This window comes from Erithacus rubecula (genome assembly GCF_903797595.1).
Source record: "Erithacus rubecula genome assembly, chromosome: 16".
Taxonomy (NCBI): domain Eukaryota; kingdom Metazoa; phylum Chordata; class Aves; order Passeriformes; family Muscicapidae; genus Erithacus; species Erithacus rubecula.
The window spans coordinates 14,516,003-14,782,543 of NC_136668.1; the positions used below are offsets into that span (position 1 = coordinate 14,516,003).

General features: G+C 56.2%; 24 protein-coding genes across 67 annotated transcripts in view; 13 read left to right on the forward strand and 11 right to left on the reverse strand.

Annotated features, from left to right (window-relative positions):
• Positions 1 to 785: 785 nt before the first annotated feature.
• SNCB (synuclein beta) lies at positions 786 to 5,563 on the reverse strand. Of its 2 annotated transcripts, none has more exons than XM_079320071.1 (6): positions 5,543 to 5,563; positions 4,503 to 4,630; positions 3,041 to 3,079; positions 2,580 to 2,698; positions 1,649 to 1,738; positions 786 to 1,520 (listed from the first exon to the last, which is right to left on the reverse strand). In XM_079320071.1, the coding sequence occupies exons 2-6, from the start codon at positions 4,621 to 4,623 to the stop codon at positions 1,488 to 1,490; spliced, it is 402 nt and encodes a 133-aa protein (XP_079176197.1). In that variant the 5' UTR covers positions 4,624 to 4,630; positions 5,543 to 5,563; the 3' UTR covers positions 786 to 1,487. The 2 variants fall into 2 exon arrangements, with proteins under 2 accessions (XP_079176197.1, XP_079176196.1); XM_079320070.1 differs by lacking the exon at positions 5,543 to 5,563 and adding an exon at positions 4,821 to 4,922.
• Positions 5,564 to 5,755: 192 nt separating this feature from the next.
• On the forward strand, positions 5,756 to 7,182 carry EIF4E1B (eukaryotic translation initiation factor 4E family member 1B). The gene is made up of 7 exons (XM_079320128.1): positions 5,756 to 5,779; positions 5,908 to 5,993; positions 6,089 to 6,184; positions 6,300 to 6,363; positions 6,538 to 6,651; positions 6,754 to 6,893; positions 6,996 to 7,182. The coding sequence occupies exons 1-7, from the start codon at positions 5,762 to 5,764 to the stop codon at positions 7,108 to 7,110; spliced, it is 633 nt and encodes a 210-aa protein (XP_079176254.1). The 5' UTR covers positions 5,756 to 5,761; the 3' UTR covers positions 7,111 to 7,182.
• An 8,995-nt stretch (positions 7,183 to 16,177) lies between these two features.
• UNC5A (unc-5 netrin receptor A) lies at positions 16,178 to 28,887 on the forward strand (the record flags this gene model as incomplete). Of its 5 annotated transcripts, none has more annotated exons than XM_079319854.1 (16): positions 16,178 to 16,289; positions 24,036 to 24,257; positions 24,397 to 24,540; positions 24,617 to 24,720; positions 24,814 to 24,994; positions 25,111 to 25,278; positions 25,467 to 25,631; positions 25,716 to 25,904; positions 26,297 to 26,596; positions 26,688 to 26,775; positions 26,855 to 27,023; positions 27,101 to 27,334; positions 27,430 to 27,579; positions 27,674 to 27,838; positions 27,923 to 28,098; positions 28,300 to 28,887. In XM_079319854.1, 16 exons carry the CDS (start codon positions 16,178 to 16,180, stop codon positions 28,457 to 28,459), a joined length of 2,727 nt encoding a protein of 908 aa, XP_079175980.1. In that variant the 3' UTR covers positions 28,460 to 28,887. The 5 variants fall into 5 exon arrangements, with proteins under 5 accessions (XP_079175980.1, XP_079175981.1, XP_079175982.1 ...); XM_079319855.1 differs by lacking the exon at positions 16,178 to 16,289 and adding an exon at positions 20,632 to 20,787 and having other exon boundaries at positions 28,300 to 28,844; XM_079319857.1 differs by lacking the exon at positions 16,178 to 16,289 and adding an exon at positions 21,622 to 21,860.
• A 64-nt stretch (positions 28,888 to 28,951) lies between these two features.
• Positions 28,952 to 34,430, reverse strand: HK3 (hexokinase 3). Of its 2 annotated transcripts, none has more exons than XM_079319852.1 (20): positions 34,220 to 34,430; positions 33,948 to 34,059; positions 33,784 to 33,835; positions 33,548 to 33,710; positions 33,085 to 33,233; positions 32,796 to 32,927; positions 32,593 to 32,688; positions 32,411 to 32,510; positions 32,148 to 32,331; positions 31,841 to 31,996; positions 31,482 to 31,715; positions 31,088 to 31,392; positions 30,872 to 31,011; positions 30,604 to 30,723; positions 30,414 to 30,509; positions 30,193 to 30,292; positions 29,886 to 30,069; positions 29,655 to 29,810; positions 29,251 to 29,484; positions 28,952 to 29,124 (listed from the first exon to the last, which is right to left on the reverse strand). In XM_079319852.1, the coding sequence occupies exons 1-20, from the start codon at positions 34,302 to 34,304 to the stop codon at positions 28,983 to 28,985; spliced, it is 2,940 nt and encodes a 979-aa protein (XP_079175978.1). In that variant the 5' UTR covers positions 34,305 to 34,430; the 3' UTR covers positions 28,952 to 28,982. The 2 variants fall into 2 exon arrangements, with proteins under 2 accessions (XP_079175978.1, XP_079175977.1); XM_079319851.1 differs by having other exon boundaries at positions 33,948 to 34,091; positions 34,219 to 34,430.
• A 788-nt stretch (positions 34,431 to 35,218) lies between these two features.
• UIMC1 (ubiquitin interaction motif containing 1) lies at positions 35,219 to 74,553 on the reverse strand. Of its 7 annotated transcripts, none has more exons than XM_079319968.1 (13): positions 74,404 to 74,553; positions 70,050 to 70,210; positions 62,052 to 62,139; positions 56,926 to 57,050; positions 55,428 to 56,585; positions 51,887 to 51,951; positions 49,374 to 49,462; positions 48,380 to 48,459; positions 44,997 to 45,165; positions 39,538 to 39,616; positions 37,906 to 38,026; positions 36,150 to 36,213; positions 35,219 to 35,721 (listed from the first exon to the last, which is right to left on the reverse strand). In XM_079319968.1, the coding sequence occupies exons 2-13, from the start codon at positions 70,200 to 70,202 to the stop codon at positions 35,468 to 35,470; spliced, it is 2,445 nt and encodes an 814-aa protein (XP_079176094.1). In that variant the 5' UTR covers positions 70,203 to 70,210; positions 74,404 to 74,553; the 3' UTR covers positions 35,219 to 35,467. The 7 variants fall into 7 exon arrangements, with proteins under 7 accessions (XP_079176094.1, XP_079176095.1, XP_079176097.1 ...); XM_079319969.1 differs by having other exon boundaries at positions 62,052 to 62,136; positions 74,404 to 74,552; XM_079319972.1 differs by lacking the exon at positions 36,150 to 36,213 and having other exon boundaries at positions 35,564 to 35,721; positions 74,404 to 74,552.
• A 245-nt stretch (positions 74,554 to 74,798) lies between these two features.
• On the forward strand, positions 74,799 to 83,198 carry ZNF346 (zinc finger protein 346). The gene is made up of 7 exons (XM_079319976.1): positions 74,799 to 74,946; positions 75,119 to 75,222; positions 75,310 to 75,405; positions 77,218 to 77,368; positions 78,825 to 79,064; positions 81,559 to 81,652; positions 82,904 to 83,198. Exons 1-7 carry the CDS (start codon positions 74,886 to 74,888, stop codon positions 83,007 to 83,009), a joined length of 852 nt encoding a protein of 283 aa, XP_079176102.1. The 5' UTR covers positions 74,799 to 74,885; the 3' UTR covers positions 83,010 to 83,198.
• Positions 83,199 to 87,429: 4,231 nt separating this feature from the next.
• FGFR4 (fibroblast growth factor receptor 4) lies at positions 87,430 to 93,766 on the forward strand. The gene is given in 18 exon segments (XM_079319967.1): positions 87,430 to 87,681; positions 87,683 to 87,836; positions 88,775 to 89,044; positions 89,150 to 89,239; positions 89,358 to 89,524; positions 89,611 to 89,734; positions 90,017 to 90,207; positions 90,322 to 90,460; positions 90,538 to 90,731; positions 90,975 to 91,120; positions 91,262 to 91,383; positions 91,464 to 91,574; positions 91,706 to 91,896; positions 92,295 to 92,417; positions 92,493 to 92,563; positions 92,816 to 92,953; positions 93,021 to 93,126; positions 93,213 to 93,766. Coding segments are annotated over 18 exon segments (2,550 nt in total). The 5' UTR covers positions 87,430 to 87,615; the 3' UTR covers positions 93,360 to 93,766.
• A 6,634-nt stretch (positions 93,767 to 100,400) lies between these two features.
• NSD1 (nuclear receptor binding SET domain protein 1) lies at positions 100,401 to 186,733 on the forward strand. Of its 8 annotated transcripts, none has more exons than XM_079319591.1 (25): positions 101,464 to 101,583; positions 101,790 to 102,262; positions 102,296 to 102,445; positions 117,189 to 117,324; positions 120,128 to 120,300; positions 122,220 to 124,800; positions 128,145 to 128,266; positions 128,407 to 128,698; positions 130,422 to 130,531; positions 131,589 to 131,658; positions 131,943 to 132,061; positions 135,567 to 135,710; positions 136,144 to 136,267; positions 137,056 to 137,256; positions 138,647 to 138,826; positions 139,152 to 139,308; positions 139,602 to 139,807; positions 140,294 to 140,406; positions 142,876 to 143,145; positions 144,389 to 144,505; positions 145,696 to 145,837; positions 146,252 to 146,358; positions 149,425 to 149,629; positions 152,329 to 156,300; positions 186,721 to 186,733. In XM_079319591.1, exons 2-24 carry the CDS (start codon positions 101,810 to 101,812, stop codon positions 154,650 to 154,652), a joined length of 8,496 nt encoding a protein of 2,831 aa, XP_079175717.1. In that variant the 5' UTR covers positions 101,464 to 101,583; positions 101,790 to 101,809; the 3' UTR covers positions 154,653 to 156,300; positions 186,721 to 186,733. The 8 variants fall into 8 exon arrangements, with proteins under 8 accessions (XP_079175719.1, XP_079175715.1, XP_079175716.1 ...); XM_079319592.1 differs by having other exon boundaries at positions 101,790 to 102,238; XM_079319593.1 differs by lacking the exon at positions 101,464 to 101,583 and adding an exon at positions 100,401 to 100,510 and having other exon boundaries at positions 101,790 to 102,445.
• On the reverse strand, positions 161,070 to 163,703 carry RAB24 (RAB24, member RAS oncogene family). The gene is made up of 8 exons (XM_079319609.1): positions 163,531 to 163,703; positions 163,116 to 163,184; positions 162,927 to 163,005; positions 162,739 to 162,806; positions 162,538 to 162,637; positions 162,124 to 162,174; positions 161,961 to 162,023; positions 161,070 to 161,476 (listed from the first exon to the last, which is right to left on the reverse strand). Exons 1-8 carry the CDS (start codon positions 163,645 to 163,647, stop codon positions 161,412 to 161,414), a joined length of 612 nt encoding a protein of 203 aa, XP_079175735.1. The 5' UTR covers positions 163,648 to 163,703; the 3' UTR covers positions 161,070 to 161,411.
• PRELID1 (PRELI domain containing 1) lies at positions 163,755 to 165,533 on the forward strand. Its single transcript, XM_079319608.1, has 5 exons — positions 163,755 to 163,930; positions 164,190 to 164,415; positions 164,494 to 164,607; positions 164,805 to 164,883; positions 165,266 to 165,533. Exons 1-5 carry the CDS (start codon positions 163,839 to 163,841, stop codon positions 165,400 to 165,402), a joined length of 648 nt encoding a protein of 215 aa, XP_079175734.1. The 5' UTR covers positions 163,755 to 163,838; the 3' UTR covers positions 165,403 to 165,533.
• MXD3 (MAX dimerization protein 3) lies at positions 165,843 to 167,116 on the reverse strand. Its single transcript, XM_079320068.1, has 5 exons — positions 166,854 to 167,116; positions 166,743 to 166,772; positions 166,528 to 166,642; positions 166,265 to 166,430; positions 165,843 to 166,181 (listed from the first exon to the last, which is right to left on the reverse strand). Exons 1-5 carry the CDS (start codon positions 167,006 to 167,008, stop codon positions 166,072 to 166,074), a joined length of 576 nt encoding a protein of 191 aa, XP_079176194.1. The 5' UTR covers positions 167,009 to 167,116; the 3' UTR covers positions 165,843 to 166,071.
• LOC306808714 (lateral signaling target protein 2 homolog) lies at positions 167,403 to 172,185 on the reverse strand. 5 transcript variants are annotated; one of them, XM_079319606.1, is made up of 12 exons: positions 171,131 to 172,185; positions 170,515 to 170,655; positions 170,303 to 170,440; positions 170,008 to 170,210; positions 169,837 to 169,926; positions 169,639 to 169,728; positions 169,443 to 169,544; positions 168,879 to 169,360; positions 168,688 to 168,801; positions 168,433 to 168,531; positions 168,183 to 168,295; positions 167,404 to 168,102 (listed from the first exon to the last, which is right to left on the reverse strand). In XM_079319606.1, the coding sequence occupies exons 1-12, from the start codon at positions 171,170 to 171,172 to the stop codon at positions 167,971 to 167,973; spliced, it is 1,746 nt and encodes a 581-aa protein (XP_079175732.1). In that variant the 5' UTR covers positions 171,173 to 172,185; the 3' UTR covers positions 167,404 to 167,970. The 5 variants fall into 5 exon arrangements, with proteins under 5 accessions (XP_079175730.1, XP_079175729.1, XP_079175728.1 ...); XM_079319605.1 differs by having other exon boundaries at positions 167,841 to 168,102; positions 168,183 to 168,298; XM_079319604.1 differs by having other exon boundaries at positions 167,403 to 168,295.
• On the forward strand, positions 172,278 to 180,569 carry FAM193B (family with sequence similarity 193 member B). Its single transcript, XM_079319601.1, is given in 11 exon segments — positions 172,278 to 172,891; positions 172,893 to 173,171; positions 174,443 to 174,682; positions 175,342 to 175,564; positions 175,742 to 175,951; positions 176,225 to 176,639; positions 177,549 to 177,744; positions 178,126 to 178,362; positions 178,863 to 179,871; positions 179,980 to 180,055; positions 180,199 to 180,569. Coding segments are annotated over 11 exon segments (3,027 nt in total). The 5' UTR covers positions 172,278 to 172,846; the 3' UTR covers positions 180,296 to 180,569.
• Positions 180,736 to 186,725, forward strand: DDX41 (DEAD-box helicase 41). Its single transcript, XM_079319607.1, has 17 exons — positions 180,736 to 180,805; positions 180,891 to 180,989; positions 181,080 to 181,239; positions 181,320 to 181,394; positions 181,697 to 181,757; positions 182,452 to 182,588; positions 182,749 to 182,821; positions 182,976 to 183,129; positions 183,225 to 183,361; positions 183,536 to 183,698; positions 183,787 to 183,918; positions 184,097 to 184,168; positions 184,384 to 184,480; positions 184,804 to 184,953; positions 185,084 to 185,155; positions 185,263 to 185,373; positions 185,551 to 186,725. Exons 1-17 carry the CDS (start codon positions 180,782 to 180,784, stop codon positions 185,685 to 185,687), a joined length of 1,854 nt encoding a protein of 617 aa, XP_079175733.1. The 5' UTR covers positions 180,736 to 180,781; the 3' UTR covers positions 185,688 to 186,725.
• On the forward strand, positions 186,376 to 189,330 carry DOK3 (docking protein 3; the record flags this gene model as incomplete). Its single annotated transcript, XM_079319610.1, has 5 exons — positions 186,376 to 186,432; positions 187,720 to 188,013; positions 188,134 to 188,227; positions 188,313 to 188,485; positions 188,568 to 189,330. 5 exons carry the CDS (start codon positions 186,376 to 186,378, stop codon positions 189,279 to 189,281), a joined length of 1,332 nt encoding a protein of 443 aa, XP_079175736.1. The 3' UTR covers positions 189,282 to 189,330.
• Positions 189,331 to 189,479: 149 nt separating this feature from the next.
• Positions 189,480 to 206,204, forward strand: PDLIM7 (PDZ and LIM domain 7). Of its 9 annotated transcripts, XM_079319650.1 has the most exons (23): positions 189,480 to 189,588; positions 190,803 to 190,909; positions 194,193 to 194,344; positions 194,650 to 194,680; positions 196,267 to 196,283; positions 196,877 to 197,031; positions 197,379 to 197,415; positions 198,002 to 198,040; positions 198,152 to 198,306; positions 199,329 to 199,640; positions 199,989 to 200,025; positions 200,470 to 200,508; positions 200,638 to 200,792; positions 201,128 to 201,164; positions 201,952 to 201,990; positions 202,111 to 202,268; positions 202,608 to 202,644; positions 203,541 to 203,599; positions 203,684 to 203,918; positions 203,994 to 204,174; positions 204,331 to 204,451; positions 204,917 to 205,032; positions 205,294 to 206,204. In XM_079319650.1, exons 2-23 carry the CDS (start codon positions 190,805 to 190,807, stop codon positions 205,378 to 205,380), a joined length of 2,304 nt encoding a protein of 767 aa, XP_079175776.1. In that variant the 5' UTR covers positions 189,480 to 189,588; positions 190,803 to 190,804; the 3' UTR covers positions 205,381 to 206,204. The 9 variants fall into 9 exon arrangements, with proteins under 9 accessions (XP_079175776.1, XP_079175769.1, XP_079175770.1 ...); XM_079319643.1 differs by lacking the exons at positions 200,470 to 200,508; positions 200,638 to 200,792; positions 201,128 to 201,164 and adding an exon at positions 198,644 to 198,680 and having other exon boundaries at positions 199,329 to 199,367; positions 199,486 to 199,640; XM_079319644.1 differs by lacking the exons at positions 200,470 to 200,508; positions 200,638 to 200,792; positions 201,128 to 201,164 and adding an exon at positions 198,644 to 198,680 and having other exon boundaries at positions 199,486 to 199,640.
• A 2,625-nt stretch (positions 206,205 to 208,829) lies between these two features.
• On the forward strand, positions 208,830 to 219,988 carry DBN1 (drebrin 1). 2 transcript variants are annotated; one of them, XM_079319860.1, is made up of 15 exons: positions 208,830 to 209,048; positions 213,174 to 213,229; positions 213,330 to 213,442; positions 213,605 to 213,679; positions 213,757 to 213,903; positions 214,064 to 214,141; positions 214,224 to 214,375; positions 214,526 to 214,589; positions 214,714 to 214,773; positions 214,929 to 215,043; positions 216,179 to 216,320; positions 217,369 to 217,496; positions 218,447 to 219,009; positions 219,089 to 219,191; positions 219,274 to 219,988. In XM_079319860.1, the coding sequence occupies exons 1-15, from the start codon at positions 208,963 to 208,965 to the stop codon at positions 219,342 to 219,344; spliced, it is 1,953 nt and encodes a 650-aa protein (XP_079175986.1). In that variant the 5' UTR covers positions 208,830 to 208,962; the 3' UTR covers positions 219,345 to 219,988. The 2 variants fall into 2 exon arrangements, with proteins under 2 accessions (XP_079175986.1, XP_079175985.1); XM_079319859.1 differs by lacking the exon at positions 216,179 to 216,320 and having other exon boundaries at positions 208,834 to 209,048; positions 217,365 to 217,496.
• Positions 219,989 to 220,094: 106 nt separating this feature from the next.
• PRR7 (proline rich 7, synaptic) lies at positions 220,095 to 224,928 on the reverse strand. Its single transcript, XM_079319861.1, has 3 exons — positions 224,468 to 224,928; positions 220,857 to 221,506; positions 220,095 to 220,726 (listed from the first exon to the last, which is right to left on the reverse strand). The coding sequence occupies exons 2-3, from the start codon at positions 221,158 to 221,160 to the stop codon at positions 220,338 to 220,340; spliced, it is 693 nt and encodes a 230-aa protein (XP_079175987.1). The 5' UTR covers positions 221,161 to 221,506; positions 224,468 to 224,928; the 3' UTR covers positions 220,095 to 220,337.
• A 1,174-nt stretch (positions 224,929 to 226,102) lies between these two features.
• GRK6 (G protein-coupled receptor kinase 6) lies at positions 226,103 to 241,000 on the reverse strand (the record flags this gene model as incomplete). Of its 9 annotated transcripts, XM_079320092.1 has the most annotated exons (17): positions 226,103 to 227,503; positions 229,035 to 229,169; positions 229,301 to 229,438; positions 229,655 to 229,792; positions 230,036 to 230,244; positions 230,329 to 230,418; positions 230,556 to 230,593; positions 231,354 to 231,544; positions 232,199 to 232,339; positions 232,838 to 232,901; positions 233,208 to 233,300; positions 234,523 to 234,623; positions 234,802 to 234,879; positions 235,186 to 235,298; positions 237,805 to 237,900; positions 239,679 to 239,919; positions 240,020 to 240,698. In XM_079320092.1, the coding sequence occupies 16 exons, from the start codon at positions 239,839 to 239,841 to the stop codon at positions 227,453 to 227,455; spliced, it is 1,839 nt and encodes a 612-aa protein (XP_079176218.1). In that variant the 3' UTR covers positions 226,103 to 227,452. The 9 variants fall into 9 exon arrangements, with proteins under 9 accessions (XP_079176218.1, XP_079176216.1, XP_079176217.1 ...); XM_079320090.1 differs by lacking the exons at positions 239,679 to 239,919; positions 240,020 to 240,698 and adding an exon at positions 240,846 to 241,000; XM_079320091.1 differs by lacking the exons at positions 239,679 to 239,919; positions 240,020 to 240,698 and adding an exon at positions 240,846 to 241,000 and having other exon boundaries at positions 226,103 to 228,247.
• A 3,589-nt stretch (positions 241,001 to 244,589) lies between these two features.
• Positions 244,590 to 246,035, reverse strand: LOC306808859 (alpha-2Db adrenergic receptor-like). Its single transcript, XM_079319880.1, has one exon. The coding sequence runs from the start codon at positions 245,752 to 245,754 to the stop codon at positions 244,729 to 244,731; it is 1,026 nt and encodes a 341-aa protein (XP_079176006.1). The 5' UTR covers positions 245,755 to 246,035; the 3' UTR covers positions 244,590 to 244,728.
• A 523-nt stretch (positions 246,036 to 246,558) lies between these two features.
• Positions 246,559 to 250,762, reverse strand: SLC34A1 (solute carrier family 34 member 1). Its single transcript, XM_079319905.1, has 13 exons — positions 250,547 to 250,762; positions 250,210 to 250,329; positions 249,890 to 250,072; positions 249,405 to 249,533; positions 249,184 to 249,327; positions 248,963 to 249,074; positions 248,677 to 248,872; positions 248,400 to 248,495; positions 248,185 to 248,284; positions 247,811 to 247,978; positions 247,547 to 247,663; positions 247,295 to 247,419; positions 246,559 to 247,213 (listed from the first exon to the last, which is right to left on the reverse strand). The coding sequence occupies exons 2-13, from the start codon at positions 250,313 to 250,315 to the stop codon at positions 246,659 to 246,661; spliced, it is 2,031 nt and encodes a 676-aa protein (XP_079176031.1). The 5' UTR covers positions 250,316 to 250,329; positions 250,547 to 250,762; the 3' UTR covers positions 246,559 to 246,658.
• A 1,246-nt stretch (positions 250,763 to 252,008) lies between these two features.
• Positions 252,009 to 259,901, reverse strand: RGS14 (regulator of G protein signaling 14). Of its 3 annotated transcripts, XM_079319466.1 has the most exons (15): positions 259,725 to 259,901; positions 258,281 to 258,302; positions 257,067 to 257,221; positions 256,868 to 256,960; positions 256,215 to 256,358; positions 255,926 to 256,075; positions 255,646 to 255,766; positions 255,438 to 255,562; positions 255,159 to 255,362; positions 254,997 to 255,073; positions 254,755 to 254,881; positions 254,406 to 254,487; positions 254,166 to 254,224; positions 253,836 to 253,950; positions 252,009 to 253,570 (listed from the first exon to the last, which is right to left on the reverse strand). In XM_079319466.1, the coding sequence occupies exons 1-15, from the start codon at positions 259,767 to 259,769 to the stop codon at positions 253,341 to 253,343; spliced, it is 1,749 nt and encodes a 582-aa protein (XP_079175592.1). In that variant the 5' UTR covers positions 259,770 to 259,901; the 3' UTR covers positions 252,009 to 253,340. The 3 variants fall into 3 exon arrangements, with proteins under 3 accessions (XP_079175592.1, XP_079175591.1, XP_079175593.1); XM_079319465.1 differs by having other exon boundaries at positions 255,159 to 255,562; XM_079319467.1 differs by having other exon boundaries at positions 253,473 to 253,593; positions 255,159 to 255,562.
• A 1,674-nt stretch (positions 259,902 to 261,575) lies between these two features.
• On the forward strand, positions 261,576 to 264,445 carry LOC306808721 (ADP-ribosylation factor-like protein 3). Of its 2 annotated transcripts, XM_079319618.1 has the most exons (6): positions 261,576 to 261,818; positions 262,167 to 262,310; positions 262,399 to 262,515; positions 262,609 to 262,659; positions 263,394 to 263,579; positions 263,657 to 264,445. In XM_079319618.1, exons 1-6 carry the CDS (start codon positions 261,651 to 261,653, stop codon positions 263,702 to 263,704), a joined length of 714 nt encoding a protein of 237 aa, XP_079175744.1. In that variant the 5' UTR covers positions 261,576 to 261,650; the 3' UTR covers positions 263,705 to 264,445. The 2 variants fall into 2 exon arrangements, with proteins under 2 accessions (XP_079175744.1, XP_079175743.1); XM_079319617.1 differs by having other exon boundaries at positions 263,394 to 264,445.
• Positions 264,446 to 264,852: 407 nt separating this feature from the next.
• Positions 264,853 to 266,541, forward strand: part of LMAN2 (lectin, mannose binding 2) — a 3,658-nt gene continuing 1,969 nt past the window's right edge. The window contains exons 1-4 of the mRNA XM_079319709.1: positions 264,853 to 265,026; positions 265,107 to 265,225; positions 265,307 to 265,424; positions 265,668 to 265,747. Coding sequence (XP_079175835.1) covers positions 264,885 to 265,026; positions 265,107 to 265,225; positions 265,307 to 265,424; positions 265,668 to 265,747 — 459 coding nt within the window. The 5' untranslated portion in view covers positions 264,853 to 264,884. The remainder of the gene's footprint in view (positions 265,027 to 265,106; positions 265,226 to 265,306; positions 265,425 to 265,667; positions 265,748 to 266,541) is intronic.

Sequence of the window (266,541 nt, forward strand, 5' to 3'; positions counted from 1 at the left end):
AAGAGCTGTCTCAGTCCTTCCAGTAACACAGTGGGTGCTATGAGCACTGCTGCAGCCAGAGCCAGGGTAGGATTTGCTGGCATCAGCAAACCTGTTGTGTGTCCGTGCTGACTGCTGCAGCTTCACTCCTTGCTGGCAAAGCTGGTGAGCCAGCACAGGTGGGGGATCTAATCTGATATTCACGGCAGAGATGCTCAGCCCAGTCTCTCAGCCCAGCTTGTGATGCAGTCAAGGGGCTAAAGGCTAGCTGGGGGCCCAGGCTCGGTAGGTGGTCCTGCCCTGGGAGAGCTGAGGACCCAAGGACGGTGCTGTGGGGTGAACACAGGACCCCCTGTCATGGTAGACATCCCACAGCATGTGTGACACCCACCTGCCCTTCAGGTGGTCACACTGTATCTGTGGATGACAACCACGTCCCCTGCCCCTTGAGGGCATGTAGGAAGGGGGCAACCAGTGCTGGAGCCCAGAGCTGTGTCTACTCTCATCCTGGCATGTTGTCCTCAGCCCCACAAGGCCCCTGCAGTCGCAAAGCCCTACAGACACGCAGGTGGTATGGGGACACTGCCTGCACCCCAGATCTCACCCAGAGTCTGTCTGGAGGCCCAGGGCACAGTGACCTGCTGTGATGCAGCAGCCAGCAGACAGAAAAATATCTTGTCCTCATGAGCAACCAGTCCTTGCCCACTCCCCCAGCACCAGCCCCATTCCTCTTTCCAAAACTACCCTTGCCACCAAAGCATGGGGCCAACCCCTCCCCAGGGACCCCACAACCAGGACCAGGGGGCTACAGACAAGAGTTGGCTTTATTCACGGACACGGGGGCAGCTGTGTCACTGGCAGCTGCCCTCGTATTGCACATCCAGCGACGGGGGAATATCCATGCCACGTCACAACACAGCGTCGGCACTATGGGACCTCGGGGGGGCGCAGGCACCGTCACCACCCAGCAGGCTGGGGAGCGGGCTGGGGCGCCAAGGGTTCACAAAGGCAAAAGACCCGTCCACCCATAGATAGATAGAGAGATATATATAAAAAAAAAATAGTTCCACGATGACCAGAGCAGAACCACAGGGACACGCGTGCAAGCGAAATGTACAGCAGCCCGCGAGCAGGTAAACATGCTTTGTACACACACAGACACACAGACACAGCCGGGGTTTGTGGCACTGGGAGGGAGACAGAGCCACAAACCCGGGCTGCACACACGCTCACACACGCACGCACACGCACCGGCCCCTGCGGGCAGCGCCCACGGCTCGGGCTCGGGGGCTGGGACACTGCGGGTGTTTCTCACTGCTAGACATGTTACGGAGACACGGACACGGTCCCTTGGAACGGAACTGGAGGAAGAACTCGTGAGCGAACGGGGCAGGGGCGCCCCTGCTCCTCCCCGGTGCGCAGGCACCGGCCGGGGCCGGCTGGAGAGGAGCAGGGGGCCACCGGCGGTTCGTTGTGCTGCTGGTGGAAGAGGCAAGGATGGGGGTCCATTATGCCTCTGGCTCGTATTCCTGGTATTCCTCCTGTGGGATGGGGAAGGAAAGACACAGTGAGAGAGTTCAGGTGGGGCACAGAGCCCCTTTCTTCTCCAGCCCAACACCAGCTTTGCTCTGGACAGTGCATTGATCACTGTGCCACCCCGTTCCCTCACCTGTGGGGGTTCCTCGTAGTTCTCCCCCTCTGGCTCCAGCAGCGGCTCGACCAGTGGCTCCTCCGCAGCCTCCTGGGCCACCTCCTCTGCCTGAGAGTGGACCAGGAGGTCAGTGCCACATATACACACACACTCATGCAGCACCCACCCTCAGTGCTCCTGCAAGATCAGCAATGCACCCAGGATACAAGGGGCTCCACGGAGAGCCAGTGGGACCCTGGGCACACAGCAGCCCACTTATCTGGGAGGTGACATGTCTATGGGAGCAGGGGCCGTGTTTGTATGTCCCTACACCGCTCCCAGCCCCAGCCTTGGGGAGGTAATGAGTGCTGGCACCACGTGGGCCTCAACAGCCTCCAGGCAATGGCAGGGCTGCGGGAGCATCCTGCATCCCTGGCAGGGGAGGGCGGTGCTGGGTAACCCCTCCCCGGGGCTGGCAGGCGGGAAAGGGGGGCAGCCAATCCCCCTGTGCAGCAGCGGTGGCGGCGGTGGCCTCATTTCTTCAGCTGATGCTATTTTGGGCTAAGCTGGAAGCCAACGGCTCACGGGGCGGCGAGCTGGGAGCCGCTGCCCCTCCCGCAGCTGTCAGGTCACCTCGCAGCCGCCGGAGCGATGCGCCGCAGGCCGGGCCCAGGCCGCCATGCCGGGCCCCGAGCGCGCACACGTCCGCACGCCGCGCACGCGGCCACGCACGCCCGGGGACACCATGCCGCCGGACAGGGCACGGCCAGGCCACCTGGGTACCCTCATGGTCCCTGCTTTGGGACAGGGGAGCAGCTCCTTGCCAGAGCCAGGGATGTGCCAGCCTCCCCACGGGCACGGCCAGGCCACCTGGGCACCCTGGTGGTCCCTGCTTTGGGACTGGGGAGCAGCTCCTTGCCAGAGCCAGGGATGTGCCAGCCTCCCCATGGCGATGCCTGGGGATTCTCACCTTCAGGTCTGCAGGGAACTCCTCCTTCTTCACCAGCCCGGTGGCCGCTGCAATGTTGCCAGCGCCAGAGAATGCTGCTTCGCCCAGCTGGGACGCCTGCTCCTTCGCTTTCTCAGCCACTGCAAGAGCCAGGGGTGCCCATCAGTGCCCTCCCCGTGCCAAAAGTGGTGCCCAGCTGTGGCTCCATGCCCTGCACCACCCAGGGGGGAGCTGGCGGGCAGATGCTGGGCAGGATCAGGCTCTTCCCATTTCCTTGCCCTGGTGGGGAGGGGAGGGGGCCACGACACTACTCTGCAGCTGGGCAAGGAGTGTAAGCAGCCGCCGCAAATCCTTGGTTGCTGGCCCTGTTATGTAAGAGGCTTTAGCAGAGTGACATCAGCCCCTCAATTAGCCTCTGATCTCGTTAGTGGGGCTCACAGGGCCAGAGGGGTACCGCGGCAGGGAGACACAGGGGTCCGTACCTGAGGTTACGCCTTGCACCACACCTTGGGTTTTACTCCCTGAGGGTAGAAAGAGACAGAGATTGGGTTAGAGGGGCTGACAGCTGGACTCCAACATGTGCCATGCCTGGGACTCTGGCAGGGCTCTGAGCCAGGACAGCATCCTGTCCACACCACATGCCAGGCACCTGGGGGGCTCAGCTCCTGCCTGGCTCCCCTCAAGGCTCCTGTTGTTCCTGCAGGAGCCAGAACTGGGGCAGCACAGGGCTGCTGCCACGTGCCAGGCAGGGCAGAGACCCCAGGGCCCAGCACCACGTCAGGGCACAGCCAGGCAGGGCAAATGCAAGCCATGCTGATGAGAAAAACCTCCCACAGGATCGAAATCTAGAACCACCACAGCATGGGAAGCCCCAGAGCTGGGTGCTGCTGCTGGCTGTGCCAACTCTGCCAGGCCCCCTCGAGCAGAGTGACACCACCCAGGATACCCATGGAATGAAAGTGGGATGTATAGGATGGAAGAAAGGAAGGGGCCGGGCAGCTCCTGTAGGATGGGGTCTCCTTGAGCTGCTGGACCCCTGTCCAGCACACACACCCTGGCAAAGATAGGGGCCCAGGGCAGGCACTCACTGCTGCCCAGGGGAACAGTTCTGGGGCCTCAGCTCTCCCACAGAGCTTGTGCCCTCTGGAGCAGAACAGAGCCTCAGCCCAGCGCCCTCCTCCCGCTCACTGCAAACAGGGTTGGCCTCAGCTCCCTCCCTGGGCATTCCAGCACCACAGCCAGGCACACTGACTGCCCAGGAACTGCTCCTCCTGCCAGCTATGTCTTCTAGGATTTGGCCCCGAACAGATCCCGCCCCCAAGGGGCAGCACAGAGGGACCCCTCAGCCACCAGCCAGGTGCAGGGGAGATGCTGGTGTGGGATGAGCTCCAGGGCATCTCCAAATGGGATAAACCTGGTCCCCACCCCCCTGCCCCAAGGCAGGCACATTCCAACAGAGGGGTCACCACCTCCATCACCATCCCTCTTCTTTCCTGCCCCAGAGCATCCCAGGTACAGAGCTGAGAGACCCTCGGGCTCACACTGGGAGCTGCAAGGAGTTCAGCCCCCTAGCGCTCCATCCCTCAGCCTGGGGACCAGTCTCCGACTCTGCTCCTGCCTGCAGAGCCCACTCTGCTGCCCTGCAGATTCCCGGTGGGCAGCGAGGTACTGCGGGCACCGACCCTGTGCCCCGGAGCGCCCCGCAGCAGGGTGGTCGTGGCGGGGAAGGAGCAAGGGAGAGGGAGCGGGGCCGGGGACAGGTGGAGACGCAAGGGGGACGGCAGGGGGATGGGCAGGAGGACGCAAGGGCAAACGCAGGAGCAGGCAAGGGCAGGCAGAGAGGCCCGGCAGGGGCAGGCAGGGACGGGCAGAGATTAGCCGGGGATGGGGAGGCAAGGGCTGGCAGGGGCTGGCAGGGGGCAGGCAGGACAAGCCGGTCCTTACCGACATAGAGGACCCCTTCCTTGGTCTTCTCGGCGGCCTCGGCCACCCCCTGCTTGGTCTTCTCAGCTGCGGCGACCACCCCTTCCTTGGCCTTGGACAAGCCCTTCATAAACACCTCCATGGCGGCTCTGCGGGGAGAGGCCGCACGGCTTCACCCCGCCCCGGCCCCGCGCCCGCCCGCCCCGCGCACCCCGGTCCCGCGCATCCCTTCTCAGCGCATCCCTTCTCCGCGCATCCCTTCTCCGCGCATCCCTTCTCCGCGCATCCCATCCCCGCGCATCCCATCCCCGCGCATCCCGACCCCGCCGCCCGCCCGACCTGGCTCGCTGTCGGCGGGGACGGGCGGGCCGGGCCGGGCCGGGCCGGGCTGCGGCGGGGCGGGCTCAGTGCGGCTGTGCCGGGGCCGCGCTGCGCCGCGCTGCGCCGTGATGCGCGGGGGGGACCGCGCCGCGCCGGGCTGCGCCGGGCTGAGCCGGGCTGAGCCGCGCTCGGCCGTGCCGAGCCGTGCCCCGCCGCCCCCGCCCCGCACCGCCCCGCCCCTCCCCGCTCGGCAGCGGCCACCCCAGCCCCGCAGGCTCCTTCCCCGCACTGCGCGGCACCCCGGGGCAGTCGTTCTTCCCATCCCCGTCACTCATCGTGATCCCACCCCACGCTGTCCCCATGCTATTCTGTCCTGACCCCCACCGCATCCTATCCTACCCTCTCCTGGTCACGTCTCCTCCCGTTCCTTGTCCCATCTTGTCCCGATCTCATTGCTTTCCATCTACAGGCTGCCCTCATCCCATTCCATCTTTATTGCCATCTAACTCTCTCCCTATGCCATTCCCATCCCCTTCTCATCATATCCTCTTTTTTCCTCATCCCACCTCCTTCGCATCCCACCACATCCAGTTCTGAACCCATCACATCCCCCACTCTCCCCATCACATCCTATCCTGATCCCATCCCATTCCATCAGCCTGATGCTATCCCGCCCTCTCTGTGTACCATCCTGCCCTGCCCATACACGTCAAGGTCCCCACACACGGTGCCCAACTTACACAATTCTACTCCCTCATCCTGATCCCATCCCATTCCGAGCCCCTGTCCTCATCCTTCATCTCTCTGCTCCCCAGGAGAGGCAGCACTGACACCCTCTCCCCTGGGTACCACCCTCCCACCCCACCAGCTGCAGCTGGGATAGCTTCTCTGCCTTCTACCCACCTGCCTGAGGGTATTTAAGAGCCAGAGGCAGCCCAGGGGAGCCTGTGCTGATCAGGATGGCTACAGGGGAGCAGGTGGGTGCTCACCCTGTGGGCTGGGGAGGATGTAGAACACAGACAACCCTGACAGCCCTTGGGGCACCCAGTGGGAGGTAGCTGGGTGGTCATGGGGCTGTTCGGGTCTGTCCCCTCTTCCTCTGCAGAGGCAACAGGAGCGACGCCGGCAGAGGGCTCGGCAGCAAGAGCTGCTCCAGCCAGAGATCCTGGGCAAGCACCCCCTGCAGAACAGGTATAAGATGCCTGGCCGTGGGCAGCCTCTCCCAGCACTGGAGGAGTGTGCTGGAGCTGGAGGAGGACTCTGGCCTCATTTCCTCTCCTCCCCAGATGGGCACTCTGGTTTTTCAAGAATGACAAGAGCAAGATGTGGCAGGCAAACTTGCGCCTCATCACCAAATTCAGCACTGTGGAGGACTTCTGGGCGTGAGTGTGCATCGGGTGGGAGCACCCACTGTGCCCCTTCTGGAGATGTTCTGCTCGGGTGCTCTGAGCCTCAGGCACCTATTCTCACCTGCTTCTGTGTCTCCATCTAACACAGGCTGTACAGTCACATCCAGCTTGCCAGCAAGCTCACAGCTGGCTGTGACTACTCCCTCTTCAAGGTATGATACCCCAACCTCAGAATCCCCCAGCACCCAGCATTTGGGGGGCACACTGGGTGCTGGTAAGCCTGTCAGGATGCCCTGCTTGTAAGGTGGGAGAGCAAGTCTGGCTGGATTTTCACAGGTCCCCAGGCCAGCTCTAGTGCCCCTGACTGTCCCCTTGCCCACTCCTAGGATGGCATTGAGCCCATGTGGGAGGACAGCCAGAACAAGCGTGGTGGGCGCTGGCTCATCACCCTGGCCAAGCAGCAGCGGCACACCGAGCTGGACCGGTTCTGGCTGGACACAGTGAGTGTAGCCCCACTCGAGGGTCCTGGCTGTGGTGTTTCCCCTGCCCCAGGGCTGATCCCCAGTGGGGACTGTCCCAGGCTCCCTTTCTCCTCCCAACAGCTGCTGTGCCTCATTGGGGAGATGTTTGATGAGTACAGTGATGAGGTGTGTGGGGCTGTCATCAACATCCGCACCAAAGGGGACAAGATTGCCATCTGGACCCGTGAGGCAGAGAACCAGGAAGGGGTCACCCACATTGGGTAATGCAGCTTCAGGGGAGTAAGAGCTCCCCCTGCTTGGGGGAATAGGCCCAATGGGAGAAGTGGTGCTGCTCTGCTCATGCATCCCCTTCTCTCCTCCAGGCGTGTCTACAAGGAGCACCTGGGCCTGTCACAGAAGGTGGCCATTGGCTACCAGGCTCATGCGGATACAGCCACCAAGAGCGGCTCCCTTGCCAAGACCAAGTTTGTGGTGTGACTGCAGGGAGAGTGTGGAGCTACCTATGAAGTTCACATGTACTGTTTTGCAATGAATTTCTGCATCTGAGCATGATCTGTGTCTCCAGGGCTCTTGGCAACCTGGGGTGGCTCCTGTTTGTTGGGGTGGTTTCCTGGGAGGGAGATGATGATGTGCCATATCCTGGTCCCTTCATTCTGGGGAATAGAGGCAGGGATAGAAGCACAGAGCTGGCATCACTGTGGTCTTGGAACACTGCACGTGTCCCCTCACCTCCCCTCGAGCCTGGGACCAGTGCCCCTCTTCCTGAAGCTCTGGGGGTGATTCCTGTGTTTTGGGGGCCCTGGATAGCTCCCAGAAAGATGCAATCCTGTCCTTGCCTGGCTGAGGCATAGGCACAGCTCACTGCCTTGCAAACCTGGGCATAGCAGGGACTACTGAGGCCCAGCTCGCCTGGGGAGCTGGTCCACTTTTCTCCTCTGTGGGTCTGCCTTCTCAGGAAGATCAGTTTCCCAGCTGAGGGCTGGCAGTGTCCCTGCAGGATGGGTGTTGGGCTGCAGCACAGCACGGTCCCCATGCTGCATCCCCTCCTGCAGACACTTGCAGCATAGGTTAAAGCATATGAAGCTGATTTTCTTCCCAGGGTTTTGTTGGTGCCAGACCTGCTTGTTCACAGTCTCAGTCTTTTGAGCCCTGGGACTTTGCTGGCTCCTCCTTTCCATGGCTCATGTCTTCTGCTGTCCTTTCTGGTGGTCCTGGCCCCCCATACTCTCTTCCAGACCCACTCCACACTCTGTCCTTTAATCTTTTATTTGTGTGTTTGATTGTTGTATCTGTGCTTCCCTGCCTAGGCAGATTCTAGAGGTGGAGCTGTCTGCTCACCTCCTGACAGTGGCAGCTGCAGCTCTGCCCTCACTGCAGCTCTCATTCAGGAGTATCCCCCATCCCCTCCAGCAGCACCCAGGCTCCATCTCAGCCCAGGGCTGCACCATGTCCATCCCATCTATGCCACCTCATCAGCCCAGAGCCAGGGTTGCTTGTCCCCTGCTGTGATGGCTCAGTGCTGCCCTGCCTGCAGAAAGGCTCTGCAGAGACCTAGTCCTGCACAAGGATGAAGTATTGACATTCTCTGCTCTTGGAGCTGGTTGTGACCTGTCTGGTCACAGTTTGACAGGCAGCTGCTGTGGCTGTGTCACCCAGGGTCTCGACTGTCTGCAGTGCAGCCTGTGGGGATGAGCTTGCTGAGCCCTGCACTACCCTGGGACGCTGCCATGGCTGCAGAGAGCTGTGTCCCAGGGACTCAGCTGCCTTTCTCCAGGGACATCAGCCTTGCAGCTCCCCGAGGGCAGTGCAGGGCCCTCCACCACCCAATATTGCTCCTGTTCCAGGCAGAAGTTGATGCTAGAGACTGAAGGCAGGAGCTCATCCCTGGCAGACAGTATGTCAAGCCATGTCCCTGTGTCCTTGCATTGTGTGATGGCTTCAGGTCATTTCTCAGTGCAGGTGCAAGGGCAGCAGCATCACACTGCCCTCCGTGGTGGGGCAACGGGGGTGGGGAGGCTGCAGGCACCAGGACTGGAATGAGGCCAGGCAGTATGGGGGTGTAGCACCCCAAAATGGGAGTGCAGCACCCTGAAATATGGGTGCTGCAAGTAGATGGCAGGACTGGGCTGGGGGCAGGCAATATGGGGGGGTAGCACCCTGTAATGGGGCTGCCGCAGGTGGCAGGAGTGGGATGAGGGGATGCAGTGTGGGGGGTGGGTAGCACCCCAAAATGGGGGTGCAGCAAACAGGGGTTCGGGGGTGGCTTTGCCTGCCTTGCCCACTGGTCCCGCACCGGCATCGCCTGCCGGCAGCCCCGGTGCTGCCTGCGCTGCCTGTACCGCCGGTCCCTCGCCACGCGATGGTGCCGCTCGCCCGGCCTTGGCCAGCTCTGCGCGGCGGGGATGGCAGCCTGCCCTGCCTGCGGCGGGTCCCGCCTGCGCTGCCCTCCCTACACTTGGGCCCCTGCCTGGAGAGGGGTCACAGCGCTACCCCAGCCGCCCCCACTCCGACCCCCGCCCCCCCAGAATGAGACACAGCAGAGCCATGCGTGGGGCTGGCAAAGCTGAAGCTGGAGGGGGGGTTGCTGAGACCCCCTAAAACGCACCATTAATGCCCATCTCCAGCAGTGACAGGGTCGAGTGTGTGAGAGGCAGGGGTTGTCTGTCCCTCTGACCCTTCAAAGCACTGCTGTCTCACACGGTTCTGCTATTGCACCCCGGCTGGCTCAGGGCTGAGCTCCCTGCAGCCCAGCTGTCCTTGTCCCCTCACCCCAGCAAGGGTGTTGTGCCCGTGGGGTGCCCTTGCCCCATCATGTCACAAGGCCAAGGTTAACTGGGGCACGAGGGGGTGCAGAGGCTGCTGCACTGCCGCGGTTCATCACCATTCTCATGTAGCCACACTGGGATTTCATTTGATTGGAAAAATAATAGGAGCCATTTATCTCCATGGCTTTATGGGTTCCCATCAGCCCTGCAGCCCAGCCAGGCTGGGGGGCTGGCAGTGCCCACCCAGAACCTGCTCTTTGGGGACACAATGACCTTCATCCTCACTTTTTGCACCCCACAGCCCCTGTCTGAGGGCCAGGGTGTGCTGGGGGGCACAAAGTCACCCCCTGGGTGGGCACAGCAGTTGCCAGGAGCCATGCAGCAAGTACAACAGTGCCAGGGCTGCCCTCGGCCTGTCTCATGCTGGGCAGCTGTCCCAGCTGGCAGCCGAGCTGGCAGCCCTGTCAATAATAATAATTAAAAATTAATACTAATCAAAAGGGAGAGGCAGATGGCAGCAGACATGCGGCAGGGCTGGAGGTGGGGGTGGGAGGCACGGCAGACAGAGGGGCCTGCAAGGACAGGGATGAGGGGGCCAGGAGTGCTGTGGGGTCTAGTGGGGATGGGAGGTGCAGGTCAAGGGACCCACATGGCACAAGAGGGGTGGGGGATATGGGGCTGGGGTTGCTGTGGGGAACAGCAGGGATGGGGATGGACTGCACTGCTGCAGGGATGGGGTCCTGTGTCCCCCTTTCCATGCAGGGGTGTGGGTCAGTGGTGCTGACTGCCCATGCTGGGTCACCTTGCCAGCAGCTGGCGTGCAGCCATGGCCAGGCACTGCCAGTCCATCTTCTCCCTGAACCACCAGCTCTGGCAGCAAGGACAGATCCTGCCTCTGGCTCCTGGCACATGTCTGGTGCAGGCACCCATTCTTACAACCAGTGAGCGCTGCAGGGTTAAAATCCCCTACATAACTGGGGAAGGAGCTGCTGGCTCCATGCAGGGTGTGTGGGCCGGGAAAGAACAGGCAGCGCCGGCTCACCGTGGGAGTGGGCAGGCAGTGCTGCTGCCGGCGCTGAGGCTGTGCCACGCTGTTCCCACAGTGCCTGAGCCCACCTGCCTGCCCTGCCATCCAGCCGGGGCCACAGCAGGACTCTGCACCTTGCAGGAGGGGTGTGGATACAGAGGACCTGCATCCCCAGCTACTGCCAGCATCCCCAGCATTCCCGGGCTGGAGCTCCCCATGCCCTCCCTGCCAGGCCCTGGAAACGGCACAAGCTGCACCCACCCTCCATCCAGAATCACTGTGGTGTGCAAGGAGGGGTACCCAGGGTGGGGGTACCTACAGCGCACCGTTCCCATGACAACCTCCCGGCAGAGACAGCAGTCGGTGCGGGAGATGCGGGAGCCGAGGGCTGTGTGCCCGCCGGGCACGGGCTCCCACACCCGGCAGGACACAGAGGGCGCAACAGAGGGGCTGCACCTCTGCTTCTTGCTCCCGCATTCGGATCTGCCTGCTCCATCCTGTTTCCTGCAGCTTGGGACAGGCAGGCACGGCATGGCTGGTTCTGGGCTGCTGCTCTCTCGAACTACAGCTGGTTTGCACGGTGGGGAAGTGGTTAAGCGCTTGCAGGGTCGTCCCCAGTGCCAGCAGCAGAAGAGGCAAAGACGGGGACAGTATCTCCTGTCCTGCGCCTCAGGGAGCCTGTACCTGAGAAGGGTCCTTTGCTGTCACTTCTCATCTGGGTGGATACCAGGCTCGGGAACACGGCTGAGCACTCTCCTTCCCCGCAGGGACGGGCTGGCACTTCTTGCTTGGCAGCGGCAGGCGGGGGGAGGCGGCGGGTGGGATGGGGACAGGGACAGGAGCTATGTGGCCACAAATCTGCAGGTATGTCTGCAGCACGGGGCTGTGCAGGCAGTGCCACCGCACCTTTGGGGTGTTCTTCTGGTCCTATATCCCGGCCTGGGTGCCCCCCCAGATGGCTGGCACCTGCTCACAGAGCCTCTCCCTCCCTGAGTCACTGTGCCCATACTGTCCCTGAGACTCTGGTACTGCCCCTGCACTCTGCTCCCTCCCTCAGCTCCCACAGTGGATGCCACCAGCTCCGAGGGACCACCCTGCACCCCTCTCAACATGGATACGTCCAAACATTAGCACCCCCTCCCGTCCTCCCAGCGTGACACAGGGACCACCAGCCACTCTCCCGGCTCACAGGGGAGCAGGTGTCAGCCCCGAGGCTGCCGGGACACAGAGCACATGGCGGTGCCGTCGGTGCCGGTCCTTTCCCTGCCGGCCCTGTGCGCCCTTCTGTGCCCTCACAAGGGGCTGGTGATGCTGCACTCACAGCCGCTCCCTTTCACGGGGGCTGTCAGGCTCCTTGCGTGCCCCAGCTCCACAGCTCTGGCTGGGAGGGCTGGAGTTTCCCGGGCGGTCGATGCGCCCATCGATCCCGCACAGCTCCGCCGGCTGCTCTCCCACCGCCCCGCTAATTAATTGTCTGCTGCTGCTGTGGGAGTGCTGGGCACGGGGGTGCTTGGGCTGCCCGCACCCTGCCCTGCCCGCACCCTGCCTGCTAACCAGCACAGGGGCTTTGCCTCACCCATGTTAAGGAGCCAGCACCCGCTTCAGACCCACCCCAACCCACCTGTGCCACAAAGTGGGGGTCTGTGTCATGATGGAGATGGGACTGACAGACCCAGAGCAGGGTGAGGGGTACAAAGGATGTTTGGGGGGCAGCAAATGGCCACTTTCAGCTCACTAGCTGCCCATGCCCAGAACAACCTCACACTGCTCACAGCTGTGCCCATCCCAGCCTGCCCCCAGCCTGGTGTGGGGACAGGGACTCTGCCTTTGTGCCAGTCTGTAATGAGATTTCTGCTTGGCTGCCTGGATAGAAAATCCCAGCTAGAGGATGCAAAAAGCCTCTCCAAGCCCCAGCAGTCTCCTATCCAGAGCATACAGAGGTACCCCTGCCCCAGCACTCATAGTGCTCCGAGGGGACATCAGGATCAGCTCCATCCAGGAGCACCCACTGCACTCCTTGCCATGGGGCACCCTTGGGATGTGCAGTCCAGAGGCTTCCCTACGGATTTATCCCACTACCTCCTGTCCCATCCCATGCTTGGCACTGGTGCAGCCTCCCCATGCCCAGGCTACACCCTTGGGGACCCCAATCTGCACGCCAGCACCGTGCCCACTCCCCTGTCATCCTGGCTGCCAGCATCTTCATCCCAGTGCTGCCAGATGCCAATTCTCTGTGATGAGGTCCTGACACCCTGATGCTGCTCTGCAGAACTTGTGTGTGCAGGGTGGCACCATGCTGGGCTTCTGGCCACCACAGCAGCAGCAAATCCACCTCCTCAAAAAAGTGGAGGGTGTCTCTGTGGGTGCTGGGGGCTCCAAGGAACAGGCTGTGCCCAATGGGCTTTGCTGCACATCCTGAAGGAGCCCTTCCCACCCCCAGAACCACGAGCCGTTAATCTACTCTTGCAAATGGCTAATTTTGAAAATCCTCTTATCAGAATTAGGTCCTCAACATCCATATTTATTTACTTTTCATTTTCATAATCTTTCTGCTCGTGTGGCTGGGGTTGTTCTCACTGGCTCCATTACTGAGCATCCCTGTGCAGGATGACACCTGGGATGTCCCACACTGTGCCACATTATCCCAAGCCAAGTTGTCCCATGCTAAGCTGTGCTGTGCCATGATCTGTCACTTGTATAACTCTGTTATACAGCACACGTGTTCCTCACGCTTTTGGCTCTACCATCAGCACCAGTGTCCCCTCCCCACTGGGGCACCCTCTTGTCCCATGCCCTCCACAGCCCAGACCCTGCCTGGCGCCAGGGCAGCCCCATCCTGCCCGTGGGTCCCTGCATTATGCATTGTTTATCCGTCAGCACCTTCCCTGTTTGTAACTCAATTAAGCAGGCGCGGTTTTGCTAATACAACGGTGTTTAATATTCGGCTTCCTTAAATACCACAAATGGATAGGGAGGCAGCACACGGGCGATCCATTATACATGAGCTCAAATATCTACTTTAATATTTGATGGGAGTTTAGAAAATCTCAGGGCTGGCCTTGCCCGTGGCTGCCAGGGCTGGGCAGGAGGTCGGGCATGGCACAGGTAGGAGCTTGCCAGGCTCTGTGGTGGTGGGAGCTGCCTCATCTCAGCTGGCCCAGACAAAAGTGGCACCTGGGGCATGTGGTGACAGGTGAGCAGTGCCAGGGAGGTGGCACCCCTAGGGAGCTGGCAGCTGCAGCCCACAGAACCCGGGTGTACCACTGCTCACTAGGTAATGCCCTCCCTCCACCTCCACCTTAATCCAGCCTTTTTCAGAAGAAAGCCCTGACACAATGGCTGTAGCACGTGGCTGAGCCATGACCACAGAACATTGGAGAGGAGAATTAATTTTTAATTCCACCTTAATTACTCTGAGTAATAATCCATTTACAGCACCCAGCGGGACCGGAGTTTCTGGCATCCCCCTGGGGCTCACAGGACACCCAGATGCCAAACATGTGGGGTTGGAGGCACTGGGCCAGCCAGGCACTGCAATCTCCTCCTCAAAGACTCTGATTCCTGTGGCTCCCCATGTGCTGCAGACCCTCACACCACCCTGGCAGGTGATCAGGGGTCTCAGATACCCCCATGGGCATGAGCCAGGAAGACATTGACCCTTGGCAGCAGGACTCAGGGCTCTGGCAGCTGTAGAGCAGGATCTGGCTCATCCATCCCCTCAGTTTCTCCTCAGCAAGAGGGAAAGCAAGCAGAATTAAAAGTGATCTCCCCAATCTGTATTAATTAGAGTTTATTCATTCGTCAGTGCACCCTGCCACTTCACTGATGACCCAGCTGTGCTGGCCTGCAGTGCAGGAGGGACATGCAGGGTGACACCACACAGCCTTGGCAAGGCACCTCCAGGGCATGAGCAGCACCAGCACACGGTGAGGGGAACTGAGAGAAGCTGAGGCTGGGCTGGGCACCGGGACAGGGAGGATGCAGTGGGTGCCCAGGGGGTGGGAGTGCTGCTGCTGGCACTGCCGGCACAGTGCCAGGAGCAGGAGCTGGAAGCCATCCCAGGAGAGAGGTGCAAGGAGCAGATGGGACTGGCATCACACTTGGGACCCCCAGCCCCTTCCCCCCAGGGCAGCACCATGCTGGGTGCCCACCTCAGGTGCCATCTGCACTGGGTACCCCCACCTTGCCCTGCCTGCTGCTTGCCTGGGGGGTTTGGCCACCGTGGGAGCCCAAGCTGGGGGTCCCGGCGCTGCGGGGGAGCTCGCCCCGGTTCCCATGGCAGCCCCCCGGAGCTCATGTGCAGAGCGGTGACTTCAGCAGGAGCAGATGGAGCCGCAAGGAGTAAAAACATCCTGTTTCCATGCAAATGCCATCAGTAATAACGAGCCAGCCTGAAGGAGGGTTGTTATTGCTATGCCAGAGCTCTGCTTGCAGGGCCTGGGGGTCTCCTCTGCCACTGGCCCCCACCAATGTCCAGGCAGATGTCCTGGGGCTCGTGGATCTGCCTGGAGCAGCACGGTGGGATGAAAATCGGCACCCACGGTGTCACCCCACAATCGTTGCCCTACCTGTGTGCATGGCTGGTCCTGACTGCATTGGCACAGGAGGTCCCGGGAGGTGTGTGATGATGGGAGATGGCTCTGGTCTCATCCTGGAGTGGGGCTGGCAGCAGGCTCAGCTCTGCCTGCCACTGCCAGCACGGCACTGGGGTGGAAGGAGGCCACGACACAGCTGGTGCCACCCGGGAGAGCTGCGCTGGCTTCACACTCTTCAGCACTTGAAGGCATCAGAGCAGTTGTTAATTGTTCCTGATGCCGCTAATGAAATTATTGCTGCACGACACTGGGAGCCACAGCCTAGCCCCTGCTGCTGGGGACAGGGCTGCCATGCTGTAGGCTTTGGCTGCCACAGGGTTTGGGGAGCACCCCAGTCACCTCAGTACAGCCTCAACCCCCGGCGACCTTTGCCCCTTGCCCACATTGCAACTGCCCACTGGTGACGGTGGCACTGCTTGTGGGCACCTTGGCAGGGTGCAGGGATGGGACAGAGAGGGAAGGGGCCACATCCTGCAGCCACATCCCTCGGGAGAGGTCAGTGTGGCTGAGCACTGAGGCCAGACGCTGTGTACGGCAGTAAGGTGGGGCCCCACAGGTGCCGCCAAGATTGTGGTCCCTCTTCTGTGACATTTCCCGTGGGGTGCCAGGCTGGGTTGGGGAGCATACCCTGGCAGCACCTGGTGGTGAAGCAGGGACTTGGGGCAAAGTGGGGTGTGGAGGGGAGATGAAACGCGTAGCAGGTGTGAGCTGCTGGGGGGTGTCCCGGGGGGCGCAGAGCCCGCGGGCATCCCGGAGAGGGGAGTGACGCCGTGCCGGGGGAAGCGCCGTGCCCGGGGGGGATGCGAACCGGGAGAGCCGCGCTGCGCTGCACTCGGGGACGGTGCGGACGGTCCCCCCGTGCCGGCTCGGGTGTGTGCAGAGTCGAGGGGGTGCAGTGCCAGCGGGGGGAGCGGTGCCGGCGTTGCGGGCGGGGGGCGGCGGCGGGGGCGCGCCCAGCTGTTGCGCCGTCCCTTCCGCGGGCGGGTCCGCGCTCCCGCCCCGCATTGGCGGCGCCCGGGCGGAGCGGAGCGGCGCGGCGGCGGGCGGCAGCCGCGGCGGGGCCGGTGGCGGTGGCGGGGGCGCCATGGCCCGCTGAGGGCGGCGCGGAGCGCGGCCCGCCCTGCTCCCTCGCCCCGCAGCGCTCCGCGGGGCGCGCCATGGGTGCGCGGCCGCCCCGCCGCCGGGCCCCCCCCGCCGCCGCCGCCGCTGCCGCCGCCGCGCCGGGGCCGCTCGGTGCCCTGCTCGCCGCTGCCCTGCTCGCCGCCGCCGGTGAGTCACCGCGCACCTCCCGCGGGCTCTGGGCGGGAGGGGGGACCCGGCACCGGGACTGGGCGCCGGGCAAGGTCACCCGGGGAGCGGCGGAGAGTGGGCGTCCTGCGGGACGCCGGTGCCCTCCCGGGGACGGGGGTTGTTCCTTCGCCGTGCGGGATGCCCGCTGGCTGTGGGAGGTTCGGGTGCTGGTGGAGCGCCCTCCCGGACTGGGGATGTGCCCCCCGCCTCACGGCGGGCACTGCCGCCCCCCGCCCCTTGCCCAAGCGTGGCCGCACACGCGTGTCCCGCCGGCGCTGCCCCGGACGCTGCCCGCACTGGGGGATGCTGGCGCTCCCCACGACGGCTCCGCTCCCCCGGGGCCCTACCAGCGCCGGGCAGCGGTGTCCGCAGCGCACCTGCCCCGCGCGTGGTGTCCCTGCCCCACGCACAGCATCCCTGCCGCTGGCACAGCGTTTCTGCCGCTGCCATCACTTGGCCGGGACGCGGAGGACCGCGGTGATGGGATGGCTCGGAGGGTGCTGTCACACCGCGGGGGTGCGCGGGGGTGGTCGTGACGCGGGGAGTATGCGGGACTGTATCGGTGGTGCTGCAGACGCGGACGGTCCAGAGCACGGCTGCCCCCGGCAATGCCCCCCCGGGCGGGACCCGGCGGGAGCGGGAGCGGCCGGGTGGAGCCCCGGGGCTTGGTGGCTCCAGCGGCCGGTCCGTGGGGTCGTTGGCCGGGAGTACGGTGGGTGCCCGGGGCTGGCGGCCGCTGGCAGGTGTCACGGCAGACGGGAAGTGGCGGCTGCAGACAAAGGACCAGGCTGGGGGCGGGGAGCCGCGCGAGGCTGGACGTGAGCTCTGCGGGGCGTCCGGGGTGGGGGGGACTCCCCCTCTGCGCCCCAGGGTCCCAGGCCACTGACCCTCCACCCGCCAGCAGAGATTTCCCCTAGCATGGTTTCAGTGTGTTGGTGGGCATGGCAGATACCCAGAGGAGCTGCAGCCCCAGTGCTCCCCGTAACCGTCTGGGCATCCCCAGGGACTCTGCGTTCCCAGCATGGCCCCGTCTGCAGGGGGACGCTGCAGAGACGGCGTGGTGGGTGGGCACCTCTTGGGTGCAGGGGACTCTATACGGGTGCCGTGGGTACCGAACCCCAGCTGGGCAGGGACCACGGCTGTCCCCACGGAACCCTTGGGAACTGTGAGGATGGATGGAGATGGGGGGCAGCAGGGCGGAGGGTGCAGCAGAGCAGCCCTGTGACGGGAGGTGTGAGGAGCTCGGAGGTGCCAGCACGGCTCGGGCAGTGTGCTGTGGTGCTGGTCCCCATCACTCTCTTGGCAGGCAGCTCACAGCCGGCCGCGGCACAACTGAGCCCAGTCACCTGCACAGGCACTGCTTGGCATGAACGGGGCAGGGCTGGGCCTCTGCTCCAGCCTGGCAAGGCATGGCACAGCATGCACGGCGTGGCATGGCACGGTGCCCCTCACTAGGGTCGTCAAGTCACAGGCTGGGGACAGCGAACCCAGGTGTCCAGGCAAAGGGCTCCTGCCTGCTGTGGAGCAGCAGCCATGCCTGTGGGCTGCCCACCCGCTGGTGCCCGCAGGGGAAGGGCGAGAACAGCAGCGAGGACTGAGGGTCACTCATGGGCAGCAGTGAGAGGCAAGCTCCCAAGGTGGGGAGCTGCCTTTTCAGCTGCTGCACTGGCAGGTGGGCAAGGGCAGAGGACCAGGGTTCTTCCCAAGAACTGTCCCTACCCCAATTGCGCCTGGGCCCTTCCCCTTGGCATCACTGCAGCCAGTGCCAGGCCCTAGTGCATCTCCTGCCCCAGCCCCACAGCAGCTCCTGCTCCATCTCCTCTGGTCGGGGCCACAGGCTCTGCTCTAATCACACAAGAGCCACGTTGTGCTGATGACTTCACTGGGCTGCAGGAACCCCCAGGCTCCAGCAGACAGCCCCCACCCACTACACTCCACAGCCTGATGCCCCACAGCCTGGCACCCCAGGTCGTTGCACATCCAGCATCCTCCAGCCTGTGCGTGGCTGGGCGCCGGTGGCTCCGTGGGGCAGCAGGAGCGCAGGGTGGCAGGCAGGGCTGGCGTGTGCCGGGCACCGGGAAGCTGCCGTGCCGGCTGCCAGCACGAGCACGCGGCAGACGCAGCCTGCCCAGGGCTGTTTGTTCTGGCGCGGTGCCACGCGGGGCTGGCACTACATCAAACCGTGCGGAGCCTGGCAGGTGCTTGCGGGAGGGAATCGGGATGCTGACGGTGCCACCAGGGGCTGGGCACCCCCAGCGTCACTGTGGGCAGCTCACAGCCTGGCCCACCTGGGTGGCCAGCAGCACACAAGACCACCCTGCTACTGGTGCTGGTGCCCAAGGGGTGTTAGCATGGGGACTGAGTGTTGTGCATGTCCCACTGTCCTCCCTTCCCTGTGCCCACGGGTGCACCCTCTGTGCCTGCACTGCTCTGTCTGTCAGCACAATCACTGGTCTATGTATTGCATGTCTGCCCATGGGAAGGCGGAGGTGGTTTGGCTCCAGACTGGGCACACTGGGACCCTGTCCTCATCCAGTCAGTCCCAGTTGCCCAGTACCCCTTGGCTCTGACGTCTTCCTGCTCTTTGGGTGCTGCTTCTGGGGGGATGTCAGGCAGGTTGCTCCCCATGAGCCCCCAGACTCTGCTCTGCTGGGGCTCCTGCAGGATGGCGTTCTCAGGTCCCAGTCCCTCAGCCAGCCCTTGCTGCCACAGGGCTGTGGGGAGCCAGGGCTGCCATCATCACTGGGTGACACGTGTGGGTGAGAGGAGAGAGACCGTGGGGCTGGACCCTGGCACCTGGGACTGTTGTCCCCTGCACATTCTGGTGGGATGCAGGACTGAGCGTGACCTTGACACTCCTTCCAGTGGGGCCAGGGCTTGGCAGGGCTTTTGTGTCTCACTGTCAGTTAAAGGAAAGCCAGGAAACCCACTCAGCTTCCCGGGACTGAGACTCCAGTGACAGTTCCCACACGTTGCACTGGGCCAGTCTTGTGTCCCCCACCATCCTATTGCCAGACTGGGTTGGGGGACCCCCTCCTCCTCCACCGAGCACGGGACCCCTTCCCATGCCGTGCTGCTGAGAGGGGCTGGCAGGTTTTGGCAGGAGTCCTGCCAGCACAGAGAGTCTGGGAGCTGTAGGGCTCTTCAGCTACCCAGAGCTGGCCGGGGACATGTTCCCTCTCAGCCCGGGCTCTCTGTGTGCCTGGGAAAGAAAGCCCATCACTGGATACCGGGGCTGGTAGCCCTCAAGCAGGCATAGGCGGTCCCTGGAGAGGGGCTGCCACCCTCGGCTGTCTTTGGTGGCACTGGCACCATTGTTCTCAGACCCTGGCACGGTGCAGCGTGGGTCATGTGCGGGCACAGCCAGGGCGTGCAGCCCTGGGCGGGCGCTGGGAGCCCTGCCCGCCCTGGCACATGCTAATTGCATGTAATGGGGAGAGCAATATCAGCTCAAATCCGTAATTAGGCAGCTCCATTGTCATGCAAACCCGCCTAATTCATTCACAACCAGCACTCGCTTCATCAGCACCCAGACGCTGCCAGGCACTCACCGGGAGACAGGCACCTCCACCCAGCCTGCCCCGTTGCACGCGTGGGCCACACGCCTGAGGGGCCCGGACAATGGCCAGCTTGTGGGGACATGCCAGAAAATTGGGGACACGGTCCCAGGGCAGGCGGGGACAGCCCCGGGAACACGGTGCCCATTGGAGCGTGGAGGCCACGTTGGCATCGTGTGCCCACAGTCGCATCGTCCCCAGGGCTCAGCACACGCCAGGCTGGCCAGGAGCCAGGTGCTGCTGCCCAGCATTGGCATCCGACCCTGCTGGCCCTCTTCCCAGCCGGGGCTGGCACTGGCACCGCCTGGTGTTGCCGTGGGACTGTGTGGGGTGGAGAGGTGGGTGGGTGCAAAGGAAGCATTGATGATGTCTGGATGCACCAGGTGAGGGCTGGAGCAGCTGGGCAGTGCTGGGCAGTGCTGGGCTGTGCTGGATGATGCTGTGGCCCATGGCTGGGGGGTCTCTCAGAGACAACACTAGCTCATGTGGCTCAGAGCCAGCCTCTCCCAGCAGGATGGTGCCCAGCTCAAAGCCTCAGACGAGCTTTTTGATTGTGACGAGTTGTGCCAGTTCCCTTCTCTGCACCCTGCAGAGAGCAAAGTGCCAGTGACGGGGACCCCTGCATGCAGGGTTGGCACCCCCAGGCTCCCCTGGGAACAGATGGGCACCCTCTGCCCTCCTCCTGATGCCCACTCTTCCCTCGTTAAGGCCGGAGCAATCAGCAGCAATTATGGCTTTAATTACCTGCTGCTGGGGCACAGGCCGAGTGCCGGCAAAGTGCGAGGAAATCTTTCATGTTAATGGTGTGCCAGGCCTGGCATAGACACGATGGATGGGGCACCAGCTGGGAGTGAATCTGCCGGCTGCAAAGCCCAGGAGGATTTGGGGAGGTCCACAGAGGGGCACAGTAGGGGAGGCAGGTACTGGCATTGAGGTCCCCACACTGCTATGGGGACCCCCAGAGTGGCAGCAGCAGGCAGGGGAGCCTGCAGGGGGTGAGGGCAGAGGGAGGATGGGGTGGGATGCCCTGTGGGGGGTGGCTGATGTGGTGGGCAGCAGTGTTGAGAGAGAACCGTGCCATTGGAGCACTGTCCCACTGCAGGCAGCCACCTGCTCCCTGCCAGGGGAGTGCCACAGGGGAATCCACCGGGGGCTGGCACTGCCGCAGCACCGGCGGGCAGCCTCCCCTCGCCAAGAACACGCTGACCTTCTCAGTGTCTCCTCGCAGCAGGTACAGAGACACCCATCAGGCTGCTCCCGGCACCACTGGGGGCTTTGGCTCTGTCACCCAGGAAGCATCAGCCCCTTGAGGACCAGAGGGAATGTACTGGGGCACCCACTGGAGTCTGGTGTGTTCTATCCATGTCCCCCCCCGCTACCCCCCCAAAATGGGCAGTGCAGTGTCCTGCGGTCTCTCCTTGACCAGTAACACCAGTACATCTGGTGTTTCTGATGCTGGGGGGCCCAGGTGCTACGGTGAGAGGCTGTGTGACCAGCTGGGGTGGCAAGGAACAAGGGGAGCTCTGTACATGGGGGGCAGGAGCAGCTGGGGGTCCCACAGTGCTGTGATGAAGGCAAAAGTGGGTGCCCAGAGCTCACAGCAGGGTGTCCCCATCCCCTTGCACCCTGAGGTGGATGTCGCAGACTTGTTCACCAGCCCACTACCCTTCCCCTCCATCAGGCACCACTCGTTAGCCCACGTGTTGCGGGGGGATAATTGATATTAAAGCCCTGCTTAATGCACCGACTTTACCGGCTGAGATTTATCGGCGCTGGAGCAAACTGTGCTCCCAGAAATCCCTTTGACTGCAGGGAGAACGGCCGAGGCTCTGCCCTGCCACGCTGAGGGGAGGGGGGGGCGAGGGGTGTGTGGAACCCATCGCCCCTCCACCCCACCCCGTCCGCTTGTTCCCCGTCCCCACCGAAGTTCCGCGGTTCCCTTTGCCAAGGTGACATAAGCATCTCGCCTGTTTCCATGACAACGCAGCGGCAGGTGAGCGCGGGGAGGATGCGGGAGCCGGCACGCGCCGCGTGGGGGGCCGCTGCCCACGCCGGGCCCGCACCCACGGGCTGGGGCGGCCACGCTTTGGGGGGGCTGGGGGGGCACGGAGGTGGCTGCAGGGCGCCCATGGGATGCAAGGTGCCCGCAGAGTGTGCGGCATCCACAGTGCGTGAGATCCCCGAGGTGTTTGGCGTGACTGCGGTGCGTGGGGTGGCCGTGGTCCATAGGGTGGTCGCAGGGTGCGTGGGGCGCTTGTTGTGTTCCCTACACGGTGTGTAAGCTGCCCGTCAGGGGTGCCTATAGTGCATGGAGCACCCAGAGCACAGTCCCTCTGCTCCCTCACGGGGCTCCATGCCAGCTCCAGCCTCCTGGCTGTGCCACATCCATGCCCACAGCACAGCACAGAGCCCCATCGGTGCCTGGCACGGTGCTCAGCAGCAGGACATCCAGGGCTGGGCAGCACGCCGGCTCTGCCGCTCACTGCACATCCCCAGCTCTGTTTGCTGTCCGTGCTCCCCCCGCCCCGCTCACAAGACACCCAGCACAGCACGCTTGGGTGGGCAGTTGGGGGGGCTCAGTACCCATCCTGCATCCTGCATGCCTTGCTGCTGGTCCCAGGCTTCCTGCGCCCCTCCACTCAGCCGTGATGGATAGACACGCAGCTCGGCAATCGCTGTACTCATTTCACGTGTGATTAAAAAGCTGGTCCCGCAGCACAGTTCACCCGGCGCGTCTGCCACAGCCGCCCGGGCGGGAGGCAGCCGCGATGCTGTGCAGCAGCAAACATGACATTTCATAAATAAATTGGGTTTATTTACCCAGCGCCCACGTGCCAGCGTGGCTAGTGCAGTGCGGGCACCCGGCGTGCCCGAGCAGCAGGCACAGCGGTGCGACCCGCGGGTGACGCGGTGCCGCAGGCGGCACAGGGACCGCAGCGCCGGGGACCGCAGCGCCTGTCCGTGCCGTGACCCCTGGGCTGGCCCCAGGCTGCGGCTGGGGGGGTCGTTAAACCGGTGAAATATGAAATGCCTGTATATCCCCGACAGGAGTTTTAATTAAATTAATTGCCAGTGACATTGTAAAAGTGCTGATGGGGTAATAACCGGCGCGTTATAGTCGCCGTTTATCTTCCCCGCGTAAATTAGCTGCCGCACCTTGCGCGTCCCGGCGGGCATCGCGGAGGGGTCGTGGGCACCCACTCGCCTGCTCTGAGGGGTCTGAGCCGGCTGGGGGGAGCAGCAGGGCCTGGAGGGTCCCTGGGGGACACAGCCAGGGCTCAAGGGACCCCCGTGTCCCTCGCGTTCTCGTCACGCAGGCGGCCGTGCCAGGCGGGAGCCAACCGGGGTGGGCACAGGCAGTGGGGTCCCATGGGCACTTGGGGAGTGGCTGGTGGTTGCCAAACGAAGGTACTTAATTACTGCGCATTCCATCCCATTTAATTGCTTATTAAATCCTAACCAGCCAATTAGCAGCAGCAATTACAGCTTCATTCAGTGACACAATCACTATTTTATCGTTTGTTAATCAAATGCTTATTTAGGGCCCTGGTTTATTAACTCTTTCCGTAGTAAGCACCGACGGGGCGGGGGGAAAAGAGGCACCTGGCCGTGTCTGGGTTGGGGGGGGTGTGGATATCGTGGGACTGTGCCATGTGTCATGTCCCCATGGGGACATGTGTGTGCAGCACTGAGCCATCCTCACCACCCTGGGGACAGCCAGCCCCCATGTGCCATGTCAGGGTGGGTGTCAGTGTCACAGGATAGGGCGCACTGCTGTGTCACCCTGCCGTGTCACCTCTGCTTGTCCAGCATCCCTGTGCCATTCTGAGGTGCAGCAGGGCAGGATGTGGCCCCTGGTCAGTGCCTCACAGCGTGCTGGAGAAAGGGGTAGCAGGCGCCCCGGAGGCGTGAGCAATGGCCCTTGTTGGTCACACTACATTTCCTTTTCATTAGTGCTAAGTGTGGACATGAGGGATCGGCAAAGGTTCAGCGGGCACAGCCACTGTGTGGCTGCTTTCCCTGATGGATGGCAGGGTTGGAGAGGGCTGCCGCACTGCTGGTGGAGGGGACAGTGGTGAGGCACAGGGCCACTGGCATGTGGCTGTGCCACCGTGGGTGATGTCCCAGCCAGGGCACGTGGAGGTGGCCGAGCCCCATCTCCCCACAGGTGCTCAGCAAAGCGCGACTGTGGCCAACCCAGCATCTGGAGCATCCTCGGACCTGCTGCCGCACTTCCAGCTGGAGCCGGAGGATGTCTACATTGTGAAGAACAAGGCAGTGAGCCTGGCCTGCCGTGCCACCCCTGCCACCCAGATCTACTTCAAGTGCAATGGCGAGTGGGTGCACCAAGGTGACCACGTTACGCAGCACAGCACCGACCGCAGCACTGGTGAGCGCCAGCAGGAGGGGCGGTGCCAGCCCCGCTCCTGGGAAGCCACGTGTGCCACTCTTGGCGGGGCTTGCATGGGGCTGGGGCCACGGGGACAGCTCCCAACATGCCAGTGTGACGTGCCACTCTCTGGTCCCAGGGCTGCCAGTGATGGAAGTGCGCATCGAGGTCACCCGCCAGCAAGTGGAGAAGATCTTTGGGCTGGAGGAGTACTGGTGCCAGTGCGTGGCCTGGAGCTCCTCTGGCACCACCAAGAGCCAGAAAGCCTTTGTGCGCATTGCCTGTGAGTGTCTGCAGGTGTCTGGACTGAGTGTGGGGTGCTGGCCTCAGATCCCCATCTCACCCCTGTGTCTCCCCAGATCTGCGCAAGAACTTCGAGCAGGAGCCAACAGCCAGGGAGGTCTCCATTGAGCAGGGCATCGTGCTGCCATGCCGCCCTCCCGAGGGCATCCCCCCGGCCGAGGTGGGTCCCTGCAGCCAGGCAGGATGGGATGCAGCTGAGGGTGATGATGTGTGATTCCAGACAGGCACCCAGTGACATCCCTGTGCCCTACAGGTGGAGTGGCTGCGCAATGAGGAGCTGGTGGATCCCGCACTGGACGCCAACGTCTACGTGACACCAGAGCACAGCCTGGTGCTACGTCAGGCCCGCCTGGCCGACACTGCCAACTACACCTGCGTGGCTAAAAACATCGTGGCCCGTCGCCGCAGCGCCTCTGCTGCCATCACCGTCTATGGTATGGCCCCTCCATGCCAGTCCCCACCACGCTGCCCTGGTGTCACTCTCCCTGTCCTGTCCCTCCCTGCGTCCCCTTATTAGTGGCAGGGCACTGACAGGTCCCTCTCCACCCAGTGAACGGCGGCTGGTCGACGTGGACGCAGTGGTCGGGCTGCAGCACCAGCTGTGGACGGGGTTGGCAGAAGCGGAGCCGGACGTGCACCAACCCCACACCCCTCAATGGGGGTGCTTTCTGTGAGGGCCAAAATGTGCAGAAAACCGCCTGCACCACCCTCTGCCCAGGTACCTGCCCTGCTCGGGGCACTGCCAGCGCCCCGTCGTGCCGATGCTGCACTCCCCACTGCGCCCATTGCAGTCCCTGTCCCCACCAGATGTCTTGTCCACCAATTCCCCTGTGTGTCCGTCTCTGCCGGCCCTGGGGCAGGGAAGGGGGGTGGCAGCAGGGTGCTGACCCCAAGCTGTGCCTGCAGTGGACGGCGCCTGGTCGGAGTGGAGTAAGTGGTCGGAGTGCGGGGCCGAATGCACACACTGGCGCAGCCGCGAGTGCTCGGAGCCAGCGCCGCGCAACGGAGGCCGGGATTGTCATGGCCCCGAGCTGGACACCCGCAACTGCACCTCTGAGCTCTGCACCCACGGTGAGCACAGTGGAGATGGCAGGGCTGTCCCCTGGGAGAGGGGACTGGGAGGTGGCCTGAGTGCTGATTCCCTGCCCCACGCAGCTACCCCCGGCGCAGAGGATGTAGCACTGTACGTGGGGCTGGTGGCCGTGGCCGTGTGCCTGGTGCTGCTGCTGCTGGTGGGGGTGCTGGTGTACTGCCGCAAGAAGGGGGGTCTGGACGCTGATGTGGCCGATTCCTCCATCCTCACCGCCGGCTTCCAGCCCGTCAGCATCAAACCTAGCAAGGCTGGTGAGTGAGTGTTGCAGGGACAGTGCACCCACACTGGGACACGGTGTCCCTTGGACCTGCAGGTGGCCATACCTGCCAGGGTGTCTCTGGGTGGGGGCTGCCTGCTGCAGGGCATCCCTGGGTGGGGTTCTGTGGCCTGTGAGTCCCTGGTTTTGAGTTGATTCTTTGCCTTATGGGATCCCTGATCTAGGGGCAGGGACGCTGTATGTTAGAGTTCCTGACTGTGGAGTCAGTGCTCTGTCACATAGGGTTAGATCCCCAGGGGTGGTGGCTGTGCCCTGTGGGGTCCTCACTATGAGGCAGGGACTGTATGCTCCATGCCCACGCACCACTGGTGAGGACCCCTGTTTCTGCCTTGCCCCGGCGCCATGGTTGCTTGCTCTGTGCTGCAGACAACCCCAGCCTGCTCACCATCCAGCCAGACCTCAGCACCACCACCATGACATACCAGGGCTCGCTCTGCCCACGCCAGGACGGTCCTGCCAAGCTCCAGCTGCCCAACGGGCACCTGCTGAGCCCGCTGGGTGCCGGCCGGCACACGCTGCACCACAGCTCACCCGCTGCCGAGGGCGCTGACTTCGTGGCCCGGCTCTCCACGCAGAGCTACTTCCGCTCCCTGCCCCGCGGCACCAACAACATGGCCTATGGCACCTTCAACTTCTTGGGGGGGCGGCTCATGATCCCCAACACAGGTACAGCGGGGTGGGCATTCCAGAGCACTGCCCAGGCCAGGCAGGGTTCTCACGGGGCTCACCCCCTGCCTGCACCCCCATTCCCACCCAGGGATCAGCCTGCTCATCCCGCCCGATGCCATCCCACGGGGGAAGATCTATGAGGTCTACCTGACTCTGCACAAGCAGGAGGAGGTGAGGTAGGTGCTGGGGCTGCTGGGGCACAGGGCTGTTGGAGGGGGTTCTGTCCTGACTCAGCTGCCCCCATTGCTGCCCCAGGCTGCCCCTAGCTGGCTGCCAGACGCTGCTGAGCCCCATCGTCAGCTGTGGCCCCCCCGGGGTCCTCCTCACCCGCCCCGCCATCCTGGCCATGGGGCACTGCGTGGAAGCCAGTGCTGAGAACTGGAGCATCCGGCTGAAGAAGCAGTCGTGCGAGGGCACGTGGGAGGTGAGCAAGGGCGAGGGGTTTCAGGGATGGAGGAGGGGCAGCCACGGCTGAGGTGCATCTCTGCCTGGGTGCCGCAGGACGTGCTGCAGCTGGGCGCTGAGCCGTGCACGGAGCTGTACTACTGCCAGCTGGAAGCGCAGGCTTGCTACGTGTTCACGGAGCAGCTGGGGCGCTTCGCCCTGGTCGGGGAGTCCCTCAGCATGGCGGCCTCCAAGCGCCTCAAGCTGGTCCTGTTCGCGCCTGCCGCCTGCCCCTCGCTCGAGTACAACATCCGCGTCTACTGCCTCAGTGACACCCAGGACGTCCTCAAGGTACCGGGGTCCCCAGCCTGCCCATCCCGGCTTGGAGCGAGAGTCGCGCTCCTGGAGTGCAGCATCTCCTGCCTGACTGCTGCTTGTGCTGGCAGGAGGTGATCCAGCTGGAGAAGCAGCTGGGAGGGCAGCTGATCGGAGCCCCCCGGGTGCTGCACTTCAAGGACAGCTACCACAACCTGCGCCTCTCCATCCACGATATGCCCAGCTCCCTCTGGAAGAGCAAGCTCCTCGCCAGCTACCAGGTGAGGAGTCTGGCCAGTGTGTGAGGTTGTGTATAGAGGTGCAGGGAGGTGTCTCTGCCACTCTGACACACCCAGCTCTGTCAACCCACTGCAGGAGATCCCCTTCTACCACATCTGGAGCGGGCTGCAGCCCTTCCTGCACTGCACCTTCACCCTGGAGCGCCTGAGCACCAGCACCTGTGAGCTGGCCTGCAAGATCTGGGTCTGGCAGGTGGAGGGAGACGGGCAGAGCTTCACCGTCAACTTCAACATCGCCAAGGTGAGGGCAGGACTGGGCCACTCCTGGGGTGGCCATAGGATTGCCTCACATCCCTTTCCCTTCTCCGCTCATGTCCTCCCCTAGGACACAAGGTTTTCAGACTGGCTGGTCCCCGATGAGGTGGGCACCCCGGCTCTGGTGGGCCCCAGTGCCTTCAAGATCCCCTTCCTCATCCGCCAAAAGATCATCAGCAGCCTGGACCCGCCGGGCACACGGGGAGCTGACTGGAGGACACTGGCACAAAAGCTCAACCTTGACAGGTAATGAAGACTGAGGACAGTGCTGGGGATGGGGTGGCATGGTGGATGGAGGCAGGGGTTCTGGCTTCATCCTGCACAGATGGATGGATGCTGGAATGCTGTGGGATCCTGGGAGAGGGCTGCTGCACAAGGTGAGGCTAGCTGGTAATGGGATGTGGAGCCATCCCTGTGCCCTGACATGGTCCCTCTGTCCTCTTCCAGCCATCTCAGCTTCTTCGCCTCGAAGGCCAGCCCCACCGCCATGATCCTCAACTTGTGGGAAGCACGGCACTTCCCCAATGGCAACCTCTCCCAGCTGGCTGCTGCCGTGGCCGAGGTGGGCAAGCAGGACGGTGCCCTCTTCTCCGAGGCCGAGTGCTGAGCATGGCGGGTCCCAGGGGACCACCACGATGGGGCTGAGGGGGGCCCTGGCTGGCCCACCAGGCTCCTACTGCCCACAGCGCCATGAGGAGGCTGCCTGGCCCCCTTGGGAGGGCAGGATGCCCCTGCCCCATGGCAGCCAGGCCTTCCAGCACTGTGGCAGTGGGACTCAGCCCAGCCCCAGGGGTCCCAGAGCCCCAAGGAGGGGATCTGGGGGGGCACTGGGTGTGCGTCGTGCGTGCGGTGCCGTCGTGCTGTCTGCGTGTGGGGCCAGCTGGCCCCGGGCCCCGTGCCGTGTTGTGTAAAGCCCGTTTTTTTAATTCTGTATTAAGTGCATTCAAGTATTTACACTTGGCCTTATGTACATAGCGGTGCCGCGGGCGGGGGGTCTGCCGGACGTGAATGTAAATAAATTCGATATATATTGCTATGTGGGGCTATGCCCGGCCATGCACTGCCCCACGCCCCCCAGGATGCCCCCAGAAGCTGGAGGTGCAGACCAAAGGGCTTTATTGGAGTGGTGACTATTTTGCGGCGTTGGCAGCACGATCGGCCACAGCTGCCACGAGCGCGGCCCCTTTCCCTGAGCCGTCCTCTGAGAGCAGGAAGGTCACATTGCAGTTGGGTGCCAGGTCTTTCAGTGTCTTCTTGAGGTTGTCAGAGAAGCTAGGCAGGACAGGAGGGGAGGGTGAGGACTGATGATCCCACCCTATGCGTACTATGCCTCCCCCCACAGACCCCTTCATAGGGTCAGGATGCCCACGGGTGCTTGCCACCCCTGGCCCCACTCACCATGGGTGCAGCTTGTACAAAGTGCCATCCACCCCAATAGTGACAGACAGTTGATCCAGGCCCCGGTTCTCCCGCATCTTCTCCACCACAGCAGCCAAGCCAGCAGCGCAGAGCTGGGCTGCCCGTAGGGACACGGCCTGGCACACCTCCCGCATCAGCACACTGTCCTCAAAGCTGGCATCCAGCTCCAGTTCGTTCAGGATGGCTCGTATCTGCCGCAGGGCCAGCCCATTGCTGCTCCAGAGCAGTGCCACTGTTAGCAGTCAAATGCTCATCCCCATCACTGTCCCCATCCCTTAAGCATTGCCCTGCCTGTGCCACATCGCTGTAGCCTGGCCCCTCTCCTGGAAGTTCTGATAACCCCCCACCCAGATTCAGGGAATCCACAGGAGCCAAACACTCACAGCTCAATGGTAGAGAGGAACTTGGTCGGGAAGATGTTCCTGGTCTGAAGTTTGGGGCAGGGTCTGCCTTTGAACAAGAGCTGTTTCTCTACCATTACCATCAGGATCTGACGCACGATCTCGCCCAGGTACATGCCACTGATGAGCTTCTCAAACCTATCCAAGGCACAGCCTCAGCTAGGCACAGCCACCCCCGCCCCCAGCCCCCTCTGCCCCAGGGCCCTCACCCACCTCTGCTTGCCCGGGTTGATGGTGGTTTCATCCACCACCCTGTCGAAGTGGGTGAAGAGGTGATCTAAGCAGCCGTTGTCCCCAAAGGCCCCCCACTCCATGTTGATGCACATGCGGCCCTGGTCTCCATCCACAGTGCCCACGTTCCTCATCTCCTCCATGTAACAGGCGTTGGTCCCTGTCCCTGCAGGCCCCGTGCTGGTGTCACCCCCATTGCAGTTCTGGCAGAGGCATGTGGCCATGCCACATTGAGTAGGGTGGCAGTGGGGAGATGGGGGAACCTCCTGGATGCAGAGGTGCTCCTCACCCACAATGAGGCCGATTTCACATTTGGGGTCATCATAACCACAGGCCATCATGGTTCCCACTGTGTCATTGACCAGAGCCACCACCTGCATGCCTAAGTGCTGCCAAACAGGAGATGGGGACACGTGGTCCAGTGGCACCCAGACAGCTCCTGAGGCTGACACTGCCTGGATGCAGGGTGTATACCCTGGGGACAGGGACAGGCCAGCAGACATTCCCTACCTGTTTGCGCTTGGCAGCGTCCCGCAGCAGCTGGACAACATCTTTTCCCACGCAGCCTGAGGCGTTGAAGCCTTTGGTCCAGGTCAGCAGCAATGCCTGCAAGACAGGCAGGAGCAGGGGCCAGGGTAGTTGCCTCCCACCACATCCTGGGGTCCTTCCCACTGTCCTGGTGCTGGAGCCACCCCCTCACCTTATCCAGGCCCACTTGCTGGCAGGGGAAGGAGAAGGTGAAACCAAGGGGCAGTATCTGTGTCACCAGGTTCTGTTTCATCTGGAAGTCTATGATGCAGTCAAGGATGTGGTCAAAGAGCTACGGATAGTGATTGTGGTCAGCATGGCCTAGGCTGGGGCAATGCTGGGGGGCCTCTCCCAGCCCCATCGTTGCCCCAGGGAGAGCAAGGAGGGAGGCAATGCCCATTCCCTCGCCCCAGCCACTGGTCACAGGTCCTCAGCCTCACCGCCTCGCCGGTGCCCTGCATGATGGTAGCTGGGATGATGTAGATCTCGCTGGCCATAGTGATGCCCTCCTCTGTCACGCGCACCACCAGCACACGAAAGTTGGTCCCCCCCAGGTCCAGCGCCAGGAAGTCGCCTCTCTCTGTGGGGAGCCAGCACAGTGCATTATCAGGGCACGGCCTCCTCGGCACCCCATTCCCAGTGTCCCTGTCCCTTACCGGTGCCATCGGGTGTGTGAGTAACATAGGTGGGCAGCATGCGGACAGAGGCAGTGGGATTGGTTTCCTTGCACAGGCCCCGGTCCATCTCCTGCCTCATCAGTGCCTGGACATTCTCCAGGTCAGCACGGGAGAGCCGCAGTGGGGCCAGCACCTCGTCCACATCACGGCGCTGGGCTGCCAGGCGCAGAGCCACTGCTGCCACCATGGCTGCCCCCCGCCCAGAGCCATCTCTCGAGGGCAGGAGAGTGGGCATGCACTCAGGGGCCAGTAGCCTTGACACACTCAGCAGGATCTCCTCAAACCTGCCAAGGATGAAGAAGATAGCATGGGGCTGGGTGTGAGGCATCCCACTGGGGTAGCACCCCACTGGGAGCCCATTGTTCCTCATCACCTGGGGTAGCCCGTGTACAGTTCTCCTTCCACCCCCACGTTGACCGTCAGTGTCTCCAAATCCCGGGTCTGGCACATGTAGCTGAGGATGGCAGCCAGCCCTGTGGCGTGGAGCGTGGCAGCGCGCCCCATCACTGCCCGGCAGATCTGCTGCACCCGGCCGCAATCCCGCTCGCTTGGCTGCAGCCCCACAGATTCCAGAATCTTCTTCACTTCAGTTATGCCATCCTCGTTGCTAGAAGGCAGATCATAGCCTTGCAGCACCTGCAAGTCTACCCGTACCACTGGAAGCTCGCAGCCAGGAACACCCATCCATCACACCCATCCTCCCATGGCAGCTCCTGATCCTCAGATACTCACTTGATGATATCCAGAACATGCTGCATTTTGAACACTCCCTTTTGCTTCAGAACAGCAACATCAGTCCCAGTGAAGAGAGCTTTCTCAGCCGTCAGGGCAACCAGTGCGTGCCGGACAATCTCCCCCATGTACAGGGTGCCCACCATCTTCTCAAACCTGTGTGGGTTTGAACCCCCATGGGAGTCAGTCATGGCTCCCTGGGCCCTTTAAAAGCACTCAGGAGCACTGCAGGGGAATGTGTGCTCCTGTTGGTGGGGCCTGACATGCTCAAGGATAGATGGGGTCCTTGCTGGGGGAGAAAGAGCACCTCTTCTCCCCAGGGTTGGAAGATTCCTCATCCACACGTTCATCATAGGGTGTGAAGACATCATTCAGGATGCCATCGTCCCCAAAGCAGCCCCACTCAGTGTTGACACACATCCGCCCGCTGGTCTCATCTGCTGTTTCCACCAGGTATGACTCGGCCATGAAGCAACAGTTGGAGCCCTTGTCTGCAGGAGTGGTGGGGCTGAGCACCAGCACGGCCCCCCAGCACCCCCCACCATGGCACAGGCGGTGCCCACGTCTCACCTGCCACCACGGCGACCTCACAGGGCCTTCCCTCCATGCTGCAGGTCATCATGGTGCCCACGGTGTCGTTCATCACGGCGACGACCTCCACATGGTGGAGCTGCCCAGGAGTAAATTGAGAACATTTCTGGCCCTTCCACAAGGACAGCAAACTGCTACCCTTCCTTCCCACTGGCCCTCACCTCCTGTTTACTGATGGCTGACTGCAGCAGCTGCACCACATCCTTCCCTATCACGCCGCTGCAGCTGAAGCCCTTGGACCAGGAGAGGAGTTCTGCCTGTGGAGAGCATGGGGTAGAGCCATTGATCTCTGGCACCAGGATGGTTTCTCTCCTCACTGCTGCTGTGCTGTGGTCACAGCCTGGGACAGGGCTCTCCCCCTCACCTTGTCCAGCCTTGTCTGCAGGCAGCTGAAGGGGAACACAAAGCCCAAGGGGAGGGTTGTGGTCTCTTTGATCTCAGAGGTGGTGGTCTCAGCCAGGAACTTGGACAGACATTGTGCAATGAAGTCAAAGAGCTGCAAAGTCATGACCAGGCGTAAGGGCTGCTTGCCTTATCCAGTACCCAGGCTATGGAAGGCAGCCTGGAGCTCCAGCACCAGCCTGGAGCCCTGCTGAGCCTCCGTGATGCTGGGAACCCAGCACCAGTCACCCCTTGCCATGGCCTTCTCATACCGCTTCCCCCTCGCCCTGCCTCATGCCCTCTGGCATGTCAAAGATCTTGTACACCATGTGGGGGCTCATGTTTCCATCTCCGTAGAGGATCACCAGCAGGATCCGAACCTGGTTCTGGCACAGCTCCACCACCAGAAAGTTGCCCTTCTCTGTGGGGGAACAGAGGCAGTGTCAGGCAGAGACCTTCCCTGTGGCAGATTTCCTAAAATCTACCCCTTGCCCTGTCCCAGGGACATTCACTCACCCATGGGGAGGCTCCTGAGAGCCTGAGACTCTCAGAGAAGCCAAGGGAACAAGCTTCTGGCTACTGCCCGGCACGAGGAGTGGCAGAGGAGAAGCTTATAGACCCCATAACTGATCCAAGAGTGATTTACCCCTCCCCAACACCCCCAGGGCTGACTCCAGTAAGGTGTGCAGGGCTGCTGGCTGCAGAACGGTTCATCCTAAGGCTGGGCTGCCTTACCAGTGCCATTGGGAATGGAGGCGATGTAGGTGGGCAGCATCCTCACTTTGGCCTGTGCATGTGTCTGGCGGCACAGCCCCTTGCACATGTCCTCTATCATGTGGCCCTTCATAATATGCAGCCTCTCCAGTGGGATGCTGAATGATCGCAGGGCTCGTTGTATCTGGGGATGGTACATTAGGGCAGAGGTGCAGAGGCAAAGGGCAGGCAATGACTGGAGCAGGGATGGGCCTTACCGGTGTGGCTTGGGAACTGTCCTGGAACTGGCCCGGACTTCTCCCATAGATCCTGCATGGAGGGAGGTGGTGTATCACTGACCTCTGGGCAGCAGGACAGGACGAGGACAACTGCCTGCCCTTGCCCAGGCACACAGTGGGGCTGTACCCGGTTCTGCTCCCACCTGGTGTCCATCTCCGTGCTAAATGAGAGTTCCATATTCTCGTCCCTGGGCACTAGACTCAAACTGCCTCTGCGGTTATGGATAGGGCAGCTCTGCCCCACCAAGGTCATAGGGCCGAGCTCGGGGCCAGTGGAAAGAGCGGGTCTGCAAGAGGCCAAAACCTGATGTGTCTCCCCTGCAACAACCTGAGAGGTCTGGAAAGCCTGTGCGGCCCCCGCCCCAGACCCGCAGCGGTCTCCGCAGGGCAGGAGCCGTTCACCGGCCCACGTACCGGCCGTCCGCGCCCCTTTGGTCTGCTCTGTCCGCCCCGCTGGACCGGCGCTCTTGGGACGTGGACCGGGTGCCGCGGCTGCCCATGGTGGCGGGGCGGGGCCCGGTGTGGGGGGCCGGTGTGTGGGGCCGGTGTGCTGGGCCGGTGGCGGCCGGGGCCGGTGTGCTGGGCCGGTGGTGGCCGCGGCGGGTACGTGCAGCCAGTGCCCGTCCGTTGGTGTGGGGCCGCGGCGGGCGCGGGCGGGGCCGTTACCGCCGCCGTCCCCCTGGCAACAGCCGCGCCCCGGCTCGCCATTGGCCGCCTCGCCGCGAGCCGGCCCCGCCATTGGTAGGCCCGCCGCGAGCCGGCCCCACCGCGGCCAATGAGCGGTGCTGCTCTGGGCCCCACCCGCGGGAGGGGCCGCTGCCCGCCGCCCGTTCCCCGCTGCCCGTTCCCCGCCGCCCGTTCCCCGCTGCCCGCTGCCCGTTCCCCGCCGCCCGTTCCCCGCTGCCCGCTCCCGGCTCCCCGCTCCCGGCCGGGCGGCAGCGCTGCTTGGAGCCCGCGGTGTAATGAGCTCCGCACCATTCGTCCCATTAATTAGGCATGGGTCGCCCTCCCCCGTTCCCCGTGAAGATGCTCTCGGGGAGCAGGTTCCTCCGAGGCCGGATGTGCGAGGCAAGCAAAGCCCCGCTGTCCCCCGGGAAGCGGGAGTACGGTCGAGCCGCCCGAGGGCAGGGAAAGCACCAAGGACACGGGGACACCGAGCCGTGGTTCCTCCGGTCCTTGCATCCGCTGACTGCGGCTGTCAGCTGGCACCAAGGTGCCCTCTGCCACTCCCTGGCTGGGAATGTTAGTGCTGTGCTGCTGCATAGAGCACAGGACACTGCAGCCCCCTGGCTGAGCCTCCCCACCAACCCCAACTCCAGGAGAGGCCTGGGGAAGTGTGATTTGAGACCGTCTGCTGCTCCTCCTCTCCTCCCTCCAGCGCCCTCCCATTCCCCAGAGAAATCCAGCAGAGCTCTGCCGTGGTGCTGCAGTTTCATAAAAACATACATAAATATATTTCCATTTCTGTAACAGAGAGCAAAGCTGCACAGGCACCTATAAAACACACAGCCGCTTCTCCACCCAGCGCTCCCTGCACAGGTTGTATAAAACATATAAAAGGGGCGCAGGAGACAAAGGCTGCAGGTGAAGCAGGGATACAGTGCCAAGAAGACCCTCGCTGGGGCACAGGGAGCTGCTGGGGGTCCCTGCAGCACTGCCAGCCTCAGAACTTGTGCCTTCTCCGGCGGCAGCCCTTGGGCCGTTGCTGGCTGCCTGCATGGAGAGCCATGCGTGGCTCTGAGTCCACCACACCATCCATGGCTTCCAAGGAGATGCTGGGTTTCGCAGGGGACACATGGAAAGGAAGGTGCTGAAGGGAGATGGGGCTGTCTGCCGGCGGCTCTCCATCAGCAGCTGAGAGTGTGGGAGAGGACTGTTGGTCTCCTAATCCAGTGAGGGGAGTCCCCGTGTCAGCACCTGCAACAAGAGCACAGGTCAGCCCTCCTGTATGAGCCACGGGTGCTGCCAAGAGCACCTCTCCCTCCTCTTCTCCTCCCGTCCTTGGATCCATGGAAGGAAGTGCTGGTGCACAGACAGGGACAGCAGAAGCCTCCCACATCCCCCCAGGAAGGTGGACATGTCTTGGTGCAATGGTTCAGAGCACACCCCTATTCCTGCAAGGGCTCTGGGCAAACATCCAGTGGGTACTGGCAGGAATGTGTGCAGCCAGCTGGGGAATGTTGACAGCCAGCTAGGCCCACAGTCTCCTTCTCTGCTCAGAAAGAACAGACCCTTCCAAGGAGAATTTGTCCTCCTGGAACAGCCTAGGCCAAGCCAGGATAAAAAGGAGAGAGCTAGGAAAGAGCAGCCCTGACCCAGGTAGGCTAGCATAAAAAGTTTTCCACCTTCAGACTTGCCCTCCGAGAGCTCCAGCATTCTGAGGAGTCCTCTCTCCTGTCTTCCAGTGTCCTGCAAGGAGAGGAGAACCACCATCACAGCACTGCCATGAGGGAACCCCTGAGCCACGATGGCCTCGTGGGCACTTGTTCCCCCAGCCCTCAGAGTCAGGCTGGGCAGGAAAGACTGCTGCTAATCCAGGGCTTCCAGCCAGCCACGGGACACTGCTTTGTGCCCAGCCCAATTAGAGCTCAAGCAGAGGCAGCAGAGAGCAGCTAATCAAGCAGAACCTGGTAAAGAGGGTACAGGATGCCATCCCCAAGCCTAGCCCCAGCCAGCAAGCACAGGACTAATAAATGAGGGTATTCAGGGGCTCTGACACACTGGAACACATCCCTTAGCACTGCATGTCCAAGGGCAGACTCCCACTTTGTCCAAGGATATTGGTGCTGGAGGGAAGTGCCTTCCTTCAGGGCACAGCCAGAGTAGGAACACACCTTGTGCCCTGTCTCTGCCCGGGAAGATGCAGCCATGCTAGTCACCAGCTGGCCTGGCTGCTTTGAGCCTTCCTGGCCCAGCGAAGTTCCCTCTCCTGGCCGCTCCCTGCCCCCAGAACTGCTCTGGAGTGCAGGGATCCTGGCTTTGGTGTTGGAGCTGCAAATCACCCCAAAATGCACCGTTGCAAGAAATTGCAAGCCCAGCCCATGCCCAGGCTTCCCCAGTGAGCTGCCACCCCAGCAAAAGGCAGGGCCAGAGGTAGCAGAGCCTTGATGAACCTTCCCAAAGAGCCCCCTGGCTTCAGCATCTTTACCCCACACCCTGTGCCTGCTTGCAGGACCCACATACGAGCCAGCTGTGGGGCACAGGGACAGAGTCAAACAGCCCCCACAGAGCTGGTCACATGCAGGAGCAGCCATGCCCTGCAGTACTCTGAACCACACAGCACTTGGCTGTATCCCAGCCAAAATCATCAACCAGAAATCTCATCATTTGCATCTGAATCCCCAAAGGGCTGAGGTCTGTGATGGATTTAAGGGATTATACAAAACTAAGACATCATGTTGCATCTTCATGCCATGAATCACATTTCTGAGCACAGGCAAAGCTGCAGCACTAGGGTTTTGCCTGCAGGAGCCAGCAGGAAGGCCTGGAAGGACCCTCTCTGTGCTCCCCTGGGACTGCCACAAGCAGGAAGAAGCACGGTGGGGGCTAACACCTGGAGAGTGGCTGTGAGCCAGCTGCCACCCACGCTCCTGCCTCCCACCTCCTCTAGCAAGGCATGTTCCCCACCCCCAGCACACCTCCACCACATTCACTCCCCCACAATTCTCCTGGGACACTGCTGTTCACTCCCAGCACTGAGCAATTTCCCCTGCTCTGGCTCTAAAGCTTTTCCCATGGGAATGGGCTTGTGGATATCCAGATAGGTTTGTCATGCTGACACTGGCCTCCACTCCATCGACATTCAGCTGAGGAAGGCTGCAGGACTGAGGTGTGCTGGCTGGCAGCAGGACAGCCCTGGCTGCCTGCCCACTGGAGAGGCTGCTGGCAGCTCTGCTGGATTAGCTCACCCCTGGGACCAGTGCTCTCGCACAGTGTCGTGGGAAGGAGGGCAATGAGTTCTCTGTCCACAGCAGCCCACAGGGACAGGTAATCCTACATCAGGTCAGCTCATCCCTGCCAACCAGGGAAACAGTTCCTGCTGCCAACCCAGTCCCACAACCAGCACAAAGCAAAGGGATGGTGTGCAGGGTCGCCCCTCACCTTGGCTCTTCGCAGCCTCCTGGTTCCCTGAGCTTGCCTAGCAGCCTGAAGGCAGCTGTCCACGTGCCTCTGATACTGCAGCAGTGGCACCAGTGACTTACAGAGGTAGCACTTCTCACACCTGCCAGGCAGCAAAGGACAGAGCACTGCATTAGGATTCACCCTGCGCCGGGCTCCCAGACACCAGCAGTGACTCTCCTCCTCCAGGCCATGCCGTGGAGAAGACGTGTCACCAAATCCAGTCTCGCTCAGTGGGGTCAGCCCGGCACCAATCGCAAAGACTGAGTGATTATCAGTTTTCCCTGCCTGCTCCTCTGTATCCTGCTGCTGCAGCAGCGGGACAGTAATCAAATCTGCTCATCTAACTATCTCAAACACCACTGATTTCTCCCCAGACATAAAGCACCCTGTCAAAATCTACAGAAATGAAGTGCAAGGGCTTTGCAAAGGGGAGTTAAATTCTGCCTGAAAAGCAAACCAAGTGTGTTAAATCAGAGAGACATTTTACCAGGGCTGGATGAACTTGTCTGACTAGTAAATCAAGCCTTTCTCTGCACTGTCTCCATTTTACATCATGCCATGCAGGGAGAGGAATTGCAGAGCACATGCTCCTGCTGGGGGGTTGGCTCAGTCTATTTCTCAAACCCCCTCGTTTGGGTGGAAGATGCTCAGGCTCACACAGGACAACTGAGTGTTCTTGGGAAGATTATTCTGGGTGAAAGGAGATGAAGGTCAGGCATAGATCTACACAGCTACATTCAGTTCCACACCAGCTCTCAGCAGGGACTGAACCCTGCAGAAGAGGACACTGGCTCTTCAGGAGGGAAGCTACATTCAGGAATGGACTATCTCCAAGAAGAGACAAAGCCCCCAGGGACCAGCCCCAGCAACATTGTGTTCAATTTGATAGTGGTACTCTCTGAGTGAAACACCCCAGGCTCTAAAATGCATATGGAGAGCCCCCATCGAGCAAAACTCTGCGGCACTTTTTCCCGTATTTTCTTTCCAGTCAGCGCTGATTACCCAGATAATGTGTCTAAACAGAAGCTGTCCTCTCTATAATTAGCCTAATTCCATTAGTGATGTTGCCATCCACTGTTTGTAACAGCAAAATTGCTTCCATAGCAGGGATTTTACTGTCAGATCCTCTCTTATGATGCTTTGTGTGGGTGGCAGGAGGAGGGGCTGCATGGAGAGAGATTAAACAAAGACACTGCTATTCTGAAAGTCTAATTTAATTAAGAATATCACTACAGGTGCCATGTTGACAGCCTCCATGTCCTGGCCTCTTCTTTTCCTGGGGTTACCAAGCTCAAACCTCCCATCAGAAACTGGCTGAGTTAGCACCATTTTAGCTACAGCTCCCCCCAGCAGCCATTCGCCCCTGACCCATCATGGATTGGGCTGAAAGGAAATCAGTGCAAAAATAAACAATCTGAGAACAGCAAATTCTTCTTGCTTCGGTTTAAATATAGCCAGCACTGCAACAAGAGGTACTGAGGAAAAGCAATTTCTTAGGGAAATGCTGTTATAAAGCCAACGGCCAGCATCTGTACAGGAATAAAGACATCCAGAGTCAAGACAGAACAGAAGCACAGAAACAATCTTTGAAGAGCAGGCATACCTACTTACTTGTCACTGTTTAAAGATGGTGGGCTACTTCCACCACTAGCAGCTTTATTTCTTGCCTCTCTCTGACGCCGGGTGAGCACTGGAGGAAAAACAGAAAGGGTTAACAAAAAGGGTTACTACCATTCACCCCAAAGCACCCCTACATCATGCTCAAATGCACCAAGTTTCCATCACTTCCACTCAAAGCTGCAGCAGAAGTGATGGTAGAGGTGAAGAAACAGTGCACTGCAACAAGCAGGGTCTTATTTCCTACAGAAGAGATTGCTGGAAAAGTGTCCTTTTTTCCTGGGGGATAACTGGAAAATTTACCTTTCCCAGACTGGGGAGCCAGCTGACCATTTCACACCTAACTTGCCAGAAACAGCTGGCTCAACAGTGTGTAGTTTACAGGAATTTCAGAGCTGGTGCACAGCAGTGTGATAGCCTGAGAGCAGCATTATCCAGCTGCTCTGGCAGCACAGCACCGCTCCCTGCCAAACCAGGCTCCCGTGCCTGCTGCAGGGAGACACAGCTGTGGGCTCAGGGGAATGCAGAGCTCAGGCAAGGGCTGTGCAGAGGCACCAGACCTTTGACAGAGAGCCTGGCTGGGAAGGGACACAGCTCACACTGGAAAGGGAAGGTTACAACAATTAGCCCACAGTCGTCGCTTTCCCACTGCCCATGTGAACTGTGGTGATGGGTGCTACTGTCGACAGACAGCCCTAGGAATCCCCTGGATGAAGATCTCTAGCAGGAGCAGTGCTGCTCTCCAGAAGCTCCAACACGTGGGTAGCCAGTGAGATCTCAGCTGAGCAGCTGGTGACGGGTCCAACCATTTCTGTTCCCCCAGCAGCCTTTCCCAATTGGCTCTGCAGGCATCTGCAGGGAGCACGTTGGAGTGTTGTCCCTTTCAGTTGAATTCCTCTCAGTGTATTCCTGTTGACATACCACCAGCAAAGATCCTCAGGGAACATTTCAGATAGCTTAGCTTGCTTCACCAGGGACGTTCAAGACTCCAGCTCCAAAACAGATGTCACGGTAAGTGTTCTCAGGCATGCTGGCTAAGGGGACAATGCAGGGAGCTGTTTTATGGCTTGGTGATGCTGCTTCCCATACTCATGAGGAGAAAAGTCTGACTCCAAGGTATAGGCACAACAAACTGTTATTGTTAGCACATAATCTGTGATAAACAAAAGCAAAGCACAAAATTTTGTGCAGAACAAAGGGAATTCTTCTGAGTTTTAGCAAAACCCTATTTCCAGAGTGTTGGGCAACCTCAATATCTATCCACAATGCAACACATCCTTTCCTTTAGCAGCAATCACTGATCTGCAGCCACAATCAGCAATGCACTGTGAAGTGCTCAGGAGCTGTTGGGGCTGACAGGAGACAACCATGCTGAAGAAACAAGCTCAAGCGTTTCCTAGGATGTGGGTATTGTCTCGTAGGCGATGACTGATACCAACAGCTCATCGTTCACAGGAACTAAAGCAAACGTCTCTCTTTAACATGGCCTGGCCCAGATATGAAGTGGCAGCCTGACTAGGAAGACTGGTAACAATGGTCACTCCCCAGGCCATCCAGCCTCCCAAGAACACAACCAACACGTGTGTTTGACAGCGTGGTGAGAACTGCTCTCCAAATCAGCGTGCGCTCGTTAATATTCTTTAACGAGCCTTGTGCACCAGCTCAGGTGTTAATCAGTTCTATTTTCTTCCAAAAGCAGTGAACACATCTGGCATAATGGGCCCATTAGAGATGTCTGGGACTAGCTCTGCAGCTGCCCAGAAGGAGACCCTCAACTGTGTTGCTGGAAGCAGCAGAGGAGAGAGAGCAGTGCCAGCTGGTGAGGCACAACCCCTGCCAAAACATGCTGGTTGCCCCCAGGAAAGGGGTTCAGCACACAGGAAAAGACTTGCCACAGGCAAAATCCCCGTGTAATGCTGACCTGCTTGTGTGACAGGAGCCTTGTAACTCTCCCAAATGCAATGCTCTTTGCTGGGTCAGACATCCTCTGTGGCCCGAGAACAACCTTTTCCCTGGCTCGGCATTTCTTCTGGTTGACAAGTTATTCTTGGCCTGTTTGGCTCCAATGTTCACCCTGGGGAAGAGCAGCAAGCCTTGCCCAGTATGGCCTTGCTATCAGCACACTCAGCCTGGGCACCTCCTGGGGCTGCCAGGTCTGGCTGGCACATGGAGCTGTGAGCTTGTCACCTTCCTGCTCAGCCCACCTCTGATCCCCCAGCTCCCTGTGCTCACTACCAGCTGTGCCACTTCCCTGCAGGATCTATCAGTGCCAGGCTCATAGTCCCTTCTCAGAAACCATGCAGTTTTCCTCTGCACCCATTAAATTACTCTTTCTGCTGGACCAGTGCCACTCCTACTGATGTCAAGAGCTTTTTAACAGCACCAGTGCTGCTGCTGAAGACTGACAGCTGCATCAAGACTGCATTTGAGCCTTTGGGAGGAAGGGATATACCAAATCCTCATTTTCCTGGGCTCGCCTGGGAACTGAGAATGTCGGATGCATGTAGATGGAGGGTGAGAGGCATTGAGTATGTCACAAAGCCCCAGAGTATTTGCTGTACTCAGCTGCAGCCAAGACTCGCTTGCAGACTGAGACCAGCAGATCTCTGCATTGGCAGCAGCAGCAGGTGATGGATGTGGTGACTCCAGCAGAGCCCTCTCACACAAGTGAGCCCCTTCAGTTGAGTGCATGAAGAAAGAGGGAGCTGGCACAGAAATTTCACAGCTCCACTCATTCACTTGGAATTAACACCAGTCACTGAGCTGGAAACCCAGGACCTCAGCCCTCCCCAGCCTGGTACAGCTAACACAACATCAGGCTCTTCTTTTTTATTTACTCAGATCACAGGAAAATGGAAATTCATTATAAGATTTTCATGCTGCCCAGGTAGTGGTGGTCTGGGCATCCAGCCAGGGTGACCATGTACGTAGGGGAAGTGACTGTAGCTCATCTTGCCCAGCTGCTCATTTGAAAACTTGCCCTTAGATATCAACCAGACTGAGCTGGCCTCCTGAGACCTAAGACTGAAAGACTTTGGTGCATGATTAGAAGAAGGAAGAAGAGAAGTAAAACCAGCAAGAACCCATCCTTTTGTAGCACTAAAATGAAAACCACTGACAGCTATAGTTTGCAGGACTGCAATTCTAGAGACATCAGGAGTAAGCCCAATTAATAAATCTGAAGACAGACGAGGAGCCTCTGACCCAGTGCTCCAAAGGAAAACTGAAGCCATCTTTTCTTAACAGATCAGGGCATGGCTTAGAGGGCATGACTCTCACACAAGGCAGTTGCTGTGCTCCCAAGGAAGCCAGCAGCCAGCCAAGAACACACAGTGCTGCAGCAGTAGCAAACAGCTTCTGGACCCACACAGGAGCTGGCATTTGCTTCAGAAGACAGTTCTCTCACATCTTTTTTCTCCCCATGCATTAGCTTTACCTGTGGATGTTGTGCTAGTGGTGGATGCCAAGGTAACAGCCCTGGAAACAGAGTCCTTTTGTACCTGCACAGCTGTGCCAGGCTACTGTCTGGCCTCTGCTCAGAGCTGAACATCATCTCTGCCTATTCAAGCCAAATCCCACAGAGCAGCCCAGCAGCTGAGAGCTCTCTGGGTGACAGCTGCCTTTCAACAGCTGTTGGAAACTGGCCCGAGGTGCCCCATGAGCCAGAGCCCCACAGGCAGGCAGGATTCTGCCCAAGCCCAGGAAGCCCATGGTACTGCAAAGAGTCTGGGTGCAAACAACACAGGTGCCTTAGACTGTTATGGCTAATAGAGCCTGGTCTCTACTGGGAAAATACTAGAATAACTGGCAATAGAAAACTCAAATTACTGTGATTTTGTCCCAGACCCATTGCTCTGCTTACAGCCATTATTGCAGAGAAAAATCCCTTTTATTCCAGGCTGGTTTTCTTACAGGGGGATTGTTCTGAACAAGCCAGAACAGCAGAGTAGCAATTCCAAAATAACTACCCTTACAAACATCCCCAAGGAGACCAGCCTGCAAGAAGAATGAAGAGGCCAGCCTTGAACTCTGTCCTGCTGAAAGCCAACACCAAAGAAAAGAACAAATTCCCTTGCACTGCCAAAGAATTCAAAGCCTTTTCCTGATCACAGTCAGGATTCCCCAGGATCAATGGATACACTCAAAGTCCAGCCACACCAGGGATTGGAATACCACAAGGCCAAAGACATTCCTGCTAAAAGGCACACTAAAAATTCTACTCTATTTTGTAACACAAATAAGACCTTTATCAGTCTCGAGGATAGGAGAGGAACTATGATAATTTGTGATTTGCCTGAGCCAAATGCTTTGCATCAGTAGCTGGGTTGTGCCTGCAGAGAGAACCTTCCACCAAAATTAAGCACCAGCCAGTATCAGCTTCTGCTCTGGCTCCTGTTATCTTGACAGGACCCATGTTACATCCCCAAAGATTTAGTATAGCAGGAACTCTTTACTTTAAAACTACATCAAGTCTGCATTAAGATTACATGGTGAAACTTCCTCCTGCTAGAGGAATGCAAAAGTTACAGCTCTTGTACTAGCTCTGATTTGCCCAAATTGCTTAAACATCATAGATTTAGGCTGCATTTAACAACCCAGTATGTAACTGAAAATTATATATTCACAGCCTGAAAAGTTAATCTTATTACAAGCTACTACTTTGATATTACCTGACATTGTGCTAACACAGATTTTACATTTCAGGCAGCAGCTAAAACATAACTTACTGAATACATTGATAACCAACCAGTGTATTTGTTCACTTAAGCTCTACAAAGGTTGGCTATGGAAAACTAATATGAAAAAGAATATAAAGAGGATTAATATGGGCATTCTGACTGTGCTTCTATGCCTTATTCTTCACATGAAGGAGAAAAATCCACACTCCCAGACTGATAGTTATCATTTTGCAATTTTAGCAAAACAAGAGGGATGCTTTTCTGCAGTCTCTGCCACCCGAACAGGCCATTTTTGCACATACAAATGTCAGACTTCATGCAGAGTACAGGCCATTCTTGGAGCAGTACAGAACATTTTCCCTTCTCAAGAGCCCTGAAGGACGATTGCCCACATGGCTCAAGTCTTCCATTTTCTACCACTGCCACATTCTCTGCAGGTCCTCAACAAAGCACACAATAGACACATAAGTACTGCTTGAAGCATCCAGGACCAGATCCTGGGGTAATATTCAGGAGCTGATAATGTGGTGAATCATTGTGTGAAGTCAATCAGAAATGATGTCTCTGTGCAGGAGGTGCTGGAAATACCAGAACCTCCAACAACACTCTCCTGGGCAGCGTGGAGATGAAATAAGGCAGAGTGAACAAACCTCCCCATAAGCCATATATCTTGAGAGACACAAGATATATGTGTCTCTCAAGCACCTGCCTGTCAAGTAACAACAGGGAAAGGGGGTGAGCACGAGGAGCAAAGGTGGGAGCAGGCTGGCAGACCTGGAGCGCGGCGGGCGGGCTGCGGCGCGGCGGAGCCGTTGCAGTACATGGCGTGCAGCTCGATCTCGCCCGCGGGGAAGCCGCGGTCACACAGCGGGCACGACACGCGGCCCCCAGCTGTGGGGCTGCACTCAGACACAGTCCTGACAGCATCTTCATCCCCACCAACCTAAGGAAGAAGAAGAAAAATTAGCCAGACAGAGCTGGTTTTCTTTGTTTAAGTGCAGAGCTCCATGCTGTCTGGTAGCTACTTGCCTTCAGACTCAGATTTTTTTGGAAAGTTTTACTCTTCCTTCATCACATAGTGCTCAGAAATAACACCACTGGCTGAATAAACTGTGCTGCACTAATAACTAATTCTTCTTGCAAAGGCAACATGTCCTTCTGAATCATGGTGAAACTCCCTGCACAGCCATGCACACCGTTTAAGGCAAACATCACCTGCACTACAGTGGAAAAATGGCAAAGCTTCCATTAATCAGGAAATCTCAGAAGCGAAACTGATGGAAAATTCATGGGGCAAAGCAAGAGTTCAACACCTGACTTGTGCTCATCAGTTTCTGGACATGATCCATGCCACACAGGCAACGTTGTCTGGAAACACAGCTTCCCCCAGGATGAAAGGAGGCTGCTGTGGTGTTAGGAAGCCTGGAGAGATCACTGGAAGCTCCTCCTTTACAGGGGAGGTGGCTGGAGCAGTCATGAGAGGGGACACCGACCAAGGAGAGAGGCAATACCATTAAAAATCTGTGTCACACGAAATTACTAGCAGAGGCTTTTCACCAGGGCAGAATGTCACAGCTTGTGAACGTTCTCAGGGTGCCATTACCACTTATGGACACTCTCTTTTTGCATTTATCACACAGCTGCAGAAGTGCTGCACTACCAACCCACAGAGATCCAGCCTGCTCCCTATGCCATTGACATTCCCAAATGCAGCAGACTGCAGCCATTTCACTCATAACTGCATCTCTGCCTAGTCAAGCTTGCTGTAAGATTTTTTCCAGATTTAAGAAAAAAACTTTTCCCTCCTCACAATGATTAAGGAAAGCTATTTAAATATTAACCATGTAGAGAAACCTATAGAAAAATAATATGGGAGAAGTTTCTGCTCTTAGAGCTAAGCAGTGATATGTAGACAATGTGCAGCAAAACTGCTGTCTGCTTCCCTCCAACAGTATCATTTCAGGGAAGCAGTAATTGGGGTCAGCCAAGATGCTCCGTGCTACTGGAGCGCTTTGCTGTATTACTTGGTTTATTACTTCCTTTCCCAAATGAGGATCTGATCCTGATTTTTATGTCCTAAAGGGAAGGAGGGTGCTTTCTTGACTCAGGGGAGCTATGACAAAAATTGCAGGACTGGGCCTCAAACTGAGATTTCGACTCTCAAAATGCATTTCTGTCTGACACCAGCTGAAAGGCTACAACAGCGAGCCCCAGGAACATCCCTCATTCCCAGGGAGGCTCTCTGCCCTGAATTTCTGCAGAGGAGCTGCCACAAGTGTTCTTCCAGCCAAACACAGGCTGCTGAAGTACATCACTTTACAGCATTAACACTCATACCCCTCTCTCACATCTCAGTGTCATTACATCTTGTGAAGTCCTCACTGTGGGGCGTCACACTGAAGAGCCATAAAAAACAAGATGTGTCAAATATGAATGATCAGTTCAAACCTGCACTACACAGACAACACACATAAAAAATATGATGGGAAAAGCAGCAGGCACTGCTCCTTCTAGCTGCCTTTTTTAAAGCAATCTTAGGAGATCACCAATTCTGCACACCCTGCCCGCCTACATTCAGTGGTAAATTACTAATTTTAAATGGAAATGCAACATTCTGTAACAAAAGACTGCTTGTACAAAACCTTGCTGCAACAGTCTGGAAAACCTCAACTGCAGAACCAATCACCCCTGTCAGAGCCAGAGACAGTTGCCTCTGCTTTTTAGCAGAGGAAATTGCCTACAAGACACAGTACTTGCAGCCAACAGCCAGCCAAGAGCAATGCTAGAGGCTGAGCTCAACAACAAGACTCCTGTGTCCTGGCTCAGCATCTGCCAGGAAGAAGTCAGTCCCAGTGGTCTCTGCTTGGCTCCTGCAAACCACTGATGCCATGGTAGCTGTTTCTGTTGTTTTCCTGGAGGGCTGCAGGCTCTGGTCTGGGACCTGCTGCCAACAATAATGTTGTCAAACAATCCCTAGGAACCAGCTCCCCACCACCTTGTGCCACCCAGGCAGAGGTATGAGACACAGGGCATCCTCTGCAAAGCATAAGGGGACAAGGCAGGGTCCTGGCCACAGCCAAATGGGTCAGGAATGTGCTTTGGTGGCCATCCCAGGACTGCCTCCTTGCTGCAGTCCCTAATTGACTGAGCAGTGCTTGGAGATACCTGCAGAATGAAAAGCACACGAGAGCAGAAGATGGTTTATTAAGAGGCCTGTGAGAATGAGACATTGGAACTGTAGACATGCTGTACAAGCTGCAAACTCCCAGAATGAGCTTTCCACAAATGAATCCTCTTGTCAAGAGCTGTACGATTCTGCATTCATGTACCCTGCACCAGAGGAGTACTTGGCAACCCCTTTGATATCACTCTCTAAATTAATAGACAAAGGGAGTTTTATCAGAAGCAGGAACTGAAGTCAGATGTTGGTACAGTGACAGCTGCAAAGCAATTGCTGTGCAGGTGTGACAACATGAGGAAAGGGGCTGCACACAGTGCACATCTGCAGCAAGAGGTAAGAGGCTGGCCCTGCCACTGACTTACCATTGCTATTAACTATCAGTGCACAAAACTCAAGATTCCCAAATTCAGGACACTCTGCTTGGCCTGAAAACCACCACCAGCCCATAACACTTCAAGGACATCCTTATATTAGACTCATCTCTGGGTAAAGCCCTCCTCTTAGTCTCTTCCATTGTGGAGAGCAAACTGGAGTTCAAAGCACTGTAACAGGGAAAAGCAGATGACAGCACAAGTGACTTGAGGTTTATTTGGACTCCCCTCAGAGCTCCTGGGGTCCCTGTGAATCGCTGAGCATCACAGCTTGTACCCCTGAGCATGGGCAAGCAACAGCTCTGCCACCCACGCTGATGGCATCCTCCAGCTCAGCAGCACTGGGATATAAAAGAATGGGCTGGAATTGATAACAGCTCTCCAGCTATAGGACTGAAAGGCTTCAGAAGCAGCTGCATGCAGTTCCCAGCCAAAAGGGACTGGAGATATGAAGCAGCAGAGAAAAGCAAAGAGGGAAGTGTTTGTGAGGATCCAAACAGCAGAAGTCCAAGCTTCCAGCTACCCAAAGGGAAATGCCAGCACAGCTCAGCTGAACCAAGGTCTAAAAGGTAGGACTGGAAACAAGACTCTTCAAGCTCTTTTACCTGCATAGGTGCATCTCTGCTGTCTGAACAGAACTCTCCTCTCTCCTCCTCAACAGCTTCCAGTGGGCTTGGCTGTGTCTCTGCAGAAAAACACCTCCATGTCAGCACAGGTTTGCAGCCCCCAACTATCTCCTCACTTGTGGATGTAGCTTAGTCCTTAATGCTTTTTAAGAGTTTTCACAGTTTCAAAATGTTCTTTAGACTTGCCACAAATGTTATCAGACAAAGTGCAACAACACAGCCAGATGAGGGGTTGAAGTCACAGCATGGTAGTGTGAGGATAAAGGCACTGCAGCTTTGAAGCTTCATGGGGAGTGAGATTAGACACAGGGAAAGTGAGTGGGGCACTTGCTGGGATGGAGACAAAGCAAGAATAGAGCTGCTCTCACGTTGAGACAAGCAGAGCTCCCATTCCATGGTCTGTCTCACAGTCACATCTTCTTTAGACCTCCACATCCTCATCAGCAATAAAATATGCCTCCAAGCACCACCATTACCTATCCTGCTACAGCTGCTTGTGAATAGGAGCAGCCTCTTCATTATTTTTCTCACTTAAAACCCTGCACCAGAAAATCTCAAGCATGGTAAGAGAGACCAAGGAAGGAAAACTCCTTAGTCCCTAAACATATTTAATTAATGTAAGACAAAAATTATTTCTGCTCTCATGCTTTACACATTATCTTGACACCGAAAAATCTGAAAATTTTATTGCATTGCAGAGACACTTTGTTTTGAGTGATTCCTCCATGCCTAATGCACATCTAGGTGTCTCTTCAGCAAGTCTCCAGCAATCCCTGTCACAGAACTGTCTTAGAAAAAATGAGTTCAAAACTAGAGGACCAAACTAAATTACCTGAATAATTTTAGCCTTGAAAAATTGAGATGGGAAAGAAATCTCGTTTTGTTCAAATAACTTGAAAATTCTCTTTTCTCTGAATTTCATAAGTGTGTAACTTTCAGTACAAAACTCATAACAGTCTCAAGTGCCTCTTACCTGGGCAAACAGAGATCTCTTCTTCAGCAGAGTTTTCTGTGGCAGTATCTGGGCTCCTTTTACTGCCAAGTGGGGTCATTGTGGACATGCTGTTCAAAATATAAATACAACGTGAATCTCAAATCCAGTAGGTGTGAGAGCCACACCTGCCTTTCTGACATAGTTCTGAACAGCAGATAATGCCATAATTTCTAAGTGGTCAATATCTGAAAGCCAGAAATGACCAGGATAACAGCAAAATATGGGTCTAAAATGCCATCCTAAGCAAAAGCCCCAAAGGGAACATTTTTTTTCTTCTAGAAAGGCAGAAAGGGTAATTATCTCTTGTCAAGGGAGGAGAAATACCTGCTCACAACTGTGGGACTCTGGGAGAAGATGTGGGAGTTTCTGTGCCTTTTTCTGTCTGGGGAAGGAAATCCTCACAGGGGAAAGACAGACCTGCTTTATCCTGCATTATCCTCTCCCTCCTCACGCTGCTCGTTTTCTCCCTTAGCGACACAAAGCATTTTCCCTGCAGCAAACTCCTTACAGCATGAGTGCAGTGGTTCCTCAGAGCAGCACCCAGCACTGCTCCTCTCATTTTGACCTTTGCATTCCTCCTTTTTTTTTCCTCTCACCTCACTGCACAGTGTCTTTCTGACACAGGCAGGCATTGCTGAGTAAGTCTGGCACCCATGCTGACACACTCTGCGCCTTGCGTGGCTCTCTGATTAGTCTGATCAAGTATGCAAGAACACACTTTAAAAACATGAATCCCCGCACTGACAAACACAAGATTTATTAAGCTCAACCACAGGCCTTAGAGAAGAGAGAACAGCCACTGCTGATTTATGATAAATAACAAAATTCTGATAGGAAATCACAAGTGGCTTTTCTCTCTAAATAAAGCATCTCAAAGCATTTGTTATGAATCCAGGCTGAGCGTGTTTTACTCCGTGTCTAACATCAGGGCTCTCTTCAAAAGAACTCACACAAAACAACTTGCTATGACATTTATAAAATGGGCTAATCAATTTGAAGTCAAACCACATTTCTTGCTACACCAACTATCTCCTGGTAACAAAGCCTATAATCATTTATTAAAACCCCAATCTTCCATGCTCTGTACAAAGCGTGGAACAAGCAGGGAGAGCAACACACAGAAAGCAAAGCAATTTCTTCACAGGACTGGCACTTCCTAAACTGCTTCACTCCTTCCAGACAGCTCAGAGCCATGTTTTCCTATTAAGTGCTGCTGAGGCCAGCCTGTTGGGGTGCCTCAGCCATACCCAAGAGAGGCCTGTGCTGGCAAATTACCAGGAGCCAGATGGCAACACTTAATGTGCACAAAACTGCAAAAACTGCAGCCATTTCTTGCCTTGCTGCAGATGTTCCAGCTGCTCGAGGAGGGGCCACCACATCCAGGTGCATCCCACTCCAAGGCAGGCACAGCCAGGAGTTCCTGGGCAACTTGGGGAATGTCCTAGACTAACCTCACCACTTCACCAAAGCAAAGAGGTGCCTCTCCTTTCCTCCCCTCCATATCCTGGGCTCTCAGGCCCTGAGCAGGCGGGAGGCCAGCGCTGCAGAGCGCTCACCTCGCTGCCTTCCACGCAAGCTCAGAGCTCAGCTGTCACAGGCTCATCAGCAGTGCAGCTGCAGGTTCCTCCTGTTCCCCAAGGCAGTTTTTAAGCTTTTTAGAAAGGTGCAAGCAAGAGGGATTTTCATACTCTGCATATTGATATTAACTGCTCAGGCCAAATGCTGTTAAATCAGAGGAAAATTGGCAGTTTTGTTCCAAAGCAGGTTTAAATTATAAAACCCAGCAAATTAAAAACATGACATTATCTGGCCTTTCTTGTAACTTGCTCCCTGAATCCTCTCCCATTTGTCCTTCTTCTCCATAGCCTTTGCTGTGGAATTGCATCTCACAGGAATGAGAGAGCAAAAAAAAAGGAAAAGAGGAGAAGGCTTAAATCTGAAGAAAATCATATTGACTTGCCCCACACCTGTCATCTGCTGAAGTGGCTTTTCTGGAGCACTGCACTCTATCTTTGGCTGATAGGCAGTGCCGTCTGGCTTCCTCCTCCCTGCTTTCCTCTTCAGCAGTAAGGCAAGAACATAAAAATACACAGAGAAATCCAGTAAACCCTTCCCCGAGCTGCCTGCGCGCCTTCCGCGACAGACACGTGACGGCATCGCTGCAACTCACCTCCAGCTCCCCATGGCTTTACTGCACCTTCAGGGGGCAAGGAGCAACTCCTTCAGCTTGTACAAGAATGCACCTTGCACAAAAATCTCTTAGCAAGTAACAACAGCAACTGATCTCTTCTCCTCAGCTGTGCCCCACCTTTCCCAGGCTGCTCCAAAGCCATGTATTTCCAGGGATACAACAGCAGTGACTGCAGCAAGCCTTTCCACCAAGCCTTGCAGTGAGCTGTGATGGGACTGCACCCCAAAATACTCCAGGGAGAGTGGAAGAGTCCATATCACTAGAGAGAATCTGTGGGCCACACTCTGAACACCCTACTCACCTCTGTGCAATTTGCATGGGTTCCCCATCTTCAGGCACATCCTCTGCAGACAGTACCTGGCAGGGCTGGAAAGGAAAATTCTGGTGTTATATAAAACAACATGCACAGCTGACTGAGGTCTGCTGGGTCATTGGATTCTGCCCATGACATTGCACCTAGTCTGCTGTATATTTTTATCCAAAAATAACTCAGTATCCATTTGAAACCAGTCAGCTTTTTCCCTCCATCCCTCCTGTTGGCAAGGCACTCCCTATAATAAAGCCTGGCAGTACTTTTTGTTACCTTGCTACCTAGACATGTTCCTGGATAGTTCATGATTATCCACTCCTTCCAACATTGCCCATCATCTTCCATGCTCTCTGCCTGTTCTCAGCATCCACCTCAATGTATTTGTAGGTAGCATCCATAGCTTTTCTCCACCTCTACCTGTGCTGAGCTTGAAACAACTCAAGGATTTCAGTGTCCCTGCACTCCCCCAGGTACCCAGGCAGCCCTCACCTACTCCTCTTTAAAACTTAATTTTCCTGAGCCAGAATCAACTGGTACAGCTGATGCTTGATCATGAGAAGCACTTCTCTGAAATTTCCTAGAGATAAAATCTGTTGCATTTTTCTTGCCTGGAAAAATCAGCTGTCCCATCAAAGGAAGGGAACAGATTAGCCTGCACAATCTACAGCTGGAAAATCTGTGTGCATTTTACCCCATTTTTCATTTAGTTCTACGACTCCATTTATTCTTTGCTTTAAAATTTGTTCAAAAGCCTTATGCACTGCTGAGGTCAGGCTAACATGCCAGTCATTACCCAGATCCCTTTCTTCTTCTGCAGTGTACACGTTACACTTGCCATCCTCTAATCAGGTGGAATTACAACGGTTTATTAGCAGTCCTTGTGGTCAGGCCTACAATTTCTCATGCTAGGTCTCAAAGAAACCCAAGGAGTTTTTCTCCCCCTTCCCTGAGTCTATCAAACACTATGAGCTTGATTTCCACCAAAGGTTTCAACTTCGATCAGCTCCACTTCTTGCTTCCCCAGCAAGCTCCAAATCAAGGCCTCTCCTGTCAAATTTCCCTAACATGACTCCAGCCCCCAAATATCCTATTTTATCTTTGCTTTTTTTACTTCTTTGCAGCCTAGCTCATCATTAACATAAAATACCACACTTCCTCTTTTATTTTTATTAGTCTTTGTCCTGAATTGTGCATTTCTTAACAATGCCTGTGCCCTGGTCATGAACACTCATCCATGTTTCTGTTTTTCCTTGTACATCTGTTATAAAATATGGCACTAATTCAGGTCACCAGACTCCAAATCTCCAGAATTGGGTCTTTTCCCTCTGAATCTTTTAAAGACCAAGAGCGCCCTAACCTTATCTGAAAGGCTCTGAAGGAATTGATTCTATTGGCACTGAAGTTTGTTAGTGCAGGTTCACAGGCTGTGAGATCTCCTGACAGCCAGGATTTGCTCTGTGCAAACATCCCCTGTCTGCAGGAGGCAGTGGCACACTCGACTGCTGCCAGGGTGGAAGGTCTGTGCCCATTCCAGGTGAGGGTTTCAGGGCAGGAGTACAGGCAGCCTCCCTCAAGGACATCATCTGCACCTTCATTTCACACATGGCATGAAGCCATGTCCTTTTTCAAGGGCAGTTTTTAGTCCTACACTCAGCACAGCCTAAGATTCCCACCAGCCCTGGTGACACTGGGGAAGCCCCAGGGCAGCACAGGCAGCAAAGGGTCTCCAAAAGATGCAGCAAGGTGGAGACACGACTGCCCTGGGCCCCTCCTTTGTCACTGCCAATGGAATTGTATTTGATAGAGGGGAAAAAATGGAGACAAGGCACAAGCAAACATCAAACATATTGATTTTGCAAGTAAATCACCTGCTCTGGCCTCAGTGTGTGACTGCACAGAGAGGCGAGAGGAAGGAGCTACCTCTCATGCTGGGTGTGATAAAGCAGATGAAAAGGCATTTAGAAATTATTTTCTCTTGTGTAAATAGAAGACTGGCAAATTTTAGGCTAGGTTTGAAACTGTAAAGTCTGCTCCCCCTCCCTTATTTTTTCACCTTAAAAATATCAGAAAGGCTACATCTCTCAGTTATGGCTCTGAGACAGCTCCCATGGTCAAGAGGAGTAAGTTACAAGTTACCACTCAGCACCACTAAAACCTCTTTGCTCCTCAAGAATTAATTAGATATTAGCATTAAACAGATAGTATTTTAAAAAATACCACACAATTTTCAGTACTGATTAAAAGTTCATGCCCTTCCCAGCTGCTGTAGCTTCCTAAGGGCTTTAGAGTACACATCCACAGACCTTCAGTCACCCCAATCTTCCAGTATAATGACACCTTCATTTCCAGAGGAAAAGCTACTGGAAAAAAAAGTGCAGTTTGCTTTAAGAACCTCTCAGGACTTTTGTATCTATCCTAAGGAAATGAAAAAGGGCACAAGTCAGTTCCTTTCCTCTGCAGATCACCTCTAAGGCTTGTTTAAATCTCCATCTGCTAAACCCGAGCCAAAGCACTGTCATGAAAAGTCACATTTCAGCACAGGCTGCTCTGCTCTTTTTCTGCAACCAGAAAATGCAGACATGACGTTTTTCCTAAGTGTTCAATATTACAAGACAGAATATAAATATCACAAAACAAGTTAAGTATCTTTCTAACACCAGGGTAAATGATCAAATATACTTGAAAACAGGAACAACAGAGCCAAGGCTTCAGTCATAGAGAAGATAAAGTTATACAATGATCCGGGAGTGAAGTCATTATGAAAAATGAGGGTTGGAAAAGGCTGACACAAACCTAAAATACAGCAGTAATAAATACTTCATCTGACTAGCAATCTGTTTAAACTTAGCAGTGACAGAAAGCTGCCTTCCGCTCCAGCAGGAGAGCCCTGACAGAGACAGAGGCTGACACCTAGTGTCTAGCACACCCGAGCCTGAGAGAAGGTGCCCAACACCAGGACAAGGACAGGGAGCACCACCGTGGTGACAGATCACCAGGGCAGGCAGAAGATGCCTGTGACCACACAGAGCCTCTCCCAGGCTCTCCCAGGGAAAAGAGCACTTCCAAGGGTGAAGCACTGATAGAGGCAGACAGGCATGGAGAGGCAAACAGGAAAGGCTGCACTGCAAGGACAAACCCACATCTCTGTCTGCAAAGGGAAACCCAGAGCTCCCCACACAGCCACAGGTTTATGAACTGGTTTACCAGAGCTGGTACTGCTCAGCATCATCTTTGTGCCCTCCACCTTGACACACTGCCAAGCTGCACCCTTCTGAGAAGGATCAGCTGGATGTGTTGGTCTCTGGAGCACTAATGATGACTGCCAGACTGTTCAATGGCCCCTATCTTGTGTGAGCTGGGTGTCAGCCTGTACATTTCTCTCCCTTCACAGTAACCTGTGAGGCAGGGGCAGGAAGTCCCTAAATTTAAGAGGGGCATTAAATAGCAGTGCCTGCTTTGCAGAAGGGACTGAATCATAAAATGGACAAAAGGGCATGGCTGCTCAACCTCTGCTCAGTGGTGAAGCTCTTACCTGGCAGTAGCTGGTAGTCGGTTCATCATCAGAAGTGGAGTTCTTCTCCTCTTCCATGCTGTGCCCTGGACTCTCTGCCTCCTTCCTCTTTGAAGGGTGGAGCCAGGTGATGTTTTCAGACTCCTGCCCCTCTGTGTCTCCATCTTCTGTACCATCAGCTACCCCATTCTCCCTGCTTATCTCTTCTCCTTTCCCAAGCTCGCTTTGGCTCAAGGAAGAACTGGGCACAACCGGGTTACCGAATTCCTTCTTATGCAATAGCTGCCTCTGAGCCTGCTTCAGGCTCTTCTGGTAAACCTCCAGCTGACACAAGATGACTTTGGTGTACTGGTTGGGGTCCACCCCTTTGGGGCAGAAGGGGATGCCCCAATAATAGTGCACTGTGTCTCTTCCCTCCTCCTGTTTGTGCTTCTCCTCCACCGCAGTCGGCATGCAAAGATCTGGGGTACTGCCAGACCCCTCATTCTGCTCTGCTTGCTCTGTGGAAACACAGACCTTGGCAGTGTGCCCAGGCTGTGAGCTGTGTTTGGTACCTGCTCCTCCACCACTCCTCCTGGGGCTGTCACACTGTTCTGTGCTCCTGCTCTTCCAGAGTGCGGCTGAGCTCCCAGCACCAGCTTCTCCAGCAGAATCGCCAGTGCAGGGCAGGAGATGCTCTTTTGGTTCATGGCCTGCTGCCTCTGAAGAGCTGGAGGGGCTGCTGAACAGTCTCCGAGGTGTCAGTCGCCAGGAGCCTCCTGAAGCCACCTTGCCAAAGGTAGGACTCAAAGACATGAAGTCCTCTCCCAGAGTGCTGGGTAACATGTTACTCGAATCACTTTTTGCTGGTGAGGAAGACTTTTCACTTGACCTTGTCACAGGCTGGTCCTTCCCTGGAGACACGATTATGCTGGATACTAGTGAGTTTTCAACGATTTTCTGGCTTAACCTCCTCAACACTACCAAGGGGCTCCGGGCGCCATCCATCTGTCCGTTCCCATCAGCTCTAGAGCTCTGTGAGTGGGAGCTGCAGTCAGAGGGAGGGGTGTCAGGGCAGAATGCCAGGCCTCCCAGGACCTCAGAGCCTTCATTCTCAGCAGGCTGGCTCTGGCCCTGTGAATCCAGTTCTTCCACTGACAGCTGAGGAGTTGCAGACAATGAGTCTGAGGGCTGACAACTCTGAAAAACAAAAGGTTGACTCTCCTACAGTCATGTTCTCAATCAGCACAGCACAACCAAGGGCTCCCACAGCATGCTGGCAGCCATCACCTGGACTGCAGATCCCCCTATCCCAAATCAGAATTCTGCACCCCAAAATAGGAACAGCTGGGGTTAGACTTCATGCCCCTCTCACTAGAAACAGTACAAAGCAACCACTCTGCAGCTGCTGTCATTCCAGTTTTTGCTGGGAATATCTACGCCCCCCAGTAAGACTTTATTTTGTGCAGCATGGTAAAACAAGCACAGACAGAATGTTGCTAAAGAACCCTAGTGAGCCTCTTCACAGAAGTGCACTTACACTAAGGCTCTCAGCAATGGCCTTCCTCAAGAGCTCCTCCTCTTCCTCTTCCTGACAGTTCACTTCTCTAGCCTCTTGCTCACTCATTTGCAGGGCCAGTGCAAATTGTTCCTCTTCAGTCATCTCTACAGCAGAAGAAACAGGATAATGTCAAGTCACAGCTGCAGGTGTATGTAAACACTCAGTGAATATCCAGCATGTAGGGAGAAAAGGGTAAGAGTCCCACCTCCCCAGGAGGAATGCAGAGAAAATCATCTAAACCTCAGCTGTCCTGAAAAAGTATCACCAAAACTGGAGCAGGCAACACTAAATGAGAAAGGTAACTCAGGTCAGGAACTTCACCTCGGGTTTCTACAGCAATCTGAGTTCCCATTCCCTGAGTGTATTAACTGCAACATGACATTTCATTTGCCATCAAACAACACACACTGCAGCTGCAGAATGCATGTTCAAGGAGAGAGGGAAAGGACAGATTTCTAAAGCATGCTCATTTCTGTATCAGATAGGCTCAGCAGCAAGGTAGGATAAACAAAATATCTTTAAGACACTTTTTTTACTAGCTGAGTAGCACACCTCACTGTCTTCTGACACAGATACCTCCACGGGAGACCTATCCAAGAGAAAAAGAGCTACATATTGTTCACCCTGAGCTGCAGTTGGAAAGCTCTGTGGAGGATAATGTTACTTGCTTGGTGGTATTATAGAGGATATTTCCCATGCATACATCCCCCTTCTGCTCACATCACCACTCCACTGCATCACTAAGTCAGTCATGCATGGGAAACAGGTTTCCTACACTTGTAACCGCTATTTCAGCAGAAAATTTATTCCTAAAATATTCCTCGCTCCAATCAAACCAAAAGTCTAGACTGGCTATGTAGAAACAAAGCAGTTAGTTACTTTGGAAAACACTTATTTACTTAGATTCAATCCAACACATTCATTCTGCTTAAAATATACAATGCCTGCAGAATGGAGTGCAGCTTGAAAAACAACTCAACAGCACTCTCAGGAGCTGAAAAATACATCTTCTCACTCGAAACAAATTGACAGATTTCCTTCAGAACCCGCTCCCTCCTCCAGGCAGAATCCTGCACGCACCATCTCATGCATGAACCAAAGGCTCGCGCTCTCCGACGGGCTACAACATCTTTAAGACATGTCATTTGAACAGGGAGGCTGCCCAAGCACAAAACATGCCTTCACTGCAGCCAGCTCAGACACAGGCGTTTCCCTGGATAAAGATGCTTTCACAAGTTGCAGGCTCCCATTTTCTATCCCATCCTCTCCCAACCAGCTGCCACCCAAACACGGCAGTGCAGCCCTGCTCAGGATTGCAGCCTGTCCATGACAGCACTGCTGCAACCAGGAGCATCCACAGAGCACAGCTCTGCTCTGCCCTTCCCCCAGCTCCTGGATGATGGCAGCCTCGTGCTCCCCCCACCCAAGCAGGATCTGAAGCATTTTTGGAGTGATTACCATCAGATTCCTTTATGTGTTCTATTAAAACAGCACTTAGCTTCAGGTTGTTGGTTTGGGGCAGGGTGGGGGTGGGGGGGTAATTCCTTTGAAAATTAAGAAAGAGGTTGAAGGGAAAGCAGACTGCAGCACTCTCAGGGCTCGTGGGGATCTTTTGTCCTTGGACAAAGTCACTCTATGATGTTACAGCCAGGAGGGACCAGGGCAAAAAAAAATAAAGCATCCTTTAATGGAAAGCACAGTCCAGTGTGAAGAAAGCTCCCAGCCCCAAGAACAGCAGCATTAAACAGCATATCACAGAGTCAATTAGGTTGGAAAACACCTCTGAGATTGAGTCCAACCTCTGACCAATCACCACTGTGTCATCCAGCACTTAGTGCTACACAGTCTTTTCTTTCTCCATAATACCAAATACCTACCAAGCATTAAGAAAGTGTGTGCTGATTTATTTTCCTGCCCAAACCATCACAGCAACCAGCAAACTCAGACATGTGCAGGAAAACTGGTGCACATGATCAGCACCCTGCAACACACGACTTTCCACGTGCTTCAACAGGGGCCTGAGTGTTTGCCAGTTCAGGCTATCAACATCCATGAAGCTTAATAAAAAGAAACATTTTTTGGCGAGCTACTGCTGTACATTTTGTTTTCTTCTCCCTCCCTGGCACAGCAATTTCCCCTCTGGGGACAGGGAATGTGCCAGACAAATGCTGCCTCTGGCAAAGAAACCAGTGACAAACAAGATGCACTTAGTGCACGTTCCAGTTGAGTAGGTGCTCTGGAGATGGGGAAAACTCGAGTTTAAATCCACCTGGCATTACTATGGGGAGAGCAAAGAGCAGCTCTGCTCATGCCTTCCAGCAGACCTGACCTGCTTTAAGCAGTATTTCATGCTCCAGGACTGATCACTTCTCAGCACTGTGTGTTTTATTAAACTTGATGCTGATTGCAGCCGTCATGATTTATGATGATTAGAAACCCAGAGCGCTGCGTTAGCCCCCGACCACTGTGTGCAAACAGAGCTGGGGAGAGAGCTCAGAATGTCTGGCAGGGACTGCACAGATCCCTGGAGAAACGACCCCTCTCCATCTGGACCGATGCTCATCTCACACTCATCACTCGCCTGCCTTGGAGGAGCCCATTCCCAGGGGGAAGCACCAGCACTGGGAATCCTGCATCTCACACTCCAAAATCCTCTCCTCACACGTCCATCCCAACACAGCAGGAAATCCCAGCGCCTCTCTGGGGACCAGGGCATCCAAGAGACCCACAGATGGGAAGGAGGGGTCAGAGAGAAACTGTTTTTAAGATATGGCAGCCCTAAACAAATTAAACCATTTCAGAGCCTTTTTAAATGCTAATACGGCAATTTGCAAAGCGATTTATGTTCCATTTTGACATTTGCAAAGTGAATTAGATGCAAAACCCCACTAGTTGTAGTTATAACACTTACTAATAAGAGATTTACTCAAAAATAACAGAAATTCGGGATCTCAGTTTTTTTACATATGCAAAGCACAATTACAGTAAAAACATTCAAATGTGCTTTAAAGCATTGACTTCCTCCAGAAAAAGAGAGAGAGAGACTTCTTTAGGTTTTGTATTTCCATTTATCCTGTCAGGATGAAACGTCACAGATGTATTTTAGTTATGGCTTTAGGTTAAAATTAATAAAACCACAACAAAGCAAAAAAGGGAGGATATGCTTCATAACGAGTGCCTGCCAATATCCGAAATTTTCCAGTTTTGGGGAGAAAGAACTTGCTCTACCCAGAAGCACCCAATCTTTACAAAAGACCAATTTGCCTCACAATTCAAAGAATTTATTTAAAGACACTGGGAAAAATAATTACTACTTCAAATCTTAATTTGCCTAAAAGCAAACACTGGAAGTCTAATTATAGCTTCCCACAAATGAGAACAGCCCCACCATCACACGTGCTCAAATAAGTCCCTGCTCTCTGACTGTGCAGAGCCAGACACCCCCAAACTCAGATGAGCACACTAAGCAACAAAATAAGGCAGCTTTTGCCCCGGGAAAAGAAAAACTATTATCGATAATTTCAACTTCTAGAAACACAGCAGAACTCCTCTGTTGTCTGGAGAGCCCAGCCCCACCTCCTGTGGATTTTCTGGAGCACAATGAACACCTTTTGCACAGCACCAGCTCTGAAACCCTACATGTTCAATGATGCAACGAGGACATCCAACTTCAGCAGATCCCTGCTCTTAGCACCATATGCTTGGTCACATTTTAGTGGCATCTCCAAGGGGGGTTTCAGCTTTAATTTGGTGCTCTGTTTCCTTTGGGAGAAAAAGAAGGATAAGAAAAAGAACTCTTTCCCCATCTCTGACTTTGCTATCTTACTTGTTCAACACAGACATGCACAGTGGGCTGCAGCTCCCACAAAGAGCTGGGCTGTTCTGTGCTATGGCCTTAGGCCTCTATTAAAAACAATTTAATTCACACAAACCCTGTGAGGACTGACAAGCCCAACTGCTGCTGCTTGCAGAGCACTGGCGTGCTCCATTTTGTTCAGTGATTGCTTTGGGTTTTGCAGGAGGCAACATCTTTCCCATTTTAAAACATCCTGAATTTTATGTGCTGGGTAGACCACTGCCTCCCAGAGCACAGGAACATGAGTGGGAACCCTCTGGGGCCTGGCTGCTGTAACATGTGGGGCTGTACAGGGAGCAGAGGCATGCTGGCTATGCTCAGTGGGTCCTTCTGCCTGTACATCAGAATATGAGCAAGAACATCCCAGCCTTTAGCATTTGTTTATAGACTTATTGTTCATGAATGCATTTAATCCCTTATTAAAGCAGTTTATACTGACCTCTCCACAATCTCCTGTGACACAAACTTCCAGGAGGTCACCCCATGCTGTGTGAAGTATCACTGTCCTTCACCCATTTTAAACCCATCTATTTCTTGCTATTTCCACTGATACACCCCAGGAGCTGGTAAACAACAGCTCTGTGCTCAGCTGAGGCATTGCCTTCCTGATGGGAACTTTGATCCCACTGCTCTCTCCTAACAAAGCAGCCCCAAGCTTTCCAGTCTCTCCTCACCAGGCAGCTGTCCCCACTCCTTCATGGCTTGGGCTGCCTTTCTCTGGATTTACCAGTGTGCCCTTGCTAAGCAGAGGCCAGAACTGCACACAGCACTGTGACAAGGGTGCGCCAGCACTTTATATAACAGCAAAATTACATCAACTAAATCCCTGGTTCTTAACACCCCTCCTTATGATGCCCAGCGTTGCTGGTGCTCTGGCTGCCCCCACACTGTGAGCTGATGATTTCAGTGAACTGTCAGCTGCGACTCAGATCCTTCCTGAGCAGCAGCTGTCGGGTCAGAGCATTGTGATGTTTCAGGGACAGACAGCAGCAGAGGGGCCTGGACAGGAAAGCAGTTTGTGACTGACGGCGCTTTCAGATCACAGCTCTGAACCTCAGACAGTTTTGAACACGGAGAGGTACCAACACCCTCACACACTTATCTTGGAAGTGCAAAATTTAGCCCTGTGAAGAGTCTTTTGTGCATCCCCAGCCACACCACAGCCTTTCTGAAAGAGAAAATCTCTAACACAAACAGCAGAAGCTGCTCAGCACCAGACAACTTCCCCAGCCCCACAGTCGAGACCTACGTGCAATTTTTCTTTTAGCAGCAAACTTGGTTCGATCCAGCTGCTTTGTTCTCTTTTTTTGTAATCCACTCTCTTCCTTTGACTCCTGCTGCAATGGAAAAGAACATGGTGAGTGAATGCAATATGTAAGAAATACTACCAGCCCCCTCCCCCAACTACTCAGACACAAACACTGGTTCAAGAACAAGTGTCTATTTGTGTGAAATTTGAATTTCAAACGTAATCCAAACACATTCTGTAACTATTAAAAGCTGTGTGATAAGCATAACGAGCAAAAAGAGTTACAGACTGACATAAACAGAGAAGTAGGAGAGACAATAGACTTCATGCCAGTCACCACCATGCACTGCACCTGCTACCCATGATTTTAGAGAGAATTTGTTTGGCCTTGCTAAAACATTGATATTTGGAAGCACTCAAAACAGAAAAACAGAACCTTTTTATAACTGAGCATCACACACCTGTAAGCCAGGACTGTTTCCTGCCATGCAGCTTCTAGTACTATGCCCAGGCAATTTCAGGTGACCAAAACCAGAATCCCCAGCCATTTTAGGAGACCCACACCAATGCACCCCAAGAGCAGGAGGGGCAGCTGTATTTTCTTCTCATGCTATTCTCTCATTGTATTCACAAAATCAAAGAATGGTTTGAGTTGGAAGAGACTTTAAAGATCATCTCATTTCATGGGCAAGGACACCTTCCACTAAACCAGGGTGCTCAGAACGCCATCCAACCTGGGCTTGAAACACTTTGAGGGGCATCCAGAGCTTCTTTGGGCAGTATTGCCACAAGTATTTAATTTCTGAAACTTGAATACTTCAGGAACTTGTTGTCTCGAGGCTCCCTAGAACAATACTCCCACAAACAACTTAAATGTGTGCTGCTTTAAGCACAAAGACTGCAGCACAAATGGGCACAGGCTTAAATGACACAAATTTCTGCAAGTTGCTGTCCTAACGGCTTAGGCGAGGGCACACACATTACCCAAGGCTGGCACTGGACCCCTTCCAATTTGTCTCTCTAAATCAGGTAGGATTAGAATCAAATCCAGTGTTTCAAGCAGAGACCCACGCCTGGCCAGGATGGGCTTTGCACTGCTCCCTCTGCAGCTACATTGAGTTTTGCAGCCCATGACACAAATCAGCCACATGCTTGTGCCTCATTCCACCTCCTGTGCCAAGAGGAGGACTCAAGGAGGGGCACATGGCTTGGGCTACTTTAACACAAACAGTACATTGATTATTTTTGAGTGTCATCCATTTATTCTGTCCTTTGCCCATGTTTCTGGACCCGTGAAGTCCTTCAGACTGCACCTCCATGCTGAGTTCTGTTGAAGACATCTCTGGCTTTAGTGCTATCTGTAGATTTTATTAATCTATATACACCACTTGCTCCCTCTTACAGATCGTTAATGAGGATGTTAAAACACACACAGACCTAATATTGATCCTCTTGGCCTCAGCTTTACATCTCCCCCAGATGAGCCTCTCCTTTGTTCATCAGCAGCTCCTACTGACAGTCTTTTAGCAGGATTTCAATCCAGGAATGTTGCTATCTAGACCAAATTAAATTATTTATCCAACTAAGATTTTGCAAGACATACTATTAGGTGGTTTCCTGAAACCTTAACACATTACAGCTCTTACACTCCTAATACCTACACCATTCCTCACTTTCACTGACTTAAAAATTGCCTCACAACACAGCAGTAATCGTGCCTGGCAAGTCCACACACAGTCGTGTTTGTGCCTAAGGGGTTTTTTCTGTTACTGATTCCCTCTCTTCCTCACACAGACTGGTTTAGGTACCCCCTTTCCAAGACCTGCCACTGAGTCTCCAAAAGGCTGCTTCACATCTAGAGTCTCTCTTCTTAGGAGATGGATGCCAAGCTGCTGCTCAGGAGGTGAAATCCTCTTTCTTCCAGGGCCCTGACATGGTGCCCCTCTCCACAGTTTTCCATAAGCTGTGGATCCCCCACCCCAAACTGCCCTGCCTTGGTCTGCAGCAACAGCCCCATGCTGACCTCGTGAGCTGCTCACACCTCAGGGGATGGGGAACAATCTGTGGGATCACACCAGGATCATATGCTGTAGGAGGCTCAGCAACAACTCTCCTGCCCTCCCTCAAAACCCTGCCTAACAATGCTAAACCCACCCCAGCTTAAAACAGGGGCAATTTAATCCTAACAGGCTCTGTAAATCCCCAGCTCTTCTCTCTAGGCATCAATCTTCCCCTCATCGCTCCCGCACTCGCTGGAAGGTCAACCCTGACACTCTCATCTGCAGCTCTTTTCCAGGGCACAGATGTGATTTATGAGCACACCAAACTTTCCATGGCTGTGAGTGCCTGCTCTGTGCACAGAGACACACAATAACAACACACACCACGAGACACACGGGCTCAAACACCTCCAGGGCTTCCAAGGGGAACAGAGTGCCTGGCATCAGGCATTCCATGGCACAGCAAGGTACGTGCCTCAGTTCCCTGTGCTGATCCTGAAGAATTTCAACATTTACACCAGTGGCAGGAGCAAAATTATTGAAGGACACGTGTTGTATGAACCTCATACATTTGAGAATGCTGCTGAGCAATTTAAACATCTTTCTACTGAACAGCCACGGTACAATGAACTGCTGAAGCAAATCCAATTAATCCTGATGGGCCAAAATATATACACACATCTCAATCCCAAGAATTCTTAAATCTTCTTTATTTTTAAACCCAGAAAATAAAACATACCTTTTAATTAGGATTTATGGCTGTTTGTACCTCTGCTGGGAGAGAGCCCCGCAGGCCCCAGAGTGCTCTGCATAAATGCAGGCGTGGATGGTAGAAACAGAAGGGGCCAAGAAAATTCAGAGAAGACAACAGGGCTTGCTCTTCCTGACCCAACCTTTTAATGCTCATCTATCTACAAGGATAATAGGAACTCAAGGGGCCACTCAACCAACTGCCTTTCTAATAAGATCACTAGTCCAAAAATAATCTTAATCAATTAAAATATTCCCAAACTGCAGCCAATACTCTTAGTTACAAGGTCATCTCCAACACACATCTTCCAAGAGAAACTAATTATTATAGAGGAGGTGAGGTAGGAACTGCACACCTCTGCTCAGTGCCAGCCTGGAGAGCATCCCTCCTCCTCTGCTGTCAATTCAAGGCATAACGGCCAGAAGGAGCCCAAATTCTCTTCCTGTGTGTCAGGCTCTGCACTTTAATTTATGATGCTCTCTTATGAGCAATTTCACTGTCAGCATTGTACACAGATCAAAAAATAGACAGGTTTCCAAAGTTCCTTACACATTTAGTGGAAGGCAGCCACTATTCTTGTTTTTGTAACCTGCTTGGTTTTACCAGACAGCAGGAAATCAAATTCCCATTTTAAAAATGCTTTTGCACATACTTAAGAGAAGGCTGACTCTGCCAGCAGAAACAGATACAGCTCCACTCATTTCTAAAAGCCCATAAATGGAAGCCAGTAGCCAGCATCCCACATCCTGCTCCCTTGAATCCGCATGATAAACCACAGAAATCAGCTTCTACTGACTCAGGGAAGAAAAGGCTACAGCAGAATGTCTCCACCCCTAACAGTGCAGACTGCAAAGTCAAAAGGTCTGGGTAATTTTACTGCTCAACAGCAGTTGGGACCATCTAACAATAGGACACAGCCAAACAGCACACATCCTGCATGGGAAATATGCAGATGAAAACCAGACTAATTTATTTTTAAAAGCCAATTAGATGTTGGAATTGCCGTGTTTGGCTCTTGCCAAGGCTGCTGCTGAAATTAATATCACACCCTACTTTATTAGACTCTGACTTCAGTTCAGAATCTGTTTCAGCTTTGCTCTTTCAGCTCATTAGAACAAACCTGCTGGAAGTGGAGATGAACAACAAGACACAACAGGGCTCATGGCAGGATATGCAGGTCCTGACACAGGGAGAGAGGACTCTGTAGGAAAAAGGGCTTTCACTGGGCTGTGAGAAGCCCACATACAGATCAATCTGATTTTCAACAAGTGAGCTCAGCAGAGCCATGAAGCCTTCTCCAGAACCAAGTCACGTTGCATTCTCCTCTGGGAGATGGAGGCACTGGGTCCCTTGGCACCAGCAGAGCCCATGGAGACAGCAGGGCACTGCAGCAACACTCCCATGTGGCTCTGCTTCGCTTGGCTGGTCAGCGGTGTGAGTTGGAGTCCTGGGATTAAGTTATTTTTATTCCTAGTAGCTGGTGCAGTGCTGTGTTTTGGATTTAGCACAAGAATAATGTTGATGGCACACCAGTGGTTTAGTTGGTGCCAAGCAGTGCTTACTCTAAATCAAGACCTTTCCAGTTTCCTGTGCTCTGACAGTGAGCAGGTGCACAAGGAGCTGGGGGAGCTGGGCAAAGGGATATTCCACAGCACAGAACCTCATGGCCAGGGTATGAACAGGGGGAATTGGCTGGGAGACACTGACTGTGCTCAGGGACTGGATGGGCATCAGTCAGTGGGTGGTGAGCAACTGGATTGTGGCACTGGCTTCTCTTGGATTTTACTCAGAGAAACATGGAAAGGTTTGGGTTGGAAGGGACCTTAGATTATCTCATTCCAACCCTCCTGTCCTGGACACTTCCCACAAGACCAGGTTGTTCACTGCCTGGCAATGACACTGCCAGGGATGAGGCATCCACAGCCTCTCTGAGCATCCTGTCCTAGTGCCTCACAACCCTCACAGTAAAGAATTTCTTCCATATATCTAAACTACATTTCTCCCCTTTCAGTTTGAACCCATTCCTCCCCTGTCCTATCACTACAGTTCCTGATAAAAAGCAGTTGCTCTCTCCCTTCTTTTCATTACAATTACTCTTGATATTATCATTAGGATTATTAATAGTATTATTATATTTTATCTTGTTTCAATTATTAAGCTGTTCTTATCTCAACCCACGAGATTTACTTTTTCCCCATGATTCTCCTCCTCACCATGGGGTGGGAGTGAGCAAGCAGCTGCCTGGTACTTAGCTGCTGGATGGGATTTAACTGAGACATGTGGGCACTGCCATCCTGGCTGTGACATTTCCAGTGCCATCTTCTCCACAGCAAGATGTCCTCAGACCATGCCTGGTCCTGAGGTGAGTGTCTACTGTCACAGCTGATGGAAACAGGAGAGGGCAGTGGCTGGGTATTCCAGCCAATGCCTAAACACACCTCTCACTGCACCCCAGCCAAAATCTGATCAACACATGCTGATTACCCTGACTGTGAGTATCTCCACACACAGGAACACAGGCAAAGGGATGTTCTGCACCGAAGGGAAGACAGGCCATGCAGAAATAGATGGCATCATCACCCTGGAGTCTTGTCATATGTTCCCCAAGGGCTGGCAGAGCTGATGGATCTGGCAGAATGAGCTTGTGAGACTTGATGCCAACTTTATAAGTGCAGGCAGGTACTCTGAAAGCTCCCAAAGGACATATCCAGGCAAAAGACCCTTCCAAAAGGTCCCAGACCAGATGAGCAGCATTTGAGAATCAACTGCACTAAAGGTTGTAGATCAGTCTAACAGGTCAGCACAACTTTTGCTCTGTGCTCAGAGTTCATGCTTGGCCAGGTCCTGTGCTGAGGAACAATCACCTTGAAGATATGGCTTCAGGGGTCAAACCAACAGCCCAATGCAAGCAGGAGGTTCAGGAGACCAGGAATTGTCACGCTCAGAGAGAGCATTGCTGGACACTACTTGAAATATTGTGTATTTGTGAATGAACATCCATCTTCTGGCACAGGCAACCAAGTCACAGTGGGATTAAACAGCCAAGGGAGATGGGAACCACTCTACTCATTCAGCATGTCTGCATTTTCAGAGACACAGTCTGCACAAAGAAGGTCATCTCCTCTGGTTTTCAAAGAGCCAGACTGTTCTTATTTTGTCTGACCCTTTCCAAAAAAAGAGAAGTGTTCCCCGAATCCAGGATTATATATAGCAGAGATCAGAAAGCCTCACATCCAGAAAACTTTTTTCTGATGCAGCTCTGCAGATGCCACAGCATAGACATGAGCAAAGAAAGGGAACTTGGCAAAATAACATGGATGAGCTTGATAATCCAGCATGACTGAAAAATTCCTGGGAGAGGCAGTCTGCCAAAGATCATCAAAAGTGAGAAGCTGGAGGCTTTCCAGGTGCAGCTGCTACAAGATCTGCTGGTCTGGAAGCAGAACTAGGGACTTGTTCTATAGATACCTGCCAAGAGACTGCCAAGGAAGAAAGCCATCGAATCAATGATGCCCAAATTGTCCTTGTAGCTTTTGATTCATAAGGAACCATGTCCTAACAGATGCAAGATTAATTGAGAATGTATTGTTCTCTAAAATTGCTATTGATCTGAGCTTCCCACACCTCTTCTTGAACACACAACAAGGTCTTACCAGTGCAAGAACAACAGTTACAACATTCAAAATTGAAATTCAACTTGATGTACACAGAAGAGCTGAGACAGTTACAGAAGGCAGACAGTTATTTTTTTGAGATCCCAAGTAAATCAGTTTTGCGCTTGATTTTGTAGAAAACAACACGACAAGAGACTGTGGCACTGGATCTGGAAGCTGATGACTCACAGAAAGAGACTGAACTGAATAAATCCACTCATTCAACTGACTGAACTGTTGTCACTTAAACAGAACCTAATTGGCTCTTTAACGGCCTCTCTGAGCATATCCTTTTCTGTAATATGACCGATTATGCCATCAGAATTTATTGTTTATAGACAAACTTACAGAACAGTGAGGGAGCCTAACCTTTTTATAGATGTGTTTTAAGAGACGTTTGTTTCCTCTTTTTCAGATACGTGCACATTGAGATGAATAATTGCAGACAATAACAGGTCCTGATCTTTTATGTACTGCAGCAGCTCTTATAGCTGCTGATTTCTTTTTTCCTTATAGGTTTCACAATAAAGGCCAGTGATGCAGCAGACATCTGAAGTTAACTTAGCATATTGCAGAGCTAAGGGTTTAACCCCACTGAACTATTACTGCCATATGTTCCATTTCTTTCAGGGAATTTCCCAATGGGAAAGAACTCAGACAATGTGAAGAAAAAACATCCAATATAGTTTGCCCTACAGCTTCTTACTGTTTATTTCTAGTGATTTTCCCCTCCTCACATGATAATCGCCTTATTGGAGAGCAGCACACTGCAGATGTGGGAGCAAAAGGGACCTGATTTAAGATCTACAGCTTGAGAGTGAACTGAAATGCTTTTGAAAATGGTGGAATTACAAAAAGCAGCTTAGGATCCCAAATCACCAGCAAGACAGAACAAAGCCTTAAGAGTCACACATTAAAAAACTGATTGTAATCATCTCCCCTCGTGTGCCTCGCTCAGTCAGGCACAGGTTTTGTGGGCTCTGGGTTTCCCCCAGGCAGGAGTTCCCATGCTCCCATGTAACCAATACAGACATTTCAATCTTGAGGGTAATGCTGACATGCATTAGCCGACACTGGGGATCAGAGATCTGAGTTTTGATGCCTTAGCCAGGCACTCCCACACCACATTCACCTTTACACCCTTTGGAGATGGGTTACAAGCTCAGGCTCTTGTAATTCAGAATCAGTTTACCAAACACTGCCTGCTTCTGAGCTACTCACAAGTCTGAGTTCTGAATCATTTTCTTATCTATTTGCACATAATAGAGAATCATGTTGCTAAGGTTTAGCTGGAAATCAATCAAATAAAAATTACGAAAAAAAAGATTTGTAAAGGGATTGAGGAAAGGTTACTTTTAAATTACGTTTCAGATTCAGTTCTGAGAGGATTTGGTTATCAAATCCCAGACTCATAACTCACCCTCACGAAGCACACCATTCATTTCCTAGTCAAATAGGATTTGATTCATCTCATATGTAAGAAAAGGAATGGCACAAGACCCTCTGTGCAGGATGACAGTGAGGGCTGCTCTGGCACTGTCCTGCAGCAGCAGGGCCCAGCACAGGCTCTGGGTACCCCAAACCCACCACTGACCTCTCCATCACTGTCGGATATAACAATAAATGCATCCACAAAAGTGCGTTTCTTCTTGGCATTGCCTGGGTTCCTCTTCTCCTCCTCCTCCTCTTCCTCCCCATCCTGACCTCGAGACTCCAGGCCCTCTGCAGGCTTCTTCCTCCTCGGCATCCTTCACTCTGAAACAGAGGGAAAGATTAAAAGCCATTTGTTTCCTTCTGATTTAGATTTCCCCTAACACTCTTCTTCTTTTTTTTTTTTTTTTTTGCTATTTTTAGGCAAAAGACCCCAGGCACTGAAACCTTATTACAAAGCGTGGTGGATTTAGTGTTACTGGGAGCCACATGCACCAGTCACCACTCATCTAGTTAAGAACACTTTATTACAGCTGATTGCTAAAAAGGGATTTCAGGGGAACAGCAACACAGACTAAAGCCACTCTGAATGCCTTGTTCCAAAGCAATGAGGCTTTACTCTAAAAGGCCATCAGCAAACTCCTCCACAGCATCACTTCACAGCAGGTCTCCCACCCTCCAACACAACCTCCCCTCCCCAGCCCCACACCTTGATGAAAACAAACTGGGCTGTAGCAGTGGATCAAGCTGACATTTGCACACCAGACCAAGAAGCCACCACAGCACAGCCCTTTGTCAGCTTTTATGTTCAACAAAACCAGGGGGAAAGGCATTGTTCCTTCAAGGATTCTGTCCTGCCGTCTGCGCAGCTCAGTGTGTGGCTGCTCCAGCACTACAGACAGGGAAAGCACAGGCAATGGCAGCAGGCAGGCTGGAAACAAGACAACAGGTTTTTATCTGGCAGCATGGATTTCTCAATGAGCAGCAGCCTCCGGAAGAACTCCATCCAGACATGCCCAAAACAGCCGCATTAATGAAGGCACTTAACGAGCAGTGAGGAACCTGCTGAGTGTTATCAGTGCAAACCTGAGTGCATGGAACAATTCAGGGCAGGTGCCCACACAATGCAAACTGGTACTTCAGCATCCCTTCCCTTGGCAGCTCATAGACTGATGGAGAGGGATGCACAGCAAGCATTAGCTGCCTGGATCCAAAAGAGCTCAGAGGAGAGGATTGGGAAGTGATCTCAGTAAAGGAGAGCAGCAGGATGGCACAGAGTTAAATCACCCTTTCCTGCCTGTGCTTGCTATTTGCCTGGTAGCTCAACAATAACATTCAGTGCTTCTTGAACTGTGATGTAAAAGAGCCTTACAAAGCAGGATGAGCATGACCAGCTCTGCTGAAGTTCAATTAAACATGTGCAGACAGAGGCTGAACAACAAGCCCCTCGTTCCACATCAGGGAGCAGCAGAGCTGGAAATGCAAGTTAAATTGGCCAGTTCCCAGACCAGTGTCCTTCCACAGAATCACTCTGCCTTCCTTCAAGATCACTGAAATAGCTCAGATGTGTGCCGAGATCTAAAATAAGAGTAAGAGAAGATGCAACAGTAACACTACATCACCCAGGATAGAGCCAAAGCCTTCTCTGTAACACCACAAAACTGCAAACAGCCACTGCGTACAGAAACACTAAGGGAGGCCAAAATCCCCATCGCTGCCGAGAACAGCAGTGCATTGCTCCATCTACAGTCCGAGCAGCAAGGTGAGGAATAACCATGCTCCCTCCCTATGATCTGCAGCCTTCCCTCTGCAAATACATGCACACACACGCCCAGAGACAAAAGGCGATTATCCTGGTGAGTCATGATTTGCACCAAAGGTTTGCTGAGCTCTCTGAAAGCAGAATGTTGCACAAATGGGCAGTCACGGACAAAGTGACTGCAAGGACCTCTGCAGTCCTCTGGTGTTTGTTTAGGAATCATAAAATGGTTTGGGTTGAAAGGGACCTTAAAAATTATACCTTAAAAATTATCTCATTCCAAACCCCTGCCATGGGCAGGGACACCTTCCACTACCCCAGGTTGGTCCAAGCCCTGTGCAACCTGGCCTTGAAGACTGCCAGGGATGGGGCAGACACAGCTTCTCTGTGCCAATGTATCACCACCTTCACAGAGCAGAATTTCTCCTTAATATCTAATTTAGTCCTCCCTCTGTCAGTTTGGAGCCATTAAAGGAAATAAAAATGAGCACTGCTTTTGGTAAAGCACTGGCTCTTGAAAAACAAAGCTGTTCAGCTCCAGCTAAACTGAACTCCAGTGTTGTTGGAATATCCTCACTGTATGTTCTCCATTTTTTTATCTGTTGCTCCAAATGGTCTCTTTGCTCTCCTTGCTCAGGGAGATGAGCCAAGCCTCACACCCAGCAGTTGTGAGCTGCCCCCACAAAGGGCATCGATGGTGGTGGAGAATGCTTCCTTATCTTTGGAAAACCACTCACTCACATGCCATGAGGAGCACAGAAGAGCCCATGCAGGGCCACTGAGGCTTTGGAGAGACAGCCTATAAACCTTTTTACCCCCACAACAAAAGCAACAGCAACAAACAACTGCTGTCTCTTTGGTTGTTTTTTTTTAAATCCATGCTGGTATCACCATCTCTCCTCTGACTCTGCGATACATCTTCTGCTCAGTCCTCTGTGCTAAATAAGAGATCACTGAGAAATATCAGCTGAAGTTATGATGAGTCACCTACCTTCAACATTTAAAGGAGAGAAAAGAGGAGATGTAAGAGATGTAACCACACAACTCCCACAACGCTTCTGAAAATGAAGGGACTTGTGGCAAAGAGAGTCTCTGAAAATGTAACTAAGGGAACAAGACAAGTAAGAGATCACTCGTAGCTGTGCTAGTCTGAGGCTGTGAGTAGGAGAGCAGTAATAGCTTTTATTAGACAAGCTGGTGTAGCTGAGGGAAGACAACACGCATCAGAGCACAGACCTCCTCTTCAGGAAGCGAAGTTGAGCATATTTTGCTTTTAGCACTCTTGGAAAGGATAGTTGTGAGTGCCTAAGGGGAAGATACCTGCTTTCAGACCCAGAAAAAAAAAAAAAAAAAAAGGCCAGAGACTGAATTATCTAAAATTACCTTTGCAGTCCAGTTTGCAGACTCATTTTGCAGTTATCCAGATTTTTTCCCAACTCTGAATTTAAGAGAATTTCTTTGTAAATGGTCTGACAGCAAAGGTGACCTCCTGACAAGGAACTCGCACATGCCACACTTCTCCAGTCACATTTTTAGGGATATCCTTGAAGATCCCCAACTTGTGATTATTTGTCATTTTCCCTCTCATCTATCATTTTGATGAATCAGAAAGCAATTACCGACAGAACAATTCTAAATCTTGACACTGCAGCTACAGACCTGCCAAGCTGTGACAGCTTGAAAAATGCTCGAAAAAACCAAGCCAAAAAAAAATGAATGACTCTCATCCCCGGATGAGTTCCTGAGTCGTTGGAGACACAGGCTGTCGCTTTGTAAACAACTCCCCCCACCTCGGGAAGCAGAGGCACGATGCTCCCCGTGCTCAGGCAGGTCAGCACCACACGGTTCCATGGAAATATCATCCCCAGACCCTCGGCTCGACCCCGCACGCAGGGCCCAGCTGATGCTCCGCGAGCAGGACACGAGGGCTGGCAGCGCCCCGGGGAGAGAGAAATTGTTTACAGGATTGATCCGTTTATAGAGCTGGCTCTGCACAGAGGGGACACGGGCACTGCAGAGGCCACGCATGGCCGGGCGCATCCGCACAGGCTGCTGAGCTCTCCGAGATGCTCCCTGCTCCAGGGACCTCGAGCCCAGCCCGCAGCATCTCCCTCCTCCAAGGGCAGGGGAGCAAAACCCTCGCCCCAGAACCCACTCATGGTCCCTTCCCTTTCCCAACCCGCTGCATTCGGGCACTGAGGGCTCTGCAGGGATATTTGTAAGGATGGAGTCAGGAATCCTCGACAAGCTGGGGAGAAGCATGGGGGATCCTAATCGGGATAGGGTTGAGCTCTAGGGGAAAGGATCAGCCACAGGTGGGCAAACCTAAGGGAAGGGAGCGTGCCCCGGGGAAAGGGGAGGGAGCCAGGCCTGGAAGAGGAACAGGAGAGGCAGGAGCGCCTCGATCTCAGGGGATGCGACCAAGGCAGAGCTCCGGTTTTCGGGTCGTCTCCCCAGAGAACGGTCTAGGAGGAGTTCCAGGGTATCCAGAGCACCTGGGTCCCCTGCAGCCAAGAGACAGAAGTGCTCTTAGAGGGGGACGGGAGGTGTCCCTTCCCCGGGGGACAGTGCTGGGGGCCGGTCTCGGGCCGACGGGGACCAGGGGTCGTATCTAGGAGAGGTCAGCCAGGGGCAGGGGCCAGAGAATGGCCCCAGGCAAGGGAAGGGGTTTCCCTCGCAGCCCCGGGAGCCCCGTGGCTCGCCCGGGGCCCACCCGCCGCAGGGCAGCGGCATGCCCCGTAGGGCACAAGGTACTCACCGGGCCCGGGCCGCCCCGCTGCCCACGGCCTCCCCGCCGGGTCTCCCGCACCGGCCCCGGTCGGCGGGTCCCGCACCCGCGCTCAAGTTGGCGGCGGAGGCCTCATTGCCCTCACCCAAGATGGCGGCAGCGGCTTCACTGCATCTCACGTGGTTATTGGGATGCTGAAGCGGGCAGCGCCATATCCGTGGCGGGTGGGCAACGGGCCCAGACATCTCGCTCTGAAGTGCTGGTGGTCTCGCTGTTTTCTCAGCCCGAACGCGGCTTCTTCAGGAGAAGGATGCGCAGCGTCGCTTAAACCCCACAAAAACCAGCCACCATGGTGCTGTCCACAATACTCCTATGCCCACAACCAACATGTCCGCCGCCACCTCCCTTGGAGGGTGCGGTACTCTCGCGGGAGACCGCCCTGCCGTTGCTAGGCGCGGAGGGGGCGCGCGGGCGGCTTCTCGCGAGAACAGCGTGAGGCGGCGACGGCGGCCATGGCGGACGGGGCCGGTAGCAACGGGGACGCTGCGGGGCCGCTGGTGGGCAAAGAGGCGGGTGAGGCGGCGGGACCGGGAGCGGGCGGGTGGTCAGGCCCCACGAGGTGCCCTCTAGCCCGGTTGTATCCTGCGAGGTGCGGAGCATCCCGAACAGGGACAGCCCGCACCTCGCAGGGATCCACCGGGCCGCTGACGCCCCCGTTTTGTGTCCCACCCCCTTCACCCCACAGTGGAGCGGCTGATCCGGGAGAACGGACACATTTTCACCGAGGCGCAGTGCAAGGTGTGCAGCGCCCTGCTCATCTCCGAGTCACAGCGACTGGCTCACTACCAGGTAGGGAAGGGGGAGCCCCCCGCCTCCGCCCCAGGCCAGCCCCGCTCTTGGCGAGACACCGAGCGGAGCTTTCTCTGCTTTCCCCAGAGCAAGAAACACGCCAACAAGGTGAGACGGTACCTGTCCATCCACGGCGGGGAGGAGGGCGCCCAGGGGAAGAAGATGAAGCTGGAGGTGAAGCAGGTGAGAGGAGACCCAATCAATGTGTATAAGTAATGACTGCAATCAATGTCTTAAGATCTAGAGGGTAAGTCCTGTGAAGAGTGGCTGAGGGAGCTGGGGTTGTTTTGTCTAGAAAAAGGATCAGGCAGACCATATTGCTCCCTTCAACTCTCTGTCAGAAGGCTGTATCCAGATGGGGGTCATCCTCTTCTCCGTAGAAACCAGAATCAGGACAAGAGGAAATGGCCTCAAGTTGCGCCAGGGCAGGTTCAGGTTCGACATCAGGAGGAATTTCTTCACTGAGAGGGTTGTCAGGTATTGGAAGGGAGGTGGTGAAGTCACCATCCCTAGAGGTGTTTAAGAAATTACTGGACACGGCAGTCAAGTGCTCTGGTCTAGTTGATGATCAGTTGATGATCTAGTTGTGATCAGTCAGAGGTTGAACTTGATGATCTTGGAGGTCTTTTCCAGCTTTAATGAATCTCTCATTCTGTAGATTTTCTGAAGGGAGGGTGTCAGAGGATAAACCAGAATCTGCTCAGGGGTGCCCAGCAACAGGATGAGAGGCAACAGGCAAAAACTGATGTGCAGGAAGTTTCATCTGAACATGGGGAAGAAATTCTTTCCTGTGCAGTGACCGAGCACTGGAAGATTGCCCAGAGAAGGCTTGGAGTCTCCCTTCCTGGGGCTATTCCATCACTGTGGAGTCTCCCTTACAGGGATATTCCAGAACCATCCAAATGCAGTCCTGTGTCAAGTGCTCTGGAATGATCTTGCTTGAGCAGGGCGGTTAGACCAGATGACCCACTGTTCCTTTCCAGCCTGATCCATCCTTGGATTTTGTGAGTGCAGGATCCACGAGGACTAAATACATCTCTGTGGGACCTGCTGGGCTAAAGGCAGTTGCACAGCCTTGTAAGTGAGTGAGGAAAATGCTTTCAGAAGGGGCTTTGTGAGAACTGACAAGCTCAGTGGCAGGTGTTTCAGCAGGCCTTGTCCCAGTTCCTGCTGCCCTCCCCACTCAGACAGCCTCTTTGAGTTTGTCTTTCCCATTTAAACAAATGCATGTTCTTCTTTTTGATAGTCTTGCTTGAAATGACAGAGAAATAACAGAAGCAACAGCTTGTCAGGAGCATCATTGCATAACATCATGCAGAGCACATTGGGTTCACTATCCACAGGAATTCTCCTCCCAGAGAATTATTTTACTTATTTAGGTTCCCTCAGCTGGTAGCTGGAGCTTGTTGGTCAATAAAGGCCCCACGTTCCATTCAGCCATCTGTCTGCCCCGTGACTCCCTTGTGGAACAGATTCTACTTTTATGATTGCTTCAGCTGTAATCCCTAACTCTGGCATTTGCAGGGAGCTGGGGGATAACAGCAGATGCCTTTGCACATAGTGTCAGGCTGAGAACTGCCTGCTGCTCCCTCCTCTGCTGGTGTTGTGTTGCAGATGACCCAGCTGATAGTGATGTTTGTGCTGCTCAGTTCACACCTTGCAGGGGATGAGGCTGTGTGGTCCAATTTTGGCAGCCACAAGCTTAACCTTGTCCTTAGCCAAAATAGGCCAAGGCTGCCCCTCTGCCTGGAGTGTTTGCCAGCAGGTTAAAAACAATAATCTGGTGCAAGAACACTCTCCACAGAGGGAGAGGGTGATGCTGCATGGTGAAAGTTGTACCTACTCACACTTCATCAATTTAACACCCAAATGCCTTTGATGATCTTCTTTTAGACCCCCAAACCATAGCATTTCTCCTCAAAACCAGGAGGCTGAATGGGATCACCTGCAGAGGTCCTTACCAGCCTCAGCAACTCAGTGGTTCTCTGTGCACAGGACAGCAAGCAGGAAGGCAGCAATGGGGAGGACAGGAACAAGTGTTGTCCCATCTGCAACATGACCTTCTCCTCTCCGGCCGTGGCAACATCTCACTACTTGGGCAAGACTCATGCCAAGAACATGAAGCAGCAGGCCCCCAAAGTAGAAGGTATGAGTGTCTGCAGCACCTTCACATTGTCACATAGGGCTGTTGAGAGAGGTTTTTTGAACACCAAGTGTGAACTCTGGTAAGAGTGTGTGGTCTTTGCCATGTAATAGAGTAAGCCAGCAGTGCACCTCCAGAGACTTGGCTGTGCCAGCCTGCTCAGTGGGCTGGCATTGGCAAGAGGTCGTGTGGATTGTTTTTGTTTGGCTCTGTTTGGGGGAAATGCAGCTGGCAGCAGCCATTGTACCCACCCCTGTATGCAGGGATCAGGCGTGTGATGTTAAGATGTTAAACGCCTGTCACAGGGTATGATGCTCATTAAAAGGTTACAGAAACTGAAGTGATTGGTGGAACTCTGATATGGCAAATTCCCTAGGGCTGCTCAGCTACTCCAATGTGGCCTCTGAGGTTCACAGGAGCTACAGATTGCTGGGGAGTGAAAGAATAGAGCTGGGAAGCATGAGTGTGTGCTTGTTCTGACTTTGCCCCAGCACAACTGCTCATGTGTCCCATCCCAGAAAAGCCTTGTGGGTGGGGAGTGACACCCTCTGTTCAGGGCAGATAGGGTACCTGTGGGCATGGGGGGCTGCAGCTGCTCAGGACAAAAAGAAAACACAGCCATCGAGTGCACCTGAGGATGGCAGCTTGTGCTAGTTCCAAGCTGGGGACTTGTGAGTCACCCAGACACCTGATTTCTGGGATCTTCCAGGCAGAAACTGTCTGTCCCAGCATGTCTTCATGGCTTTGCTAAAATGTGTGCATAGCAAAACCACCTCCGGGATCTTCTTGTTCTTTGGAGCCCCTGCTTTTGGATATGATAGGAGCCTGCAGGAAGAGGTGGATGTTCACTGAGCAGTCTGGTGTCTGCCTTTGGTGGTGGCATGAGCGGAGCTCTCTGATCCCTAGCAGGTTACTCACTCTGCTTTTTGGCACCCTGAAGGGAGAGGGTGCAGGTTTCTCCACCACACAGAAGAGCTGCTTTCCTGTGTGGATTCATTGTGTCAGACCTGGTCCCATTTGTGCTGTGTCCCAGGCAAGACTCCTTGTGAATTCAGGATCAAGTCCTGTGCTTCCAGAATCCCACTGCCTTTGCTGTGCAAGGGCTTGTGCCCATGTTCTGTCTGGGAGATGATAACAGCAGGTGGAAGCTCATTATACCCAATGTTTCTTGAATACAGTCATGCTTATGTTAAGGAGAAATATGCAAATGTGTTGGATTTTTTTAAACCCTGAAAGTTTTCCTGGCATACTCTGAGTTATGTTACCACATGTCTTTAAATTCTGCAGCGTTAAGGGAGGAGGTATGAAAACCATTAATTTATTGAGATATCTTACATTGGCTAGGTTTGGGGTTTAGATGTAGGGTGTTACTGGTTTTAATGGGGGTTTGGGGGAAATAAAGTAACTGGTTTAACCTCTGAGGTCTGTGGCTGACCAGGAGTTTGGATTCACCCTACAGAAACGGTGCCCCCACAGAAACACCCTGCTGCCCCTCCCACCTCTACTGCATCTTCTAACGAAGAGAACAAGGACATTACTGACCCGGACAAGTTCTGTAGCCTCTGCCATGCCACTTTCAACAACCCCCTTATGGCAAAACAGCACTATGTAGGCAAGAAGCACAGAAAGCAGGAGACCAAACACAAGCTGATGGCGCACTACGGCCGAACCCCCGATGCACCAGCATCATCCTTCATGGGTGAGTTCTCAACAGGGAGGCTGATAACCAGCTGAAGAGCAGGGTGGGAGAGAAGCAGAATGTGTCTGTCAGGCCTTTGGACAAGAGAGTCTGTGTGGAGGGAGCAGGGGAGTATTGCTTGTGATGAGGAACTTGATTATACACCCTAAGATTGATTTGGTTGATGTTGTAACCCCCGGCAGCAGATGTTTTAGACTGAAGCTACTCGTGACAAGCTTTGGGTTTTGTTATGCAGTGCTGTTGAATTGGGGACGTGTCCTTTTTATTCTCTGTGTGGATAATCCAGGGATTTTGGCCAGTACTGTTTCTAGTTAGGTGATTGCATCCAAAATGGAAAGATAAAAGTGGCATTTGATGCTTAAAAGTCGTCTTTGAGGGGACTAGCCAGAGATGGAAGGAATAGGTTTAACTGCACCTGCTGCTTCAAAGCACATGAAAGCCAGAAAGATTTCTCCCTGAATGCCTTTCTGCCTCTGTGTGGGCACTTCCATCTGATGAACTAATGCAACTCTCTCTGGAGCAAGCAGGAATGTGGAAAAAAACCCCCAAAGCTATTAAGGAGGAACTTTAGGCAGACAGTTACAACTCTTTTGGTTTATGATCTGCTGCTTATGAGCACTTGTACGTGATGAAAGCCCTCCGAGTCCAGTGAAAGCATTAGGCACTCACAGAAAACTCCTTTGTTCCTCCCAGCAGCCTTCTGTTGGGCCAGGAAGTCTTAGTACCTGCTGGATACTTGAGGTAAATAATAAGCAGACAGATCATCTTAAAATCTTCATTAAGGGCTTCTTTTTCTGTCATAAAAACCCACACAAGGAGAAGATTAATTATTCTAATTCTTTGCAGGCCACCTTTAGATACCGGTAGCACTTATGACAAATGAGGCTCAATTAGCCAAGTAATGTTCTCTCCCACATTGCGTGGCCGTGTGGGAGATGGAAAAGGTGCTCAGTATCTCACGTTACCCATCTGCTCTGCACCTAATTAGTGGGGTCTGATGAATGGTTCCACTTGAGTGTGACTCAGGCACTGACAGGGGCAGGAGCCCCAGCCCAGGCAGGCTGGGTAGGTGGGCAGTGCCCTTGCCTGTGTGATTGATGTGTCCCAAGAAGTGCCAGCAGGATGGGAATACGTACAGTCACATCTCCAAGTCACTTCAGCTCTTCAGGAAAGGTTTCAGAGCCTGGGCTATAATCAGGGGCTTCTCAGATGTGATGGGCTGCAGTCAGGGAGGTTTTGTCCCACTCTCTTTGCCTGTGTCTGTAAGCCAACAGCCACAGTTGTCCCTAAACTCTCTGCTGGGAGCTGACTTGCAGCAGATAAAGATGTGTTCTTTGCAAATGCTGCACTGAGGTGGTTGCCCATTTAAAGTTCTTTGGGAACTTTGGGGTTGAGGAGTGTAGTTTAGATAACTTCATGCATCTGTTGAATGAGTTTGCAAGAGAAACCTTGACATTGATGGTCAAGGGAAGCAGATGATGATGCAGGGAAGCAGACCTGAAGGCTGTATCAGCTCCTCTGGCCTTTACTGCCCAGATCCAGCTCCATTTTGAGACCCACATGTCCCACTGGAGTCTGAAATACCTGAGATGCAGCAGCCGCGTGGCGAAGTGTCTGGTACATCCAGAGTTGAGCTTCCCAGTGATTTACTGCTCTCTCCTCCTGGGGTCCATCTCCTCTTTCGCAAGGAAATTTCTTCCTTGTGAGATTCCCAATCAGAGCCCTTCCCCAGTGAGCCAAAATTCAGGAAGGTTTAATGTCTTGAGGACAACTGCCAGAATTTTTCCCTGTTAGAGACTCCTGTGCTGCCATACTTGCCTGTTTTGTATCTATGACCTCCTGAACTTTCAGTCCAGCTGGAGTTGTCATGTTACACAAAACCATTGATCCTGTTGAGTACCACTATTGTTGGAAACTTTTTTTTTTCCTGGCAGTTAACTGATCCACTGACTGTAACCAAACTGCTTGAGGACAGAGCTTAATATTCTCAGTTGGCACCTCAGCAAGGCTTAGCAAAATGCTGCATTGTGGAGCTGGACAGTGGGTGTAATCTCCTCTGGCTGTCTTTTTTATTGAAATGTTATAAGCTTAAAAATTCAGTATCTCCTATTTTCTGTTTTGGGATGTCCAGATCAGCAGAAGTAGGAATATGGGAGAGAAATGGAGTTGCAAAGGCAGTTACAGCCTTTGGGGTTTGGGGTCCAAATCTGAAACTTTTAGTATGCCTGATACTGTGAACTGTTTGTAGGGAACGTGTGTGTTTTTTAGCAATGAATAAACCATGTTCTTTTTTGGCTTAGTGATTGCCTTGCAGTGACTGGCTGATACACGGTGGGGTACTGGGATTCTGTGATCTCCCTGCCTGGTCAGATTGTTGACTGCAATTTGTCTTTGTTTAGGGTTGTTTAATAAATCAGGTGATTTATCTGGCTTGTTTCTAACTCAGGCACGGGGATTGGCTAGCTGTGTGTGCTAACACTGCTGTCTATTTCAGCTGGGAAGGGCTACCCCTGCAGCACATGTAACATAGTGCTGAACTCCATAGAGCAGTACCAAGCTCACATCAGTGGCTTCAAACACAAGAATCAGTAAGTAATGTTCTTGTCTAAGTGTGTTTCCAGCCTTGCTGTTCAAATCGATGGCCTAAATATAACCTAACATGCATTTTTGAGCACGTGTTTCCAGCTGACTTCCAAACAGAGCAGCAGGGTCTGTGCAGGCTCTCTCTGTGTGTCCTGCTCCAGGAGCTCCCTCTGCAGACAGCCCAGTCGTGCTGCCGCAGTGCAAGTGCCTCCGGTTGATTTTTGTTCCTAATAGTTCAGCTCAGCACAGACCTTTGCAGTGAACCTGACACCTATTAAACACAGTTTCTCTTAGCAACTGAGATTTTAATTTAATTAAGGACTGGCTCAGTGGAGATCTGCTTGCCATTCTAATCTCCTTTGGGATTGCTTGTTTTAAAATTTGGCATATAGTCAGCACGCTCCAGAAATCTGGACTGTATTCCTGAACTCGCTCTTAGAGCTGGCAAGTTAAATAATGGCATCCCTTGCATATATTATTAATTGAAAAAAATTATGCTGCCAGATGATTAATATCAAAAATACTTGTTCTGGAGACTGCCAATCTTTAATTTAAGAGCCCTCACTAAAAGAGGTGCAGTAATGAGCCTGGGTTGGTTAGAAAGCTTCTTAGAAGGAAGAGGTATTAGGAAATACTACCTGAAGGGAGGGAAGCTCCAAGCTGAATTCCCCAGAAAAGACAGGAAGAAAACTGGGATCCCTTGTTGCCTGTCTATGGAATAACAGCCTCCTGGTCCCTCAGCTCTGGGAAGTACTTGATGGGAAGACATCTTTCATCCCAGGGAAGTTCCAGCTCTCGAACAGCACTACTGGATCAATGAATAGGAAGTGTCCCATTCTAGAGAGATAATACTGAGGATGTTCCCAACACACACATTAATGTTCTCTTTAAGGACACTGCTGCTGCAGCCACACAACTCCCTTTCAGAAAGCTGCTCTGGATTCAGCTGTGCAGTCCTCTTCCAGCTTCTGCAGCCTGCAGAGAGGCAGGATGCTTGCTTTGTAATGGGAGCTCTTTAGCAGTCCTTGAGCTGTGCTGCAGCTAATTCTGCCATGCTAAAGGTGTCTGTTTACACACAGGCACAGAGAGCAAGGATTCACTTGGAAGATTTTCTGGCAAGTTGTTGCCTTGGCTGCAGTGGGCTGTTGCTCCACTGACAGCCTTGCCTGCTGAGCAGTGATTGCAGCTGGCACATTTCAGAGCATTTGTGACATTGTCTCCTTTCTTTCCTTTTTCTTGCTCCCTTCCATGTGCAGGATGCCAGGAGCAGTGCCGGTTGTCGGACCGTTCCCGCCACAGCAGTATGTCCGGGAAGAGTCAACTGCCCCAGGAGGCTACAGTTACTTCAGCCAAGACTTCTAGAGCAAGCTGCAGCACTATTCTTGGAGTTGTTGGTGGCCCCAGAACGTACATCCTTTGCCAGCCCACAATGGTTTCATTATCCCTCTGGATAAGCAAAGCCCTACCCTCCTGTATACACCCGTTGAGCAGAACGGGGACTGAATCTGTCAGGAAAAGGATCCAGCTGGAAGAGACTTGCTAGACAGCAAATACTTCACTCCCTTAGAGTAGTTTTCATTGTGTAATTGCTTCCTGTGAAGGTGGGTGTGGTGTGAAAGGAAGTGTGTATCTGGTGTAAGGAAGGTTTGGCAGTAAGCTGGTAGTGGCACCTTCTCCCTGTCCCCACTCTGGGGTGCTGCCCATCCTGCTGCTGGACTGCTCTCAGAGGGACACCAGCACCCTTGGGCATTGCTGGGCATGACAGGAGGGGACCTGGAGCCACCCACGTGGCCGGGAGGCTGAGGAGGGAACATGGCCCTTGTCCCTAGCTGAGCCCTGGTGGTGTTGTGCTGTCGGCCCAGCTCTGCGCCTCCCTGCCCTGAGCCAGGGCTCTGCCTGCCTCACCAGGCTGAACTCCATTGCCTTCTGGGCTGGCAGGCACAGGACAGAGCACAGAGCCACCCATGAGCCACATCCTCCACAGAAGCAGCACAGTCTCCTACCCAGGCTGCAGCCAGCTCTGTGGAGTTAGTTGCTCCTCCAGCAGCACACCAAGGGTCCCTGCCTCAGCCAGGGACAGCACAGTCCTGGCCACAGCCCCAACCACTGCCATCCCTCATGGCCCTGCCGGCTCCACTGAGTAAATTGGGTGCAGATGTGGAGTCAGGACTGTGTTCCTGATTACAATTAGGGGCTGGGAAGATTGGGGTGGCCCTGTTCTTGCCTTGCAGTTCCTTGCCATGGCTGCTGCTTTACTGAGATGAACCCCCAGTGTTGTGCAAGGGACAAGCTGGTGAGGAAAGCTTCTGCTTTCTTGGCCCATAGATGGACACTGCGGCCCAACTCAGCACATGGTGTATGCCATGTCCCCACGGGGAGCAGGACACATTCTGGCCCCATGCACGTCATTCCCTGTGCCAGCTGCAGCCACAGCATTTCCTCCCACACCAAGGGCAGGAAGAGGTAGCAGGGCTGCAGTGGACAAGGCATGACACTGGCTCCCCTCCTGCTGATCACTCTCAACTTGTTCCCTGTTCAGCCTTTACTGCCCAAATCTGTGGATGGTCCTGTGCCATGCTGGGGGCTGGATGAAGCCTGGGCTCCTGATGTCCCTGTCCTGCAGCCCCTATGCTGGGCCCCACATTCTTGGCTCCCCAGAGGGAGCAGCAGGTTTATGTTTGCCAAGTTTTACCTGGTTAAAACTTAACCAAGCTGGGTTGCTCCATCAGTCCCTCCCAGCCAGAGATAAGCATGGGCAGGCAATACCAGGGCCTGGTGGGACATACTGCCCCAAACCTGGCTGCTTGGCTCCAGGACAGGACCCAGCCCCTGCAGAGCACCCTGCCCTGTCTGGGTCAGCTGCCTGCCCCTCCAGCTTGCCCCCTGCCTTCCTCAGCAGCTCCCTACTGATAAGAGAGCAGCAGGTCATGGCTGGAGGCTACCATGTTGAAGCCAGTGGGACTGTATGGAGCTGGAAGGCCTTGTGCTGGGGCTCTCCCCTGCACTCCAGGGCTGACCCACTCCCTCAGTGCCAGAAGGTTCACATCACCCCAGCGCACAGAATGAGCCTGCTCAGCCTCACATCCTATGCACGTACAGGGTACAGTGAGCTGGGGCTTCTGTGCCCCAAACAAGAGCCGTTCAGGGGAGGCCAAGAGAAACATCCAGGAGGAAAGAGCCCCCCAGGCTCCGGCCCCCACAGGAGCCACCGTGCTGCGCGGGCTCTGGCTGGCCGCAGGTGCCACCACAGCGGGAGTGGCGGCAAGTGCTGGGGCCAGGCACAAGGGGCGGCTGTGTTCCCGCAGCCCCGGCTGCCTTCCAAGAGCAATATTGTTGGCACCAGGCAGGCTCCCTGCACCGGCAGCACATACATGGGCCTTTCATGAGGGGAGTGGGGATGATTTACTGCCTGGGGGAAGGGGCAGGGGCGGGAGGATGGAGCCCCAGCGTGCCGGCGTCCGGCCCCTTGCGCGTGCTCGCTGCTGCGGGGCCCTGCACATGTCAGTAAGGCCGAGGGTCTGGTCAGGGGGTCGTCTCTCCCAACGGGGCATGGGGCAAGAGGGATCCCTCTGCCGCATCTGTGGAGTTCTGAGAACACACTTCAATCTCTGGACAACCCGCTGTGCCTGAGCTAAGCAACCATGGGTCACACATCCCTTAATGCCATGGTGGTGGGGGCAGCCCATGAGCTGGGGGAGACGGGGCACCAGAGGAGGGTGCTGGGACAGGGGTGCACCCACAGCGCACAGTGTTGTGCTGGCACAATCCCCCCTTGTTGAGCTGCTGGCGTGGCAGAGGCCGTTGTGGTGCTGCCGGCAGCGGGTGGCAGGCGGTGGGGCTGGGCTGCTGTGAAGGGCTTTTTGTTTGCCGTCAGTTGCTGTTATAAATCAAGCCAGGCAGCCCAGCCCCATCCCAGTGCTGGCCCACGGCAGGGAGGTAGTCAGTTCCCAGCCGCCTATGGCAGAGCCCCACCAAGCCCTGGCCTGCGCCTGGCAGTGCCCTGGCCCAGTGGGGATGTTTAGTGTGACACTGGGCAAGGTGCCCAGTCTGCTTGCCCTTCTTCCACTCATCACTGAGGAACCCTGGGATACAATGAATCTTTCCATGTTCCTCCCAAGCTGTGGCTCCCACAGGCTCCCCAGAGTCCCAGATCTCCCTGGTGTTCCCAGTACTGGCAACATCCCCTTCTCTCTGGTTTTGATTTGGTTTTGGTTCGAATTGAGCTGAACCCAACATTTTTCTGTGCTTCCGGCACGCTGTGAACTCTGCAGGGGCGGCCGCTGCTCCGTGAAATTGATGTTCTCGTCCGCTTCACGCGTCAGCAGGAATGAACAGCTGCTGGGGGCTGCCGGCCCCCAAGACTGCTCTGTGCACCTCTGCACCCCAAGGGGACACCAGTACTCCAGAGGAGGAGTAGTACAGGGTGTGGTGCTATGGGAGATCATAGCACCAACCAGACCTCACAGTGAAACTGTGTCATTCTGAAAGTTGCTGGATGGGCAGAGCATGGACAAGGCTGTGCCCAGGACTCATGGTGTGGCCCTACAGAATGAGGGATGGCGGTGACAATGACAGTGCACCCCACTTACAGGGCCTCAAGATCCACACCAAGCATGGACAAGGCTGTGTGTGGGGCTCAGCACAGCCCTGGAAGATCTTGCTGGGAAGCAGATGGCAAAGCAGGATACAGGAAAGGAGAACAGCTCTATGGCTAGACCCTGGCTGTGTGTACTGGGGGACACTGATCCCTCCTGATGGCAGCAGGATGCTCAGGGGTCATTGTTCCTTGGGACCACACCAGCTTAGAGTGTCTGGCTTCACCCAGTGCTCAGGGGTCCTGCATGGGCCAGCAAGCAGCAAGGCCTGGGCATGGTGGGGTCTGCCTGCCCCAGCACAGCCAACAGCATAGGGAAGGTGAGGGCAAAGTGTTTATAGGTCGGATTAGGCCACTCCAACGCTAGCTTGCAGCTCAGCCACGTTTTATGACGCTCCGTTATGGGCTCCTAATGAGGGTCACAGCCACTTTATGGCACCGACGGCGATAACGCTACAACTAATTATGGCACAATTATCGTGTGGGCTGCTGGGCACCCAGCAACACTCAGCACCCAGCCTGGGCTGTGACACCTGCTTCGGGCTAGAGTGCTCCCACTCTCAGCAATCGGGGGAAATGGGGGTGGCCTTGTCCCCTGTTCCATCTGCTGCTCCCACCCGTGGGGTCTGCCTGGGGGACGGCACAGGGGAGTAGTCCCGGGTGTTTTGCCCCCTGCATTCCCCACTCGCGAGGGGAAGCTGCACCGGCAGGGCCGGGACAGGGGGCCCGGGGGTCGCCTCTCGCTGCTGCGGGGGAGGGTCAGTGCTACCCCCCACTTTCCCCGTCCAGCTCGGCTGCGGGTCGGTTTGCAGTGGTGCCGGCGGAGCGGGGCCGGTCCCTTTCCCCCCCCTCCCGCCTCCCCAGCGCTCCGGGCGGGGCCGCTGTGTAACCCGAGCGCGTCCCTACAAAGTGCCCGCGCCCCCGCGGCGGCGGCAGAGCGGGGCCGAAGCCAGCCCGGAGCGAGCCCCAGCCCTGCCTGCAGCCGGAGCCGTCCCGAGCCCGGAGCCGGACCGTCCCCGGCCCTGCCGCCATGGGGCCGCGGTGTGGGGCGCGGCGGCGCTGAGCCCGCTGTGCACGGACTTTGCCCCGGCCCGCGCAGCGCAGGCGGCTGCGCCGCGGGAGCCCGTCACCGCCGGTAACCGCGCAGACCGCGACCCTCGCCCTCGGCACCGCTCGGACCCCCCCCTCCCGAGACACTCTCCCCCTCCCTGGGATCCCCCGCGCTCCCCCGCCCCCAGCTAACCTCCCCCAGCGCCCTGACCAGGCTGCCGCTGGCTGCAGAGATCGGGCTCCCTGCTCCCAAACAGGGTGTTCGCCACTCTCCGTGCCCCCTCCCATTCCTGCCCAGGCTCCCCTGTGCTCTCCCTCCCGTCCATGCGCACCCACCCTTGCGGTGACCTGGGGACTTCGCACTGCTTCTCCCCCCGGTGCCTCGATAGAGGAGAGGCTGCTCGCCCGGATCCGCTCACCCGACCCTGCCTGTCCCGCAGGGTCGGACCCCCGCGCTGGGGGGGCCTGGAAGATGCGACCCCTCTTGCAGGTCGTGGCGGGGCTGCTGCTGGCGGCGGCTGCACGGGGCAGGGCGATGGAGCCAGGTACGGCTGCGAGGGGCCAAACGGAGCCGAGGGGCGGCGGGAGCGGGGTCGTGCTTTCCGAATACTTCCTCCATCCCAGCTGGGATGCGGGTGCTTGCGTTGGGCACACAGTCCCACCGCTCTGCCTGCAGGGCAGGGCTGGCGGGAGCTGGAGACACGGCACAGGGCACACGTTTCCATCGCTGACAGGAGCAGGGTGGCTCCAGCCAGGCTGTCCCTGTGCTGCGGGGTCTTGGCTAGCTCGGTGGACACGCGTGTCAGAGAGGGGTTGCGAGACAGCTGTGGGCTGTGGCTGCTGTGTGCAGCTCCTGGGGAGGCGCGGGTAGTCCATACATCACGGTGGTGGGTGCAGGAGAAGGACGTGTCCCCGGGGACAGAGACCAGCTGCCCCACATCCCTCCTGTGCTGGCCATGCACTAGGCTGGAGACACTCTCCTGCCCTCCAGGCTCCTGCACGTGGCACTCGGGCTGCCGTGGTATCGCTGTGCTGGCGGCCAGGCTGATTCTGCCCTCCACGTGCACACGGCTGCTGCTGCTGGCCATCGGCAAGCTGAGCTCCACTGCCAGCCCGGGAACTGCCGGAGACAATCAGGCTGTAGGGATCCCAGCCGTGCTTGGGGCATGTAGAGGTCCAACGATGGGTGTCTAGAGGGGTTTGGTGTCCTCTTTCAGTAAAGCAGAACAGGCTGGAGCACCCTGCACCCCTGGGAGTGGTGGGAAGATAGTGGCATGTGTGGCCTTGGACGGGGACATACCACTGGGGAAACCGTGTTCCTGTGTTTCAGGGCAGAGTCCAGCCCTTACCCACCCCTGGGGTGGCAGAGCCAGGCTCTGGGCTGTGTCACACCACATGCTCTCCAAACTAGGATGGGCATATGGAGGGGTCCTGCTGTCACGGGGGGTGAGCACTGGGGAGGGCGCTCACCACATCTCTCCAGAGCTATTTGAGAGCCCTTTGCTGGAGTCAGAAGAGGAACATCTCCTACTGGACCCAGGCAACACATTGAAGCTGTACTGTGATGCCAACCAGAGTGGTGCCAGTGTGGTCTGGTACAAGGAGTCCCGGCCACTTTTCTCGGGGGGTCGCATCCATCTCCGTCAGAGCCTGCTTGAGATCTCAGAGGTCGCCTATGAGGACTCAGGGCTCTACGTGTGCCGGGCACGGGGAACTGGGGAGGTCCTGCGCAACTTCACCATCTCTGTCGTGGGTAGGAGCCCCGGCAGCACCCAGCTATCCCTGGGGCAGCAAGGCAGCCACTGCCCGCCCAGCCCTGCAGGCAGGGATGTCCTTCTCAGCCCATTTCCCTTCGCAGACTCCCTGGCGTCAGGTGATGATGATGAAGATAGTGATGGGGACAGTCCCCACGGAGACCGGAATGAGGAGTCGGTCTATGTGCACAGAGGTCAGTGCCACACTGGGGCACTACAGGAGAGGGCAGGTGGGGCAGAACCGGGGGCATGGGGCACTACTGCCTCCTGTACACAGGGCTCCCCCCCACTGTGCATCCTGCATGTCCCCAGCTCCTTACTGGACTCACCCACACCGGATGGACAAGAAGCTGTATGCAGTCCCTGCAGGGAACACGGTGAAGTTCCGCTGCCCAGCCTCAGGCAACCCCAGCCCCAGCATCCGCTGGTTCAAGAATGGGCGCGAGTTCCGAGGGGAGCACCGCATTGGGGGCATCCGGGTATGGGCCAGCTCCTCCCACCACAGCTTCTCTCCTGGGACCCATCTTCCCCAGCTCACCTCACTGCCTTGCCTCCCCCTCTGCAGCTCCGGCACCAGCACTGGAGCTTGGTGATGGAGAGCGTGGTGCCCTCTGACCGCGGCAACTACACTTGCCTGGTGGAAAACAGGTTTGGCAGCATCCGCTACAGCTACCTCCTGGATGTGCTGGGTGAGGGTTCCTCAGTATGGTGTTGATTTGTTCCCCATGCCTGGTGAGGTCAGGGAAGGGGGTGGAGGAGCCTCCGTTCATGGTTTACCCACTGGTTGGTGCAGCCCATATGTCCCTCATACCCCAGAGACATGGGATAGAGAGCAGGCTTGGGTTGTGCTGATCTGTGTTACAGCTGGGGAATGGCTGTCTGTGGCTTCATGGTGGGTGGAGAAGGAGGGAGAAAAGAGTCTGTGCTCTTGGCTACCAGGTCAGTGACACTGCTCTGTTCCCTGTGCACAGAGAGGTCCCCACACAGGCCCATCTTGCAGGCTGGGCTGCCTGCCAACACCACAGCCCTGGTGGGCAGTGATGTGGAGTTCTTCTGCAAGGTCTACAGTGATGCCCAGCCCCACATCCAGTGGCTGAAGCATATTGAAGTGAATGGCAGCAACTATGGTCCTGATGGCGTCCCCTATGTGCAAGTGCTCAAGGTAACAAGGGCTGGAAGCACCCACATCCCATGTACCCATGATAAAGTGGTGACTGGGGTACAAAGAGCCCCCCAAAGAAGAGGGATACTGACCATCCATCCCTCTTTCTGACAGACTGCAGATATCAACAGCTCTGAGGTGGAGGTGCTGTACCTGCGCAATGTGTCCATGGAGGATGCTGGCGAGTACACCTGCCTGGCAGGGAACTCTATTGGCCTCTCCTACCAGTCTGCCTGGCTCACCGTCCTGCCAGGTAAGGGTGGGGTCCCAGTGTGGGGTCTGGGATCTCCAGCACACAGGCCATTCCTCAGGGCAATGCATTCCCTGCAGAAGAGGAACTGGTGCGGGAAGCTGAGGCCCCTGAGACCAAGTACACGGACATCATCATCTACACCTCGGGCTCACTCGCTGTGGCCATGGCCATTATCATCGTGGTGCTGTGCCGGATGCAGACTCAGTCGAGCAAGCAGCACCTGGAGCCTATGGCAGTCCACAAGCTCTCCAAATTCCCACTCATTCGACAGGTGGGTACCAAACTTGAGCCCTAGTAATGCAGGGAGACATTGGTGAGCAAGATGCTCCATAGGTGCCACTTGTGCCCATCACACCACACCCTGCTGCCAGCTTTGGGGCTGCCCTTCCCACTGCCTCCTGCAGCTCCCTCAGCCCATTGCTCCAAGTGAAGGTCTCTTTGTTTTTCTGTTGCGTCTTTGTTTGGCCCTGGAGCATGGGATGGGATGGTTGAGGACCTGTGTCTCTCTCCACAGTTCTCCCTGGATTCCAGCTCCTCTGGGAAGTCCAGCACATCCCTGATGCGTGTCACCCGACTCTCCTCCAGCTGTGCCCCGATGCTGGCTGGTGTCATGGAGCTGGACCTGCCCCTTGACGCCAAGTGGGAGTTCCCCCGAGACAAGTACGGTGCCATGCAGGGCAGGGTCAGGGGCTGCTCTCCCCACTGCCCCAGGGACAGGAGCATGCAGGTGGCAGATGGGAGCCCTCTGGCCACCATAAGGCCCTCCCTGTGATCTCTCATGGTTCTGCTTGTCTTTGCCAGGCTGGTGCTGGGAAAGCCCCTGGGGGAAGGCTGCTTTGGCCAGGTGGTGCGGGCAGAGGCTTATGGCATAGACAGAGAGCGGCCAGACAGAGCCGTCACCGTGGCTGTCAAAATGCTGAAAGGTAATGGCTCCTGTGCCAGTGCCCTGGGAACAGAGGTGGCATCACCCAGCTGGCATCATGACACAGCCCTCCTTCCCTAGACAATGCCACTGACAAGGACCTGGCTGACCTCATATCTGAGATGGAGATGATGAAACTCATGGACAAGCACAAGAACATCATCAACCTCCTGGGAGTCTGCACACAGGATGGTGAGGGGGCTGTGCAGGCAAGGTTTGGGCAGGGCATGGAGAAAGATTGGAGATGTGAACTGCTGGGGTTAGTGGCTAACTGGGAAGGGACAAGGCAGGGCAGGGGCTGAGCAAGTGGCCACCCTTCCTAGGGCCCCTGTACGTGATTGTGGAGTTTGCTGCGAAGGGCAACCTGCGCGAGTACCTCCGTGCCCGCCGACCCCCGACACCTGACTACACTTTTGATGTCATGGCTATGCCTGAGGAGCAGCTCTCTTTCAAGGATCTGGTCTCCTGTGTCTACCAGGTGGCCCGTGGCATGGAGTACCTGGAGTCCAAACGGGTATGGCTGGCTTGGCCTGTGTGGGCTACCTGTGCTGGGCACAGCTTGGGAGGGCATGGTGCTGACAGAGGAGCTGTATTCTTGGTGAACTCACTGTCCTTGTGGAAGGGGAGCCCAGCTCATTCCCTTAGGCTGTCCAGAACCTCCCAGCCCCATCCAGGAAAGCTCAAGGTAGTACCTCCCCAAAAATATGGGACTCAAAGCCTGACCCACCTCCTGGGGAAGTGTATGTGGTCCCTACACTGTCCCTGTCACTGCCAGGTTGATGATGGGATGGCCCCACCACTGCAGAGGTGCTAGGGGGATGTGTGGGAGGGAAACAGTGATGTCAGTGTTTGAAGGGGATGTGTGCAGCTCATCCATCTCACACCCCTGTGGGTGATGTTCCCCCTTGGCAGTGCATCCACCGTGACCTGGCTGCCCGCAACGTGCTGGTGACAGCAGAGAGTGTGATGAAAATCGCTGACTTTGGTTTGGCCAGGGACGTTCATGACATCGACTACTACAAGAAAACCAGCAACGTGAGTGGGGCTCCTGGGAGAGGGGCATAGGGACCCCCAACCAGGGCTGAGCTGAGCAGCAGCTTGTTCTTATAGGGTCGCCTGCCAGTGAAGTGGATGGCACCTGAAGCCCTGTTTGACCGTGTCTACACCCACCAGAGCGATGTGTAAGTTCTGAGGGGAATGAGGGTCTGTTGGATGGGAGCTGAGGATGCTGTTGGTGTTGGACAAAGCAGCACTGTGGGGTTATGCATGTACTCAGAGCAGAATGTACCCATGAACAGAATGGGGTACTCTGTGAGGACAGTGGGGCACATGTTTCCTAGGGGTGATACACCCTGTCCCATCCCTGCTCCCACAGCACTGCAGGGTGGGGGAGAACCCTAGGATGTATTTGACCTCCTTTTGCATGATCCTAGGTGGTCCTTTGGGATCCTGATGTGGGAGATCTTCACGCTGGGGGGTTCCCCCTACCCTGGCATCCCTGTGGAAGAGCTGTTCAAGCTGCTGAAGGAGGGGCACCGCATGGACCGGCCATCCAACTGCACCCACGAGCTGTGAGTACGAGCCAGGCAGGTGGGCAGGGGGCACAGTGAGACACCACTAACACCCCCTTGTCCCCAGGTACATGCTGATGAGGGAGTGCTGGCATGCTGTGCCCTCACAGCGCCCCACCTTCAAACAGCTCGTGGAGGGGCTGGACAAGATCCTGGCAGCTGTTTCAGAGGAGGTGAGAGGAGGGGAGTCTGGTGGGTGAGGGGTGGACAGTGTGGGCACTGGCAGCACTGGTGGTCATGGCACCATCCCTCCTTGCAGTACCTGGACCTCTCCATGCCCTTCGAGCAGTACTCACCCTCCTGCGAGGACACCGCCAGCTCCTGCTCCTCTGATGACTCCGTCTTCACCCATGACCCGCTGCCACTGGCTCCCTGCCTCTTCTCCTACCCCAGCGTGAGGACTTAAGGGAGGGCAGGGAAGGGTGATGCTGAAGCCACCTCTGCCCTTTCAGGGAGGGGGTGCAGGTTCCCAAAGGTCGCTGCTTTGTCCAGGCTGAGCAGTGGGTGGGCAGGGCCCTGAGCCACAGCACCGGGGCAGGTGTCCCTCTCTCCGGGCTCCTTCTGGGCACTGAGACATCAGCCCTGGCTGAGATCTGCCTGGTATTGTGGGGCAGCAGGAGCTAGAGCCTCTCCAATGCCTGGGATGCCCATGGCATTGCCCAGGGAGATGGGCTTTGACCAGGGCTTCAATGGAAGTGTCCATGGGCAGGAGCCCCACTGCTGCCAAGCTCCTGCTGCATCTGTACATAGCCACAGAGATGAATATTTATGTACATGAAATATCAAGCTGATAAATTATTTTTTTGGAATACACCCCAGTGCAGTTTCTGGGCTGCTCTTGGGATGCAAAGGGCTCACCTAAGCTTGGAAGGCAGGCCAGGGGTTGCCTCCTCACTACCTCCTTGCCCCAGCCAGTACAGGGACCTGCAATCACTCCTGGGGGACACAAAGACAGTGCCACAGGTGCAGGAAGTAATGTCCCCACTCCTGTGCCTCCAGGCCTGCTCCAGCACAAAGCACCCTCGCATCTGTTCCCCATTAGCCACTGCTGCACTAAGCCACCGTGAACTCCACTACCAGCATTGCCCTGAAACCGATCCCCCAACTGCCATGGGCTCCCAGGCTGGGAAAGTGCTCTGGGGCCCAGCCCCACGCACTGGGGACCTCCCACACCCTCCTGCCCAGGCCAGCCCAGCACTCCAGATAAAAGTGAGTTATGGGCTCTGTCTCCCCAAAGCCCGTGGGAGCACAAGTTGGGTGTGTCCAGCCCCTGCTCTCTGATGCCTGTTTCCCCCCCTTTGCCCTCTGGTGCCCAGCAATGACGGCAGTGTGGGCAGGGAGGGCTGCAGCTGTCTCACCCCCTCCTGCCAGCCTGCTCCCTGGGTCTAGGGTTTCATCTAGGGCCAGGCTTTGCCGGCCGTTAGCCCCAGGATCTGGTTTCCTCCTTCAGCTCCCAGCTGCACTCGCAGCCCCCCGCCTGGAAGCTGCCTCTTCCAGCATGGAAGCTGGCTCTCTGGCACAGCCTGCCCCAAAACAGCCCAAGGTGATGGGGACTGGAGGTGCTGTGGGGCAGGACTTGTGCTCAGGGCAGCTGGAAAGGGAGTCCTTCAATCCTGGCTGCTGCTGTGATGGTGCCAGGGTCTGGGATCTCAAAAGACACAGAACCTGGGACTTGACTCAGCCATGGGTGCTGCGCCTGTTGTGAACTGTGTGTGCTGAGAGCCCAACAACTTTCAGAACCATCTCAGTGTTCCCTCCTTTTCACAGCCCCTCACAGGGCTGTTGGGGGGAATCCCACTCCACTGGAATGCTTGCAGCCTCCATCCCCAGTCCAGCTCCCCTCTCTGCTGGGACGAGCCCCCCATTCCAGCACAGGGGTGGAGGCAGACAGCCCACTGGCAGGTGTGAAACCTGCCTGTCCCGGCAGCCTGCCTGCCTGGGAAGGATCCCAGCTGTCCGGTAATGTGCCAGAACCAATGCATTTCACACAGTCCTGAATAGGGCATTCACATGCTGAAGGGCAAATTGCCCAAGCTGCCCACAGGGGCTGCCCAGATCCCAGCGGGAAATGAGACTGAGCATGGAGAGGGGCTCTGCCCAGCTTGCCACCATCTCACTTCAGACCGGGGTCTCCATGCTGAGGGCAGCACAGAGGGCAGGCAGTTCTTGCTCATCCTGCACTGCCCTTTCCTTGGAAAACAGGACCACAGACAATTTCATAATGTGAGGCATAGGTGGGTTTGCTAATGCTTAATACCAAAGTGGGGGAGAGGGCAGAAGGGGACATTGCGATCAGGGACCTGCCATCCCTTGCCATAGCCTCACTTCATTCCCTGCACTCTTAAAAGGCTTGCCACAGGTGCAGGCAGTGCCTGCTACCCACAGCCCAACTACCCACACCAGTGCAGCCCAGGGATGCTTTCAGGGTCCTGGCAGAGCCCACCTGCCTTCCCCAGCTTGGAGGGATGGCCCTCAGCTCATCCTCAGGACCACTGCACCTCCCAGTGAACCCCCAAAAGCTGCAGCAGTGAGTACATGGGCTGTGCCTGAGCCAGCTCTGCCAGGCACAGGGCAGCCGAGGCCATGGCTGGGCAGGGAAGCAGCCCGAGGCATCCTGCAGCCCCACGACAACTGGAGGCAGTTTTTATTGTTTAACATTCCTGGTATTTTCTGTCAGGGCTGAACCAATTGTCCTTAATCCGCCAGGCTCTGCTGGCCAAACAAGTGTGGCTGAGCCACCAGCATCCTGTCCACACGAACAGGCCCCTTTTGTGAGGGGGATTTAGCGTGTAGCCCAGTAAATCCTGCTGGTTTCCTGAGGCAGCGTTCCCACACACCCCCACAACCCCCCCTTGCCGCCTGCTCCCAGTCTCTGGGCCCTGGCACCGCTCCCTGCCTGGCCATGCCCGCGGGCATCCCGTCTGCCCAAGTTCTTGGGCCATGGACCCGCTGCCCCTCCAGAATCTGGTCACTCTAGGGCTGCAGATTCCATGTTCCATGGTTTTGGGATATGTCTGTGAGTCCCTATGAGATGTGGGGTGTTGGTGGAGCTGAGAAGCTTCACAGCCACCCCACTACACTGCTGGTCCTTCGTGGGATGCTGTGGTCCCTGGCTGTGGTTCTGGAGGGATGCTGTAGTCCTGGAGCAGATGCTGTGATCCCCAGGGGAATGCTGAGCCCTAGGGAAGGGGTTCTGGTCCAGGATAGGGGAAGGAAGTGTGTGGGGAAGATGCTGAGTCCTGGGGGAGCTGCTATAGCCCTTGGGGGAATGCTGAGTGCTGATGGATATGGTTCTGGTCCTGGGAGGAATGCTGAGCCCTGGGGGAGCACCCCAGGGGCCAGGACACCAGCTGGTTCCTCATTCCAGCTCCGGGATGTGGCTCCAAGCCCCTGCCCGGAGATGCCTTTGCTTAACGACTCTGTTGTTTGGCCGGGAGCTAATATTGTCTTTTCTCCACAAAACAAAGGCGACAGGATTTTATCTCTGGGGAGAATCTGGTTTCTGTGAGATGCAGAAAGCCTCTGCCCCCGGGGAGAGGATGAGGCTGGGGGGCGGAAAGGCACCAGGCTGCTGTCTGCCCCACTGGTAGGAGGAGCTGGCACTGCCCCTCTGGCTGCCACGACCCGCCTGTCATTGTCCCATGCCTGTGCCCCATGTGCCCGGGAAGTGAAGGGAGGGAAGAGACCCCGTGGGCTAGCTAGCAGAGAAAAGGGGCCCATGAGCACACATGGGAGTAGAGGCTGAGGCAGGGCCCCATATTTCCAGACATTGGATCCCGCCACAGTTCCTGCGTCCAGGGACACCTCACACACTGATGCAGGCACACACAGAGATACAAGCATGCGCCCAATCCCATATCCATATAGAAGCACCTGCACACACACATCTGTGTGCACACTCGCACCACCCTGCACACACACCTCAGGCACACCCTCCAGGAGCATCCCTCAAGCATGCATCCACTCCCAGCCAGGCACACAAACTACATCTCCCACAAAACCCCCATGCACTCTCATACACCCCTAAGCATCCGCTTCCCCGCACACATATGTACATCACCGCCTCTATTCTCACACACACACACACACACAACCTCTGCACCTCCCTTCACGCAACCCCCTCTCCCCCCAGCGGCAGAGCCGAGGCTCCAGCGCCACTGCAGACCCCAGTCCCAGCCGAACTGACCAGGCTAGGGGTGCCAGCGAGGGTGGTGGTCCCGTGCTGCGGACCCTCCGCCGTAGCCCCCCGCCCGCCGGCCAGACCCGCCGGTGCTGCAGGAAGCCGCGGACTCTCAGCCCCATCTCCCGGCCGCCGGGAGCAGCTGCGCGGGGCGGGCAGAAGGGAGCGGGCGAGCCGCACATCCCCCGCATGTAGGCTGGTGACAGTGGCCTTCGCGGCAGGACCGGCACGGGACTGTGTTGGAAGGATGACAAACGGTCTGCTTTCCATCACCCACTCTCCATACCGATGGATGGGGCTGGGAGTGAGGCAGGTCAGGGGATTGGGCTGCAGACCTGCACTGTGTCCCAATGTGGATCCCTTTTGTATCCTTCCGGGTGACAGGACCAGTGTGGGAAGGGCTCCCCATGGGCACTCCAGCGTGGTCAACCTGGCTCTACCTTGGGTGCATAGATCAAAGCCCAGTGTGAACTCAGCTTCATTGCCCAGGGCTGGTAGCCCTGTGCACCCCCTAAGCTGTGAATGGGGGGCAACCTGAGGGCTGGGGACACAGCTGCAGTACCCATACGGGCACTCTGGGCCTCGGCCCCTCGGGATAATCCCCATGCCGCATATGGCTGCTGCAGAGACCAGCCTCCAGGTGACAGTGCAGTGATAGCTCTTACACGCCGGGCAGATTTGCCCAGCAGTGATGGTTTTCTGTCCCCTGCAGCTCGTGGCAGCGGTCCTGCCTGCACCCACCGCCCTTGCGGCTGCCCCCCGCAAGATTTTGGGGAGCCATGGAAGCACCAGAGCAGGGGGACCGCGCAGTGAGGGAAGGACACCGGGCCGGTGCAGCCGCGCCTGCGGGCACGGAGCCGGGCTGAGCCCCGCCCGTGGCTCCCGCCGCTCCAACCCTGCGGCTTCAAGCCACGCAAGACGCTTCCTGGGGGAAAGGGGCCCCCCGGCAAACCCTCCGGGCAGGATGCTCTCCGCTCCTCTCCTCCTCTGCTTCCTTCCTCTCCCTTAGCCGGGCCAGCCCTCTCCCTGGCCGCCGCGACTCCTTAACCCTTTCGCCCACGCTGCCGGCCGTGATCCAGCCCCACGGCCACGGCTTCCAGCCACCGCCCCCGGCCCTTTGTGCAGGATCCCGGTGCTGCTCCCGGGGTCTGCGCTCCCCCAGGCCCCGCCCCGGCGAACATCCGCGGCCGGAGGCGGCTCGCAACCAGCCCATCCTGTTCACCGCTCCCGCGGGACCCGCGTGGGCCACAGCTCCCTCCACGCTGGGGTCTGGGGCTCCCCGCCGGCCGGCCGTGATGCCCTCATCTCCCTCGGGGAGAGCGCGTGGGAAGCCCCGGTGCGGGACCGCGGTTCCTTCGGCATCCCGGCGGCGGCGGGGAGCGGCCATGGCGGGAGCCGGGGATGCGCATTCCCGCGGGGCGCGGGGGCACCGGGCCGCTCCCGTGGGGGCACCACACGATCTGTGCGCGGGCACCGGGACCTGCAGAGGGAGCCCGCACTGCCGGGCGGTTCCGTGGCTGACCGGCCGCAGAGCCCCGGCGTGCACTGGGAGCGGGGCTGGGCTGGGGGGCTAAGCACGATCGCGGGGTGGGGGGCTCAGGGCGAACCCCGCGGTGCGGAGGCCAAAGTTGCCCGCGCTCCCCGCTGCAGCCCGCAGACAAAGCGCTGCGGCGGCAGGGCCGGCCACGCTGCCCGCTGCGCCGCACATCCGGGCAGGAGCGGGAGGCAGCGGCCGGGATGCCATTTCCCTGCTGCTCTGCCGGAAGAGAAGGGCCGGAGAAAGGCCCTTCCTGCGGGCGCTGGCCATGGCACGGGCAGAGCTGACACAGCAGATGACAAGTGCGTCTGAGGGCATCCCGCCACCACTGCCCTGTAACCACATGGCTGCAGGTGGATCACTGCGGGGCCCCACTGGGACAGCTGGATGCGGACATGCCTCGGGGTGTGCAGACCTGCCTGGGCATCGCTGCCCAAGCCCAAGCAGTACAGCCCCTGCACCTCAGTGTCCCATCGGGATGTGCTGTGCCCATGGAGCAAGGGATCATAGGGGGAAACCAGGTTGGCACCTGTTCCTTTTGGCTCTTCCCGCTCAGCCTAAGAGGGGGCACTTCAGCAGGAGGGCAACTGGTCAGTGCCCAGGATACAGTTTCCCTGCTTGGAACAGCCCTAAACATCTCCCCAGCTCGTTCACTGTGTCTCACACACCAGGCTCTGGGAACACACCAGGCGTTTCTGCTGTGCACATGCCCTGCCCGCCCCTGGGGGGGTATAAATAAACCACTGACTTTATTTTGGGAACGTGGCAGAAACGTGCATGGCAGGTTGCTTCAATGAGAAAGGAAGAAAGTTGACTGCTGGGCCCTCTCGCAGGTGCGCCAGGCTGTGGCTACCAATGGATCTTGGAAAGATGGACAATGCATTCTAAGTGATGCCCCAGCTCTGCGAAGGTGGGGAGAACTGTGTTGATGCTGGAACTCAATGCCAAGTTCATTCAGCACTGGGGCACAGTGTAGCCCCAGCTCCCACACGCCACCATGGCATACGATCATAGAGGGAAAGGACCTTAAATAGGTCAGGTGCCACTAGCTGAGCCCTGGGCTGGGACCTCGAAGATACAAACATGTCAAGAACAAAACTTCCTGCCGAGTCACCCCACCCTCCGTGGGTGTGCTGGAGTGGCATGAGCTGAACATGGCAGTCTCTCTGTGGTGGCAGCATACCAGTGGAGTGGCAGTGGGCTGGGGACCTTGGTGTGGCTCCTCAAGAGCAGATGCTGGGAGAAATGGTTGCTCCATCACCAGCCACATACAGGGCAGAGGGAGTGCTTGGGCAAGACCACAGGGGCACCAGGAAGCCAGGTGTCCTCAGTGGGGCTCCCAAGGTGTGCAGGCAGGGAGAAGACAAGTTCTCAGTGCCCCGCTGAGGTGCCAGCCCGCAGCCGCTCTACGACAGCGTTTCAGCAGGGAAAAGCTGCGCCTGCGGGGCAGCGAGGCCCGGGCAGCGGGCGCTCCCAGCCTGGGTGCGCAGAGCGGCTGCCCCGGGGCCCAGCCCGGCGGGGGGAGCGCGGCGCCAGAGCGGCCGGGGGTTCCCGCACGGCCGGGCCGGGGAGGTGCGGGGGGGAAACAAAGGGCAGCGGCGGGCGGGGGGAGCGGGTCCGCCCGGGCAGCGCCGCGTCGAGCTCCGCGGCGGCACCCCGGGGGGCGGCAGCCCGGCCCTGCCCCCCGCGCGGCCCGGGCAGCACCGCCCCGGTGCCACATCCCCGCGCTGCCCCGGCTGCCCCCCGCCCCGTGCCTGCCCAGCCGTGCCGGTGCGGCGGCGGCGCGGCGCGGCGCCCGGACCCGTGCGGCTGGCGGCGGAGACCCCGGCCCGCATCGGAGGTAGTGACGGAGCCGCCGCCCGCCGCGGGCCGGTTGCGGGGGGCGGCGGTGGCGGCCCGTCCCGGCGGAGCGGGCGGGCGCGGGGCCGGTGCGCGCCGCTCGGCGGCGGGAGGGAGGGTGGGAGCGCGGCTGTCCGGGAGCGGCGGAGCCCGGCGAGGACAGCCAGGCCGCGAGCACCCGGCGCCGCTCCCCGGCGGGCGAGGCTCGGCGAGGCTCGGCAAGGCTCGCACGGCTCTGCACGGCAGCCCCGCGGAGGGCGACGGCCCGGCCCGCCGGTGCGCGGGTGGGCGGCGGGGGAGAGCGGCGGGGGCGCCTTGGCCGCCCGCGGGGCGCGGCGGACAATGGCAGGGGGTAACCCGAGCCCAGCGGGGGCGGGCGGCGATCCGCGCTTCCCACCCCTCTGACCGCCCGCGGGCACCGGGGCCGGGAGCGGTGCCGAGCGGTGCACGGGGCCGCCGCCGCCCGGGTGCCCCGCCGGGGCGCAGGGCCTGGCCGACTCCATTTTGTTGGCGCCCGCTCCGCCGCCGTTCGCAGGCCCGCGGCCTGCCCGGCGTGGAGGGGAGGGGTGGGGGAGCGGCTGGCGAGACACTGCGGGGCCGCCCCGTCCCATCTCGCCCGGTGCCCCCTGCCTACGATGGAGGTGCGGGCGGCGGTCCCGAGGCCGCGGTGCCGGGTGGGGGGATGCGGGGAGCGGGGCAGGCCGGGCCGGGCCGGGCCGGGGCGCGCCGGGGGGGGGCAGCACTGAGCGCCCCCTCCCCACCTCCCCCTCCCGCGGTGTGAGGGGGGGGCCGTCGAGGGGGGGGTGCTCGTGCGGGGGGGCAGGAGGGGGGGGCCAGGCCCGCGCGGGCGCGCGCGCGCTGATTGGCCGCGGCCGCCGAACCCCAAGAGCGGGGGCGCGCGAGGCGGGCGCGCGCCCTCGCGGGATGGCGGCGGCGGCGTCGGGCGCGCGCATGCGGGGGAGGGAGGAGGAGGGAGGCGGCGGAGCGGCGGCGGGGCCTGGCCGGGCCGGGTCGGCGCGTCTCCCCATCCGCCCGCTCCGGGGGCAGGCGCCGAGCCGCCCGCGGCACCCGCAGGTGAGCGGCGGCCCTGCGGCAGCGCCCTGCAGGGCGAGCGACCCCGGCGCCGGCCGTGCCGAGCCGAGCCGGGGTGGCCGGGCTGCGGCCTGGGGCCTGTAGTGCGGCGGTGGCGGAGCGGGGCCGGCGGAGCCCATCACGGCCCCCGGGTGCGGCTGCCATTTTGCGGTGCAGGCCGGGCTGACCCCATTGTGCTCTGCCCGCAGGTGGATGCCCGCCGCCCGGCATGGAGCAGGCCTGCGAAGTGAGCCGCCGCAGCTGCCTCGTCCCCTTCGGCACCTCGCTGTCGGCCGCCGAGCCCAAGGGCGGCCCCTTTGGCGAGGCCCGCGGCCCCGAGCCGCCCGCCATGCAGCTGGCGGCCGCCAAGCCCGGCTACGGCCAGGACCCGTCGTCCTGCTACATCCCGCTGCGCCGGCTGCAGGACTTGGCTTCCATGATCAACGCCGAGTACCTCGGCGGTGCCGCCGACGGCGCTGAGGCCCTGCCCGACCCTGGTTCGCCGGGCCCCCGCCTGCCCGCGGCGCAGGACCCTGCGGCCGAGGTGCCCCGCGGGGCCCGGGCCTTCCCCCTGCTCCTACGGGACGGTGCAGAGGAGACGCCGGAGGAGGAGGAGGAGGGCGCCGAGACTCCGGAGGAGGAGGAGGACGACGACGACGACTACGACGACGACGACGACGACTACGACTACGAGGAAGAGGAGGAGGACGACGAGGAGGAGGAGGAGGCGGCGACAGAGCCCGGCCCGCGGAGCCGCGGCCGCTCCACTCTGCAGCGGGGCCCCGACAGCCGCCTGCAGCCGGCCGAGTCGGGGCCGGACGGCGGCCCCGGCGAGCAGCCTGAGTCCTCGGCGGCCCTGCAACTCGTAAGCACGGCCGGGGCGCGGGCGGGGGGGCCGTGGCCGCTGCCATTTTGCGGTGCGGCAGGGCCGGGCCGAGCCGGCCGCGCTGCCTCCCTCGCCCCGGCGCCCCGGAGGATGGGAGCCATCTTACGGAGCGAGGGGACCGTGCCGGGGCCGGCGCGGGCTGTCACCGCGCTCACCGCGCACCTGTGTCCCGGCGCGGCCGCCCGCGCTCCCCCCGCCGCTTTTTCTCCCGTCAGGAATAAGAGGCATCGTCCTTCTGCCCAGCAACTCGCTGCGGAGTTCGGTGGAGTTTTTTCTCCGTTGAAGGGTTTTTTTTTGAGCGCAGTGCGGATGAGGAGGGCAGGAGGGAGCGTTCCCATCTCGTGCCGCTGTCAGAGGCTCTTTGTCTGGCCAGGCCTGAGGTTCCCGAGCTGTGAGACCTTGGCGGTGGCCGGGGAGAGGCCGTGTCATGGCCTGACAGACCTCACGGGCAAACCTTGCCTCTTATTCAGACTGACTTTTTTTTTTTAATTTTTCGTTTCTTTCTCACAAATTCCTTTAATTGTAATATGTTTAATAAGAAGCAGAACTGATGGAACTGTAGGAGTTCTGAAAGGAGATAGATACATTTACTAATTTTTTTGGTGTAATTTGCCTTTGAATCCAAGTATAAGAGATGTTTCTCAGTGTAACCTTTTATTTACAGCCATATATGTATATTTCATGCACTTTTCGGTTGTTTGTTTTGTTGCGTTTTTTGTTTATTTCTTCAGTATGTTTTTTAACCTCAAAGTTCCTTGCTGGGGGATACTCTGGGCTTTAAGGATTGATGCAGGGTTTGAAGATTAGCTCCTTTGACAGGACTAATACCGAAACCACGTTGCTCTCTAATTTCAGTAGAGCCACTGATGCCGGACAGATCGTGCTGGTGCGTGCAGTGCTTGGGAGGATTGTGTCCCTTTGGGAACACTCAGTGTTCCTGCTGCGTGCTCTGGGAGGTTGGGAGCACTTGTCACAGAGTGCCCGTGGAAAGGGTGATTTCAGGAAGATGCTGACAGCAGCTTAATTTGTGGAACAGTTCAGGCTTGCAGATACTCTTCAGCATTCCTTGGGAAGAATCCCTCGGTCTCTGGTGGTGAGAGGCTCTGTGGGTCTGAGGTTTGTGCATCTCTTCAGCTTTGTTTTGCAGAGGAAAGCGGGGATCTCTCGCAGACATGTGCTCGGTGATGCAGTTGTGGGAGGGTCTCACTTTGTAAACAGAAGCTCGCAGAGGTACTTTCACAACAGTTGCCTTTACAACGTGCTCCACAGAGCTGCAGCTGGTACAGTGGAAAAACCTTCCTAGTGACGGAGCCTGTTATTTGAATATGCAACGAGGGTTGACTTTTCAGTAAAACTGTCTTACCTGTGTGCTGTAGTTAGCCTTGCTGGGTTGTTCTGGTGACTTAAAAGCACAGCTGCATTCCTAAAAAAAAAAATGCAAAGAAGAACAGCTTTTTTTAGGCAGCCTGGGGTCCTGCTTTCTCTAAGTCTTGCATTCTTTCTTCATTAAGTAAATGCACGTTGTTTGAGTGGTTCTTCATTTTAGCCCCACTACTTGTGGAATAGCAAAAGACAGGGATTTTTCTCTGTGCCACGTTACCACTGAGATAATTAAAATCTTTTAGTAGTTTAATATGACATAGTAGCAGTAGCTAGAAATAACCAGGTTTGCTCTTCAGGTCATGTATTCATTCAGGCATTTAATTTTAGTCTCATCTGTGTTTGGTAACTGGAATCAACCTTTTTTTTTTTTTTTTTTTTTTTTGAGAACCTGCTAAAACTTACTTAAAACCTACCCCAAAAAAACCATCCTGAATCCCTGGGAGTTCTGCACAGCTGTTTGTCATAGCTGGGCTACTCTTACAGGTATCAGCTTTATGCTGCCTGTTGATGGGGCTCCTTCACCTTACAGCAGGACTGTCTCAGAGCTTTAATTTTTGAAGCACATGGCTCTGAGTGTGCCCGTGCTGCTCAAACTTCCTGTTTTGCCAAGAGGGAAGTGTGTGTGTGTGTGTGTGTGTCTCTCCTATGTCTGCATCTGCCCCTTGCCAGACTTGAATTTTTCCTATAGATGCTTGCTTTGGAAAGGCTGATTTCTGAAATTTTGAGAGTGCTTGCCGCACAAGGACCAGAATTTGGTTTAGTCCTAAGTGACATGCAAAGTCGAACATTTAAGCAATGCCTCTGGACAGAAGAGGTGGTGGCAGGTATTGTTTTGCATGGGGATTTGTTAATAGCCCTGACACCCTCTGCTCTCTGACATTGCCCCAAACAGGGGAGGTTGCTCAGGTACCATTCAGTTGTAAAGAGAGATGTGCATATTCTGAACTAAAACTATTTTAAGTGCCAACTTAATCTTCCCCTAAGGGTGTCTGAAGTTCCCAGCAGTTCCCGACAGATTTTGTGTTTTGGAGAAGGAAATGATAGCATCAGTTCTTAGGTCTTGTTCTCCAGAGCTGGTGATACAGTGACTGCTGGCAGCCCTGGCTTGCTGCCTCATGCACATGTTGGGCCAGGGCCATTTAAATTTAAATGAGTGGTTGTCCTTGAATGTCTCTGTCCTTTACCATCCCGATGTGAGTTTGTCTGTAGTGCTCTCCTGGCATTTCCAAGTTGCAGAGGCCCTGGACAGCATTATGTCGAGTTGGAGGGAGAGGTGAGTCCAGACTCCAGTGTTTGGGAGGTTGGGTACAGCCACAGAATGTCTGAGTGCTGTAGATATTGCTTGAATTTAGATGCTGAGGAATTGGAGCAAGTGGACTTGTTTCTTGCAGAACTCTGGTGGAAATTTTGCTCTTCTAGTGTAACTTTTGATACCTCAAAACTTCGGTTTGTTGCCTTGTTGGTTTTTAGTTACTGTGCACAAAGTATGTTTGAATCATTTGATTTGCAGTATTGAGCGTTTGAGGAAGCAGAGAGTTCTTGGATTCAGGTACATCTGGGCCACTCCTGCTGTGTGTACATTTTGCTTTCACAAGCTGTTTTCTCCATGGAACCCTGATGGTTTCAGACTTCAGGATGTGCAGAGGCTTGTATGAGGCTCAGTGTTGCTTTTCTTTATTTCCTTATTGTCCATTCTCACGATGCAGGAGTGTGATGTTCGGGTAATGGCAGTGAAGAAATGAGGTACAGGGAAATCTAGAGCCAGATGTTTTATCCCTAAGAGTGGCTTCTTCCAGGGACTAGGTGTGAGGAATGAGTGAAGCATATGTGTAAGGCTCCTGGTAGGTTTTTGCTTCACCAGAATCACAGTGTTTGCATGGCATTAGAAGTACTGAAGGCCAGCAGAATCCTCTCTAGAATTAATCCATCATGAGCCTGAGTTCTGTTCTGATCAGCTGTGGAAGGGTACTCTCATTATAAAGTGTTGCCTGTGTGAGAGTTACTGTGGTTGGTTTATTAACTGATGTGTCTGGTGCTGTTTCTCTCTCTGCTAAAAATAAAATGAAGGAACCAAAGCCACGTGATCCTCACTACTGCTGTAAACATTTCTGAAACAAACTCTTACTACAGGCTGTTGATCTGAGGTGTAACTAACTACTGATAGCATTATATCCCTGAGATACAATATATATGGCAGTGGTTTATTTTAGCAGGGAGAATAAATTTCCTTGGTTAATTCACATCTTCCTGATGAAGAGATGGATTCTGTTTGGCTGGCATCATTTCCCACTCTGTGCACCTGGAGAGAATGGGGTCTTTCTGTGCTACTGTCCCCATGCCTCTTATTTTGCACACACCCCCCCTTTGCCACTAGGATTTGCACTGTTTGGAAGATGGTATTATTTCACAGAAGACAGCATGTAGCTGGATCTTGGCTTGCTGTGCAGCCTGATGGCACCCACTAGGCATTGTACTGAAGGGCAAAATGTTTTAAATAGCCCTCAACTTACCTATAAAGGACTTCAGCTGTGGTGGGTGTGCAGAAGAATGAGAATTTCCACAGTGAGGGCCCTTTCCTGGCCCATGCTATTGCTTGACCATGAATTTTTGAGATCCTTACTGACTTCATGCTTCACGGTGTGATGATGCTGTATTGCCACTTGGTCATGATGGAGGTGTGAGTGGGTGGGTGTTAGGAGCTGTCATAGCAGGACCTGCTGTGTCTGAGGGTGTGAGAGCAGCTCATTCTGAGAATTTTGAGCAGTTTGTAGGATCCAGAGCTCTCCTGCACAGCAGGTTGGATCCTGGAAGTCTTTTATCATAGCATTTGGCTGAGATCGCCCTTCCTCTCCTTGTTTTGTTGTATTTGTTCTCTGATTGCTGATTAGGTGTGAAATATCTGTTTGTGTATGCTGTGCTACAGGAAATGACTTGGTTTCTCTAGAAAATACCTGGTTTGTCATGTGAAATTTGAATGACTGAAGCCTGTGCTGTTCATACTCTGAAGCTGAACCTGTCTGTTTGCAAACAGCAAAACTAGAAGTATTTTCTTGCAGGTTAGACAGTTTCAAAAGTGATGTTTCACTGGATATAATGACAAATCTCTGTGTAATTTTTGCTTTCTAAATTTAAAACTTACTTTTAAAACTTGAGCAGGAAAGAAGTTGTTCAAGCAATGTCATGGTTAATATATTGTTTGCAGTTATAAGTCTGGCAATAGTAGCAATTAAATTGGCTTTTGCAGGTGTTTTTTTGGGCTGGATGCTGCCTGTCAGGCTCTGCTAAATGACTATATGTGCTGGTGATTTCTTTTGGAAGAGTGCATCTCTTGAACTTGAGCCTCTGTCTCCTAACAAATTTTAAGTTGTTGAGGGTACAGTCATTCAAGTTTTACTGATACAATTTCTTCTCAAGCTTTGGTAAAATCAATGATAGTGTCTCAGTTTGATGCTATAGCAGTAACCTTTGACTTCAGAGCAGCATATTTTTCATTAAGTCATGGATTTGTTCATTGGCTCTTGCAATGTAGCAGCTTCTTGTTGCACCTTATTACAACTTTGTTCCCAAGGGGTTAAACTGTGTGATACTCAATAAGCTACTTGAGCCCCAAGAAAGAAGCAGTATTCTCTTAACGTATAATTGAGATGATATTTCTTAAAAATATATTTGTGACTCAGAAATTGGTGTTATGCATGATGATCAATTTTCAGTGCATTTTCTTGGAATATACTTTTGCTTTTCTTGCCTGTGAATGATAGCTTATATATATAGTCATTTTGATTACTTTTCAATTATTGCTCTGGCATTTAGAAAGGCAAAGGGAATAGAAACATCAAAAGGAAGAAATCTTAGCAGGCAGGGGGTTATCCTAGGAGTTAAACTCAACAGTTTAGGTGAATGCAGCTTTTAATACCAAAAAACTATGACCTCAGTTTTGTTCTGTCTGCACAGAGCCATCTGGTGCAGAGTGGTAACACGAGGGAGTTTGGCATGGCTGCAGAGCTGTGGTGCCATGCTGAGGAAATCTGTGAGGTGGGAAGTTTGGAGCTGCACTGGTTCAGTCCTGGGTAGGAGCACAGACATTGCTTTGGCTGATCTGGGTGTGTGCTCCTGACCCCAGAGCCCAGGAAAGGGGGAGATGCTGCCATGTCTTGGAGCAGGTGCCAGCTGAAGTGCTCTGTTCTTGCTAAATTAGAAATCTGGTTCCAGTGTGGCTGCTCACAGTAGCTGTGCAGCAGTGATTAAATGTGTGACAGAGATAAAGATGGCCTGGGTGTGCATCCATCTCTTTTGTGTCCAAAATCATTGATGAAGCTAGCAGGAATTTCAGTAGTGTGGCTTGCCTCTACTGAAGGATGGTAAAGCACTTGTTAAAATTGACATGCTGACTCTTTGTGGTTATCATTAAGATTTATCTCACACGGTTCTTTGGAAAAATGGCAAAGAGAAGTTGGGAGAAAAGTCACCTTGTGTATCACTTCTTTCCCTCTCAAGGACAGGATGGTCCTGGCTGGGTGCCTTGACTGCTGTCTCTGGTGCAGCTGGAGCAAAATGGTTGTACTAAATTATCCCAACTCACTGCTTGGACTGGTTGTTGTAGCCTTGGCAGTGATGGAGCTGCACAATCCACAGGTGAATGAATGGCTTTTCCAGCAGCAAGCAGCATTCCCTGCTGTTTCTGTGGGGCTGAGATGCTGCTGCGGTTCTGGTGGAAGGGGCATCACATGAATGGCATCAGGGAAGGGAGTATTTTGGGAGTACTGTTGGTGGCTGAGTACAGGGAAAGGGCAGCAGATCTCAAATCCTGGAGTTTTCCCTGTGTGTTTTCCCATCCTCCTCTTCCTGGGGTAGGCCACTGGGGTAGGAAGAGCTGGCAAGAAAAATTCTTGGTAGGAACTTGTTCTTTTGGTCACATGTAGTAATTGGGACAGCTGTGGGGGCTACTGGAAATAGCACATCCCAGAGCTGGGCTCTTCAGGAAAAAAAGTTTTATAGTAAAATAAGTATGCAATAAAATAGCAGAATAATTTGTTTTCAGACACTCATCAGAAATAATGCACTGGGGACTCCTTTTATATTTTCAGGCATTGACATTTGCATGTGAGACACCAGAAGTGTTGAGTTGGGTGGAGCAATTCAAGTGTTGCATCCAAGCCAAAGGATGGAATGTCTTTTGGTGTGGTATTCTTTAGGAAAAAGTGAGCAGTGAATTTCCTGCACAGTAGTGTCTCAGCACACTGAAAACTGCCAGTTTCTTTTTCAGCTCCTGTAGTGCCTGCAGTGCTGAGTGTGCAGTGAGGCTCTTGCCCTCAGCCCTGTTTGAAGCTTCCATGTTCCATTTGTTTTGGTGGAGTGTGTTCATGACTTTCCCTCCCACTGTTGGTGGAAAGACAGAAACCTGCTGTTACCTAACAGGAGAAGGGTGAGGAGCAGTGTGGTTATCACCCTTTTAAGAGTTCCTCCCCTTGCCCTGATGTTACTTTGTTGTTTGGTTTTCCCAAGCACCTGTTCAGACTTCCTACTGTTCTGCTAATGTGGTGACTGCCTGCAGATTTCTAAATAACAGCAGTAAAACAAATCAGGTTCCTTTTGATTCTAGTTGGCTGTCCTCTCACAGTTTGTTCACAATGATTAGGAAGCTGGATTCATCACAGAAAGGTTTGGAAGCCTCTTGGAAGTATAAATTTGTAGTACCTGGTGCCTGAAGCATGAACCTTCCTCAGGTCATGGCTTTGAGTGTGGATATCAACAAATAAATAAGCACTAGATAAATTTATTGCCCTGCTAGTGTTCAAAAATTCTGATTTCAATTTTAGCAGGAATTCAGAAATAGCAAAGTTTTAAGTGCAAATTAAAACTTAATTTTATATGAGTAGAAATTTTGTTTCTTTTGAAGAATGGTGTCGTTGGATAGAGGGACTTACATGCTGACTGCCACATCATTTCCAGGAGGTTATGGCTTTGTGTGAGAGGCATCTTTTTATTTGAACTAGCAAAGTGGGTTTATCTCTTCCTTTCCTGTGGGTAAATAAAAAATTCTGCAGAAAAGGGGACTTGTAAGCCCCCCTTAAATGTTTTGTTGCTTTTAGAGAATCCCATGGACTTGAAAAAACCCAAACAACATCAACAACCAAACCAAAACAAGCAACAAGCCAGTTAATTTAATTTAATTCAACTCAAACTCACACTTTTTAGCTGTTGGGGTTCTAGTACAGTATTCAGTCTTTGCACTGTACATGTTGTTCTCTAGTTCTGCTTCATTCTAGTTACAGCTTAAGCTGTAATGAATAGAGCATGCATATATCAATTAGAACAGCCAAGTTTCATTTTGCATAGCTTGAATCTGTTTTTCATTTCATGGATTTAGAAACTTCATGTCTGAAAAATGAGCACTGTGTTTATCCAATGTCTTGCTTGTGAGCAATTTGATAATACATAGAGGAGCACAAAAGTAAGGCTGAAAAGGGGACAAATCTGATGACCTGGTTTCAGTTTGTGGTTTTTTTGCTTGTTCTCTGACATAGGATATTTGTCAGTAATTGTTGTTTGTGAGAATTTACAAAGTTTTGGTAATGCCAGCAGTTTCTCACTCTCTGAAACAATTAGTGCTGATGAAAAGAGTCAGATTTAAAGAGAATGTGGCTTATCACTTAAAGTATTTGCAGATAAGCAAGCATGAGAGTCTGTCCTCTGCTTCAGGCTCCTGGAAGTGGTCTGCAATCTTCTGTGTCTTTGTGAATTTCTTTCCACTGGGGATATGAGTGAGATCATACCCCTTCTCTCCCACTCCCTCCTCCTGCCTCCCTCAAACCTTGGTGTATTTCTGGTAGTTAGGATGCTGAAGTGCCAAAGCTTTCTCTTGCACTGCTCTTCCATCCAATCCATAAGGAAAACTGTCTCCACTGAGTGAGACAGGGATGCTGTTACCCAGTTATCTTGGGGACTGAAACTTTGTATTCTCTGGTCATACGTTCTTTATTTCAAATCTGTATGTGGGTAACTCCTGAACTTGATAGAAATGCTTCAGGATGTAGGAATTACTCAACATAGTCCAATCTGCTCTCGATTTTACTCTTTCAGGGTAGTTCATATGTACATATGAACCTTGAAAAACTTCAGTACCCTGGAAAATGGTAGCAGAAACCATCCAAAGACAACTAATACCCACAAGCATGTTGATAACAGAAGTTTAGTCTGTATCATAATGTCTGTTGTATTTTTTGCTAGTGAATATTTAATTAGTGAGTATTTAACACTTCTGGATGATAGTGGTGCCAGATAAGAGGTAGTGTACTTTTTCAGACATGAATGTAGGTCAGATGCCTGTTTGCTTTTTCCTGCAGTGCTGAAGCTGAAGGAAGACTGGAGCAGTTGGGACAAAGGGCAAGTCCCCAGCTCCCCAACCACACAGGCTGCCCATGGGCTTCCAGCAGGCTTCTCCAGCTGCTCTGTTGGGTTTGAAGCTTGCCATAAAGTGCCAGTGTGATTGTTACTCTGGTTTCTTCAGATAACCATTGCGTGCTGTGGTTTGGGTGGGGGTTTTGTCCATATGGACTCCAGTTGGGCCTCCCCTTTCCCTCTGCAGGGATTGATTGCTCTTAAGTTTTGTCACGGTGATTGCAGGGTCAGCATTGCAGCCTCTCTTTGTAAAGGCTTTAAAACTCCTGTGCTTGGTAATGGTACTTTGTATGGAGGAAACTTTGGTGATCTCTCTTTGCTTAATTTCAAATATTTCTTAAGCTATCAAGTACATACAGTTTAATTTTCTTGGTTTCTTTTGGTTTTTTTCCCACTGATTTGGTTCTGATTTCAGAAAAGCTTCTTTAAAATGAAAATCTTTGCTAATGAGAATTGTTATTTCTGGCTTCCATCACAAGCAGTTACTAATTTTGCTTTGTTATTGTTCTTAGTCTCTTCTCCTTTTTACCTTTCCATGCAGCATTCCCAAGCAAAGCTTATTTCCCAATTCCTCTCTTTCCTTCTCTCTGTGTCTGTTCATTTCTCAGTGCACAAGTGTTGGGACTGAGTAAAGTAATGAACCATGGATCACTCAGACTTTTTTCCATTCTTCCTAAGAGCAGTACAGAGGTAGGAGTTGACCTTTTAACTATCTGTCAGCAGCAGTCATTGTATGGGAGTTGCATCCATTGCTGCTTCATTTCTATGACCAGAGTTAAAGGATCTGGATCTCCTGGGACAGAACTGTATGGACAGAGGGATAATCCTGAGTGCTTGGTGAGGTTGTGCTGTAGCTGGAGGAAAGTCCCATCTCCTGAAGACTCTTGGGGTAGTTTTACAATACCCTTCCAGGCTTGGTCTGGGAGTATTTTAATAGGGAGAACTTGGCCCAGTTGCTGCCCCTCCTTTGTGAGGGCAGAGGGTGAATAACCTGTTCTGCTGAAATGGCTGGAGCTGGGAGTGGCCTGTCCTAGGGACAGGACACCTGTGACACCAGCTGTGGGGTTGATTGTGGTAGTGGATTATTTCTTTATAGAATCACAGAATGGTTTGGGTTCAAAGGCACCTTAAAGACTCTGTAGTTCCAATGCCCTGCCATGGGCAGGGACACCTTCTGTTAGATGAGATTGCTCAAAGCTCCATCCAGCCTGATCTTGAACAACTCAGGGATCCAGGGGCAGCCACAGCATCTCTGGGTAGCCTGTACCTGGGTCTCACTACCTTCACAGGGAAGAATTTCTTCCTCACATTTAATCTAATCCTACTCACAGACTGTGGCCATTCCTCCTTCTCTTGTCACTCTGTCCTTGTAAGAAGTCCCTCTCCAGCAAACTGTTTGGCCCAGGCTGTTCAGGCACCTTCAAATGTCATCTTTCCCTCAAGTTCATTCTGGCAGGGTTTGGGGTTTTTTTTTGTAAAAAAGCTGTTGATCTTCAGCCATTTCAACTGTATCTGGTGTTGGTGGCTCATAGGAATTAGATGGACTTCTTGTCATCTTTGTCCTGTTAGGAAAAAATTAATGATTGCCAAATTTAAGGGAGTACAGGGTAGTGGTGGGGCTGCAGGTTGTAGACTGATCCTCAGCAAGCTTCCAGTTCTAACTGTAAGAAGTAGGCATTGGGAATAACTTCATCCTGAGCATAGATGGAATGCAGGGAGAGGCACAAGAGTTGCTGGCCTGAGAATGAGAATGTTTGAAGAGGTCGCTGGAAGTTTATGGGGCAGAGTTGTTGCTGTTTCTGCCCCTGGCAGTGATGTTTGGGCCAGCTCATGTGTGGGGTGTGACTTAGCTGGCAGCTACCAGTGTGGTGAGATCTGCTCAGGAGATATCCCTATCCCATGCTGCTGCTGCAGGGCCCTGGCCAGGTGTCTGCTGTACACTCAGAGGAAAAGGTTATTAGTGTCATTGTTTACACTGTATTGGTTAATTACCCTTTGGATGTGGCCACCTCCTTTTATTTTCATCCTTGGCCTTGATTCTGTCCAGTTCGTGCCTAAAACAGGCTTGGCAGGATCTTCTGCCATTATTTTTGGGGGGGGGGTCAGTGGCTTCTTTCTTGCTTTCTTCATGTCCTTACACACACAGTCTTTTGCTGCCCCAGTCTTTTTGCAAAACATATTCTGTCCCTGGCTTCGTTGAGTAACATTGTTTATAATTAAGTCAGCAATAAACTGTAATAGGGCTTTCTTGGCCAAGTATTTCCAGGATGGCTTTCCAAAGCAGGTCTGAATTGGAAGTGTGCAGGGCTAGGAGATCAGTGCTTGATCTCTACAGATGTCTCTCTGGGTATATGAAATTGCAAATTTGAAATTGCCTGTAACAGCAGACATATCTCTGCCCCTTAGTGTACAGTGTTGCTGTGGCTCTGCCAAGGTGGTCACATCCTGGTCATGCTGTTGGGGAGCCTGGGGTGTCTGCACTGTGGCTCCAGCTGCACTGGAGGGGCTGGTGCTGCTTTGATTTTTATTCAGACATGTCCAGTGCTGCAGGAAAGGTGCACCCTGTGGCCCTCAGCATTGTCTCTGTTTGTGGGTTTCTGCTTTGTGCCACTTCTTGCAGCAAGATGAATGGATTGAACAACAACTTCCAGTGATGGAGCCAAGAGTGGTTACTGGGTAAGGGTTATTTTTTGTTTTTAATGATGTGGTTATTTTCAGTGGAGGAAGATTGGTGAGAGACAGTTGAGGACTGACAGTATGTTTACCAAAATAAAAACACTTGGAAATTTAAGATCTCTTTGCTTGATACGTTTCATTATTTGCTATATATTTGTTTGACATGGTACAAATTCAGGAGGTGACTTTGCAGGTGGCTTTTGTGTCATCCTGCTGCTGAATTCTGGATTGTAACCCCTTCCACAGTGATCATTTGGGTCTTAGGTGGTTTGATTAAAAACATCTGCGTAGTACAGTCTTGTTTTGTCCAAAATAGCAGAGTAATCTGAAATGCTGCATATAATCTCAAGTTTAGGCTGCAGCTTATCCCATCTGAACAGCAAATTAATGCCAAATATTTGATAACAGAGTAGACAGTACTGACTCCCTTGAAGTGAATATCAGACAATACAAAAGTATTGTTTCTCCTCAGTGGAGAAGGCCTTGCCTTTTCCTTTCTCACTAACCAAAGTTCTTACCTGGTTTAATTTCTTCAGTGTATCTTCACTAGAGTTGCAACATGGCTCTTATCCAATCTGCAATCTCACAAATTTTCTCGTTATTTAAATACTTGAATATTTCCATGCTCTGAAGGCAAATGGTGCTGTGATCAGATGTAGGGAACTACATGTGAAGTTTGTCTTTTTAAAAAATGGGGCTTTCCCTAGCTCACAGAAAAGTCACTGTTACTTGCAGGGCTAGATTTTTGGCCATCAGGATTTATCAGCAGTTTGATCTTGGCATAGTAAATGCTAATTTTTATAGGAGTGAAATTTGTGGTATCCTGACATAAGAAATACATGCTTTGGGGCTATAATTTTTCCATCAAGCTGCAGAGTTTAAAGGTAAGGTTTTCCAGGTACAGATAAGTGCCTGTAAAGAATAATAACTGCTGGTTTTGCTCCTCTGCTATTGGTTATTCAGTGTTACACGTTTTTTAAGTCTCTAGCAGATTTCTTTTCATGTGTAAAGAAAAACAAATTTAAGGCATCTCTGGCAGGTTGGTGGGATTTGGGAAGAGTAGAGAGGAAAATTTATGCAAGACAGTGACCTGCTGCTGTGCATCTTGTCACAAGGCTCTCCCTCAGGACATGATGCTTCCTGGTCTGTCTCTGTGACCCGCTGATGGGGACTTTGTGGTGGGTGATGGTGAGTCCAACACCTGACTGCTAATGCTGGGGAAATGGGAGAGGAAACTGGCCAGGAATGAGAATGGCTGCTGACTTCTTGGAAAGAGGTTTAGGCATTGTCTGAATAGTTTCTTGAAAGCCACCTTTTCACTGGGCTGGGTTGTTGGAGGTTGACAAAGAGTTGATTTAAATGCAGGCTTGCCTAAGGGCAGGGGTTGTGGATGTCCTTCAGGTGGATCAATGTGAATGGCTCTGGCAAATCTCCAGTGAGGTTTTACTGCTCTGTCCAGTGATCGTGCTCAGGTTACAGTTGACAGGAAGATGCTCATCTGTTGTATATGTATGCACAGGAGATAATCAGCTGGGATATACATGTGCTCCTCAAAGCCCAGGCTGGAAATCTGCAAAAAAAATTTGAGGCCAAAGTCACATTTACAAGAGCTCAAGCAGGAAACAGACTCAAAAAAAGAAGGGGTTTGCATCTGAAAGTGCATATGCATTTTAAAAGCAGCAGCCAAGGCAGCACCTCTGGTTCCTGTGCTCACAGATACAGCTGAAGACACAGAGGCTGCAGCAAGGCAGTGGCAGAGAGGGGCTGCAACCCTCTCCCTGCCTGGTGCTGTTCACATTCCCTGTTCCTGAACTCCTGCTCAGCAATAAGTTATTGTGTGGCTTTTGATGAGTGAGTGAGAAGAATTTCAATAATGTAGTCTGTAGCATCATTACGTGCCTTTTTTCCATGTGACAGGGTTTATTCTTTTGTGTTTTAACCACATGAAGGAGAGCCATAAAACTCAATGAGAAATGGAATATACCTTTTATTAGAGAGGTCTGTTGTGTTTTAGTTGCTGGGATGTTGAACTGGGTATGGCAAGAGACGTGCCTCGAGCAGGGTGGTTAGCAGGATGGAGAAGTGAAGCAGAAAGGTGTGTTTGTGCTGTAACAGCTTTAATGAGGATCATATTGCTTGTACTTACTGGCAAGAAGAATACCTAGAGTATTTCTTGGGAGTTCCTAAAATGCTGAACCCACCTGCTGCATGTTGGTGGGTGCTGCTAAACAAGCTGGGTACAGGGACTCTTGTATCCTTTGAAAACCTATTGTATCTCATCTTGGCTCAATTATTCCCAACACCAAAGCTCCTAGATCCTCTCCTTGGCAGAGGTCCTGCTGGTAAAGCACATCCAGCCAGAGAGGCTTCATGCTTTGCAAACAGCACAGGATTGCTCTCAGCTCTTGGGCAGTGACACAGGAATGGCATTAAACAGCTTTAGGGTTTGTGTTTGAATGATTGCAGCGTTCCTGTGGCTGCTGCACAGCCCCGAGAATCTGCGTGGATTTGGGTGATTGTGTCTGTGGAGTTGATACTTGTGAGCAGGTTTTGGGGACAGGCAAGGTCAGTGTGTCTGTCTGTGTCCTAGAGGGGGGTGATGGCTGTGATGTTCCCTTTCTGCTCTAGTTTTGTAGTTTTGGGGCAAAGTGACAGCAGATCTGCTCATACAAGCTAAACATCAGTATATAAGATTTTTTTTTTTTTTTGTGATTGTACCTGTCTTTGGTTTCAGATGCTTTCTGGTGAAGCTTTTTCCTAGAAGCAGGAAAGTTACTAACTTGTACATAACAGCCTTTTTTTTTTTTTTTTTTTCCCAATTGATAGACACTTAATTTGCTGTTCTTATCATGTTTCAGTCAGGAAAATGTCACTGTCTCTTACTACTACTTTTTCCATATGTTGCAACCTTTGAAATTAACAAACTGATATATTTGGCAAAATAATGGGGCCTAGTAGTGACTCCAGATATCTACCTGTTCAAATGTGTGAAGTTTGAGTGAAGTCATTTACCAGAGGTCATGTTACTTACTAAAAAAATAACAAAAAACCTTCTCAAATCCTCTTACTGTTTTGTTCTTTCAGAAGAATGGGGAGAGTCATTGTGTTCTTTGAAGGTGTAGGAGCCACTAAGTAAAATCAGGACTTGCTTTTTAATGTAAATGTCTCTGCTGTCCCGTGTAATCTGCACACAGGGGGGGTGGCAAATCTCTTCAAAAGCATCAGGAGCTTTAGTGATTTCTTATGTTCTGATTTTTCCCCAAAGATCCAAGCCGAGAAGAAACCTACTCCAGTGAAGTATGAAGTGGGGGATCTTGTTTGGGCCAAGTTCAACAGACGCCCATGGTGGCCATGCACAATTTGTCATGACCCAGTGCTGGACTGTCACTCAAAAATGAAAGGTACTGTATCTACTCAGACCACAAAGTGAAGCTGTTGTGTATGGCAGGATGCTGTAGTTTTTAATTAATTTTAAAAGCATTTCTGGCCTTTGAGAGGTGTGAAGAAATGGACTCTGCTGTGGAAAACAAGAGTTGGATCTGTAAAGTAGAGCTAAATGAGGGAGATGGCAGGAAGAAGAAGGGCTGGGGGTGGTGAAGTGGCACAGATAGCTGTTGGACATTTAGGCTTTTCTTCCCTGACTGTAGGAAGGGCAAATAACTGGGCTAAGCTCATGGCAGAAGAAAGAGCAGCCTCTCAAAAAAGTTATGCAGAGAAAAAGGAGATGGATCAGAAAGATGCAACAGGTGAGGAAGCAGAGCTGGGAAAATTGGAGTGTACAAAGACACAGGGAGTTGTCATTGGAGAATGGGAGGCTGGAGAGGCTGAGGAGTGGAGTGTGGGGTAGTGCAGTGTAGCTGCTAAATGCCTGAAGGTTTGATGGGAGCACGTGCATGGAAGTGAAAATTCTAGGTCTTGTTTGGCACAAGAAAGCAAGGGACTTTGATAGGGAAATTCTGGAAAAACCAAGAGATAGAGCTACATATGTGAATATTTGGGGTATGGTGGGAGCAAGCTGAGTGTGAGGAGAAAAAATGGGCAGATATGAGAGATGTGTGTGCTTGATCACAGAAGAGAGCCACGAAAGGAAAAAGAGTTTTTAAAGATCATGACAGAGCTAGGTGAGTGATGGAGAGAACAGAAGGGAAGTGAGGTATTGTTTGCTTTTAGTATCATGCCAGATGCCACAGGGAGGCTGCCACAAACAGACTTATTTGTTCCTGATTTCCCCTTCTGATTGTTTTTGTTCTGTGGGCAACTGGAAACCCCTTGAACTGGTGTCCTCTGCCACTGACAGCTCTAGTGGCTCTATTGCCACTCACTGCTGTATTTATCTGTAGGTTTTGTGGCCAGCCTAAGCACAAGTGCTGGGCATGAGTGGAGTTCTTTCTGAGTGGCCTTCAGCTCAGAGCCACTGCTGTTTCTCTAGAGACATGAAGTGATGCTCACATCATCCCCAAGCCTGGTTGCTGAAGTCTTCTTTCTTCACCTCTCCCTTCATCCTTTGGGAGGCATTTTTCCTGATTCTAAAGAATGCTGAATGTGGTGTTTTAAATTGTCTTTTTCCAGCTCTCAAAATCCTGGCAGAGGTTTTTCCAGAAGATATGCTGATATATATTCTCCCCCCATGTCTCTCCTCATGAAGTTTTGGGCAGGATTTAATGTATGTAGCTGTCCAGTATTCTCCTCCCAGGGAAAAGCTCTCTTAGCAAGTTCCAGGAGGGCCTGATCTCCAGCCACATGGTAGACTCTCCCATCATTGTTTTATTTGTGTTCAAACCAGTTTTCCAGCTGTGGCTGTATGTAATGTCCTCCCTTCCCAATGGCAAGGTGGCAAAGCAGGTGGATCTGAACTCTGGCACTTTTGGGCAGGAAGAGCTGGGCTGTGTGCACTGTAGGAAGGACAGTCCCACTGCCCTGGCTCTCCTGTTGCCAAGGGAACAAGCCCTTCCAAACAAGTCAGGTTGTTTCAACCTTGTCACTTGTGCTGAAAGCTCTTCTCTTGGGATTTGAGGAATGGTGTTTAGTTAAAGGCAGTTTGCATTTTCTCAGCAAGCTCTTGACTTGGAAGATTTTTGGAGCTGGAGGGTGTAGGCTCAGTGGCTTAAGTCTCAGAACTGTGGATGGGGTGGATGAAGCCTGTGATCTTTGGTTTGATGTTGTTCTGCTCATTGTTTGTCATCCTCAGTGATCTTGGTTAGAATCTCAATCTCAGCATCACTTAAGGCCAGGCTGCCACATTGTGCTGGCACCCTGGAAGAGGCAGTACAAACCAAATGGGCTGCAAGTGTAATCTGCCTGTTCAGAGGGTGAAGGTGATTCCAGGAGAAGGTTAATACAGTGCAGCAAACTACAGGGAGAAGTTTTTATCCCTTTTTTCCAAGTGTTGTGTGCACTGTTCTAATGCTTGTGACCTCTCCTTTTCCACCAGCACTGATTCAGTTCTTATTTGTACCTGTGGGTTCACCATTCTTGCATAGAAAGTACCTTTAAAGAATATTTGAATGCACCCTTATGATTGAATTTCTTCTCTTTCTCTGTACCTCTGTGCCTGAAGTATGGAGAGACTCATTGCAACTAATGTTGTGTCATGTTGCACCTAATCTTTTCAGTGTGTGTGCATGTGTTTGCTTCAATGCTGCTGTTCATATTTGTGTCCTAAATAAGACTTTTTGGAACTAAAACATTGAACAAGATGGGATGTATTGTGATGGGGGAGGCTCAAGCTGTGTGAGTAAATCCTGTCCACAAGGATGTCAGTTCTGGGTGTTGCCAGCACTGTTGTGTTTTCCCAACGGTCAAGTGCTCTGGACTGTTTAATCATTAATCAGGGAGCAGCAGAAAAGAAATGTTGTGCCTGGTGTGTTGTGTCTTTCAAGGAAAAAATATTTAGATATTTTTGCCTTTTTGTTTTTACAAGCAGTCTTCGCTGTAGGAAGATGACCAGTCATAGGCATGTTAATCAATTGTTTGGAAGAAAAAAAGCCCAAACAACTTAAAAATAGAGTAGCAATATGGAATATAAACAGCAGCAACCAAAGGGGTCTCCCTTCGTTTTGAATAGAAATCTCCAGTTAATGTGAGAATGTTGTTAAGCAAAATGCAATTGAAAATTACCTCTCCAGTTATTGTTTCCTGTGTTTCTTTTTGTGTCTTTATTCTGTTACATACAAGGGGTTAATTCTGTTAAATTTCTTGAAATAGTTTCCAATCAGAAACCATACCGAGAGTACTATGTGGATGCCTTAGGAGAACCTTCAGAGAAAGCCTGGGTTGCTGGGAAAGCTATTGTCCTCTTTGAAGGGAGACATCAGTTTGAAGAGCTGCCTGTTCTCCGGAAAAGAGGGAAGCAAAAGGAAAAAGGCTACAAACAGAAGGTGAAAGAGCTGTTTTCTGTAATATGTTTTTATTTCTTTGAATCTGCACAGCACAAAATATACCTTTATGCCTGAATTTGTACTTTGACAGCTTCTGTGAGACTGACTGCAGCAAGGCAGCTGGGCAAGGGATTTTTTGTGCCCTTACAGCAGCATAGTTTATAAACTGCCAGGAGTTTCCAGGCTCTCTTCTATGCTGGGGTGTGGCCTTGCTGCTTCTATTGCCCTGGACAGCTCTGGAAGGCAGAGGAATCTGGGCTCTGTTGGTGTGGGATCTGTTCAGCTGCACAGCCCTCTCCTGATGTGGATTGCAGCACTGCTAAAAAACTTCTGTGCTCTCTGGCAGCCTCCTTTGGCTGATCTGCATCAGAGGTGGAGTTGCATGCTTCACTAGATCACTGGCTGAGATAAAACAGTGGGGTTTTTAGCACTGCTTCAGTAACTCTCTTTATAGAAACCTGTTAGGACTTATAATTTGACTTGGAAAATGCTTTGTCAGTGAGCCTGTGGGAATGAGTTTTGTGGCTCATCGCACCATCTCCGTTTCCAAACATAACAGCCCTGAGCAGTTGTAGCCAGTTAATGTAATGTGACACAGGGGTCTGGTCTATGTCTTTAGGAAGGTGACGGCAGAAATTAACTCGTTAGAATTGCTGAAGTGAGGAACTACAGAGGCTACTGTGTTACTGTAAGAGAGCAAATGGTTATACTAGGCAATGATATCTGTTTTTTCTTTTTCTCTTATTCTAAAGCTTTATAACCTATGTGAGTGCAGAACCATCAGATTGAATGTGCTCTTGCAGATGTGAGTCCCTGGAGGCAACAGCCTTATTTGGTTTTTCTTTTCCAAGGGCATGTTCACTGTCTTCCTTAAGGACTTCTTGTGCTCTCAGCCCTTCCAACAACTAGTGACATGCTTCCCAGTAACTTCTCTGGTCCTAGAAGTGCTGCATGGCTGAAATCTCATTCTATATGTAAATGAAGTGCCAGCATGCCTGCAGCAGAGGGTATCAAATGTTTGTTGCTCACATAAATGTCCAGGTTTGCCCCCCTGGAAGCCCAAATTGATGCAAAGCTGAGAGTATTTGGCTGGATTGCTATCAAGCTTCATAAAACTTCTTGAGTCTGTTGAGATGAGAGTTTTGTTGGTTGGGTTTTTTGTTAAAAGAAGTGTCAGCAATGTGAGTTGTTCCTCCTGCCTTGGAATTGGTTTTGATTTTAGGAGCAGTTGTGAAGCTTTTGGTTTGCTATTGTGCAGCCAAAAACTACACATGCAGATAAAAAACAAGTTTCTTGTTGATTTTTAGTATTAGCAGAGGTTCCTGTTAAATATGCAGAGAGCTTTCTAGTTTTTCCAAAGATACAGAGTTAAACTGGGAGAATTCTCAGGAATGGACATTGTGAACTTGATGGAGCAAATCTTAGATGTGTGTGGATCTCATGTTTGTCCCAAGGTGAGTTGATAGAGAGGGTAGATCCTGCTCTGAACTCAGGGGATGCAGGAAGAATCAACAATGAGCACAGCAAACAGGTCAGCTCAGTTATTTTGAGGAAAACAATGCTACTGGGTGTAGCTTTGCATTTCTGTGCCAGGGATCCATACCATATGCATTGCCCTTTACAGGCTGTTGTGTTCAGGATGTGTTGGTATGTCAAGACATCTGGTTCCTCAGAGACCTGTACTTGCCAGGGACCTTTTTACTCTTCTGGGAATTCACAGGGAATTCAGCTGGAATGCAGGGTGCTTACCCAGGGGCAGTACTTCCTATGTCTGCCAGACACAGTCTTGGGGAATCCATGTGATTGTCTTAAAGATGCAAAATGCAGGAATGTCACTGTGTTCTGTGCCTTGTGCTCCCCTTCATCTCAAAATAATTACCTACTCAAATTTTATCTTTTTTTTGTCTCCAACTTTTAAGGTTCCTCAGAGATTTAGGGCTAAATGGGAAGTCAGTGTTGGACAGGCAGAAGACATTCTTCTTGGGGGGCCAGAGGATCAGAAGTGTAGCCAGAGCTCCAGCGAGCCAGACAGTGAGAAGGACGTGCAGTTGGAATATTACAGCAACGGCCCTGGAGCAGAGAGGGACACACAACTGAACGGCTGCTTCAGATCCTTGGCCTTGGACTCCACACACGTGGCCGGTGAAAAAGGAAAATTGCACATCAACCCACTTGTGCAAACAACCTCTGAAAGCAGAAAAAGGACTAGAGTAAAAAAGAGTGATGCAAGAGGGGAAGCATCGAGGGAAGAAATCAAAGACAGAACACCAGAGAGCGTAGTTAGAAACGTGATTGTTGGGGACCTGCCAGAGAAACACGCGTCTCACGAGCTTCGCCGGATTGCCAGCAGCCTGACAGCATCCAGCAGCACCAGGGAAAACCATTTGCTTTCCTCCCTTGGAGAAAGATGTTTTGAAAAGACACCTTTAAAATCGGACTACGAGAATCGTAAAAGTGATGCTCTGAAAAACACCCTCCAAGGGGATTTGTTTTCCAGCCCATCTTTTGAGAAAGAGAAGAGCTCCCTGGGCATTTTGTGCAGTTCCAAGTTACAAATACACTATTCTGCATCTGATGCTGGTGTTGAGAAAAAACAAACTGAATCAGATTCATCCTCTTCCCTCTCTGATGGTGGGAACAGTGATGTAGATACCATGGACCAAAGTTCAGAGAGAGCTTCTAGTGCTCTTGAAGTTAGTGATTCTTCAGATAAAGTGGAGAAGGACTTTCCTATGACATCAAGTGGAAATATTAAACTTTCCATGTATCTTTCTCAGAAGAGCAGCAGAAGGTCCAGGAAGAAGTTGCACAGAGACCGCAAACCTCTAGGATGTTCAGCAACCGACAGACTTGATGCTGAATTTGCAGATGGGGAGCTTGAAGTAGGTTTCTCTGATGCTGAGATGTCATTGACACCTCTTGAGTGCTCTTCAGATGTGAGAAATTACAATCTTTCCCTAGCAAACAAGCACACTACCCCCCAAAGTGTTTCCAAGGACAGCTCCTGGCCTGCTGTTACAAATCAAGTAATCTTGAAATCAAAAAGCATGAAATTGCCCCGAATCAGGAGTATAAAATGCAAACATAAAGAAAAGGTTCCTGGGTTGGAGCCTTCTCTTGCAGAAGAGGAGGGTGGTGTGAATCGCTGCTCTTCAGATACCAAAGGTTTCTCTGGCCTTCCAAGAGATTCTCTACAGAGAAGTGGAAAAGTTGATGGTCAGAAACTGTTAAACAACATGCATGAGAAACCCAGGGATTCTGCTGAAATCGAAACAGCCGTGGTGAAGCACGTTCTGTCAGAGCTGAAGGAGCTCTCCTATCGGTCCATGAATGATGATGCCAGTGACTCTGGCACTCCAAAGGCCACAGTACCTTTGCTTTTCTCTTCTGCTTCTGGTCATGGTCGTTTGCCTATTGAACCAGATTACAAATTCAGCACCTTGTTAATGATGTTGAAGGATATGCATGACAGTAAGACAAAAGAGCAGCAACTGATGACTGGTCAAAATATAGTCCCATTTCGAAATACCAGCACAGGTGATGGTTCTGGAAGCAATTCTGCAAGTGGTCTCAAGTCTTTGTCTGTTGTAGGTCCCTCATATAAAATAGAAAAAAACGGAGATTGCGTCCAGGAAACAGTAACTCCAAACTCTGCTATAAGCAACTCCTCATTTTCACGCAGTCCTCCAGCCAAGGTGACAGGGATTGGTACTGGTAAAAGGGAGCCTGCAAGTGCTGCTGTTTCTGGGACAAATGGCACAAATTGCATGTCCAAACGCAACTGTTCAAAATCTAAGCAGTCATCAAAGCTTGGAGATAAAACAGTTTCAAACAGAAAGGACTTAAAACCAGGAGGGCCAAGTAAGTTGCTAAGTCGGTTACCCAGAGATTCAGGAGAACATGCATTCCGTGTGCAAGGTTCAGTTACCAGTCCTCTAGGGAATGAGGCAGAAGATACTGAGAGGAAAGAGTGTATTGATTTAACAGAGCATTCAACTGATGAAGACTCTGCCTGTTTATCTGATGACAATTTAGGTCGTATTGGAAGGAGACCTGAAGCTGGTAGAAATAATGAGAGCTGCAATTCTGCTGAAAATGGGGAGAGTCCAGACTTGGATTCAGAGGCAAATAGTGAGAGCTCTCTTGGTGATGAGTCTAATGATACAAATCATGTAGCACCCAAAAAGCGATGGCAGCGTTTTAACCAAAGCAGTGCTAGATCTAATAAGCACATCAGTAGATCTAGGGAACAAGGAAACTTGGAGAGTGCCTTTGGCCTGAATTCTCGTGGCTTTTCACTGAAGGGAAATGAGTGCTTGGGACGTAGGCATTCCCCTCATTCAAAGGTGCTTGAGGGAGACCTGGCAGTTCAGGACTTTAAAAATCGTTTAGACTTAGTTGATAAACGTTTGAATGTATGTGGTAAGCCAAACACCAGTGTGATGGACTCAGAAACAGAGCTTGGCAACTTTGCTCCCCAGTCTGAATTCTCTGCACAAGGTAAGGGAGCTGGACTTGCGCCAGAGTATTTGTATACATTTTACACTTTTTCATTTAAAGGATAAGTTGCAGAACTTGTGGCTGTGTGACAATGTGAAGATGTCTATGTCTGAGCAGAAGAAAGTGTGGGACCTTGGTTTGAGTTCTCTGTAAGCATGGAGAACAAAGGAGGCAGGTTAATGATGAGTTTGTACTCAGGTTATCGCTCAGAAAATTTTACATGTTAAAAATCTTTAGCTATTCCACAGTGATAAAATAAGAATCCTTCTGAGCCTGGGATTTTTTTTTTATTTTATTTGCACCTTCATAATGTGCTCCTTAGAGCCACAAGCTTGATGTCAGTGGGATAGGTCAGTGCTAGAAAGTTCCAGGAAACTGAGCCTCAATGGCTGCTCTGTTTTTTATCTTTCATAGTGCTATTTGACACAGTTTGTCTTTGATTTTTTTCTGTAGGATTTCCTCAAGACAATGTGTTGGGAGTTTTTTGGGTTTTAGTGTTACATTCTATTAGCTGCTCATAGTGCCTTGTGAAGCCCCACAGATGTCCTAATTTACAGTTCTGGTGTGGCTGCCTGAGGGGTGAAAAAGAGAACAGAAGAGAGGGAAGCTGCCAGGGAGGCTGGGCTGAAGGTGGGTCTGGAATATGGCAGACAGAAGTAAGGCAGAAGGGAAGGGAAATGACCTAGGAAGGAGGAGGCTTCTGAGGACCAAAAGGCAAGAGAGCTCTACTTCTCACAGTGGTGGGGATATAAGGTTAAAGCCAAAGGAAGAAGTAAAAAGGTGTGTGGAAGGAATAGGGCCAACAGAACCATATTCAACATGTACCATCCTCCAGCTTCTGCAGGGAATCTGGGGAAACATACCTTAATAAAACCAATAAAATTAAGTTTTTGCATAGGTTTTACCAAACTAAATTGCTCTAATCTAATTGTGTCATAAAATAATACAACTCATCATAATTTTGAGCTTGTGTGCATTGTCACTTATGTGTTCCCTCAGTGCACATTTAGATATGTATATTTTGCTTTTTGTGGTTGCTGGAGGCAGCCTGTATTTCTGTTTCATTGTGGCAAAGGCAGCTCCTGGCTTGGTGATTGTGGGACCTGCCCAAGGCAAGTTGCAGCAGGCACAGAAAACAAACCTGTAGGGTGTAACACATGGGGTAAAAGTTCTGGTTTTAAGTCATGACCAGCTTAATCATTCACTGACTCCTCTGGCTGAGTCTGTGTGTTTTTGGGAACTGAGGTCTCTGTATAGCAGGTGAGAGGATGCATGTTCTGGACTGTGCTTCAGGTTCTTCCTTCTCACTGAGATCCAGAGAGGCTTCATGGTGGTTTGGCAGTTGAGGCATCCTTGCAGTGAGGTGTGAGGTGAAGATCAAGGTCTCCAGAGAGAGCTAGGGGAGAGGAGGTGCTGAGAGGCAGTGAAGGGGTAGGAGGGTAGTGGCAGAGGAAGGCAGCAGGCTCTGGAGTGTACAGAGTCTTGGTGCTGCACCCAGGGATGCAGCAGCAGTGCCTGGATTTGCTGGCAAAAGTGCCAGATCAGCAACTGCAGCATAAACTAATTCCCCTGTCCTAAAGAGCACGTGAGCTTTGTGCACACCCACCCCCTTTTGTACAGATGTGCTGTGGGGAGGCACTGCACTGCTGTCAGGGCTGGTGGAACTGAGTAAACTTTTAATGCTATGTTGAGACCATTCCTTTATGTTGGGCAAGGCCTAGAAAGTAGAGGAATTGATGCTGGAAGCTGGACTGACTGCAGTTCTTTGAGAAGATGTGACCCAACCTTGCCCACAGCAGGCAGTTTCAGTGTAAGAGATCAGAACAGATTAGTCACAATTGTGCCATTTCTACTAAGCTCAAACTACATAAAGTCTTCATTACAGTTAAATGTCAGCATTGGGCATAATTTTGCCACAAACTTTGTACAGTGGTTGAGAGCAAATGAGGCAAAAGTGAAGATTGGTGGAATTGGCTGATGTAAGCCAGTTTTATAAATAATAGTTTTGTTAGATATGTGATTTCCCACTGTCAGTCTGTATTTGGGATTCTTGTACAGGATTCCCTTTGGGAGCAAAAAGCAGATAAGCCAACCCTTCTGGCACAGTGATTTGTACTCTGCTACATGACTTTGGGCCTCTAAATAGTTGCCTGGTGAGGATCCTCATCCCATTACTGCTTATGTGCTGAAATGTGTGTTTCACTCAGACACCTGTGCAGAGTGTTAATAGAGGCTGAAAATAGCTGTATTTGAGAAAGTTGTTTCTTTCTTCTCTTTTGGCCAAGTTTGACATTTTCATGCTTGTTTAACCACAAAGCCACAATAAAATGTAGCAGTCTTGTCCAACATCCCCGTTCTGAAGCTTGCATTTAAATGCTTTGTTATGAAATGCTTCTGTTTTAAAGAAGAAAAAGCCACCTCCTCCAAATGAAATGAAGCAAAGAGAGTATTTATTGTTTGTTCCAAAACTTCCAGGAGACCACAGGTGTTTTCATGACTAGGTGAAATCCTTGGGCAGTATTATTTAATGATTTTTGAATGCTAAAAAAGGGGAAAAGTCAGAGATATTCAGAGGTATTCTGGGAAGTGAGAAAAAGACATAAATATGCATCACCTTGCTTTTGCAGTTTACTGATAAGAGATGTACAGTGTCAGGTTCAGTTTTTTGGAGCTTGCATGTGTTGGTGTGTTGGGGTGCTGTAGCATGGGTGGTTAGGTTTGTGGTGAGGAAACACCTTTTACCTTGCAATGCTGCCACACTGCAGAGACAAGAAGTGTCGCAGTCACTGGCTCTCTGATCTCATTGTGGAACAAACAAAGCCATAAATGAGCTCACAGTAGCAGATGGGGAATTTGTAGTATATAAAAAAATGCCAGGGAGGAGGGGAAGGGAAGCAATTAAGCTTACGTGTTCCTAGTGAAACTAGTGACTGAACTGTGCTATGGGAAAACCTTGTTTTCCTGTGCTCCTGCACTAAAACCAAAAGAGTTTGGGTAAACAGCAAAAGAGTGATGAGTTGCTAATGGCCTCTGGTTCTGGTAGAAGTATTACAGGCAAGTTAGATGTAGCTTGCAGGGACATGTTGGGTGAAATTTCAGGAGCCTCTCAGTCTGATGTGTTTTGATTTCTTACCTGAACTGCTTGATGTCCTTAAAAACCCCCTGCTAAGTTGGGATTTTGGAAAACAGGAAACTCAGAAATTCTTTAGGCTGTCCTAAAGAGAAAGAATTATCAGCTCTGCCCACATGAAACCTCTGGAAGAGAAGGCAGAACAGCTATTATCCAGAGATGACTTGTGATCCTCTCAGAAACACAGTCTTGAAGCTGCTTTCCTTTTTCTTAGCACATTCAGAGAGGAAGCGCCTTAGAAAGCCGAGTAAACGGCTTCTGGAATATGCAGAAGAATATGATCACTTGTTTGCACCCAAGAAAAAATCAAAGAAGGGCCAGGAGCAATTGCAAAAGGTGGGTGAAGGCCAATATGCTTTTTGTGGTTATTATTGCAGGGCTCTGGTCTGTGTGTGTTTATGTTGGTGGCTGAGTGTTCTTGCTGTGTGCAGTGCCATGAGGATGAATGTTTTCAGCAACATCTTTCACCATGCCAGGTGAATTCTGTGGCGAGGTCTGAATTGGAAGGAGGTGTTCCTGCACAATGCAGTCCTGACAGAGATTCCCAGCGGGGGCCAAGTTCTTTGGTTTCAACTCCATCTTCAACCAAAGAGTCCCCTCCTGTCCTTGAAGCTGAGTGTTCCTTCTCAGAACTGGGATCCCGCTCCACTGATCCCCCTAATCAAGTTCCAGGAGGATCTTCAGATATTCCAGAGGTGGTTCTGTCTTCCTCGGATGTTTCTGAAGTTTCTGCTTCTCCAGATGCAGAAGAGGGATTCCTGAAGTCAGGTAAGTGGCAGGTTGTGATGCTGCTTTTTTAAGTGAAAGTGACACAAGTTCAGTGGAAAGTGGCGCTTGGGGCAGCATGGAAAGGTCAGTCAGTGGCTGTTGCTCTGTTTGTTCTTGCCATCCTTCACTCACTGACTATTAAAATGTATTGAGAAGGGAGAGAGGGCAGGTGCAAGGGTCTCCAGTGACCTGGTTCTGTTTGCTTTCTATAGGCTGTGGTGGTCCTTCTTAGATCCTGGCACAGAATGCCTCTTTTGTCCTAATGAAGGAGGCCACAACTCCTTCTCTTGGGTCCTTGCTGTGTGTTCTTCTAACCAGTGACATTCCTTTAGACTGATGGTCTCTTGTTGCTGTAATCCCCTTTGGAGGAACATTGCTGTGCCAAGGGTGATGCATAAAGTCTAAACTTCATTGCTCATGGAGTGATTTTTTGCTCTCGGGGAACTGTAGCCCAAAATTCCCTCTGGAAAAACCTCCTCCTTTAGAGGTTCTAAGCATCTGTAGAAATTTTTGGAGACTTGTATGAGCAGCAAGCCAGGACCTTGGCTTTCAGTAAGGCACAGTGTAGAAGGAGTGTGGTCTGAGGAGCCTTTTCCCTTTCCAGCAGTGTTTCTCAGTCTCCTTTCAGTATGTTTATTCTCTGGTAGCATCTAAAGACTGGAATTAAAGCCCTGGTGTTCTGACTGCTGACTAGAGTGGGAACACTGTTCCTAAAGGGCTGTAGTAGAAAAAAGTAAATCAAGCAGGCAGATTTATGGTCAGTTAGCTTGTCATGTTTGAGGGAAGAGGGATTGCCTCTGGAGACTTGTGTGTGTCACAAGGAGTTGAGAAGTTGGAGAGGATTAAAGAAAGAAAAACTGAGGATGTGAACCCAGGATTGGAGATATAGGAGAACACAACAGAGGGAGCAAACATCAAGTCTGCAGAGCTTGTGTAGCTCTTTCCTCTTGTTTACTCTCACCTCTTGCTGAAGCACACAGAGTGGGCAGAAGCTTGTCTTGAGGGTTAGGAGTGTGATGGATGAGCTGTGCCTACAGAGGTGTCAAAGGGCACAGCTGAGATTGTCAAAGCCAGCATATGAATGGGGTGGGATGGGTAACAGGCTGTGTCTGTGGAGTGTCTGCACTCAGCATCAGCATTTCCTGGTTCTAAGTTTATGCTGTTGCCAAAATTAGTGAAGGAGCTCAGGTCTATTGGGCTATCCTGAGGGACAAGATAATGCAAGATACACAAGATACAAGATAGTGCAAGTTACACCCAGTTTTGTTGAGGTATCTTTTCTCAAATAAGTTTAACCAGGATTTTGATCTTCAGCCTGTTTACTACAGTAGCATGAGTGCTGGTTTGAGGAGTATGGGAATGTAGGCAGGGCTGTGTCAGTGGTAGGACTGACTTATGCAGATCAAAGTATTTGGGAAATTATGATGTGAATTGTGCTGCCAGCATGTGCTACCTGCTGGCAGTGAGTTCACAGCCTCTCTTCTGTGGGTGGATTTTTATATTACATATTGAGGTGAGCCTGAAGGTCATGGCAGACTGAGGTCTGTTTTTATTGAAGTTGTACAGAAGCAGGTAATTGGCATCTCTGCCCTAGGAGCTTATGATCCTAAACACAGGGTGAAGCAGGTTGTTTTGAACTGTTGGCTGATATTTACTTAATAGTCTTAATCTGATTGAAGACAAGAAAGCTCCAGTTTATCTGATGTGAAGGGTTTCATTGCAGGAAACTTCGAAAGCAAGCGTCAAAGGAAGCCCACTAAAAAGCTCTTGGAATCCAATGACTTGGACACTGCCTTTATGCCAAAGAAGGAGGAATGGACTCCCCAAAAGAAGGTACTTTCCTTCCAGCTCTTTTGAAAACCAGATAGGAAACAGGCATAGACAGCAGATCCTGCTAAACAAGACTGTGCAATGCGATGTGATGTTTTATTGGCTGCAGCCCAGGAGCAAAGGTCCACCCTTCCCAAAAGTGCTGGTTGCTGTGTTATGATGAAACAATCCACTGTCCCCCACCCCTCCTCACTTGTAATGGGGTCTAAGCAGTTTTGGCTTAAAATCTCCTTTTTAAATTGAATTTTATGGAAAAGGAGTCATTTGGGTGCTGCTGGGAAGGTATGAGCAGAAATGTTCTGCACAGAGGCTTTCTGTCATGTTACAGTGTAGCTTGAACTTGAACCAAAGGCTTTTTCCTTTTCAGTCAGATTTCCTCTGAGCAGTGTTTTCTTTGTTACCTGCCCAAGTGAGCTGGTGAATGCATGTTAGTGCAGAGCTTGAAGCAGGATGGAGACTTGAGGTTTATCACATGTAGGATACAGTGTTTGGTTCAGACTTTTAAAGAAAATGCTGCTCTTCTCCACTGAATACTCAATATTCAGTTACATGGTTTGGGAAAAATCACCTTGTATTTACTTCAGATCATGTACCTGCACAAAACTTGTTGCCACTGAAGTTAAATAATAACACTTCTTTCCTTTTTCTTTCACTGTGAGGCACAGTCTTTGTTACAGTAATCACAATTGCAGTAATGTAGAGGCCATTGTATTTCAGTCTTAAGGTCTGTACAAGTGTAAACTCAGAAGAGAATGTCTTTTCCCAGCACCTTACAGAGTATTAGCAGCCTTTTTTGGGAGAGCATGGGAAGCAGTGAATGGTGCTGATGAGCACATGACACATCAGACTCCACATTCCTTCCTGCCCAGAGACAGACTTTTACATGTGTGATTTATCACACACACAAACCAAATATTTTCATGTGAAATCTCCAATGACTGATGAATTCATGACCTGGATGGTAAATTAGGTGTTGCAGTCATTCCAAAAGGTTTCACAGCTGAGGAAAGTGTGCCTCTGTTTTTATCTGGTGGCTTGACTCTCTCTCATGTGTTTGTAGGCTACTGGCCCTTCAGAGAGTGACAGCTCTGAGCTCTACTCACCAGCCCACTTCCAGGACCTGGGAGAAGGTAAGGAAAACAGGGATAGCAGGACAGACTGTTGAGACATTTGGGTCAGTGCCTGTGGTACTGTGTGTGTAAGTGCTTGGTGTTCTGGGTTCAGCAGCCCAGCAGAAGTTGCTGTAACCAGTATGAATTGGTGGTTCTCTGCAACTGCCTAGAGGCCTTAGACCCTCAAAGAATATAGGATCCAGCATGAAGCTGTCAGAAAGGCTGCAGAACTTGGTGATGTCACCTGCAGCAAGGGGATTATTTCTGCATTTTCCTTGAATGGTCTTTCTGTTGCATCCCAGCTTCTGAAAAGCTCTTGGAGAAGCAGCGGAAGCGGAAGAGGCAGCGCCATACCTCTGCTGCAGTCCATTCCAAGAAGGAGAAAAATGAGGAGGGGCTGGGGGAGACCCCACACTCTGAGGTAATGTTGGGCCTTTACACTCTCATCCCTGCAACCTGTTTGCTGCTTCTCAAGGTACTTGGCAGAGCCTAAGCCAGAGGCTTCTTTTGGCCAGTCATTTGAGAATTTGTCCCACTGATGTAGCTGCATGACCTGGGCTTAGGCTGAACATACCTCCTTGGTCTAGTAGCTATTTTATAATGATGCTTAACTCAGGCTCTGTTTTCAACTGCTACTCAACTAAATTCTCTTTGAGAGAGGCTGTTCTGAATTAATGGAACCAGGTTTTGTCTGGCATCTTGCTTTGCACCTCAGAAAATCAAACTGCTCTAAGAGGTCTTCTCTGAGGGTGGGACTCTTGCACTTTCACACATCAGTATGAAGCACTAGACTGGACTTCAGCCTCTTCTGCTTGCACCTGAACACCAGGATGAGCCAAGAACCCATTGGAGGGGCTGAGGGGGGACTGTCTGTGACTGCTCACAGAGCCTCTGATTGCATTCTGCCATCCAGCAGAAAGGGATAACTTGGGCAATTCCCTCTACTAAATATTAGCAGGGTCAGTGTATAAATACCTCTGACAAGCACGTTTTGCCTTTTAGGAATGAGCCAGTTATCAGCAAGTGTAGGGGAAGCAAGACTTCCTGGGAGAGAGGCAGGACACCTCTGGGCCTCTCGCCATCGCCTCTCACTTCCAGTGGCCCAGGTTCAGCAGCAGGCAGGATAGTCAGTATGTATTTCAGGAGTAAATTGTAGATAAATATTGTTATATTTGTTTTATAACACAGTTTGCAGGAGAATACAAACCTCACACCACCTGAAACAGTTTCAGCCTTCCCTGTTGCATTTTGGAAAGGGTATTTCTGATAAAGCTAATAAATTTGGGTAAGAACCCTTGGTCCATGTAAGATTTACTGTGCTGGTATTAGTGTTCTTTTTGAAGTGTGCTCAGCTGGACTAATTTTTTAAAACAGTCTGTACAAATACCTTTGCCAGTGCTGGGCAGGGGCAGTTAACACTGTCTGCTGTACACACTAAGAGACAGCAGATTTTCTGTGGAAAGAGGGGCATTTCAGAGCAGCAAAGAACCATGGCTCTGAATCATGCATCCACTACTCACTGCAGAGGAAACCCAGTCTTAACTGCCTCCAGCTGTAGACATTTGTGTTGAGTACCAGAAGTCAGTTATGGTGTAAACCATGCAAAAAACAAGTTGATGCTTGGCACCTTTGCCAGTATCCCTTTTATTGTGTCTCTTCAGCTGCTGTGGTGGGTATTCATCCCCTGGCTTAGGTGAGTGCTTGTGTTCTGGTGTTTATTGGGATGCTGTGGAGATGTAGTTGTGATTTACTGTGGAATTCAGACTATGCTGGTCCCTCAGTGACTGCCCACACTGGGCAAGGTACTCCACTTTGCTAGAAAAGATACATGGTCTGATGATAGAGCACAGTGAAGCCTTGGATCCCACTGCTTTCCAAGGAAAAAGAGGAAGGCTTGTCAGCCTGGGCTGAGCTAAGCAGCTTTCTCTGACCTTGCCCATCTGTAGAGCCAAGAGTACAAATTTATAACATCAGGGTGGTAAGAAACTGACAGAATGGGATGGAAAATGCTGTTTGAAATGGTTGTCAAGGTTGTGAGCCAAGGTCAGGCTGTGCCAAAGAACAGGTCAAGGTTTGGGATTGTGCCAGACACAACAGCAGGGATAGTTCTGGAAGACCTGGGATGAGCCTTCTTTCTGCAGGAGGTATGTGGTGTTGCAGTGCTTGTGCTGGGCAGAGGAAGGAGGGGAAACAGTGACAGGTCCTTGAGTGATGGCCTTGAGTGGCAATGCCCTTTTCCTTGTTCACAAAGATTGGCCCTTGCCCATCTTGCCTAGTTCTGACATCCCTTCCCTGTGCAGTTCTGGGAGCTGTATTAGAACAAGCCTGTAATTGAGACTTTTTTTATTTTCTTTTGTTTTTTTTTTTTTTTTTCCTCTCAATAAAGTCAGTTTATACCATTCTTCTTTGCATTGTGTATTTCAATATACCCTCAGTGCATCTGTGCATGATTGCTCCACAGAAGGTACATGGCTTTAAAGTGTCTCCAAATAAAATCATTATGTCTCGTTCAGGGAATAGGGGAAAAACCAACAGTTCCAGGCAAAGAAAGCATCATTATCTGAACAGAATACTAGCTCCAACTTTAAACTTTAGATCTTTGTCCTTTTTTTGCCCAGATTCAGAATGTGTTCAGACATTCAATTCAGCTTACAAGCTTTAGTAGCACCACAGCTCAGACTTTCTCCTGCAGAAAGTGGTGCAAAGCTCCCTCTCGTGATTGTTAGCTGGAGAGCTTGCACCAAGCAGGCCTGGAGGTGTGGAAGTGATGGCTGCTGCTTCTGCCAGCATTTCCAATTCCTCACAAGGTCTCTCAGCTGTACTATTTGTGCAGGGGTGTACAATAGCTGCAGCTTGGTGACCCAGGGAGGAACTGGCAGCTGTGCACTGAGATCACTCAGCTACCTGCAGTGAGTTGGCATATTTAAAAGTGGCAGAGTCCTTAAAATGTTCTGGCTCAAAGCACGTAGCTAAAGGCATCACTTTGGTGCAGTGTTAATGATCCTTAAATTGTACCTTCTCTGGAGTGGCAGCTGGGGCTGGTGAGGCCACTGAAGTGTTCCCTAGACCTCCCAAGTGGGCTGGAACCTGGCAGGATGGTGTTTCCTAGCTCTTAGTTGCCTGTCCTGACAAAATCTGTGTCACTGCAGCTGAATGTAGCTGCAGGCCAGCTGTGTTTTGTGGTAGAAACAAGTATGTCTAGGATACCTGCTATTCTTCCCTGTCAACAGTGCCTGGGCAGGTCCCATGGATGCTGTGAGAAGCCTTATGGCAGGATCCTTGGCTTGGTCCATGAGTGAGTGGTTGGACCTTTATCATTTGGAACCCATCCTCTCCCCAGGATGCTCTTGCACCAGTGGATGTTATGGGCAGTGCTGTACACTTGTGCAGGATAGTGGGAAACTCCACACTTCAGTCAGGATGGGGTGTAAATGCCCTGCTGTGCTGCTTGTTTTGGGGTTGGCTGACCCTCATACCAGCACAGGCCTTGAGTACCTTTGTGTCTCTATTTTACATGGGTTAGGACAAGCTGAGATAAGTGTAGAGGAGAACTGTAGTTCATTTAGTGTTTTACAGGTGCTATGAAGACTGAGGTTTTCATTTGTTTCTCTAATGCAAGTAGACACTGGGATGCTTCTGATTTTCTAGCCTACCTGCTTTGTTTCCACTCAGGGCTGACTCCTTGCTCAGAGAGGGGTTATGCACAGGAAGATAATTGCATTGTGTATTTTTAATCATCTAGTAAACTAAGAACTCTTTCCTATTCTGTAATTCTTTTGGTGCAACTGTAAGGGAGGCTGTTCTCTCCAGGGTGGATAGCACACAGATCACCTGCCAAACCCATTAAGTGCTCAGTGGCTGAATTAGTAGTTTCCAAGTCAGGATAGGCTCTGCTGACAGTCCTAATTCTAGTTTTCTCTTTAAAGGGGGAGACATCTGTTCATGGGACTGCTGCAAGCCCCAAAGAGGGTCATGAGGAGGGGTCAGAGAATGACCATGGAGTGCCTTCGTCCAAAAAGATACAGGGGGAGCGTGGAGGAGGAGCTGCTCTCAAGGAGAATGTGTGTCAGGTAGTGTTCTTGAAGAAATCTCTTTAAAGCTATCCCATTGTAAAGTATTTTAGTGTAAGTTCTGGGACACACTGGTGCCCCAGGTAAGCTCAGGTAGCCTTCAAGTGTTTATTGTAAAATTAACCAGGTTTTTGTGCTCTGTATCAAGCATTTCTCCTGCAATAGCCTTTCTTCCTCTTAAAGTTCACAGAGGTTAGGGAGATGTGACCAGTGTAAGGTATTTTTTTAGCCAGTGTAAGATATCAGGGAGTCGATGGTAAATGGCAGTGGTTATACACAGACTACTGGAATTAACTGACGCCAGGACAATGTAGCATTTTTTTTTCCCAGGGGATCCCTGCTTGCAGTTCTAGCCAGCACAGGGGATTGCTGCTGTCTGGGATGCTGCAGGAAAGAAAATTGCTCAAGCTGATACTGTGTTTGTTTCCCACAGATCTGTGAGAAGCCAGGGGAGTTGCTGCTGTGTGAGGCGCAGTGCTGTGGTGCTTTCCACCTGCAGTGCCTTGGGCTCTCCGAGATGCCAAAGGGCAAATTCATCTGCAATGAGTGTTCCACAGGTAGGGCAGCACTGTGGGCTTACCTGGTTCTTTCTTGGCTGGAGTGATGTGCCTGCTATAGGGCTGCTAAGTAGCCCTTAGTCCTCAGATTATTGATTTGATTTCTGATAATGACTTTCTAATTAGAATCATAGAGTCGCAGGGTGATCTGGGTTTGAAGGGACCTTAAAGATGATCAAAATCCACCCCTCTGCCACAGGCATGAGCACCTTCCACTAGACCAGGTTACTCCAAGCCCTGTCCAGTCTGGGCTTGAGCACTTCCAGATATGAGGCATCCACAGCTTCTTGGGCAACCTATGCTAGGGCCTCACCACCCTTACATGGAAGAATTTTTTCCTGATGTTTAACATAAATCTGCTCTTTGTTGATTTGAAGGCATTAATAATGTCTTCAAATATTTACCAGCCTTACTGTTGTTTCAGACTTGGTGTACCAAGAAGTGAATGTCCATGGTATGCTGGGAAAGAGACAAATTCTTACCTGGGATTATAGAATGGGGTCTGGTGGGGGGAGGTGGAGTATTTTTCAAACTGGAAAGGGAGAAATCTCAAAGTAGGGTTATAATTTTTTTATTTTCTTTTTTCCCTTGGCCTGAAGTCCCAGCTATAATAATATTTATTTTTATGTGGAGTTCTACTGCAGGCCAAACCAGCCTGGTGCAGAGACCTGTGCTCTGGGATGCGTGCAGCAGGCTGGGAAGTTGTGCTGTGCTGTTGAACAGCCTGGTGACAGCATCAGGTCCTCATTTAACCCTCCAGTGTGACCTGTGCATTGCTCTTTCTCCAGGAGTCCACACCTGCTTTGTGTGCAAGAGCTGCGGGGAGGATGTGAAGCGGTGCTTGCTGCCCCTCTGTGGGAAGTATTACCACGAAGCCTGCATACAGAAATACCCCCCCACAGTCATGCAGAACAAGGGCTTCCGCTGCTCCCTGCACATCTGCATGACCTGCCATGCTGCTAACCCAGCAAACATCTCTGCCTCTAAAGGTACCTGAGTCCTCCTGGGTGGTCTGGGCGGTGCAGTCACCTGGTTTTTCTTTGTTTCGGGTCCACCTGGTTCACCAGGTCTTTGCATTGTTGCCTTTGTGTCCTTGCCACAGCCCTGGCTGTGTTTGCTGAGGAATAGCTGCTCCCAGGGGAGTGGAAGGGGTGGTGTCAGAGTGTGAGGCTCAGCAGCACTCCCCATGGTCTGACATGGCAGCTGGAATGTTCTCAGACTGTCCAGAGGCTCGGATTCCTGCACGCCCAGCATTGCCTCAGGCCTCACTGGGTTTTTGAGTAAATCTCTGGAGCTGTACAGACACGCTGGTGTTTCTTCCACCTGCTCCTCACTGTGCCAGTGCTGCAGATGAGCCTTGCTTAGCAGCACTGGCTGTCAACACAGCAACATCAAGAACAGCACAGGGCAAATGATTATATTGTTCTGCCTATCCATTTTTTCCTATGTAAACTCTCATCTTGTAGTGGAGACACCCTTGGGCTAAGCTTCCCAGGCAAAAAATTTGTTTGAGCTGTTTGCAGCAATACCTTGACCTTTATCTCACATGATCAAACTTAAAACTTTTCTGATTGTTGTGCATGTTTGCTTCTAAGGCTGCCTTTCTTTAATCCTTGGTATCTTAAGACTGGTTAAATAAGACCAACTCTATTTTTACCCTCAGAGTCTGTGTCAAAGTTGGCTTTTTTTTGCCCAAATTTATCAGTATTTGGTGTAGAAAGCAGCACCAAGGCCAAAAGCCTGTAGCCCACAGCTAGCCACTTCCTCACTGAACATTTGTTGACTGGCTGCTGCTTCTTGGTGGTCACATTTACCCCTTTTCTCCCACCTCTTCTTCCTGTTTATAATCTGCTGTGAGGAACTGAAAACGGACTCTCAAAAACCTCCCATAAACTAGGCTGTAGGGAAGTCTGAATTGCCTGGAAGTTCTGGAATTTCAGGGTAAAATCTGATAAACAAGCAGCAAGTGCTGGTGTTTTCAGAAGCTACATGGATTGATTTCATTATGTGCAGCTAAGCACTTGAAACACCCCGTCTGTAATTACTGTCGGGGCTGATTTAGTAATTATTTGTGTATGATAGGAAGCAGTCCCAGTCTGTGAACTCTTGAACTGTTTCTGCACAGCATGCAGGAGATTTTTCACTTCTAAATAATACAACTTTATCTATGGTATAGGATTAAGATTTTATAATTTTATATATTTAGTTATATTAAATAACTTAATAGGAATCCAGCGAGTATATCATGGGTGGCCTATAAAAATTAAAGGTCAGCTTCTTTTTTCAAAGCTCATTTTGAGCTTGGGTATGAGTAGAGTGTAGTTTCAGTAGGAAAGAGTGGGGTGGAGAGGCTGAGTGTGCTGTGGCTGTTTGTGGCAGGTCGCCTGATGCGCTGTGTGCGCTGCCCGGTCGCGTATCACTCCAACGATTTCTGCCTCGCCGCCGGCTCCGTGGTCCTGGCCTCCAACAGCATCATCTGCCCCAACCACTTCACTGCTCGCAGGGGCTGCCGCAACCACGAGCACGTCAACGTCAGCTGGTGCTTTGTCTGCTCGGAAGGTGAGCTGGTCAGCACTGCATCCCCTGGCACCAGGGAACCCCCTGGCAAGAGTTCATTACAAAGGGCAGAAGCTTTTGCTATCCAGAATGTCCCAGGGGGAACTGCAGAGGACAGAATTCCTCCCTGTCTTTCCATATTTAAGTCCAACTTCAGGCTAGGACCTTTTCTGGATCCTTGTTGTGTTTTTTTTTACCATGAGTAGGGCCCAGCTTTTGAAAAGGGCTTGCAGGAGACCATCATTCCCTCTTTCCAGGTCTGTCTGGAAATGGGGAGTGCAGGGCTCCTGCACAGTAACTAATAAATTCCTCCTCCTTCTCTTTGCAGGGGGCAGCCTTTTATGCTGCGAGTCGTGCCCGGCTGCGTTTCACCGTGAGTGTCTAAACATTGAGATGCCAGAGGGAAGCTGGTATTGTAATGATTGCAAGGCAGGCAAAAAGCCACACTACAAAGAAGTAGTCTGGGTGAAAGTTGGGCGCTACAGGTAGGTGAAGATAGAACAGATTTGTCCCCATCCCTTCTTCATGCAGTGCTCATAGTGATGGAGGTGAGAAGCTGCTCCTCTCTGCAGGGTTCATTGCAGCAGGCCTCTGGCTTTTTTGCATGCACATTGCTGGTAAAATGTGAGCTTTTCTCCTCCAGTAGCCTCTTTTGTCCCCACCAGCCTTGCTGGTAGCCCTCACACACTTTTTCCCATGTCTCCATGCAGTAGCATAATTTTGAGGTGGCTGGAAGTGGGGAAGCCAGAGGTTCCATCTGCCCTTCCCTGTGTTGCAGGTGGTGGCCAGCTGAGATTTGCCATCCTAGGACAATTCCTGTCAATATCCAGAAAATGAAACATGACATCGGCGAGTTCCCTGTGCTGTTTTTTGGCTCCAAGGACTACCTGTGGACCCACCAGGCTCGTGTGTTCCCTTATATGGAAGGTGATGTCAGCAGCAAAGACAAGATGGGAAAGGGCGTGGATGGCATATACAAAAAAGGTAACTTGTTTTTGTAGCAGAGAGAAGTGTCTTCTTACAACAGAAGTGAAATTAAATGTGTAGAATGAGCTGCTTCTTGTGCAGCATGTTCAGAGAGTTTGTTTGACTCCCCGAGAGGGCAGAGGGCTTGCTGATCTCAGATGCTTGTCCACCTGTGACATAATATGTCAAAATTCAAGTGAGCTGCTGCTGTGTCAGCTTACCTCTGTGTAATACAGTCATTATCTTGATATTAAAGTGCACTGGAGAGTTGTGGATTCAGCTGCCTGGCATCTCTGCCCAAGAGGGCAGGCAAAGATAGCCAACAGCTGGGATGCTTCATCACTCATGGGCAGGCCCCTGACTGTAATTTCTGCATTTTCTTGCTGCATTGGCCTTTTCTTCACCGTCTTCTCTTGAACCTTGTAAGCACTGGGTGGACAGGGGCTGCCCAGCCTTGTGTGAGCAGAGTGAATTCCTTATAATAGAGCCTGTTCTCTCACTTAGCTCTTCAGGAAGCTGCTGTGAGATTTGAAGAGCTGAAGGCACAGAAGGAACTGAGACAACTTCAGGAAGACAAAAAGAATGACAAGAAACCTCCTCCCTACAAACACATCAAGGTGAGGGGAGGTGGTGGGGGGCAGGTGCAGAAGAGAAGCTGTCTTGAGCTGTTGGTGCAGGTGATTTACAGGTATACAGAAACATTTCTGATGTTTGGCTGTCTGACTGTTCTTGAAGGTTTCTTTGATCCTCTTTCCATCCTCAGCAAGCTGGGCTGCAGTAATAGAGGTGCTCTGATTTGCTGGAACAGATCTGGTTGTGTCTGTGCTGTCCATGTCAGTTGTGTGATGTGAAGGAAGTGTCTCTCCCTGAGAACTCAGGGCAGAGGGCTGGTAATGCTCAGTAAGGTCAAATGCTCCATGCTGCTGATGGCAAGGTGGACAAACCAGGTGGTGCAGGACAGGAGGTGGTCAGGGTGCAGTGCAGCATGGCTCTGTGGAGGGTGGTAACCCTCAGTATGATCTGTCTTCTCTGCTATTGTTTTATATCCATTTCGGTTGGTGACTGAACAGATACACTGAAACAAGTGTACAGGCTACAGTATCAGCCCTTTTCCTCAGTTTTGGGGAGCTGTTCATGTTAAAGGCTATTATTGTTACTGTTGTTATTACTAAGTTAGAATAGGAGCAGCACTAGAAGTCCTACAGTATGGAGGTAACTTGAGAGGAAAGCTGGGGCCAAGCATGTGTCTGTGTCTGAGAAGTGGATCCCAACTGACCAGAAACTCATTGACTCAGTGGCCATGTTCTTTTTTTACTGCTTCTGTCTGCTCCTTCCCTTTTTTATGCTGCAAAATATGAAAGCTTAACTGATATCTGGCATTTTTTTGTATCTAGCTAGGATTTTTAGGCAGGCAGGTATATCCTGCATGAGTTACTGTGTGGTGTAAAGAGCTCAACTGAATGCTATGGCAGCAGTACAGGCCTGGCAGCTTCAGTGGAGGAAGTAGTTTCTCATTATAGCTATTTTTAGGCCTCTCTGGCTACAATATGAAGGAACTTTGGAAGCAGTTTAGAGCCTTTGAAATACCCTTCTATATAAATAATGACGGTTGTGGTCATTAGTCATGGCAGCTTTTCTGAAGTCTTGGGTCCAAGCTGTTTGTCTCCCTGAAAGCAAAGCAGTTTGTAGGAGCAGATGGTGACCTCGAGAAAGCTTCAGGATGGAATGGCTGAAGCTGTTTGTGTCCACTTCTTCCAAGGAGATCAGCACCTCTCATCCATCCCAAGTAACATCCACACAAGAGGCTGCTGCAAAATACAGCTGGGATCCTTCATTGTGTCAGGCTTATGACTAGTCCAGGCATTGCCCTGTCTTGGTTTTTTTTCCAGCAGTGCCTCAGAGAGTAGGGCAGGTGTGCTGGGCATGTGTGGTGAGGTGTGGCAGTGCCAAAGCAGTGCCAGTGGTGGATTAACACAATCCTAAGTCTTGTCACTCTTAATGAGGTGATGAGTCTGGGTAAGAGTTGGGAAGCAGCAAAGGAGAACCTGAGGAAGGTTGGAGGTGGGACACAGTTCTAGGAGGAAGATGGGGGAAACGGTGTTGAAAAAATTAATGAGGAAGTTTTGCAGGGTCTGTGTTTAAACAAAGATGAATCAAGGTTGGGCCAGCCTCAGGCTGTCAGTGTGGAACCTCTGTGGGTGGGGCTAGGTAACTTAGACGGGGGCTGGAATAGTTTTGCTCAAGTCTCTTCTTTTGGTGTTCTGGGAGAGGAGAGTGAGACAGTGGTTCACCCAGGGAAAGAGCAGCAAGGAGCTTTTCTTCAGTGTCTCTCTCCAAAGTCCTGACTCTCTGTTGCCTGCTTTTCAGCGTTCGCTGCCTTTAACCAAACCCCAAGGACGCAGCTCATGCCACAGACACGCCAGTCGCTTCTCCACCTGGTGCTGCACTCTGCTTCCTTCTGGAGCGGTGTTTAGAGAGCTCCTTGCCTTAACTCTGAGCTCCTCTTTGGGTCTTCCAACCCCAGCCTTGTCTGGTTTGGCTTCCATTTACATCTGCAGGACAGTTGGGTAGGGAGGTAACTGCATGGTAGGCCTTGTGTCACAGATGTGACAGCCAAGAGCACAAACCAGCTTGAAGGTAACATTCAAAAAGCAGGGCAGTAAGGGGAAGCTGAGGAAAAGCACCTGACACTCTGACTGGAAAAGGTGCAGTTTGATGTGGAAAGTGGTTTTGTGCTGATCACAGGGATGGTGTGTGCCAGGCAAGAGCACCCGGCTGGCCACCTGAGCTGGATGTGGGCTCAGTGATAATGGGAGGGGGACACTTGGCAGCCTCTCGCCCTTCCAGGGTCACAGAATACACACTGCACCAGGTGATGCATCCTCCCGAGCTCTTTCCTCTAACCTTCTGCCTCTTGAAATAGTATTCCAAAAAGTACAGCTGTGCCTGTACTTGTGTCCTTCTGCCCCTCACTGTCACTAAGTCACTGCAGCCTGTCAGCTCGTAGGCAAGGGTGTGGAGTATAGCAGTGCCTGTCGGGGTGACCTGCAGCTCCCAAGAGCTCATGTCCCTCGTGTGCATTGAAGGTGAACCGGCCGGTGGGGAAGGTGCAGATCTTCACCGCAGACCTGTCCGAGATTCCGCGCTGCAACTGCAAACCCACGGACGAGAACCCCTGCGGGCTGGACTCCGAGTGCATCAACCGCATGCTGCTCTACGAGTGCCACCCCCTGGTGTGTCCTGCCGGGGAGCGCTGCCAGAACCAGTGCTTCTCCAAGCGCCAGTACCCCGAGGTGCAGATCTTCCGCACGCTGGCACGAGGCTGGGGCTTGCAGGCCAAGACAGACATCAGGAAGGTACGTGTGCTCATTCTGCCTCTCGTCACTCTTATCGCTCTTGGTTTGAAAACTTTGAAGACTTTGTGCTGTAGAAAAAAAAAAAAGGATTAATTTAATCTTCCAGTCTTGACAACAACGTTTTGGCTCAGCTGACTGAGAAAATGATTCGCATGTTGATGTCCCACAGGATAAGAAAGGTGATTGCTTGGTCAGTCTGCTTGTAAGAACAATAGAACAGTGCTCAGGATTTCCAGATGGGGAACAGTGATTATTCCTCCCTCTGATTCTTGTCTAGCCAGGCTTATCCAGCATGAGAATCTTGTGTCAGAAACAGAAACCAAGGCTTGGATCTTAAAAAAGGACAGTGTCTTGGAAAATGACAGTGGCTGTTATTACTGCTGAAACTGATTATCTTCACCTAAAATTCTTGTATGTATTTTTTAAATGCAAAGAAGAGTAGTTCTTTGGACTGTGCTGAGTGAAGGAGGAGGAATGTTAAATCCAGAACCCCAAAGCTAATAAAGATGAAGTGAAACAGAAGACTATTTGCATAGTAGGAAAAGAATGTCTGAAAAGGGAGTAGGAATGACATGATAGGAGGGAGGCCTTGTAAAAGAGGCAAAATGTGAGTCTGTCCTGTTGAAAACTTTGCTGCCTGCTGTGCCATAAGTTAAAGGATGTTTCTGCCATTCCGTGTGCTTGTTTCACTTCTAGCAGACAGCTTGAAAACAGAAACACTCAGTTTTTTAATGGGGGGACCTATTAGCCCCACTGGAGCAGAGCTGGGGTTCTCTTTAATGGCTGGAATACAGTCTCTGCTGTACTTCACCACAGGAGAACTCCATGGATTCAGTGCAGGAGCAGGTGCCCCAGGTGCATCCTGCTGCTCCATGTGGTTGGTTCCCCAAAGGGATATTATTTTCAGCTGGAATGCAATTAGGGCAGTGCTTTGAGCTTTGCAGCAAAGTGCTGTTCTTGTGGTTAACTTCTGTGCTGTCCCTTGGTGCTAATTCTTTCTTTGGCATAAAGAATAACCTGATGGTCACAGTTGTTTATTTAATTTATTTTGAGTTATTTGAGCATGTGAAACGGGTGTATGGTTCAGGGCTCTTGGTGAAGGTAATAGGTCAGACTGGCTGCAAAGCACAGGTTTGCAGAGATTTTTAGGAAGGGAATAGGAGCTAAGTTCTAACACAAAGGTGGACATCCCTCCATCCTGCAGATAATTTGTCTTATCAGCTTGTTGTTTTCTGTCTGGCAGGGTGAATTTGTTAATGAGTATGTTGGGGAGCTAATTGATGAAGAGGAGTGCCGAGCCCGAATCCGCTATGCTCAGGAGCACGACATTACCAATTTCTACATGTTGACACTGGACAAGGTATGTGCAAGGAATCTCTTGCCAGCATCCTAAACTGAAGTAAAAAGATGAAAAGGAAGGCATGATAATCCATCTGGTAAAAAGGTGCTAAGCATTGCTGATGAGCTGGTCTGCATTTCCTCTGAAATGACTAAATGAATTAACATGTGGTAGAAGAGCTTCAGGTTGGATTTCAGGGTTAGGAGGAAAGTCTGAACAGATACTGCCTGAGTTTGTTCAGAAGAGGTGAGGGCAGTTGTCTGAGGACTGGGAATCCTCCTTCAGCATAAGAGGCTGAATTTGGGAACTTTGGGATCCTTCCCAGCAGCTGAACCTTGGAGAGCCCAGAACGGGGCTGGTGTGTGCCAGAAGAGGCATCAGCCCTCAGACATGTAACTTATAGGCACAGCAGGACTTAATCTAAGTTCAGATCTCAGGTCTTGCTGTTCTCAGTAGAATGATGGATTTAGTTACACCCACAGGCTCCTCAGTGAGTCCTGCAGGGCAGGTTGTTGCTATGAGCTCCTCATTTTCAGAGGTTTAAGTGGTTTTGTCAGATGCTTACCACACTTTGTCACTCAGCCATGGAAAGATGAGAAGGAAACCATGAAAGCAGACATGGAGAGGAAGCTGTCGAGTGTGGGACAAGATAACAGTGACTGCTTTATGTCTTTCCCTTATCCTGCTGCAAGTTCACACTGGCCATATCTTGTTCTCCTTGTCTGGCTGATGGGGCAGACCCAAGTGTTAATATCATTAACTCTTTTTTCAATTAACCCTCATTACTACAAAAGCAAATCTCAGTTGCAGCTTCCCTCTCCTCTCCAGCCCTGTAACAAGCTGTGCACCAGTGTACCTCAGCTTACACACTCTTCCTGTTTTCCTTCTGTACAGTGACATGTAAGAAATAGGAACTGCTATTTTGCTTTTAAGCAGAAGCTGGGGTCTGGAACCACTGCCTTGGAAGTCTGTTTGGGTGCTGTTTATCCAGTACCAATGCCACAGGGATACCTTGTTTTCCAGAAAACAGCAGTGGCACTGTCCTTGCTGTTTGAGAGCCCTGTGTCTTTGAGGAGAAGGATGATGAGCAGGAGGCTGTATTGCCATGTGATTCACCAGCACTGACCAGAGGCAGCAGAGCTGGTTGATAGCATTTGATGACAGCTGATTGAAATGTTGTTTTCTGGGTTTTGTTTTTTCTGCAATTGCAGGACCGAATCATTGATGCTGGGCCAAAGGGCAACTATGCTCGGTTCATGAATCACTGCTGCCAGCCCAACTGTGAGACTCAGAAATGGTGTGTGAATGGTGACACTAGGGTCGGGCTCTTCGCACTTGTAAATATCAAAGCTGGTAAGGAACTCACTGTCAATGGATGCAGTAGCCTCGGGGGGTCTGTAGGGAAAAGGGAGGTTTTGTAGCTCCCTGGAAGGGGATTTAATTTTTACTTTCATATGGGTATTCATGAGGCTTAACAACAGCAATAATGTAATGAAACACACACAGCCATGGTATTAATGGGGGTTGATACAGGCCCTGCTACAGGATCAATGCCCTTTTTAGCTGTAAAATGTGGAAGGGGGGTGAGGGGTTTCACTGAATTTTCAATCCACTCAGATCTATGGGAAGATGAGTATTTGGTGTCCTTGTGTAGTGGTGGAATAATTTGTGACATTATATTTTAAAAGTGCTTATACTTCAGCAGTAAAACATTCTGCTCTGTAATTCATTAACAACTTGCTTGGTTTTGATCTGCTTTTGTGCCAGGGACTGAGTTGACTTTCAACTACAATCTGGAGTGTTTGGGAAATGGAAAGACCGTTTGTAAATGTGGTGCCCCAAACTGCAGTGGCTTCCTAGGAGTAAGGCCAAAGGTATGATGCATCCTTGAAGCTTTTGTTCTTCTAAATCACCTCTTTGCATAGATGTGTATCATTCATTGGTTGCAGAGGTTTCAGGTTGAAGAGATCATTTCAGTGTGACCATGGGAACAGTGCTTGAAATGAGTTAAATATTCGAGTTTTCATTCTGAGAGAGCAAATCTTAATCTTCAGTTATCAGAGTTGCTATAAATAATGACAGGAAGTTTTATTTTACACTGAAAGAATAAAAGAACGAGGGTTTTTGGTGGGTGTTTTTTCTTTTTACATTTTCTACTTCTTATGGCAATTTCCATAGCACTAGAGGAGCAAAGGACAGACATGGGAAAGACTTCATCAGATAATCAAGAAAGCACAGCTCAGCCCAAAAGCAGAAGCTTGAGCAAATTGTGAGCATGCATGGAAGGCCAGCAAACTCACATTCCTTCACACTGAAGTTGCTTTAGAGCCAGAAGGCTGCTACCTCACCATCTCTTCTGCAGTAAAATTCTTGATTTTATTCTGGTTTTAATGAAATGACCGATTCTTACACATCAGACAGACATAAGAAATTTGCCAGATCTGTAGTAGAAAAACCACCAGTTTTTAGAACTCACTGACTTTTTGAGGGCTTCGATTTGTAACTGTAATGTTGCAGTAACAGGAATTGATTTCAATTACCTCCTTGTGTGAGCTGGTTCTCACTGGGAAAAGGAAATAACAGGAGCAGTTGGCCGAGTTCCCAGCTGTCACCCGCTAAATCTGTCTCAGCTGTTGGTTTGTTACAAGTGCTTCACCAGATCAGTCTGTAATCCCTCTGCTCTGGCATGTGGATCCTGCCGTGCCCACAGTTAAGGGTTAAAAACATCCAGCAGCACAGTTGTTGAGCCCTGTCAATATAGGGAAGGTTTTATGAATTCTCCAGAGATTAGTTCTGCAGAAAAATTAACTTTAAAAAAAAAAACGGATGTCTTCAGAAGCTGACAGATGAGGGGAGTTGCACATCTGATGTATTTAGTTCTTTTTCGGGTTGCAGTTTAGAGTTCAATTGATTTTGTGCTGCCCCTGTGTTCTACATGGTTTGACTGTCATTTTTGCCTTGAAATTGCAGGTTGCAGGATGGAAAACAGAGAAAGGTGCCCTTTAGTTGGCATTCACATTCCATTGTGATATCTGAGGCGACTCATTCCATCTTGATGAGATGGACTAAGAAACAATACCGAGAAAACAGTACCTTGGGGTGGTTTTTAAAAAAACTCTTCTCACAATAGTTGCATTTTTAAGCTTCCTGCAAATACAGCAAGGCAAAACTGATTATACTCAAGTTCACTCTTAAAAGTGCCTTCTAACTGGGAATGTAGAAGAATGTTTGGGAGTCTGTTGTACTGCAGGGAGCAAATGGGAATCGCTTAGTCCAGCTGTTAGACCTCTCTTAGACATTCAAATTAGCTGTGAAGGGATTTTCTTGCTCTCTGTGTAATTAGATGGCCGAGGAAGTAGGTGGCATAGTTTAGATGCAGGCATTTCAGAGCCTGCATTTTCAGTGATAAGAAAGGCCTGGCTTGTCCCCATTGTCAGGGGGAATGATGGTTTGAAAGCAGAAATATCCACATGTGAAGGGGAAGGAAACAATCAAGAGATGTAGCTCCTTGGTGACAGGAAAGCTGGATAGCCAATTGCAGCATTCTGAAATTGTAGGTCTGGTTTTTAAATGCTTTGGTGATGAAAATATTATGTACTATATTTATGCAGAATAAAGGATGTAAAAAATGCTTCATAGGCTTTGTCTCAGCACACAGAGATATCCTGCATGGAGAATGCATACTTGAACCCAAAGAGATGTAGAAAATGGCACAGAATTTAGCTCATGTCTCCTTAGATAAACTAAACTGATGGTGCTTTGATAAGGTCAGGACTCCAGGCAAGAAGCATCATCTTTGTTGAGTTGAGTGTTCCACACAATGGGAGGCTCAGCCTGGCTTAGAGGGGGAGTTTAAAGAGCAGGGTTGGAGGAAGCCTTAGGCCAGAGAAGAGAGCACTTGAACCATTTAGTTGCCTGTCCTGGGTCCAGTTGTAGATCCTTCCCTACACAGATAATTTAACTGTGCTGATGACACACAGTTCAGTTGTCACTGTCATGGGAGAGTGAGAGGATGGGGCAGTTGCAAAGGAATAACTGAGTGTGGGGGAATAGAGATTGGATATTCCACAGTACACACCTGGAGAGGTTAACAGCAGAAACAAATCCACCATGAGAAGGTGCCACTGTGCAGCTCAGCTGCCACAGGACTGAGCTGTGGTGACACAGCTGTGGAAAGGGCAAATGGGGGCAGTGCTTTGGGGGAATTTCCTGTTCTTTTAGCTAAGTGTTGATGTCTTTGTGCACTGCCTATGAGGTGTTATCTGAGGTAGCATGTGTAATTCTGTGACTTTCATCTGGGATAAATATACTCAATAAGGGCAGAGAAAAGCCACTGGGGTACACTGAGTGTGCAGACTGTGGAAGTTTCAGTTTGCAATCAGGAGAGTGTGTCCCAGAGGTTTCTTCAGGAATGTAGAAAAGCTTCAAATGTTGAACTTGATGATCCTGGAGGTCTTTTCCAACCGTAAAGATTTTGTGATTCTGATGCAAAAGAGCAGCATTGACACAAGAACAAATAGGTCTAAACTGATGACAGATTCAGATTCAGACTGAAAATGGAGAGGGAACTGATGAATGAAAAAGTCCAGGAAGGCCCTGGATAGATTCCTTATGAGTGCTAGGAAACCTGACTGCTTTGACCTGAAGAGTCTGTGAGAGGTGCCATGAGCTCAGTGACACCAGGCAGCCCCAGCTCTTCATCCTGCTGTTGCTAGTTGTATAAATCCCATGTTGAGCCAAGCTTTGCTGCAGGACTTCCAGGCTCTTTCAAAACAACTGGGAGCTATTTGCTGTGGTAAATTAGTTGCCAATTACCGAGCAGCACAAGAGATGCTGTGCAGGTCTCAGGTATAGCTGGCAGTGGGATTTTTGTTTGGAGCAGGAAGGGAGCAGGTGGATGGAGCAGAGCCCTGCATTAACCCACAATGTTTCACCCCCAGAGCCAGCCCAGCCTCAGCGAGGAGAAGTCCAAGAAGCTGAAGAGGCGGCCGCAGATGAAGCGCAGGTCGCAGGCAGAGGTGATGAAGGAGCGCGAGGACGAGTGTTTCAGCTGCGGGGACGGAGGGCAGCTGGTCTCCTGTAAGAAGTCAGGCTGCCCCAAAGTGTACCATGCTGACTGCCTCAACCTGACCAAGAGACCTGCAGGTCAGTGCTCTGCACAGCTGGGCTCTGCCTGGGTCACAGGTTTGGCTCTGGGTGTCCCGAGTGCTGCTCATGACCTTGCACTCTATTCACAGCGTCTTAACATTTAGAGAAATCTTTCTCGCTTGAACACACCTTGTTGCCCAAAGAACCCAGCCCTGGTATGTGCCCCACTGTGGCTGCAAAAAAGTAAACTAGTTGCTGAAGTGGGAGGTCTTTGCCTGAGAGATGGTGGACCCCATTCTTGGAGCCTGGCAGAGCATAATTCCAATGGCTGATGTATTGGTTATTACACTGGCTGCTTCCCAAAGTTGAAGACACTTGTGAGTTGGTGAATGGTGAGGAGAAGCACTGCTGGAAAGAAGGAGTTAGAAAACAATCTCTTAAATGTCTGAATAGCCATTAGTTCATATATAAGACAACAGTACCAAAGCTTATTCTAGTTTGTGGTGAAATGAGGGCAAAAATTTGAAATAGAAAAACCCTCAAAAAGTACAGTCCAGCCTCCAAGCCTCTTCCCTTGCTTTCCATTTGCAACCTTTCTCCTAACAGCCTGACTTAAAACCACAAAGGATTGCCAGCTTTGATACACATTTTTTTTTTACGTAGTGGAGGATTGTTGTCTCAGTCCTTTTCCGGCTTGTACAAACACAGCCTCAAGTTTTTATTCTTGATCTACTTTGGACTGTGTCCCACTTGCCTACACATTTTTTTAAAACTGGAAACAAGAATTTTAACAGCATTTCAGCCAAGGCCTTGCTTACTCTGACAGAAGAGAATAATTATATTCTGTTTTTTTACATAAAATTTCTTTGGAAATTATGTTTTACTTGTTTTGCAAAAATATATTGATAAGATGTTTATGGTTTATCCTTCTTGAGTTTTCATCTTGATCCCTTTCTCTTACTTTTTTCTTCCTCTTGTGATCCTGTTTTGCACTTGTCTCTGTTTAATTACATTTTGTTTGGTGCAAGAGCATTTGTCCAGTTTAAATTCTGAGCCCGTCCAGCTGAATTTTTGCAGTCCCTTACAGGCTTGATGTTATCTACTGTATCTGTAAGAGTATTTGCTGTTCTACTTTCAGAAATTTAAATTACTATACACATTAAAATATACTCCTGAAGGATGTAATTTGAAATGCCTCCTCAGTTTGCCACAAGACCATTCATAACTGGCTTTTGAGAATGATTTTCAGTCAGTTGTAGCATTTTTACTCTTTTCACGCTTAGGCAGGGATTTTCATAGCCTGCTCCTCAGAGTATCATTCAGGACATGAAAGGTTCAGCACTTTCTACTTCAGATGTTTCCTCTGCCATGGGCACTGCTGTCAAGTAATTGGAATTTCCTGCTTGTTTGCATGTTTGCTAATTGTGTGATCTTACTTCCAAGAGCTCTGGGCTGTCCCTGGAGAGGGTGCTTATTCATTGGACCTTTTTATCCTGTCAAAGACTATTACAGTGGTTTGATAGGATTTATTCTTCCTGCAACAAACAAGCAGGTTATGATTTATTTTATTTTCCATCTGTACAATTGACCTGTATTGGGATGGTCCCAGGGTCTTTGCAGTGTTGTGGGGCTCTCTGGGATGCTGCAGGTGCAGGGGCAGCAGTGACAGCCTGTACTGCAGCACCATGAGCCAGGAGCAGGGGAGACCATGGGAAGTGTTAAACATCCTCACTTGGAAAAAAATGCTGAAAAATTGGAAAAGACACAGAAGAGCAGCGTACATATTTTGAGACTGGAACAGAAGCCTTGGACTGGCTTCAAAGGAGGGGAAAAACTTACTTCATGTTGCCTCAATCCCGGGGGAAAGGCAGCGTGAGAGAGGGGAGCAGAGAGCTGCTGTTGCACAAGTCCAGGGAGCAGTGCCCACAGCTGCTCAGTGCTGTGCTGCAGAACAGCCTCCCTGGAAAGGAGCTGGTAGCCACAGCCACAGATCTGTGAGCTCAGCAAGTGCCTGGTTGTGTCCATGAACTGGAAGTATTTGGTAGAGCCAGCCTTGGCTGAGGGAGCAGCAGGTTGAGCCAGGGAGATCATCTACAAGTGAGGCAAGCAGCAATCTCTGAAGTGCAATGTTGTGTTTTGCCTGCTGGTGATACTGGTACTGATGGTCAGTAAGTTCACTGTGAAGTTGGAGCTGCTGGGGGAACAGCTTTGTTTTACTGTGGCCATACATGGCTAGAGGTTAAGGATGTGCCTTTGGATTCAGAGACAATTGAAACTTAGCCCTTGTGATCACTACTCTCTCACTTCTTCTTTCTAAAAAACAGGAAGGGAGGTTCTTCACCCAGAATTAAAAGATGAATTTGCCATGTTTGCTTAAAAAGTCCTTTGGGTGTTGTGCACAGATAACCACTGCTGTTTTCTATGAAAATCAGAGCTACAGACATGTGCAAGCTGGGGGTGTCTGCTCCTGTCTACACATCTGTTGGTTACTGCTGTACAGGAGCCAGATGGGCTTTTGGTGGGAGCTGATGTGGCTTGTGTTTGTCATGATTATCATTGCCTTTGCTGCTTCTGAGAATCAGATTGTTGTTAACTGCCTGTCAAGCTAAGGCAGAAACTGCACAGAACATGTAGAATTGTCTGTAGGTGTTACAGGAGTGTTCTCACTTTCCCCTGAACTCTCTTTGCAGCCGGCCTTTGTCTCTTGCCCTTGTCCTACTCTTAAGGTGTGTCTTTTCTCCATGTCTGTGCTGCAGGAAAGTGGGAGTGCCCATGGCATCAGTGTGATGTGTGTGGTAAGGAAGCAGCTTCATTTTGTGAGATGTGCCCCAGGTCCTTCTGCAAGCAGCACCGGGAAGGAATGCTCTTCATCTCCAAGCTGGATGGACGATTATGCTGTACAGAGCATGATCCCTGCGGGCCTCACCCTCTAGAGCCAGGAGAAATTCGTGAGTATGCACCTCCCATAGAAGGCCTGACTAACGGAGAGGACACCCAACCACCAGAGCAGCTGCCTGCAGACACAGAGGCAGACACAGACCTGAGTGTTCAGCCCCTGGACAGCATATCTCAGTCTGTGGCCCTCAGACTGCAGTCACCAGAAAAATCCCCTGCTACCCTAGCACTGAGGCTGCCTTCTTCAGACAAGCCCCCCACCACCCTTGCCCTGAGGTTGCAGCCATCAAACAAGCCCCCCACCACCCTGGCCCTCAGGCTTCCTTCACCAGACAAACCACCTGCCACTCTGGCTCTGAGACTGCCACCGTCAAATAAACCCCCCGCCACCTTGTCACTGAGGCTGAAGCCATCCAACAAACCTTCCACCACCCTCTCGCTCCGGCTTCAGCCTTCGGACAAACCTCCCACCACCCTGTCACTTCGCCTGCAGCCATCAGACAAGCCCCAGGCTGCCCTGTCCCTCAGGCTGCAGTCAGAGAAGCAGCCCATCATTGTAGCGCTGCGGCCTCAGCAGCCCGACAAACCTCCCAGCAACGCGGTGCTCTGGCCACTGGACGAGTCCTCCAGTGACGCCTCGCAGCCTCAGCTGCCCAGCAAATCTCCTCCTGGATCACCACAGTCCCCGTTGGATGAGTCACTTGTCACTGCTGGTGACCTGCAGCTCCAGCTGTCAGATGAGACTCCTGATGCCCCCGAGGTTTTGGAGTTATCAGACAGCTCCCTCACTGACAGCAGTGCCCAGCAGCCCGAGCTGCTGGATGAGTTCCCCGTGAAATGCCTGCACCCTCCGCTGTCCGACAGACTCCTCGCCACGGTGGGGATGCTGCAGTCCCAGACGGAGGATGAGCCTCCTGAGGCTGATCAGCTCCAGCCACTGGATGACTCCTCTGCCCAGAGTCCAAAGCCACAGGCTGTGGAAGAGGCTTCCAGCTCTGTGGTGCCACAGGTCACAGAGTTGGAGATGGCTTCCAGTCCTGAGGTTCTGTGGTCTGTTTCTGTTGAAAAAGTCCCAGATTCCCCAGTCTCACAGATCCTGCCCTCAGAGAAGGCTCCTGGATCACCAGTACCACAATCTCTGCCTGTAGAAAAGGCTTCCTTCTCCGAGGCAGTGCGGGTCCCAGACACAGAGAAGTCTCCCGGCTCTGAGTCACCCCGTCCCCTGCCTCCAGAGAAGGCTGCTGGTTCGGGTATGCCTCAGATCCTGCCCACAGAGAAGGCTCCCAGCTTGGGGTGGCCCCTTTCTCCAGAGAAGACCCCTGGCTCTGGGTCACCACACATCCTGCCCACGGAGAAGGGTCTCAGCTCTGGGGCCCTTCGTATCCCACTCACACAGAAGTCTCTCTCCCCTGGGGTGCTGCGACCCCTTCCTCCAGAGAAGGCTGCTGACTCCGGAGCCCTGCGGGTTCTTCCTTTGGAAAAGCCTCTCAGCTCCGGGGTGTCTCGGCCTCTCACTCTCACAGCTCCATGGCCTCAGGCTTCGGATAAGCTGGCTGCTGCTGTGGCTCCTCGGCCTCAAGCCTTGGACAAGCCTCTGGCTGCATCAGCTCCGAGGCTGCTGCTGTCAGAGAAGGCGCTGCGTCCCGTCGACCAGAACGCTCAGCTGAAGGAGAGAGGAGCCCCAGCTGTGGAGCTGAGTCCCCAGCAGAAAGAGAGGACCATGTTAGCTGGGGAGCAAATCTCATGGTCTGCTGGGAAGGCGGTGACGCACGTCGGACAAGTACCTTGGCCTGCAGAGAAACTACAGACGCACGAGCAAAGCCACTGGTCCACCACGAAAGGCCTGACGCCTGCGGAGCAGCCTTCCCGGACAGCAGAGAAACTACCAGAGCCAACCCTGCAGCCCAGCTGGGAAGTGGCCTCAGCCCCCTCGGAGCAGACCCCGTGGACATCAGAGAGATTGTGTGCATTCGAGCAGACCCCTCGGCCAGCCAGGGAAGCGCCGGTGCCCCCGGAGCAGATGCAGTGGCTTGTCAAGAATATTCAGACAATTGATCAGATTGCTTGGCTGGGTGGAAAAGCACAGACTCCTCGGGGGCAGGACCCTTTGCCTGAACAAAACACAGCGCTAGCCCGTAACCAGGATTCTGTCTGTCGTGAGTTGGCTGACTCAGAGCCAAAGTGAGGTTGGTGAATATGGGAGGCAGGTTTCAGTCGTTTAAAGTTTAGGGAGGGGGAATCTTTTGTTTTTTTTATTCACTTCCCTGAGCCCAGCCCCTAACCCATGCACATCCCATCCATATTCTCTTGTGACATGAGCAAGGACATTCTCTTAAATCTGAGTCTGGCCCAGCCAAAGGGAGAGAGCATCTGTGACCTTTTCCTCTTCCTTTTACAAATGGTAAAGCTGAAATAAAGAGTCCACTCTGGGTAAAAAATCTCCCAATTCCATTGAAATGGTCACATTACTGATCCAGCATGTTCAAGCTCCAGGTTTGATTCGTAGGTGGGTTCCCAGGCACAGCCAGGGGCCTTGCTCTTGTTACTGCATTTAAAGAAAGTGGATCAGTCAGGCTGCCCTTGCACTGGAGATGTTTCAGGGATCACATGGTGAGCAGTTGGGTGTGTTGTCCTTGCCAGGCTCCAGAAACAGGAGAGGGATTTTATGTCACCTGCCCAGGTCTCTGTTCCTGCGGGGCGTTGCTTTACGAGGTTTGTCCGTGTGTTCACTGGGACGTGCTGTGTGTGTGGTTTGCTCAAGGACAGGGATCGTCTCCAGTGAGATGGGAGAGGAGCTCCTGCACTCAGTGCAGTTTTCTCCAGCAATAGGCAGTATCCATTCAGGCTCCTTTTTTACAGAGCTGCGACTGGCCAGGCCCAAAAAGCGGGAAATCTGGAGGAAGTCAGGGAAGAGAGATCTTGAAAAAGTCATCTGGCAGTTTTTTCATTCTTGTGTCTTAATCCTTTAGCACAGGACATGCGGAGTGTTTTCCTCCACTTGACAACATAGTGACCCATAAAGCAGCAATAGCAGGGCAGAGCAGAGTGGGTTCCTGGAGGTGCTGAGCACTGCCCTGCCAGGGGGACAGTGCTCCCTTTCAAATTTCCATCCAGTCTCTTGTAGACCTCTGTTGTCAGCGTGAGCCAGCGAACTGAGCAGTCCTTTCTCCCTTTGCCTCAGATGTGTTCAGAACGTGTTCCCATCACACCTGGTGTTGCCAGCAGCAAGCCAAGCCTGTCCCACCCGCTGCACAGCGCAGAGGCAAGGGTGCCCTAGCTGGATTGGGACCCATCTCAACACCTTCCCCTTGTGTAGCTTCTGGCTTAACTCTTCTGCAACCAAAGGAGACTTGAATTAACTGGACTGTGTTGGTGTGCATGTGTGCGCGTATGCGTCTATCCAACTGAATTGTAGTTCTCACACTGGAACACAGTGGGCTCCAGCAGCTGTCTGGCTTTCTTTTTTCCTCTTCTTTTTACAGTGAAGGCAATGTTCAGTACCTGGTGGTCATCAGGCTGGTGTCCAGACTAGGCCTGCTGAAAGCCAGTTCACTCAAGCGTTGAGGCAGAAGTTGGCTTGGCTGTGGTGCTCTGGGGCGGGCAGTAGAGTCCCAGGGATCCACAGCATCTTGTAACCACTGGCACCCTCGCAGGCAGGAGGAGGACAGACCTCTTTTGGTGGCACTGCCAGGCCTGGATAGGGTTGGTGTCCTGCCAAGGAAACGCTGCTGCCCAGCTTTTTCCCACTCTCACAACACGTTACCTCTGTAATTAGCTGAACTCCACCGGTCTGGGGCCGCAGCCTCGGATCTCCGTGCCGCCGCCAGACCCTTGTGCAGCTCCAGTGTGTGCATCCTCCTCCCTCCAGGCAGATCCCAGGCCCCTCCCCAGCAAGGGAGAGTTCAGCCCCATGCTGACCTCCTTCCTCCAGCATGGGAGCAGGTCCTTGTTCCCACCTGGCTTACAAGTGCCTGCTGCTCCCAGAGCAGACAGTCCTGAGCTTTGCAGTTTTCTGTGAAGGGAGGCAGACACCTGTACCAAGACAAATCCTGATCCGTTCTCCTTTCCTGATGTGTGCACCCCGAGACAACGTCCTGCTGTAAAGGCTGGGTGTGCTGGCCATAAGGGGACATTACCAGTGCTATGGTGCATCTCTTCTTTAGTCCAAATCATTTCAGATCCTTTGTAGAATAGCTCACGACTTGGAAAAGCTTTATGGCTTATGGAAACTTACTTGTTTAATGTTGTTCTTTTTTTTTTTTTTTTTTTTTCCGGGAAGACTGGCAGGTCAGTTCCTGCTTGCTGCTGAAACTAGGGAAATGCAAGCAGCTTGCATTCCTGCGTGACTCCTCCACAAAGGGAATCAGGACAACTCAGATCCATTGAGAGAGAAGATTACCTTAAGGGCATTCATTAAGGTTTTTAAACAAAAATTAAAAAAAAAAAATTACGACGTTCAGTATATTAAGTATTTATCATGTGTGAGAAGGAAAATAAATCTTGAATTTACATTTATAAGCCTTCCCATGAGCTGGACTTAGTCATGTAGATTGTGTAAGTAGGGTTTCCTCAGTGCCAGCGCCCAGCTAGCTCCCGCTGTAACCAGAGAGGTCTCTGCACTGCTCTGTCCACCTCCGCTTCGCATTGTCACGTGTTAACTAGTTACTTGTTTCATGAAAAAATAAACTGTGAATATTTTTGGTGCAGGCTTTTTTAAATCTGTAAAATGGAGAAGTTCTCAGTGAATTCTCACAAGAGCAGGTTTGAAAAAAATCACTTCTATAAATCACGGGCTCACGTAGCAGGGTGAGGCTCACGGCAGCAGCCGCCTTTCATGCCAGCAGGTGCTTACTCAAAAGCTTGTTTGGAACAGTGAACTTGGATTAAACTGTTGCATGGCATTTTTCACAGCCTACTTTGTTGCAGCTACTGTATCCTGTCTCTTTTCTTGTCTCCCTTTTCCACAAGGATCCAGGTTTCTGGCTTGCTACTTGTAGCTACTGTTGGAAAGTTGAGTTCAGCGTAGCTAGGAGGCTGCTTGGCAAAACTGGTGTTGAAGAACATGATTGAAGGAGGAAGCCAGCAAGCTGCTATTCCCTCTTTGCCCTTGCTGGAGCCCTGGGTGATGCTCTGTCAGATCAAGACAGCTTTTCAGAGGGAATAGTGGTGCTTTTGGGAGTCTCTGGACTGTTTTGGGTCATGTAAACAAGGCCTGACCAGCTGTAGAGAAGTCCCAGCAACCCTGCCTTTGTCCAGCCTGCCCTCATCAGGGAGCATGAGTTGGGGAACAGCTTCAGGCAGCAAAACCCTTGTGAAGGAAATATGAGCATCTTCTGTACTCAAGGTGACTCACTGTGGTGGCAGCTGGCAGCACTACCTTGGAGGAGGAGAGGGACATGTCTGTGTTGAAGCAGTTGGGTTTGTTTGCTGCTGTACATTGCTGCTTTCAGAATTCAGCCAGTTTGAATCATGGGAGATTTTAAAAGTAAAGGGTAGAGGCAAAGTAACCCATACCCCTGGCAGACTCTGTGGGTGAGACACTGCTGCAGCCTCGTGCTGGGCTCAGACCTGTGCAGCAGCTCCATGCCAAGGCTGTGGTGCTCTGCTGCTGTGTTGGAGGGATCCAATCACCTGGTCACTTAGTCCTGGCTCAGCCCTAATTGCACCCAAGGTGGGTGAGAGGTGACTCCTGTGTTGATTCACTGGTGTGGAGCACTGTAAAAGCAAAATCAAGGGTGTAATTATCTCTGTCCCTTCCTGTTGTCCCACAATGGCTCAAAGGAATTTTCCAGACTCATTCCTGGTAGGCTCCCATTTCTGAAGGGGATGCAGGCTCTGCTCCTGACATGACCTCCACCCCACCACAAAACCCACTTCAGTGTTGGATTTCCACTGTGGGCAGGAGAGTCCCAGGTGCCCTTTGGTGACAGAGCAGCTCTGATGAGGGATAACAGCATGGTCAGGGCCTTGTACCTGTTGGGATGAGGGTTGCAGAGGAGGAGCCACCACAGGACCTGTGGGATGTGTGGGCAGGAGGGGAGCAGGCACAGGCCATGTTCTGCATGACTTGTTCCATCTCCCCCTGTGCCCACTGTCAGCCAGGGCTCTGGTCAATCTAGCAGGAGAGTTATCACTGTAAGGAATAATCACCTCACCTACTGCATGTCTCCAGATGCAAATTAGCTCATGGTAGCTTGCTTTATTGCTGTTCTCCAGTTAAACTTTTCCTATTTAACAGAAAAAAAAGCTCCACAGGTACCAGAGTCACTTCAATACACAAAGCATCTGGGTGGTACGTGGGAGCACGAGTTAATTCAGGGTTAAACCCCTGCAGGCAGAGGCTCTGAAGGTGTGGCTGGTGTTAAAATTTGGGGGGTAAGAGAGGTGGTTGAATGTAAAGGACATTAAAGAACTTCACTAAGGTGAGACAGTGCATTTGCTAGAAGAGCTTCAGCTTAGTTTCACAGAAAAAAAAAAATGGAGAAAGAAAGAAAAAGCAGCCCTAACCTTGATGCTCGGTGTTAGCCCTGAGCATGCTGTGGGTGTGCCCTGTCTGGACACCACAGCCAGTGTTGTTACAGGGCAGGGGGAGTTTGAGAAACCTCAGACCTTCAACACCTTCTGCTTATTTTTATTTCAGCCTTAACTTCTGATTTTGCTTGATGTTTGGAATAACCATAATTGTAACCTGCTTGTAATGTGCTTTGCCCTAAATTACTGATGAGGCCTTTGGCCTTTGCTAGCCAGTGAGTGTTAAAGCAAAGTGGCAAATCGTGCAGCTACTCTGAAAGTGTGGGGGGATGCTGTGTTTGATCTCCCAGGCTTTGCCCGTGCTAATTACCCACCCTCCTGTGATAGTGATAACGCTGGTGGCAGCATTTGCAGGGGAGGCTGCTTCTCTTGCAGCAGCATAGCTGGGCTGATGGGTGCTTGGGACATGGGACACTGGAGCTTGGGGACTGCTCTGCCACTTGCCTGGCTTCAGCAGGAGTCTCACCTGTGGGGTAGCAGTGCCCTTGCTCAGCTCAGAGATGGGAGAATGCAAGATTCCTGCTCCAGGTCCTACAAAAAATGATGTAAGCAAAGTTTGGTGCCAGGGGGACAGGACAGATTGTGTGAGCTCGGGCTGGAGGAGCAGCAGTGATGGACAGTCCCTACAGCACTGAATCTACCTCCTAGGGAAATCTGAGAAATGGGTGTTGCTATGGCCTATTTCAAGGTAAAGTTTTAATCAAGTTTGCCCTTGGCAAAGCCCTTGGGCTATTGTGGTGCTATTGTAAACCGTTGGCAGCTTAGCACAGTAGGGCTGGACTCACACGGCTTCTGGCCCATGGGCTGATCCCATCCCCCTGGAGCTGGGGCCGGGCTTCAGCACCTGTGACTGAACCAGGGCAAAGAGTGACTCAGTTCCTTCAGTTTATGGTGGCTTTGAGACTCAGACCAGTGTGCCACTGAGCCCCGTGGGGAGCCCGTAGAGCCACGTGAAGCAAGCAGGCACCCGCTACTGCATGTTCTTCGTGTCCGTTTGGTACTGAGCTGGTTTCAGTTTTTGTTTCTTTTTCTGATGTTTCCGAGTTGTTGACTTCAAGGAACTGGGTTTTGTGTATTTTTTTAGACACTGGGAACTTGTTAGAAGGAAAAGCAGCAAGCACTGGGAGGCTCAAGGTGGAGCGTGGCTGGAGCAGAGGGTGGCCCCAGGCCGGGGTGGGTGGGAGGTGGGATGTGTTGGGAGCAGGCAGGGAGTGGCTTTCCCTGCCAGGGACTGTGGAAGCCTTTCAGCAGTGGCACTCCCAGCCCTGCAGATCCGTGGTGCCGAGCTCACTGCCCCACCAGCCTGCTCACCCTCGAGACACTGTGTTGAGCACCGTGCCTCACTTTTAATGTGCCCTGTCACCCTCCCAGCACTGTGCTCTTAGCTGGAGTCCTGGCTGCCAGCTAGCTGAGGGTCCTAGGGAGGGTGGCTGCCCACTGCCCCTTCCTCACTGCCCAGGGACATGGAGGGCCAATCATGGCAGCAGCCTAAGATGTGCTGGAGCAGTGGGTGAGTGGTTTGCTCGTGGGAGGAGCCTTGGTGTGAGCAGCCCCGTGCTGCCTTCCTCCCTCTCTGAGGTCTGCTGCCTACAGGGTGCCCGTGCCTACAGGACACCCTACAGGGTCCTGTTCTGCAGGCTCAGGTGGAGGGACACACATCAGGAGTCAAGGATCCCAGCCCAGGCAGAAGCCAGCATGGGAGCACTGCAGGGGGACAAGGGGGTGCTCAGCTCTGGCCAGGAGTCATCTGTCAGTTGTAAGAAGGAATGCCAGAGCAGGTGAGAGAAAACTACATATTTCCAGCATGTATATTATTTTTAGAAGAGGGAGAGGGGAGAGTCTTGGACCATTGATTACTTTCATTTTGCTCCCCTTAGACTGTTGGCTGTGTATGTGAAACTTACAATGAAAAGAGGGTTGCCCTGCCCAGGTGCTCCCAGAACATGTACTGTAATTCTTTGTATATAGAAGAAAAATTACTGTAAAGTAAAGTTTAACTTTACTCTCGATGTCCTCTTGTGGTTTGTGTTGCTGAGTGGGGGGAGGCAGGGAAGGGAGAGCCCTGACAGGCTCAGACCACAACGCGTTTTATTTACATTGTACACCTCGAGAGAAGACGCTTAAATAAATCTGCAAAGAATCGAGCATCTCTGAGAGAATAAATTACTGGCCACCGCTGGGCCACCACAGCTCCCACAAACGCCCCAGGTGGCAGGGAGGGGGTCCCCAGGGTGACAGTCCATGATTCCCAGCACTGCACGGCAGCCCTGTGCCGCTCCGTGTGCCAGAACAGTCCGTAGGCTGTGCTGCAGACAGGCCCAAACAGCTAAAACACAGCAGGTAAAAAACCACAGGAGTCCAGCACGCACCAGCTGCCCCTCCAGCAGCAGCCATTCCCTTTTGGCACAGGGGCTCAGTGGTGGCAGCAGCTGTAGAAGTAGGGACTGTTCCTCTGGCCCAGGTTGACACCTTTGTCCTCTGGAAGAGAGCAGAAGCTGAGGCTGCTGGCAGGTCTGTGCCACCAAAGCTGCTGGTCCCACGTGTGGGCCCTGGCACCTCCCGGGCAGGTCCCACGGGGAGGGTTCGATGCTCCATGGAGAAGTGGCAAGGTTCAGGGTTACAGCACAGCTCACAGGCATGGCATGGCCCAGCCCAGGGCGGGAGGCACAGCCAGGCTGAGCATGTCTGGGCAGGGCTTGTGCAGAGCTGAGCAGCTCCTGCAGCCCAGCAAGGCTCCTGGCTGCTGAAGGCCACCATGACCCAGCTGGGTGGATGTGCTGAGCCTGGCCTAAGCAGGCATGAGGGTGCTGTGATGGAACTCCATCTCCAAGAGACAATCCCTGGCATGGAGCCACAGCAGCTCCAAGGGAAGCCCTGCCAGGCCCCCAGAGCTCATGCTTGCACCCCCCCCCCAGAGGCACAGGAAAGGGTGCCTGGGGAGGGACAGGTCCTGCCTACTCACCTGTCATCACCTGGAAGGCAGAGAAGTTGACATAGTCCTCGGCCACCTTTTGGAACAGCTCATCTAGGGGGAGAGGAGGCATGGCAGGTGTGGGTGCCCCTCTGCCAGGCAGAGCCCCCAGCCCTGCTCAGCCAGGACATGGCCCCAGCGAGGAGCTACTCACCCACGCTCTGGCCCGTTTTACTGGAGGTCTCAAAGTGGTCTGCTTTGATCTCTGAAATGAAGGCCCAGGTTGGCACTTGCTGCAGGTGCAGCAGATACGGCTCCACGGGCTTGTCTGCCCCCAGAGTCACCCCTTGGGCACAGCTGCTGACAGCAGGCTGGCAGGGACCCAGGGCAGGGCTCCTGGCCCCTTGGCCCAGCTGGCCATGTGCCTGCCCATGTCAGGACATGCTGTGCTCAGGGAGGTCCCTGGCAGAGCTGGTGTCTCACCAGGCAGGGAGCCCTGGTGCCATCGGATCTGCTGTGGGCCCACAGCAAGGGCACAGCTCCTGGCGTGGACACAGCAGCTCAATCCTCCCTCACCCCCCACCCTCTCCATGCTCATGACCCTGGAATGGGCCAGCACCAGCCGTACCATCAACATAGTCCTGCACATCGTGGAAGTCAACCCCCCTCTTCCTCCTGTCCTCCTCCAGCAGGTCACTCTTGGTGCCACACAGGTAGATCCGGCAGCCCTGCGGCAGGAAAAGGGTTGGGAGGGGTCCCCAGCACATTCCCACCAGCAGCACCCCTTGTCATGTGGTGAGGCTTCACAGCCCCCTGGCGCCCCCCGTACCTCCTCACAGTTCTGCAGCTCGTTCACCCAGAACTTGGCTCGCTGGAAACTGCCACTGTCGGTGAGATCTGGGGAGAGGAATCAGGATCTGCTCACGCTGCTCCTCAGTGCCTGACCCACTGCTGTCACCACCAGCCTGGCCCAGGACCTCTGCAGCAAACATTCCTTCCCGTTCTCCGTGCCCTTACCGTAGCAGACGACGGCAGCCCGGGCTCCCCGGTAGTAGATGCGGCTCATGGCCTCATAGCGCTCCGAGCCCGCCGTGTCCTGGGGGCGACAGGGAAGCGCTCTCAGGTGACAGGGGGCGGAGGGTCCCAGGGTCTCAGCCAGGGGCTGGCCGGGGATGTCAGCGGGGCACCTCTCACCGCTGCACTTACCCAGATGCCCAGGGTCACTGTCTGGTCCCCCACGGTCATCACCTTGGCCACAAAAGCGGCTCCGATCGTCTGGAAGCGAAGCAAGAAGAGTGGTGGGAACCGGCCCGGAGCAGCGGGGGCATCTGGCCTGGGAACACGGTGGAAACCGGCGCAGGGACAGGGGGGAATTCACCCCGGGGCGTGCGGAAGGAGGGCGAGGAAAACGAGGGGAGCGACCCGCGGGCGTGGGAGGGACGCGGTGGGTCCGGACACGGGGGGGCCAACACGGAGGGACGTGGGTGGCAGCATCGCGGGAACACGGCGGGGAAACGAGGCGACCACGGGCAGCACTGCGGGGGTGACACGCGAGGGGCTCATCGCGGGGAGACGCGGGGGGCGGCACGGCGGGGCCGCGAGGTGCCGGTGTGTCACTCACGTTCTGGTAGGGCCCGGCGCGGAAGCGGCCGTGGGCGCAGCGCTCCACCAGGCTGCTCTTGCCCACCCCCTCCTGCCCCAGCAGCACCACCTTGGCGTCCACCCGCCTCCCGCTCATCCTCGCGCCGCCGCCGCCGGGGGCGGGGCCGCAGCGGGCGGGGCGGGGCCGGAACCGGGAGAGGAGTGGCCGGAAGCGGGAGAGGCGTGCCGGAAGTGCGCAGAGCGGGGCGGAAGCGCGCGGCGGGGCGGGGCGGGGCGCGCGGGCCGCATGGCGGCCGCCCAGCAGGCGCGGGCCTGAGCGGCGGCCCCATGGGGAAATACTGCGCCAGCCTGAGCGTCCTCAAGGGGCCCTGGGACCAGGTGTTCGCCGCCTTCTGGCAGCGCTACCCCAACCCCTACAGGTGCGCCGGGGCTCTCCGCGACCCCCCCGCCCCCTTCCGCCAGCCCGGTCTCACTGGGGCTGGTGCCACTCCCTGTCCCCGGCCCAGCCCTTTCCCCGGGGGTCCCGCGGGCTCCAGCCTTGGGGATGGGTGTCCCGCACCATCCGTGCCCGGCGGGCATTTGGTTCCTCCCTGCCTTAATCCTCCAGTTCCGGACGATTCCCAGCCCCGGGGGAGAGTTGGCGAGGAGCGAGTCTTGATGTTTTCTTCCCTATTTTAGCAAACATGTCCTGACCGAAGACATTGTGCACCGGGAGGTGACGCCGGACCACAAGCTGCTCTCTCGGCGGCTCCTGACCAAGACCAACCGGATGCCGCGCTGGGCAGAGCGCTTCTTCCCAGCCAATGTCGCCCACTCCGTCTACATCCTGGAGGACTCTATCGTGGACCCCAAGAACCGAACCATGACCACGTTCACCTGGAACATCAACCACGCTCGTCTCATGGTAGGTGATGCTGCTGGGTGGGTGTGGGGGGATGGAGGGGACCCAGCAGTGCCCACAGCTGGGCTGTGCCTCGTGCAGGTGGTGGAGGAGCGCTGCGAGTACCGGGTGAACCCCGAGAACAGCAACTGGACCGAGGTCAAGCGGGAAGCCTGGGTATCTTCCAGCCTGTTTGGTGTCTCGCGGGCCATCCAGGTGAGCTCAAGCAGTAAAGCTGCTACTCGCCCCTGCTCTGCCCTTTCCTTGTGCTGGTTTTTACACCCTTTCCCTTGTTTTGTCCTTTATTCCCCCCATCCTCACGAGCTCTTGAGGCACCCAGAACCATCACGGTGACAAAGCCCCAGGAGCTGTGTGTGACAGGGCTGGCACCTTCACTGACTTTTCTCTTGCAGGAGTTTGGTCTGGCCAGGTTCAAAAGCAACGTGACCAAGAGCACTAAGGGATTTGAATACGTGCTAGCAAGAATGCAAGGTGGGCACCAAGGGCAGGCTAGGGCTGACCGGGACGGGTCTCTTGGAGTTAAAGGTCACACTGGGACCACTTCAGTCCATGGGCAGGTTGTGGCTTGAATTAATCTGGCTATAAAATCCTCACCCCTTGCCTTTGCCCTGTGGCACAGCCTGCTCTTTGTGAGTGGAGCAGACCAGCAGTGATTGCAGGGCTGGGCAAGGGTGGAGTTCAGGCAGGAGGGAATGGAACATGGCAACGTGCCTGTGGTTCCCCTTTTTGACGTGCCCTGACGTGCTGGGGTCAGGAGCAGCAGACTCATCTTCCTCCCTGTGTGGGGAAGTGCCTCGGTGGCAGGGCCGGTCTAGCCGGCACTCCTGTGGGGTTAATAGCTTCCATGTTGTAGGAGAAGCTCCATCCAAAACACTGGTGGAGACAGCCAAGGAAGCGACTGAGAAAGCCAAGGAAACAGCTCTGGCTGCTACGGAGAAAGCCAAGGACCTGGCGAGCAAGGCAGCCACCAAGAAGAAGCAGTATGTGTGAGGGGCCAGCTGCACCAGGACAGATAGGAGACTCCTTAGATTTTATATTTTTAAAGAAACTGTATAAGTCTGACAATCAGCTGCTGTTTAACCCTTTCTGAGATGTAATTATCATTAAAGAATCTACTCCCACCTCTGATTTGGCTAAGGCTGGCTTACCTAGAGCAAAACCCAGCACTGCTTTCCACTCTGGGTGGTCCCACCCTCTGTAGGGAAGACACAGGCCAGGGTTTTACCAAGTGCTTTTACTATAAAGTGTCGAGTCTGTACAAGAGAGCGGGATGGCTGTGGGAGCACAAAGGCAGATTGCTCAATGCACTCGTTTCCCCTTCCTGGTGCTCCAGGGGCAGGAGAGCCTTCCTGTAGTCATGTCTGCAGGGGGCAGGACCACCCACAGCCCCCAGGGGTGCACAGGGGGGTGTCCTCAGTAACAGCTGGGCCTTCTTCCAGCACCTCTTCCAGTGCTTGTGGTGCACAGCAGGTGCCACTGTACAATGCCAGCCCCATACACCCAGTGCCACAGCCAGTGCCACCCAGCTGTGGGGGGTAAAGCTGGACTCTTGCCTCCATCTGTGGCCCCTTAGCCTGGCAGCTGTGGTGAGGCTGGCCAAGGTTGGGTTTCCAGCAGGAAGGAGGCAGGCAGGCAGTGCAGGGATGGCAGCAGGCACCGTCAGGATGCCGGGCTGTGGGGGCTGGAGTAGCTGTGGTCCCTCCCGGTGCCAAAGCTGGGCAGCAGGTCCCCGCTGAACACCACGCCATCTACCTCTACCTCGGCATCCTCTGGGCACAGGGGGAAGGCCAGGTCAGGCCCTTGGCTGCTTTCCCTCCCTGCCCACCCTCGTTCTTTCTTTTCTCTTTCTTACCTTCCTCGGAGGGCTCTGAGAGCCGGGACGAGTCCAGGCTGTCAGCCCGTGCCCGTTCCCCATCAGTGGGCAAGAGCAGCAGTTCCAGCCGCCGCTGCAGGCTCCGCTGCCGGTCCCGCAGCCGGTCCTTGGCCCTTCGTGCCCTCAGTTCCTGTTCCTCCAGCCTCTGTGGGGGCCCGGTGAGCCATAAGTGGGGCCGAGCTGGGCGGCCCTGCTGCCACACAGGACCTCCAGAGCGATGCCAGGGCCAACACCCCCCTCACCTGGATGTGAAGCCGGGCACGGTGCAGGAGGCTCAGCGTGGTGGAACGGGACGGTCCCGTACCCACCGGTACCTGCTGCTTCAGCCGCTCCAGGCAGCACCGGAGCTGGGCTCTCCTGAGGCCAGTCAGTGGGGGGAACGACACGGGGGTCAGCCACGGAGAGGCACGGGCTCTACCACCCCCTTCCCCGCCGCTCTCCCCGTACGCCCCCGTACCTGTGCTTCTCCAGCGCGTTGTGCACCGACCTGCGGAAGAGACCCCGGAGATCAGCCCGGCTGTCACCGACCGCCACCGTCCACCCACCCATCCACTCGCCCGCCGCTCACCTGACGCTGGCCACGGCCCGGCGCGGCGGCGCAGGGCAGAGCGCGGCGTAGCCGTGCTCAGCCTCGGCCAGGCCGAGCGGGTAGCGGTGCTGGCGGTGCTCCAGGAACTCGGCCGCCTGGAGCAGCACCTGGATGCTGGTGGCCGCGGGCTCCATGGCGGGAGGCGGGGGGGGGGGGAGGCCGTGAGCCGCGCGCTCATTGGCTGCGGGGAGCCCCGCGCCGCTGACGTCACTTCGGCGGGCAAACAAATTCAGGCGGGAAAGGTCGTGCTTCAAATTTGAATCGGCGGGAGGGGACGGCGCGGGCCACGCCCCCCTTCGGCGGCAGGCCACGCCTCCTGTGTCAATTACGCCCCTGTTGTGTTTAGGTAATTGTCGACGTTGGCCACGCCCTTAGGCCACGCCCCTCGTGACAGGTACGCGTGGGGCGCGGATCGCACGTGTCCGCCCCTGCGAGCCGGCCGGGAGCGCGCACGCCCTGCTGCTCCCTCATCCCCCGCCCCACCGAGCCCACGGGTGTCCCCAGACGGCCGCACCCACCAGCCCTCCCCCCGGGAATCGCCGCGGCCCAGCGCCACACGGCCCAGACAGATGGGTTTATCTCTTTATTAAAATCCGTCGGGTGGAGGCGATAGAGAGGGAGTGCCAGGCCCCAGCTCCCGGGCACGGCACGGCACGGCACGGCACGGGCGGCCCCGGGGCACTCGCTATCATGTGAGGGCTGTTTGCACCTTCTCAGGCCAGGCCCCGGGGGGAGACTCTGCCCCGGGGCCCAACAGCAGCCAAAGTTCACCTGAAAAAAAACCACTACGAAGCACATTTCCAGCCGGGGGGCAGGTGCGCGGCAGCAGAAGGCAGCTCACGGAAAGCAGAGCAGGCCACGGTGCACCAGGACAGGCGGTCCTGCGCCCACTATCACTCTGTATGAGCTGCCTCCGTGTGTGGGGTCCTGCCCCTGTGCATCGGGGGAGGTCTAACACCATGTGGGGGGGTCCTGCCGCCATGCCCACCAAGCTCTGAGGAGAGTCACAGGGCCGAGGTGCTGCCCGGCAGCCCCGAGGCGGCCCTGGGCACCCTGTAGTGCAGCCTCCTGGGAAGCAGATCTGGCACAGGGGCTCTCACTGGCTCCGGCCACAGCGGGATGCGGGCGGGAGGTGCGCGGTGTAGCAGTGGGTGCAGACACGCACGGGTTTGGTCTGGCCATAGTGGGGCAGCACTGCGGTATTCGGTGAGCAGCGGGCACAGAAGATCTGCAGGGAGAGCAGAGAGGGGCTGAGCAGAGCTGGGTCCCTCGGGGAACCCCACGTGCCCCATCCCAACCCCGTCCTACCTTCCCACAGCTGCGGCAGTGGTGCCGGCGGCGCAGCAGGGTGAAGGGCGAGCGGCAGGCAGAGCACTGGCTGCATGTGCTGTCTGGCACCCACTCGGGCAGGTGGCGAGCACCTGCTGGGCAAAACTCACTGGTAAAAGCCCCTCAACCTGGCTCCTCTCACAGCCAGACCCCCCGAGGCAGGATGGGGCAGGATCAGCCCCAGCCTCACACCCTGCCCCAGAGCCATAGCACCTGGCCAGCGCCTTACCTGCCCTCCGGAACCCGGCAGCCTCTGCAGGGCTGGAGCACAGCGGGCAGTCAGCCACACGAGGAGCATGTGTCACACAGGAGTCACCATCTTTCTCTTCTGTGGGGACAAGGGTTGTGGTCCAGCCAAGGTGGAGCTGGGGAGGCACTACAGCCACGTTTTTCCCAAGCCTAGGGCTGTGGCCTTGTCTCACCAGGGATGGGTGATGGGCAGGGCAGAGAGGAGCAGTCCCACATGTCCCTGGGGATTACTCACTGCTGCCACTCTGCTCCTCTGAGGGCTCTGCCTGCGAGCACACAATCTTGAAGACCGTTTTCAAGATGCTTCGCATGTCACTGGCAAAGTTGGTCTGGAGCTGATCAGCCACCCCTGCACCAGGAGGGTGGGGATTCAGGGTGCTGGGGAGGATCAGGGTGCTGGGGGGTTGGTTTGGGGGGGTCACTCACCCGAGATGCAGACGAAGAGGGTGTGCAGCATGTCCTTGGTGCTGCTGTAGCGGGAGCGCAGCTCCGAGCAGCGGGCACTTGGGGTGGCATCGACCCCCATCCCTGGGCTGCTCCCAAGGGGCTGGGGGCTGCGCAGGGGGGAGGTCACCATCATGCCAGGGATGGTATGAGATATCCCTGTCCCAGTGGGCAGGGATTTGCCCTCTTGGCTCTGTTCCCTGTCCACTGCACACCCCTGCTGCCAGTTGGTGCCCAGGTCATCTGCTGCACTGGGGGGTCCCAGTCGTGTTGTGCAGGTAGAGGGTGGTTGATTGGCATTAGGGACCTCCAGAACATTGAAGGGAGCAGCAGGGTCCGAACTGGGCACAGCTGCCCCCCAAGCTGGAGAGGCATCTGGACTGCAGGGATCCTCCTGCTCAGCTGTGCACAGACTCCTCTCCAGCAGGCAGAGCTCTTCTGCTGACAGCACCCACAACAGGTCCCTGCAGTGAGGGGTCAGCATCAGCCCCATGTCACGGCCCTACTGCTGCCCCACAGCCCCACCCATCGCCCCTCACTGCACACCTGATCTTCTTTAGGAGGTTGTAGAAGGGGCTGAAGACCCGGGACATCTCCTCAGGTCTCCGTTCCAGGCTGAGGGGACCCTCAGGGTAGATGAGGAGACCGCTGTGAGGGGACAGAGCCCAAATCATGTTGGGGGTTGCCTGAGACCTCATGGAGAGAAGGGGCTGGCACAGGGGGCCCTAGGGGCTGTACCCACCTGATAATGGCCAGGCGAGGGATGGTGAACATCAGCAGTGGTTCGTAGCCATCAATCATCTCCTGGGTCAGGTAGCCCAAGTGCAGGGCTCTGGGGACACACAGACACCCTTAGAGTGATCTGAGCCTAGGGATGCTGCCCATCCTTGGGACTGGAGTCCCTGCAGCCCCTACCTGACACACAGCGTCCCTCACTCACCTCTCCACTGTCTCACAGAAGAGCACAATGATTTCCTGCTGCCTGTAGATCTCATCAGGAGACTTCACTGCCACCAGCGAGGACACGTAGCTAGACAGATGGGGAGACTTGAGGCCCCTACAGTCCTGGCACAGCCCACCAGGACCCCAGCACCCTAACCCTGCCCCTTACCTCAGCTCAAATTCTGCAAATAGCCGGTCGAATTGGATGAGCACAGCCCGGACAGGCTCTGGGTAGGAGTTGGGTTGGCTCAGGCTTTGCTCCCGCAGCACTGTCCGCACCAGCTCCAGGCTGCACAGCAGATTCCTGGCCTGGGGCCGCAGCTGTGCCCCATCCGACTCCTCCATCTCCAGGAAAGTCCCAGCCAGGAGACACTGCCGGGATAGGAACTGTCAGCAGCCAGCACCCAAGGCAGTGTTTAACGCCAGGCTCAGTCACGGTGGGGTGTCCATGGCCCCGGGCTCACCTCGGCAGCAAACAGCATGTGGTTCCCCAAGTTGTCCACCAAGAGCTCCTCGGGGAATTTGACCAGGTAGTCACGGCTGTGCCGCTGCGTGGGGATGCACTCCTCCATGATCCGCTCCAGGACGGCCAGCAGGTGAGCCTGGGGAAGGCAGGGGTGTCACCCGCGGCTTCCCGGGGGACCGAGTCACACCGGGATCCGGGCTGCCCCCGTACCTGGCTGAGGTGGAGCTGGTTGAGGAGCACCAGGTACTGCTGCGGATCTAGTTCGGCATCCAGCCCGTTGATCTCGGCCACCACCCGTGTCACCCTCTCGTCGGCAAAGAAGAACTGGGAGAGCAGGCGTGGGTCGGAGCGCTGCGGGAAGAGAAGAGGGGTGATGGTGGGTGCATCCCGCATCTCCACGTGCTGCTTCCGCGGGATTCCAAACCTCCCATTCCCACAGTCGCGGAGGGATCGGACCTCACGGATCCACAAACATCTATCCGGGCAGGTACGTGGGACCTCCCGCGGCAGCTCTGGCTCCGCCCGGGGAGCGCCGCCCTCCCCACCCACCCGTGCCTCAGTTTCCCCGGGGGCAGAGCAGGATGAACAAGCTCAGCCGCATCCCGGCAGCTTTGGCACCGATCCGTGCCTGGCTGTAAACACCGGGAAAGTTCCTCCGGAGTCCCCCCCGCTTCTTCCTCCCGCTCCACCTCGAGGAAACCCCCGCCGCACCCCGCTCCGCCCGGGATCGCCGGATCCCCTGGATCGCCCCGACGGGGGTCGTCCGGGGGCTCCGCCGGTGCCGGGCGCAGGGAAGGCGGCCCCGGTGCGACCCCCCCGGTCTCACCTTGGGTCGGCGGAGCCATCGGCGGAGGGCAGCGGGCAGCATGGCGCGTCCCGCAGCTCTGCCGCCGCCCGGCTCCCCGCGCCCGCCGCTCGCCGACGGGGCGGGTCGGCACCGGGCACCGCCCGGGGGCGGATCGGAGCGGTGTCCGCCCAGTCCCGGCACCGGGACGACCCGTCCGCTCCTCGACGGACCGGTTCTCTGTGATGGGAAGGGTGAGGGTGCGTCTGCCGTGGGGCGGGATGGGTTTCACCGCCGGCTTTCCTTCCTGGTCTTGACTCCTGCCTCAAATTCCCGACTGCATCCCCGGCAATCCTCCCCCGGTTCCTCTCTCCCTGCAGCCCAACCTTCCGGGGACAGGGATACCTCAGCGCTTCCCACAGCCCCCCGAGCATTCCCGGAGCGATGGAGAACACCAGGAGAAGCACCCGCAGGCGTCTTTACTGTGCAAGGCATGCGGTGCGGAGCGGGGTAATGCAGTGGGAAGCGGGTAAAGTGGCCTCTCGGTGGGACAAAGAGGAACAAAGTCGCCAAGAAGAGGTCCCAGGGAGTACTTGGAGTGTTGGGCACAGCAAACCGCCCCGGCTGTGGCAAAGGACATGTTTGCTCCACACCTGGCACTGGTGGCCACAGGATGTGGGTGCCGATAATTCAGGTGGCTGAAAGCCTAATGAGGTGGATTCATGGGTAAAAAATCCGTGGAGGATGGTTGAACAAACACGGCAGCGGCACGTCCTCGGCTTCAGAAAGTCCCTGAGTCATGGCAGTGCCCAGACTGTGCGGGATGGGTGCAGGTGTGGGACTGGCCCCGGTGTTGGGGCTCCCTGTGTACCCCACAGACTCCAGCTCTGTTTTTAGCCATGTCCTGGTTCCCACAGATGAGGATCCCTGTGCACACAGTGAGACTGGAGCCCTGCTTGTCCCACAGGTCCCCGCAGATCTGGGCACCACAATAAAATAAAAACATAAAGCTATTAGAGAGTGTCCAAAGGAGGCTGCAAAGAGTCTAGAAGGGAAGTCACACGAAAAGTGGCTGAGTCTCTTGGTCTGCTCAGTCTGGAGAAGAGGATACTGCAGCTCCAATCTCTGCTCTGTCTGGTAGTAACAGGACTGGAGGGAATGGCTGGAGCTGGGGAAGTTTAGGTAGGGTATTAGGAAAATCTTCTTCTCTCAGAGGGTGATCGGGCATGAACATGCTCCCCAGGGAACTGGTCATGGCCCCAAGCGTGCCAGAGCTCAAGGAGCATTTAGACTGCTCTCAGGCACAGGGTGAGATTTTTGGGGTTGTCCTGTGCAGGGCCAGGAATTACAGAATCATAGAATAGTTTGGAAGTGACCTTAAAGATAATCTCGTTCCACCCCTCTGCCATGCACAGGGACACTTTCCACTAGAACAGGTCACTCCAAACCCTGTTCAACCTAACCTGGCCTTGGACACCTCCAGGGATGGGGCAGCCACAGCTTCTCTGGGCACCCTGTGCCAGTGTCTCATCACCCTCACAGGGAAGACTTTTCTTCTAATACCTAATCCCGCTGTCTTTCAGTTTGAGCCCAAGGAGCTGCACTCCGATGACCCAGCTGGGGATGAGCCCCCGATCACGCTGAGGCAGCGGCGCCTTTAGGACCCGCGGAGCCTCAGGGAGCGGGGCGGATTCGAACCCGCGGCGCTGCCGCCAGTCCTCCTGTCCGCCAGGGGGTGCAGCGCTGCCCTCTCGCAAGATGGCGGCGGCGGCTTCACCTCCGCGAGCGCTTCCCCCCTCCCTCCCTCCCTCCTTCCCGCGGGCAGGGGCCGGACGGGCCGCGCCGCCATATTGGCTGTTGTCCTGGCTGCGGCGGGCTCGCCATGACTCGCCGGCGGAACAAGGCGGCAACGGCGGCAACGGCGGCGGCAGCGGCGGCAGGTGGCTCCGGGCCTCGCCGTGACAGGATGGCGGGTCCCGACGTCGGGCCTCCCCCGCCGCCACCACCACCGGAACCGCCCGCCCCGCCTGAGGTGGCGGCGGCGGCGGGCAGCGGCGGGGAGTCGGGCAGAGGCAGCGCGCAGGTACCGGGGTAGCGCTGCGGCGGGCACGGGGCTGGCTCTGAGTGAGGGGGGTTCCGCCTGGGCGGGGATGGGGCCCTGCCCCTTCCACCCCATCCCCCCCGGGCCCTGCCCCATCCCCGCCCCGACCCCCGGCTCGGAGCATCCCTGCGGATGGGGCTCGGAGCGTTCGCACAGCGCCCCGCGGGAGGGCCGAGCCCTGCCACAGCCCTGCCGCAGCCCTGCCACAGCCCTGCCGCCGGGCGATGGCAGGTGGCTCCAGCATCCTCATGCAGCGCGCTTCTCCCTGCTGGACACACCTGGCTGCCGCCACCTGCTCCGCGGTGTGGGCAGGGAGGCGGGGGTGGGCGCCGGGTGTGGATGTGCTGGGTGGATTGGGGACAGCCGCGGTGTCACCCGCCGCGGTGTCACCCGCCGTGGTGGCTGTGTCAGCTGGGACACGGGGTGGCCTGGTTGCTCCCCTCCTTCGTCCTGGGTGAGCAGGGGGGCTGTGCCCCCACTCTGCTCTCCTTGGCCTCTGACCTTTGCTTCACCTTGAGCCTGCAGACGCCATCTGTTTGGCAGCAGCAGTTCAATGCACGGCTCATTGTGGCAGGACCCCGCTGCGCCGGCAGACAATGGGGGCCCCCTCGCCCGCGCCACGCCGGGCTCGTCACGGCTGTCAGGGCTCCGGCGAGCCCGAGGGATGCAGCCCAGCTCCTGCAGGGAAGCCCCGACCTGGCTGTGCCTGTGCGGGCAGAGTGTGAAGCCCCCAGTGCTGCACCCCACCCTAGCGCGTCGGCACCGCTGGCTGTGCAGAACAAAGAGGCGGGAGAGGGGGCTTGGGGCTCTTGGGTGACACAGTGGGGACATCTTTGATGGGTGAGGAGGGAGAGCTGAGGCTGCCAGACCCACCCTTCGTATTCCTGTATGGGATTTCTGTGGGTCTTGCTCTGCCATGCAAGTCCTCTCGGTCTCACTGTACCAGAGGTGATGATGGGAGTTGCTGATGGCTTACCAGCCTTGCTTGGTGACAAGGCTGGCTCTTTGGCATGCTGTGATCTTCCCAGAAGTCCAAACACTCCCAAGCTAGCACATGGCAGGTTGGCAACAGCTGGTCAGCCTGAGGCTGCTCTGCTCCAGTGGGAGAGAAGGTGCAAGTACAAGCGCATGTAGCCTACAAGAATTTCCTCGGTTTGGTGTCAGCGTCCTGAGGTCTCCTTCACTGCCTCGTCTGCCCCACATCTGCGCCAGATCACACCTGGGTGATTCACAGTCTGTGTGTCCTTCCTCAGGTGCTGCCCACCGCCAACCAGTCCGTGCAGACGTGCTGCCTGCTCTGTCACCGGGAGCGCAAGGACTGGGGAGGGCCGTCCCACAATGGGCTGGTTTCCCCGGGCGAGAGGTTGCCACCAGACTTCGTGCCAACGCTCGTGCAGAACCTCCTGGGAGAAATGCCACTGTGGATCTGCCAGAGCTGCCGGAAGAGCGTGGAGGAGGAAGAGCGGCGGGCGGTGCAGGAGCAGGCCCTGGCGGTACGTGGTTATGGAGCTGGGGTTTGAAAGCCAGGGCTGGGCTGTGGGAATGTGGCACTGACCACCCTGTGGCACTGACTGGGTGTGTGGGTCCCGTCCTCACTCTAAGCTGTGTCCTAGACATCCCAGCCTTCACTTCCCTGCCCAGCGCTGCCTTTGGCTCAGCAGGGACAGGCCCTGTTGGGGCAGTGTGTGGTGCTGTGGAGGCTCATCCAGCAGCCTGGCATGGCTTGGAGCTGCCAGGCTGGCAAGGCTGACAGTGCCACTGCTTTGCTGCCAGCCCCGCTCTGCTGAGTGTTGTGCCATGTCCCCCAGCCCCAGGGCTGCTCCCTTCATGACGTAGAGAGAGGCAGCTGCTGCCAGGGCAAGTGCCTGCCTGTGCATGGGGCTCAGGTAGAGGAGCTGCCTCCTGCCTGGCTTTATTTAACCTGTGCTGGTGTGAGTGGGACCAGTACAGGCATGTGGCCCTTGGCATGGCCCAGCCTCTGTGAGCCAGGCTATGTTGGTATTGAATGGAGGGGGTGTTTGTCACTCCTAAGACAGTGACAGAAATGGTTCACATGGGCTGATCTTCTGCTACAGTGGAGACAGTCTTTATACTGACACCCTGGGGCCAGGGGTGTCCCCTCAGCCACTTAATTCTGTGTTTCCTTTGATAGGTCTCATTATCCCACACATCCTGCAAGTCGCAGTCTTGTGGGGGTGGCTCACACTCCTCTTCCTCCTCCTCCTCGTCTTCTTCCTCCTCGTGCCACGGGAACTCAGGGGACTGGGACCCCAGCTCGTTTTTGTCTGCTCACAAGCTCTCGGGCCTCTGGAACTCGCAGCACACCAATGGGACCGCGCAGGGCAGCCCTCTTGGGACCCCCTCAGCTGCACTAGGTGAGTTGAAGCTGGCTGTGGGGTTGAGCAGAGCTTTCTGCCCAGTTCTTACGTGGTTTCCTTGTGGGCAAGGGCGGGCAGGCTGGGCCTCTGAATCTCAGTACCAGCAGGATATTGGGCCCCTTTGAAAAAGGCAGATGATGCTGGGATTCATCCCCAGCTTTGCTTTCCTTCCAGGTGACAAGCACCCCGGCCTTGCTCTGTCTCCAGAGTGCGCCAGCCAGGTGTCAGCCATGGCGCCGGGGCTGAAGGCCTGTCCCTACAGCCACACGGCCTCTGCCGCCTCCAGCAACGCCACACCGGGCTCGCCTCTGCCTACCTCACTCGACTTCTGCAAGACGCTGCCGAAGCAGTTCAAAAGCTTGTGCCGGAGGGCCACCCCGCCAGGTACGTGCCCAGGGACAGCGTCGGCCACAGCGGCCCGGCCTGCTGCTCCAGAGCCTTTCCCCTTGCCCTGTTCTCCATGGAGCAGGGCTGGATCCTGTGGGGGAAGCACACTGACCACAAGGCCCTGTATGAGCAGGGATGGCTTCTATCCCAAACATTCTGATGTCTGGGAGGAGAAGCAGCTTGTGCAAAGATGGTTGGTGGCTCTGAGTATGGCCTTGGTCCATGCAGCACAGCCAGTGTCTGATTGCCTCTACTCCTGCCTCTCTGCAGGTGAGGCCTTCCACTCCTCAGAGCATCATCAGCACTCCGACCTCACTGCTCCTCCCAACAGTCCCACCGGCCTCCCCTCCCAGCCAGCGGCGCTGATCCCCTCCAAGCAGACCCCTCCCCATCCAGGGCCCTTCAGCTCCCCGCCGCACATCCCGCTGGGCAGCTCCTCGCAGGCCGCACTCTTCCCTGCTCCCAGCGCGCAGGCAGCGGCCCCCAAGCCGGTGTCCGAGTCCCCTGCGGCCAGCGTGGCCTCACACAGCCCAGGGCCGTGCAAGAGCCCTCACTTGCCCCCTGCCAACATGCCGCTGCTGAAGATGCCGCCGCCGCTGTCGGGCTGTGCTCATCCCTGCAACGGGCACTGCAGCACTTCACTCATCCCTCCTCCTGCCTCCCACCAGCTGCCCAGCACCAATAGGTGAGTAAAAGAGCCCTGCCTGCTCCCAGCCTCTCTGCATGGCCACGTGCCTTTTCTCCCATCCCTGCCCTTGGATGCACTTTCCCCTGTGAAGGGGCTGGCCGCCCTGACATGGTGTTGCAGGAAGCTGCTGTCTTTGTGGGCTGCAGACCAAAGGTCTTTCTCTCCCAATATGTGTTCCTCCTGTGGTTGTCCTTTGGTTCTGTGGTGCAGAAGAGGCTGTGCTTCTTCTCCAGTTAAAATACCCAAAGGAACACCCTGGTCAACCTGCTGTTGGCCAACTGGACCTATGTCAGTGAGGCCTGTCAGGGAGCTGTGGCACTGAGCAAAGATCCTCAAGGAGATGAAGCCTGTGAACTTGTTGTGCTCACCTGTTCCTCTGGTCTTATCTGGGCTGCATGTGTCCTGGAAGAGAACACATTGGTTCCTCTCTGCTAATTAGCTCTCTCTGTGGAGAGCCAGTCAGGTTCGGAGCTGGATCTTGAGGAGTGACGCTGTGGGCTGTGCCCTGGCCTCCCTGTCTCTGAGCTGGGTAGCCTGTGCCCTTGTGAGCTGGGCCTGCCTCACATGGGGATGTCTGGCAGCTGCACAGTCCCAGTGTTCCTCACATGTTCTACCTGCCATGTCCTGCCCAGCTCCCAGCCTATGGCCTAGCTCCCTGGGGCTCTGCTGCACTCTGCTGCACTGCAGCCTCCTGCTGGCCAGAGACCCTGGGATTGCTGCTTCTGTGGGCTCCTCAGGCATCTTCCTCAGAAGAGGAGGATGCAGCAGAGGGGGTTTGTCCTGCAAATCCTTCTGCTTGGGCACAAGCTGTGGGCACAGGAGAGCTGTTCCTACATGCAAAGCTTGGGGCAGTTATTGAGATCCCCTGCACCTGCTCACCTCTCACCCTTCTCCCTTTCTCCTCAGGGATTCCTCTTGCAAAGGGCACAAATTCCCAAATGGTACCAGCTGCCACCCACCACAGCCCTGCGAGGCAGACGAGGGGCTCGGGGAGGATGAGGACAGCAGCTCAGAGCGCAGCTCCTGCACCTCCTCCTCCACCAACCAGAAAGATGGGAAGTTCTGCGACTGCTGCTACTGTGAGTTCTTCGGCCACAACGCGGTGAGTGAGGAGCTGGTCTGCAGCCACCCCTGGTCCTTGCTCTGCGTGGGGAGACACCACTCAGTCCCTGTGCCCAGAGTGTGGAGGTGGGCAGGTCTGACCACAGCTGTTTCCTGCAGGCACATACATCCCCCACTTCCTTTCTACCCTGCTGGTCCCTTGCTCCCGACTCGCAGCCGCCTGCCCAGCCCCGGGGCTCGGGGCAGCCAGCCAAGCCCTGTGGCTTCACCGTGGAACAGCTCAGTAGGGCTGTGCTGACTTGTCTTGCTAAGACTGCAGGGAAGGGAGTGGCTGGAAGGTCATGGGGGGCTGTTGGGGGAGCCAGGGCTGCCTGGCCCTCATGCTGGCTGGTGCCTGGCTGACAGCACTTGCCTTCCACAGCCCCCAGCCGCTCCCACGAGCCGCAACTATGCTGAGATCCGGGAGAAGTTGCGTTCTCGCCTCACCAAGAGAAAAGAGGAGCTGCCACAGAAACTAGGGCACAACAGCAGCTCAGGGGAGCCTGCTGTGGACCACCGCAATGTGGACGAGCTGCTGGACTACATCAACAGCACAGAGCCCAAGCCCTTGAACAGTGCCAAGGCAGCCAAGCGGGCACGGCATAAGCAGAAGAAGAAGGTGAGGCTGGGCAGAGGGTGGGGCTGCAGGGGGAGAGCCAGGCAGGGCTGTCCTGCTGGCTGGGCTTTTCCTTCTTTCCCTTGCATCCATCTGGATTCTTGAATTTTGTGTAACTCTTGTCCAAGGTGGCAGGAGTACCTGGCCCCATATAGGACTCCCCTGCTTCTGTTCCTGCAGAGGGTGGCTCAGCTCTGCTGGGTGCTTTGGGCTGCACTGTCCAGTCTGCTCCATGCCACAATCTGACACCATGCATCTCTGGTGGGGAGAGGTGGTACTATGTGCTCTTTGTGGTGCCTGGTGCCCAGAGCAGTGTCAGATGGGCAGTGTCCAGCTGTTGCAGTGCCCATGTGACAGTTTAGGGGCTGTGGAAGATATGGTGTGGCTGTGCTGAGCACCTGCTGTCGGGTTTGCTGTCAGGCAAAGCTGGAGCAAAGCTCTCTGTCCTGCACCCATGGTTCTGTGGCCCAGCCCAAATGATCCTCATGACGCCTGTGTTTCAGGAGAAGGAGAAAGCCCAGCTGGAGGCAGAGGCCCAGAAGAGGGCAGAGCGTGCCCCTGCAGCCAGCCAGGCCAGGGAGCCAGCTGAGGAGAAGCTGCTGGAGTGGCCAGAGCTGGAGCTGGAGCGGGTGAACAGCTTCCTCAGCAGCCGGCTGCAGGAGATCAAGAACACCATCAAGGACTCCATCCGAGCCAGTTTCAGCGTCTATGACCTCAACCTGGATGTCAATGACTTCCCCAAGAAGGCAGCTGTCCTGGAGCAGAAGAACCTGCTCTCCAACCTCAACGGGTCTTCTGACCTGCAGGACATAGACCTGGCACTGGCCCCGCTCAGCCTGGGCCCCGCCAAGGGCCACGCGCTGCTGCGGGGTGAGCTGGGCCCCCAATGGGGCGAGGGGCCGGGGGAGCCCCCGCCAGCCCCGCCGGCCGAGAACGGCGTGGTGAAACGCCTCAGCGCCGTGCCCAGCCTGTCCCGCATGATCTGGGTGCAGTCCAAGGCCGCGGACTCTGCTGCGGACGGCAACGGGCTGAGCCCAGAGCCCAAGGAGGGAGCGCAGCCCAAGGGGCCGGAGCCGCCGGAGCCGCTGCCCGCGGGGAGCCGGCAGAGGAAGAACAAGCGGCAGAACGGGCAGGCAAAGAAAGGAGAGGGCAGCACGCCCGTGCCCAGCAGCCAGGCCCGGCTGGAGAGCAGTGGCGTGAAGGGGCAGGTGCTGGGAACCAAGCACCCTTCCAAGGCCAGTGCCCCGGAGCCACAGCGGGCGAGCGGCTGTGCCGAGCCCGGGGAGAGCGGGAAGGGGCAGCCTTGGGGCTGCAGCGGCGCTGCCAGGGTGGAGAAGGAGAGAGCCAGCGAGTGGAAAGGCCGGAGGGGAGAGGGGAAAGCGGAGCTGCCGGAGCTGGCGCCACAGCAGCCACCTGCCCTGGCCACCCACCTTGCCCTGGGGGGCTCCCCCCAGCCCAAGGGCAAGAGCAGGAAGAGCCGAAACAAGGTGGAGAAATCCAATACCTCGATCGGTGAGTGCTGGGAGCACTGCTCTGCACCATCATTCTGTCGGTGGCCCCTTGCCCAGCTGGCAGCCCCTCCCTGCCCTGCAGTGCTGACTCTCTGCTCTGCTTTCCCAGATGATGTGTTCCTGCCCAAGGACCTGGATGGGGCAGAAATGGACGAGACTGACAGAGAAGTGGAGTATTTCAAAAGGTGAGGTGGGAGCCCTGCAGGGCTGACTCTGCCATTGGGGATGGATGCACGAAGGGGCCGAGAGCTGACTGGGGCTGGGGTCACAGGAGGGCTGGAGGTCCCGATGGGCTGGGTGCTGACCAGGGTTGTCCTCTCCCTGTCAGGTTCTGCCTGGACTCGGCCAAGCAGACGCGGCAGAAGGTGGCCGTGAACTGGACCAACTTCACCCTGAAGAAAACCACTTCCAGCGCAGCCCAGTGAGGTGCGGAGGGGCCACCCCCACCCACCCACGACCGCTCGCCTCTCCTCACTGTGCCCCCCGCCTCACCTTGGTGGGGTCCCCTCCTTTGCGGGGGGCCCCGGTGCTCTCCTGCCCCGCGGGGACCCCCGGGGCTCCCTCCATCCTCCTGCCCCTCCCCGCGGGGTGATCCCGGCCGTCCCGTCCCCCTCTCCGCGGGCACGCGATTCCCCGTGCCGCGGGGAAGGACCGTGCTGGACCCAATAAAGAACTTTTTAATTTTTTATTTTATTTAAACCCCGGTGTCTGCTGCTTTCTGCCGCGCCGGGGAAGTTGGGGGGCGGGAGGGGAGAGGGAGAATGTAGAACACATTCTGCGCAAGTTTGGCCGCCGCGGGGACCCGTCGTGCCCAGCCGCAGCTTCCGCCCAAGAGGCGCGCTCTGCGCGTTGCTAGGCGATGGCGCTGAGCGGAATGACGTCACTTCCTGGATCTCTTCCGGGAAGGAGCCATGGAGGCGGTGGCGGAGCGGAAGGTGGGAGCGGGTCCGGCCCCCGGTACCACCCGCTCTGTGCTCCCGGTGCCGCCCCGGACTCCGCTCACCCCGTGTCCCCCCTCAGAGGCAGCGCGAGGAGCCGGCGGACACGTCCGACCTGTCCGGAGAGGATGATGACGACTACGTGCCCTACGTGCCCGTCAAGCAGCGCAAGCAGCAGATGGTAATGGGGTAACGGGGCTGCCCGGGGAGGGCTCCGAGCGGCATTCCCGCCGCCAGGCCGCTCACTCCGCCGCGGTCCGCGTTCTTCCAGCTGCAGAAGCTGCTGCAGATGCGGCGGAAGGTGGTGTCGGAGGAGGAGCAGCGGGACAGCGGGAGTGAGCAGCGCGGGGACGAGGATGATATCCCGCTGGGACCCCAGTCCAACATCAGTCTGCTGGACCAGCACCAGCACCTCAAAGAGAAGGCAGAAGGTAAGGGAGGAGCCGGTGGAGGGACTGGGCGACTTTCAGAGCACAGCAAACCCCCTCATTGTTTCTTGGCTCTCCCCCAGCTCGAAAGGAGTCAGCCAAGGAGAAGCAGCTGAAGGAGGAAGAGAAGATCCTGGAGAGCGTGGCAGAGGGCCGAGGTGAGTGGGAGCTCTGTGTCTCAGATCTGTCTCTAGGGCTCCCAGGACAGCAGGAGAGCTGCTCCCTGCCTTGGGAATGCTCGTACTCAGGGGTGGGACCGGAGGTGATAATGGGTCCCCTCAGCTGGCACTGCCTGGCTTAGCTGAGCTGTGACAAGGCTCTGGGCACAGCAGCACTTTCCTGTGCTGCTTCTCCTATTCTGTCTCCAGACATGATCTCCCAAACTGTTTGTCCAAGTAGCTCTCAGTGAGATTGGTGGATGTGGAGAGTTTGCTCTGGCTGATGATGTTTGTTCCTGCAGCTCTGATGTCGGTGAAGGAGATGGCCAAGGGCATCACCTATGATGACCCAATCAAAACCAGGTAGGTTTTACAACACACCTCAAAAGTTGTCCTTCTGAAAATATCAGTTTATCATGACTGAGGAGAGCTAAAAGCCACAGAGTCTTGTAGGAGCAGTTCAGCTCTGCAGCCTCTTGCCTGAGTGACTGGCTTTGTGTCATTATCTGTAAAATCAAATATTGTTGAGTCACATTGGATGTCATTTTGTGTACAGTAAAGCTTGATAAAGGACATTTATGTTAAACTAGAAGGCCTGAGGGTTGGTCTTCAATTCTGGGATGTCACTAGAGAAGCTAGAGAAGGAATCTAGAGGAGCCTTTGGATGCTGCTTGAGGCAGCATTGTCGAGGTGGTGGTTGATCAAAGATTGGACTCAGTGATCTCAGAGGTCTTTTCCAACTTCAGTGATTCTGAGGCAGTGCCAGGGAGATGATTGAGGTGTATCCAGACATTTTTGACGTCTTCCATCTACCATCCATAGACTGTTTTCAGCTGTTAACTTGGCACTTTTCACTGAGATTTTGGGGAAGGATTTAATGCACGAAACTGGCTCAGATCTACTTCTATGCTCACTCCATGGAGCCCCTTAGGGTTACTTGTTTTATTGGGGGGATATTGGAGCCTAACAGAGTTCCCCTGAATTTCTGCATGGGAGCTGCTGGTTTTGGAGCCCTGGCCTCATTCTGATCCATGACCTGTTTCTGTTGCTTTCCCAGCTGGAGAGCCCCTCGCTACATCCTGGGCATGTCGGAGGCACGGCACGACCGTGTGCGCAAGAAGTACCACATCCTGGTGGAGGGGGAGGGCATCCCACCCCCCATCAAGAGCTTCAAAGAGATGAAATTCCCAGCAGGTAGGCCAGGGGAGGAGCCTGGAAGGGATCCCACCTTTTTTTCTGGCTGTTGACCTGAGGGGTGTTTGTCACTGGTGAAGAACTGCTGCTGGGACCTGAGTGGGAAAAGAAAGGAAATAGTTCAGGTCATGAACATGCTTTGGCCCTTGTTCTCTGACAGCTATCCTGAGAGGCCTGAAGAAAAAAGGAATCCAGCAGCCAACACCCATACAGATCCAAGGCATCCCCACAATGTGAGTGCTCTGTCCCTATCCCAGAGTACAGAGCAGTTGCTCCCACATCCCACTCGGGTGTGGACCAGGTGCTCTTCCCTGGTGACAGATGCACTGTGTCACCTTGCTCAGCCCTGGAGGTTTGAGCTGTTCCATGATCATGTTTTTCTGGCAGCCTCTCAGGAAGGGATATGATTGGCATTGCATTCACTGGCTCTGGGAAGACCTTAGTGTTCACCCTGCCAGTGATCATGTTCTGCCTGGAGCAGGAGAAGAGGCTGCCATTCTCTAAGCGAGAGGGACCCTACGGACTCATCATCTGCCCCTCAGTGAGTGCTGGGAGGAGGCTGTGATTGACTTGCAGTGGCAATCCTAAATTCTGCCTGCACAGAGGTGTAGGAATGAGCTGGTTTTGTCTCCGTAGCGGGAGCTGGCCCGGCAGACCCACGGCATCCTGGAGTACTACTGTCGTCTGCTGCAGGAGGATGGGCTGCCCCCGCTGCGCTGCGCCCTCTGCATCGGGGGCATGTCTGTCAAGGAGCAGATGGAGACCATCAAACAGTAAGGCCTTCTGGAGAATCCGTGGGGCTGGAGCTGCTCTGCTTTCTGACAGGGGGCTAAGGAGTGGCACCCTGGCTTCAGGACAGCATAGGGGTGAAAGTGGTGTGCCAGGAAGGTGTCCTGCATGGGGCAGGAATGCTGAGGGCCTGACTGTGGCCTCCTCTCACTCCACAGTGGGGTACACATGATGGTGGCAACCCCTGGGCGCCTGATGGACCTGCTGCAGAAGAAGATGGTGAGCTTGGACATCTGCCGGTACCTGGCCTTGGATGAGGCCGACAGGATGATCGATATGGGCTTTGAGGGGGACATCCGCACCATCTTCTCCTACTTCAAGGTACTGAACTGCCACGATAGGAGCACCCTGGAGCTCAGTCCTGCATATGCCAGGTTGGGTGAGTGCTAGAGGTTTCTTCCCTGTGCAGGGCCAGCGGCAAACCCTCCTCTTCAGTGCCACAATGCCCAAGAAGATTCAGAACTTTGCCAAGAGTGCCCTGGTGAAGCCCATCACCATTAACGTTGGGCGAGCGGGTGCAGCCAGCCTGGATGTTGTGCAGGTGAGGTGTTTGGGTGCTCCCTCGTGCCTGTGTGGGAGACCAGAAACATTCTTGAGGGTACTTAATTCTTTCCTCTGCCAGGGAGCTGGAGTTCATGGCCCTCCTTCCCAGCTGGATAAGGGATACCAAGCAGTGTCAGTTTCTCTGCTGCCTGACCCATGTCTCTGCTTGTTCCTAGGAAGTGGAGTATGTGAAAGAGGAGGCCAAGATGGTGTACCTGTTGGAGTGTCTGCAGAAGACCCCTCCACCTGTGAGTATGCTGGGAACAATGTGGTCACACTGGGGCATGGGGGGAGTTGGCAGGGGGAACCCCCTATGCGGAGTGGGCAATGCTTCATGTATGAGCAGGTCCTGGGACCAGCAGTGGTGTAGGCTCTGCTCAGCAAGAGGGAATGGGCTGCCCCAGGGGCTGTGCTGGTGCCAGTCTGCAGAAAGGGCTCTGATATGATGCCTGTGCTGCCACAGGTGCTGATCTTCGCAGAGAAGAAGGCAGATGTCGATGCCATCCATGAGTACCTGCTGCTCAAGGGTGTGGAAGCTGTGGCCATCCATGGAGGGAAAGGTCAGTGAGGGTCTAAAAGACCTGGGCTCCTGGTGTGACTCCACTCCTGCCAGGAATGTGTGTGGCCATGGAAGGTACCAGCCTGGAGTAGTTGTTGATGGTGTGAAGAAGAGCTGTGGGACAGTCAGGAGTGAGCTCCACATTGTACATAGCAGGAATAAACACAGTGCAGGAGCCTGTGGGATGCAGAGGCTGCTCTACACCCTCATTAGCAGAAAGGCCACCTGAGGACACGATGCTTGACTCTGAGGCCATAGTGTTTGCTGCAGTAGGTAGGGCTCAGAGCTCTGCCCTCACTGATCTTCTCTGCTGGGCCTTTGCAGATCAGGAAGAACGGACCAAAGCCATAGAGGCCTTCCGGGATGGGAAGAAGGATGTCCTGGTTGCCACTGACGTCGCTTCCAAGGGCCTGGACTTCCCAGCCATCCAGCATGTCATCAACTACGACATGCCAGAGGAGATTGAGAACTATGGTAGGCATTGGGCCTTGTGGAGGGGTCTAGAGGCCAGCAAGGCTCTGTGCCTGTCTCTGCAGTGTCTTGGGGCAGGGATGGTCTGTCACACTGTGCTCACCCAGGGGTGATCCTGTCCCTGTCTCCACAGTTCACCGCATCGGGCGTACAGGCCGTTCAGGCAACACCGGCATTGCCACCACCTTCATCAACAAGGCCTGTGGTGAGGAACAGCATGGGGCTGGGGGCTGCAGGAGGCAGCTGGGCAGTGGCAAGGGGGTGTTCTGAGCAAGCAGGATGGCTTTGCCTGACCTATGTCTCTGCCCCCAGATGAGTCAGTGCTGATGGACCTGAAGGCTCTGCTCCTGGAGGCGAAGCAGAAGGTGCCACCTGTGCTCCAGGTTCTGCACTGTGGGGATGAGACCATGCTGGACATTGGAGGTGAGAGACCCCAGGCTAACACAGTGACCCCCATGGGGCTACTGCAAAACCTGGGCTCCCAATGGGACCCTTACTGGTGTAGCCCCTTTGCCATGGGGTGCTGTCCTGGCATGGCACTGTGCTGTCCTGGCATGGCACTGTGCTGTCCTGGCCTTGACCCCATCCCTCCTGTTGCAGGTGAGCGGGGCTGTGCCTTCTGTGGTGGCCTGGGCCATCGCATCACAGACTGCCCCAAGCTGGAGGCAATGCAGACCAAGCAAGTCAGCAACATCGGCCGCAAGGACTACCTGGCCCACAGCTCTATGGACTTCTAGCCTGGACAATGTGCTACCCCTGGATGGGTCTGGGTTTCCTTTCAGCCCAGGGGCCTGTCTTGCACTGCTGTGGCCCCTTTTCCAGAATTTTGGTTACTGGGACTGTTGCCAGTTCAGCCTGAAAGCTGACCTGGAAGGAAATGTATGGAGCTGTGCTGCAACAGCCCATTACTTCAGCATTGTGTTGGGCAAGCAGGTAGCAGTGTCTCAGGGCAAGAGAAAGCCCCAGGTGGGGTGCTGCCTGCTGCCCCTGCCAGCCCCCTGCAGTGGTGAGGTCAAGGTCTTCTGTTGCTCCTCACAAATCCACACAGATTCTCTGGGTCCATCTCCCTCACTTTGATTTGTGCATTCTCAGAGGGTGGCTGTTCTGTCTCCCCAGACATGCTGGGAGGATGCAGCCAGGCTGAGGTGCAGCATGCTCTGCTCATGTCAGGCGCTCCCCGAGGTGCTTCCTGTGCTCTGCCCCCGCGTTCTGCCCCACTGCCCTGCTGTGAGGGGGAGGGCGGGCACATGGACACCTCCTATGGCCCAGCCTCTGCCCCCCATCCCCACACCCCAAAAAGGGGAAGTCTCTCTGAGAAGGAAGTCTGCCCCATGCCTTTCCTTCGACTGCAGCAGTCACATTTTCTCCGCTGCGGGTAGCACGAGTCCCTCATCCTTGCGCTGGCTGCCAGGGTGAACTGGGCCCATGGAGAGACCAGTGAAGGATGGGATCCTCTATGTGCAGCACACCAAATTTGGAAAGGTAAAGGGTGAATTTGGGGTTGGTAGAGGGTTTGCCCTGATTTGTCATGACGCCAGGCCTGGGGCTGGGCTCTCAGCAGCCTGGGAAGGGGCAACTGGAACCAGACCCATTGGAGCTGCCCTTGGCAGACCCCTTGGCTCAGAAGCCCCATAAGTGGAGCTTTCCCTTGTGGCTGAGGGGACTCATCTGTGTGAGCACCCACTCTGGCTCGCCCGTGTGTTGGGTCCTTCTTGCTTAGTCACCATGTGAGTCGCAATGGAAAAATAAACTTGGGTTAATATGGCGCAGCTCCAGTGTGTGTGTGTATGAGTGGGGCCCTGGGGCAGCACATGGGGCCCTCAGGGACCAGCACCATCAACAACACCCTCATGGCTTGGGCTGCTCCTCTGTGTGCTTGGAGGGGGCACTGAGTGCCGCAGCCCTTGGGGCAGGGTATGGGTTATGGTGAGAGTTCCCGGGGTTGGGCCAGCTCCAGCGAGCTGTCAGGTGTTGGTGAGGCAGGTCCTGCTGGCACACTGGTCATGGCAGGGTGGCCATGGCCTGTGGTCTCAGTGGGTGTGTGAGGCTTCAATCACACTCTGACCTCTCTGCTGAACAAGAACCAAGCGCTGAAAGCACAGGCAGCCCTGTGTGTGAGGAGCTGGTGCCCTGCCGTGGAGGAGGCAGGTGGGCTGGGGGCGGTGGGTATTTTGGGTGCTTGGCTGCATCTGGTTCCTGCTGGGTGGAGGCTCTGCTGCACTTTTGAGGTACATGGTGGCACGCGCCCCCGCTATCCCATGACAGACTGGGAAGGTGCTGGTGCTGCAGAGGCTCCCCTGGGAGGAAGCGGGCTGCTCAGCAGATGTGAGGCTGCCAACAGGAGCCTCAGTAGCTCAAAATGGCTTTAATTTGCATCAGGGTCTGTCCTGAGAACAGCTTGAGAGCTCAGCTTCAGGTCGGCAGGCCAGCACTTGCACAGGGAACAAAGAGCAAGACCTGGTGCTCAGAGAGCCAGGAGTGTGACTCACCCAGTGAGCCATGCCAAGCCCGCTTGGGACAAGGCCCCCCCTCAGCCCAGCTTTGGGCCTGTCCTGCCCTACAGTTCAGGGGTCTGTGCTGGCCCCTCTTCTCTGTGCCCTCCAACAGCATCTGGCACTTGCTGTCCAGGACTCCCCTAGGCCCCTTTTGCCCTGTATGGTTCCTGCTGAGCAGTGGCCCTGTGGGGAGGGCAGTGCTACCAGATGCAGTGTCCAGCTCTTTGCTGACCTGTGTTTTTTTTTCCCTGCCTCTGCCCTTTCCATGCATTAGAGGTCCTGGAGGAAGATGCGAGCCCAGCTGTTTGCCGCCAGCCCGTCCGGCGTGGCCCGCATGGAGAAGTTCGATGTGCGGGACGATGGCACGAGGCCAGAGAAGATGTCCCTGCAGCGGTGTGGCCGCCGGGTGATCCGCCTGTCTGACTGCGTCTCTGTGGGCCCGGCAGGCACAGAGAACTGCCCCAAAGCCACCGCTGCCTTCTACCTCACCACCACGGAGAAGAGCTATGTGCTGGCAGCCGAGCAGCGCGATGAATGGATCACCCAGCTCTGCCAGCTGGCCTTCCAGGTACCGGGGGGTCTGGCAGGGCCTAGAGCCCTACCTGGGTGAGCTGGGAAGCTCCAGGGCATGCAAGAAATTTGTGCCCCCCCAAAAATCCCAGGTCATACTCACATCCCTTTGTTTCAGGGTGCAAAAGAGATAGTGCCAAGCAGTGCCAGAACCCAGCCCAGCTCTGCTGTCCCCATGGAGGAGAACTCTCTCTACTCGTCCTGGCAGGACCGTATGTGCAGGGATGGTGAATAGGGCAGGGGTGGGCTGCAGCTCAGTTCTGCAGTGCTGATCCCTGGCTTGTTTGGCTCCTGCAGTGACTGAATTCTTGGTGCTGGTGGTCCAGACAGATGCGGCCACCCGCTGTGGGCTGCACGGGCACTACCTGCTCTCGGCCCTTCCCCAGAGCCTGACGCTGAAGGACCCCCAGTCTCGCCAGCCGCTGCTCACCTGGCCCTACCCCTTCCTTCGCAAGTTTGGCCAGGATCAGGTGAGTCCCCCACTCCCTTTTTTGGGGCTGTTGCCTGTCCAGGGTGGGTGGCAGCCCCTCACCCTCTCCCCTGACTCTGCAGGCTGTCTTCTCCTTCGAGGCCGGCCGCCGCAGTGACTCCGGCGAGGGCACCTTCACCTTCAGCACCCCACGGGCCCCTGAGCTCTGCCGGGCTGTGGCTGCTGCCATTGCCTGCCAGCAGCAGGGCAAGGACACCGCGGACCCCAGACTCTTCTGTGTCTCAGACCCCCAGCTCTTTGCACAGGGCCTTGAGCCCCAGCCCTGGGCACGTGGGAATGATGATCCCCAGCCCAGCCCGGCCCTGGGGGGGACACAGCCTGCCTCCCACCCTGCTGCCAACCTCCTCCGCTTCACCCCGCCAGAGCCAGAGGGCTCATGCCCCATCATCTATGCCTCCATTGCCCGGGGCCAGCAGCCCCTCTTTGTGCCGGGGCAGCCAGGCTCTGGTGAGCCATGGGCCGTGGGGAAGCTGCTCCCTGAGCATCTCTACGAGAACATCTTCACTGCAGAACCACGTCCAGCCGGGGCCCAGGAAGAGGAGGAGGAAGGGCAGTGGGAGCTGGGGTGCCGACAGGCCCCCGAGGGCCACAGCAGTGAGGGGGGTCCCGTCTATGACAACCGGGCCGCCATAGCACAGAACCCCCGAGCCACTGGCTGGGGGCGCGGAGGGCAGGAGGCGCTGTCAGGGCGCTCCGGGCACAAGCCTCACAGCCTTCGGGCCAAGCTGGTGCGGCTGCTGAGCCGGGAGAGCCCCGGAGCGCGGGACTGGGCTTGATGTGGCCGGTGCCGGTCGGTGCCAGTGGGTCAATAAAGGCCCTGCCCAGACTCGGCTCCGCCGCTGCTGTGGGGACTGGGGGGGCGGGCGGGGGCAGCTCGAGCCTCCCCGCTAGGGGGCGCCGCCGTGCCCGCCCCGGCCGGCAGAGGCGCGCACGGTGATTGGCAGACACGCCCGCTGGCTCCGCCCCCTAACGATGCTATATAGAGTGGGGCCGGGCCGGGCGGGGGCGGTGCCCGGGTTCGAGTCCCGCGTCGGCCAGCACCGTTCCGCTCCCGCCCGCTTTGCCGGGCCCCGCTGGCCGCGGGTGAGTCCGGGGAGCCGGGCCGTGGCGGGGGGCTCCGTCCTCTGCCGGGAGGGTTGGGGCGTAGGGGGTGGAGGGCTGAGGCCTGGCTTAAGGAAAGGCGGGTGATCAGGGTCGGGCCCGTGTGGGGTAGAGCCGGCGTGCACGACCCCAGGAGGGCGGAGGTGTGGGATGGGGAGGGGTCCCGAGGCCCCGCGCGGGTCAGGGTGCGGCTTCCCAGCAATAAGAAACGCTGCCTAGCCTGTGCACGCTGGGGATCCCCCGGTGCAGTCGGGCCCCGTCCTGCCGGGGAGGGGTGGGGGGTATCGCCCGCTTGCGGTCCGCCCCGTCCCGGCGCCTCGCCGGGGCTTGCGCGGCTCCCGGGCGCCGGGAATGCCTGACACGCAGCTCTTCCCCCGGCCCTCCCGAACGGGGAGAGGGTTGGTGTCGTCTTACACGCCTTATATAGCCCGCACCGGCCCGGGGAGAGCGGGGGCACGCTGGCCCCCGGCCCTGCAGCCGGCCCGTGCGAGGCGTGGGGCGCTCCGCAGCCGGCCCTGTCCGCCCTCGGGAGGAGGGTCCTGGGGCCGTTCGAGGGGGTCTGGCGGCTTCTTCCAGGTAAAAGGTGACACAAGAGGCTGGTGCTGGCCCATCTGTCCCGAGCCTTGGCCGGCTGACAGCTGTCAGGCAGGAGAGCAGCGGGATTCCCTCCTGCCGAAGCCCCGGAGATGGGCTCGCTCCCAGGGAGCATCTGCTCGGCCGGGTGCCGGAGCGCCAGCCTGGCTGCTCTGCCAGGCGCCTCGGGTGGCAGCACGCAGCTCCTGTGCTGCTGCTGCTAATTCATCCGGCAGAAGTGCTTCTGGTTCCTATCCTTCTGTACCTGCCGTTGCTTCTCTGCTGCCTGAACAGCCTTGGCTCTCGGCAGCAGGGGTTCCTGGGATGCTGCAACGGTGAGCACATCCCAGGTTTGGGAGGAGAGCAGAGCCCACAGACACTCCACTGTGGGTGGCAGCAGGGCTGTGCCTGGCTCCCTGTCACTAGACAGTGTTAGCCTGGGCCCCTCAGCTCTGACGTTACTGGAGAAAATGCTTATGGATTTGGGGTGCGTCTCTAACCACAGTGTAGGATGGTCAGGGTGGAGTTACCGCTGGAAACGTGACCTGCCTCCTGTCTCTCCTGCTCTCCCTGCATTGTTTCCACCTACCCTAACGCCGGGATCACACCCTCTTTCCTTGCAGAGATGGGCGACATGGAGTCCTACAAGGTGATGCTGAATGGGCCGGCACCCTGGGGCTTCAGGCTGCAGGGAGGGAAGGATTTCAGCATGCCGCTCTCCATCTCCAGGGTAAGAGAAACCAAGGCTGGTGACACCCATCCTTCCTCCTGCCTCTGTGGGAGGGAGGCTGCAGTGGCTAAGGCATAGCTGTACGGGGGATGTAGATGAGCTGGGGCCCTGGGAATGCTGCATCCTGCCCTGCCTGGCTCCACGTAGCCTCCTTGGCCCCTTATCAGCTGCAGCCCAGAACGGGGGTGTTCCGGGCAGAGAGCTGCAAGCAGAAACTTGAAATTCTGCACAGCCTCTGCAGAGGGGGGCAGTGGAGGCCCCTTCCGGAGTGTGCCCACCACAGCAGGAGGGGATGTGCTCTCTGAGATGTGGAACTGGCTTCCTGGTCTGCACCCCAGCAGGCTTGGCATCCCAGGACCTAGCCAGTGCCCTTCTGCCCCCCCTTTCCACAGCACTGCTCCCAACTCTGTGCCTGAGGTCACTCCTGAAATGGGCATGGAGAGGATAAAGCTGTACTGCTGCCTGCACAGGGACATGACTCCCTCCACAAAACTCCTGTTTTTCCAGTGAGAGCCATTGTGCCACAGCTGGTTGTGCCCTGAGGCCGCTGGTTTGAGCCTCTCCCGTTGGATGTTCCCGACTCTGACCCCGGGTGTGTGCAGGTCCCCGTCCCTGGGCGGGCGCTGGCCACAGCTTTGGCCACGCAATTGCCTTATAAGCCTTGGAATGTGACTGCATCGCCTGTGCCGCTGGCGCTTGGGCAGCTGGCACTGAGGCTGCTTCTCAAAGGGCAGCTGTGCTCGTGGCATTGAGTGCTGCATGGGGACCTGCCCCTGGCACCAGCTGGGCACTGCACACCTGTCCCAGAGGGCACAGATCTCTGCAGCATCCCAGCATGGAGCACGGGCCCTGGGGACACTGTGTGAGGCTGGAGCCGCCAGTGCCGCTGCCCCGGGGCCTGCTGATCTCTGCTGAGCACGCAGAGACGGCTTCAGCGAGTTTATTCTCTAAAAAATGTTTCTCTTGGCTGCGAGCCAGTTCTTAACAAAGGGTCTGGTCGGATGGAGGAGCCTCCCAGAGCCTGGGGCAGGGGCCTCGTGAAGCAGTGCTTGGTGGGGCTTGGGCAGTGCTGCAGTCCTGGGCAGGGCAGGAGCAGTCAGTGAGGACATTCCCAGGGGATGCCGGCAGCTTTGGGGGTCTCTGGTGAGGCTGGGCTGCATGGCAGGGCAGTGTACTCTGATGGGAAGGTGTGACCCTGTGCTGCTCTGTTCTCCAGAGGCATCTAGACCTGGAGCTCTTGCTCAGAGCATGCTGCTGTCCTTGGCCACTGTCTGCCATGAGCTGGCCCTGCTGCAGTGGGCAGGAAGGAAGCATCCTGCCCCGGCATTGTGGGCTGCAGTGGGGCCCTGCTCTGCAGGTCTGCAGGGATGGGCAGCACAAGGCAATGCTGGTGTGTCCATTGGCTTGGCTTTCAGCTGTGTCCATTCCTGTGACACTCCTGGGGGAGCAGTGAGGCTGTTTCAGCACACTGATCACACAAAAGAGGTGCCACCATGGCCCTCTGACATGCACCTCCTGTGGCATGGAGCTCTGCTAGGGTGCTGACACCCTTGCTAGGCAGGCTGTGAACCATGTGCTGGAGCCAGGATAAGGACTGAGGTGTGGATAGCTGGATGCTGTGTGGCACATCCTGGCATCTGCTAGCTGGGAAAGAAGGTGTTAAGGGAGGCTCTTTCCTGGAGGCCCCTGGACAGGGCTTTGGTGAGCACCTCTCTGGATGTGCTGATGGAGGCGCAGGGAACAAAAGACTGGGTGGAGAGGGGAGGAAGGAAGCCCTGGTTAGCGGGTCTGGGTGGGAAGTAGGAGAGCTGGCACTGCCACAGCTCCTGGCTGAGCTGGCACCTGTCAAAGGGGTTTGCTGCACATTGGCATGGAGGGGAACGGGAAGTGCTGACCAGGCTGGGTGAGGTTTCATGACGCAGCCTGACGTGCTCTCCCCTTCCTGGGCAGTCGTGTGAAAACTTCTCTCAACTCCTGCTCCTGCCTCCAAACCCACGCAGCTGCTCCATGCCTTCCCCAGCCCTCCAGGGCATCAAGCTGGGGCTTGCAGCAGCATGGCCAGGAGCTGGGGGCATCTCTGCTGCTGAGGGCACCCTCCTGTGCCAGGCAGGAGGAGCAGGAGGGCAGTGTGGAGATATGGGGTGGGGTATCAATGTCCTGCAGGGAAGAGCAATGGGATACAGGTGGAACTGTGCCTGTGTGTGGTGTTTGGCCTTGCACAGGGGGCTGGTGCTGGCCTAAAGAAGGGATGTGTGGCTCTGGGGCGAGCTGGGTTCTGTAAGGAGGAGCCAGGACTCTGTGGCAGGGATTTTTCAGCCCTCTGACAGTGCTGGGAATCTGGCTCGCTCCTTTTATGTTCATGTTGAACAGGACTTGAGGAAATACTTGGTCTGGGTCCAAGCGCCTCGAGTTCTTCCATGCTGGAGGAGCAGGAATGGCTGCAGCCTGCCCACGTCTGTCTGTCTGTCTGTCAGTCAGTCAGTGCCTGGGAGCCGTGTGCTGTGCTCCAGGCCCTGCTTGCCTCTGGCTGTGCATCCCTGGTGGGAGGGGAGGGCAGCCTCCACTTCCCAGTATGGAGTAGATGTACAGCAGTGCCACGGAGCCTTAGCAGGGACAAGGCACATCCCTGGCACTGTGGCCGGGAAGGGGAGCTTGTGGCTGCGCTCCCGGCTGTCCCAGCGGGGCGACGTGGGTGGGGGCGGGTGTCTCCTGCCCCGGGAGGGCTCCTGCTCCTCTGCGGGAATGAGGTAATGTCTGCGCCTGGTGGGAACCGGCCGGGAGCGCGGGCGGCTGGGGGGAGTGCCCAAGGGGTGCCTCCCCTGACCTTCCCCCGCCCCAGGCGATGGGCTGGACGTGCCTGTGGTTTGCACTGAGATGCGGGCTGCCCTGACTCACTCTGCTCCCTTCCTGCCCCGGACCACAGGGATGGCTCCAGGGGGTGGCTGGGCTTCTTGTCGAGGCTGGGGCAGCACTGCCTCTGTTTGTTGATGAGGCCCTGGGGTGCTGGCAGGGTCCCCAGCCATGCCAGAGGGCAGGAGCTGGCCAGTGCTCTGGAGAAATGCTTTGCCTTCTGCTGCTGCCAAGGGGAAGAGGCTGCTCTGGGCTCATGTACAGGGAAATGGGGAGTAACCTGGGGGTCCCCACTGTCCCCTGGGTCAGGTCTGTGTGGTGTCCTGTGTGGGATTCAGGGCCATGGCAGGCCCCTGCCCTCACAAGGATGTCCCTCTGCTCCCACGTCACTGCCAGGCTGTTCTGGCTCTCTCTAACTCTGTCTGTCCTGCAGCTGACTCTGGGTGGAAAGGCAGCCCAGGCCGGCGTGGGAGTGGGCGACTGGGTGCTGTACATCGACGGGGAGAGCACCAGTGCCATGACACACATCGAGGCCCAGAACAGGATCCGTGCCTGCGGGGACAGGCTCTGCCTCACCTTGAGCAGGTAGGAATTAAGGTTCCCTCCAACATGGGGTTCTGGTATGACTGGAGTGTAATCAGGGCCCTCTCCCCAGTGCCACCTCCTGGTATCAATATCTCCCAGCATCACTGCTCGTAGAGAGAAGCCCATGGCTGTGTCCAAGGGCTCTTCTTCCCTGGATAATGCTTAACCTGACTGCAAGCCACAGGGCGGTGCCAGCTGGCCATGCTTCCCCTCAGCTGGGTGCTGCATCCCTGGAGGGGGGTACCAACATGCTGGTGGTGTCTGGGCCAACTCCAGTACCTGCCCATCTGTCTTCTCTCTTGCAGGGCCCAGAACCAGCTGGGGAAGCCACAGAAGGTACGTGCTGCTCCTGGTGCCGCAGTGGCAGCTCAGCCTCATCTCAGGGGAAGGGAAACTCGGTGTAGTCAAACAAATGGACTTTGCTCCTGAGGCTTCTAGGGGGCTAGGGTGTGTTTGGAGGTCTAGAAAACCCAGCTGGAGGAGCAGCTCTGACCTTTGGCATCATGGAGGATCAGAGGGAGCAGGATCTGCACAGAAGGTGCCAGGTTGTGCCCCTGCTGGTGCTGGGTGTGGGCAGGGATGCAGAGGGGCCAGCGCAGGGGAGGAGGTTGGGCAGATGCAGCATCATATTTGCTAGTGCTGGGAAGTGCCCTGGCACAGAGAGGCAGGACTGGGGCTGGTGACTGGTGGCTCCTGGGCAGAAGCCACCTGCATGTGTTCAGCTTTGTGCCGTGGGACAGTTGCAGTCGGCGTGTGTGCATGCACCGCCCTGCCACAGGCAGCAGCAAATGTCCAGGGCACCTACTAATCCTCAAATGACCCTCAGGCTGGGTTTGTGACCTGCTGTCGCTGGGCCAGGTGCCCAGAGGAGTGAGTGCCAGCCTGGCAGAACCTGGTCTCAAGGTGCACGTGCTGTCCGGCTTTCCTCCCTGGCTGCCTGCTGCGCTGCCTGGCCCGGGGCTGCCCCTTGCATGCTGCTTGACGTGTGAGCCCGTGTCTGTGTGTTTTGTCTCGCTCAGGACTCACTCCCCTGCTCTGAACCCCTGAAATATAACTTCGCTCCCAGCACCGCCCTCAACAAAACCGCTCGGCCCTTCGGGGCCGGCTCACCTCCGAACCCACGGCCCGGGCTGGTGACGAAACCCGTGACGTACGCGCCCCTGGCGCCCGCCTGCACCCCCCAGCACAACGGGTATGTTGCTGTCCCTCCTGCTCCCCGAGGATCGGGGGGAGCTGCTGCCCGGCCCTGCTGCGCCTTGCATGCCAGGCACCCTGGGTGGGAGCGGGTGGCAGTGCCCGTGCCGGAGGAACCGGTGCTGAGGTGGCACAGCAGAAGTGTCACGTGCAGGGACACACAGCCACGCTCCTGCCGGTCCCTTGCTCAGGGACGTGTCAACCTGTCAACTCCTGCCAGGCTTGACACAGTGGCTGTAGCAGGACACTGGCTGACATCTGCAGTGACAGGCAAAGGTGGCTGGCTGTGACCATGGGCCGGTGCCTGCCTGGAGAATCCTGCTGTTCCCCTGGCTGCAGGAGGGGGCTGGGCAGAGTGATGGCCTCCAGCCCTGCACACTGTTCTCCCCTGGCTCTGCTGCCTGTGTCCAGCAGCTGCTGGTCCCTGCTCCTCCTGCCAGAGCTGCTGTAGGGCCCAGGAACTGGGCAATGGGGCGGGATGTGGCATTGATTGCCCTGGGCATCCAGGCCTGTTCTGGGGGCTGAGGGAGCACCGTCTGGTCTGCTGGCATCTGCCCCTGTGTCCCAGTGTGCTCTCAGCCCTGGGCAAGCTGGGTGTGAGACTCAGGGATAGGGGGACTTATGCAGGCCATAGGTGAGCTTTGGAAACTTCTTGGGTGCTGCAGGTCTAATTTCACCTTCCTTTTTCTTTCTTTCTCTCCTCCCTTTCTCTTTCCCTCTCCCTACAGGTGCTGAGCCTTGACAAGTCAGTAAGCCTTTTACCTGCTCTCTCTATCCTCCCTGCATGCCTCTTCCCTGCCAGTGTCCTGTCCTCTGGGGCACGGCCAGCCTGGGGATGGGCAGCAGGTGCTGCTCTGCCCGTCTGGGTGGGTCACTCCTGGCACCAAGCTGTCCCCAGTGAAGAGGGGACAGCTGCCTGTCCCTGCCAGCTGCTGGGGCCCTGGAGTGTCCCTGTGTGTGATCCATTCCCTGTTTCCCAAGATGTGGCTGGGCAAGGGGTGATGGGCTGTGCTGGGCACTGTGCCCAGGGCCAGGTGGCATTGCCATAGACGGCTGTGGTTCAGCTTTCCTAATGGTGTTTTTTTGACCTTGGCTTATTCTTGCTCTGTCCTTTCTCTTTCTGGCCCTTTGGGCCAGTTTCAAATTGCCAGGAATGTTGGTGGTCATTCCAGAGTCAGTTTTTCAAGGGCCCAGCCTTTGTGAGGGAGGAGTTGGGGGCAGGGAGCAAGACAAGGTGTGACGTCTCTGGTTCTGGTGTGCTGTGGTTCTGTGCTGGTGAAGGTGGGGGACAGCCCCAGGAGATCTGTCAGATTTGACAGATGACTCTGTCACTCACAGGCAGCCCCCACAGCTGCTGGAGTCCCCCAGCACCCCTGTGTGTGACCCTGTGAAGCTGCGGATGTTAGAGGACATTGACGACTCAAAGCCCCACAGTTGGACCTCCCAGTCCCGTTCCTTCCGCAAACTGTCCCGGCTGGTGGGCGCCAACAGCAGTGAGTTCCCACAGGGCCTGGCACTGGCTGACTGCCCAGCTTTGCTGGGGAAACTGGAGCTGGATGAAGGCTTTGATGCCTTGTGGAGTGTTGGTTTTGGCCCTGTGGGGCAGTTAAGCCAGGTGGAGCTGCCCGGGGCTGTGTGGGCTTGTGGTGGTGCTGCTGGGCTGGGGCCGTGCTCTGCCCTGTGGCCAGGCAGAGCTGTGTGCTGGGCAGCTGGGCAGTGGGAGGAGAGGTCCTCTTCCCTTTCCTCTTCCCTTTCCTGTTCCTTTTCCCTTTCTGCTGTCTCTGGGCCTCAGTTGCCACAGACTGACTCCATCTCCCCCTTTCTCTCCTGCTTTGCTCAGTTGAGGATGGTGAGGACGAGCTTGTTAAAAAGCCCAGGTAAGGGGAGCATGTGCCGGAGCAGCAGCAGGAGCCACGGGGTGCCCACCCCAGGCTCAGCCCACACGCCTGGTTCTCTCTGGCTGCTTGCAGTCACTCAGGGGAGCTCTTTGCTCTGTTGCTGTTTTTTCTCTACCTGTCCAAGAGTGGAGCTGTTGGTAGAGCTGCAGAGCTTGCCCTGTGCTCACCCCACAGTGGGCACTGCCAGAGCTCAGCCACTGCTCTGGCCATCACCTGGGGAGGGTCCTGCCCAGACACCCATTGGCCAGACAAGATGTTCTGTGCTGGGTAGGACCTGCTGGGCACTGCTGGCACCACGCTGGGGAGGCCAAGCTCTGCCCTTGCTTCTTGAGGAAAAGGGATCTGGAGAAGGCTGGTGCACTGACAACACCTTGCTGGGGGTGTTGGGAGGTGCTAGGCAGCAACTGGACAATGTGCTGTGAGCGTGGTGCGGGGCTGTGGGATGGCAGGGCAGAGCTGGGTGAGTGTCTCAGATTTCTCCTAGTTCTAGAGTGCCTTTATGAGGGATGAGCTGTGCCGTGGTCACATACTGAGTGTTGTGCTACTGTTCTTTCCAATATCACAGGGATGCCTATGGGTCCAGCTGGGGCACAGTGGAGCAGTGGTGAGTGCCAGGGGCTGCTGAGGGCACCTTTGGCAGCCCTGCCATGTGCTGCAGTGTTGGGCAGGGTCTGTGCTTGGTGCTGGCTGAGCTCCTGCCCTCTGTCACTCACAGGCAGCCCCCACAGCCTCTGGAGCCCCCCAGTACCCCTGGGTGTGATCCTGGGAAGTTGAGGATGTTGGAGGATGCTGAGGACTGGCAGCCCCGCACCGGCACCTCCCAGTCCCGCTCCTTCCGCAAACTGGCCCAGCTGACGGGCACAGATGGCAGTGAGTTCCCACAGGGCCTGGCACTGGCTGGGGATACAGGATAGTTTTGGGGTAACCAGAAGCTGGGAAAGGCAGTGGGGTGATGTTTGGGTTTTGGCCCCAAGTCATCCCTTGAGGGCATCTGAGCCAGTGAGATCTGCCCAGGGCCCTGTGTGGGCTCGTGGTGGTGCCGCTGGTCTGGGGTTGTGCTCTGCCTTGTGGCTGGACAGGGCTGTGTGATGGGGTGAGGGGATGGTGAGTGGAGAGGTTGGTTTTCCTCCTTTCCCTTCCTGCTTTTCCTGGACTTTAGTTGCTGCAGACTGACTCCATCTCCCCCTTTCTCTCCTGCTGCACTCAGTGGAGGATGGTGAGGATGAATTTATTAAAAAGCCCAGGTAAGGGGAGCGTGTGCCTGGACAGCAGCAGGAGCCACAAGGTGCCCATCCTGGGCTCAGCCCACAAGGCTTGTTCTCTCACACTGCTTGCAGTCACTCAAGGGAAGCTCTTTGCCCTATTGCTGTTTTTTCTCTCCTCTCCTTATCATCCACCCTCTGTCCTGTCCTTTCCTTCTTCCTAGAGTCAAGCTGTTGGCAGAGCCACAGGCTCTGCTCTGTGCTCACCCCACAACAGGCACAACTGCTGCTCTGACTGTCACCTTGGGAGGGTCCTGCCCAGACACCCATAGGCAGGCTGTCACCAGATGAGGTGTCCTCATGTTGGATGTGCAGGCAGGACCCTCTTGGCACTGCTGGCAGCAGACTGGGGAGGCCAAGATGCAGCACAGAGTGCTGGACACAGTGGGCAGGGGTGGCTGGTGGCACTGACAGCACCTTGCTGGGGGTATTGTGAGTTGCAAGGTAGGGAACTAGAACAAACCTGGGGCACAATATCATGTGGGGCTGTGGAATGGCTGCAAGGCTGATCAGGAGTGAGTGCTGTCAGCATTTCCACACAGCTTGTGTGTCTCTGGGGCTGTGGATGTGTACAGGGAGGGATGGGCTGGTCAGACACTAACTGCTGTGCCACCATACTTTCTGATACAGGGATACCCGTGAGTCCAACTGGGGCACGGGGCAACATCGGTGAGTGCCAGGGTCTGGCAGAGGTGTTGGCTTGTGCCAGGGCATCTTTGGGGGTCCTTCCCTGTTCCAGAGCAGGGTCCAGTCCTGGTGCTGAGCTCCTGCCCTCTGTCACTCACAGGCAGCCCCCGCAGCTGCTGGAGCCTCCCGGTGACACTGTGTGTGACCCTGTGAAGCTGCGGATGTTAGAGGACATTGATGACTCAAAGCCCCACACCTGGACATCCCAGTCCCGTTCCTTCCGCAAACTGGCGCGGATGGTGGGCGCCAGCAGCAGTGAGTTCCCACAGGGCCTGGCTCTGGCTGACTGCCCAGGTGTGCCCAGCTTTGCTGGGCCAACTGGATAAAGGCCATGGTGTGTTGTTACAGCAGGGCATTGGTTTTGGCCCCATTTGGCCCCTCTGTGGCAGCTGAACCAGTGGGAGCTGCCCAGGGCTGTGTGGTGGTGCTGTGGGCTGGACCCATGCACTGCCCTGTGGCTGGGCAGGGCTGTGTGTTGAGGCAGGGGGGCAGTGGGAGGAGAGGGCATTTTTCCTTCCTTTCCTCCCTTTCCTTCCTGCTCTGCCTGAGCCTCAGTTGCCACAGACTGACTTAATCTCCCCCTTTCTCTCCTGGTGTCCTCAGTGGATGATGGTGAGGAAGAGCCCATTAAAAAGCCCAGGTAAGGGGCAGGAACCACGAGGTGCCCATGCCAGGCTCAGCCCCCACAGGCACTTCACCTTTGCTGCTTGCAGTCACTCTTTAGGTGCTCTTTGCACTGCTGGGGGTTCTTCCCTCCCTCTCTGTCCTCTCTCCCAGATGTGAGGTGTTTTCAGAACTGCACAACAGGCACTGCCAGCACTCAGCCACTGCTCTGACTGTCACCTCAGCAGGGTCCTGCCCCAAGCACCCACCTGGGTAGGGGTGGCGGGTGACAATCACACCACCGTGCTGGAGATGCTGGGAGGTGCTGGCCAGCAAATGGTCTTGGTGCTTTTCTGTGGAGCAGCAGCAAGGCTGCTGGTCAGTATCTGCACGTGGCTGATGCCTCCATGGGGCTGTGGGTGCATATGGTAGGGGTGGTCAAAGAATGACTGTTGTGCTGCTGTTTTTTCCAATGTCACAGGGATTCCCATGCATCCAGCTGGGGAACAGTGGAGCAGCGGTGAGTGCCAGGATCTGGCAGAGGTGTTGCCATGTGCAAGGTCACCTTTGGAAGCACTGCCATGTGCTGCAGTGTTGGGCAGGGTCTGTGCTTGGTGCTGGCTGAGTTCCTGCCCTCTGTTACTCACAGGCAGTCCCCACAGCCTCTGGAGCCCCCCAGTACCCCTGGGTGTGATCCTGGGAAGTTGAGGATGTTAGAGGACGCTGAGGGCTGGCAGCCCCGCACCGGCACCTCCCAGTCCCGCTCCTTCCGCAAACTGGCCCAGCTGACGGGCACAGATGGCAGTGAGTTCCCACAGGGCCTGGCACTGGCTGGGGATACGGGACTGCTTTGGGGTTACCAGAAGATGGGAGAGGCAGTGGGGTGATGTGACATCAGGAGTTTGATTTTGGCCCCAAGTCATCCCTTGAGGGCATCTGAGCCAGTGAGATCTGCCCAGGGCTGTGTGTGTCTCATGGTCTGGGGCCACGCTCTGCCCCATGACCAAGCAGGGCTGTGTGATGGGGTGAGGGGATGGTGAGTGGAGAGGTTGGTTTTCCTCCTTTTCTTTCCTGCTTTTCCTGGGTATCAGTCACTGCAGACTGACTCCATCTCCCCCTTTCTCTCCTGCTGCACTCAGTGGAGGATGGTGAGGATGAGGTTGTTAAAAAGCCCAGGTAAGGGGAGCATGTGCTGAGGCTTCATGTCCCAGGTGTGTGGGCACTGCTGGCTCCGAGCTGGGGATGCTGAGCTGCACCTTAGCATTTTGGGCATACAAGGAGTGGAGGAGCCTGATGGCACTGGGCAAACCTGGCTATGTGATGTTGGGAGGTGCTGGGTCATGCCTGCACCTGGGGCACGTTGTTCTGTGAGCCTGGTGTGGCAGAGCTGGGTGAGTGCTGCTGGCTCATTTCCCTTCAGCAGTGCTTTTTCTCAGGACTCTGGGCAAATTCTTTGCCCTGTTGTGGATTCTTCTGTCCCTCTTTGTCCTCGCCCTCTCCCAGGGCTGAGCTGGTGGTGGTGCTGCAGAACCCACTCTGTGCTCACTCCACAACAGGCACTACCAGTGCTCAACCACTGCTTTGGCCTTCACCTTGGGAGGTTCCTACCTGGACACCCATCAACCTGTTTGTCCCCAAATGGGTGTGCAGGCACGACCCACTGGACACTGCTGGCACCAAGCTGGGTAGGCAAATATGCAGCACAATGTGCTGGACACTGTGTAGGGATGGCTGGTGGCACAACACTTTGCTGGGCATTTTTGGGGTCACAGGGCAGGCACAGTAGTGGGGGCATGATATCTTGTGGAGTCACAGAACGGCTGCAAGGCTGGTCAGGAGTGAATGCTGGTGGCATTTCCATGAGGTTCTTGTATCTCTGAGATTGTGGGTGTGTACAGGAAGCATGGGCTGAGCCATGTATCAGCCACTGACTGCTGTGCCACCATTTTTTCTGATGCCACAGGGATGCCCATGGGTCCAGCTGGGGCACAGTGGAGCAGCGGTGAGTGCCAGGATCTGGCAGAGGTGTTGCCATGTGCCAGGGCACTTTTTGGAGTGCTCCCCTGTTCTAGAGCAGGATCTGTGCTTTGTGCTGGCTGAGCTCCTGCCCTCTCACTCACAGACAGCCCCCACAGCCTCTGGAGCCCCCCAGCACCCCCGGGTGCAACCCTGGGAAGCTGAGGATGTTAGAGGACGCTGAGGACTGGCAGCCCCGCACCGGCACCTCCCAGTCCCGCACCTTCCGCAAACTGGCCCAGCTGACGGGCACAGACAGCAGCAGTGAGTTCCCACAGGGCCCTGCCTGGCCCTGACTAGGGATGCTGGGCTCTCCCTGGTCTGTCAGGGTCCAGCAGAGTCTGGAGTGGCACTGGAGTGTTGGTTTTGGTCCCGGCAGGGTGGATGTATCAGTGGGAGCTGACTGGGGCTGTGCGTGGTCTCGTGGTGGTAACACCAGTTTGGTGTCTTGCTTTGCCCTGTGGCTGGGCAGGGCTTTGTTTTGGGGCAGGGGTTGGTGGGAGGAGAAGTTGGTTTTCCTCTTTTCCCTTTTCCTTCTTCTTGTGCCTGGGCCTCGGTTTTTGAGGACTGACCATTTCCTCCTTTCTCTCCTGCTGCACTCAGTGGAGGATCATGATGATGTGTTTGTTAGGAAACCCAGGTAAGGGGGAGTGTGTGCACCAGGACCAGGAGGGCTGCATATCCTGGGCAGAACCCCTTGGGCATTGCTGCCCCTCAGCTGGGAATGCTGAGCTGCGCCGTGGTGTCCCAGGAACAGCGGGTTGGGAGTGGCTGATGGCACTGGCCAAATCTCACTGGGTTATTGTGGTGTTTGGGCAGTGTCTGGACCTGAGGCACAGTGTCCTGCAAGCCTGGCGTAGGGCTGAGGGGCAGCTGAGCTCATGGAAGTCACCATCTTCTCAGGGTTGTTCCTTGTTCTGTGCAGGCAGGCAGGGGGGTGGACAGCACCCCATTTTTTACCTTTACCTCTCTGTGACACCTTCTGCCCTGGTACCATGGCCCTTGAGTTCCAGCTCTGCCCAGTTTGCTTGACACAAATGAAAATTTGGTTTGTTGCCATGTCCTTTTTGAATTTGTCTTGGAGGGGCACAGAGCCACTGGCTCTCCCTCTCTCCCTGTTCCCACTCTGTGCCTCTCTAGCCCTGGCTTGCCCTGCTTGTTCCAGCACTGCAGAGCTGGACACTGGGGCTCCCTGGATCAGGTCACATCCAGGTCCCCCTGCACCCTAATGAGACGGGGGTGATCATCACATATTAGTAGGCGGCCAAAGTCTGTGTGGTCCCTCAGGTCCCTGGTCAGTTGGGTCAAGCCCAGAACTCTCCCTCCTGCCATTCCCTAGACCACCACGGTGGGTTCCAGAGACCCCGGGCGTGCTGTGTCTTGGCCCTTGGCTCAGTACCTCATCACTACACCAGTTACTGCTGGTCATGGGGGCTTGGTCAGCTCCCTCTTGCTTGTTGGGGTGGGGAGTCCTGCCTGCACCCCCTGGGCAGTAGGGGTGAGTGGGACAGGCTGGATGAACTGCTTGTTCTGTAGCCAGGTCTCCGTGCCGGACCCATCCCCAGGAGCAACGATGAAGACTGAGCCAGGACTGGGTGAGCAAAACATCTTTGGGATTTTTGAGGAGGAGCTGCTGAGGGATGAGGAGCACTGTCCTTAAGGCTTGTATGTATGTGCAGCCCCCAGGACCCCCAGTGTCACTCCCAGCCCCACCAGCCGCCCGCCCTGGGCTGTGGACCCCTCGTTTGCCGAGCGCTACGCCCCGGACAAGACGAGCACGGTGGTGAGCAAGCACAGCCAGCCTGCCACGCCCACCCCCATGCAGAACCGCAGCTCCATCGTGCAGGCAGCCCAGCAAGCCCCCGAGGGGCCCGGCCGCACCCCCCTGTGCTACAAGTGCAACAAGGTCATCAGGTGAGCCCTGGCCCCACCACTGCCACGCGGCGTCCCGCGCCCCGACGTGGCTGACGTGGCTCTGTCCCGCCACAGGGGACGGTACCTCGTGGCGCTGGGACATTATTACCACCCCGAGGAGTTCACCTGCTGCCAGTGCAGGAAGGTGCTGGATGAGGGCGGCTTCTTTGAGGAGAAAGGCTCCATCTTCTGCCCCAAGTGCTACGACACGCGCTACGCACCCAGCTGCGCCAAGTGCAAGAAGAAGATCACTGGGGTGAGTGTCCCTTGGCCTGCCCTCCATCTCCTGTCCTTGCCCTCTGCTGTGAGTGGCTGGCTCTGTCCTTTCCCACCTTGGTCCCATCTCAGGGGACTCCTTGTCCTTTCCTGCCCTTGGTGGTCCTGCCCCTGGCTGACAGTGGCACCCCTCCAGGAGGTGATGCACGCACTGAAGATGACCTGGCACGTGCAGTGCTTCACCTGCAATGCCTGCAAAACTCCCATCCGCAACCGAGCCTTCTACATGGAGGAAGGACAACCCTACTGCGAGAGAGGTAGGACCCAGGGACCCCATGTGTCACCACATGTGGCCCTGGGGCACCACAGGGACTCAGCAGCTGTGCACAGGGCTGGGGGCATGAGGTGTCCTGCTCTGTGGGGCTCCCCCTGGGCTGTGGGGAGCATGGAGACCCCAGTCCCACAGCCCTGAACCCTCCATCCTGGTTCTCCCTAGCTGCAGGGTAGTGCCATTGCTCCTATGTTGCCATGGCAATGAGGGAGGATGTACATCAAAGTGAGTGCTGCATCCTGGGAGATGAGGTTCTCCTCCTCCCCCTGGAACCCTGTGGTGGCCAGGCCAGCCTGCACCTCACCTGGGCATTATCTCACCTGGGTGGGGGCTGGCAGAGTTGTCCCCAGGCTGTGTCTGTGTGATCCCAGCTGAACTGCAGCCCTGCTTCCCTGGCATGAGCAGCTCTAGTGCATTGATGTGCTGACCTGGGCTCTGCCTTTCCTTGCAGACTATGAGAAGATGTTTGGCACCAAGTGTCGTGGCTGTGACTTCAAGATTGATGCTGGGGACCGGTTCCTGGAGGCGCTGGGGTTCAGCTGGCACGACACTTGCTTCGTCTGTGCGGTGAGCAGCGTGCCTCCCTCCCCAGCTGTTGCAGGGCCTGCTCTGGGTGGGTTACACCAGCAGCACAGGGGACCTGCAGCCACAAGGTTTTTCCCACTGCCTCCATTCTGGGGGCTTGTGACTCTGCTCTTAGCCTTCTGGTCCCTGGCAGTGCCCCAGGGCCATGTGGAATGGGCCCTGTGTGACACCAGTGCTGGGCTGTGGGGGGATCCAGAGGCTGGCTCAGCTCCCCAACATGACCACCTTCACTCTCCTCCCCAGATCTGCCAGACCAATCTGGAAGGCAAGACATTCTACTCCAAGAAGGACAAGCCACTGTGCAAGAGCCACGCTTTCTCCCACGTGTGAGGGGTGGGAATTCTGTTGTGCCCACACATGCCCCTGGCCCTGCATGCTCCTCTCCCCCTGCCCTGCTCACCCCAGGGAGCCAGGCTGGGCCCTTGGCCCTTCCCTTGCTCCTGCCTCTTTCCTGGCAGCTCCTGGCTCAACTCCAGACAGATAGAGGGCTGGGTCCAGAGCCCCTTACAGCTGGGTGGCTTCTTACGTGCTTCTCAACTGGCCCTAGGAGCCCTGGGAAGGGGATGCTACATGGATCTCCTGCCCCTGAGCCATGCAGCATGGTGAGCACAACCATGCTGAGGCTGAAATTGGAGGGGGTCTGCCACAGCTGGGCTGCTCCTTTGCTGCCTGGCAGCTCAGTGCTAGGGCAGGGATACCCCTTACACATCCCTGTGTGGGTGAGGACCAGCTCCTGTCTCACTTTCCCCCACCTTCCCTGCTGTGTGCTTGGGGCTGGAAACCTGACCCTGTTCCCCTGCTGGGGCCCTGCCCATGGCAATCCCCCAGCCACCCCTCAAACTGCTGCAGTGGCTTCCTGCCCCAGTTGCATTCCAGGGGTGTCTGTGTCTTGTGCCCCCCACCCTGCTGCTCCTCAGGGTCTGGCAGCACCCCCAGCCCAGTGTGGCCCAGCTGTGGGCTGGCAGTGTGTGCTGATGGCCAGCCCAGCCAGACAGCTGCTCCTGCAAGGCTTGGGCACAGCTTCCTACCAAAGAGCTCTCTGCCACTGCCATCCTGGGGCCATCAATGCCTCCCCCAACCCACACCCTCCGGTCAGGCTGCACTGATGTAGCCACGGTGCTTTTAGTGCCTTTAATAAACACATTTCTGCAAGTTCTGGCTGTCTCCAGCCCAGTGGTTTTGCCGAGTGAGGTGCGGCTGGCTGGGAAGGTCATGCTCTGCCCTCATCCTGCTCCCTCTGGGGCCTGACTCAGCTCCTTCCAGCTTTCCAGGGAAAATCTTCGCCTCAGATTTCTCCTCCTCTGCCCACGTCAGACCATGACTTGACCCCTTGTGTCAGCTGGGTCATCCCTCTTGTAGCAGGCAGGGCCACTAGTGGAGGCAGTAATTAATCTGGGGGGCAAAATGCAGCAAGGAGAGATGTGGAAGGGGGCAGACCTTAGTGGGCATCCCTGCATACCCGGCAGTGTCCTCTTGCCCCTGTAGAGGGGATGAGGAGTCACGGGGCACGCGTGGGCCACGTGCCCCAGCTCTGGGCGTTGTCAGGCGCGGAGCAGCCAAGCGTTGGCTCGCGCGCTGCAGCTGCCGTCCCCAAGGACGGTGTGAGGCCACGCCGGCTGCAACGGGCTCGGGGGCAGCGGGTGTTCTCCTCCCTCTCCACTCTGACAGCTGGAACGGTCATTAATAATTGCAGCTCTTACCATGATGAGCAATTGTAAGGAAAATTGTCTTGCTCATCTACTGGAAGGTTCTGCCGGGGGCAGGAGCTGGCTGTGGGAAGCCAAATGCCTCCTGGCATCACCCAGATCTGGGCTGTGGTGCCACATCTTCTCGCTGCCAGTTCCAGGAGTGCAAAAGCACATCAAAGATGGGGCGAGGAAAGTTGAGGGATAGACAGGCTGGGGCTGAGCCAGGCGCTCAGGCTGGGGGATGTGAGCCATGGGCTGGTCACACTGGGAAGCAGCAGGACACGGGTGCAGCAAGGGACAGAAGCAGCTGGTGCCTGCCTGGCAGAGCCGGCAGGAGCAGGGCTGAGTGCCCACGTGTGAGTCCCAGCTGTGCAGCCAAGGTCAGAGGAAGCACAGGGGAAGGTGAGTTGGCTGTGGCCCCACGTGGGCAGCCCCCGAGCCAACCCTGGCTTGGCTGGACAGCAACCCGTGAGTGGAGGGCAGGAAAGGGGCAGGGGCAGGCAGTCGTGCGGGACTGCTGGGGTAGCATGGTCTGGGAACAGGTTCTGCCAGATCAGCCCCGGGGTGCCCAGCTGTGGAACGGAGCCAGGGTGCTATAGCCAACCTGCCTCTCCCCAGGAGAGAGCCAAGCATCCCCTTGTGCCACTGCAAGGTCTGCACTCATGGGGGGCTTGGCTCTGGTTGGTTCCCTGTTGCCTCTGGCTCCTCTTGGTGACGTCGGTACCTCCTGGGTGCCTCTGCGCTTTGCCAAGGGCATCTCTTGCCCACCAGCTCTGCGCACCATGTGAGGAGCTCGAGCACAGGCAGCGGAAGGAGGGTCTCGGGTGGGCTGCGGAGGTGGAGCCTGGGGAGGGGCTGCAGCCTCGCTGCTCCGAGAACAAAGCCTGGCGGCGGCAGCCTCAGAGCTCCCACCACATCCCTGAACAGGGTCCCACCACATCCACCCCCAAAGCCATCTGAGCTGCTTGTGGGGCGCCTGCCCCGGCCCCAGCCCCCGCGCTGGCCCCGGCAGCTGCTCCACAGCTGCTCCCAAACTCTCACAGCCTCTTAGGGCGGCTCCGGCTCCGGCCTCGCTCGGAAATGCTGGTGCAGGGAGGGCGTGGGGGGAGCGGGCGGCGGAGCCAGGCCCTGTCCCGTGTCCCTCTGGGGTCATCCACGGGCTGCTCTGAAGGGCTTGTCTGGGCACGGGTCACTCCAACAACATTCCCAACCTGCAGGAATCAGGTCCTGTGGGCTCTTCATTGCTGCTATGACACAGAGACCCTCCAGCACGGTGCTGGTCCAGGCTGGCGGCAGTGCCGGGGACAAGGAATCGCTCGCTGTTCTGGCAGGAGCCCCTGCAGAGCCCTGCGCCCTGTAAAACCAGCTGTGGGTTCACACAGAGGCAAAACCTCCTGGAAAAGGTGTTTGTGGACGCAGCCTGGGGGTCGGCAGGGGTCGGAAAGATCCGGGAGCTTGGGAGCAGTGGGCAAGGAGGGACAGACGGGCAGCAAAAAGACCCCCAAAAAGGCTGTGTCCACTGACCCCTTGTGCAAGCAGCGAGGGCATGGCTGGGTGTGTAGGGCAAAGCCTGCGGTGCCGTGTCCTTGGAGGGGAAACCTTGGACAAGGGGGCTCGGCATAGGGCAGCTCAGGAAGCCCGGTGTGCCATGTCCCCTGAGAACAGAGGATGTGGGCCAGGAGAGAGTCTGCGGATGGAGAGGACCACCCAGTATGAGAGGTCTCCAGAGTGCAAGTCCCCAGGAGGGGCACACAGGATGCGGGGTCCCCAGGGCGGAGGAGAGCCCGAGATGCGAAATCACCCGGCGCGCAGGATCCCAGGAGGAGCTGAGCCGGAGTTCAGCGTCCCTGGGGCGGGGGATGGCCGGGGCGCGGTGCTGCGGGGGCAGAGCAGCGCCCAAGCTGCGGGATCCCGGGGGCGAGCTGTGTGCGGGGGCGGCGCGGGGCGGGGGCGATGCTGCCCGCACCCCCGGGGTCCCGCTCGGGGCCGGGCGGCGCGGCCGGCGCGGTGCCCTGGGGGCGCCCCGGGGGCGCGGCGGGGGCGGGGGCCGGGCGGGGGGGCGGAGGGGAGGGGAGGGGGGCCGCCGTTCGCGGCGCTAGGACCGGGCGCGGCGGCGGGCGGAGCCTCCCCGCCGCTCGCCCCTCCGCCCGGCCGCTGCGGCAGTGTCTCGGAGGCGGGCAGGCGGCCGGTCCCTCCGGTCCCCCGGCAGCATCCCGGCCCTGCCATGGCTGGCGTCGGCTTCGCGGCGCACCGCCTGGAGCTGCTCGCCTCCTACCAGGACGTGATCGGCGAGGACAGCCCCACCGACTGGTGAGCGCGCCCGCCGCCGCCGCCGCCCCTTTGTCCCCGCCGCCGCCGCCGCCCTTTGTGCACGGAGCCGCCCGGTAACACCGGCCGCGCCCCGCGCTGCGCCCCCCGCCGTCCCCGGGAGCCCCGGCACACAAAGGCGGGCGGGGCGGCGGGGGGTGTGCCCGGCTCGCCGCCCCCGGTGCCCGCACCTGCCCGCCGCACCGGGCCGGGGTGCGGTCCCCGCTTTGTCTGCGCCGGGCCGGCACGTGCGAGCGCCGGGAGTCCCCGGCACGGCCCGGTGCGACCCCCAGCCGGGCAGCGAGAGCGGGGAGCGGGGGAATTCGCGCACGGCGGGGAGGGCCCCGTGGGGCTCCCCGGTGCTGGGCCCGGCACCGGTTCCTCGCCATTGTCTGGAGCAGGAGCCGTGGGCAGGGGCGTCCGGGGGCCGGGGGATGGGGAGGAGATCGGGGCGCCCCCAGCCCGGCCCCGCTCCCGACCGGCCCCTCCGGTATCCCGGCAGCGGGCGGTCCCGCTGCCCGGCGGAGCGAGGCCTGAGGCCGCGGGGGCACCGAGCATCCCCCGCCCGTCCCGCTACCCTCAGATTCCCCCAAGCTCCTGGGCTGCCACATCCCTGTGCATCCCTGGGGGGGGGTCGTGGTGCGTCGGCCTGGGATTGCCCCGCCGGGCTGGGATTGCTGCTGAGCCGGGGAGGGGAGTGGCTCTCTCCACTGGGAAACCCGGCTGCTCGCCTTGCCCGCACCCCGGTGCGGGGCAGCCGGTGTCGGGGCCGGCTGGATCCAGGCCCGCTGCAGGGAGCATCACCCACTGCCAGCCCACCCGCATCTCCCAGCCCAGCCGGGTGCCGGGAGGCTGCCTGGGGCCATCTGCCCCGCGATCCCCTCCCTGCCCTCCAGGGTGCCTCTGGCACGAGGGGTGGGAATGCCGCCGGCACGCTGGGGCGCGTCTCGCTGGGCAGAGCCGGGGCGCTGGACGGTGTGGGGTGCTGCTGGGCGCATGCTGTGCATGATGCTTTTGGTAGGGGGTGGACGGGGTGGGGGCTTACTGTGCGCCCACCATCCAGCCAGGGGCACCCACCGCCCCTCCGGGATACACCCACCACCCATCCGGGGACTCCCACATCCCAGCTGGGCTGCACCCACAGGCCAGCCGGTCAGACGTCTATCTCTAACCAGGTCCCTGCTCTCAGGACAGGTTTGTGTGGGCCTGGGCAGTTCCGGGTCCCTGCCAGCCCCCGGGGGTCTCCGGAGGGCCCCACAGTCCCGCTGTCAGCCCAAGAGCGCTGTGGGCAAGCGCCGTGTGTGTTGCCGGCCAGGCGGCAGCTGTCAGCCCTGGGTACATCTCGCTTCCCGGCATCCGCTGCAAAGGAGCCGTCCCTGCCAAAGCTGCTGAGAGCAGCAGAATCGGTTCCCGGGAAGGCGAGTGCCGGTGGCGGCTCCCCCACACACACCTCCAACGCTGGTCCCGACCAGGCAGTGATCCCCTGCCATCCCCATCCGTGGGGCTGAGTTTGCTCCATCGTCCCCAGCTGCTCCATCCTCCTCAGCCACTCCATCCCATTGTCACCCATTGTCACCCGAGTCCCTGCCTGTGGAGCCAGCATCCCTTCTACAGGCCCCGCTGCAGGGGTGCGGGATGAGGGGGGATGCTGGTGGGACTGCATCGGGCAAGGTGATGGGGTCAGTCCCACCGGGAGGAGGGCCCATCCTCGCTGAGCCAGGGAGGACACTGTGCCAGAGCCTGGCCCTGGGCCGGTACCGGGGAATACCACGCTCTTGCCCGGCCGGGATCCCTCTGTTTAGTCTGGGATTCCCCCTGCTCCAGCCCGGTCCTGGAGGGTCCGAGCATCCCCTCCCCCTGCCCGGCCCCGCGAAGGCTGCTGGGGCCCATTACTCGATCGGAAAGGAATTTGGTGCTGCTTTCTGAGCACGCCGACTCCCTGGAGCTCCCAGCCACATTGGAAACACATGTGCCGGGGCTGGGGCGGGAGGCTGGGGCGATGTGACCCCTCCCTGGCCATGGCACAGGGGCTGGGCTGCCGCGGGAGCCCCGTTCTGGCACCTGGGGATGCTGCTCTGCCTGTTCTGGTGAGCAGCGGGGCCATGCGAGGGCAGCGGGGCTGCGGTCTCTTTGATTGGGGTGATGAGGGATCCTCTGTGCAGCCCCCCGGCTGCAGGGAGCCCCTCCGGGCTGCACGGGGCATCTCCACCCACGGGTGACCCACATACCTGGAGCCCGGGGGTGAGAAAGGGCTGTGTGGGTCGGGTGGAGGGTTTAAAACCCATGGAAGCGGGGTAAGCAACGCGTGATGCTGACAGCACCTGCTGTGACACAGCTGGTCCCCACTGCCGGGGCTTGTGGGGATGCTGTTGGGCTGTGGGTCCCTGGGGACACCCTTGGGGATGCTACTGGCCCCAGCATGGCTTCCCTGTCTCCTGGAATGGAAACCTCCATTCTGGCGGGGAGTCAGGCTGTGCTGCTGAGCTGTGTCCACAGCAAGCCCCATCTGCCCTGGGAGCACCCCCGAGTGCAGGCAGCAGCCTTGTGCTCAGATACCACCCAGCATGGCAGAGTTCTGGGGAAGAAAAGCAGGTGGTGGGTGCCCCCAGCACCCACAAGGCTCCCCAGGCAGTGATGCTGTGACTCTGCCCTACTTCTTTTCTCCTGTCTGCTGCCAGCTGCATACCACCCTGCCGGCTTCCAACTCACTGCTCTGGGCTCCCCCAATTCTCCCATCCTCCCCCATTCCTGAGGGATCAGGGGCTGCATTTGCCACCCTTCCCTGTCACAGCCGTCTCAGACAGCACTTTGCAGCTGTTCCAGGCCTGAGAGCTGGCGCCGGCTGGGGCGGCCGATTAGCGGGATCGGGATGTGCGGATTAAAGTCAATCTTGTTGGTGCAATTATCTGCGGCTCCCTGCCAGGGGCTCGGGGGGCGGCGGGTGCTGGAGGCAGAGGGAGGCCCTCTCCCTCTTAGGCACCTGCCTGCCTTCTCCCTGTTTTTTAGCTCTGTTTTGGGGGTGGCTCTGCCCGTAGGGACCCTCCATTCCTGTTCCCGCGGCTGTGGATTGAAGCTGTAAGCCTGAGCGAGGACGGCTTTGCTCGGCACAGCGGGGATTTTGGGGCTCTGAAAAGCGCCGTGCGGGCACCACCAGGCGAATGCTGATGGGCAGGGCCGCCCACCCGCGGCGGTGCAGGGCTGTGGGGGATCCAGCACGGGCGGCCCCGGCTTTCCGGGTGCAGCGCGTGACGGTGGCAGGCAGGTTTGGGTGCCTGCCAGGCCCCGCAGGTCCCCACTGCCTGCCTGCCTCCCCCGCTCCCCTCCACTAATCACCTCGTCATCGGGGCGAGCTGCATCCCAGCTGGGATGGGGGGGTTGCCATGGCGATGGAGGATGCTGGTTGCCTAGCGACATCCATCCCCTCGCCCACCCGTCCTGGACCGATTTGGCATGCGTGGTCCCCCCTCCAGCGCTGGCTGTGTGCCTCTGGGGAGGTGCTGGCTGGTGGGGGTCCCGCGGAGCCCCCAGAGGGGCTGGCCAGGGCACGGTGGGAGCGCCAGGGGGTTTCCCATCAGCTGGGAATGGTTTCCAAGGAACAGTCTCCATGACGGCCCCATCACACTCTGGCGGCTCATTGATTTGCTGCTGCTGGTGCTCCGGCGTCCTCCCCCAGCCTGGTGCCTGCTGGGCTGGTGGCTCACGCAGCCGGGCACGTGAGTGGACCCGGGTCCTTACTGGGGCACAGGGTTGTCTCCACACCTGGTCAGTAGCCAGGAGGGTCGTTAGGGGACAGGGAATGGTGAACAAGTTGCTGTGAGACTGTGTTGGCTTGCAGCACAGCAGTCAGTGGGTCCCTGTGCCTCAGAGACTATTCTGTCCCCAAACTTGGGACTCTTCCCCATAGCTGCCACCAAGGGCTGGGGAATAGGCCCTGCCCCACATCCTGTCTGCTTTGCCTGGCAGTCTGGCTCTTGGTGCTGTCGATGGACATGGAGTTGTGGCTGTGTGCTAGTTTTGGGACAAGCAGCCAGACCCCAGGAGACCCTGACCTCAGTGTAAGCAGGATGGGGAGGTTGGGTGCTGGCCCACACTCCTCCTGGCTTTGGCTCACCCATGGTGTCTCTCCAGGGCCCTCTACACGTACGAGGATGGCTCTGATGACCTGAAGCTGGCAGCATCAGGAGGTAAGGTCCTCTGTCCCCTCTGCTGGCTCACCTGTGCCTGTGTTTTCCCTGTCACCTGTTCCTGGTGCTGGGTGCACGTGGGCTGACGGTGCTGTGCCAGGTGGAGGTTTACTGGAGCTTTCCGGCCACTTTGAGATTCAGAAGGTGATGTATGGCTTCTGCAGCGTCAAGGACCCCCAGGCTGTGCTCCCCAAATATGTCCTCGTCAACTGGGTGAGTCTGGGGGCCATGCTGAGGGGGGCTGTGCTGGGTGTGAGGGAACTGGCTGTGGCCAGGGGTTGTGGGTGCCCCACAGTCCAGCTGCCCTGCTGTGGTCAGTGGGGTGGGGGTCACCCTGCTGCCCCTCTCAGCTCAGTCCCTCCCTGGCTGCCACAGGTGGGTGAGGACGTGCCGGACGCCCGCAAATGCGCCTGTGCCAGCCACGTAGCCAAGATTGCCGAGTTCTTCCAGGTGGGTGACGCTGGGGAGGGAGAAGAAGTTGCCGTGGCACTGATCCTGAACCCTGATGGCTGCTTGCACCCCCCCAGGGCGTCGATGTCATCGTCAACGCCAGCAGCGTGGAGGACATTGACCCAGGGGCCATCGGGCAGCGGCTCTCCAACGGGCTGGCCCGTGTCTCCAGCCCGGTGCTGCACCGCCTGCGGCTGCGCGAGGACGAGAACGCCGAGCCCGTGGTAATGTCCCCACGGCAGCGCTGGCCATGGTGGCAGGACTGGGGTGTCCCTCCCGCCCAGGACTCCTGCCCACTGCAGCCCCTCACCCTGTGTGCCCCTTACTGTTATCCCCCTCACTGATCCCAGCCCCTCCATCCCCTCTGCCTCTCCTCCGTCCCAGGGCACCACTTACCAGAAAACCGATGCCACCGTGGAGATGAAGCGACTCAACCGGGAGCAGTTCTGGGAACAGGCAAAGGTGGGATACAGAGGAACAGCTTGTAGTCCTCAGGGAGCAGGGTGAGCTGCTGGGCAGCACCCTCATTGATCCCCCCCACCAGAAAGAGGAGGAATTGCGTAAGGAGGAAGAGCGGAAAAAGGCGCTGGATGCCCGGCTGCGGTTCGAGCAGGAGCGGATGGAGCAGGAGCGGCTGGAGCAGGAGGAGCGGGAACGGCGCTACCGGGAGCGCGAGGAGCAGATCGAGGAGCACAGGCATGGCTGGGCCGGGTGGGATGTGGGTACAGGGTGCCTGCAATTTGCTCTGAGAGGCTGGCTGGGCACACGGGTGTCCCTCACAGGGTGGGTTTGGGGCAGGGACTGGCAGGAGCTGATGCCCGGCACCTCTCCCATTCCCCGCTGCAGGAGGAAGCAGCAGAGCTTGGAGGCGGAGGAGGCCCGGCAGCGCCTGAAGGAGCAGTCCATTTTTGTAAGTGCCACAGCAGGACTGGGGCCAGGATTGGAGCTGGGGCTGCCACTGACATTGTCCCCAGGGAAAGGCTTTCCCCAGCTGGGTGCCCAGGCCTGGGAGGTGATGATGTGTCTCTTCCCAGGGGGACCAGCAAGAGGAGGACGACAGGCAGCAGTTTAGGAAATCGGAGTCAGAGGTGGAGGTGAGTGTGGTGATGGTCGTGCCCGGTGCTGGTCCTCACTCCCCATCCAGCAGTGCCCACAGGTAGATGGGAATGAAGCTGTGGGATGCATACAGGGTGGTCCCACAGCCCCACACCACCAGGGTGGTGGGGCTCACCCTCCCCCATCCCCACAGGAGGCTGCTGCCATCATTGCTCAGCGGCCTGACAACCCCCGGGACTTCTTCAAGCAGCAGGAGCGGGTGGCATCGGGCAGCAGTGATGCTGTCTCACCAGGCAGCCACAGGACAGGTGAGGGGCTGTGGGGGGCTGTGGGCACAGGGGTGGGCACCAGGAGACCAGGGCACAGGTGAGTGCAGTGTCACAGCTCAACGGGTTGCTATGGGATGTGGAAACACCAGGGATGCAATGTGGGGAGGGGATAACCCTCTGCCATCACTGGCACTGTGGTTCTGGGTGCCAAGGGTTTGAGGATTGCAGGGGACATCCTGCTCTGCTGTGCCACCATCACTGCCACCATCACTGCCACTGCCACTGCACCTCACGTGGCCCCTGCAGCTGGGGCAGCTTGTCGGGGGCTGGATGTCAGGTTGTCTTCAGCGAAATGGGGCTCACCCTGCTCCCTGGTGTGCCTGCAGCTGGGTGCTGTCCACTCACCTGTCATAGCACTGTGCCTGCAGCCAAGCTGGCAGCGTGGTCAGTGTGTGGGGGTGGGCACCTGGAGGCCCAGGGATGCTTGGGAATGCATCCCATAGTGACAGCTAAAAAGGAACAGGAGAGAGTGAGGCAAATGTGGGGCACTCAGCGTGCTGCCAGCTGGCAAGGAGTGCCCCATGGAGAAGCTGTGCTGCCCCACAATGTTGGGACTCTTTCTGTGAATGTAGGGAAGGACTGTCTGTCCTGGTGGGTGCCTCCAGCCATGGGGCCGTGTCATGGTGCTGTGCTGGGGGGCTGTGCCGTGGGGCTGTGCTGGGAGGGAGCCTGTGACGTGTGTTCTCGTGTGGTGTGCCATGGCTTGTGCCATGGGCTGTGCTGTGGGGCTGTGCCGTGGTCTGTGCCTCGGGGCACTGCTGTGGGGTTGTGCCGTGGGTCGTGCTGTGTGCTCTGTGTTCTGGCCGTGCCGTGGTTGTGCCGTGGGCTCACGCTGTGGGGCTGTGCTGTGCCTGAGCACATAGTTGTTCCCACGGCTGTGTCCTGGCCTCTCTCCCCACCTGGCCAGGCTGTGCTGCCTCACATCCTTCTGTCCTGCTGCCTTTCCACCCTCTTGTCCTGCCATTCTCCCACCACGCTGCCTTCCACCCTGCTGTGCTCCCATCCCGGTGCCCTGGTGCTCCAGCCCCGCCACGACTGCGCTGAGCAGGGACTGACCCATCTCTTTGCTCTCTCTCTCTCTCCGTCCGTCCGTCTGTCTGTCTTTCTCTCACAGGTCGTCTGCACTGTCCTTTCATAAAGACAGCTGACAGTGGGCCACCTTCTTCCTCCTCCTCCTCCTCCTCCCCCCCACGGACCCCCTTCCCCTATATCTCCTGCCACCGCACTCCAAATCTCTCCTCTTTCTTCCCATGTAGGTAGCTGGGAGCTCCCGGGTGCGCAGCTCCGGGGGTCGAGCCGCGGGCAGCTGCCCCACAGCCCACCCAGCCCCACGGCACACCGGACCAGCGGAGGCGGCACGGGCACCCCCGGGGGACAGGCACCCCCAGGGGGACGGGCAGCCAGGCAGGGACCTGCTGGGGCTGGCCCCATGCTGGTTCCTGTGCCCCTGGGGGGGGATGTAGGGCAGGCTGTGCCCATGGGTCAGATGCGGACAGGGTAGAGCTGTGCCTGGGGAGGTGATGACCCACAGTGGGATGGAATGGACTGTGCCCATGGGGCAGCAGTGGATAGGACAGCTGTGCCCTGGACCACGCAGGATTGTGCCCATGGGGCAGGGTTGGGCAGTGTGGAAAAGGCTGTGCCGGAATCATGTGGTGATGGGGCAAAAGGGAAAGGGACTTCTCTGCCCTGGACCATGCAGGTCTGTGCCCGTGGGGCAGCATTGGGCAGTGTGGAAAAGGCTGTGCCCAGGATCATGTGAGGCTGTGCCATTGGGGCAGAAGGAGATGGAACAGCTCTGCTATGGACAAGACTGCAAGACTGTCCACAAGACAGTGTGGAATGGAAAAGCCTGTGCCCAGGAATGTGTGGGGAGTGCCAATGGGGCAGAAGAGGCCAGGTGGTTCCAGGGGCCATGTAGGGCTGTGCCCCCACAGGCACAGTTGACAGGGCTCAGAGCTGTGCCCACAAAGCTGTGCCAGGGCACAGCTGAGTGCCACATGGGCAGAGCCAGTGTGCACCAAGGCAGGTATGGGGCTGCCTGTCCCCTTGCCCAGCAGATGTGGGGGCTGAAACTCGTGGGGGTGGTGGGGACACCTCGAAGGGATGTGGCGATTGCTGCACCCATGGAAGCCTCCACCCCGCCACCCAGGAGGGGACGACGTGGTGGCAGGTACACAGTGATGTGCACTTGGCAGCTCACAGCTGGGTTGGTGTGGGACAGGAGCAGTGCTGGGGTGCTGGTTCACCCCCTCAAAGTGGGCATCCCCCCCACGCCACGCCATCTCCCTTGTCTGCAGGCAGCCAGTCGGACGCCTTCCGCAAGGCCTCGGCAGCGGGCTGCAGCCCCTGCGAGGCCAGCCCGGCCGCCACGCCGCTGGGCGACCCGGGCACCCGCGCGCCCGCTGACCAGACGCCGGCAACGCCCAAAGGTGGGCGCAGGGCTGGCGCTGCCTCCCCCTGCCCAGGGCTGCCGGGGGATCCCCACTGCAGCCCCCCCGGCTCCGCTGCAGCCCCGCAAACCGTGCTCGCATGGCTCGGTGCATCCGTGCTGTCCCATCCGCATCCCTCGGCGTATCCCGCCTGGCTCTGCTGTGTCCCACAGCACATCCCCACTGCGGCCCCCTCGGCTCTGCTGCAGGCCCCTGGCTGCCCTTGCATGGCTCAGTGCATCCCTCAGCACATCCCCACATCTGCTGTGTCCCCCAGTGCATCCCCGCCGTACCTGCTGCTCCGTGCCGAGCTGCATCCCCGCCGTCTCTGCTGCATTCCCCAGTGCAGCCCCACCGTCATTGCTGCATCCCTGCTGCCTCAGTGCATTTCTAATGCCAGTGCATTCCTGCTGTCCCTGCTGCACCCCACGCCATGCATCCCCCCATCTCCAGTGCATTCCCCCTGCTCCGTACATGCCGGCCCTCCCTGCTGCATCCCCTGGTGCAGCCCTGCTGTCTCTGCTGGGTCCCCCAATCTGCGCCGTTCTGCCAGGGCTGCTGTATCCCTCTGTGCATCCCCTCTGCCCCACTGCGTTCCCAGGGCACCCCAGCCAGCTCTGCTGCTGTCACCGTGTGTCCCTGCTGTGGGACTGGCCCCTTGGTATCCTCTGGTGCATCCCAGATTTCCTTTCTGCATCTTCTCAGAGCACCTCTCCCGTTCCCTCCACAGCCCTTTCTGCCTCCCTGCCACTCCCCAGGGGATCACCTTGTCCCTCCCCATGTTCCCTCACTCCCCGGTGCATGCCACAATCCCCTCCCTGCCCATCCTTACAGCATTCCCCATACTGTGCCCAGTCCAAAGGACTCCACATTCCCCTGAGCTGCATCCCTGTCCCCCCAGCCCTGGATGAGATTGTCTATCCCCACTGACTGCTGTCCCCTCCTTGCAGAGTCCCCCAGCCCCAGCGCGCAGGAGCCCGGGCCAGCCACGCCCGAGCAGCACTGGCCCTTCCCGGGGCCCGAGGACAAGGCCATCGAGCCCCCTGGGGACGAGCCCAGTCCCAGGCCAGTGTGGACAGCGGGGGGTGATGCCCTGGGGGACCTGGTGACCCTGGAGCCCACCGAGCCCTCCCTACCACCTGTGGCTGACGAGCCCCAAACTGGGGAAGCCCCCAACCCTGAGAGCCTCATCGACCTGTGGCAGAGCGACGGGGTGACTCCCCCAGCTGCCTGGCCCCTGCCTGCTGCCCCTGTCCCCGAGACACCCCCGGCCATGCTGCCCGAGGAGGGGGCCCTGCTGAGCCTGGACGAGCTGCCGGAGCCCCCCGCCACCTTCTGCGATGCAGAGCAGGAGGATGAGGATGAGGAGGAGGCAGCTGGCGAGGGGGACCCCCAGTCCCAGGATCTGGGCTGCCAGCATACACCCCAGGAAGACACCCCGGGCCGAGAGACACCCCCCATCACCAATGGGGAGATGGCCCCCAAGGATGGGACACCGGGCCGTGGGGAGCAGGTGAGCATCACTGTGGGGTGAGGTCAGGGGATGATGGGTGGCTGGGGGTGGGTCCTGACAACCTGCCCCCACCCCCCAGGCCAGCGAGGGCTACTTCAGTCAGTCCCAGGAGGAGGAGGTGCCCCCGCCCGAGGAGCTGTCGGCCAAAGCCCCCCAGCCCGTCTTCTACAACAAACCCCCAGGTGAGTGAGGACAGTGAGGAGGGGGAGTCTGTCCCTTTTTGGGGCATCCCAAGCCATCCTGATCCTTCTCCTTGTCCTCCAGAGATCGACATCACATGCTGGGATGCAGACCCTCTGCCCGAGGAAGAGGAGAGCTTTGGGGGGGCCCTGTAAGCCCAGGCACAGGCAGCCCGCCCCGGCCGGCGCGGGGCAGAGGGGGCTGCAGCCGGGGGCCGGGCCCCCCTCACCCCTCTGGGGCCCCGCAGGATGAGGCCTCCGGGTGGGGCCACCCCGCTGCAACCCTGCCCCGGGGCACCTTTTACAGCCCCCCCTTCTCCTCCTTTCTTTTTTAAGTTGTCGGTAGGAGCCGTGTCAGCCCCCCAGCCCTCCCTTAGCAGCCCCCCCACCCCCGATACCCCAGTGCCCCTTTTGGGGGGGACGACACACGCTCGCATCCCCTGCCCGGCTGTGGGACAGGGTCCTCGTTTTCTTCGTGCCCCCCCGGGAGCCCCCTCAGTACTTTGCACGAATTCAAAGAAAAAAAAAAAAGAAATAATAATAATAAATGAATATGGCAATAAAGTGACCCGACCGAGGCAAGGCTGCAGCCAGCGGCGTCCCCCCCCCCCAAACCCCAGCAGGGAGCTGGTGTGGGGGCTTTTACCCCTGCCCCACTCCTCTTTTGCTGGGACCCCCATCCTCCCCTGCTTGGCCCCTGCTTGGCCCCTCTCCCCCCATTCCCCCCGGAAACTTTTTGGAAAGCACAAGTTCTGTACCGGCGGTGTGCTCATGTCTGTTAATAAATAAAGCGTCTCCCACGGGGGCTGCAGCCTGCTGGGGCGGCAGGGAGGGCTGGGAGTGGGGGGGCTACGGCTGCCTTGGGGAGGGGGCGGACCCACCATGCCAGCCCGCCAGGAGGCAAACCCGAGCCACAAACTTTTATTCTCAAACTGTAACAAACAAAAAATTTAAGAAACAGAGCAGAGTCCGGGTCCCCAGCGCCCCCGGCCATGGGGGGGCCGGCGGGGGCCAGACGGGGAACCAGCCCCTTCCGCGCCGGCGGCGATGGCCCGCGCCGGGGCGGGTGTCCCTGGGGTGACACGAGCAACCGAAGCCCCCCACCCCCCCAGGTGCATGGCAAGGTCCGGGCGTCCCCCGTGGCCGCTGTTAGACAGCGGTAGTCCTGCCGAAGAGAGGCATGGAGACCGGGAGGTGCCAGGGTCCCGTGTCGTAGGTGTCCCTGCTGCTAAGCTCCGAGTCCGTCCAGCTGGGAAACATGCGTGGGGAGCACTCCTGCTGCATGTAGAGGTCCGGGCAGGCAGGGCCGGGGCTGGCTGAGCGGGGCAGGTGCAGCGCGGAACCGTAGCCGGCGTCCAGGAAAAGGGGTTTGTAGCTGGGAGGCTGCTCCTGCTTCTCCAGCCGCTCATGGCTCAGGAAAGGGGCGTTGATTTTGCGGTAGAGCCCCCTCGTGTCCATCAGCACCTCGCTGTACGGCGGGGGGGGCTCCGCCATCAGCAGCGCCTCCTCATAGCACGGCGGCTTTGACAGGTCCGACTCTGCAAGGCAAAGCCCCCCCCCGGACCCCTGCTGCCGTCAGCGCTGCGCCCCGGCTCTCACGTCGTATCCCCCCCAAAACAGAGGCAGGCACGTGCTGCGGGGATGCGAGAGCCCCTCCCTGCTCCTTACCGTGCCGGCAGCTCCAGGGCCGGGGGGGTGGGATGTGGTGGGGGTGGTGATGGTGATGGTGGGGCTCGAGGCGGAGGCGGTGGGGAATGGCGATGCCGGGGGGGCTGCCCCCGTAACCCTCGTAGTGCAGCGGCTCCATCTCCAGCGCGCGCAGGCTCTGCTCCCGCAGCCGCTCCTCCTGCTGCCGCTTCACCCGCCGCCGCAGGTAGCTGCAGAAGCAGCACAGCAGCACGATGAGGCCCCAGATGAGCCAGAAGCCCGCGAAGCAGGTGAGGAAGGTGTAGGTGCCCTGGGACATCACCATCTTGGCAGCCGGCCCCGGGGGGGAGGCCCCCGCCTCTCCCTGCCCTCGGGATGGGGGGACGGGATGCTCAGGGCGGCGGCAGGGTCAGGGAGGACCCGATGCTGTCAGGGCCGCCGAGGGCATCTCCGGGGGCCGTGCCCGGCGCCGTCTCCTCTGGCCCGCGGGCGAGCCTGCCGTCAGGGTCCGTCCTCGCCATGGAGCTGGGGGGGGCTGGAGCGGGTGGGTCAGGCATGGGTGCGCCGGGCGGGCGGTGGGGCGGGGGGCCGGCGGTGGCGGGCGGCGGGGGGACGGGGGCTGCCGGGGTCCCGCTGCCCATCGCTGGGGGGGGACCGCCGGGGTGGGGGCCCTGCAACGAGACAGACGCGAGCGTGAGCGACACGGAAACGTGGACGCCCTGTTCCCATGGTGACTCGCTCCACATGCGCCTCAGCGCCCGCATCCAGGGGGAACCGTGCCTGGCACCCCGTGCACGCCCCACCATCTACCCCACGGATGCAAATCTGCGCAGGTCCCCCTAGAATTGCCCAGAATTGCTGGGCACCCTGGGGTGGGAGACGGATGCTGTGATCCCACAGCATCGTCTTCAAGATGACAGGGTGGGATCTCCTTTTGCCCACCCAGTGCACCCTAAATTGGCTGTTGAGCCCAGGCAGTTCATCCCTGTGCTGCCACACAGCAGGGTGACCCGGGGAGAAGGAGGGACACAAGCAGAGGTGCCAGCTGCCTGTGGCACGTGGCATTCACCGGTGCACGTGCACCGAAGCCATCGCTGGCCTCACAGCCACTGGGGATGGTGGCACCCCAACACAGCAATGCAGGGCCGGGGTGGTGGTGATGGGAACCATCACCTTTGCCTTTTAGGCAGGGTGACAATTTGGCAAGCACCAAATGTCAACGGTGTGTGCCAGGGGCAGGTCTGCTGCTCACTAAGCAGCGAGCAGCACCCATGGGTGCTCGCTGGCAGGCACGTAAGCACCCGTCAGGATTCTCATTATCATGGTTTGGGAGAAAACGGGCTCAGCAGCAGTGAGGAGGGTGAGCCTGGAGCGACAGCAGCGGAGGGCTGGTGACCAGGGCGACACCATCACTCCCTCGGAGAAGGGATGCTGGGTGCTCCATCACCCTGAGGTGCAGGGCCACGCTGCTGGCAAGGGACCACGGCAGGGCCACCGGGTGCCGAGGATGCCGGCGGGGCCGGAGGGCCGAGCCCGGCGGAAGGAAGAAGCGATGGGGAAGGAAGGAACCGGGAGCCCTGACCACGCTCCGGCGGGCAGCGGGGGCTGCTCCATCACGCAGACAAATGCGTGGGCTGAGGAAGCGCCGGGATGTGGGTCTTTGGGGAGGGGGTGCTCTGGCTGAGGCCAGCTCGATTCGGGCAGCGCTCGCCACATCGGCTGCAACAGGCTCCGCGCCGGCAGCCTGGGCATCCCCGGGGAGGAGAGGTACCGTGCGGGAAGAGCCTTGGGTCGAGCCCCCAGATGACGGCCGGGGGAACACCGGGAAGCGGTGCAGGGCGGGCTGGCGGCGCCGCGGACCGGGGGCGTTCGTAGCTGGGGCGTGCGGGGGGAGCGGGGCTGCCGAGGACGTGCGGGCTGGGGGAGGAGCGGGGCCGGGCTGGAGACACTCACGCCGGCCGGAGAGCGGAGCGGTCGCCGAGCCGGGCCCCGCCGGTAGCCCCGGGCCACCCCGCTGCCCCCGGCCGCGGTCTGGGGGCCGCTTCCCGCATCGCATCCCTGGCCAGTGCCTCCGCGCAGAGGGTGACACGCCGGCGGGGAACCTCCCCGCTCCCCGTGTCGGGCGCGGCACCCCTTCCTCATCCTCTTCCTCCTCCTCCCCCGGGCGCGCGCCCGCCGGGGCCGGACCGGAGACGCGCGCCCCGGTACGCGCCGCGCGCCCCCGCCGCGGCCCCCGGTGGCGGCGGCCCCGCGCGCCCCCGCCCCGGCCCCGCTGCCCCCGCACCGCGCAACAGGCGGAGGCGCCGCGCCCGTTCCCTCCGCGGCTCCCGTTACCGGCGGCGGCGGCGCACGTGGCTCAGGCGGCGGGCGGCGGCTCCATAGGGCGGCGGGGGAGGGGGCCCGGTGCGCGCCCGGTGCGCGGCGCCGCCGCCGCCTCCCGGCGCTGCCTTTGTCTCCGGTGAGCGCTCCCGCGCCGCCGCCGCGCGCCGCCCCGCCCGCCCGGGCTCCCGCCCCGCCGCTCCGCCCCGCCCTCGGCTCGGGGAGGGATCCGCGGGCCCCCCGCACCCCCCGCCCCGGGACCCGCCGCTGCTCGGGGGCTACCAGCCGCGCACCGGTACAGACACGGGAATCGCCCCCCTCACCCCAGGGGAACGGCGGCGGGATGCCGGTGGCGAGAGGGCCGGGGCATCCCCGGGGGTGGCCGCGGGAGCCCCACGGGGTGGGGGCCGGGGATTCCCGGGTAGCGGCTGCCGGTCCGGGTGGGGTGAGGGCGCTGCGGTGCCCGGTGGGGTGGTGCCGCAGGCTCCCACAGTCGGTAGCCCTGCACTCGCCCTGGGGATACCGTGGGGGTGCTGCCACCGTTCCCCCAATCCATCCCCAGCATTCTCAAGGCTGCCTGCTCCCCCGGGTGACGGCCAGCACAGGGCCATAGGCAGGGAGAACAGCGCGCTGGCAAGACCTGTGCCAGCCCCTGGCACAGCCCATCTGGCCACTGCAGTGAGACACGTGGCTCTGCAGGGCAGGGGTGCCAGCCTGGTCCCCCCAGTAAAGCGAGGGGCCGAAATGGCACTGGGTGTCCTGGGGTCACCCCAGTCCCCTGGGGTGCCATACCCCCAGGCAGACCCCTCGCCGGCCTGTCCTGGGCGAGTGCCCCTGAGCGAGGGCTCCCCCGGCCATTTGCCATCGAGTGCTTGGCACCAGCTCTTCTCTGCTGTAACTGAGGCCGGTGGTCGTGGCCTCCATGGGAGACCCCTCTGGCTCCTCCGGACTGTGCCAAGCTTGGGGTCCAGCGTCCCCGCTGTCCCTTCCCTGCGCCCTGGGGCTGCGCCAGGAGCGGGGCAGCGCGGTTTCAGGGGGGAGCCGTGCCAGATGCGGGTGGGTGATGGGTGTGGGTGCCCCACGCAGGCCACGACCCCGCCGCCGTTTCCTCCCCGTGGGCAGGGTGGCAGGCGCCCGCTGCGGCTGCACACACGGCGCATTGTTCTGCCGGGGCCCGGCCGGAAGGACTTCCTCCATCCCGGCCAGGGGATGACCTGGGCGATCCGGGTGCTGGCAGCCCGCTGCCGCCACCGGCGCGATTCCGGTGTCCGGCCAAGCCCCACCAAGCTCCCTCGGCTCTGGCTCCGACTCACCTTGCTGGAACTCGCCTCCTGGGATCCGACCTCACAGCGCGGCCACGGCAGCCGGGCTCTGCCGGCTCGGTGGTTGTGGGGGTGCCCCAGCAGCACCCAGGGCGGGCAGGGGGCTGCGGCCATGCGGGGGGGCCGGGATGCTCCCTTGAGGCATGGGCACCGCAGCGATGGGGGGCACGGTGGGGCCCTCGGGCATCGTCAGGTCAGGGCAAGGGCGGGCGAAGGGAGCCAGGCCTCCGGCCCCGCCAGCGCCGGGGGCCGGGAGCTGCCTTCCCCTTCCCCTTCTCCCCACGGCGGCGGGGGGAGGCAGGCGGGGGAGCGCTCCCCGAGCCACATGGTGGGCTGGAGGAGGAGCCGTTGCCCAGGCAACAGCTGAGAGCATCCTTCACCCCTGAAAATGGTGTGCGGAGCTGCTGCCACAGCCCCACAGTGTGGGGCACTGCTCAGGAGCCCCACAGCTCACCTGTGTCCGTAGGGTCCACATCCACCCACACCAGCATCCCCCCACCCACATGCTGCTACCCCCCAGAAAGGATAGGGATGGGGATGAGACATCTTCAAATGCTAGGGTACCACTGGGCTGGTGGGAACAGGCAGAGTCGCTTCCCTGCCCTGCTCAGGGCTGGCCATGGCTCTTTTCACCCCCCGGCCCTGTCCCAGAGCCACCCTGAATATGTGACAGACCCACGAACACGCTGGTGACCCCAGGACCTTGGTTCCAGGGCGCTGTGACCCAGGCAGTGCCAGGAGGGCAGCACAAGGATCCTGCCTGGTGCGTTTGGAACAGCAATCCCCTGGCAGTCCCCATCCCCCTGCCTGCCTTCCTTCCTTCCTTCCACAGCTACAGAAAATTCCTGGATTTTACCCCAAGATGCCCCCTCTGAGTGTGAGAACTCCTCCTCGGCCTGCTCCCATAGCAACTGTTCCCTAGCTACCCGGCTGCACTTGCTATTCTCATCCCAGTGCAGCTGCGTGCGGCCCCCCCGCGCTGCGCACAGGGCTGTGGCTGCTGCCGCCAGCCCCAGACCCCAAACCCACACCCACCCTGCATCCCCGAACAGCCTGTTCCCCATGGCTGCTTCACCCTTGCTGACTGTCGTGACCCTCACCCCATATCACCCTGCAGGGTCTCCCCTTGGAGGGGCTGTTCTTTGGGCTAAGGAGCAGCACTCTGTGCTGCCACAAGGTTCCCCTTCATGGTGACCCCCCTGAAGCAGCAATTAACCATGACCAGAGGGCAGCAGGGGTCTGTCCTGGCCCCACAGCACACCTGGGACAACCCAGGAGGGGCTGTGCTGGGGATGAACATCCCCCACAGAAGACCACAGCAGGCACAAGCATCCCAACAGCACAAGGCCTCATACCTGTCATGCCCCAACACGGACTCAATACATGCAGTAGAAGACACTGAGAGTCATCCGTGATACTCAGGGCTCAGCCAGCATCAGCCTTTTTGCCCTGGAGAGCAACCCCACTCCTTTCCTGCAGGACAGGAGCACCAGCAGAGCCCATAAATTCCAGAAATAAGGTCCCTGCTCCCCTTCTTACAGCCACCAACCCCATATGGCCCAGAGCAGGCCCCCCATGACACGAGAGCAATACAAGGCACAGCAAATCTTTACACTTAACCAAAGGTTAAAAATTTAAATACTCTCCAACTTTAGTGCAAGGCAAGCAAATGATACCACAGGTCCAAGTAGGTGCTCAGCCCCCCTGGGGGGCCTGGCTCAGAATGAGCAGAGGCAGCAGCACACGCACACACGTGTGCACACACACACAGAGAAGAGACAAGTTATTGCTCAGGACACAGCTGGGACAAGTGTACACAAGAGGGGACAGGACAAGCTGAATGGAGAGGTGGGCTGATCCCCACAGAGGGCTCCTGCCCATGGGTGCAGGAATTGTGCTGGCTCCCCAGAACCCCTGGGGACACACACTAAGCTGGTCCCAGCCCACTCATTCTTGGGTCACAGCTTCACATGACCCTGGGAAGGGACATTCCCTTCAGCACAGCTTTGCTCCCTGAGAGCAGGGTCCTTCATGTGTCTGCTCCTCCACCACTGAGCTGGGCCTGGGGACGGCCATACCTCTGCAAGGCACAGGTGCAGGGCTGGTAGAACTGTGCTGTCACCATCCTGCAACGTGCCAGGGATGACACCAACCCTCTGACCACAGCAGCAGCAGCTGCCTAGGAGTGGCTGTGTCCTGCTGTTCCAGGGCTCTGGACAGGAGCTCGGGATCAGTTCACCAGAGCTGGCAGCACGTGTGAGACAAGGCAGGAGGCAGCAGGCTCCAGCAGACAGGGACAAGAGGACAAGGCAGTGACACTCTGCTGCCAGGACACAATGGAGACACTTTGGCACAGCTTTCCTGTGCCTGGGGGCTGAGCAATGGACTCCGCTGGAGCCAGGACACCTCAGCACAGCCAGAAAGGTCCAGGAAAGATGATTTAAGACACCTCAAGGCACAGAAGGCCTCTGTCCAGGACTCCCTGGAACCGTTGCTCCTCCCATAGGAGGACATTTGTGCCTGTGACAGGGTGGGGGCAGCGCAGGCCCCCACCCATCGATTAAAAACCGACATGTGATATGTACAGACCGACATATATAAATATACATCAAACCTGTGGCGCCGCTCCGGCACCGTGGAATGTGTCAGCAGAGCTGCTCCAGCCTGGCCTGAGCCCACGCTGGCACCATCCCTCCCTCCCTCCCTCCCTCCCTCCCTCCCTGGGCCCGGGACGGGAGTGGCAGCAGCACCATCCCAAAGTGGCAGATTTGGAAGCATCCGGGTTTTGTTTAGGGCTTGCCCGTGGTCAGAGGTGCCTCAACCCGAGCCGTGTGCTGCTGCCAGCCTTGGAATCATCCTCACAGTCTTCAAACACAGACGTATAAAACTGTAAACAAATCCACCTTGCGGGGCCGCTGCGACCGTGTCCTTCAGGCTGGGCGCTCGGGAGAGGCAGGGGGTCCCAGGGGCTGTGCTCTACAGCCGGGTGGGCTCTTCCTCGCTGTCGCTGCAGTTTCCACAACAGTCCTGAAGTCAGAAGAGCAAGGAGAGGGAGGAGGGAGGGAGAGAGGAGCACAGCAAGCAGAGGGTGAGCATGGTCATACAACCCAGCCTGCAGCTGCTCTCTGGCAGGGGCTCCCCCCGCAGTCTGTGTGTGTGAGAGCTACATGGAGGCAAGGGGCTGGAGGGGACCCCCAGACTGCAGAGAACAGCCCAGCTGCATCTGGAGGTTCAGCCCCTGGCAGATAGACTGGTGAGCACGCAGCTGGCTAGCTCAGAAGCTGTGAGGAAGCTGGGCTCCAGGGACTGCAGCCACCCAGGGACACAAGCTCAGTGCCAGGCACAGATGCTCAGCCCCACTCAGGGCTCAGCTGGCCACTAAAGCAGCTGAAGCCCTTTCTGCTGAAATGGGAGTCTGAGCACGGGGCAATGCCAAACCCTTCACAGTTTCTCAACCCTTCTGTGTGTCCCGGACATGCGGAGAGGAGTGAAGGAAACTTCCCACGGCCCCCTGGGAGCAGAACTCCCAGCAGCGGCAGTGCAGGGGCAACTCTGGCTCAAGCTGAGGGCAAGGCCTCCCCCACAAAGGCAGCAAGAGCAGGGATGCTGGATTAGTGGCTCAGGGGGCAGTTAGAACAACAAGCAGGTTGTGCTCTGCCAGGGGAAGGGAATAGGCACTGAAGGATAACACTCCTCTTTCCCAGATCTTGCCATGTCCGTGGGCCACCGGGTATTTCCCTGAGCAGAGCAGCCAGGAGTGACTGCTCACCTCTGGAAAGAGAAAACACGTGGGAAATCACAGCTCAACCCCTTCTACAAACAGCTGCCCATCCTCTGGCAGGTCCTGCCTGCCTCAGGAAGGGCTGGGTATCCCCAGAGCTGGCTCTGGCTAGGACAGCCCACTGAACTGCAAAGCACAGCTCAGAGCTTGCCAAGGAGCAGGAGTCAGCACCAGGTGGCTGAGTGGGTCCAGAGCCAACCACACTGGAGTTCTACAGCTGCACACAGCTGCTGAGAGGCAGCAGCCCAGGCTTTGCCAGGCCTGGAAAGAAGGCAAAGACTGTCCCGGGCAGAGGAAACAGGCAGACAAACAAGCCCTCAGCAGCTGCAAGATGTTTTTGTTCTCCTCATCCCTCGAAAGAGCTGCTTCTGCCTGGCTCAAGATCTGGCAGAAGTGCTCTGGAGAGCCCAGACAGCCCATTCCAAGAGCAAGGATTTGTTCAGGGATGGTATTATTCATGTCAGAAGGGAGATGATTTAATATTTTAGAGTCTTCAGCATCTCACTGCCTGGGTAGTTCCAGCATGTTTAGCCAGGATACTCCTTCCCAGCCCCCTGACTCCCCCAGCATGGGGAGTGCCAGCCAGGCAAGAGCTGGCTCCCTGCAGCCTTGCACGGGTGCCCCTGAAAGCCCTAGGGTGTGGCCACCCAACACTAGGGGAGACTGCTCACTGCCCTCTTGTGCCCACCTCACTGCCAGACCTGCCTTGCACAGGCAGGAGCAGGACCACTGTTGCTGGGAGGCTGGCTAGGGAGGAAAAGCTGGGCAAACCCTTACCTGTCTACTGAACAAGCGCTGGAGTAACCCTTTTTTGGGCTGTGGAGAAGGCTGCCCTTTCCAGTCCAGGTCTGGGGGCACTGTGCCATCTGTGCTAAAGACATTCAGCTCCTTAAAACACTCTGTTTCGATCATCTGGAAGAGGGAAAAGAAGGCTGCAGCAACTGCCTCTTGGAGCCCATCACCAGCAGAGCATGAGAGCAGCAGGGACAGCACAGGGACACTGCCCTCAGCCATGGTGGGCACAAGCAGGAGAAAAGACCTACCTCATTCTGCCAAGGAATGGGCACACTCCCTGTAGCAAACTTCTGGTAAAAGTCATTGTCTGTGGGCTCCAGCTCTACTCCTTTCACCGTGGAGAACTGCTCAATGTCCAGAACATCCTTGCAGTAGATGGCCTGGGGCTATGCAGCACAAAGATTGCTCTAATGCCAGGCTCCACCTTGATGCCACCACCTCCAACTGTTGCTCATGGCCAAGCCAAGGCCACCTCTCCCTGCAGCCCAGAGCTTGCTGGACCCCTGTTCTGCCAGGTCCAGGTCCCATCTCCCCATACCAGGGCTCCCTCTTCCCTTGACAGCAGCAGTGTCTGAAAAGGTCAGGAACAGATGGGCACTTACATCTGGCTTAAAGGGAGGGTCCAGCATGCCTGCTTCCAGTCTCCTGAAGTTGAGGTGCTTGAAGAGAGGGTGTTCCTTCACTTCCTTGGCCCCAGCTCCTCGGCACCCCAGGCGCTCCAAGGGGTCTTTGCACAGGAGCTGTGACACAAGAGAAATTAATGTCATGGGTGAAGTGTGCTCTTGGCAGGAGCAGGCCTGGGCTCCTGCAGTGTGCTCTAGGGAGAGCACAGCCCTGCCAGGCAGCTGAGCAAGGAATGAAGGCACTCTGAACCCTCCAGTGCTGCCTTATCAGAGACAAGGGAAGGTGTCTGTCACCTCTGCAGGGAGCAGATGTTCTGCTGCTGCATGCACAGTGGTGGGGGTGAAGGGACACAGCCATACCATGGTGCACAGGGAGCGGGCGCAGGGCGAGAACTTCTCCGAGTATTCCTCCTGCACTTCCTTCACCAACCGCTCCACCTCCTCCCGCTTGATCTTCTTCTTGCGCTGCTGGAAGGGGGACTGGCCCTCGATCATCTCGTACACCAGGCAGCCCAGAGCCCACCAGTCCGGGCTGAACGTGTAGCGCTCGTTCTTCACCACCTCCGGGGCTGCGGAGGAGCAGGGGTGAGGGGTGTGTGGGGGCAGGGAGAGCACATCCTCTGAACCACTCTGCTTAAATCGGGGTCACTTACCCATGTAGCCAACTGTCCCCACACGGCCCTTGATTGTTTGGCCCTCTGGTACATGCACAGCTAGTCCCAGGTCTGAGATCCGGATGTGACCTGCACAGAGGAGGGGATAAGTGGACAGGACAAAGTCAGGGGGCAGTGTTTGAAGCTGCCAAAAACACAGGGTAACCCTGGTTCAAGCAGAATAAGAAAAAACTGAGGCTCATGGCTCCTCTTGACCCTGCACTCACCATGGTCATCCAGTAATATGTTCTCTGGCTTCAGGTCCCTAGGAGGGAATAACTTCATTAGCAAGAAGCCTGCTGTCAAAGCAAAGGACACAAGCAACAGCCACATCTCAACAAGTTACAGACAGCAACTTTAGGATGCAATACCCCTGCCTTGGGCACACAGATAATCTCCTCACCCTCTGCCCCTGAGCTGACCCTGCAAGTTCTACCCTTCTGGGCAGAGAGGTGGAACACAACAACCTTCAACCCCCTGCAGTGAGCCTGAGGATGGTTCCCTCTTTGCAGGTGCAGAACTCACTGTGGGACAGGCCATACAACTGAGAAGGAGCAGAGGCTTCTCTGCTTATCCTGCCCCAGGGCAAGGAAAGACCATAAGGGACTTCCTGGCCAGTGTTTAGCCATGCTATCCTAACACTGCATCACACCCCTGTGAGTACAGTCAATCGAATTGTTTCCCCTCCTCCCCAGCTCTGGAGCACGTTGGGGCAGCCTACCCTCCTTTGTTCTAGTGTCAATACTGCCCAGGGAGTTCAGTGCCTGCCCTGAGACATTCACAGCATGATCACATCCTGTTCTTGGCGATCATTTACCAGCACAAGGAAGCCAAGCTAAGGTCTCCCTTTCTCCCACAAGATCAGCTTTCTGTTCCCAATTCCTCTCACTCAGCTCTGTGCTGCTTTCAAGCCTGAGCTTATTTTCTTGAGCAGACAGACCCAGCTGGGCTGGTAAGAGCAGCAGGAACCCTCTTGCTGCTGGAGAACCTACAAGCTCTCCCAGCAGGGACCAGGCAGCACACACCTGTACACTATCCTCTCCTGGTGCAAGTCCTCGAGGCCACAGCAGATCTCAGCAGCATAGAAAGCTGCCCGGGGCTCCTCAAAACCAGCCTCTCCCATGTGGTAGATATGGAACTTGAGGTCCCCTCCATTCATGAGGGTCAGCACTAGGCAGAGAGCATCTTTAGTTTCATATGCATAGGCTAAGCTCACCTGCAATTCAGGGCAGAAAGGCTGTTAGAAGACACAGCTGGAAGAGGGAGGTGCCCACACTCCCATGGACACTTTGCCACCCAAGCAGCCCCTCACAGGCTCGGGGCTGGGCCTTTGCCAGCAGAGGAGGAACTGTGTGAGCCCAGGGAGGACATGGCAGTACCCAGCAGTCCCAGCACACCCCCAGCTTTCCTCAGACAGGGAGGACACTTTCTCTGAGCCAAAGCTGCTTCCCCCAGGAGCAGGCAGCACTCAGCAGCACCTGATGAACTCTATGTAAAGGGAAGCTCAGGTTTCCCACATCTCAGTGGACAAAGGCAGAACCCCCAATCACAGAGCTCAGGCTTGAGCTTCTACCCACCCCTCTGTCTGGAGAGACAGTTCTCACAGATTATTTGTGCCCCAAAAGTCACAAAAACACCAAATGGGTGTCTGGGGCTGATTCTGGGGGTATTTACAGCATGTTGTGGAGGTAGCAAAGGTCCTGCCAGACCCCAGCCTTGTGAGAGATGTACAGCCACCAGGACTCTGCACCATGGGCAGAGCCTGCTCCTGCCTCTCCACACCAGATAAGGAGCACAGAGGTGCCAGGCTGGCTGGTAGGAGGAAGAATCCAGCATCACAGCAAAGTGAGAGCAATTCCTATGTACTTACTACAAACCTACTGTTCACTTTTTCCAGGATCTGTTTTTCATTCAGGGCCATGGCTTCTCCCTTCCTCTTTTTGATCCGTTTCTTCTCCAGTTTCTTGCAGGCATACATCTTCCCTGTGGCACGCACTTGGCAGGCACACACCTGGAGGGAGGACAAGGCTCAGCACCCTCCCACTGCCATTTCCAGAGTGGGGCTCTAGGTTCTGCTCTCAGGAAGAGGCACAGGAAGGTGAAGAAGCCCATTGTCAAAGCAAAGACACAGATAATAGTGACAGCTCCAAATGTTACAGAGAAGCAGGAGCCAGCTGTAATGCCTCTAACACCTTTAGCAGCACCATGGCTGATGCCTGGGAAGACAGCAGGCAACACAGGGCTCATGCTACCAGTCCTGTACTGCACCTCTCACACCTCCAGCACCTGGAGAGAGGTGAGCTCCTGCCTCTCAGGGAGAGCTGACAGGTCACACAGGACCCAAAACACAGGCCAGCACAGAGCCCCCACAGCCCAGCCAGCCAGCAGCACCTGCCTCCAGATGCTGGAGCAGCTTGTGGCACCCTGATGGCAAACCCAGGTCAGCCTCTGGCAGCAGGCAAGAGAGGCTGCCTGGAACCTGAATGCAGAGGAAACAGTGGTTACTCACCTCCCCAAAACCGCCCTTACCCAGCACACGGTACTGGCGGAAAGTGTTTTTGGTCACTGGCTGCCTGTGAGGAAAAGGAAACCAGAGTGAGATGTGAACAATGACAGAGCAGGGGCTGAAGCCCAAACTACCTCCATGCCCTTTGGCCTGACAGACTGTGGCTCACCCCAAACCCCTGCTCAACCAGGCCTGGCTTCCTGGCAAGGCAAGCAAGGCTGGTGCTGCTGCTGGTGCCAGTAAAGAGCCCTGAGGAACAGCAAATGCCAGGCTCTTGCCTCCTGCCAGGGCCCAGCATGGGCAGGAGCCCCAAGCCCTGCAGGCAGGCTGTGTGAGGAGGGTGCAGGATTCCCAGGGGTGAGGGGAGCGTTACCGTTCCAGCCATTTCCACTGCAGGAAGCGACTGAAGTACAAGCTGTCGAGGTAGTCAGCAAAGGGAGCCACGCTCAGGTAGTCGTGGATAAGCCTAGGAGAGAGCAGAGCCAGCACAGTTCCTGAGAGCTGATCACAGCCCTGCAAAAAGCCAGCAGCCCCAGGAAAGAGGAGGTGAACAGCCCCAAAATGCTGTTCACTTTGCCATCCCTCACCCACACAGCCCTGGCCCAAAAAGCCCTGCTCCATGCTAAGCCTGGTGCAAAAGGAAGGTGGGTTGGAGGTACCACTGTGACAAATGCAGCGCCCTGGGACCTGGCTGGCACTGCTAATTGTGGCCTCCTGGCACCAGCCAGGGCTGCAGGACAAAGGGGGACAATGGGACTCTGCAATTGCCCCTCTGCTCGCAGGGCAAACGCGCACACAAGGCTGTAATCACCTGCTAGCAACATTCAGCACCAGGCACTGAGCTGTTCACTATCAGATGAATATCCAGCAAAAAAGGCCACAGGGGATCCTGCAACAGAGAGCTAACTGCCTTGGAGAGCTGTGCCAGGGCTGCCCAGCAGAGTGAGGAGCCTTAGACACAGTGTCTAGACTGGAAACATGCATCAAGGAGAAGCGGATGGGCTCTCCCCTTTCAGAGCTTGCCAAGAGCAGGCAGGGCCCAGCCCGGAGGCTCTGCATTCAGACTCCACACTGCTTACCACACACGGAGCTAACGCTCCCCAGAAGACTGCAGCAAATGTGTTGCCACAGCCCTGAACTCAGTTAGGCAACAATCTCCAGCTACTGTGCAGGGAGTGGTGAGGCTGCAAGCCTGGTTTGCCCAAGAGCTTCCGCTTCACACGCGGAGCCAGGACCTCGGCCACTGCTTCTGTGATGGGAACAGAGGTGACCTTAGACCCCTGCTGAACAGCCAAGGTAACTCAACCACAACAGCCACTTCTGCAGCCAGTGGGACAGGACAGCTGGCACAGAATGCAGCTATTGGCTCAGCTTGGCAGGAGCCTACAAGATCCTGGCACAACACTGGGAATAGCACTGGTACAGGGTCATCCCAAATGGCAACTTTGACAGGGAGGACTGACAAAGGTTTCTGTGGCAGCTCATCACTCCCACAGCACAAGATATCCTTGTGCTTGCTTTCCTGGAGCTGGGCTGCAAACTGCTGGCTCAGAAGTCCCCAGGCCCCAGCCTTAGCACCAGCTCTCACTCTCCCAGAGAAAGGGACCACAGGGGACAAGGTGAGTCAGCTGCAGCATCATTCCTGTGCCATGTTTGACCTGCAGGCACAGCTCAGCCCTCCAACTTACTTAGTGCATTCCTTGAAGAGCTCCTTGGAAGGTTCCTGCTCCAGCCTCTCACAACATGCATCCACCAGTTGTGAGGGAACTTCAGGCACATGGTCCTCACTCTGGGGACAAAGGGATGGAGTCAGACATAGGGAGCAGAGCCCAAGAGTCCTGTTTAGGGTCAGTGGGCAAAGCAGTGTGGTGCCTTGTGAGGTGGTGTGGTGGCTCAGCATGTTGGCTGTGGCAGGACATGGGCAATGTCAGCTGCTGGCTTTCCAACTGTTCTACCCTCTTACTCACGTTTGGCTTCAAGTACTTTTCAATCAGCTGCTGCCCACATTCCTTCCTCTTCTCATCTGGAGCCACTTCGTACCCTGCCTGGAGAGAGCAAACAGTGGGAGGGGCAGGTCCAGCCAGAAACCCAGCCTTACTACTGGGCAACAGCTGTGGAGCAGCAACACCCTCTGCCCAAAGTTTCCCGTGCTTTCCTTGAAAACCAGATCTCCAGCAAACATCTCCCTAAGCAAAGGCTCAGCCCTATCTGGGCTCCAGCTCCCAGGTTTTTCCTACAGGAAAACCCTATGTGCCCAGAAGGACCTGCTGGAGCATCCAGCCATGTTCATGCCCAGGGTGTCAGGAACATCCCTGTCTCCCCCAGTGAAGCCTGATGGGCTTTGCTCTTACCACAGCATCCAGGAACTTGACGCAGCGGGAGAGCTCGGGGCGCGTCTCGCAGAACTGCCGGAACAGCATGTGCCCGATGGGCTGCTTCTCGCACAGGCTGTGGTAGTCCCGCTCTGCAAACCAGGAGAAGGGCACACTGCCAATCCCAAAGGAGCAGTCCCAGCCCACCACCCTGGCCAGGCAGCAGTGGGGGGACTGTGACTCCTCAGCTGGGCTGCTGACAGGTCCCACCAGCCTGAGACTCCCAGGAGGGTAAAGTGCACCCGGTGGGACAAGGGGCGTCGCTGAGGTTTTACATTCTCCTATGAAGACCCTCTTCCCTGAAAGAGGATTGACCTGCAGTTCTGTTCAGCCTGAACCTCTTGTTCCTAGCAAAGGACCTCCATAACAGCTGCTTGTCTAAAGGCTCTCTTCTCTCTCCACAGAGATCAACCAACTACTCCAGACACACAACTCCCCTTGGAAATGAGGAACACACCAAGCTTATCTCAAGGCAGATCTTCCAGGCCTAGAGTTGTTTTGATGACTCCTTCAAACCACTTGTGCTCCCAAAGGCCCTGCTGCAAGCAGCAGCATCAAAATGGGAGGCACCATTCCCACAGACGCCTTGCTGACGTGCACACAGCAGTTACAACTCCCCACTCCACGGGACAGACGCTTGCTTTTACATCAACTCTTGCAGATTATTTCTACCTCTCTCTGAACTCTGGCAGCCCAGGCACAAACAATGACTATCCAGAGCACTTTCAGTTCTCTGCTTTTTTCCTGCCCTTCCACTCAGGAGATGTTGTCTGATCGCAGGCCAGGACACATTTCTGTGACAGCCACTGCCACCAAGAGCTGCGGGCTGCCTGCAGCACAGATGTGCAGCCACCCAGGAGACCCCAGTGCTGGGTACTCCCAGCCTTCCCCTCCCTGTGCAGCAGTTTCTCCCGAGGAAGCTGCAGCTTCCTGAGGGTGCAGGGAGTGCAGAGCCAGGCGGGCTGTGGTGGGGGAGGAGGTGGCCTCACCAGCTCCGCCGCACCAGCCGGTTTCCTCGTGTCTGCAGGGGAAGGAGTTCCCTTCAGCTGGGGAGGACCAGAATCTGCTGTCGGTGAGATCAGAAGCTTTCAGCTGCCCTGGTTGCTGCCCAGGCTCACACGAGGTTACTCCCTGTGGTCAGGGCACAACAAGCTTAATTCTGCAGTGGGCAAGCAGCCCACCATGCTCACAGTCCTGCCAAGACTCTGGAATAGCAAAGGAACACTTTTCCAGCAGACTGTGAGGTGAAAAGAAAAACACCCTTGCCAAAGAGTGCCCAGGCACAAGGAACAGGGTCATCTCTCCCACAGAAAAACCAAGTGAAGCTGCTGCCACCTGGGTCAGAGCACTTCTCACGTGCCTCTCCGAGGGGAAGTGAGACACGGGTGGTGACAGCCAGTGGTTGGGAGGGACTTGCTTCCCAAATCTACACAAGGTCACTGTCCTGGATAGCAGGACAGCAGACACAGAGACCACCAGCACTCATGTTGACAAACGGGTGAAGTTCAGTTTTGGAAAACACCATGACAGCCACAGGAAGGGTGGGTGTAGGCACAGGATGGACAAGAGCTGAAGGAAAGCTCTCCTGAGGGCATTGCAAGTCAAAGAGACAGAAGAGGTTTGGATGGTCAACATGGGAGCTGCAAGGAGAGCCCAATCCAGAGCCCAGTTCAGCTCTCAGACCTTGCTCCAGAGAAGCAGCCAGCAGCAAATCCAAGGCTGGAGTCTCCATACAGTCACATCTGGCTGTGAAGCCAGCCCTGAGAGATGGGTTGTGTGGTAGAGGGAGGTGGGGACAGCCTGCACTGGGCTGCTATGAGCATGAGGGTTACAGTGTGGATGAGTGAGGTTGAGTTTCTCCAAGTACTGCAGTTCCATGTGGCCTAAAGGACTGCCAGAACTGGAAAACCTGGGCAGGGCAGAACTGGGAATCTGAGCTGCAGAGACCTCCTAAACCCATTTGTTTCAGTGACACCTGCTCTGAAACAAGGCCAGTGCTGTGCCACTCTCCAGCTGGCAGCTGAATCCGGATTGAAAACTTACACAAGCTCTCCTCTTCCCAGGAAGCAAAGTAGTTTTACCCTCTGTGCCCCAAAACAATTTCACATGATCTCAGGACCAAGCCTGCTGCACAAACAACATTAAAACCATAAAGAGTACAAAGTACAGAGTGAAAACGACAGGCCAAGCCCTGCTCAACACCAGTTCTCATCTACTCCACACAGCAAGAACTCAGTTTGCCTGAGAAGAGCTACTGCTAGAATGTTAGAAGCTGAGATGTGTGGAGTTGAGCTGAATCCAGCCAGGAAGAACAGAGAATATTAGCAGGACCTTTATTATTTTTGCAAAGGCACCCCAGAGTGACACTCCAAAACTCTGCAGCATGGAGCAGTCATGTTTCCATGTTTGCACACAGAAGGTGACGTTCCCCTAGCGAAGCTCATCAGAATCACCAGCCACTTACCCACCCATTATTTCTTCCCTACACTCTGAACTCCAAGTAATCCCGGCTGGGATTTCCCCTTTTCTATGTCCCTGACACGCAGCTTGGGGTGCACAACTCCCACCCACCGGGTCCCACCCGGCCCTGCAGCTCACCCAGGCTTTGCCGAAGGTCCTCGCACAGGCTGATGTGGGGGAACTGCAGCATCTGGCGCCATTTCTTGCTCTTGCCTTTCCGGTTTCCTCCACCACCTGCAGGGCACACAAAATCAGCACCGTGAGTCAGGAAGCAAAGGTGTCTGACTGCAGCCTAGCCTTGCCTGAGGAAGGAGCCTCTCTCAAAGTCCAGGTAAGGAAAACAAGAGCAAGGTGGTGCCACCATCTCCTGGTGGGACAAAAGTGTTGGAGCATCAGCTGGAAATAGACAGACCAACCTCTGGCTGCTGAACAAATCCCAGACAAGAACATGAAGACCGTTCATGATGGGAGAATCCCACCAGGGGCAGAAGTGTCCACAGCCACAGGAGTTGTTGGTTCCCAGGGCAGTCCCCAGCACCTCTGCATAACTAATCACCCCTCCAGGCCATGCCTTGCTTGGTGTGAAGCTCTTCCTGCTGCAGTGAAGACCTTCATGCACCTACTCATTCCAGACTGATTGCTTACTCCAGGGAGGGGCTCTCAGAGGGAGGACATGAAGCTGGAAGACAGGAATTCCTACTCTAATCCTGTCTTCACAGAGAACTCGCTGCATTGCCTGGGGCTCATCACTCGTTTCCCACCTGTGAAGTGGGGACACTCCCACCTTTCTCCAGAGATAAGCAAGTCTCAGAAAATCCAGATCCAAGGACCAGGTATTATTCCAGCTTCAGCTGCTGGAGTAAATGCCCAGTGCTCTAGGACAGGGTGGGAAAGCTTCTAGATAGACCAAACAATTTACATCACAACAAACACTAAGTACCAACTGGTGGGATCAGCCAACCTCCAGGGATTGCTTTCCCAGTGCCAACACACACAATTTCCCACCTCTCTTTGGAAATTCATTAAATCACCCTGCCAAAGTGGTCGGGCCAAGAATTGGGCCCAAGGCCCAGCGTTCTGAAATCACAGAGGGGCTGAACATAATTTATTAGCTCTTGAGAAACACTTTCATAACACTCTCCTCCACTGCAGATACATTCAGCCCCAAACCCTAGACACAGTCCCCGGGCACCCTGTGCCGCAGGAGGCCAGGCAAGGTGGGATGGGGCCATCCTGGTGGTGCCAGCCCCAGGCCCGAGTCCCTGGCACATGGTGGGTCCCTGCACTGCATCTGCCCCGCAGCAGCAGCAGCTGGGCCACACGATTGTACAAACTCAGGAAGGAAGTGACTCAAGGGTGAGCAGGGCTGGAAGAAACCAGCGGCGCAGACACCTTCTTGTGAGCGACAATGAAACGGATGGGGGCAGCGAAATGAGGGCAGGGGAGGACAGGCACCCTCACCCAAAAGAGCTCAAGGGAAGGCAGAGCAAAGCTCCACAGCACCCGGAGGTTGCGTTTCCTTGAGTTGTTTGCTTTGAAAGGAGGTTCCAGCACCCTTCACTCGTGGTTCTCCCCCGCCCTCCCAGCACTGCAGCCAACAGTCCAGCGAGGAGCTGGGCTCCTGCTCAGCAACCTCCCAGCACCCCTGGTTTGGGGATGGGGCAAGGGGTGGGCTGCCTCCACCCAGAGCTCACCAGGAGCAAGTTCCAGGGTTGGGTGATGCATGAGAGCTGGTCCACTGTCCCTCTGTCAGGGGAAGGGGACAAGGATCCTTCACCTTCCTGGGGCCAGGCCAAACATAGGGCATGGTCATGCTGTGGCAGCAGCTGAAGGTGGGTGTCATCAGCCTCTCAGCACATCCCAGCTCAGCTCTGCACTCTCACGACAACCTAGGAAGCTCCAAAAACGCCAGGATGGAGCAATGAACCCAGCCCTGTTGGATGTGGCCCGCAAAGTAGCTCTGTCCTGTCACAGAAGCTCTCTGAGCTCAGCCCAGTGGTCACCACGGCCACCCAGCCACAGGTGGGAGAGCCACGGACAGGCAGCATGGACACCTACGGTTCTCACAGCCCCAGAACCACCTGGCATAAGTGTGACACTGGGTGGTTTCTGCCTGCAAACCACCGAGGAAGAGCCACCAGCAGAGCACCAGCCGTCCAGCACCTCCTGTTGCATCAGTGCCAAAACTCCATTCCCCAAGGGCACAGCAGGAGCCAGTCTCCGGGTCACTCTGTGTGAAGCTGGGCCTCGTGCCTGGAGGTCACAAACCCCACTGCTTGGTTTTGAACCAAACCTTGCCATTATGAACTCGAACGTCATGATCCACCACGGTCACTGTGCCAGGAGTACTTACACTTAGCCTGGTTTTCAAGCAGCTTGGAAATGTTTCTGCCCGTGCAAATTTAATTTCGCTGCTTTTTGCTCCCTCAAATCTAATCTCCACAGCCCTCTAACTGGATTTCAGCAGGTCTCTCAGGCTCCAGGATGGCTCGGTCTGGCCAACCGCACACCATGGGACAGGGAGGACTGTACATTCGCGATCTAATGAACACATCGATGCCTGGCTGAACGGATCTTCTGTGCAAAGGACCAGGCTCCTGTGTGAGACTTCCCATCCCCTCCTGAGGCTTCTCCACGCAGCTCGCCTGCATCTTCAGGACAGCCCCGTTGCTGCCAGGCTGGATCCCAGGCGGGGGCTGGAATTCCGCGTGGCCTGGAGCAGTGGGAGCGCTGCGGGCCCGCAGCACAGCTCCAGGAGCCCGCAGATCGCGGCTGGTGTGAAGGAGGCGGACGGGCGGGGCTCCCCGCCGCAGTTTCGCGACCGGCCCGTGTGTGGGAAGCAGCAGTTTACCGGACTGAAATCAACTTTTGTTTTCTCCTAGGGCAGCCAAAGCTGCCTCTCCCCTGCGGCAGAGGAGCTGGAGCAGCCTGCGGAGCGGGCAAGGCGGGAGGCAGACGGGGCGATCTGCACCGGACAGGCGGCGAGGCCGCCGGGAGCACAGCACAGCACAGCACCGGGACGCCCCCGGCCCGGACGGGCAGCGCAATGCCTGTGCCCAGCCCGCGCCGCCGCCTCCCCGCTCCCCGCCAAGGCCGCGATGCCCCGGGAGGGACCGCCCCGGCGGGGCCCGCAGACCGGGCCCGCCGCCCCGCCGGCTCCGGTGCTCGGTGCGGCTCACCTTCGCGGGCCTTGAGCAGGACGGTGTTGGCGACGATGTTCTCCAGCTCCATGAGCCCGCGGGCGCCGCCGCCTCCCGCCGGCTCCGCTCCCCGCGCTCGGCCCGCGCCCGCCGCCCCCCGCCGCCGCCGCCGCGCTCCGCCCCCCGCCGCCCCTCCCGGCCAATGCCTGCCCCTCGCTCCTCCCGCGCCGCGCTCCCATTGGGCCATCCCCTCAGGAAGCCCCGCCTCCTTCGCATCGCCACCGCCCTCCCGTTGGACTCCGGAGGTGCGGCGGGCGGGGCGGGATCACAGCGGTGACGTCATCGGACCGACATCGGTAAGCGCTGCCGAGACGAGGGGGCGGGCGCTGATTGGAGGGCGAGATGTCACTCAGGGGGCGCCGCGAACGGATTGGGAGAGGAGTTAAAGCCGCCCACCACGGGGAGCCCCAGCCTCCTACTTAATATAATTGGGTGTGGAGCTGCCACTCAGCCGCAGAGCGAGTGGTGATAGGGCGTTCTGTGGTGGGTGGGGCCGGGCTGTTGCATACAAATGAGCGTCGGGAGTGCGTGGAAGCCGGGAGGGTGTCCCGGGCCCGTGGGTGTTGTGGTTGTGGTGCCGGTGCTTCAGTCGGGGGTGTCTCCGTGGTGTCCTGCGCTCTCCTGTTAGAACCCGTCGTGTTTAGGGGATCCTCCTCACATTCGCAGCCTCAATAAAGTCCAAGCAGCCACGTGTATTTCTCCGGTGTCTCGGTCAATCCCGGTAACCGGGTGGGTGACCCAAGCGCCGGTGCTGTGCCCTGGTCACCGCTGCTGTGGAGGTTTGGGTTTTTGTCATCCCCAGGGCAGCTTACCCTGAAACCTCCCATGCTGTTTGGCTGTTTGAGCTCCCGCCAGTTTCTTTCCACCAATTACTTGCTCTAAAAGCCATTTTTTCAAACTCACACCAAAATCAGTAGCAGCGTTATCCTGTCTGAATAAAAGCTGTGGTATGGGAACCTCTCCCCACCTGATTCCCAGCAAACCAGTTGCTGGTTTCCCTGCAGGGCTGGCCTGTGCTTGAGCATCCCTTGGTGACCTGCCAGTCCCTCAGCTCACCTGCCCCTCTCCCTGCCTCTCCTGGGCACAAAACCACTCCTTGGTCTTCTTATACCGAGTGGTGTCTGCCCTGCTTTGTGCTGCTCCCGGTATTGGAGTGAGGGCATCACCTCTGCCTTCCCTTGGCTTCTGTCCCCCAGCCCAAGGGAGATGTCCCCATGCAGGGCTGCCCCAGGTGTGGGGCTGGTGCCAGGGCACAGAGCAGCTGATGGGCAGGTGCCTCGACTGTGTCTGTCAGTGGCAGCCTGGCCCCATGGCTGGAGAGAAGGGTTCATGATAATAACACAAATTGCTCCAGGCACTCACTGTCCGTGCAGTCGGCACTGCCTGTGGCCGCTGTGCCCTTCAGCATCCATTGGAAATCAGATGTCACATTTCAGGGTATGAATCTGCAGCGATTTGGAGGAGGAGGATGCTCTGCCCTGCCATGCCTTGGGGGTGATCTCTCTGTCACTCTGCCTGGAGGGATGAGCTCATGGTGTGAGAGCTCCTCTTTTAGAGCTGCTTTCCTTCCAAAGCTGACACATGTTTATTTTGAACTTAAAATGAGATAACTCTGTTTCCATCCATTTCCAGCATTAACCCTTGGTTTGCTATTTTCTGTTTCCTCCCACCAGACATTTTGCAGCATTGTTCCCATCACTGACAAGAGTCATGGACAACAGGAGGCTGCTGGAACAGCACCAGTATCCAGGGGATCCTGATGTCCCCAACAGATCCAGCAGCAGCTCAAGTGGTAGAGCTGCCACTCTGCTTTATAGTTCTGTAGAGGGGATGACATGGCTGGAGAAGGCTCAGGCTCTGAAGCCAAGCTTGTTGGGTGGTAATTCAAAACAATTTTAGGAAATTGAAGAAAAAACTTGAAAATGCAGAATGCAATTCCAGGCCACAGGTGCTGCAGTTGGGCAGCAAACAATCGGCACCTCAAGGGGAGCCACTTTCCCTGTGGCTCACGAGCACAACGGAATAAGGGTCATCTGTGGCAGATGAAACAGAAACTGTCATTGTACAAACTTGGAATAGAAATGGCTGCTGCAGGGATATGGAGTGACCTGCCCAATGCATCTGCTGTGAGCAGGCTGATGTGCTGGATGGGGATGCAGTGGGAGATGCTCAGTGAGAGAGCTCTTCCTAAGCACCCCAGTCAGGGAAAGAGGGGGACCAGATGCCCCCAACACCTCATCCAGCCCTCAGGATTTGATGTTTAAGACATCAGCATGAGTGTCCCTTCACGTACTGAATTTTGCTCTGATATGCTGGTGTTGCCTTGCCCAAACAGGGGGCCCCACTCCAGCTGGTTCCCGTCCCCTCCTGCCCTGCAGCATCCCGGAGCTGTGCACTCATGCCCAGGAGCACAGACAGTGCCTGGTACCCTGGTTGGCACCCAGGGTGCTTGGCTAGAGCACTGTGGGGCCCTGGGGTGTTGTAACTGGGGCTGGTGCTCCCCAAGAGAGTTGGCCTGGCCAAGTCCCTACTAGTTGTCCTCATCTGTATATTTTTAGAAGCAAAATGTTGTTTAGCTGTGAGAAGGAGAATGGCAGGCACAGGAGGGGAAGCTGTGTGGCAGTGATAGGGCAGCTCCTTCCGCAGGCACTGCCCGTGCAGCTCCAGCTGCTGGGGCCAGACGCCTCCAGGAGCCAGCACTGGGACTCATCCCAACCCAATTCCACTGGGAGCCTCTGCTGACTCCAAAGCTCACACCATGGGCCTCCCCACATGGCCAGCAGGCACATGATGGCCCAGGGATCATCACTGCTGTGAGTACCCCCATCCCATCCAGCCCCCCAGACCTCAGCTGAGCTGCACCCACCCTGATGGGGGCTGGGGGGGCTGGCAGGGGCCAGTGTTCCTTGCCCTCTAGCTCCCAGGCGCCAGCAGCTGTTTTTAGCCTAGAGAAAGTCCAATGTTTTGAGATTTTCTATTTTGAGCAGCAAAGCTGAAGAAGTGGAGCAGCCCCTGACCCCCGGGTGTCTGTGCAGAGCGAGGCAGGCAGCCCAGCAGGGTGGGTGTGGGGTGGCTTCTGCCCCCCAAGGGGGATGTGGTTGCCCCCGGGTCTTCGCCCCACAGCTGCCTCTGTGGCCTCTTGCACGTCAGGCTGTGCTGGAGCCTGTTCCCATGCGATCCCATCTCTGACACTCTCCCAAGGGACAACGGCCTTTCTGGCACTGGGATATCATTCCTCCTTTCCCTCTGCAGCCAGATCCCACTACAGCCCCCAAGCAGGATGTGGGGTGTTCCATGGCAGACCTGCAACCCTTGTACCCCACCGTGGGTACGTGTGTGCCCTCACAGAGCCCCCATGGCATAGCACAGCTGGCATGTTCCCAGAGGGGACAGACAGCTCTGGCACAGAGGCACAGGGCTCGGACTGGGCTGCTGTGGTGGCACAGCCAGCTCAGCCCAATGCTGTGATGCTGCCACATGGAATGTTTGGTCTCCTTGCAGCAGACAGGTCTGTGGATGGGGTCCATACCCTGCAAAAGCGAATTCAGGGGGACACAGACATTCCTCTGAGAGTGGGGAGGGCTGTTACTCACTGGAGCTGCCACAGCAAGTTGTCACCATCCCTACTGCAAGGCATACATGTGGGGTGATGCAGGTGACAAAAGGTGCTGGCAGCTGGTGCCGCTTTCTGGGCTCCCTGAAGGCAGACGCCAACCCCAGGCACAGGCTTTGGTCTCATTTTATTCAATCCTGCATTTCCACAAGCTGCACACTGGCACTGCCATCCAGGGTCTGCGGTGGGGCCAGGTGCTGTGAACGCTGAGCAGGGCTGGGGCCGCGTCCCTGGTGTCCCAATGTGTCCCTAAGTGCGGTGCCGATGGGGGACGGCCAGCAGCCGGCGGAAGGCAGCGCGGAAATCCCGGTTGAAGAGGGTGTAGATGAGCGGGTTGACGCTGCTGTTGCAGTAGCCGATCCAGAAGAAGAAATTGAAGAGGGGCTTGGAGATGTGGCAACCCTGCCCACAGAGAGCCCCCAGGCTGTAGGTGAAGAAGAAGGGGAACCAGCACAGCACGAAGGCGCCCATCACCACAGCCAGCACGACGGTGAAGCGCCGCTCCCGCGCCCGCACCAGCCGCCGGCGGCACAGCAGCACGCTCTGGTGCTGGCTCCGGCGCCGCCATCCCGGCATCCCAACTCCCGGCACCTTTCCCTGGCCGCTGGCGGGGCGCGGGGAGCGGGCGGCGAGCAGGGCGGCCGCCCGCCGGGCGGTCAGGCGGTAGATGCGGCAGTAGACGGCCACCATGACGAGGCAGGGGATGAAGAAGGAGGCGGCGCAGGAGGCCAGCACGTACCAAGTCTCCTGGCTGAGCTGGCACTCCCGCCCGGCCGGCCGCGGCCGCAGCAGCGGTGGCAGTGCCACCAGCGCCGCCGCCGCCCAGACCGCCCCGATCATGCCCTTGACCCGGCGCGGGCTGCGGCGCAGGTTGAGCCGTGCCGCCCGGGTGACGGCCCAGTAGCGGTCGAGGCTGATGGCGCAGAGGTGCCCGATGGACGCGGTGCAGAGCAGCACGTCCAGCGCCAGGTACAGGCTGCACCACAGCCCGCCAAAGTACCAGTAGCCCATCACCTCGTTGGCCAGCGAGAAGGGCAGGACGAGGATGGCCACTAGGATGTCTGCCGAGGCCAGGGACACGAGGAAGAGGTTTTGTGGGGCTTGCAGCGCCCGGCTGGTGGAGATAGCCACCACCACCAGAGCGTTGCCCACCAGCGTTGCCAGCAGGACAGCCAGGGCGGCCAGCAAGATGAGCCCCGTGGCTGCGGGTGAGTGTGGGGCGCTGCCGGCACTGCTGCCGTTACCGGAGATGTTGGGAAGGCTGGCTGGCTCCATGCTGGCCCGGCCCCTCAAGCAGATGAAGCCCCATGGGGCTTTCCCCCACCCTGCTCACCGGTCCCGAAGAGGTTGCGGGCGCAGCCCCAGCATCGCTGAGTCCCCGGGGGTTCTCCTGGCTGCACTGACCCGGTCTGGTGGCGAGGTCGTCCTGGCCCAGTGGTTGCCCGGCTGGGCATGCGGGACAGCGGCGGTGCCGGGAGCACAGAGAGGCTCCCACACTCGCACGGCAGCGCTGCAGGCTCTGCTGGTCCCAGTCCGGAGGAGGGCGGGCGGGAAGGAGGGAGGGAGGGAAGGGTGGGCCGATATCACTGGCAGGAACCCAAACATCTGTGGGCAGTGGGAGAAACTGTTTTTGTCACTTAAAGGGCTCCCGTCAGGGTCGCCAAGACAGGAGGTCTCCAGCCATGGGTGCCAGTGTGCCTGGTGGTGCAGGGGCACTGCCCAGCCATGCCAGGTCATCATCCTGCTGATCCCAGCCCAGCAGCACTGCAGCAGCCCAGGACCTTGCTCGGCTACCCTGTGCTGTGCTTCAGTCACTGATATGCTGCTGTGGCACACGTGGGGCACCATGGACCCTGCCAGCTCAGACCTTTGGGGATGAGGTTGAGGGGAAGAAGATGCTGCTGTGACAGCTCAGTAGAGGTGGCTACAGATTTCAGGGATTAGCTGTGGCATCATCACTTTGTGCCCCACGGCACGAGCTGAGTATTTGGTGTGTCCTCAGCACCAGCTAGGCTGAGCAGTGGTGGTGTGTGGGAAATAGGGGGCACAGGGGGTGTGGGGTACCTGCGACAGCAAAAGAGACACACAGAGGGGTGTGGGCGCTCCCCCTTTATTAGACACCAGCTGAGCAGGGGCAGTGAGCAGCCACAGGAGCAGCAGCCCGGGTGTTCATTGCCAGCTAGAGCCGCGTGGCACCGTGCGGGAGCGGACGAGGGGAGCCCACCCGCATGGTGGGGCTGGGCATCTCCTCGGGGTAGGAGAGGGCTGGATTGTCCAGCCCCAGCCTGGCCTTGTCGCGGGGAGCCCCCTCGTGCTCCTCCCAGCCCTCGGGGCTGCGGCAGCGGTCGGTGCAGCACAGGGTGGCCTGGGTGATGACGCGGTCCAGGGGCTGCAGCGAGTGCATCCAGGCGGGGAGGAAATCCCAGGTCTGCAGCCACTTGGGCAGGCGCCCGGGGCTGTGCGCCTGCAGCGCGTTCACCAGCCCCACGAAGAAGAGGAGGCCGAGGAAGGGCGCGCCCACGCCCACCAGCGCCCGCCAGCCCGCCATGGAGATGCCGAAGATGAGGGAGGGCAGCAGGAGGAAGCAGACGATGAGGTAGAGCACGGCAAACCAGCGGTACTTGGCCGTGCGCTCGCCCAGCGCCTTGGCCATGCGGATGGGCAGGCGGGTGAAGGGCAGTGGGTACCACAGCAGGATGCCCGAGATGTTGAAGAAGAAGTGGCACAGAGCAATCTGCAAGGATGGCATTCCCATCAGCCCATGCCCTGCCCGGTGACCCCATCCAGCCCAGCCATGGCCCCGGGCTGATTGTACCTGGAAGGAGCTGGCCAGCTTGTCCCCTGGGCTGGCCAGGGCAGCCAGGATGGCAGTGGTGGTGGTGCCAATGTTTGAGCCCAGGGTCAGTGGGTAGGCACGTTCAATGCTGATCACCCCCAGGCCTGTGGGAGAGGCATCCATCCCATCACTCCCCATGCTCTCTCAAGGAGGCACAGCTCCTTTTTGTCCCTCTGAATGCTTTAGCACCCACAGGCCAGGGCACGGCACATGTCAGGGTCTGGGACTCACCAATCAGGGGTGTGATGGCCGAGGTGAAGACAGAGCTGCTCTGCACCACGAAGGTCATCCCAGCACCCACCACCATGGCGAAGTACCCAGTGAGCCAGCTGAGCGGGTGTGGGAGGTCTGCACAGCATGGCCATGGACACAAACAGGGACATGGGCATGGACACATCAGGGTTGGGTGTCAGAGGCAGCCAGGGACAGGTCTGAGGATGGCAGGTGGAAATGGGTGTGGGTGGCCATGTGGAGTGTGGTCCCCATCCTACTCACCAGTGTTGATGACCTTCTGGATGGCTTTGGCCACCTGCCCCTTGAGCAGGGAGTTGAGGAGTTTGACCAGGAGGATGAGGCAGGTGCAGAGCACGACAAGGGACCCAGCCAGCAGCACCAGCCCCACGGCCAGGTCAGGCAGTGGTGTGTCGGTGAAGAGGTGCTCACCTGCCCCACAGCACGGCTGGGCAAGGGGCTGGGGCTGGCCCGGCCCTGCTCACAAACCTGCCCCCACAGACAGCCCCACGCCTGGACCCCAGAGCACCTCCCAGCCCCACACTTCTCTATCACATGTACAACCCCCAATCCCACTTCACCTCTCCAGCCCCATGCCCTGTGCCCCAGCCCTTCCCAAGCCCTCCACACCCACTCACACTTCTGCCTGGTGACGTTGTGGAGGACCTCGATGCCTTTAGTGCTGCAGTGGCCGGGGGACGTGCAGTTTGGTGGGGGTCCAAGCCCCACGGTGGCCATCTGCAGGGAAAAGGTGGGCTAGAGCTGGCTCCACAGTGTCCTCAGCTGGCCCTTGCCCACCACCCATCCTCTCTGGGATTGTTTGGTGACCCCAGCAGGGCTACAGGCCCCTCACCTGTGGGGATGCAGGGCCACACCAGACACGGATGAGGCTCCGGTTGCGCAGGCTCTCATCCCCTGTTGCAATGCCCGTGATCACAGACTTGTCCAGCTGCAACAACACACATGTTGGAGAGGGCACCTGGGGGCTAACAGCACCCACAGGCTGGGGACATCTTCACTGGCATCTCCACTGCCAGCCTGGGGACACTTGGATACAACCATCATCAAAGGGACACCAGTACTGGGGACATCACCACCACCACACTGGCAAACATAACAGCTGAGGAGACCTGGATGATGAGCTTGGTGAAGGGCTCTGTGATTATCTTCAGCAGGTCAGGGGCATCTTTCCCGCTGCGGATGTTGAAGGTGGCCACAACCAGGTGGGTGACGTGGTGCAGGTACCCACTCACCACCTCCAGTGGCAGCAGCACCAGCACTGACAGCCAGTTGAAGCAGTCATGCACTGTGGCACCAGCAAAGGCCCTGTGCAGAATGGAGGAGCCCCTTGGCATGAGGTGGTCCTGAGGAGCAGCCCCCAGCCCCAGAAGTGTCTCTGAGCCATTCAGCTCTCACCGTTTGAACTCACTGCGGTCACCAGCCTGCATGAGGGCCACGATGGTGTTGGTGACCGAGGTGCCAATGTTGGAGCCCATGATGATGGGGATGGCAGAGCGCACCTCCAGCACTGGGGACAGAGAGACCTGCTAGCCTTGCATGGCCTGGCTCAGGGTGACCCCATCCAGCCATCCTCTCCCTCAGCCTCAGGTCCCCAGGAGCCTCATGGGCACACTCACACCCTGAGGAGACCATGCTGACGATGATGGAGGTGGAGGTGGAGGAGCTCTGCACCAGCACAGTCACCAGGATGCCCACCACCAACCCAGCCACTGGATTGGAGAGGATGGCATTGTCCTTGAAGATGTCCCCTGCCACCTTGCCTGTAAGAGAATGTGAGTGCAGGTTGCTGGTACTGCCAGTGTCACCAGTTTCCTAGGCATCCCTGCCACCCTACTACCTCCAGCCAGCTGGAAGGCAGAGCTGAGCACGTCCAGAGAGCACACGAAGAGGTACAGGAACCCAAACATCAGGGGCACCTTTAGAAGGGAGACACAGAAGGACTGGACCCTGGCCCAGCACCCGAGCTCTGTGCAAGACAAGAGAGAGTGTTAAACTCCTGCTATGGCATGGCCCTGGCTCCCCAGGCTCCCTACAGCCTTATGCCACTCTCATGGCTCCTGGCAGCACAGGGCTCATGTCCCCAGCTATGCCACCTGTCCCAGGGTCCCCTCCATCTCCTCCCACCCTGGAGTGCCTTGTGCTATCTGCCCCATTGTCCCTCAGTTCTCCCCACCTCACCCTAGGATCTCTCCACCGGCACTCCCTTCCCATCCTGGCACCCCACAGTCCTGGCACCCCAAGTGCCCCAGGTGCCTCTATCAGATCTCTGGGGTGTTCCCCAGCCCAGGTGCTGTGAGAGCCCCACCACCCACGGGCTCTCACCAGGCCTCTGCAGCTCGTCCAAGGCCAGTCGGTGCCCCTGCCAGGACAGCGCGTCCAGCTCGTAGCGCTCGCAGCCCTCGGGCAGGCGCCCCGGGGAGCCGGGGCAGGGGAAGCCATGGTCAGGGCAGGGCACGGTGCTGATGGTGAAGGGGCAGGTGTGGGCACCTGGCAGCCGGTGCAGAGCTGGGGAGAGAGGACACCCACCTTACAGCCCTGTCCATGCAGAGGAGAGCCCCGCACTGCCCAGGCCAGGAGCAGAGCTGAGCTAGGCGAGGAAGAGGAGGAGGAGGTGGAGGAGGAGGAGGGCTGGGGGCACCTACCTTGGGGGCTGGGGCAGTAGGTGAACTGTGGCCCATGCACAACCCTTCCTCCCCGCACCGGGCAGCGACCGGGCAGGACCGGGCTCTCTGTCCGGTAGGGTAGCATCGCTCCTGCTGGGGCTGAGCAGAGATGGCTGCTTGTCACCACAGCTGTGCTGCACCCACTGCCACATCCCCCCAAATCCCTGCAGCGCTGGCATCTCTGAGGAGCACCATCCCATCATCTGTTGGTCCCCCAGACCACCAGCTGCTGCTGTGCCACCCCAGGGAGCTCCCAGAGGGCAGGTAGGGCAGGCAGGGCAGGCAGGGGACTCCTCCTGCCCAGGGCCCAGCTCACCTGGGGCTGGCCAGGCACTCAGGGCAGTGCCACTTCCACATGCCACATCCACGCGTCCCTCCAGCCAAGTGGCCCGTGGGGCACCACGGCCCTTTATACACAGGCCAAGAGCAAAGTCTAAGGAGCCCCGTGTTGCCCCTCACCTCCGCTTGCTGCTCACCTCCTCCCCAGAAATTCCTGCAGTTAATGGGTAACCCCCAGCACATCCCGCTCAGCAGCGGCGCGGGCGGGATGGGGCGCGTGCCCGGGTACCGCGCCCTGGCGCTCCCCTGCTCGCTGCCCGGGCTCTGGGCCAGCAGCACTGCTGTGATGAGCAAAGCCAGGCACTGTGGAGCCCCAGCGCCCCAGGGGTGATGCTGGAAGAGCCTCAGCTCTCCATCATTTGGTGCCAGATGGTTCATCCAGTGCACGAGAGGAAGAGGAGGAGAAGGGCTTGGTGCTGGTCCTGCTGGGGCATCACAAATCAGAGGTGAGGCCGTGCACACATCCAGCCCTCTCAGTGCCATTGCAGCATCAGCTGTGAGGGACCCAGCTCTGCCCAGGGCACAGTGTCCTCACTCCCAGGGCATTGGAGATGGGTGATGCCAACACCAGTGTGATCCCCATGTTCTGCCACTGCTGGTCATGGTGGCACACAGCCAGGAGAGGAGTGAGGTCAGCGCTGCTGTCACCACCTCCTCAGCCCTGTTTATCATTACCTGCTGCTTACACACCTCCAGCCAAGTTTCCATCCACCCACAGGACACCCAACAAGCTTGTGTCCACAACTGTCTGGGGAACAGACAGTGACCAAAGGCTCCTCCAGCCCTCTGCCTGTGGGAGTGGGCACAAAGAGGTGTTCAGTTGCCACATCCCCATTTCCCCAGGATCAAGCACTGCCGGAACCCATCACCATGATGAGCCAGGTGCAAATGTATGGGCAGAACAAGGGAAGATTCCTTGGGTACTCCAGGGCACTCAGGGACAGACTGGGGACACCTGTGCCACTGCTGGAGCATCACTGAGCCACCTCCACTGAGTCACAGACTGGAGATGAATGCCCAGGAGATGCCACAGCAGGGGACATGTCCTCCTCCCAGGGGACCCTTCTGTCCTGGGGGGTGCAGCCAGTGTGCAGGAGGCTGGTGTCCACACTTGCCCCGTGCCCAGGGGCTCTTGGCCAGCTGCCCCCACAATCATTAACCCAGTGAGGCCCTGGCAGCTCTGGCTGTCACTCATTGACAGGGTTGGGGCTGAAGTCCTTGGCCATGCCGGCCCTGCAGCTTCCCGACTCCATCAGCAGTGCTGGGTAAACAACTCCTGGCACTGCCCCTTGCTGCCAGTCAGGGTGGCACTGGAGCCCAGGGCTGGCCCCAGCTCTGCCATGGCCCTAGGAAGGCTCTGTGGGGGAGAGGGGGTTGAAGGGACATTGCTGCTGAGAGGACATCCAGCCTTGATGACAGAGGAAGGAAAGAAAGGCACATCCAGGCAATGCTCTTTATTTCCCCTGGTTCCACACCACAGAGAGAACTGAGCAGCATCACAGAGATACAAGGGGGCTCTGACTAAGGCCACAAGGCTGCAGCTGGCTGTGGCAGCATAGGGCTGGGTGACCATGCCCCCATCTCTGGGCAAGCCTGGCGGCCCTGGGTCACCCCTCTGGCCAGGCAGTGATGATGGAGTGGTTACCCAAGGCACAGCCAGGAAGGGCTCTGGCATGTATGGACTGTGGAGGGATCTCCTGGCTGCTGTTGGGGGAATGTCTCCATTGCAGATTCTGTCTGGGACCCCTGGGGACAGCAGGCTGCTGGGCATGGGGACCAGCAGTGCACAGCCAGGACTGGCAGATCCAGGCTCAAGGCTCCAGCCCAGCACTGGCAGGAACGAAAGGCTGGGCACACGCTGGGGACCTGCACACCAGGCTGAGGTGCTCAGCACCAGGGGTGCTGCATTCTTCTGGCACCAAGCAGAGCTGTCCTGGAAGTTTGAGCACCCACAGCCCCAGTGGGGATGGGGCAGAGGGGATTTGGGGATTTGCTCCTGCCTGTCCCTCAGCAGCCGCCCACGCAGGATCTCCGGCGGGGAGGAGGAAGGTTTTTTTGGCACCATTTGCTGGCTCTGCCTCTGTCTGTCTGCCCGGGGCAGGAACCATGTGCCCTGCTCCAAGCAGTGCTACTGTGGCAGGATCAGGCCACGCTCACGCAATGCAGACGTAAAAACCTGCCCAGGGCACAGCCTGGCAGGGCTGTGCTCACCCTCCCCAGGAAGGGTGGACTTGCAAATCAACAACAGGGCAGCCCTGTTCCCACGGGGCCAGGGACTGGATCTGGCTCTGAGCTCCTGGCACATGTTCTCCTGACCCTGCCTGCCCACAGCATCAGTGTTCAGGACTGGAGCCTGCCTTTCCTCCCCACCCACCCTGTCTATCCTGCTCAGCCTTCAGCTGGAAGGGAGCTTTCCCCACCCAAACAGTGAGTGGGGCTGTGTCAGCCAGACACAGGCAGGATGTGCTGGGCAGGCAGCTCTGCTGCAGGACAGTGCCAGGCATGCACAGGATGTTGCAAAGTGCTTTGCAACGAGGGTTCAAACTATGTACAGGACTCCCTTGATGTGCACCGGGGTGTGGCCCCACAGAGGGGCATGGCAGCTGCTCAGCCACTGACAGCGACACGACACGACAGTTTGGGACAGGAGGTGGATGGATCTGCAGCCCGGGCAGTGTCAGCGGTGCAGGGCAGGGGCTCTCGGGCCCCTGTTCAACCCCAGCATGGCCTGGGGGTGCCACGTGCCGGGTGTGGATGTGCAGCAGGACTCATCAGAGCTTGTGGTCCAAGGAAGGCTGAGCCAGAGCAGGCTCTTCCTGAGGGCAGCTGCTTCCCTCGGAGCCAGCCTGAGGGGCACTGGGTTGATCTGACCCTTCACAGGCACTGCTGTCCTGCACGGGGAGCTGGAGGAAGTCAGGCAGGACCAGGTCCTCTTTAGAGAGCAGCCCACGCTGGTCGTTGGCCCGGCAGCTCTGGGCACGGTTCAGCAGCTCCACCAGCCCTGGGGAAATGCAGATCATGCACCTGAGCCAGGCACTGGGGCTTTGTCCTAGCACCTCAGCTGCCCTCTCCACCTGATATGACCCCAGACGTGTCCCAGGCACAGCACCTACACCTTCTCCCTGCTCCACACCAGACCCCAAGACCCCACAGCCCATTCCCAGCTTCATGGGACCCTGCACCCCTCCCCAGCACACCAGAGGCTCTGCATCCCTCAGCCCATGTTTTGCCCCAACCCCTCAGGATTCAGACACACCAAGTCTCACCTTCCAGGTCATACGTGCGGCGGTTGAGGTTCATGGCAGCTGAACAGTGTGGCCTGGAGAAGGAGGAGGGTCCCTCCCACCGTGTGTCAGGCTCTGCTCCTGTTGGGCTCCCCTCCTGCAATGAGCAGCCCAAGCTTCAGCCGTGGGGCAAGGAGGCAGCACTGCCCTGGGCTGTCCCCATCACCCTCCCACAGCCTGGCTCCTGCCTTGGCACCCTCTGCCCAGCCCTGTGGCAAGTGCTGGGACCACAACAGGGCTCAGCTTCCCTGTGGACCATGACAGCAGCTGTGAGGGCATCTCTGACCAGGGCTGGAGGGATTTTGTGCTCACCTCACTCCGGTGCAGAGAGGTGGCAGCCACAGCCTCAGCGCTCCTCATCACTCGCACGTCTGCAAGGGAAATGAGGCTCAGTGCCCCATCCCAGCATCCTGGCCATGGCCCAGCCAGTGACAGGATGGGCCCCATACCAGGGAGCAGGAGCCATGGCCAGCAGAAAACAGCCTGACTCTGTGGGTGTCTTCAGGGTGATGTGTCTTGAGGAGATATGGTTTGGGAGGGAGAACACTTTACCTGCTGGTGTTACCAAGACAAGTTTCTGAGCAGACACTGTGCTGACCAGCTCCTCCAAGTCCAGAGTGGTTGGCTCACCTTGCTGCAACAGGAACAGCAACCAGTGTCACACTTGCTGTGGCACAGGAAAGGCAGCCAGGCTGAGGACCTGCTTGGCCAGCACAGGCAACACCCACTGGTCCCTCAAAGCACACACTGGGATGTCTTGGCCCATCCCAAAATTCTAGGAGCCCACAGGCTGCCTCCAGCACACACTGCTGCTCCCCACCATCTACTGAGAACCAGCAGCCGCTGGCCCTAGCCCCAAGCCCAGGGCTCTCCCCAGGCACAGGGGCTGGCCGTGCCTCACCCTGCGCAGCAGCGCCCGCTCCACGCTCACGCCGTACTTCCCCAGCACGGGCTGCAGCGCCTCCCGGATGCGCTTGGTTGACTTGGCTGTGATACGGATGGTCTTGCTGAGGGAGGAGATTTCCAGGCTGCAGAGGGGGAGAAGGGGTTGTTGCAGGCAGGAGCAGAGCCAGGGCACTCAGGATTGCCTGGGGGACTGGGATTCAGGCACTGTGGATGGCCAACAGCATCAGCCCCACTCACTCAAAGCTTATTCTGTTCTCCAGCTTCACCTCCTGGTCTGCCAACACAGAGCACTCCTGGTCCAGCACCAATGCTTTCTGCAAGAGACAAACCATCAGGAGAGAGCCAGCAGAGTGGCATGTGGTCCCAGCACAGAACTGGCAGAACCCTGCTCCTCCCTACCTGCTCATTCCCCACCAGGTAGACCTTGATGTCGGGGATGCTGAAGCCACGTTTCTCACATATCCCTGCCAGCATGTCCCGGATGGAGTGGCCAGGCCGGACAGAGGCCAGCGAGGCTGTGCCATCGGGCAGGTACACACAGCAGTACTTCATGGGCTTGGCTGGCAGCTCTGCCTCGCTGCCCCCCAGGCTCTTCTGTTGGCCCTGAGGAAGGGATGTGGTAGGTGAGCCCAGCCAGTGGCAGCGTGGTGCCGTGGGATTGGCGTGGTGCAGACTCACCTCCGTGCAGGGGCTGGTGGCTGTGCTGGCCGAGGACAAGAAGCCCAGGTCCAGGCTGGCTGAGGAGTTGAGTGAGCCCTGGGACTCCCTCCACAGCATGGCATTCCTGCTGCTTTCTCCCCCCTCTAGGACAGACAGAGAGACAGTGGTGGGGGTGTGAACACCCCTCAGGGTGCTGTGGTCCCTCTGTGCTCAGCTCAGCACCCACCTGCCCAGGACGGCTCCCGCCGCTCGCTCTTCCTGAAGGAGCGCTGAGGGCTGCGGTTGGCACCACTGCCCGCTGTCTCCACGCCCAGTGGAAGGGACTTGCCCAGCTTCAGCTTCGACTTCTGGGGTGAATTGAACAGCATCTCAACATGGCAACACCTGAGGTCTCTTTTTTCCCTGGTCTCCTGGCTGCTTATCTGTCCCCAGCCTGGGGTTGAGCAGCAGGGAAGGGACCCAGCTCCATGGGGATGTGTCCCCATTCCCTTTTCCCCCTCTCTCACCTTGCTGAGGTCAGGAGGGGGGCTGCTGCTGCGGGAGTGGGGCCGCAGGTCAGGCAGGGGCTGCCCCTGGCTCTCTGCCTGCAGGCAGGCCTGGTAGAGCGGGGATTTCACAAAACGTGTGTAGCTGTCAAACTTCATCAGGTTGAAGATCTGGAAAGTGAGGATGTGTGTGCTTAAGACCTCTGCACACCTACAGGCTATGCCCCATGGCACAGCCCATGGCAACAGCAGTGATGCTGGGTGACATGTGGGGTGGTCCCACAGCCCCCCATCCCGTGGATGCCCATACCTGGAGCTGCTGGATGCGAAACATGTCTGGGGAGGGGGTGGCCAGCATGTCCTCCCCAATCCAGGCCTGCTTGTCAATGTTCACAGGACTGACCGAGTGGCTGGAGAGGAACTCATCATAGATCCTCCGTGCCTCCTGGGCCAGCTGAGGGGACAGGAGGCCAGGTTGAGACCAGCAACCCCCTCCTCTATACCACACCAGGGGAGCCCCCTGCTCACCCCACAGACACCTAAACCCTGAAGAACCAACCTGCCCCAGGACCAGCTCAGTACCTGTACTTCAGGACCAAGCTCTGGTCACAACACCAGTGTCTCCACAGAGGTACAACCTGAGGGAGGAACCATCCTGGCTCTGTCCCCATGATCCCTCTGTCTAGCTCTGCCTTTGGTTTTGGTTGTCCCCCAAGAAACACTCTCCACCCTCTGGCAGTCCCAGGCTGGGGAAGCACATCCTGCTCTGTGTGGGGCAGGCAGTCCCAGCTGTGACTTTTCAGCCACACATCACATTCATCCCATTTTATCTTCTGCAAGAGCCTCCAGCCTGCTCAGCCCCTCAAAAAAGGGGTCAGCCAGGACCCCTTTTCATGCAGACTGGACAGCTCTGCCCACATCCCTCCCAGCAGCTGTGTGACCAAAGCTGCATGGAGCTGGTACCTGCTGTGTGTCACTGGCTGGGATCTGCTGGAAGCGCTCACATGCCTGCCAAAAGTACACGTTTTCTGCACTGAACTCCTTCTTGAGGAACTCCTACAGGGCAGAGAGATCTGCTGGTCTGGTGGCACTGTGGCTGTGGGACAGCTGGTGTCCAGCAGTGGACAGGAGCAGGGGTTGAGCTCTGGGCTGTGGCACTCACAGTGAAGTAGGTGACAGCCACACGGTCCTGCAGCAGCGTCTCGAAGGATTCAGCCCAGCTGACCACAGAGCCATGTGTGGATCCACATGTGGCTGGTGGGCCTGGCAGGCTGTTCACACTGTGGTTGCTGCCACGGGCCCGGGAGGCATTTAACTCTGAGAGAGAAAAAGAGTCAGTTCTGCCTGTCTCCCTGTCCCCCCAGTGTCACTCCCCAGCACCAGCAGCCCTCCATCTGCCCCATCTGGATGGGATCTGGTGAGTGCTGGGTAGGGAACATGAGGAGCATCACAGTGGCATCCCTGGAGGACTAAGCACCAGGATGCCACAGCTGTGGCATGAGCTCTCATGGCATGAGAGCTCTCCCTGCCCTCCTGGCAGGTAAGAAAGCCCTGGGGGAGGCACCCAGTCAGCAGGGAAAGCGAAGTGGAAGAGGACACAGAGGTGAAAGGAAGCTTGGAAGATGGGCAGAGGTGCCTGAACCCATTTTCTCTATTCCTCTGGCTATGATGAGGGACAAACCCAGCACGTGGAGGGCACAGAAAGTGTCATTTCCAGCTCTCAACCCTGAGGAAACCCCACTTTGGGGAATCCCAGGGTGACCGTGTATTCAGAAAGCTGGAAGTTCCCAGGGGCAACCCCAGCTTTGGAACTGAGTTGACTGGTGTGCAGCTAGAAGCAGGGGGTCATTTGCAAGAGATGGTAAGGGTATGGAAGCAGTGCTCTCCATGCAAAGCTGGCAGGAACAGAGGTGTGTCAGGCTGCTCCTTTGCCAGGCTCCCTGTACTTATCTTCCTGGTGGTCTAAACCACAAGTAAATGGGGCCAAGAGAGTTAAATAAACCATCTGAGATATCCAGTGCACAGTCAAACTGACAGACAGACTCCCTCAGAGAATCTGGGGCTGGCTGGTACCCAGGTTCTCCTGGCCCCAGGAAGCCACTCAGCCCTCAGCACCCCAAAGTGCCAGCTGGGCAGACAAAAGGAGGGACAGGTACCAGGGGCCAGGAGGGAGGGATGGGGGGACATGGCCAGTGCTGGGCAGAGGGCTCAGCCCTGCACTGCAGGGGCCTTGCCACCCCCGCATGGCACAGGCTGTGCTGACACAGGACCTCACTGTCTGCTGGCTCCCTGCCCCTGGCACCAGGCTGCCTGTGGGCTTCCCCCTCCCCTGAAGATGATGCTGGCCTCCTGTCCCAGGGCAAAGAGCAGCCTTACCTCCATCCGACACGGCCGGGCCCTGTGGGAGTGGAAAGAAGAGAGGTGAGAGGAGCTACATGGCAGCTGCTGCTGGAGGGGCAGCAGCACAAGGGCAAGCCCAGTCTGAGCCCAGAGCAAGAGACACAGTCAGCAAACACTGCTCTGGTGTTACCTGCCCTGTGGCAGAGGCAGGGGGTACAGCCTTTCTCCTACCTCTCCATTGCCTAGGGCCAGCCCAGCAATTGGGAAAGGGCAGATGCTATCAGATGTAACCCTGCCACCCCAAGCAAGCAGAGAGGAGAGAAGCAGCCTCCACAGCACAGGAAGAGGAGGGGAGGAGGGGAGGGAAGGAAGGAGAACCACAACCCCAGGCAGGCAAAGTGCGTGTTCCCTTCCTTCCTTGGAGCCTGGAGCTACTGGAGGACAGATGCCCAAAAGCAGGGACCAGGTGCTGCCAGCTCAAGGCAGAGCAGGACCCAGCAGGACCCAGATACCAGCCAGGGGATGGAGGACCCACAGCAAGCAGGGAGATGGGCAGAGCCTCTCTCAGCACCTGCTCGGGGCCACGCTGAAGTGGTGCCCACATTCAGTGATGCCCCTGGCCCAGCTGGCCCGTGCCCCCCAACCTGCCAGCCCCACACACCCCCGACTGTCTCCATCCCAGGCCCACTATCCCACCCCTGCCCTTCCCTGCTACCCACCCCACATTCCTCTGCCATGTCTCTTACCCCAGTCCCACGTCCCTCTATCTTGCCAGCTCCTCGCTCCTCCCCATCCATCCCTGCTGCCCACACCCACACACTCAGCCATGCCAGCGCCGCCCAGCCCCACAGACACCAGCACTGCCGGCTCCTGTGACCCCATCGCATCCGTCACCGCTTGTCCCTCACTCAGTGCCACGCATCCCCACTCTCAACGCTGTCCAAGCCTCACAAACCCCTGTCCAAGCCTCACAAACCCCTGCTGCTCACTCCCCCAGCCCCACACGGCCCTGCCTGCCTGTTACCCAGCCCCAGACACTGCTGCCTGCCCTACAAACCCTCTACAACTCCGCCTGGGTATCCAAAGCATCCTGCCCTTCCTGCCCAGAAGCCCCACACCCTCCCGCCTGCCTGTTTCCTGACTCCACACATCCCTCTCTCTGCCCGTTATCGACTCCACACCCCGCCCGCCCGCTCCGCGATCCCGCACATCACCCGCCGGCCCGGTACCGAGCTCCACGCCGGGCGGGGCAGCCCCGGGGGATGGGACTGGCGCTCCGGGACATGGGGACCGGCGCCCCGGGACATGGGACCGGCGCTCCAGGGGATGGGACCGGCGCTCCAGGTAACGGGACCGGCGCTCCAGGGGATGGGACCGGCGCTCTGGGAGATGGGGACCGGCGCTCCGGGTAACGGGACCGGCGCTCCAGGGGATGGGACCGGCGCTCTGGGAGATGAGGACCGGCGCCCCAGGCACTCACCATGCGCCCATTGTGGACCACCAGCAGTTTTCCCTTGCCCTGCATGCCTGGCTCTGCCCGGCTCGGCGCGCTAGGGGCGCGGCCCGCGGCCCCGCAGCATCCCCGGCCGGCGGCGCGGCTCTCCGGCCCGGCCCGGCCCGGCGCTCCCGGCGCTGCCACACTACCGCTTTCGGCTCCTACAGGAAGTGTCACCATGGGAACCGCGACCGCAGCGGGGGGAGCGGGGCCGCCCGCCCGCCCGGCACCGCCCCGGCGGACACCGGCTGCAGCTCCGGGCCGGCAGAGCCGCGGCGCCGCTGCACCTCCGTCCCGACCCCCGTCACTGCCTCCGTCTGCATCCACAGCCGTTATCCCATCCCATTCATTCCCCATCTCCGTCTGCATCCATATCCGTTATCCCATTCTCATCCGCATCCCTGTTTCCATCCCCATCCCATTCATTCCCCATCTCCATCTGCATCCACATCCATGATGCCATGCCCGTCTGCATCCCTGCTTCCATCCCCATGCCTGTGCCCGTCTCCCTCCACGTCTACATCCGTGACCACATCCCCATGTGCATCCGTGCTCCCAAACCCATCCCAGCCTCCATTCCCAGCACGGTTGTGCTGCCCTGGGGTCACCACTCCATTGTCCCCACTCCCTGCAGCCTGGGCAGCCTGAGGGGGCTTCTCCCGGCCATTGTACCACCCAGGGAAGGGGGCTGCAGGGGCAGCGGGACACCAGCAGCTCCAGCACACACTGCCACCAGCCTGGTGCCACTTGCCCTGGTCACAGAGAGTCTGGGGCTGGTCCCAGGGCCAGCATTTGGGGAGGGCTGCCTGTGCTGTGTGTGCCAGCAGAACCTGGCAGAGAGGAGCGGTGGACGTGCAGCTTGGAGTCACCAAACTGATGCCTAAGCAGTTTTGCCCATCTCCTAAGACAGGGGTTCCATGTTGATCAGCAACCACAAACCAGTGGAGGATATTTTAGGTTATTTGTTAGGAAATCTCAGTAACTAACAGTGCAGGATAAACCGCAGAGCACCATGGCAACCCGCTCAGGGAAATGCTAATAACGGGGACATAAGGTGGGTGATTAACCTATCAAAAGCAGAACCCTAATATTAAGTTGGGTGCAGATCTACGCAGAAAAAAATGAAGCTTTCCCACCATGAGCAGAGCAGCACAAGTATCCACAGCCCTGGCAGGGTTTCTGGGTGGAGGGAACAGAGGGTGGCACTTTTGGCTGCCCCTCTGCCCCCTACCACTCCATGGAGCAGCAGTGGGATGAGAGGTGACCGTGGTGCTCCCCTTCACTTTGTCAGAGTGTAGCTTTGTTGTTTGGCTTGGCTTTGCCACGAGAGTTATAAATAAAAATCTCTCTCCAAGAGTGTGTGACTCATGGTCCTCACCACAAGGATAACCTCTCTGCTGGGAAACCTGATCTGAGGACAGAACTGCAGCATGCAGGAATCAAAGACATTGCCTAATTAATGCACTTAATCCAAATGGAGAACAGATGAGCCCCTCACCCCACCTGGGTTGGGCGTGGGCTGCTGGGGAATGTGTCTGAGCCCCTCTGGACCCGTGTCATCCCCAAGTGCCAGCTGCTGACATCCCAGCCCTCAACCTGCTCCAGGGCCCGGTGGTTTCCCTTGAGCAGCAGCAGGGAGCTGTGGCAGTCGCTGACGTGGCCTCAAGAAGGCTCAGCAATTTCTCCTGCCACCCTGCAAGGGGACAGCTTGTGGGTACTGGTGAGATATCCCAGTGTGGGAGGCTGTGTCAGCCCTGTCCCTGGGTTGGGACCCCTGGCCCATGGGGAGAGGGACGCCCTGTGCCCCAGTGCCCCATCCCGGGGGGACCTGCTTTATCCCGGGGGTGGGCGACGGCGGGGCGACAGCTGGCTGGAGGATTTGCCGAGGGCATTATTTAATGCTGTGGGTAAATGGAGGAACAGCAGCTAATTCCGGAGCCCGTAATCCTCTTCCTCCCCCGGGGACGGGGAGCGTGCCAGTCACGCACCCGCCGGCGGGCCCCGGGGACGAGCCCCCGGCAGCTCCCCAGCGGTGCCGCGGGCCGGAGCCACTCCCGGACCATGGGGGATGTGCAGAAGGTAAGCGGGGTGTGGTGACATCCCAGCGGCTCCGAGGCGTGTATGGCATCAGCTCGCAGGAGGGCTGGCAGAGCAGGGCTGTGCCTAGGGCATGTTCCCCCCAGCCTGCCTGGGAGGTGGGAGTGGGCTGGGACAGCACACTCGGGAATGGGGGAATTGGGGGTGGGCAGATCTGCTTTGGGGTCACCCCGAGCCTGAACACCTTGGGAGGTTGGCCTTGGTGCTCACTCAGTCCATAGACACAAGGTACCCAGAGCCAACAGTGTGCCCAGTTCCCCCCTCCCAAACAAGGGAGCTCTGCAGCGAGCCAGCAGCCCAGAGGGCTCCCCTAGCACCCCCTGCCCCCAGGGGCTGCTCTCTGTCATCCAGAAGCTGAAGGGTTCGCAGGAGCAGGAGCTCCGCATCGTCCTGCTGGGGCTGGACAACGCGGGCAAGACGACGCTGCTGAAGCACCTGGCGTCCGAGGAGGTCAGCACCATCACCCCCACACAGGTAGGAGCTGCTGGGGCCACGGGTGGCAGTGGAGGGTGCAGGGCCCACCCATCCCTCGGGTGATGCTGGGGTTTGTGTCCCCACGCAGGGATTCAACATCAAGAGCGTCCACTCCCACGGTTTGAAGCTGAATGTTTGGGATATTGGGGGGCAGCGCTCCATCCGCCCATACTGGAAGAAGTATTTGGGCAGCACAGACCTGCTGGTGAGTGGGGCAGCACCCCCAACCCTGTGCATGCTGTGTGGGGCCCACAGAAGGGCAAGGAGACTCTGACTGTCCCTTTTGTCCCCATGGCAGATTTATGTCATTGACAGTGCTGACCAGAAGCGTTTCGAGGAGACAGGGCAGGTATGAGTGGTCTGCTGAGGGGTGGCTGTGGGGTCCTGGTGCTCAGATCTGTATGGTGCCAATTTTTTGGGGATGAGGGGGAAGCAAAGCTGCTCTCAATTGCAGGGCAGGGAGAGCCATGCTGTCTCCAGAGCTCTGTGGGAAGGCTCAAGATCAGTGTCTCAGCAGGCAGAGATACCCCACTCCATGGCCCAGCAGCTCCCCCTGAGCTGGGATGCTCCAAGACTGCCCAGCATAGGGGTGACAGTCCCTGGTGAAAGCTACCCCTCAGTCCCCAGCCCTCATCCCACCCCCCAGTTAGTGATATGGCCAAAAAAAGGGTTATGAGTAGCAAATTTAGATGTAAACCTTGGGAATGAAGCTCTGAGAGGGGAAGGTGAGACTCCAACCACCAGCCCTGGCTGTTCCAGCACCAGACAGTGGTGTGGGTGTGCCAGACAGTTCAGGACTGCCAGAAACCTCCTGCAGCTGCCCTTTGCCCAGGGCTCTCAGTGCTGGGAGGGTTTCAGTCCTCAAATAGCCCTGCATGTGTCTCCTGGGCTGATGGAGCTCCAGGAGGTAAAGCTCCTTTGGGAGCTTCTTTCCCTTGGAATGTCAAGACCTCACAACTTCCTTATCTGCAACAAGCACCAGAGAGAAGGGATGAGGTATTTGGAGGGCTGAGGTATCCAGCCCATGTTGGGCAGCTCTGTGGTGGAGGGCAGCAGCCCTGGGAGAAGCTTCTCTCTTGGCAGGAGCTTGCAGAGCTCACAGAGGACGAGAACCTCTCGGGAGTCCCGCTGCTGGTGTTTGCCAACAAGCAGGACCTGGTGACTGCAGCACCTGCAGCCGAAATCGCAGAAGGGCTGAGCCTCCACACCTACCGGGACCGGGAGTGGCAGATCCAGGCCTGCTCGGCCCTGTCTGGGGAAGGGGTGCAGGTAGAGATGGGGGCTGTGGGCTCTGCAGAGCTGGGACAGGGCCCAAGCGCTTGTGCTCACATCCTTCTTGCCTCCAGGATGGGATGAACTGGATTTCCAGACAGATTGTGAACAGGAAGAAGTGAGAGCTGCAAAGTGCCAGAAGGGACTGAGCTGCAGGTCCCTACACCATGGCCAACCCCCTGTCCCTTGGCTCCCCCCGAGCCTCAGACTGCCATGTTCGGATGATTTTCCCACTCAGCCTTCCACTAATCAGCTGGCTTCCCCTTTCCCTGCCTCCTGGGCTTCCACAGGCTCCTCATACCCCCGACTACCCTGCAGCCTGGAGAGAAGCACACGTCCCGCCGTGTTGAGGGTTTGCACACCTCCAGCACGAGAACCTGCCCAGGACTCACCCACCCACGCTGCAGTCACACCCTGCAGGGGCTGCTGTGACCCACACAGTGCCCCGGGCACACCGGCACCCCAACACAGCGCTGGCTGCACCGCCAGGCACCCGAGTGCTGTGTCCCCTGGGCAGGATGGGACTGGTGCTGCCCCAGCCCTGGCAGCTGGCTCGGGAAAGCCTCATTCAGCAGCTCTCGCTGGCCAGAGGAGTCCCCATGTGCGCACAGGACTCGGGACAAGCACGAAGACAGGACCAGTCACTAACGGAGGGATCTCCTCGTCCGGTGCCAGTGGAAGCTGCTCTGTGCCACTGAGGGGTCCCTGTACCCCTGGGACATGTGCTGTGTCGCCTGGCTGGAGGTGCCCGTCCAGAGGGCTGGGACATTCTGCTCCGTGGCCACCTCGGCGTCCAGGGATGGGGGGAGACCTGCGGGAGCGGGCCGGGGGCTGCCCTGCGACCCTCAATAAAGCTGCTGTGACCTCCACCCTGCCTCGGCCTGTCCTTCCTGCCCTGCGGAGCTGTTCGGCCCGGCGAGGCCACTCCTCGGGCCATCCCGAGCCCATTCTTCCCGAGCCCGTTCCCGTTCCCGGGACCCGTCGTGGCACATGTACCGTGGGCTGCACGAGCCGCGCACGTGAAGCGACCCAGGGAAAGCGGGCGGACTACATTTCCCGGCACGCCCCGTGCCACCGAGCACGCGCAGGGCACGCCGGGAGGCCGTTCGCTCCTCTCCTCCCGTCTCCCGTCGCGCAACGGGAGCTGCGTGCCCCGCTGGCCCCGCCCTCCTGCCCTGCAATAGGCGGGCAGTGATGCCGCTCAGGTTTGGGGGCGGGATCACAGTGAGTGCGGATTTGTAATTGGCTGTTGCGGTTGAGAGGCAGGGCTGAGGGCGGAGCGGCGGCAGGCGGAAGCGGAGCATGGCGGCGGGTGCGGGCGGGCTGGTGGCGGCGGCCGCGCTGCTGTTGGCCCTGGCCGGGCCGCGCCCGGTGCCCGCCGAGCTCACGGATGGCAACAGCGAGCACCTGAAACGGGAGCACTCGCTGATGAAACCGTACCAGGGTGAGCGCGGGGCCGGAGGGATGCGCAGGGCGCCCCGCCAGCGGCCCGGGCTGATCCGCGCTGTGTTCGCCCCTTTGCAGGCGCGGGCTCCGCCGCGATGCCACTGTGGGACTTCCAGGACAGCACCATGGTCACCAGCCAGTACGTGCGCCTGACGCCCGACGAGCGCAGTCGGAGGGGCTCCATCTGGAACCGCGTGGTGAGAGCCCGGGGGAGCACGGGCGGGGATCGGGCGGCCCTGCCGCCCCACGCCCTGACGCCGCTGGCGTTTCTCCCACAGCCCTGCTTCCTCAAGGACTGGGAGCTCCACGTCCACTTCAAGATCCACGGAGCCGGCAAGAAGAACCTGCACGGGGATGGGCTGGCGCTGTGGTACACGCAGGAGCGCCTGACCTCAGGTCAGCGGCCGGTGCGCAGTGCACGGGCTCTGTCCCGGAAGGCAGCTGGCCAGGGAGCGCCTCTGAGCGCCCCCGGGCTGGTTTCACTATTTGGGGTGACGTGTCCCATGTGTTCTGTCCGGGCAGCAGGTGCCCTCAGCCACCTGCTTGGCAGTGAACAGCTCGTACAGCTCAGAACTCTCTGAGCACAAATTCTGACTCGCTTCTGTCTCTTCCGCTCTCTACTCCTCTGTCCTTTTCCAGGTCCTGTCTTTGGCAGCAAGGACAACTTCCATGGACTGGCTATTTTCCTTGATACCTATCCCAATGATGAGGCGACAGAGGTGAGTAGTCCAAGCAGCTTGTGCAGTTCCCTTCCTGCTCCACGTGCTCTCACCTGATCCAAGGAAAAGTCTCCTTAGTTGAGCATGGTCTGCTCTTCCTAAACTGGGAAGTTGGTAAAGAGAAGAGTTTGTGTGCATTAATGGAGATAAGAAGCTCCTTGCTCTTTCCTGTGCTGCTCTTGGCTACACAGATGTTGCCAAGGAATCTTCTCTGCACAGAGAGAGCAGGCACAGAGCTGGTGTAAACCCAGCACCACCTGCTATTCATCCTGAATGTCATCCCCTGACCTCTGTGCTTTGGATACTTATTTCATGATGTTTCTGCCCTTATTTTCTCTTTGGAACATGTGTGTGTCTGAAAGAAACTCCTGGGTTGCCTTTTTGCACCAGAATTCCCCATGGCCACAAGATAAATCAATCCTGTGAGGGCTGGGCATCCTTTTTTACTGTCCTGCTCTGTGTTTGTGGATCTCATTATGGCGCAGTCAGAAAGCAAAACTCTGGGATCTGTACCATCAAAACCATAATACTTAAATCATGAAGCACCTGGAAATGACCCATTTCCCTGTTGTCTTGATGCTCATGGGAGGCGAATTCCTGCCTGCATTTGTCCTCTCATGGTGTAGGTAATCCACTGATCACAGAGCCTTGTGTGTGGTTTTGCTGCTTATGTGAGACTTCTGTCTGTTCTGGGTCTTGTGCTCTGTTCTTATACTTCTTGTGCTCAAGGAACAACTGAACGTGGCAGTCAGAGCTGCCAAGGTGGGGATTGGTCACAGGTTGGGCTCAGTGCT

Excerpts from the sequence above, each read along its gene's own strand:
- DBN1 (XM_079319860.1), top strand. The coding sequence starts at position 208,963 with ATGGCTGGCGTCGGCTTCGCGGCGCACCGCCTGGAGCTGCTCGCCTCC. Across the intron at positions 214,376-214,525 it reads GAGCAGATCGAGGAGCACAG|GAGGAAGCAGCAGAGCTTGG; the intron begins GCATGGCTGGGC and ends TCCCCGCTGCAG. Across the intron at positions 216,321-217,368 it reads TCCTCTTTCTTCCCATGTAG|CCAGTCGGACGCCTTCCGCA; the intron begins GTAGCTGGGAGC and ends GTCTGCAGGCAG.
- UIMC1 (XM_079319968.1), bottom strand. The coding sequence starts at position 70,202 with ATGCCGAGGAGGAAGAAGCCTGCAGAGGGCCTGGAGTCTCGAGGTCAG. Across the intron at positions 57,051-62,051 it reads TGCTAAAAGAAAAATTGCAC|AGATGACTGAAGAGGAACAA; the intron begins GTAGGTCTCGAC and ends CTTCTGCTGTAG. Across the intron at positions 49,463-51,886 it reads CCCATGCAAATTGCACAGAG|CATGTCCACAATGACCCCAC; the intron begins GTGAGTAGGGTG and ends TATTTTGAACAG.
- SLC34A1 (XM_079319905.1), bottom strand. The coding sequence starts at position 250,315 with ATGCTACCCTACCGGACAGAGAGCCCGGTCCTGCCCGGTCGCTGCCCG. Across the intron at positions 249,328-249,404 it reads TGCCTTCCAGCTGGCTGGAG|GCAAGGTGGCAGGGGACATC; the intron begins GTAGTAGGGTGG and ends ATTCTCTTACAG. Across the intron at positions 248,285-248,399 it reads GTGGCCCTGCATCCCCACAG|ATGGCCACCGTGGGGCTTGG; the intron begins GTGAGGGGCCTG and ends TTTTCCCTGCAG.
- RAB24 (XM_079319609.1), bottom strand. The coding sequence starts at position 163,647 with ATGAGCGGGAGGCGGGTGGACGCCAAGGTGGTGCTGCTGGGGCAGGAG. Across the intron at positions 162,638-162,738 it reads AGCTGCAGAACTGTGAGGAG|GGCTGCCGGATCTACCTGTG; the intron begins GTACGGGGGGCG and ends TTCCTGCCGCAG. Across the intron at positions 162,024-162,123 it reads TAAAACGGGCCAGAGCGTGG|ATGAGCTGTTCCAAAAGGTG; the intron begins GTGAGTAGCTCC and ends CTCTCCCCCTAG.
- PDLIM7 (XM_079319650.1), top strand. The coding sequence starts at position 190,805 with ATGGGCGACATGGAGTCCTACAAGGTGATGCTGAATGGGCCGGCACCC. Across the intron at positions 197,416-198,001 it reads GAGCTTGTTAAAAAGCCCAG|GGATGCCTATGGGTCCAGCT; the intron begins GTAAGGGGAGCA and ends CCAATATCACAG. Across the intron at positions 204,175-204,330 it reads GCAAGAAGAAGATCACTGGG|GAGGTGATGCACGCACTGAA; the intron begins GTGAGTGTCCCT and ends GCACCCCTCCAG.
- MXD3 (XM_079320068.1), bottom strand. The coding sequence starts at position 167,008 with ATGGAGCCCGCGGCCACCAGCATCCAGGTGCTGCTCCAGGCGGCCGAG. Across the intron at positions 166,773-166,853 it reads CGGGCCGTGGCCAGCGTCAG|GTCGGTGCACAACGCGCTGG; the intron begins GTGAGCGGCGGG and ends TCTCTTCCGCAG. Across the intron at positions 166,431-166,527 it reads GTGCCCGGCTTCACATCCAG|AGGCTGGAGGAACAGGAACT; the intron begins GTGAGGGGGGTG and ends GGGCCCCCACAG.
- EIF4E1B (XM_079320128.1), top strand. Across the intron at positions 5,994-6,088 it reads AAGCACCCCCTGCAGAACAG|ATGGGCACTCTGGTTTTTCA; the intron begins GTATAAGATGCC and ends TCTCCTCCCCAG. Across the intron at positions 6,652-6,753 it reads ACCGGTTCTGGCTGGACACA|CTGCTGTGCCTCATTGGGGA; the intron begins GTGAGTGTAGCC and ends TCCTCCCAACAG.
- SNCB (XM_079320071.1), bottom strand. The coding sequence starts at position 4,623 with ATGGAGGTGTTTATGAAGGGCTTGTCCAAGGCCAAGGAAGGGGTGGTC. Across the intron at positions 1,739-2,579 it reads AGTTCCCTGCAGACCTGAAG|GCAGAGGAGGTGGCCCAGGA; the intron begins GTGAGAATCCCC and ends GTCCACTCTCAG. Across the intron at positions 1,521-1,648 it reads ACTACGAGGAACCCCCACAG|GAGGAATACCAGGAATACGA; the intron begins GTGAGGGAACGG and ends CCCATCCCACAG.
- NSD1 (XM_079319593.1), top strand. The coding sequence starts at position 101,810 with ATGGAGCAGGCCTGCGAAGTGAGCCGCCGCAGCTGCCTCGTCCCCTTC. Across the intron at positions 145,838-146,251 it reads ACTTGTAAATATCAAAGCTG|GGACTGAGTTGACTTTCAAC; the intron begins GTAAGGAACTCA and ends CTTTTGTGCCAG. Across the intron at positions 146,359-149,424 it reads TCCTAGGAGTAAGGCCAAAG|AGCCAGCCCAGCCTCAGCGA; the intron begins GTATGATGCATC and ends TTTCACCCCCAG.
- PRR7 (XM_079319861.1), bottom strand. The coding sequence starts at position 221,160 with ATGGTGATGTCCCAGGGCACCTACACCTTCCTCACCTGCTTCGCGGGC. Across the intron at positions 220,727-220,856 it reads GCCCTGGAGCTGCCGGCACG|AGTCGGACCTGTCAAAGCCG; the intron begins GTAAGGAGCAGG and ends TTTGCCTTGCAG.
- PRELID1 (XM_079319608.1), top strand. The coding sequence starts at position 163,839 with ATGGGGAAATACTGCGCCAGCCTGAGCGTCCTCAAGGGGCCCTGGGAC. Across the intron at positions 163,931-164,189 it reads CGCTACCCCAACCCCTACAG|CAAACATGTCCTGACCGAAG; the intron begins GTGCGCCGGGGC and ends TCCCTATTTTAG. Across the intron at positions 164,608-164,804 it reads GTGTCTCGCGGGCCATCCAG|GAGTTTGGTCTGGCCAGGTT; the intron begins GTGAGCTCAAGC and ends TTTCTCTTGCAG.
- HK3 (XM_079319851.1), bottom strand. The coding sequence starts at position 34,304 with ATGGGCAGCCGCGGCACCCGGTCCACGTCCCAAGAGCGCCGGTCCAGC. Across the intron at positions 32,332-32,410 it reads TGAGGTCGCCGTGGTGGCAG|ACAAGGGCTCCAACTGTTGC; the intron begins GTGAGACGTGGG and ends CCACTCCTGCAG. Across the intron at positions 29,125-29,250 it reads TTGTACAAGCTGCACCCATG|CTTCTCTGACAACCTCAAGA; the intron begins GTGAGTGGGGCC and ends TGTCCTGCCTAG.
- LOC306808859 (XM_079319880.1), bottom strand. The coding sequence starts at position 245,754 with ATGGAGCCAGCCAGCCTTCCCAACATCTCCGGTAACGGCAGCAGTGCC.
- LOC306808714 (XM_079319602.1), bottom strand. The coding sequence starts at position 171,172 with ATGCTGCCCGCTGCCCTCCGCCGATGGCTCCGCCGACCCAAG. Across the intron at positions 170,211-170,302 it reads ACATGCTGTTTGCTGCCGAG|TGTCTCCTGGCTGGGACTTT; the intron begins GTGAGCCCGGGG and ends CTATCCCGGCAG. Across the intron at positions 168,532-168,687 it reads AGAGGAGCAGAGTGGCAGCA|AAGAGAAAGATGGTGACTCC; the intron begins GTGAGTAATCCC and ends TTGTCCCCACAG.
- RGS14 (XM_079319465.1), bottom strand. The coding sequence starts at position 259,769 with ATGCAGGGCAAGGGAAAACTGCTGGTGGTCCACAATGGGCGCATG. Across the intron at positions 255,074-255,158 it reads ACCTGGTGGGGAATGAGCAG|AAAGCATTGGTGCTGGACCA; the intron begins GTAGGGAGGAGC and ends TGTCTCTTGCAG. Across the intron at positions 253,571-253,835 it reads CCGCACGTATGACCTGGAAG|GGCTGGTGGAGCTGCTGAAC; the intron begins GTGAGACTTGGT and ends GCATTTCCCCAG.
- DDX41 (XM_079319607.1), top strand. The coding sequence starts at position 180,782 with ATGGAGGCGGTGGCGGAGCGGAAG. Across the intron at positions 183,919-184,096 it reads CCAGCCTGGATGTTGTGCAG|GAAGTGGAGTATGTGAAAGA; the intron begins GTGAGGTGTTTG and ends GCTTGTTCCTAG. Across the intron at positions 184,954-185,083 it reads AGAGGAGATTGAGAACTATG|TTCACCGCATCGGGCGTACA; the intron begins GTAGGCATTGGG and ends CTGTCTCCACAG.
- ZNF346 (XM_079319976.1), top strand. The coding sequence starts at position 74,886 with ATGGCGGACGGGGCCGGTAGCAACGGGGACGCTGCGGGGCCGCTGGTG. Across the intron at positions 75,406-77,217 it reads TGAAGCTGGAGGTGAAGCAG|GACAGCAAGCAGGAAGGCAG; the intron begins GTGAGAGGAGAC and ends CTCTGTGCACAG. Across the intron at positions 79,065-81,558 it reads ACCAGCATCATCCTTCATGG|CTGGGAAGGGCTACCCCTGC; the intron begins GTGAGTTCTCAA and ends TGTCTATTTCAG.
- LOC306808721 (XM_079319617.1), top strand. The coding sequence starts at position 261,651 with ATGGAGGAACAGCAGCTAATTCCGGAGCCCGTAATCCTCTTCCTCCCC. Across the intron at positions 261,819-262,166 it reads CCATGGGGGATGTGCAGAAG|GGGCTGCTCTCTGTCATCCA; the intron begins GTAAGCGGGGTG and ends CCCTGCCCCCAG. Across the intron at positions 262,660-263,393 it reads GTTTCGAGGAGACAGGGCAG|GAGCTTGCAGAGCTCACAGA; the intron begins GTATGAGTGGTC and ends CTCTCTTGGCAG.